The sequence below is a fragment of the Mytilus edulis genome, chromosome 12, assembly GCF_963676685.1.
Source record: "Mytilus edulis chromosome 12, xbMytEdul2.2, whole genome shotgun sequence".
Taxonomy (NCBI): Eukaryota; Metazoa; Mollusca; class Bivalvia; order Mytilida; family Mytilidae; genus Mytilus; species Mytilus edulis.
The window spans coordinates 23,241,572-23,529,929 of record NC_092355.1 but is presented as its reverse complement, the minus strand read 5'-3'; the positions used below and the strand labels follow the sequence as shown (position 1 = coordinate 23,529,929).

General features: G+C 32.4%; 5 protein-coding genes and 1 long non-coding RNA gene across 25 annotated transcripts; 4 read left to right on the top strand and 2 right to left on the bottom strand.

The window, feature by feature from the left end:
* Positions 1-9,675: 9,675 nt before the first annotated feature.
* On the bottom strand, positions 9,676-14,914 carry LOC139499382 (uncharacterized). Its single transcript, XR_011658177.1, has 3 exons — positions 14,820-14,914; positions 11,748-11,963; positions 9,676-10,793 (listed from the first exon to the last, which is right to left on the bottom strand). It is a non-coding gene; the product is annotated as an uncharacterized lncRNA (long non-coding RNA).
* Positions 14,915-30,529: 15,615 nt separating this feature from the next.
* LOC139498069 (uncharacterized) lies at positions 30,530-38,853 on the top strand. The gene is made up of 4 exons (XM_071286390.1): positions 30,530-30,907; positions 33,297-33,390; positions 35,101-35,310; positions 36,606-38,853. Exons 1-4 carry the CDS (start codon positions 30,587-30,589, stop codon positions 36,824-36,826), a joined length of 846 nt encoding a protein of 281 aa, XP_071142491.1. The 5' UTR covers positions 30,530-30,586; the 3' UTR covers positions 36,827-38,853.
* Positions 38,854-59,020: 20,167 nt separating this feature from the next.
* Positions 59,021-63,718, top strand: LOC139499381 (perlucin-like protein). The gene is made up of 5 exons (XM_071288064.1): positions 59,021-59,162; positions 59,765-59,871; positions 60,594-60,684; positions 62,588-62,801; positions 63,632-63,718. The coding sequence occupies exons 1-5, from the start codon at positions 59,126-59,128 to the stop codon at positions 63,663-63,665; spliced, it is 483 nt and encodes a 160-aa protein (XP_071144165.1). The 5' UTR covers positions 59,021-59,125; the 3' UTR covers positions 63,666-63,718.
* Positions 63,719-65,341: 1,623 nt separating this feature from the next.
* On the top strand, positions 65,342-81,152 carry LOC139498068 (uncharacterized). The gene is made up of 6 exons (XM_071286389.1): positions 65,342-65,362; positions 69,973-70,114; positions 71,680-71,809; positions 73,451-73,627; positions 76,801-76,971; positions 77,884-81,152. The coding sequence occupies exons 2-6, from the start codon at positions 69,974-69,976 to the stop codon at positions 78,552-78,554; spliced, it is 1,290 nt and encodes a 429-aa protein (XP_071142490.1). The 5' UTR covers positions 65,342-65,362; position 69,973; the 3' UTR covers positions 78,555-81,152.
* A 14,362-nt stretch (positions 81,153-95,514) lies between these two features.
* LOC139498066 (nuclear receptor coactivator 2-like) lies at positions 95,515-241,114 on the bottom strand. Of its 19 annotated transcripts, XM_071286369.1 has the most exons (24): positions 240,834-241,114; positions 232,719-232,816; positions 152,766-152,935; positions 144,920-145,014; positions 141,858-141,947; positions 141,079-141,166; positions 140,133-140,210; positions 139,090-139,206; positions 136,347-136,476; positions 132,095-132,201; positions 128,465-129,295; positions 126,794-127,395; positions 123,711-123,839; positions 111,610-113,029; positions 110,441-110,652; positions 109,409-109,501; positions 106,680-106,880; positions 105,508-105,679; positions 104,746-105,031; positions 104,060-104,379; positions 103,089-103,256; positions 102,297-102,398; positions 102,204-102,247; positions 95,515-100,707 (listed from the first exon to the last, which is right to left on the bottom strand). In XM_071286369.1, the coding sequence occupies exons 2-24, from the start codon at positions 232,775-232,777 to the stop codon at positions 100,639-100,641; spliced, it is 5,583 nt and encodes a 1,860-aa protein (XP_071142470.1). In that variant the 5' UTR covers positions 232,778-232,816; positions 240,834-241,114; the 3' UTR covers positions 95,515-100,638. The 19 variants fall into 19 exon arrangements, with proteins under 19 accessions (XP_071142470.1, XP_071142469.1, XP_071142475.1 ...); XM_071286368.1 differs by lacking the exon at positions 102,204-102,247 and having other exon boundaries at positions 102,253-102,398; XM_071286374.1 differs by lacking the exon at positions 109,409-109,501 and having other exon boundaries at positions 102,204-102,230; positions 102,280-102,398.
* Positions 241,115-252,860: 11,746 nt separating this feature from the next.
* LOC139498065 (F-box only protein 10-like) lies at positions 252,861-281,912 on the top strand. 2 transcript variants are annotated; one of them, XM_071286366.1, is made up of 16 exons: positions 252,861-252,986; positions 256,007-256,217; positions 257,903-258,359; positions 258,995-260,174; positions 260,658-261,025; positions 263,304-263,385; positions 264,146-264,213; positions 265,056-265,192; positions 267,232-267,302; positions 270,853-271,005; positions 273,011-273,117; positions 273,671-273,830; positions 275,675-275,844; positions 276,330-276,467; positions 280,321-280,505; positions 281,183-281,912. In XM_071286366.1, the coding sequence occupies exons 2-16, from the start codon at positions 256,039-256,041 to the stop codon at positions 281,370-281,372; spliced, it is 3,645 nt and encodes a 1,214-aa protein (XP_071142467.1). In that variant the 5' UTR covers positions 252,861-252,986; positions 256,007-256,038; the 3' UTR covers positions 281,373-281,912. The 2 variants fall into 2 exon arrangements, with proteins under 2 accessions (XP_071142467.1, XP_071142468.1); XM_071286367.1 differs by having other exon boundaries at positions 252,880-252,941.
* The last annotated feature ends 6,446 nt before the right edge of the window (positions 281,913-288,358 follow it).

The following is a 288,358-nucleotide window of genomic DNA, read 5'->3' as shown; positions in this document are numbered from 1 at the left end:
ATCAAGTTGATTTAGTGGGACCTAGTTTCAAACCAATAACAAATTATAAAAAATCATGATTCCAAGATAGTTATACAATATTATCGTCATTGTATATAAAGTGCGAACCCAGTTTAGTCATTTTCACTGTTATATGCGAGTATGTCTAATGTAGAATAAAGGATGACAGGAAAACTGCGTTTGTTTACTTTTTGAAAGTACGAAATAATTGATTTAAATGTATGTTTTAGTCCTAGTATCTATGATGAGTTTATTCACAACCACTGGGTCGATGCCACTGCTGGAGGAGATTTATTTCCCCGAGGGTATCATCAGCCCAGTAGTCAGCACTGTTTGTGCTGACATGAATTATCATTGATATGGTTAGATTTATAAATTAACTGTTTAAAAAATTTTGAATTTTTGAAATATTAAGGCTTTTCTACCTCAGACATAGATTACCTTAGCTTGATTTGGCAAAACTTTTAGGAATTTTGGTCCTCAATCTCTTCAACTTCGTACTATTTTTTTTACCTTTTTAACGTTTTTGGATTCGAGCGTCACTGATGAGTCTTTTGTAGACGAAACGGGCGTCTGGCGTATATACAAAATTTAGTCCTGGTATCTATGATGAGTTTATTAACACAATTGAATTAGAATCTAACTTTCTTATGTATAATCACAAGATTAAAGTAAAAAAAAGCGTACTTTAAGCAGCTGAATCCACAATATCGTTGACTGGATGCTATTCAGTTTAACTATAGTTGCGAGGAATTATCACTGAAAGTGCAATCATTTTTTATTTTTGTAGGTGCGATGAATTTTCATTGTTATTTTATGTGATAATTCGACATGCAACAACTGAAATTAGTCTCAAAAAATGACTTTAATATTGATGATATTTAAAAAGCAAGATGATCACTTGAATATACACCGGTATAACCAACTTATGGTTGATTTCGGACATTGTGTACTGTTCATCGATATTTTTTCTGTACTTATTAATTTTTTTTCGTCATAGTTCTGTACCGTTCGTAAATAAAACATCGAGAACATAGTTATGAGAAATTCAAACATATATCAAGGTGACTCGATTGTTGCTCGAACTTTCTTTACTGTATAAGATGTATATAAAATGGCATTACAAAAATTAATTTTACAGCCATCCAGACGTCAAATGTAAAGCAATTGTTTGTGCGAGACGAAAACATTACCACTCATCAATCGTGAAATAAAGATCTTCATGTGACCTCTCTTTGATTTTCATAGATGCATCCAATAGAGCTATTTTCATAATGCCTGTAGTTACATGGTTTGGATGGATTGTTTGCTTTTTTAGTATAAGTGTGTGCTCTATCTCAATTACAATGCAATCGTAAACTGCTTTTCCGGTAACAATCATTTGATTTTCGGAGGGGGGATTGAGTTACTTGAAATAGCACATTAGTTGATATAACAACAGATTTCTTTTTGGACAAAAACTATATTAATGTGTTATTGAAGAAAATGGGTATAGTCTAATTTTCAAAATTTTCCTATGGGCGGGGGGAGGACCCAAACCCTCCTAGCAGGTTCGGATCACTACGTGAAAAAAAATAGTTGTTTTTGATTGGCCCTGGTAAAAAATACAAGTTACTTTGCCTGGAAATAACTACAGGTTATTTTACATGCAAAAAAAGTACAAGTTACTTTGGCTCAATGTAAAAAAATCCAAAGCCCCGCCCCATCAGAAAATCAAATGGTTGCTACTTTAGCTGTCCAAAATATATGTAAACAATGATGGCGTTTCATAGGATAGGATATATTCAATCTTACATATAGATCTGGGTCTGAACAAATATCAGAGAATATAGAACTATATATAAAAAAAAAGAAGATGTGGTTATGATTGCCAATAAGACAACTCTCCACAAGAGACGAAAAAGACACAGAAACTAACAACTATAGGTAACTGTACGGCCTTCAATAATGAGCAATAAATTTATTGATATATTACCTTAGACTTTCACTCACAAAGTATGCATATATAATTAATCCTGCTGACTTCATAAATTATGTTAGAGAGTCCGCTAAATTACGAATTTATATGATGAAAATTAATTCAAATCCTTCTGTGAAAATGCATCGCATATACAACAGTAATTAATCGCTCTACAGAGAAAATGAAATTTTTATATCATTATTCAACAGTAAACATGAATCGCATCACAAAAACAACAAAGTGTAATTTTGATTCAATATCAACAAGCTGAACAACAAACCCTGTTTTAAGTTATACTACATTATAAATCATGTTAAAAGGTACATTTTCTACAAATGAAACTTGACTGCTACTTTTAAAACCCTTGTACGCTCTGTTCGTTAACTATTCTTTATATTTATCTATCTGTGTATCAATTGTACACCTGGATGGCTGTAGGGTCCGCATCAAATACATTTATCATGAACTCATAAATACAGTACATATTGCATATTATATCTTATTTTATTTAAAAATCGTGAATTTGTCATCTGTTTATTTATCATTCTACATAAGAAATTTATCACGGATACAGTGACAATGGCATTTCAGGATTCGCGCATTACATACACTGATTACAAAGATTTTTATTGATTTGTAATAATAACTGTTTTTTGTTATTGTAATTTCACATATAGTTTTAAAACCAATAAGTTTTAAATCTGTTGTTCATCTCACGCGTAACGATTCAGTTTTATATAGACTTCTAAAGTCCTCTTAATATCTTTTGGTTAGTTTTGTATCTTAGTTACTGTATCATGGACCTATAACCCCACATCTCGTTTTATTTATCATAAACTGGTTCAAAATTTAAAATAAAGAAAAACAAACAAATGTACAGTTTGGAAAAAATGTAAAAACAAGAATTACTTTTTGACTAGCTGCCACTTTTTTGCAAGTTTTAAGTAGAAGTCTTTAGCAATTTGACTAGTGATGCCGCTCACAATATCCTTTGCAGAGTCAAGCATGGACATACGGAGAAAAGATTTTACGTGAAACAGAAGCAACGCGTTGTATTGATTTGTATAATTATATCGAAAGCCAGTTTAAAAGAGCAGTGACTTTTAAAATTATATTGTAGAAAACTTACGAAAGTAACATGACATGTTTAATTAACGCTTTGACAATTACACACACTTGCTTTGGTTAAACAGACTTTTTTCTTCTCAGGCAGTTAATATATAGTGTAACTTCGTTCAATAAAAGGCGCTATCAAACAAATTTCAAGAATTAAAGTGAAACACTTATATATTTATTTCGATCTAAACCATCACAAACTTGATCGAAACCATGACGAATTTCTAGACTCTTAACCGAACCATGTCAATCTCTTAACCAAACCATAGCAGTTCCGATATCTTGCTAATTCTGCATTAATTTCGTTAAATAACAATTCTGATGTAGATCGTTTGACCTCCAATAGAGATTCAAAGATCTTAATTGCATTTCATTTGCTCGTGTGAATAGAACTGAGGCAATAGTTTAGGAAAGTAACATAAATTAACCATGTCAAACTTATCCAAATTATGACAAAATCACTGTACTAAACGCTCCTCGATATGACGACCTTACTACCCGTGTATAAGTGATGCATAATAAATATAATCAAACCAATATATACAATTATGTTTGTAAAACGAATAATTCAAGCATTTAAATGCAGAAAAAAACACTTACTGATTACATTGTATTTCTGACTATAGTAGAGAACACCAGAACTTGAAGTCATATAACTGGATTGATGTTTCGATCATGACTTTTACGCTCCGAGCACTGAGCAAAGTTTTATGACTTCAAGGCCTGATGATTTCTTTTGATAAAAAAATAAATTATTTGCCTACAATTTATCTATCCATTCACTAACTCGAATTTCAAACTCAGCTCTCTGTAAGGATCAACCTCAACGTAGACATAACCAATTTCATTTCGAAAATCGCCTTCAGAAGCACACTTTGATTTCAAATTAATTTCCCATAAAAGAGAATCTCTGTTATAGTTGTAAGAACGACATCGTTTTCGTTGGATAGATTTTTGGAAACATGCCCTCGGTGCTATTTTTTCAAATGTACGATAAGTAAATCAACTCAATTTTACGCGTTGCTTATTTGGATTTATTCTGAATGTTTCTGATGTACATTGCTCAGCAGACGTTTGGAGGAATTTATAAAATAACAACAGACCTTGATCAATACCAAGACACATTTTTTACAATCAAAATTTTAGAACAGTTCTCTTTGGTATTCAACTATCAAACATGTCAAACCGTCTTAGACTATGCCCATCTTTTATAAGGGATTGTCAGTGATATAAAATATATATTGCAAATGACGTGTCATAAGTATGTATATGCATAATTCCGTTTGTATTTAATAGTTACAATAGATTAAAGAATAAATCATTCATACGAAATAAGAATATTAGACAAATATCAATACTTGACACCAAACTAAATGTTTCTAGTTACTAACACTAATACTCAATTGATGCATTGTGCGAAAGAAAATGGCAGAAGCGGTTTGCACACAAACAATCTGGACATCAATGCGTATATAAGTGTATTGGTCAATGAAGATTTATTTGCAAAACCGTTCGGAATTTTTGCCCACAAAGCTCTTCAAATTCGTTATTGTTTTTCACTTTTTTATATATATGCTTTTTGTAATCGTGCGTCGCAGATAAGTCTTTTGTAAACGGCATGCACGAAGCTCATCTACTGTGAAAAAGTATAATCAGGGTACATGCATCTAAGAGAAATTTATTATAAATAAGATATAAAATGATTTATGTTCATAAGAATAATTATAAGAACGTGAGAGACAAAGACAAATTACCAAAATCTATTTTCTAATATAATTTGTTTTTCATTCTGTGTTCCTAAAATTGAAATTTTCGTTTAATTTCCAAACACATGAATGTGTATTCCGATTTTAGGTTGACTTCTCTATGCTGACTTTCATACGTAGTGTTTTGGTCAATTTCAAAGCAACCTGAAGAAATACAATTTCTTTCCTTTTCACTTAACACTTGAAAACATTTCCTTATATCAAAAAGTAGAATGACATAGATTAAATAATTTTACGTTTACATGACGAATATTCTTAATACATTGTGTTCCGAAAGGGGCTTTCGAAAACGATACTTTGCAAGAATCGTTAAAAGGTCACTAACATAAAAGTTGCAAGTACAATTTTACGTCTATTTATATTTGAAAACATCAATCAGGAAGACTCTGATAATTCCGCTTCCATATCGATCTACGGAATCCGCCGAGTTGTAAAACAGGAAACCTCGGATGATTCGGCTTTTCTATCGATCTACGGAATCCGCCGAGTTGTTAAGAATATTTATTACTATAGTATTAATGTATGGGTGTTTTTATAATGGCCCTGTTATATGTCCAAGGTCTGTAATTATGGTAGAAAAAGTCTGTAATGCGCCGAGGCAACGCCAAGGGCCATTACAGACATCCGAGGACATTACAAAAACACCCCTTTCTTAATACATTTATTAACCAACTGAACAAAAGTGTATGTATTGCTTATGTACTCTCTACTCTTTTAATGACAGTTTAGTTTGAAAATATAAATTTGTACCTCACCATTATAACGCTTTTAATATAACCAAATATAACCAAATATCCAAGATATTAAGTTTACAGAAGTTAATTCCAGGCGTAATTGTTGGAAACTTAGATTGGAGAGCAGACGAATTTCCTACTGCTGCCATGATCGTTTGCAAAATGTCAACTTCCGGTTTAAGGTCAATGCAACTAGGTCAACTTACAGTCTATTACAGAAATATTGATTTTACGAAAATCATTGCATTACCGTAATTTACAGAATAAAATGATCATCAGTGAGGACTTTATTTTTCGAGGCGATCCGTTTGAAAATCGGTGGCCATGTTAAATTTATTATATTTGATTTTAACACTGATTTTCTGTAATGGCCCTGTTTTTCTGTAATGACCCTGTTTTTCTGTAATGGTCCTGATTTTCAGTAATGGCCCTGTATTAATACCCAGTTTGTCTGTATTAAGCCCAGTTAGAGTCTAATAAACAGTCATTTTTGGCAATAATGTACTTAGTTGGTTAATAAAAAAGATAATTAAACCGTTAATGTATCTAATGCTTTTAAGTTTTGTTTGAAAAACTAGAAGCCTGAAATCCATCTTATTGTTTGTGTCGTATTTATATACATAAACTGCATAAAATTTAAAAAGAACAGATATTATATTTATCGGTAAAAATCAATATTGGTTGTTAAACAGTAGAATAATTTTGTAATGATGGAACTTTAATTGTTAAATAGTAAAATCACAAACATATGCTAAACTCTTAGAAGACTTCAATCGGAAAGTCCCTAATCAAATGGCAAAATCAAATGACAAAACACATAAAACGAATGGACATCAACTGTCATATTCCTGACTTGGTACTTACAATTTCAAATGAAGAAAATGGTGGATTGAAACTGGTTTTATAGCGCTTAACCTCTCACCTGTATGACAGTCGCATCAAATAAGATTTCCATATCGTATATGTGCAACTTAATCTTCAATACCCCAACGTAGTAGCAATATACCAACTTTGTTATAGCTAGAATTACTTCTCACTTCTATGACTGTCGTATAAACTTCCATTATATTTACAACGATTTGTGCACAACGCAACCAGATATACATGTAATAGGTAAAAATGTCAAAATAGGATTACAAATAGGAAACAAATATGTAAATAAAAAAATATTTACCATAACACTATAATCCTCAACCAATATAATTCCTCGAACAGATTTCATGGAATTACATTGGTGTTTCTGGTCAATAAGGATATTGAAAAATGCATATGATATCCTCTTTTTATATAACACTACGATAACACAAATTAGATATAAACTGATAATTTCTTGATTTGGGGATTATCTTTTTGTTCGTAATTTGATTTTTGATGATGATTTTGTTAACAACACCTATCAGTTCACTTTTTTTTTTTTAGAAAAAGGTATTTCGATGTATCAGAATCTAATGTATTCTGGGTAATATTTGTAGAAGCGTACACCTAAACGTTGTGATTGGTTTAAAACGTACAAAACAATGAAAGTTCAAACAATGACATGCTGTAAACATTTTTGTATGAACAATGAGATTACCCATAGTCCTTTAGAAATTGAATTGATATCGTTCACTGTAATCTTTTTCTTATTCTGATGGTTTGTTATATTGTTTTCGATTTAACTAAAATATACGAGAATATTCACAAAAGCAAAAGCTATAGGCCAGGTATACAAACCAATTACGTTTAAATAGTTTTATATATTTGTTCCATTGCCAAACAAATTAATGTTATTTTGTTTGTAATATGATATCAAAAATAAACGCAGGTCGATCTGTTATTTGCAATGTCAGCATAGTGTGTTTTAATAATGATAAAATATTCATGGTGAGTTCATTGAGACGAGAGATATGTAAAACAATTTAATTAAAATAGTTATATTTCTCGAGTGTCTGATAATTAAATATGATTTAGTGTGAAAAAATATATATGTAAAAAAAGCAGGTCGATCTTTCATTAGAAATTTCTCTAAATTAAGTTTACTGATGATAAAATATTCATGACAAGTTCATTCAGACGTGAACTTTCATTACGATAATGTTTGGACAATATAAAAAAGGAGATATGGTATGATTGCCAATGATATAACTCTCCACAAGAGACCAAAATGACACAGAAATTAACAACTATAGGTCACTGTACGGCCTTTACAATGAGCAAAGCCCATACCGCATAGTAAGCATTTATTATGCATACTGATGCTGTCACGCGGAAAACAATTATTCGAAATGATGACAACAGTCGAGAATAAAAACATTTTTGTTTAAGTATTTGATAAACCGAAACATCACTTTTTCTCAAAGGATCTAAACGGTTTGATATAAAACTTTAATAAAATCTTCAGATAAAAACGTCATATTGAAAGGATAATAAAACCATCTATATGATCACTAACATAATACTTTAAACTATAGTGCATGCTACGTTAGACAACTGTCAGTATCTTGATGCGCAACATAAGTTAAACGTTAATGTATCGAGTGCGTTCAAATAACGTTTTGAAAGAGAAAAAAATCCTTTGTTCCAAAAATCAAACAAATTGTATTTATTTTTAACATAAAAATCCACCAACTTCCGCTCATTTTAAATTGTACTTATATTGACTAAAATTAATTTTTAAATGCAATACCAAATTTTTCCTTTTTTCTCTCATTTGCTGGATCAACACAATATTTCAGGAACACTACACACTTATGTTTGTGCCACAGTTAAGCCACAATGGATGTGTACTGTTATGCGTATTATAATTGTGTCTGTCACAATTAAGAAGTATTCTATTCAGGGGTTGTCTCTCGTTGCAGTGTGTCATGTTTGAATTTTGTTTATTTTTTTGTCATAAATCAAACAGTTGTATTTTGTTTGATTTTTTTCAGATTTTTCCTATATAGTGCAAGTTTTAATCTGTATGGTGATCTCTGGTTGTATACGTTTGTTTAAATCCGTATTATTTGACTCTTTTGTATAGATGTCTTATATAGGCAACCATACCGGATCTTTTAAACTTGATAGCACAGACAAAAAGGCTTCAGAAAACGAAAATTAAGTTTAAGTGCATGCATATCATGTGATATCTTATAATCTGTAAAAATGTACATGCCAGCCAAACAGTCATTCATTACAAGAAACTTTAATTATTGTGTGCAATGTTATTCTTAACAAAGAACTGTTATAAGTGTGTTCACGGTCATTCTTTACAAAGAAACTTTTAAAAGTGTGTGCACGGTCATTTTTTACAAGGAACTTATAAAAGTGTGTGCACGGTCATTCTTTACAAGGAACTTTTAAAAGTGTGTGCACGGTCATTCTTTACAAGGAACTTATAAAATGGTGTGCACGGTCATTCTTTACAAGGAACTTTTAAAAGTGTGTGCACGATCATTCTTTACAAGGAACTTATAAAAGTGTATGCACGGTCATTCTTTACAAGGAACTTTTAAAAGTGTGTTTAAGGTCATTCTTTACAAGGAACTTTTAAAAGTGTGTGCACGGTCATTTTTTACAAAAACTTTTATAAGTGTGTACACGGTCATTCTTTACAAGGAACTTGTACCAACAAATTCAAATGTTCAACGAATTCCAAGTTTTCTATAGGCTTTGTGTGCAGAGATTATCAAAACCACAAAATCCAATACCCCACAAAATTCAAGTCTTTCAACCGTTCCTGATCACTAAAGAATCTACAGAATACAAAAATCTCTTTTTGTGCTAAACCATACGTCTAAGGCAGTTGTTACCTGGACTTTAATTCATGGAAAAAACATATTTTATGATAGTTTTATTACTTTACAATAAGAATAATTGATAAAGAAAAAAATAAGCATAGTCTTATCTTAAAAAAGATGCATATCACATTTAAATAGTAAATTTTTACATATAAAATAGCCATTACGTTAATATATAAAAATAGTTAATACTATGGATTAATTTATTTTCGAGTGTACCAATTTTCGTGGCTTGAGTGAAACTTTCATATTCATGGATATTTAATTTCGTGGTTTTTGCAGAGCCTGCGTACATTCCTTCAGAAAATTGTCAATTCGTTTAATATTTGAAATTCGTTGTTATCCAACTAGTATTAATGAATCGAGAGTATTTTCCTGACAACTGAAGTGGTATCATCTTTGATCAGAGACAATACATCTGAGAAATCTTGATCTACGATGGTACAACGGGTTTCAATATCATTCGTCGATGTCATAGTAAAATTAAACAACTGTATTTGCGTGACGTTGTTTTCAATTTTGAAAAAATAGTTTTGATAACTCAAAGGATAACAAAAAAGAAGCCGTTCCACTGTACACTTTAAACATTAAAGATAGTCTATGGATAGTTGTCTTATTGTCACTCATTCAACATCTTCCTATATTCATAAACCTAGTATTCGATTCAGACAAAACACCAATATGACAATGCGAAACGAAACTGTCAATTGATATATATTCATGATGGACACACATTCATTTATGTATATTGTTTGTTTGATGATATTCACAATTCGTTTATCTATTTTTGACTTTAGGAGAATTATGCATCACATTGGGGGAAAAAGTTGCCGATAAAACATGTCATATGTAAACAATTAATTTCGCTTTTGTTATCTTTACAAAGTGAGTAAATTATTCCCTCGGTTTGTAAAAAAAAAATAAAAATATGTATTTCAAGAACATTAAGTTTTCAATGTATTCATCGAAAACATTCGTTGTTATACAATAGAACTTTTTCTACAGTAAACTTGTACCTGTATTTCTGTTAATTTATTTGAACATTTCAACCCCCCACCATATAACTATAGCCTAATAAACAGCATGATTACGATAATTGGAAATGGAGTTATATTTAGCCAATATAATTTTTAGTTAACAGATTACAAAATAAAACAGGTTTCATGATTTTGGACGTTCCAAATCTAACTTCATTACTAAAGAGTAAAATGACATAAAAATTAAAGTTTTAACATTCATCAACATATTGGATAAGCAAATACATTAACCATGTGCACGTTCAAAGCTCCTAGAACGTTAATGATGGACAGTTTGACAAAACGACCATCAGTATACCGTCTGCACTGAAATACCAGATGCTCTCCACTTTTACCGGGTCCTTTGTAATGTGCAAATACCGACAAATCATCAAGGCATGGTCCAACAGAAATATCAAGGTCATGAAGCCTGTGGCCGTGGCCTATGTAAAAATGATAAGGAATAAATTATTAAATGCACAATGTTTAAGCCATCTTTATCGTGTTTATACATAATGTAAAATCTTTAATTCGGTGCAAAAGTTGATGTTAAAGTTAAATTTGTGTTTTATATCGTGTTCAACAAGAATCTTTTTTTCTCTTCTATATTTTAGCAGCTTTAAAGAACAAGCGACAGCAATAGAAATGGTTCAGCCTAAATAAACCGTTTCAAAGCTAGTAATACTGAAAAATATTATAAAAACTTTCAGATTTGTTGGCTACAGGTAACAACGTTTTACGCAATTGACATTAACCGTTGAATGGACATTATCTTTTTTTTGAGAGCGAACAATGAAAATACCAGTAACCCTTTAGATTTTGAATTGGCCATCTTTCCGTGAATGAGAGTCAATGTACTAGCTGCCTTACCTTTAGAAAAGCAGATTATTATTGTACTTAATGATGAATAATAGTGTGTTATAGTTCATGTCTTTTGCTTAGCCAATATGAGAACTAAGTAAGCATATTATATGAAAACTGAAAGCAACCATCAGCCTCTTCGTGAAGACAAATAATTAAAACAGTTCTCTTTAATAGTTAGTTTGCCTATCTTAATGCAATCAGGCATAGATTACCTTAGCCGTATTTAGCACAACTTTTGGGATTTTTTATCTTCAACTTTGTTCTTGTTTGGCTTTATAAATATTTTGATATAAGCGTCACTGATGAGTCTTATGTAGACGAACGCGCGTCTGGTGTACTAAATTATAATCCTGGTACCTTTGATAACTATATACTACGAAATGTCCAATTTTTAAAACTGTTTACTATTAAAAAAAACACTTAAAAAGTTTTTGTACTGTTTCTCATTTCTCTTGTATATTCTAATATGTGAATCACATCGCGTATAAACTTCAGTCTTTAAGTATATTTAAAATTTAGATTGAAAAACGTACCATCCCCGGACATGTTGATGATTTCAATTCTCATTATGTTGTAGATGTTTCCTAGGTCTACCCACCAATACGGGGACATTTCCGTTGCCGTAAATTGATAAGTATTATTTAATCCATCGATAGCATATTTTGCCCATTGGTTATAAATTTGTGAGCTTTGATCAGCAATCTTTCCAAGCGCAACATCTTGAGGTTCCTCATTAGGTATTTTACAATCTAAAAATGAACGGTTTGTTTTGTCATTAATTTTACTATTTGATTTTTAATCTAATTCAATAACTTTAAGAAGTTTTATAGTCAATAAAAAACTTTAACCTTACTTTAATTATCTCAACTATATCCATGTGATAACGGCTCATAACGGAAAATTAAGGCTTAGCTTAAAGAAAACCACAATGTGGTATGATTGTAAATTAGACATCTCTCCATCAGATACCAAATGACGTAAAAGCTAGTGCTTTAAAAAGGCAAATGCTTGTATGTGTTTAATTCATCAAGATACCAAGAATGTTTAATATCGAACCAGAGCTGCGCCTAAAGACTTAGCTAAATACGATAACAATGTTTAATTTGCCGGTGATGATTTCACAGACGCTTTAAAAATACAACGAACAAAACATATATTTGTGTATTCACATGCTCCACACCCCTAGCTTCACTTGGAGAGATTTAAATTAACCGAAGAGTCTTTCTTTCTTGCATCTAAACGATTTGTTATTAGGAGATATCTTTGAATTAAGTTGTTAGATAACGTTTCAACATTTAATGCATTACTTTGGAAGGGTTGTCACAAAAGGCACCGTGCTTCAAAGGGTTTTGAGAAGACTTAGCTGGACTCAAGAAAAAAAATGACTACACTTGTTAACTTGTATGCAACTATTTGAAACTGATAAAACAATTGTAATTGAAACTAAATGAACTCTAAATTGTTTTTCTTAAATGCTGACATTAACGATCTGGTCTCGCTTCTCCCAGCACACCTGTTTTTATTGCTACTAACTTGACATTTGAACAGAATTCGAACAAAACATTGACAATGTTTTATCCGATGATATTTGCATTCATTTTGATATAAATCTACACAATTAACCAAGAAACCGCTTTAGATGTTGTCTCGAGCGCAATATTTATATGGCTACTAACTTGACATTTGAACGGATTATGAACAAAACATTGATAATGTTTCATCCGATGATTTGCGCATGGATTTATATATAAATATAATCCACAAAATTGACTTAGCCATCCTTCAGATTTAATGAAGATCTGGAATAAAAAGATCAAACTTTACGAATATGAATTATTGTACTTAAATTCAAAGATATAAATCAGTCAATGTTGAAATAAGCAGAAGCGCAGGATTGAGTTTACGGGAAAAAAACCTCCATGACACCGAAATTACCGACTTTCATACCAAAGCACTTGATTCATCACTAACTCATATTTTTTGCCCAAAAAGTCTAATTTATTTATACTATATATTTTAATCAATTATATATAATTTTATCTTAAGTAATATATATAACATCATAACTTTCTAATCATAATAATAACAAGGTATAGCCCCTTTCAACTGAGTTTTGCAGTTGTTATTGTGTTGTGCGTTCCCACCACTGTCCCTGTTTTAGCGAGAGGATTAAAACCCGTTTAAACTTGCATTCTGGCCCGAGTAAGGAGTCTAAAGTCACTGGTGGTCGTTGATTACTGTCATACATACTTGATCTTTGTTTGTTTTGTACATAAATCAGGCAGTTAGTTTGTTTCGTCTGCATTGTATGTCGGGGTCGTTTATAGCTTACCATACGGTATAGGTTGGCTCATTGTATAAGGTCGTACGATGATCTTAAGTTTTTACATCTAAGAGATTTGATCTCTGATTGATAGGTGTCTTATTGACAATTATAACACATACACAATGCATAGGATATACTGTATAGTATTTGGATTGTGCAAAATGATCCTTATTCTTCCCAATTAGGCCCGAGAACATGCATTTCTTTTAGACAATAAACGGAAATTAAAAACATCGCATCTGCTCTATCGACGTAACTTAGCAAACTTCTATCCCCCCTTATATAAGAAGGCTTCATGTAATGTCTTTCCCCGAGGGTATCACAAGTCCAGTAGTCAGCACTTCTGTGTTGACTTGAGTTATCATTGATATGTTCATAAATATAAATTAACTGTTAACAATCTTTGAATTTTTGAAAAACTAATGCTTTTCTACCTCAGGAATAGATTACCTTAGCTGTATTTGCCAAATGTTTTGCAACATTTGGTCCTCAATGCTCTTAAACTTCGTATTTTATTTGGCCCTTTAAACATTTTTTGATTCGAGCGTCACTGATGAGTCTTTTTGAGACGAAACGCGCGTCTGGCGTAATTATAAAATTTCATCCAGGTATCTATGATAAGTTTATTTCTATCAATTCCAAATATTTTATGCTGTAATGATCTTGACTAGTTGCCACTTTAAAAATTTGCACTAAAAAAAGCATAGAACAAGGAAATTGTTGCACATCATCGGGACGATTTTGTTCAGATATACTGGATGTTGCATACACAAATTGTTGTATTATTTGTAACGTTTTAGTGAAATATTAAGCAAAAGAATCGTTGTCCGATTGTCGTGCTGATGCAATATAAACATACCCACCAGAACAAAATCAGGACCCACCAGCACCAATCATGACTAAATTACCAGCACAGAACGTTCTCTCGCATGACAACATCGCACAACGTGAAACTATATACATTCACTATATCCTATTTCATACAATTCAAGTGATCAATTACCTTGTGACATGATCGTCAATTTTTTTTTTCGTGTAATAATTTTATTTGATAGTTGTTGAATGTTTATTCAAGACTATTGTTGGAAACACTGGTGTCAAAACACTACTGTTCCTTTCTTCATCAACTTTCACCCCACCATAGTCTTAATTTCTTATATAGTGTTTTAGGAAATAATAAGACGTGATGCTAATATCTATCGCTATGCTTATATCTTCCGCCGCACAAAGGCTAATGGACATACTATACTACTATCTTTATCAATGATTTCATACTAACCGTCCATTAGACAAACGACCTTTTTGTTTTGAAGGCTTTCACACATTTCACCTTCGGCGCATTGATTTCCAACACACGGATCGAAGAGTGGATCCTGAAAATAATAACATTCATTTAGCTTCCATATGAAGTATATGAATTATATGAATCATATGTATGGTTATCAATAAACTGCTTAATATGAAGTAGAGACAGCAGGGTGTATATTTATGCATACATGTATGTATGTATGCTTGTACAGCACCTAGAATGGAGACTTTCTCTACTTATCACATAGATATAACTCGAACATAATGGATTACATGGAAAATCTTATAGTTTGTCGGATCTGCGGAATGATCTATGGACATTGTCAGGATTCAGCGCATCATAAACATTACATCATATGCATAGCGCTTGCAGGATATACCAATCAATCGTCAGAAAAGGCAATAACGATCATTGTTCACTGTGTAGACGATTAATCCGGGCCTACAACTACAAAAATGAAGAACGTCATTCGGCTTCCTATCCTTTTGTGAACACATTGTGTCTGCTCAAATGTTTCGACTTCTTTGAAAAATCATAAACGTTGTTTCAATGACTTTCAAAAAACATTCTAGTCGTTTACTCAAAATAGCAGTAACGTTTTTCTCAATATCATATGGGCTTAAACTGTATGTCGTTAACAACTTTAACAGGTTAAAGATGATGACTAATTTGGAAGACTCTAAAACAAAATACTTAAATTAAAAGGATCATTAATCGATTTGGAAGTTTGTGCAATAAAATTAATCCACATCTTCAACACATTGTAACATGTTGTACGGAAGACATCATTTTTATTATTGTGTAAATAATCATTTAACTGTTTATTATCCTTAGATTGTAAATCATATGGAGCTTTCTAACCCTCTATGGTTCCAAATGGGTCTAACAGGACTTTCCTGCGTTGTTTCAAGGCCGTTTTAAAAACATAATTTCGTTAATTCAAGATAAATAAAGTCAATAGTAGTAAACTGCTGTTCGAAACTCATAAATCAATTGAAAAAAAAAATCTGGGTTACAAACAAAACCTGAGGAAAGCGCATCAAATATTAGTGGAGAACAATATTCAACTAGTGACATAACAACACTAATAATTAACTCATGCTCTTCACGTGTTCGTTAATAAATGTGTTGTTCGATCATTCGTTGAATATTTTCTCTATTTGAATTCTTCGATTAGTTATTCTTTAACTTAAGAGCATCATTGACGAAGGGCCGGGTTATCTTTAGAAAACAAAATCCCAGATTCTAGACAAACGAAATTCAAAGAACAACAAAGATTTAGCTGAGCTGCATCTAGGTCATGATATAAAAAAGAAGATTTGATATGATTCCCAATGAGACAACTATCAAAAATTTTCATTTAACAACAATTGATAAAAGAAAAACTGATGTTAGAAAAATAGCCAAAGATAAATAGAGAAAGTCCTTTCTATCTCTTTTTTGGATCATGTGAACGCTTTTTAACAGTTTCGAGATAAGTTATCGGAGTTTTTACTGCATGATATATAGAAAAATTAAAGTGCAGAGAATCGTTTTTAAATAACATTCTTAAATTTGGTCAATGAATGCTAGTTCCTTCGATGGTTTGAGATATGAAGGATGAATTACTACTACTTAATAAAGAAGTATTCTTAAACAGTAAAAGGGTACTAACATTTAACATCAAAAAGAGGGGGGTCTTCAAAACAAAATATTCTGATACAAAATTTAATGAAAAAATATTGTGGTCGGCAGATTACAGAAATGTCTAAATCCAGATTTTCCCAATACCTAATATTGTTAGAGTTTTAAAGTTTTTTTTATCAATAGCTTCAGACAAAAAAACATACCCCCTCCCCAACCATTAAAGTTTGAAGGTTGCTCTTTAAATAAATACTCGTTTGCTTACCTATTTAAACCTGCACTTTATTGAAATTTGAAATAGTAGAATGATAAGAAGTTAAAGTAGCATTTTGATTTTATTTCCTGACCTATACACTAATTAGGTCTAATTGTGACACTTTTAATTGTACGATAAGTCTGGAGAGAACCATATCGATTGCTTATTTTCTCAAAATAAAGCACATGGTAAAGTAATGAAATTCGAAAGTACATTGATCAAGCAGACTTTTTGTAACATAATTTTAAGAAAAATCTATCGTCTGACATTGAAAATTAAAAATAACACGTTTAATAATTCCATGCGTCCGAAGCATTTTTCTGGATTTATCTTCATCAGGAACGCTCAATGCCAAACATTTGAAATCCCAGGGATGTATAAGTACCGAAATAGTTGAAGAGCTATATGACAAAATTCCTTCAACAAATAGCAAAATTCATTTAAGGTCAACTTTGCCTAAGGGAGTTGAAACCTTAGTTTCTTTATAATTCTAAAATTTATAGACGGATAAGAAAGAAATTTTATAATGCATTTCAGTACCGAAGTACTGACTACTGAGCTGGTAATACCCTCGGGGACTGATAGTCCACAAGCAGAGGTATCGTCTCAAAGAAAAAATTGAAAACAACATACGTTAAGATACGTCAGCAACCTTTATTACAACAACATATATAACTGGTGGCTGATAAATACTATCAAACCAAATAATTGCAATATTTACACTGGTTGCAATGCATTGTATAGATTTCACAGTAAAATAAAAACCGATAATTTCAAATATGAAATAAACGTTGTTTTTTTTCACTCCTCTGACGTCATACAATAATAGGCGTTGTCAAGACGTCGATAACGTCGGATTAAAACACATTGTGAATGCGTAGAAAAAGATAAAGTTCCTTTAATTTTATACTTGAATTTTATAAAATAAGACAACTGCAATTGTAATAATTAATACGCGCATTCGTGAGTTAATGTAATGTTGGGTCACTCGTTGAATATTTTCCTCTTTTTGAATTTTTCGATTACTTATTTTATAATTATGATAAAGCAAGCATTTGAATGCAGGAATAACACATACTGATTATTTTCCATTATCGTTGGTCCTCATCGTTGAAACATTTTTGCCAAATTTGAGATTGAAGGCATCTGAGTCACCAGTCTGTCTCAAGGAAATTATAATATAAGTTATAAACAATTGAACTGATCAAGAGGAGCTTATGCTTTACATTACATAGGAAAAGTCCATTTGAAGATGTGTGATGATTGCTGTTATAATTATTATTTATCTTTAATATATTATATATTATAATTACCTATCACATAAAAGAACTGAGTGTATGATATGGGACGAATATAATAGTTTAAAACTTAAAGCATTTATATTTCTGTGCTACATCAAATGTACCTTAAAGCATCGGCTGTTGTAATATTCTGTTTAAAACATTTCTAATTGTGAGACTAATATTAAATGTGTTTTAAAAAGTATACATAACATATTTATTTTCCTTTCTATTTTTAACTGCTTCATATATTTACTATTTTACCACGTCTGCTAGTTTGAGCGAATCACTCTGTATTAAGAATCATGAAAGAGCGTAAGAAAGTGACAGTCCTCTTAGTCGTCAAAATAAAGAGTCTACAACGTATCAGCTTTTCGAGTCACATATTCAGTATCAAACGGCTACTCCAGGAAATGCCTTTACGGAAAGAACTGCAAAAGGTACCCTGATTAGCAAGACTACTGTACGAACAATCAAACAAATTTAAGGAAAATCTTTCACGAAATTTTTTCTTGCTGATCAATACAAAAAATCAATAAGGTCAATTCACAAATTGTCCACGTGCCCCTGGGTTACCCTCAACAACCATAAAAAATCAGATTTAACGAAAGAGCAAATATAGAATCACAACATATACATCGTCATAGTTTTTCTTTCATATCCACAACTACATATATGTGAGAAATATTACATGGTTTGAATAACCATGTTAACAAGTAAAATCAACAACAGTGGCTCACTATTAACTTAAAGAATACACATTTAGTGTTTACATATGATAGCTTCAATGACCATATCTGGACCTTTCATTGATGACTTTAAACCCAAAACACCTTTCTATAGATGCACTGGTCTATGATAAACGAACCATCCAAACACCGCCCAGGCAAGTGAAATACATCAAGTAAAGGATTCGATAGAAAATTGGGGTATCTTATGCATTTTTTTTTTATTATTTTCAAAATAACAGCTTTATTTAAACATAAAGAAATAAAATAAGTAATTTACAAACAGGGGTGAAATATACCAGTGGGACTTTCAAACTCATAGATTGGAAATAAACTAATCAAACCATGGCATGAAAAAATACAAACTGACAAATAATAGTATACGGATGAAGTTATAATAATCACTTCATAAATGTGCTGACTCCATCACGAAACGGTCCACCGCTAAGGACTGTTAGAATCAGCGATGACGACGGGTATACTTTAATTTTTGTAACCACAATTCCTTCCTGTATTCCGCAAATTCGATAATTTTGAATTCCTCCAATTTGATGCGGGTACTGTTTTCGATGATTTTGTCGTGTATACAAAACTTAAACAGATATTTTTCCAAAATATCCAGCGTTTGTAATTTTCATTATCTAAATTTTGGTTGCATGACTGTTTTCTACGTATCAATGCGAAATATAAGGAACGATACAGTATTTATATAGAACACGATGTTGAGGTTATTGCTGGTAGCGTAGAAGGATCGCGGTATGAACGTGGTATGATCGTATTATGGTCGTGGTAAGAGTGTGATATAATCGCAGTAGAAGCGTGGTAAGATTGTGTTACGACCGGATATATTGTGGTTGTAGTGAGAACTTGATTATCGTAGAAAGATAGTAATAATCGCAAAAAAACGTGGTATAAACGTAGCGGATTCGTTGAAGGGGCGTATTGTGGACGTGGTAGCAACGTGATTGAAACCGAAATTTACAATTTCATGCCGCTCATACTGCAAGCTCACAACGATGTGAATTTATCTTAGATCGCGGTGAGCGTGGTGCGATCGTGGTCTAGTGGGACTGGGCTTAACTTAAATTTTAAACTCAGCCCTCTGTAATGATTAATTTCAACGTAGACATAACCAGTTTCATTCTGAAAATTTCCATCAGAAACACACATTGATTTCAAATTAAGTTCACATCTAAGAGAAGCTCTGTTATAGTTGTAAGAATGACATCGTTTTCGTCGGATACATTTTTGGAAGCAGGCCCTCGGTGATATTTTTTCAAATGTACGATAAGTAAATCCACGCAACTTTACGTCTCGCTTATCTGGATTTATTCGGAAAGTTTCTGATGTACATTGCTCAGCAGACGTTTGGAGGAATTTATAAAGTAACAACAGACCTTGATAAATAACAAGACGCATTTTCTACAATCACAATTTTAGGAAAGTTCTCTCTGGTCTTCAACTTTCAAAACCGTCCCAGACTATGCATGTCTTTTACAGGGGATAGTCTGTGATATAAAATATAATTTGCAAATGACGTGTCATAAGTATTTATGTTCATGGTTCCGTTTGTATTTTAGTGTAACAATAGATTATAGAATAAATAATTCACAGAAAATTAGAATATGACTTAAATATCAATACGCAAATGCCTGACAACAATCTGAATGTTTCTAGTAACTAACACTATTTTTTTTTGAAAGCGAGCTTCGCTAATTAGTCGTTTGTTAAGGAAACGCACAAATAGTTATCAAAGATACCAGGCTTATAATTTGATATGCCAGACATCGATTTTCCTATGCAAAAATAAACCGCTTTGCAGGTGTACAATATCTTTGTTCTGTTCTGAAATTATTATATAACAATTGCTCTCAATTAATTATACCTTACAGATTTAAAGTAAAGTGAAGTGTCTAAAACTGTTTGGAAAGTACAATGGCAAGTAACAATTGAATTCGTGATTTGATGTTAGAAACATGTATAGTACAAATTGTTTTCTTACTCCTCCTTTTTCAATCAATTTAATGCAGGAAAGGGTTTGTTTTATATTCAAATTCATTTGGAACAGAATCTGCTTACCCTTCTGGAGAACATGAGATCACCCACAGTTTTTGGTGAGGTTCGTGTTGCTCAGTCTTTAGTTTTCCATGCTGTGTCTTGTATACTATTATTTGTCTTTTTTAGCCAAGGCATTGTCAGTTATTTTCGATCTATAGTTTGACTGTACTTCTGGTATCTTTCGCCCCTCTTTTGTATAACACAATTACAAATGGTCTTAATCTTATTTAAAGTATATAGAGGTATCATAAATTATCACATGATTAATCTAGCACCTACATAGATTTAATTTCAAGAGGGTACATCGGTTTTCCACAAAACAAAACGGAAAAAGTAAAAAAAAAACAGGACCAAACAATGCTACCATTGTCGGCTATGTAATCAAATACTTTATTTTAACCAGGCTGACTTTGGTGCTCAATGTCGTCTCTGTTCTTTTTTAAATATAAATTTCAACATTGAAAATAATACTAATACTTTTAACCAATCAGAAGACAGTAAATACACCAAATTTATTTATTAAAAATGATAATTTAAAAGTTTATTGTCCGTATATTGTCCTTTGTATGTAGTTTTCTAACCCTCTTTGAATCCGTTTGGGGTCTAACAGGACTTTTCCTGCCAGTTATACATGAAAATAAATATCAAAATACCATTACAATAATATAGTTATGACGTCACTATTAATAGTAGACGTCTGGATATTCATATGAAACTTAGTGACCCCCTGCGGATCCAAAGTGGTCACAACATGACGGCATGTAACAAATTACAAAGTAACTTATTAACCAGAGATGATATTATTTCATTAAGATGAACAAAAGATCGATAACTGCAATCAATGTCTCTGCTGATATAGTTTTCTTCCCTTAATTAGGTATCACCAGTTAGTAAGTCATTACTTATGTGTTGACATAAAGTAGATTTGAAATGTATATGATATACTTTAATTGCATTAAAAAAACGATTTGTTTTTAAAAAAGAATATCTAATCAAAGAATTCAAATATCGAAAAATATACAACTCGTGACCTAACAACACTAATAATAAACTTATGCGCTACACGCGTATGTTAATTAATGTGCTGTTTTCATTCGTTTAACATTTTTCTCTATTTGAATTCTTCGATTAGTTATTCTTTCACTTAAGAGCTCTATAGACGAGGGATCGGGTTATCTTTAAAAAAAAACACTTCCCCGAATCTAGGCAAACGAAATTTCATGAATAACAAATATTAAACTGTGCTGCATCTAGGTCATTATCACTGTGCTTAAACGGCTGTGGGTAACTTAAGTTACCCACAGCCCAAGATGGCGGACTCTAAACTCGTTGATATTTAATTCATACAAAATGTACCTTTTGCGACGTTTTTCATGCAGAATGTAAATATTTATAGGATTATTAAATGAAGAAATGACTAACAATTACCATAAATTTGTTAATATAGAGTTCATTAAAGCGCAAGGTCAACTTTAAAAAATGCATAAGATGTCCGTAACTTTTTGATCGAAACTAAGCAGACTGTCCGTAACTTTATTTTTAGATGTGGGTAACTTTTGATTTAAAATTTTAAGAATTATAATTTCAACAATTAGAAGACAATTAACATCATATTTGTAACCTTCGCGGCCGTTTATACTACTCATTCACCACCAAATGTTATTTTATTAACGCATCATACTTACACCACAGAAGTTTTATGTGGGGTTTGTGGTACTCCATCCTGGTTATGGTTTGAACTTTTATTTACTGATGTGCGTCTTATCGACGTTTTTCGCTTGTCAGACCAAGGCTTTTCAGTACTCTTTAATCATGTTAATGTTTTGAGTTTAATTATATGTTTGCGGTTTACCTTCACCTCTGTTTCTTTCTATGTGTATTTTGATAAATACTCTTTAATTGACGCGGCTCGGTATTTATACATCCTACCAGTTAGTTATAGTGTTATGATTTTTTGAATATGTTTCCTAGTATGTTTTTTTTCTCTCTTTGTATGTTATCAGGGGTTGTTAGACTATTAAATTACCCTGTTGTCCTACGTAGTTATTTATATTTTTATATACTATGTCGAATTGTTACACTATGTTGACTGCTCTTTTCCTTTTATTGTCACTGACTTTTACCTATTGTGTCTTTTGGTTTTATTCAGTTTAATGAGATTTAATGCAACTTGCATTCAAATGAAATATGCAGCTAGCTGTAAAACTAGGTTTATTCATTTATACAAAATGTCCTTTTTTTAAGTTTTCCCATTTACTGTAAATCTTGGCCAGGGTGCCGCAATATCACCGTGCGCAACATCCCAGTGTGTCCAGATTGACACCCCTTTTATTTTACTGTCAATGCTGATGGGATTTGTTTTCGTGGGGATGAGAGAAAAGTTTTTTTTGATTTTTCAAAAAGACGGAAAAAGTTTGTGCACCTAAGTCTCGTATATTCTATCCACTGCATGCCTGGGCAATTTGGGTTCCCCTCCAAAATCCCGGATTCACGCTACCCTTGTCGTTGCTGGCAGAAAATCAGTAAGTGTATACATGCTACATGTATGTGTAAAAAATACTTGTGTAGTCTACTTGTTCAAAAATAAAAACGAACAATGATGTTTCAACAGTTTATCTGCTATGATCGGAAACAACCCTCCGAACTAGGCGATTCGGGTTCCCCGACGTTATACAAAATGAGACCCGAGTTTTGCGAATTTATCGTGATTTTTTTCATATTTTTCCCAATTTTGTCTTTCATCGATACAATGAATTATATCATACTAGACTTCTACTTTGTTTTGTGAATATGTATTCGATGCAATCTCTATCATCAGTTTAAACATTACATCCGCGTATGTCGATTCTTTGAAAGTTACGGACATCTCTATTGGTATGATGAAAAAAGTTACGGACAAGTTGTTTTGAAGTTACGGACAGCCTAAGTGTTTTTTAAAATCGTGCTGTGATCGTTTATTTTGTAGAATTTAATCACCTTTCCAGTTTAGGGGTTTCCCTAAACGATTAATACAACTTTTAAATTCAGTTGTTTAATTGATACATTCGTGGTATTGTTATTCTATAGAAGAAAAGTTTCTAACCGACGCAAGGCGGCTCCATCTTGGGCTGTGGGTAACTTAAGTTACCCACAGCCGTTTAAGCACAGTGATTATATAAAAAAGAAGATGTGATATGTTTGCCAATGAGACAACTATCAACAATCTTCATTTAACAACAATTGATAAAAGACTGGTGTTAGACAATGATTTTAAAAATAGCCAAATATAAAAAGATAAAGTCCTCTCTACCTCTTTTGTGATCATCTGAGCGCTTGTTAGCAGTTTCAAGATAAGTTATCGGACCTTTTACTGTATGATATATAGGAAAATTTAAGTGCAGAAAATCGTTTTTAAAGAACATTCAGAAATTTGTTCAATGAAAGCACTGATTATCGTTTATAGTTCCTTCGATGGTTAGAGATATGAGGGATAAATTACTACTGCGTAATAAAGGAGTATTCATAAACAGTAGAAGGGTACGACCATTTTACATTAAAAAAAAGGTGGGGTCTTCAAAATAAAATATTCTGATACCAAATTGGATGAAAAAAATATTGTGGTCAAGCACATAACAATTTGGAAATTACTAATCCAGGTTTTTTCAATACCTTATATTGTTAAATTTTTAAGGGTTTGTAAAAAAAAACTTTTTCTGACTCAGATAAAAAAAAAACACTCCCTCCCCAACCATTGATGTTTAAAGGTTGCTCTCTTAATCAATATTCGTTTGTTTGCTTATCTAAACCTGCACTTTATTAAATTAATGATATAAAAGCATGATAAGAGGAAAGTTTAGGAGTATGATGTTTTTTTTTTGGACCTGTACACTTATTAGGTCTGATTGTTTTAAAATGTAAAAGAACAAAAATACTGAACTCCGAGGAAAACTCAAAACGGAAAGTTCCTAATCAAACGGCAAAATCAAATGATAAAACTCATCAAACGAATGGACAACAACTCTCATATTCCTGACTTGGTGCAGGCATTCTCAAATGTAGAAAATTGTTGATTGAACCTGGTTATATAGCGCTACACCTCTCACTTGTATGACAGTCGTATCAAATTCCATTATATTTATAACGATGCGTGACAAAAAAGACATACTAGGTAAACTTGTGAAAATAGGGATACAGCCATCAATACCGTGTCACAATCTCAATCAGAACAAAACAAACAAATATATAACAAAGAAGGGAAAAAAAAGAAAAATATAAAATTAAACAACCACATGCATCACTACTTATATATGTGTTGAATATTAACCCAACTGACTGCTTGTCGAGTTTCCGGAGAAACGGAGTTCCAGAATGTCTTAATACATAAATGTTTACATGTAGAAATATTATATTTTCTCTGGATTCAAAAGGAAATACTAACTTATTTGCCTACTTTTTCTTTATCTATTCATTTATACTGCAGTCCCACTAGGCTACGATCTCACTACGATCTGTAAAAAAATGAGGATTTTGACGATCGTAGTGCGATCATGCAGATAGTACAGTCGTGGTTAGGTCTACATGATCGTGATAAGCGTGGCCAACTATGAACATGTTCAAAACAATCCTGGAGCGGTCATGGTGAAATCATGTCGTAGAAGAAGCGTAGTGAGAGCGAAGTAAGGTCGTGGTTGGATCGCAAAGGTCGCTGTACTACCGTAGCGACATCGTAGTGTAAGCGCGATTCTAGTTGGAGAAACTGCGGTACTATCTCACAGTGACTTTACTACGACCTCACTACGAGCATCACGTTCTTAACGCGACCCAAACACGCTTCCACTACGACTATACCACGTTTATACTACGCTAATAACACACTGTTCAAGACCATAGTACGATTTAAATACGCCTATGCCGTCCTCATCACGCTGTTATTACGTCCCGACTAAGTTCATACTACGATCATCATGTTCATTGTCATACAAAATTTATGAAAGATTTCCAGTCTTTGTTTGTCTGTATGTAATTTGGACTTCTTGTCCTTTATCTCTAACGGCTCAATCATTCTTGACACATCTGTGTCATCCCTACTATTGTTCACTAAAACATCGTCATTTGATCTTGATGGATCAGCAATAAGTTGTGATTCAGATTGGATTGCTTGGTATATATCTTCTGGATCATGATTTGTTACCATCAGATATCCTTCTGCCTCTACCTTGATTCTTACCCTTACGTAGATTTTGGTTGCATGACTGCGTTCTACGTATCGATGAGAAAAAGAAGGAATGATACAGTATTTATATGGAACACGATGTGGAGGCTATTGCTTGGAGCGTAGAAGGATCGCGGTATGACCATGGTATGATCGTAGTATGGTCGTGGTAAGAGCGTGATATAATCGCAGTAGAAGCGTGGCAAGATTGTGTTGCAATCGGATAAATTGTGGTATAGTCGTAGTCAGGACGTAATGATCGTAGAAAGATCGACCTGATCGTAGAAAGATCGTATTAATCGTAGTGAGGTCGCAGAAAAAGCATGGTGAGAACGTGGTATAATCGTAGCGGGATCTTTGCAGAAGCGTATTGAGGACGTGGTAGCAACGTGAATGAAACGAACATTTTCAATTTTATGCCGGTTAAACTGCGCTCACAGAGATTTGAATTTATCTTAGATTGCAGTGAGCGTGGTGCGATCGTGGTCTAGTTGGACTGGGGCTTAACTTGAATTTTAAACTCAGCCCTCTGTAATGATTAATCTCAACGTAGACATAACCAATTTCATTCTAAGAATTTCCGTTAGAAATACACATTGATTTCAAATTAAGTTCACATCTATGAGAAGCTATGTTATAGTTGTAAGAATGACATCGTTTTCGTCGGATTCATTTTTGGAAGCATGCCCTCGGTGATATTTTTTCAAATGTACGATAAGTAAATCCACGCAACTTTACGTCTCGCTTATCTGGATTTATTCGGAAAGTTTCTGATGTACATTGTTTAGCAGACGTTTGGAGGAATTTATAAAGTAACAACAGACTTTGATAAAGACCAAGACGCATTTTCTACAATCACAATTTTAGGAAAGTTCTCTTTGGTCTCCAACTTTCAAAACCGTCCCAGACTATGCATGTCTTTTACGGGGGGATAGTCTGTGATATAAAATATAATTTGCAAATGACGTGTCATAAGTATTAATATTCATTGTTCCGTTTGTATTTTAGTGTAACAATAGATTATAGAATAAATAATTCATAGAAAACTAGAATATGACTTTAATATCAATACGCAAATGCCTGACAACAACCTGAATGTTTCTAGTAACTAACACTATTTTTTTAAAGCGAGCTTCGCTAATTAGTCGTTTGTTAATGAAACGCACAAATACCAGGCTTATAATTTGATACGCCAGACATCGATTTTCCTTTGCAACAATAAATAGCTTTGCAGGTGTACATATCTTTGTATTGTTCTGAACTTATAATGTAACAATTGCCCTCAATTAATTATACCTTTGAGATTTAAAGTAAAGTGAAGTGTCTAAAACTGTTTGGAAAGTACAATGGCAAGTAACAATTGAATTCGTGATTTGATGTTAGAAACATGTATAATACAAATTGTTTTCTTACTTCTCCCTTTTCAATCAATTCGATGCAGGAAAGGGTTTGTTTTATATTCAAATTCATTTGGAACATAATCTGCTTACCCTTCTGGAGAACATGAGATCACCCATAGTTTTTGGTGGGATTCGTGTTGCTCAGTCTTTAGTTTTCTATGTTGTGTCTTGTATACTATTATTTGTCTTTTTTAGCCAAGGCATTGTCAGTTATTTTCGATCTATAGCTATGTAATCAAATACAATATTTTAACCAGGCTTACTTTGGTGCTCAATATCGTCTCTGTTCTTTTTTAAGAGTTTCAACAAGGGAAATAATCGCGTGCAAAAATTTGTAAAAGTTTAGTGATTATGATTCAATTTGAATTTAATTTTTGTTTTCGAAATAGGCTTTGCACCAGTTATTAAAAAAGAACAGAGACGATATTGAGCACCAAAGTCAGCCTGGTTAAAATAAAGTATTTGATTACATAGCCGACAATAATAGCATTGTTTGGTCCTGGGTTTTTTTACTCTAACAGATCCGGATTAGTATGAATGAAGAACACCCCTTGCTTAATTTTGCATAGAAATGTTGCTCGTCATATGGATTTACCTCCAAATTGTTCTCCTTTTCTACACCAAAGCAGCAATCATTTCTCACTATTTTAATTTAGTTTTTTAAATAAAAAGGCAGCAATAAATAAATCGACTGTCTGCCTATGACTTTGTACGTAAAAAACTAGGTAGCGCCAGTCATCTTTAATCTTGTAACCAGTACAGACATATTCTGAAATAAAATCGGAAAACATTTGCATAAGTCGATTATTATATACCCTCCTGTTTACTTGATAATTTTTAAATTAAAGCTATCAATGTTTACCATTTAAAAGTACTTTCTTTGCAGGTACCTACATTTGCAAATAAATTTACCTTTTCAAGACATGGGGAAAGTGACCAGTATATTTCTGACTGTTCAGTCGTGTTTAAAACAAGGACATAATAATAAGTGGAGAGAGCACATTAAAATTTCAAACTAGATTCCCATGAATACAGTATATTTTCATTACTATTTAACTTATTCATAACTTGTATTCAATACGAAGATTTTTTTTCAATCAGTTAAGAATTCCCAATATTTGGTTAGTAAATCATTCTTTTTTTTTCTTTTTTTTTTCTACTATGTAGATAATTTCAGGCTGGATTTTTTTATAATTCATGTCTGGTAAAAACCCTTTTTTTTTTTTTTTTTCATTTGAATAAATACACTTATAAACTAAACTTAATACAAAGGGTTCTCTCGCATAAAGATTCACATCGTCTTGAATTCTGCAACGGTTTAATGGTCATCTATTATATAATGATTTGGAGAGAGAAAAAAATGAATACAAAATGTGTACAATACTGTGGATTCATTTATCTTCGTGGGTACCAATTTTCGTGGATTGAAGAATATTTTCATTTTCATGGATATTTAGTTTCGTGTATTTGCAAAAGTCTGCTTACATTCCTATATACAATTTGTAATTCGTTGTCCGTTAGAATTCGTGGTTCTCAGAAACGACGAAATCCACGAAAATTGGTATCAAACGAATAATAATGAATCCACAGTATACATTAGAGTTGGTGACATTTGAATGACACGGAGTTATGTCATGGATACAAAATAGTTACACTGTTAACTATATTTTTATCATATATATTCATGTGCATGGGAAAAAATATTACTGTTTTATTATTTACAAGAGTTTCAAAAAGAAAAAATACAATAAAATGTACATTCCAAGGGAGGAAATCAAACTTCTGTTGACATTTCGTTGTCCTTTACATGCATGACATAGTATCAATACATATATGACATTGCCATATGAACTAAATGACAATTTAAACATATTTCTAGCAAATGCATTGCTAAATGAAAAATTTGGACATGTGTATATAATATGAAAATAAAGATAATACTATATTTCTTTTTAGACAAAACATTTCATATAATTATATACTAGTACTTGAATGAAACTTTCTACCGTGTTGATACGATATAGCATTTTTGTTTCCATTCAGAAGGGATTCAGCCATATAAATGATCAGGGGATGCACTTACCCCTAGTTATTAAAGTCATTTTAGGGTCCAAATTCATTGAATGACAACCGAAAATATGGATATCAATAAAGTTAAAAAGTTTTATAGACATGTTTTTTTTTGTCCAAAATCCCTTTTTTTCACAGCCAAAATTAAACACCCCAAAATATCAATATTTACGGTATAACACATGTTGGTGCACTTTAACTTTAGACACAATCGGAATACCTGTCTGGTATTTACCATTTAGAGATTGTTTTGATTTTTTTCTTTAAAATTTACACTTCCTTCTCTGGTTCTAAAGTTTAAAATTGAGAATGGAAATAGGGAATGTGCCAAAGCGACAACAACCCGACCATAGATCAGACAACAGCTGAAGGCCACCAATGGGTCTTCAATGTAGCGAGAAACTCCCGCACCTTTTGTTTAGCCTTTTTCTGAAGACATCTTAACCCAAAATTCTGTACGGTTTTGCCAAATACACCTTAAGTAATTTAATTAAACATTCGTTAACATCTAATATATAAATGCATGTATTTTCAGTTTGTTTGTCTGCAAACCGTTTTTCCGATTTTTTTTAATTCGTGTATTAGTATATGAACTTATCATAGATACCAGGATTGAAATTTCATATTTACGCCACACGCGATTTTCGTCTACAAAAGACTCATCAGTGACGCTCGAATCAAAAAATGTTAAAATGGCCAAATGAAGTACGAAGTTGAAGAGCATTGAGGACCAAAATTCCTAAATGTTTTGCCAAATACAGCTAAGGTAATCTATTCCTGAGGTAGAAAAGCCTTAGTATTTCAGTATATAAGTAACTATGGTAATTATATACATTCAGTTTGTTGTCAACACTTTGACAAATGGTTGCTAAAAACTCGTTCCCTCGTCTCATTTAACATCTTAGATTATTGATTTTTGTTGAAATACTACCATTTTCTGTGAATTATTTATTCTATAATCTATTGTTACATTAAAATACTAACGGACCCATGCATATGCATACTTATGACACGTCATTTGCAATTAATATTTTATATCACAGACCTCCCTGGTAAAAGATAGACATAGTCTGGAACGGTTTTAATGATTGAAGACCAGAGAGAACTTTTCTTAAAGTTTGATTGTAGAAAATGCGTCTAAGTATTTTTCAAGGTCTGTTGTTACTTTTTAAATTCCTTCAAACGTCTGCTGAGCAATGTACATCAGAAACTTTCCGAATAAATCCAGATAAGCGAAATGTAAAGTTGCGTGGATTTACTTATCGTATATTTGAAAAAATATCACCGAGGGCATGCTTCCAGAAATGTATCCGACGAAAACGATGTCGTTCATACAACTATAACAGAGCTTCTCTTAGATGTGAGATTAATTCGAACCCAATAAATGTTTTTGAAGGCGATTTTCAAGTCGAAACTGGTTATATCTACGTTGAGGTTGCTCATTACAGAGGGGTGAGTTTACAATTGGAATAAGTGAGTGAATAAATCAATCGAAGACAACTAATATATTCCTTTCTATTTCAGAGAATATCATTTTCGACAGGATACTTATTCTGCATGTTCTGTGCAAGTACCTTCTTGTACTCCACCACGTAGTTGCAACTACAAGAAAAAAAGCATACAATATGTTTAGTTTAGTGTGACAATAACTGTTTTTGTTTTATATACACGAAAACATTATCCAAAAACAATACCATCTTTCCTAAATTGCACCGATCATAAGCTTGATTTAAGTTATATTATTCATCTCATATAATTTAATAACAGAGTAATAGAATTCTCTATCATAGAGTAGGAAATTGCCAAAAAAATGCATACTGGACCAGGGATTTCTATGGATGAAAATCTAACGATGGATGAACTTTCATTATGACAAAACCCTTCGTTTACGGCGTGGCGTGATTAAAAATATTTCAGTCCTTCATTTCCATTTAAGGAACGGTGAAGAAGCTGATATATTGTTTATTATATTTAAACAACAGTTTCATTATATTGTTAGTAACAATTCCAATAACAAGCCTGCATGACTCACCATTTGTCACGAATGACCACAAGCTGTTCTTTAGTTTTCCACGTCGTTTTCTTACTATTTTGGTAATAGTATATGACTTAAAATCGGGAGCATTTGTCAATGGTATCTTGATTACAACAAAATGTTGACTGCTGTATCTTTGTTTTTGACATTTTTACCTATTATATATGTCTGTTTGTTTTGTTCACACATAGTTGTCAATATAATGGAATTTTATGACAGTCATACAAGTGAGATGTTCAGCTAGCTATAAAACAAAGTTTAATTCACCTTTTTCTACATTTTTTTTATGAAGTTTGGTAATTTTTTTATTTTAATTTTCAAGAAAGAAAGAACCTATGCGGAAATAGCAGACTACCAAAACATAAACGATAACATTTGCGTCTACAGTAAAGTCCTCGTTAAACGGTTGAAGACCGTACTTTGACCTATAATTGTTTACTTTTTACACATTGTGACTTGTATTGAGAGTTGTCTTATTGGAACTCATACCACAACTTCTTATTTCTATCATCATAGATACCACGATTGTTGTCAATTTTGTCAGTTATTCAAATTAATTAAACGACACTAACATGTCGAAAGTGTTTATGATATCAAAGTCAAAAAGTTTGAATTAGAATATGAATTAGTTTATAGTAAATAGTTATCAAAAGTACCAGGATTATAATTTAGTACGCCAGACGCGCGTTTCGTCTACACAAGACTCATCAGTGACGCTCATATCAAAATAGTTATAAAGCCAAACAAGTACAAATTTATAAATGTAATAGTAATATATTCGAATACAGTGGTATAGTAAAATTTAACAAGAATTTCTTCTCATAGTCAATTCTTCAATCTGATTCAGGAATTGTTGCCTATTCATGTAGGTGGTTGGTCATTTCTTATCTTTTATCATTCAACTCCACTAAACTTTAAACTGGATTCAGGATCATTTGAATATAAGGATTTTATTAATGAGTCATTTAATAAAATAGTCAACATCTTTTTCATGGTTAAGTTGTCAACAAAATAAAGTTCTAGCGAATTTGACATTGAGAAAATCGTAATTGTTATATTGAGTTAACGAAAATCATGTTTTGAAAACGGCGTTTAAAAAGCGGTTATTCAAAAGATTCGAATCATTTCAGCATACCCAACCACAAAATGAAAAGTTAACAAATAGCTTCCCTAATTTCCACATTTTTCCGCGTAGGCCTGGATTAGTCGCACAACAAACGGTGATCGACAACTATTTCAGACATTTTCATTGCCTTTCCTGGCATTGGCAGTTCGATTTATGTCATGATTCTGCAACCTCTATACATATGATATACTGGGATTCATTTGTTTCCGTGGGTACCAATTGTAGTGGATTAAGAAAACCTTACGTATTCGTGGATATCTAACATCGGGAGTTTGTCGAATTTTGCGTATAAGGCAATATAACATTTATTGTTCGTTGAACTTTAGATTTCAAAGTTCACCTGCAATCTTGAATCCACAAAAACTGGTATCCAACGAATAATAATGAATCTACAGAATATGATTCGCTGCATTCTGATTATAACAAATGTCTATACTGTAGTTTCAACATACTTTAAGATTGTCTATTGTGTCTAATATATCTGCATGTGATGTGTCGAGAAATTCTCCATCCGTGATTTTGTATTAATATAAAATTATATTCATATTTAAACTATCTACTTTTAATTAAGCAGTATTTTTTACCAGTGATATGTAGTGTACAATGTAAAGGAAAATACTGAGAACGAAATATTAATTGTATAATGTATGTGGTAATATGATGAAAATTATCATTTTAAGGATCCACTTTATGACCCATGTATTGGAAATCAATGCGCCAGAGGTGAAGTGTGTATAAGCCTTCAAAATAAAAAGTTTGTTTGTATATCTGAAGGTAAGTATAAAACTATTGATAACGATATTTGTATGATTATTCGTCACAACTCGGCAAATTCCGTACCTTCAACGGAGAGTAGCGGATTAATCCGAGTATAGCCGACTGTAGTATGATAAGTTCATTAGCCTATGTGCGACAGTAGATATAAGCACTAATTTTAGGTTATCGTTGGTCATCTCAACGAGAATGGTTTTGAGCCGGTACGTCGAAGGTGAGAAAGCAACCGAGTTTTGATTACTAATGATAATCTGTTTATCGCTATTTTAACTCTGACGACGATGTGTGTTTCATTCGGTACATGTACACTTATAGTTTCTAGCGATCATTTTTCACATCACTCTATTGTGCCGAGATAGGAAATTACCGGTGCAAAAGTTCAAAGGAAAATTTCGCAAAGTAGCGATAAGTATTATAATTACTAAAAGGAATAAATAAGACAAAATGCTAGTAGGGGTGAAAGAAAATAGTATTTTAGTAGACACATATCTGAACTAGCGCGAATATCATCAGAGGAAACCTTTTCAATTCAGTTCGAATATCAAAGTCAGCGGCCAAAGAAATATGAGACAGTTGCGCAATATCGTTGAGTTCGTTGGGAAGACGGTTGTTGGACAATTATGAAGGCTCTCTTTCGATGAAAATTGTATATTTTTTTTCATTCCCCCCCCCTCCCCCAAATAGTAAAACATTTTCCAAGTGTAGCTTCTTTTTTTTTTGTCTCTCCAGCTAGGCTAACCAAAATACTATTAAAACGTGTTGTTCTTTTATGCATACACTTGCATTCAGTTATAGTTTTGGCAAGTGGTCTTGTATACAGCCGTCTCGGTTCGATCTTTGCGATGATCATGTAAAAAAAATGTATGGAAAGTTGAAATGTTATCTGACAACATAATGCTAGTTAAATATGTCCTCGCTAAAAAAATAATATGTTAGATGCAAGTGAGAAATACTCCTAAGATAAATCTATGAGTTTGACTGTCTCTTTTGGTATCTTTCGTCACTTCTTAGTTCTGCAAATATCTCATGTTGGAGTAAACCATGAAAAAACGTTAATGACGTCACGGTCACATGACAAAATTATGTCTATGAGCTGATAAACAAAACAACGTCAGTCAATCAGAAGACGCGTTACATCCAAAATTAAATTATTCCCGAATGTTGTGTATTAATGCTCGTATCATTGTCAATAAAAATCAATAAATTATTATGCGTCGGCAATAATAAATTAAGGATATTCTGTATCCCAAGGTAAATCGTAGTGATTATTTGTTGTCTTAATGAAATAAAGTTGTCGACGAAGCGACACTGTTTCGTACTTAAGTGTTTCATGTTTCACGGCTCTTTTACGAATGTTACTGCATTATTTAGTTCTTTTACACTGAGAAATTGGACTTACCGATTTTGTTTTTGAATATTGTTGGTTTCGGACAAATCACAAGACGTTACGGTAGCTTGATACACGTAACTATAATTGCAACACACAGTATTGTTGTAACGTCATTTGGTCTTTGATGGAAATTTGTTTCATTTGCAATCATATGACATATTTTTGTTCTATTATAGATTTATTTTTTCCCTTATGAACCGTTACAGTAAATACAGTCAGGCCAAAGGGTTTTTTTGTAGAATTTTAAAATTGTAACTTCTTAAAGTTATCAAAATCGCAAAAAAATCTAATATATGACAAAACAGTTGATTTAATTTTAGATAATACAATTCTGAACAAAGAACGTCAAAATGTGGCGCTTGGAAAGATTTCTGGACAAAGCTCATTACTAAAAAGTTATACTTCAGAACGCGCTCTGGATGGATTAACAAATACGTTTTCGCATACGCTATGGGAAACCACCCCATTTTGGTGGGTAGATCTAGGAAACATCTACAATATCATGAGAATTGAAATCATCAACAGATCAAGTACGTGTTTCATATTAATCTCAGATTTTATGGATGTTCTAAAAGACCATAAAAAATTAACAAGGACTTTCAAAAATTTTCAAAGATGACATTTTTAATTATATATGCAATCATTTACAGAAACAAAGGTAGGGGTTAGTGGGCAGAATTTTTAAATGGTGCTTCATGGATAAAATCAGAGGATTCTGAATAATTGGCAAAATAAAAAAAAAAAGGAGCGAACATCCTTAAATAAACTTAAACATGTGATGTGGTTCACATAATGTGGCATACAAAAGACCAACAATACATGTTTGATTGAAACTATATAAGTGTTTTGCAAAGTAAACAAAATAATATATTGGGGTTTGTTTTCCTAACAGATATTCATATCCCCAATTTGAGGGAGAAAACAAATAGTGTGATCAAACAGATGACCAAAATAAATATTCTGAATCCAGATTTTCCCTATACCTAAGAGTGTTAAATTTAAAAAAAGAATGATTGACTGATTCCGTCGAAAATCTGAGAAAGAAAATCTTACAAAAAACATAACCCCATTTGAAGTAAAATGGTTGCTGCCTTACTAGCAGTTAATTGCTTGCACACATCCAAGGGTGACTAAGCCTAGGAATAGAAATATGGTCACTTAATTTAAACGCTTGCCAAAGTTGGGCGTCCGTTTCATTGTGCCAGATGTATCCTGATTGCAGTCACGTCCAGTCAGAATGTGGATGTTAAATCCGATGACTCGTTTAAAGAGCAACACTCTTTGCACGTTAGGAACCCTTGCAACAACTCTTTGAGGGATCCGAAAGTGTCATGTTTCAAAGCAAAATTTCCGTCCCTATCCAAAAAACCATAATTTTCCGGTGGCAGTCCAAATTTCCACGATCATCATCCTGTATTACCTCTATTACAAGACCTACATATTGTATTTATTGTTAACATGTTCTCGTTTTGAACTTGCATGAAATATTTGCCACTGGACGTTAAGCAACCAACAATCAATCAATCATTTACTATTTGCACTTCAAAATAGAAATAACGTCCCAGTTTTAGTTAAATTTCATTTTTTAAGACTTTGTTAGCATATAAATCTAAAAGCTTTTAAAAACAATATCCAGAATGCATTAGATATAAAACTGTTTACATAAAGAAAGGAATGATTCTCGTAGAACATGATGACGCAAATTTTACTTTAACTTCAACTTTTGCACCGAAATAGTGTGGGTTTTTTTTTTATTATTTATTTTGTATGTAGCTAGCTTGAATGTTGTCCATTTACAAATTTATTCGTTATTCCTTTTACATAGTCGCTGGTAGCAGACTCCATGATCTTGACATAGCTGTTGGACCAAGCCTTGATGATATGTCGATATTTACACATTTCAAAGGACCCGGTAAAGATGGAGAGCATCTGGTATTCCAGCGCAATCGGTATACAGATGGTCGTTTTGTCAACCTTACCATCACTAACAGTAGAGAAATGTTACAATTGGCAGAGGTTATGGTCTTTGCTTATCCAATATATTGATAAATGGACTTATCGTTACATGTTGTAAGTGTTTCATGTCATATTACTGTATAATAATATATTTATGGTGAGATTTGGATCATCTAAAATCATGAAACCTCTTATTTGTAATATGTCAACTTTCAATAAAATCAATTTAAGCCCTCTTCGTCACCGATTCTCGCACTAGCGATGTTCATGAAATTCAAATTATATAGTGAGAGACTATAACTACTAAAAAATTTAGATAAAGGAACAAAATACAGGTATACAAGGATATATTTAGGTGAGGTTTTGGAATAGGTGTCAAATGTTCGGATTTCTTGGTGTTTTTCCATACGATACAAGGTAAAATATTTTGCCCCATAGCACCTATTTATCTTTTAACATAAGACTTAATTTCTACTTTTGATTTGAGACCAAAATAATATAAATGCAAATATATGGACTTTTCCCGCCATATTTTATAAAACAAATATTTTGAAAAGGAGCTCCATGACCTATCAATATTTTTAGCTTATGTTGGTCCTTAACTAATACTCTTTTAGCTTGAAGTATCAATTTTGAATTCTTGATTTATTTAATTTTACCTTAGAACACCTAAGTATATCCTTAATCAAGTTCACTGTAGGTCATGGTCTTATGTGAATAAATGCCTCAGCTGTCTTGTGTGGAACTCTGATATTACGTTATGTTGTTTTATTATTAATTGATTATATTTTGACATTATGTAATATGGTTTTGACATTATGTAATAATGTTTTGATATAACTCAATCATGAATATGGAATAGTCAATACTTGATTGGTATGTTTTTTTCGTTACGCAATATGCAAAAAATCAGCGTCATTCAAACGAGTTATTTTCCTTTTATTAATATACGTAACGTCGCGCGAACTTTGAAGACGTAACCTCAACTTCCGAAAAAACTGAAGCGACCATTGCAATGTTAATTTCCCATAGAGAAATTTAAACGCATCTAGATAGTTCCGGAATTGCACGAAGTACGTGAATCGTGGTGTTATTTTATTCTCTTTAAGAAAATCGCTGCTTGGGACAAATATTCTAACAAATATTTATGTAATAGCGTTTTTTTTTTGGTGGACAGCAAAACTTAAGCTGGACAACAATACAACATTAGTTTAAATATAAATAAAAAATCTTTATTTTTTTTTAGAGAGAAGGAAATCAAATAGGGAATCGATACGTGGCCGAAGAATGGAGATTCGTTTTAAATCTTCCTTTACTTATAATCGAAGATCCCACATTAAGGGCATTTCAATATAGATTTATCCATAGAATTTTAAAAAAATATACTTTGATTACTTTAAAAATTTAATTGTGAATGGTGCCATTTTTGTACAGAAACAAAGGAAACGTATAGCATGAACAATCTGGGTTTTTTTTAATGAAGATGTGTTTGAACGATCTGGCTAAATTAAAAAAAAATGTGTTTTAAAATACGTTTCCATCAATCTTTCAAGTATAATATTATAAAAATCAACCAACAACTGACAAAAAAGACTTATTCTTGCAGAGTTATCTCCCTTTTCCATGTTAATTTCCATAAGAAATTAAAAATGCTTATTTTGAGTTTTCTTCAAGTTAGATTTTATGGGACTTTTTTCTGTGCTTAATGCTATAGATTAGAACTACAACATTTTCTGTTACAATTAGATTCAAGTTCAAACTTAGTTTGACTCGAGGTTTGACTGGACTATCAGTTCAATTTAAATTTAAAGTTTCATCTGTTACTGACGCAATACGTCATTTCTAGAATTTCACTGTCTTTCACTGGAAAAGATCGTCAATCTCGCACTCCTTTATGACGTCATTTACCGGATAGAAGGCGCGCCTGTGTCCATTCTCTTTCGATAAGCTCATGATTGTGTTTTATACATAAATTTATAATTGAACTTTTAAAATATGTTCTGTTATGTTGTATTGTTTTCAATTGTATTGCATTGTATTTAAAATGTATAACTGTTTGTTTCTATATTGCTTGACCCTTATGTGTGTAATTTTGCAATAAAGATTTTTATTTAAAAGTTTCCAGCACTTTCAGAATCTAGATAATGTAGGGTAGTATAAAAATAGTTTATGTTTCGTAAGTATGTAATATTGGTTCACGCACGTTTGAGGGAGGATAACCATCCAATCAGATTTCCTAAATATTTTGTGCAGTATAAGATTAAACATTTTCCCCTGTTTGTTCAAACTTTGTTAGAAATGATACTTATCACAAAAATGATCAACGAAAAATTCAAGTTAAACATGTCTACCCTAAATTTGGTCAAAATTGATTTCAGTAATTATTTCAAATATGTAGTTTACGGTTCATCAGACCAGCCACAGCTCAATCTTATGTTCATTATGTAATTTTTGGTTTGTCTTTTGATATTTCTATTTAAAACCATGGCGTTTTATTGGGCTTAGGATTGCACTTTGGTATCTAGTCTCTCTTTTTCAAATACACGCAGAAAAAAAATGTCCTTGATTTTGTCTTTCAATTTTTATATGATATTCGTAGCAATACATCAGACTTTGCAAAAGAAAAAAACAAAATTATAAGATTTAATTGTCCATGTTTTAGTCGTGCTTAGAACTGTCCTTCAGATTTCTTGGTGTTGCATACCATATCAGCATAAATCTCTTAAACAAGATCAGATTTAATGTCAAATTTGGCATGGTAGTTAGTAGTGCTGGCTGTTTCGAACAACTTCAAGTATGTATCTTAATTGAAATTTCAAAGTGGAGGCTTTTTCCAAAATAACTGCAATAATAAGTTATCAAAATCAATTAACAGTGTTGTAGAAGGTACTAGTAACAAGGTGTTTTGTTTTGTCTTACCTTCAGTGAAACTAAGTACCCCATGATACCAAGTAAAAATCATACTTTTATACTAAAGCTAAACCACAAAAGAATTGTAAGGAAAGTATAAACATCCTAACTACGGTATCATTCTTGTAGCACATTACTCTACAAACAAGGGATGTCGTTTTTCTTATATATAAGCTAGGTCATGTTTTTCTCTGGCTGTTTATGACGTCTTTACACTAAATCCATTGGATGTTGGATGTGTACGGATTTATAGTTTAGTCTTAGTTGCATGATATTTTTATTAGTTGTTTGTGTTTGTGGCATGAACTAGCTGTCAGATAACTGCGAGTACTCTCAGATTTGTTCATTGTGTCTTTTTGTGTCGGGATGTATAAGTACCGGGCCACGTCCACTTGTATTTTTGTCCATCTGATGAGTTAAGCCTTTTTCAACTGATTTTTATAGTTCGTTTTTATGTTGTACTGTTATACCACTGTCCCAGGTTAGGGGAGGGTTGGGATCCCGCTAACATGTTTAACCCCGCCAAATAATTTATGTATGTGCCTGTCCCATGTCAGGAGCCTGCAATTCAGTGGTTGTCGTTTGTTTATGTGTTACATATTTGTTTTTCGTTATTTTTTTTACGTAAATAAGGCCGTAAGTTTTCTCGTTTGAATTGTTTTACATTGTCTTATCGGGGCCTTTTATAGCTCACTATGCGGTATAGGCTTTGCTCATTGTTGAAGGCCATACGGTGACCTATAGTTAATAATGTCTGTGTCATTTTGGTCTTTTTCTTTTGTGTGGATAGTTGTCTCATTGGCAATCATACCACATCTTCTTTTTTATATAGACTTATTCAGAATTTCTACTTCTCGACTCAAAGAGTTTTCTTTGTGATCAACCGAAAGAGTAAATAGTAATGATCTAAAACATTGCAGTAATCTTTGGCGTCCCATGCAATTAACACGGCAGGTGCGTGCTTCTTTTGTGTGATGATTATATTGGTGCTGCAATTAAACAGCAACTACAGCGATACTTAAAAGGGCTGCACAACTGTAGTTCAAAAAGATTTGATATAGACAAAAGGGGTTTTGCAATCATTAAAACTTTAGTTGATAATCGTTTGGTCAAATATTCAGATGCAGTTGAGCCATTCCATTAAGGCAAACATGAAGTTATCCATTTCAAAATTATTTCTTTTTTTTTTCAACTGAACTAAAACCATCACTTAAAGTATATATGTCTTCTTTTTGATGGAAGGACAAGGAAAGGAAGTATTAAATGACCAAATGTACAGTTAATGTTTGTCTTTATAAATGATTCAATTATCAATATATCTACAGCACTAGAAGATTCTATCATTGAATATGTGCTTCCCACCTCAAATCCTATGAGCAGCTGTGTACAAATTGACAATATATAAAAAATGATGTAATATGATTGACAATGAGACAACTCTCCACAAGACACAGAAATTTATATAACTATAGGTCACCATACAGCCTTCAACAACGAGCAAAGCCAATATTACATAGTCAGCTATTAAAGTCAATGAAATGACAAATGAAAAACAACTCAAACGAGAAAACTAACGGCCTTATTTATGTACCTAAAAGAAAAACAAATATTTAACACATCAACAATTTATAAACACTAAAATGCAGGCTCCTGAATTGGGACAGGCACATACATACATAATTTGGCGGGGTTAAACATGTTTGCGTGATCCCATATATCATATAATATCAGATTTATAAATGTTTCTTTTCTTACCCTAAGAATCGCGAAATTCAAAATATGCTCAAAGCATTGGTAATTATTCTAAAGTTTTGACCAAATGTGATTAGTTGAAATGAAATTAAGTTTCCCATGCTGTACGATGGACAAACATGATTTTCACAACACAGAAATAGAAAAATAAATTAGTGCATATAAAATAGTATTGAAAGTATACACAACACGAATTCCTTTGAATCTTAACTTAAGCTTGGGGTCAAACCCGGTTTTCCGTGAGGATGTGTACTTTCTGTCCAACTGGTAGCTCTGTTGGTTTCTATCACTGAGAAGTTCGGTGATAAATAGAAAAACAAAGGATATGTGGTCTACAAGACCCATGACACAAAATCAGAGCATGAATATCAAACAAAATTACACAAAAAGCATTTAGTGATCGTCCTGATACTACCACAAAACCAGACAAAGGATGACGCAATAAATTGACAAACAACGTCGATATAAAGTATCTATACTATTAAACGAGAAGACCTCATTTTGTGTGTTGCTTCTCTTCCTTCCACAATAAATTAATCATCATGCCTCTGTGTTATTTAGGTAGCATGCATAGTCGCATTTGTCGTCCATACTTATGATTATTCAATTGAGTTATTTTGGGAGTAAAACGACAAAATAGGTGTCCGGATATTGTTTCCGTTATTATAGAATGACTTTTAGTCATAGATAAGACTTCCGGTTTTAAACATGCACAAGACCAACCAATAGTAATATGATAGATTACAAAAATGAAAAATAAATAAGCTAATCAGAGCGTTCTCCATATCATGGTTTTTAGATCGCAAGAACCACAACTATTATGATACCTCCTTAGAGACAATTATGTTTTCGCGTTTATCCACCTGTAAACTACGATTATACTACTATAAAATACAGGGACTCTCTGTATTCTGTCTACTTTTTTCTGAAATATTTATGTAGACTCATCAAGTTGGGCGTAATAAACACTTGAGTTGGGTTCTATTGGTTTATTAAAGTAATCTTGAATAAACAACCTGTAACATATAAAATACACAATAAGTCACAATACATACGTTCAAAGAACGATAACTCTAACTATATCTCCATATTAATAAAATGAAATATAAATTATCCAAGTAGTTATCTTCAATTCGAAATATACCATAATTAATAAAGTATGTTTTACTACAAATCATGAGCATGTATACCAAAGTCTATTTCCGGTAACTGTTCAATATGCAATTCTACAGATATCAATAACACCTTGTGTCAACGATCATTATCTAAAGTAATAGATTCTAATACACTATTCTATTCGGAGATATTCGTAAACTAAACAATAACACATTACAAACACAGACAAGACAAGACACACATTAATTAAAACACATAGTACAAATAGACAACACGTAAACAAATAAACATGTAAACACAGAACACAGCTTACCGTGTATATAATACAAGGGCTGAGCAGTGCTCCTCTGTAAAGTTACTGTACTCTTTAATATACTTCACATATATACTGGAATCTGAATATAAAGAAATATGACTTCATAAGTCTTAATGTCAAAAATAGTATTAATCTAGATAAACTCAATGCAAGACAATATTCCATGCTGGCATCTAATAACAGCCAAATATGAAAAATAATACAATAACTGTAATATTCTTTCTGTCTCGCAAATACCAACTTAAAGTAAAAATATGAACTCTTTCATACTCATGGGAATCAAAGTAGACTTTCATACACATTTTCATAACACATTCATATCTTTTATACCAAAATAAAAATATAGAAATACATGCATCACATACTAATGTAAAGAATATAACTGACCTGAATATAAACAATGGTTTCCAGAATAAGAAGAATAAATATATCTAAATCACAATAAAGTATCAGTGTGCTATATCTCTGTGCAGAATTTGAAAAGAGTGCCTCAATATCAAAGGAGTTCACAGAGTAACCAATCGGAATAAAGAAATAGAAAACCCAGGATGTAAATACCTAAGTGAATAGAAAATCAAAGTACTGTCATACTGTATACTCTGTCAAAGTCAGTCAACAAGTCAATGCATGAACAAAAATATACAAATACTATTTATTAACATAAATGATAAAATCAAGCTGTACTACAAACTCCCCTGCATTGGGAAATGACGTCCCCGTCATTGCAGTCAAGTTTTAACAAAATACAATACATAATACACATATGAAGTTCTGACTCGCAGTACTTCCTACTAACAATTCATGAAATTAACTATTAAATATATAACAGATAAAACACAGATCTCAATCACTGAATGGAATAATCTCACTGAATTTCTAAGATGCTTTCCCAGCTTCTTTTTCTAATCGAGAGAGAGTTCCATCCTTAATGGCAGAAACCATAAATTCTGCTTTTGCTTTCCAATCGCAACACACTGCACTTTTTACAACAAAATCTCCAGACCTTAGCCACTTTGGTTCTCTCCTAGCACGACGCGACCTTCTTGGTGGAGGTATCGGAGTAAGAACCAAATCATCTAACTCATCACTATCATCTGATTGAACGGTTTCATCTGCGTTCAATAAATCATGACTAGATTCATCATTTCCAGAAGCGCTTCCTAATTCAGAATCATCTCTGATTTCCTGAATATCAGATTGGGCGTCCCCAACTGACTCTGTTGTATCCTGTTCTATTTCCACTTCCTGTAATGCAACAGTATCATCAGTGCTTGTTGGAGCACTGTCAGTTGTCATAGCAGGTACAAAATAACATTCATCCTCTGATGAAGATTCACTAGCTAAGTCTAAAGTTTCTGATTTCGGTTTCGGTGGTGATTTCATCGGTTTTAATCTCGGTTTCGGTTTTGGTGGAGTTTTTGGTTTTGTCTGAAATATGGCCAATAAGTAGAAGTAGATTTCTATGGAGTGTTCTTAATCTGCCTTCTCCATTTTCCTTTTTAACATTGAAAACAGGTATTTCTAAATTCGGTTGTGATAAAATAATATATGGTTCATCCTCCCACTTATCAGCAATTTTATGCTTTCCGTCAAATGCAACTTTTCTAACTAAAACCTTGTCTCCTTTTTCAATTGCTGCACCTCTTGCTCTGATATCATCCTTTTGTTTCGCTTGAGCTTTCTTTGAGTGTGCAGCTGCTAATTCATACGCCTTAACTAATCTTTCTCTTAATTCCTGAACATATTTTGTTTGCGGTTTGCGTTGTTTTTCAGTAACTAATCCAAAAGCTAAATCTATAGGTAATTTTGGTTCTCTTCCAAACATTAAAAAGTATGGTGATTGATTGGTTGATTCGTGTGTTGTACAGTTATACGCATGAACAAGTGATCCTACATGTAATTTCCAATTAAGTTTTTGATTCGGTTCCAAAGTTCCTAACATAGAGAGTAAAGTACGGTTAAATCTTTCCGTCATTCCATTTCCCATTGCATGATACGGCGTAGTTCTAGATTTTTTTGTTCTTAAAAGTTTACAAAGTTCCTGTATTAAATTCCCTTCAAAATTTGGTCCCTGATCTGAATGTATGCGTTTAGGTATTCCGTAATGGACAATAAACTGATGAAATAAAACTTCTGCTGTAGTTTTAGCGGTCTGATTTCTTGTCGGATAGGCTTGAGCGTGCCTAGTGAAATGATCTGTCACTACTAACATATGCTGATGTCCTCCTCTTGATTGTTCCAAAGTTAAGAAGTCTATACATACCAATTCCAAAGGTTGTGAAGTTGTTATACTTACTAGTGGTGCTCTAGATGGTTGTTTCTTTCTTTTTGTACATATTTTTGTGTATCTTTCGACATACCTGGCCAATAAAATCTGTCGCGCAATAATGATGTAGTTCTATCACGTCCAGGGTGTCCCATTTCATTATGTAGAGCCTCTAACACTGTTTTGACATAATCTGATGGTAGTACACGCTGATTGAGTATCTTACCATTCCTATCTGTTACTTCTCGGTATAAGATGTTGTCTATCAGTTTCAGATGTTCAAACTGCCTGAGTAACGGACTCTGTATAATTTCTCCCTTCTTCGGTTTCTTTCCTATCTTAACGCATTCAATCCATGGTTGTAGTTCCTTATCCTAATGTTGTATACTTACCCAATCTATGTCGTTGTAAATTTGATGTTCAGTATCTATTGTTGTTTCATCAACTACTTCTGGAGATATTGAGATAGTTTCCACTAATGGTGTTGAAATCATTCCACAAATAACTTTAATAGATTCCATTGGTATGTTTGTCTCTTTGTTGGTTGGTATTCTTGAGAAACCATCTGCATCAGAGTTGTTTTTGCCAGGACGGTATGTTATATCAAAGTCATATACTGAAAGAGCAGCTAACCACCTATGTCCTGTGGCATCTAAGTTGGCAGTTGTTAAAGCATAGGTTAGTGGATTGTTATCAGTTAATACCTTGAATGCATGTCCATAAAGATAACTGTGAAATTTGTCGCAAACTGACCATTTGAGTGCTAAGAATTCTAATTTGTGTGCTGGATAATTCTTTTCAGATTTCGATAGTCCACGGCTTGCGCATGCTATTACTCTATCATGTCCTTCTTGATGTTGATATAAAACAGCACCTAATCCTGATCCACTACCATCGGTGTGTAATTCAAACGGTTTGGTGTAATCGGCATATCCTAAAATTGGTGCTGTTGAAAGAAGTTCCTTTAATTTTACAAATGCATTTTCCTGTTTTTCTCCCCAAGTCCAAGATTTTTTAGTATGAGTTTTCGTTTTGTTCTTTTTAACTGGTGTTGACATTAATTCGGTTAACGGTTTAGAAATTTGACTGAAGTTTCGAATAAATCTGCGGTAATATCCTGCAAAACCAATAAATTGCCTAATTTCCTCTGGAGTTTTCAGTGTTGGCCAATTCTTAATTTTCTCTATTTTATCTGGGTCAGTTTCAACTCCTTCCTCTGAGACTATATGACCTACATACTTTACCTTTGGTTTAAAGAAGGTACATTTAGCTGGTGCCATTTTCAAACAAGCATCTCTAATTCTGTCAAAAACAAGTTTCAATCTCTCCATATGTTCTTCAAATGTCCTAGAAAATATAATGATGTCGTCTATAAATATGCAACATATTTTCAAGTGTAAGTCTCCTAAGCAATCTTGCATTAGACGCTGATAAGTTGCAGGCGAGTTAGATAATCCGAACGGCATCCTACAAAATTTAAAAAATCCTAAAGGGCCTACAGTAAAAGCTGTGCGCTCTTTATGTGGTTCGTAAATCTCTACTTGATGATAGCCTGATTTCATATCGACGGTAGAAAAGTACTTATTTCCTGCAAGACAGTCGAGTATTTCCTCTATACGGGGAATAGCATATGCATCAAGACGAGACTTTTTGTTGAGTTGTCTAAAATCAACACACATTCTTAGACTCTTATCCTTCTTCCTTACTAAGACTACATTTGATGAGAAAGGACTATGTGATTTCCTTATAATACCTGTTCGCATTAATTGCTGTAAGTGGGATCGGACTTCTTCAAACATTGAAGGCGGTATTCGGCGGTATTTTTGCTTAAACGGTCTATCATCCTCTAATTCTATTCTATGTTGTACAATTGTAGTATGTCCCATATCTGAGTCGCCTTTCGAAAATATATCTGAGTAATCACGGATAAGTTGTTTTCCTTTTTTAAGTTCCTGAGTCGTTATGTTATCTGTACTAACCTTAACTTGTTCTAAAAGCGGTGGAGTAAATTCAAAGTTTTCAGATCCGATATTGTCCTGAATAGATACAGGCTGTATCTCGCAAAGTAAAGCATGTGGTTGAATATTTACTGTTCTTGTTGTTACATTGCTAATATCAACTGAGATGTCATGATTCTGATGAAATTTATACTCAATGAGTGAAGGTGATAAATCTAAATCAGACGGTATAACGGAATTCTTAGTTGGATGTATCATAGCTGATGTATTGCAGTACGGAAGTTCTTTATCTATGTAGCCTGGTAAAGTAACGTTACTGTTAGGTGGTATAATAATGTTGGTATTTCCAGCAAATTTGACAATAGCTAAACGATGGTTGTTTCGGCTAAGTTCCTTTTCTCTAAGTAATATACTTCTGAACGATGAATACCAAGGAGTTGTTAATTTAGAAGTTTGTAAAAATCTTTCTCCATATTCGTATCGGCATTTTCCATAATTGATGTTAATACATTCGTTCCTAGTAATAACGGTACTTGGTTGTTATATGGACTATCCGGTATTACAAGTAAAATACATGTATGTGGTCCTCCTATATCCTTTAAGCTGATGTTTACTTCAATAAAACCATCATACGGTAGCATTGTTCCTCCTGCACATTCAATTTTGAGTATAGTATCTAAAGATTGAAGTTCTATGTTGCTCAAATAATTTTGATAAAAAGATCTACTTATAGTTGAAACGGGTGATCCTGTATCTAAAAGTGCCTTAACGTTGATATCTTCTATACTTACCTCTGATTCTGTTGGTGTACCTAAAAGTCCAGGTGGTAGAATATTTTTCAAAGTAAACTTTATGTTCTTTTCAGTTGTTTGGCCTTTGTTGTTGAAGTCTGTAATCGGCCTCGCATCACAGACTAATACCGGTTTAACAGATTGCCATCTTTATCGTGTGTTGCCCTGCAAAATCTTGCAATGTGGTTCGGCATCTTACATCTCCTGCATATAATTGGTATATCCTTGTTGTAATTTGTATTTGATGTAAAGTTTGGATTGTTGTACCTTGGTTGAAATCCTCTATTATAACCTCTATATCCTCTATTATTGCCTCTATATTCTCCTCTATACGGTTGACTACCTCTAGCACCAGAATATCCCGATGGATTACTAAATCTTGGAGCACCTGTGTATCCCGAAGTATCGGAGTATCATTGAGCACTTAAGTATCCTTGAGCATCTGAGTTCTCCGGAGCACCAGTATATATCGAAGCACCTTTCTCTATCTTTTCTAATCTAGTGTTTATCTGCTGTATAAGCACTTTCAAATCTGGCTCTGCTTCCTCATCTTCAGTTTTAGTAGATTTCTTACATATGTTTTTAGTGTTGGTTTTCAATGATGTGTTGTCTACAATATGTTCTCGTTCGATTTTCCGAAGTACCACTCTAAATTCATCAAAGGTCTTATATTTCTCCTTTTCATAATGTGCTTTGTCTTTTAATTCAGGTCTTAAACCTTTATACAGCATATCATGGAGCATTTCGTCAGATTCTGTCTTTTTCACTTTGCCATTTATTAATGCTTGACTCAATATATCTTCAAGTCGGCAACTCCATGTAGAAACATCTTCCTCCTCTTTCTGTTTGGCATTATAAAATTCGGACATGATAGTTTCCTTCTCATCGAAGTTTCCAAATATACAATCGAACTTTTGTAATATGTCAAATATTGATGCATGTTCTCCTAAATGCATAAGAACCACACCTGCCTCACCTTTGACTGATCGCCTGACGGCCTGAGTAATAGCTTCAATGGAATGTGTTTTCTCATTCAATAGGCATCTAATATCGTGTCGCCATAAATCATATCTTGTGTTCTTACCTTTTACTGTCTTATCATTTCCCTGAAAAGTGTTTACTCTAGGTGGATGAACGTAAGGTATTGATGTTTTAGGTTGAGGTTCAGTAATATTCGGTTTTATATCCGCTTGCTTTCCTTGTTGTTGTAAATAGCTCTGCATCCATGCAGCAAATTCCTCGGGAGTATTCGCTTTCGGTTGGACATTCATCGCTTCTAATGTTTCCAACGAATCCTTATATTTTTCGCTAAGTTCGGCCATTTTTCCAATTTAATAATAACGTGACGACTCAGATATATGATATGGTGTATGCAATTGTCTTATACTAAATATATTCAAGTAAAGTATCGCTAACTATATCTATATCAATGTAACTATATAGTTGATATTCAATCACGCAAATATCTGAAAATTCAATATTGGGCTTGGGCAATATCTATTTTATTCTATACTAAAATACTCAAAATACTAGTATCAAAATATTCTCAAACTAACGTCAATATATGTATGACATAAATGGGACATAAAAATTAATTGTTGAAAGTGCAAGTAGTGATTTGTCCAAAATGAAAGTAGGGTAGAGATTAGAGGGAGGCAGAACTAATTCGGGACGTCTGGATCGGGTGTTTTTAAGCTCAGGATTTCGAGATTGATCTTAACGGGATGCGGGAATATTTTTTTTTTAATTTCGGGATGTCGGGATATGAATTTCGTTAAAATACGCACCTCGGGATTTAATTTTTTAAGCCCGGGATTTTGATCAGGGCCTCTCACACCACCCCTCAAATGAGCCTTAATCATTTATACGAGATTCAAATCCTACCATTGGCATGCTAATAGGGCTCTCAAAAGGAAAAGCACTGATGGATTGTCCTAGAAGCACATTTTATTAGAATAATAATGGTCTATAAGAAGTTTCATTTATTTCATGTTTTAAGCGGTGCAAATTTTTAATTTAAATTGACTTTAACCAAAAAATACATTGTAGTAAAGAGGAAAAATAATTGTGGTATAAGGCCAGAAACACGAAAAATAATTGAATTTGAAAGAAAGGAAACACATAACGGACTTTGGAAAAAAGGAAAGGGCTATATACCTTATATGAAATTCTCCAGTCATAATATCTTTTACAAAAAAATAATCTTACAACAGTTTAACAAGCTGTATATGCCCGCGATTTCGCGGGTGTGTTCTAGTTTATAGTTGATAGTACATACCGTATATATTATACACTTTCTCGGTATTAATAATCAAAGGTAAATTGTGAAGTCTAAAAATACTACCTAAATAAATAAACAAAAAATGTTTTAAAATGTAACAATTGAAATTGTGGAATAGAATATTCGAATTGACCTACAGTCGTAAAGATACAAAGGAATGCCCCTTGTTTATAATCAATTCTAAATAAAATTTGTATATCCCATTTTTAAAATATAAAGTAAAACTGTTGCATTGTGATAAAACAAAAGTTGAAATTATCAACAGATTGTTTAAAAATTAAAATTCTTTTTAAGAAAAATAAATAAAACGGCACGATATCTCATCTCAAGTATGATTGTAAACATTTGCTATGTTTACTGTATACGTCAACATTTTTTTCTGGAAATCCCAAGTATTTGGTAACAGTAATTTCAATTTCAATTTTAGCAAAGGTGGTCGATCTTAAGATACATGATAATGAATATAGAATTTTACTTGGATGTGGGATGTACATTTCTTTTAAATATGGTGGAAATTTTATTCTGCTGTGATCGCGACAAATACTCTGTTGATCAGGACGCCCGTGAATCACGCAGGACTAAATGGAAAGGGCGGGTGTTACTTATTCGAGTTACACTTGGATTTATCTTTAACATTACTGCTTTTGTAACAGTGAAACATTCCTAACTGGAGATATCCATAAAGGATTTTTTGTAATCATTTTAATGTTTACTATTTTATCATATTTTCTGATAGAAACGATTGTATGGTTCTTGATTCCAACAGAATCTAGTGAAAACGACATTCTGTTCCTTGTCATATTATATCGCGTTTTCGAGACAGAGTTTGACGTTTTACTTCTTCTCTATAGCCTTGTCCTAGAGAACTGGAAATGGACAAGTTCACAACAGCAACAACTGTACTAGCTTGTTTAGATATTGTTGTCAACCTCCAAACTCCGAAACAGCGGTTACGTCCTCTTTACTATGCTACGTTGACTTTAATGATAGTTTAAGCGAAGCAACGTCACCACTGTTTCGGAGTTTGGTCAACCTCATGATTTTGGGAGGGAATATTTACGATTATGACTGTAAACAAAGAAAGATATTTATATTTAAATTTCTTTTGTTCGCTTTTCTGTTGCCTTGCTTTTTCCCATTCACACTTTGTGTTTGGATACTATATAGTATGAAAACAGACAAATGAATAATTTTGTAAATATCAATCTTGCACACTATTCTCAGTTATATCTGGAAAGTGTTTTCGTCGTTCTATTACGTTAATAATTTGTGCTATAGGACCGACTCGGCTGTTTCTGCATTGTACCGCTCAGTATTATTTATCCATCAAACTACAATAGACAAGTTGTGAAAGCTGATTCACGTACAACACGAAGTCAGGGCCGTAACTAGCCTCTTTTAAAAGTGAGGCAAAATATAAAAAAATTTCGGCGAGGGGTCTGGGGGCCGCTCAAGGCCCGCAGAAGCTCTGAGAAAAAAGAAAGCAAAATCGTGCATTCTGAGCGTTTCCCGGACTCTTTCTTACATTGAAACGCAATTATCTTTTAGCTATTTTTTTCGACAAATTCTGGTCTCAAAGCAAATATATAGATTGATTGTAATTTAAAACTTTTAGGTTTTAGGGACAACATCAAAAGGTCGATATATAGGATAAAGCAAACATCGTTATTCTCATAATCATTAATACCGAAGCTGTCTGTTCTTGTCTTGTTTTGTGTTTAGACTTTGGTGATTTTTCTATGACTGGATTTATATATATTGACAGTGCAGTATTATACTTTTAAATACTAGTACTGCTTAAGTCGATACTAGGGACAATCTTGACCTTGTGTAATGGTATGAATGATTCTTGCATTGTTGAAGACCCTCCAGTGACTATTAAGATGAAGAACAGGAATGAAAACCCTGACCATTGATAACTTGTATTTTTTCTATGCATTGACTTCGTGTGCGATTAGGTTTCGTGCACGTTTACTCCATATTCCTTTATTTTCTGCACTGTGATTTTTTGTTACAGGGTCTGAACATGACTTAATGCAAGTTTAACCCTTCAATGCAGGGACAGTCTATACCTAGTATAGAAAGTCCCTGTTCAATGTAAAAGATCATATGGCAAATCATTGTTGTTGTTTTTAAATGATTTGATACCGTCAGATTGGTGGTCTTACTTTAGTTAAAACCATGTCAGCTATCTAGTTTTAACTATAAAAAAAGAGCCAGTTTAGTATTCTTTGATATTAAGTTCAATTCTCCTTGAAGAAACGAATATTTTTTCTGTGTTCAGTAGCATCGTATCTCGCACAATTTCTGAACATCGGTGGACATGCAACATTGCCAAACCGCACATTTACAAATGAAAGTCAACACTTAGACAATAGTCATAAACTAGGACAATAAATGAACAAAAGACAAACCCGGGTACAAATAATGACTTCAACACTAAAAACTAAAAGTAAAATAGAAACAAGGATCACGAAAAACATGCAGGGGTGAAGAAAGCTTGCTTCTTGCAAGACACTTGCCGGGAAAACAATTAAATAGGAAGACAAGCTTTTGATTCAATTTTTTTTTTTTTTTTTTTTGAAATTTCCAACATGAGGCATTTGCCTCATTTGCCTCCATGTAGTTACGGCCCTGGAAGTCAACCAATAGAAGAAACATATAGTTGATTTTGATTAGCATTTACATTTTAATGAAAATCCACCTAAGATACAATAAGAACTCATAAATGTATTATAAATAAACTCATCATAAATACCAAGACTTAATTTTGTATATACGCCAGACGCGCGTTTCGTCTAAAAAAAAGACTCGTCAGTGACGCTCGAATCCAAAGAAGTTAAAAAGGCCAAATAAAGTAAAAAGTTGAAGAACATTGAGGACAAAAACTCCTTAAAGTGTTGTCAAATTCAGCTAAGGTAATATATGCCTGAGGTAGAAAAGCCTTAGTACTTCAAAAAATTCAAAATTTTGTAAACAGTGAATTATAAACGGAGTATGGCTATTTTTAAAACTTGTCAGTTGTAAATATTGACACACCTCTTGAATCAACATTTCACAATTATTATGCAGCACTACAGGTGGTAACTGACGTCACAAAACAAATTGTAATTTATATACCAAATATTTATTGCCAAGTAAACTTTAAACATTAAGTTTGTGACATACAAAATAATAAACAATATAACTATATTTCACACACACATATATATATATACACAATCATTCATTTACAGTAAATATTCCAGTGTCCCCTGTCCTCAGTTCTAATGACCTTTTGATGTAGGACCCCAATTTATTTACTTGTGATGGTGTTGGTTGATTGAGTATAAAAATCAACTTTTCATCATCAGATAAATCTTTAACAGAAAAATTTAAATCCAAATTGTTAAAAAAGTTATTTCTTAGTTCCATATTTAATTAACAATCTAATATAAAATGTTTTTCGTTTTCTAATGTTTTACATTTAAGGCATAATCTCTGCTCTCTAGGAATATTAGTATGTCTGCCTTTTTCTATATTTAAATTATGGTCACTAATTCTTAGTTTTGTTATTAATTTTCTATAAGTAAAGTTTGGTGTTCTTAAAAATAGTCTTCAAAACATAAATTTTGTTTAAGATTCTTATATAAATAAAGTTTACTTTTTTCATCAATGTTTTGCATCTTAACATGTATCAAATTTACAAAGTAGTTTTTAGAGCTTGTTTTTATATAAACTTTAAATGACTTATTTATTTTTTTGTCTGAACTAGTATTTTGTTGAATTTGTGCTATATCTAAGTTAAGTTCACTTAAAATATTTTTTACATAGGTAAACCAGGAGTATACTCCTTCTGAGCCTAAGTTTATACTAAGCGTGTAAGCTTCTTTCAAAAGAGGATTTTACTTACAGCATTCAAATCTCTTTAAATATAATAAAGTTTGTGTTTTAATATTAAATTCTATAGGAAGTCTCCCCAATTCAGCTCTAGTTGCAAGATTAGATGCATTCTTTCTAGTTCCTAGTAAAAATGTACAGAATTGCAAGTGTAATTTTTCAATTGGACTTTTTTCTGCAAAACTTAAAATATCTACTTCTTTTCCAGAATTTAAAGCTCTATTTTATGCTCTAAAAAGAGATATATATGTGTCTAAATATGTAACTTCAGAGTTGTATATCATTATTGGTTTTATGAGGGAATCAAAGAGGCGGCATGCAACTTTGAATGGTAAATTATTCAAAGACTTTGTGTAATCTTTCAACCCAAATAACGCTTTTGGGGCTTTTTTGACAAGTTCTTTAGTACTATGAGACATGTTGCCATTGCATTTAATTAATAAGCCTAAAAATGAGTATTCTGATACATAATCAATGTTACTGTTTTTAAAATTTAAAAAGGTTTTTGCTAGTTTAGAGCAAGTCCTATTAAATATCATAGATTTTGTCTTTTTAATATTCAATTCTATCTGCCATTTATCACAGTAAAAAGCTAAATTATTAAAACTATTCTGTAGCCCTGTTTTAGTTTCTGAAAAAATTAACAAGTCATCTGCAAAAAGCAGGCAACTTAGTTTTGAGTCTATAATTTTTAGAGGATAACACAAGTCATTTTCAAAGACCTCTGTGATGTCATTAATGAATATATTAAATAAAATAGGACTCAGAGAATCTCCTTGTTTTACCCCTCTTGTAATATTAAACATATCAGTTACCATGTTTTTATATTTAATTGAAGACCCAGTGTCATCCTATTGATGTTTTATAATGTTAAAAAGTTTCTCTCCTACCCCCATATTATAAAGTTTATACAAAAGAGCATCTCTCCATACGGAGTCAAATGCCTTTCTTAAATCTACAAAACAAGCATAACATTTCTTTTTGTTTTTATGTAGACATTTTCCGGTGATTGAATTTTATCTTTAGATGATCCGAATGTATTTGACTTTGGAAATGTTAGTGTCGTGATAGACGCTGCTGAAAATTTAACTATTTATTTTCTAAGATGACTACATAGTTGAATGCATTAATGGATTACACGTTAAGATCATCATTGACAAAATTATACACCATTTGAAACTGACTACGGAGAGTTAAAAAATGAACGTGAAGAAACGATACAGGTCTATTTAAATAATATTTTTTATAAATGATATGCAGAAAGTTGGAAATTGCATTGTATTGACAATAAATTTTACTACATTGGAAAATAGACATATATGTTCATATTGCTTTGTCTTTGTTGTGAATGGCGTTAATATTTAAAGTATTAAATATGCGTAATAATTCATATATATATGCCTTATTTTTGTAAATGGTGTTTTATCAGTTCCAAATTAATGGTTGATATAAAGCTAAACAATATTTTGTATGTGTATGACATTGGTTTGAAGCGAACGCGTGGAGACCGTGTTTACTGAGGGGCGTAAAAGATGGTATCTGCACGGAAGAACGCGCAATGACATTGCCATTTCACGAAGAACGAACTATTAAAAATGTCTTGCACGTTGATCTTTTTACCTATTTCACGGTATATAACCAACCTTTTTACAAGGCTGCACGTGAAATAATAAAGGGCTGCGCTTTAACGCATGATACGCCCGTTGCTCTTTTAACTTGTCTTTTATGCTTTAAATGAATTTATATGATCAACTAGAAATATATATACAAATCAAAAGGGATGTTACATTAATATATTCACCAAAGTTTCATAAAATCCCCCTTTTTTAAGTATAAAAATTCATTACTTAAGAAAACGTAAAATCTAAAATTTATAAAAATGGAAAGGGAGCTTATGTCAATAGATATAAACAATTTATCAAAGTTGCATAAAATTTTGTGAAAATGTTAGTTATTGTCCCAAAATTGGAAAACCCCCCCCCCCCCCTTTTTTTAAGCATAAAAATTCATAACACGAAAATGTTAAATCTGATATTTATAAAAATTGAAAGGGAGCTTACATCAATAGATATAAACAATTCACCAAAGTTTCATGGACATTGGTGAAAGCCTTTTTGAGTTATTGTCCGAAGTGTTGAAAATCCCCCTTTTTTATGAATAAAGCCCCATAAATCCAAAACTTAAAATCTGAAATTTATAAAAATTGAAAGGGAGCTTACATCAATAGATATAAACAATTCACCAAAGTTTCATGGACATTGGTGAAAGCCTTTTTGAGTTATTGTCCGAAGTGTTGAAAATCCCCCTTTTTTTATGAATAAAGCCCCATAAATCCAAAACTTAAAATCTGAAATTTATAAAAATTGAAAGGGAGCTTACATCAATAGATATAAACAATTCACCAAAGTTTCATGGACATTGGTGAAAGCCTTTTTGAGTTATTGTCCGAAGTGTTGAAAATCCCCCCTTTTTTATGAATAAAGCCCCATAAATCCAAAATTTAAAATCTGAAATTAAAAAAAAACGAAAGGGAGCTAACGTCAATAGATATAAACAATTAAATTTCATGGAAATTGGTGAAAGTGTTTTTGAGTTATTGTCCGAAGTGTGGACGACGGACGGACAGACGGTACGACGGACAACGGTATACCATAATACGTCCCGTCTAAAAGACGACGGGCGTATAAAAATGGCAAAACACGTTGCACGCAAATAACCCTTTACCACCCTCTTTATTTAATATGTAATTAGTAGACGTGGTTTATTTTGATACACGGTTAGAAGTGGTGTTACCTCCATTATATAAAAAAAAAACACAGCGCTAGCGTTGAAGAAAAATCTGAAAAGTTTCGCCTGGGAAACAGATGAAAAAATATAGTAAACCATTGAAATAAGTACATGCAACTCATTTTTCAACAGTTGTTTTGGGTTTTTTTTTGTGTTTGTATAGGACATTTTGAGTGGGTTCCTTACAATAAAACTTGATTACTTTGATAGGCAACTAGTCTAAATTTCACATGTTAAGATATTCGGAAAGATAATTCGTTACACAGTGGTCTTAACTCGAACCCTATTTGGACTTTACAGATCTCTTATTTCGTATTAGGTCACCAGCACACTGTGTACTAACTAATAATATTAATATTAAAAAAAAACAAAGATGTTGTAGGATTGCCAATGAGACAACTCTCTAAAAGAGACAAACTGACACAGAAATCAATAACTATAGGTCACCATACGGCCTTCAACAATGAGCAAATCCCATACGCGGCATAGTCAGCTGTAAAAGGCCCCGACATATCAACTCTGCTTGATCTCAAGTGAAATATCATGGACTCCCAGCAGGGCCGTAACTACCTATGAGGCAGGGGAGGAATTGCCTCCCCTGAATTTTCTACACCAAATTTTTTTATTGAAGTAATAAAATGAAATATTGACAATGAGAACTTGAATTTATATTTTAAACAACACAAGTTTACAGTTTTAACAGTGTTATCATGATACGTGATATATCTGTCCTTTTTCGGATTTTTGATCGAAAGTGAACCGTTTCAGTATTTATTTTTTGGGTTTTTTTTCGTGTGGCCGTCCGTCTGTTATTCAGTATTCGTACGAGAACACATATGAAACTTTGCTTTCGACAATTTTGAATAAAACTTAACTATTCACATTTATTTAGAGGCTCAATTAAGTAGAGAAAGTTCCCTTTGAATTGTGAATCTTTTATGATATCGGAAATTCGTCACCAGCTGAATCAGATGTTGGGTGATTTTTTTAACTGCGTCTCCCGATCGTACGAGAACATTATGGTCAATGCCTTATTAGTTAAACAATCCCATTCGTTGTAGCAGTGACTTTCTATAGTAAGTATATATAATACTAGACTGTATTGAAAGTCCCTGGTTTTAGTTATATATACATGTCTGTTCAGCTTTCAACAATATAGAAATTCAAGGTCCTCGATAAAAAAAAAATATCTTGCGTTCTATGATCTTGCTTTATATGTTTTTTTTTAATTTACTAGTTTGATTTCTAACAAAAGTATCTTTAAATACAGATAATAATTATTTGCATAAAAATTGCTTCCAGGATCCACAATTACTGATGTTTCTTAAAGTAAGAAGATCGAAGGAAAACGGGTAATTTTTAGCCATATTGAGAAAAAAAATCCGCGGTCACAATGTATTTAATGTTAATAATTATAGGCCAAAGTACGGCCTTCTAACGGAGCCTTGGCTTACCCCGAACAGCAATCTCAGGTTGGTTTTGCATACAAATTGTTTCCAGGTTCAAGCAATACCGATGTTACTTAAAGTAATTTAAGGAAATCCAAGGAACACGGGTCATTTTGAGCCATTTTACTGAGAGAAAAAAAACGGTGGGGGGCTGTGTCCCCAAACCCCCTGTCTTTGGGATCTCAATCGGCGGTTCTCAAACCTCTGCCTCCCCTGAATTCGAACCCTAGTTACGGCCCTGCCCAGTTACTATCAATATAGTATACCACCGCTTGACCGACATCGCTGATAATGAACTGTACACACATTCATGCTTTATTTGTCATAGGTTCAGTGTAGCCAAGTGTAACGATTTTGAAATATTTCATCATGTATATGTATAACAATTTTCAAGTATATTTCAAACTTTTTGTATGAATATATCGACTCATAAATCTAGTTATTTTTGCAAAACTGTTCGATATAGGAGAGGTCAGGCTTAGTTGCTGTTTTTATTTGGAGGTTGAAAAAGTCATATCAGAAGACATATTCTGTCCATCAACCTAGTATTAACTTCATGCCAACTATGAATATGGGATGTTTTTGTAAACTTCTATTTAAACAAAGTTCTACTAAAATTGTCTATATTGACCCGATCTCTTTGTAAATGAGCAGAATACAGAATATGTTGTACTGATCCAAACGCATACTACATCGTAAAAATGAAATCGGACTTGGGGAAAACGGAATATCTCTGAACGAAAAGAGCGTCTACGTGTTTGCCGCTATAAATTATTTATTCTGCAGTATTATGATAAAAAGCGAGTGATTACACCGAACTAAACTACGGTAATAAAGATAAGACAAAGATCCTCATTTTTAATCTACGAAGACCATTTGGATATAATGTCATGTGTATGGTATTTTAGACTTATCATTTCTTGTAAGTAAATATTTATGACACTGAATTAACTCATGTAGTTCACTGGTTGCTGTCTGTTATATTTGTTAATTTTCATTCCCAAATAAGGACATTGATTTTCTCATTCACAATATTTTTCATTTTGTCATGAATATTATTGCTGCCTATTTACATGTACAATATGAGATTTACGCATTAGACATTGAAGGCCGTACGGTGCCTTAAATGTGTCTTAGGTTATCAAACACAAGCCGAAGAAAAACATGATGACAGAAAAGAAAAAATAGACAAAAAACGGTGATAAACATCTTAAATTCCTCCGCATGTTTGCGCCTGTTCCAAGTCAAGAGACTCTGGCCTTTGTTAGTCTTGTATGATTTTTAATTTTAGTTCATTTATATATTTCGGAGTAGTAGGACAAGGACAAGTTTCCTCGATTTATCTCTGGTCTGTTTTTCGGTTTTCCTAAAAAAAAATTCTTGTGTCCATCTAAGGGCTACTTTGGTCATGTCTGCAACTGGTTTGCGTAGAACATGACATTTCACTTATGTTTAAACTTCTTATTTGCACTAGTAGCTAAAATGTAATTGATACTTTTGGTTGTATTTAACTTTTTTTTTTAGTGTGTCTATCCGGGTATGTCTTGTGTCTGTGCAGAGCTGGGTGGAAATACCATGCTGGAATGTGTTTTTATTTTAGTGACGAGAAAAAATCCTGGTACGAAGCTGCAGTAAGTGCAAACAAAACCATAAGAATAGAAAAGACAACGAACGCACCCAAATTTATTTCAGCTTATTGAAAAAGTTAATGATTTTCCCCTCATTTTTTTTTTCATATTTGTTTTCCTTTTCTTCAAAATCACCATCCTGCGCATCACTTTCGCGATTGAAGATTTAAAAAAATCTTATTTTTTTGTGCTTGACAGAAGAAAACACTACACGTCAGATTGTTTTGCTAACGTCTTTCGCAAGCCATTCAAAATTCGGAATCTGAAATTTGAAATTGGTGTATTCCTCCCGTATTTTCATAAAATTGGTAATATTAGAATAATTGAAAAACCGAACTGTAAGGTAAACTCAAAATAACAACGGGTGGGTTTTTTTTTTGGGGGGGGGGGGTAATATTATCTGAGAAAATATTGCATGTAGTATATTAACAAACGGATCGACAGGAAAAAACAACTGTCACATTTCTGACTTGATACAGGTATTTCCGAAGAAAATTGTGAGTTAATTAAACCTGATTTAGTAGCTAGGTACATGTATGAGGTACAAGTATAGACCACTCACCTGTTGTTAACAAAAGTACTCATTAGACGAAGCAACAGCAACGGACGATATAGTTCCTAGAAGTGTAAATTTAATGTGTCTCAAGTTTTGATTGATTGATTGTTGCTTGTATATCAAAAAACAAAAAATGTTAATTTTAGATAATTAGTTTTTCCTTTTGCAGGTTAATTGCAGAACACACAGAAGTTCGTTGGTTGTAGTTAACACAAATGATATCAATACATTTGTTGTAAATCAAATCAACAGGCATGGAGGTATTTATACATAGGCGAATACAGGGTGTCTGTAAAGCTCCCCCCTTTTTAGAGGGAAACACTTGATTGATTTTATAGGGAATCACTGGAGCACGCTCCCTTAGGCCAGTCCCCCTCTACAAAAAGATATATGGGTCATTTTCAAAATATGTCAAATTTTCAGTACACCCATGCTAAAATTTTTATTTCTAATTGAAAGTTCAGTTGTAATGGTTTAAATAAAAGCCTGTAGGATTTATGATTCAGAACATTAATGATAAACTCGATTTACATCTATTCTATTAAGATTAAAATGTATTTAAGTTCGATTTGGGGGTATTTGTGTGCGTGTACCGTGTCAGAAAAGCATATTTCAAATGATTTTTTCCCAATTTTCTGATCGCCTTCATATCTGGAAACGGGACTTTTAAAGAACGTTAATAATTACTCTAACGAAAAATCGTAGCTTCTTTATCATTATATGTAGCATATTATCTACAAACTGAATTCAATCAGCGTACAAAATACGCCTCTGCGTGACATTGTATAACAACTGCCAAGCTTATATCCCTTCTGCTCGTAAAGTTTACTTGACAAATGCATTATCGTGTAAAACTATTTCACATATAAAGGGTTCTCTGTGTCTTTCAAATATGCTTGTGTCGGTCTCGGTATTAAAATCAGCCCCTCATTAAATATTTTCGTATCAATATTGGTGTGTCGTTCTGGCCAAATTTGTTTTTAAATAATTTTCAAAATAATGTAAAATTTAATTCTAAATTCCATTTTAACATTTTAAAACCGGAGTAAACCATAAAAAGTTGATGATGTCACGATCACATGACATAATTATGTAATTTTTCATTCGGAATAAGTTATGTATTTGTAGGACCATACTGGACATATGGTACTAATGATTTATTTGTCTGTAGGATCATACAGGACAGATGGTGGACGATTTATTTGTTTGTAGGATCATACTGGACAGATGGTACTGACGATTTAATTGTTTGTAGGATCATACTGGACAGATGGTACTGACGATTTAATTGTTTGTAGGATCATACTGTACAGATGGTACTGATGATTTATTTGATTGTAGGATCATACTGGACAGATGTTACTGACGATTTATTTGTTTGTAGGATCATACTGGACAGATGGTACAGTACTGATGATTTATTTGTTTGTAGGATAATACTGGACAGATGGTACTGACACTTTATTTGTATGTAGGATCATACAGGACAGATGGTACTGACGATTTATATGTTTGTAGGATCATACTGGACAGATGGTACTGACGATTTAATTGTATGTAGGATCATACTGGACAGGTGGTACTGGCGATTTATTTGTTTGTAGGATCGTACTGGATAGATAGTAGTGACGATTTATTTGTTTGTAGGATCATACTGGACAGATGGTACTGACGATTTATTTGTTTGTAGGATCATACTGGGCAGATGGTTCTGACGATTATATTGTTTCTAGGATAAAACTGGACAGTTGGTACTGACGATTTATTCGTGTGTGGGGTCGTACTGGATAGATGGTACTGACGCTTTATTTGTATGTAGGATCATACTGGACAGGTGGTACTGACGATTTATTTGTTTGTAGAATATTACTGGACAGAGGGTACTGACGATTTATTAGTTTGTAGGATCATACTGGACAGATGTTACTGATTATTTATTTGTGTGTAGGATATTACTGGATAGATGGTTCTGACGATCTATTAGTTTGTAGGATCATACTTGACAGATGGTACTGACGATTTAATTGTAAGTAGGATCATACTTGACAGATGGTACTGACGATTTATTTGTTTGTAAGATCATACTGGACAGATGGTACTGATGATTTATTTGTGTGTAGGATCATACTTGACAGATTTTACTGACGATTCATTTGTTTGTAGGATCATACTGGACAGATGGTACTGATGATTTTCAAGAAGGGGAATGGGAATGGCCATCTAGTGGTCAACTCTTTAACTTTACAAATTGGTATCACGGACAACCAGATAATCAACACAGTCAGGGAGAGGATTGTCTAGCGATTCACGCACAGCATTCTAGCACGTGGTTTGATGACCAGTGTATATTAAAACAGAAATATGTATGCTATGAAAGGTTAGTTTAAGGTCGAAAGAGCAGAGACATGGACATTTTTTTATTATTCTAATCGAAGTTTTTCTGATATAAAGAAAACTACTAATGCTTTATTTCTGTACGAACAGCTTATTGGATTTATACATAATAAATATGATAATAATCGGCCAAAAGACAATATACAGCATAATCACAATAATTTTGAGTAAGAGCGGTACAATCATTCTTTACCAAATAAACTAACAAGTACGCAAATAGATATAACAGAATTTGTATAATTAATTGTTGAGCAGAAGACAAAAACACAAATATATGCAGCTCTATCCGATAAAGAGAGACAACTCTTACCAAATGCATATGAAACAGAGGAATTATAGAGTGCACGACTGCAAAAACAAACAAAATATTAGTTTTCGAAACTTAATTATATAGATACGTTACGTGTCGTATCTGCCAGTTCTAAAAGCAACTTAAAATATTGAAATGATCACTTTACTTTAGTCCATTGTTGTCATTTGATCTTTGGTGGATAGTTAGTTGCCCCGTCATACAACATCTCCTTATAATAATATTTGCATACGTATGATTAAAAAATAATAATAGAATCAAAAGGGTAGTTTACCGCACTTGTGTGTGAAACACGTACACACGTAGAAAGAAAGTAATATTTCACGATTTTCTTTTACTTTGTTGCTGTCTCCTTGATGTGTATGTAAAGAGGGAGATGTGATAAATGTGATGATTGACAGTAAGACAACTATCATCCGAAAACCTAGTCTACTTGTGTACATACTTATGCAATAATTGTTCTACGTGCATGATCTTTGAATTCACTTTGATTTTTGTTTCAGTTCGATCCAGGACGGTGGTTTTGTCATTGGATAAACAATTGTACCTACAATACTATTATGACTAACAATAAAGTTAAAAAAACTTAATGCATTTTGATTCTTAGTAGCACAGCTTATGAAAAAAAAAGTCAATATTTTTTTTTAATTTTTTTTTAATTGTTCGTCGTTTTGCTATTAAAGTCCGGTGGTTCTCTCCGGCTACTTCGGCTTCTTCCGCCAATAAAAACTGAGCGCCCCCAAATAGCACAATAGAGTTGCCCCACATAGCACAATAGAGTTGCCCCAAATAGCACAATAGAGTTTCCTTCAAATAGCACAATAGAGTTGCCCCCAAATAGCACAATAGAGTTGCCCACAAATAGCACAATAGAGTTGCCCCCAAATAGCACAATAGAGTTGCCCCCAAATAATGCAAATAGCACAATAGAGTTGAACGTAGCGTTAAACATCAATCAACCAAGCAAGCAGTTTTTTTTAATTGTTTGTGATTTTCATCAATAGTTTTGTTTATAAAGCAAATTTATGGCAATGCATTAACTGGAAAATATTTTTTTGTTAATAATAATTATCATGTTTACAAATAAATTGTGGCGGACCAATGCATAGAAACTGGGGTCAACTATTTCAGTCTAAGGAGTGCGATTCACTTGCATAAACTGTCTGCCGATCAGATTGTGTCGTGTTGTCATTCAATAAGTAGTTTGTTTGTTTTATAAGACAAAAGCTCTGCCTATGTTAAACATGTCCGCATTTTTCACTGGTAGATTAAATCTCTTGCCTTTCATTCCGTTCCCTCCACTTTATAATATTAGTAGAGCATTCCTCTTAACTTATAGTTATGCATCAAACATGTACAACAGCCTGAGGGCGTATAAAAAGCAAACAAAAATTTATGAAACAACCAAACCAAATGGTTTCGTTTTCTCATCTAAAGCAGTGCTAAGTATTTCGAAACTTAACCATGGAACAGGAATGACGAATTGATTGGAAACTCCATTAGATGTAGATATATATATAGCAAAAATTGACGCAATAATTAATTTCTCGAACCCGTATGAGATTAACGGTTTCACTTTCTCTTGTTTCCCCTAACTTTGATGACCCTGCCTCACAACTATTTTGGAATTCCCACGCTTATAAAAATTTTGCATCACCGTTCGTCTGGCAATTATCCAAATTAAATGAAATACGATATTAAAATATCTATAAAGACATCTTTCACTTCCGTATGTTATTTAAATCACTATAACACTTAACATGCATAAGTAGTTCAACTTTAAATTTAGTTTTTCAAAAGAATATTAACTTCCTTGTTTGTAATTGTAAAGAAAAACAACAAGACAACACAGGTAGGCAATTAATAGTAATTATAATAGTGTTATTTTTATATTAACCTGTTAGGGGTTTTCATTCGGGACACCCTCATAGGTTTTGTCATTCGGGACAACACAGGTAGGTCATTTATAGTCACTATAATAGGCTAATTTTTATATAACCCTCGGGCTTTTCATTCGGGACAACACATGTAGGCCATTTATAGTAATTATAATAGTGTTATTTTTATATTAACCTCTTAGGGCTTTTCATTCGAGACACCCTCATGGATTTTGTCATTCGGGACAACACAGGTAGGCAATTAATAGTAATTATAATAGTGTTATTTTTATATTAACCTCTTAGGGCTTTTCATTCGGGACACCCTCATAGGTTTTGTCATTCGGGACAACACATGTAGGCCATTTATAGTAAATACATGTATAATAGGCTTATTTTATATCACTCTATTCGGGCTTTTCATTCGGGACAACACATGTAGGTCATGTAGTATAGTAATTATAATATCTCACCCTTTAAGGGCTTTTCACTAAGATGTCCAGTGCCAATTTTGCATTTTGTACCAACTTTTGAATTAAAAATGATTCCTACTCGGTTTCACTTAGACTTGCTACAATTCCCTTTCTAATATTTCTCTCTTACTAATTTATATGTTTACTGATAAGTGCCAGCCTACTGATTGCCTCCTGCAGATGTCAGTATAATTGTAATCTCCTAGTTATAGCAGTAAAATTATTAAAGGGGCAAAATTGAAAAAATAATAATAATTAGGAAGGGACATGTAGCAAGTCTAGGTTTCACTTACCATCTCATTAGAGCACGCTACAGTTAATTAAAGCAATAGGCTGTCCTCAGTAATCTATCAAAGTTCACCGTGTGTAAATAGAAATGCATGCATGCTTGACATTTATAAAAGTATGTGCATGTGCATGTTATAAAAAATAGTTTTCATGTACATTTTGTCATGTCGCAGCCTTGTTTAAGACCACATTGAACGTTAAACTAATCTGTCTGATGTCCATTAATGCGAACACAGCATTCCACAGACTTATACATGTACATTTTGTCATGTCAGAGCCTGCCTTTTATAGCTGACTGGACGGTATAGGTTTTTGCTCATTTTTAGTGACATATATTTGCTTGCACCCTCTTCATTGGATCTCTGGTGGATAATTGTTTCATTGGCTGTCATCCTCTTATTTTTATATAGCTGTATTAACATTATTTTATACTATTGTTTTTTTGGGTTTTTTTTTTTTTAATTTAATTTCAAAACGAATATTTTGACCAAACTGTCCTCAGAAACTGTCAGCAGACTTTACAAATAAGTAAGAAGATGTGGCATGAGTTCCAGCGAGACAACTCTCCATCCAAGTCAAAATGTATAAAAAGTAAACCATTATAGGTCAAAGTACGGCCTTCCACCCGGAGCATTGGCTCATTTCGAACAGCAAGCTATAAAAGAGCCCCAAATTACTAGTTGAGCAAATGAGCAAATTACTAGTGCCAAATAATTCAAATAGGAAAACCAACCGCCTTAAAAAAGGGAAACACCTATGAAAAACACTAACAAACAACAATCTATTTATAGAACTGAAATTGTCATGTTCGTTCTGTTTTCCACTGTTAATTTAAAAGTTATTTTAAAATAAGTAATCTTATAAGTTAGTTAATCCTACGATATCACTTTTTGTTCGTTAACAAAATCCAAGTATTTCACCTCGTATACATAAACAGTAGCAAACAAACAAAAACCTTTGAACTGTTACAGTTTAAAAACACCATATGAAGTATATAAAATACCGATCCTTATTAAATGTAAATACAATAGAAGGAAATAGTGTGTACAAGTCAATGAAACAACAACCTAATTACGACACAAAAATTAAAAGACAATTACTCAATTATATAAGATATTCAACAACAAAAAAAGGACCGATATGTCTTACTTCGAATCATTTCTCATGAATATTGCTGTATGTCATACATTTAGTCAAGTCATCTTATGTTTTTTTCTTCCTTTTTATGCCCCACCTACGATAGTAGAGGGGCATTATGTTTTCTGGTCTGTGCCTCCGTTCGTTCGTTCGTTCGTCCGTCTGTGCGTCCGTTCGCTTCAGGTTAAAGTTTTTGGTCAAGGTAGTTGACCAAAAACCAATCAACTTGAAACTTAGTACACATGTTCCCCATGATATTTCTTTCTAATTTTAATTCCAAATTATAGTTTTGACCTCAATTTCATGGTCCACTGAACATAGAAAATGATAGTGCAAAGTTCAGGTTAAAATTTGGTCAAGGTAGTTTTTGATGAAGTTGAAGTCCAATCAAAATGAAACTTAGTACACATGTTCCCCATGATATGATCTTTCTAATTTTAATTCCAAATTAAAGTTTTGACCCCAATTTCACGGTCCACTGAACATAGGAAATGATAGTGGGAGTGGGGCATCCGTGTACTATGGACACATTCTTGTTTCTAAATATCTTGGTTGTTTGTATTGTTGTTCTTCAACGTTAGAGTTTGGCCTTCAATGAGCATAAGGATAAATCTCATTGCAAGTTGAACGTGATCCAAAAACATTGGTTGGAATGAAATTCTGTGCCATCTTTCATTTTCGATCTGTGTAAAAATAAAAAGCGTACAAGAAGATCGAATGTGTAAAGAAATGCAGAGCCAACTTTGATTGAATTAAACTAGAATACAAATATTATTGTCAAAAACATGTACAAATTATACATAAACTTGAGAATGGAAACGAGGAATATGTCAAATAAACTCATCATAGATACCAGGACTAAATTTTGTATATACACCGGACGCACTGAGACAACAACACGACCAAAGATCGGAAAATTAAAAAACGTTTAGAGTGTGTTTCGAGAAATTAAAAACTTTAATAATCAGTTATTATTTTTGAACAAATTTAGAATCTGTTAAACAAATTCTGAATGTTAAGAATCGGATAAAACAATTTAAGAATGTGATGAATATGTTAAACAAATTCATATGTTTAGAATCTGTAAAAACAAATTAACAAATTCAGAATGTTATGAATTTGTTAAAAAAAAATAAGAATGATAAGAAACTGTTAACAAACGCAGAATGATATGAATCTGTTAAACAAATTAAGAATGTTAAGAATCTGTTAAAACAATTCAGAATGTTAAGAATTTGATAAAACACATTAAGAATATTAAGAATCTGTTTAAAAAAATTAAGAATGTTAAGACAAGTTCAATTTAGAATAAAATTGATTAAATAATGTTAAGGTTTTCTAAAGATAAGTTGTGAACGTTAAAAATATGTAAATTAAAAATCAAAACATCATTCTTACTTTCCAAGATGTTAATTAAAAACAAAATTCAGACAAAAATTAAACATTTCAGACTTGTGACTTCGTAGAGATATCGGCGGATGTGCTCGGGAGTTCTGATAAAAATATTCAATTGAAACAATTGTTTATATGGAAGTGGTCCCTGTTTAAACATGATACTTAAGTTAAGTGTTCATCTTATCTCTATGAAATTACCACTTTTATTGGTTGAGCAATAAAATGTGCAATTGTATACTTAACGTGTTGTACTTACAATTATAAAGTAAAAATTTCAGCCCAATCAGTGATGATATCATGGAATAGGGGATTTATTTTTTTATGAATTTGCGTATAAATTTCTACAACTTTTTTCGACGTTGTAAGCAAAATCGTACAAAAAGAGAGTTCTGTAAAACAAAAACTGTGAATATAGAAATAAGGAAAGTTGTCTGATTGGAATGAGACAACTTCTATCAGGGTAAAAATAACACAGACTAAAGCATCTATAAATTACCATACGGTCTTGAACAATGAGGAAACCCAATACCTATAGTTAGCTATAAAAAGTCCCGAATTTGAAATATAAGCTTAAAGAGGAGATATAAAATATTTAAATGAAATATATGCTTAAAGAGTAGATATAAAATATTTAAAGGAAATATATGCTTAAAGAAGAGATATAAAATATTTATAATGAAATATATGCTTAAAATGACGATATAAAATATTTAAATGAAATATATGGCTAAACAGGAGATATAAAATATTTAAATGAAATATATGCTTAAAGAGGGGATATGAAATATTTAAAATAAAACCAATGTTACTGATTATGAATTTCTATTATCTAACTCTGTAATTTTTCGGAAAAATTATTTTTATATTTTATATGATTATATTCTTTCGTATTTCTCTCATATAGCATTGGGGAAAAAAACTTTTTTAAGTTTGAACCAAAGCTCTGTTCTCAACACAGAGATTAAACCTTTACGACGGTCAACTACATTTTAAATACAATAAACGAATTGAAGAGTACCAGTAGTGCAAAAAACTTAGCTGTTAAACATTTTCTGCACAAAGTTGATTTTTTGTGGTTCTGAACTTCAAATAATCTGAAGCCGCATCTCTTTATTTACATTGAAGTTTCCTATTTAGAGAGAGGCGAAAGATACCAAAGAAACAGTCAAACTCATAAGTCTAAAATAAACTGATAACGCCATGGCTAAATAAAAAAAAAAAGACAAACAGACAAACAGACAAACAGACAAACAGACAAACAGACAAACAACACATTATAGAAAATTAAAGACCTTCCAACAGACTCTTTCATGGATTGAAGAAACGATATATGGCCTGCAACCAAATATTCTCCAAACTTTCCATTTTTGACGACTCGTATCATCTTTGACAAGATTGCAAATTATGTGATCGAATCTTCTACAAATCCTGTAAATAGGGAATGTAGTATGTTGGACTCGAAATCCAAAAATATTCGTACAAAAGTATGAAGGGTCATTTTACATTAATATTTAACCTTTACCTTAAACATTTTAATACGATGTCAATGAATATTTATTCTTGACCATAAATATTTAACATTGACCATGAATATTTAACCTTGACCCATTAATATTTAACCTTCACCTATGAAAATGTTGATTTCAGTTTTCCAATCAGTTTTATTGTTTTTAGAATGGAGTACAAATATGATGAAGATTCAGAATTGAATCTGAAGGACTACTTTGATAAATACAAGAACAAACTCCCCCAGTTGGCCATAATTACTGGTGGAGTTTATGGGAAGACAAAATTCGATGATGTCGCCTCTGATCAGGTAAGGTCATATAAAAACATACTTTTATTTATTTTTTAAACTCAGGAAAGATATGTGTTTATCTTTAAACTGAATCAAGCGCTAAAAGGTATTGTTTATAAAGATATAAAAACATACTTTTATTTATTTTTTTAAACTCAGGAAAGATATACGTTTATCTTTAAACTGAATCAAGCGCTAAAATAAAATACAGTCATATCTACACATTTGAAAAAAAGGCAGATTTAATTTCATAGGTCGTGCTAAAGTATCATCTGAAACCCGTCTGCGTTGGATTCCCACAAACTGCAGAAAACACCTACATGTATGTAAATCTTATCACTTAGGAAATAAACAATTATAAGATAAGATCGTTCATATAACGACGTGATACACTGCCGGAAAAGTTTCTCTGTTTAATGAAACGAAACTGTTTACCGAACAAGATAATATCTATGGTATCTGAAATTTGCTTTTCAACTTTTATAAGAACAGGGAGGATCCTGAAATGGAACATTGACTTCCTAAGATATTATCCCCCACCCCACCTCCATCCATTTTACAAAACACAACAAAAACATTCAAAACAAAAGTATCAAGAAACAAAAAACAAAAAAATATTGAAACAACCATACAACCCAAGAAAAAAAAAGCAAGCTGTGATTTTTGTCTTGACATAAAACTGCAACAATTTAGAAAAAAAGAATAAATTGACGGGAGATGAACTATGTACATCATGTGAGACTGGCTTCAGACGACATACCATTATTATCGTAATTGTCATAGCAAACATGCGTTTCCGGAATAACTTTGTCGGAAACGTCGTTTTCGAACTCTGTATTTAAACTGAGCCATGATGGATCATTTTATAATGTGTTAAAGTTAGAAGCCGAAATAAATAAATTAGGATTTGAATAAAAGATTAATTTATATTTTTCAAAGAGAGCCATCTTTGCTTGCCAACGGGACTCGATCGTAACTCTTGGCTAGCGAAAACGAAAAAGATCATAAATCATCTTTTTTTTCTATAAGGAATTCGGTGCCCGTCCAAGCTTGACACGCAATTTGTACAATCCCAATGTCTGAATTCAAGTAAGAATACAGCTGTTATCACATTTCAGGGGCGGATCTAAACATTTTCATAAGTGGGGGCCCACTGACTGACCTAAGAGGGGGCCCGCTCCAGTCACGCTTCAGTGATTCCCTATATAAGCAACCAATTTTTTTCCCAAAAAGGAGGGGGCCCGGGCCCCCTGCCCCCCCTAAATCCGCCTCTGCATTTTTTGCGATGGCACAGCAAACAAATATCGTGAAATATATTTAAAACGTTGTTTGGGCTTGGTGTGGATTTTATTCAACACTCAGGTTGTGGGTTCGAACTCCCAAGTGACGCGTATGGCCAATTTAAATTGACTATCCTGTTATGGCTGGTTGTTATGGTCGGTGATTCTCTTAGGGCACTCCAGCTTCCTCAAAGAATGAATCCGCCATGAAATAGCAACACGTGCTGAAATCATCGTTTAACACCAATCAGTCATCAATCAAAACCTTTTATTCATATCTAATCTGCTTTTATGTGTTTTCAGGTTGTACGTCTCCATCGTTACATAACACAGAAACGTGTAATGGCCAAGCGATCAACGACAAGGGAACAGTTCTTCAGTATACCAGTAGATTCAGACTTAAAGTTTCAGGTTGTAAAGGGACGTAACAAGTGTGAGTATCAGCTTTCAGCTTTATGAGGTTCTGTATTGGGTTTAAGGATAGATAGATAGAAGGAGATGTGGTATGAGTGCTATTGAGACAACTCACCATCCAAGTCACAAAAAGTAAACCAAAGAGAATACAAAAATAATTTAAAAGATACAAGAAAATGCATAGACAAACAAAAAGAGAAGAAAATAAAAATGATTTAAAAAAAAAAGACAATGGAATTATGGGGGAGGGTTAAATATGAAAAATGGAGAATAATTTCCAAACAAATGACGAATTACAGAAATTGAATAAAAAACTAAAAAATACAGAATTAAAGGCAAACTAAAAAAAAGGGTAGGGACTTGGACCCGGAAAGTAAGGCGAAAGATACCAATGGGATATTCAAACTCACAAGTCGAAAACAATCTGACAACGCCATGGCATAAACTAAAGCAACAAAGAAAACCAAAGACTGATAAATAGATATACATATATCTGATGAATAAATTTCTCTAACTTACTCGTTTTATTATTCATCAACGCATTCTATCAACCACAATAAGATGGAAGGTATTGTAGAATTGTAAAAATTAGAATTAAGTATTACCTTTTGCATAAAACAAAATAACTTAAAAAAACTTAATAATCAAAAGTAAATGAATAGTAATAATAAAAGCTAGACTAAGTTACAAACTATCGCTATACATGGTCTATAATACATAAGTTTCTGAGATAACCAATGAATATTTTTCTATTGATTAAAGGTGAGATCAACTTCAACTAAACATCATATAGGTTTTTAAATTAAGGTAGCACAATACAAAGATTTTGTTTCTCCCAATCAGACAACTTTAAACTGAAGTAATTCATTTCATCCTTTTTTATATTTTATAGATAAGGTACCAAAAGAAAGAAGAAAGATTAATCTTTCAAATTTTGATAATTTCATTATGACATAATTATTACATAATTAATTATTATGTAATTAGTTGCTATATTGTGATGTCCACACTTGAATGAATTTAGCTTCTTTGTTCTTCATAGCATCCCAAAATATTTTATATATTCTTGTACAACACAGCTTGACCTCCAAAACTGTGTCTCAGATTTCCAAAAACATCAATAGAACAAATTTTATACCCAATTGAATTTAGTGGTCTCTTATGAATTGATGTTGCAAACTTCATTGAAGATGTATGAGAGAATGAAATACAATAGGCAAAATCTGAGACACAGTTTTGGAGGTCAAACTGTGTTGTGCACGAATCTATAAAATATTTTGGGATGCTATGAATAACAAAGAAGCTAAATTCATTCAAGTATAGACATCACAATATGGCAACTAATTACATAACAATTAATGATGTAATAATTATGTCATAATGAAATTATCACAATTTGAAAGATTGGTCCTTCTTCTTTCTTTTGGTACCTCATTTATAAAATTTAAAGAAAGATGAGTGGAATTACATCAGTTTAAAGATGTCTGATTGGGGATGAAAAATCTTTGTATTGTGCTACCTTAATCCGCAATGCGGCAAACTAAATTTAAAAAAAAGAACGTTACATAGAAGTTGTAAAAACATTAAAATGAGTTTAATTTAAGTTTTCATATAAGATAGTTATGTTCTAAACCTACAGTAAATTGTGTATGTCTTTCAGTGGGACCAGAAGAGAACTTTAAAACCATACTTAAAAACAACAAACTTCCAGTTTTTGTAAATTTTACCTCCTCTCGAAAACATAATGATATTACTGTTGGACCTGAGGGTACTGCCCAGTTACTCATCACAGAGGAGTTCAACGAGTATTACTTTCAAGGACACTGTTTATTGGATGGTAATTATTTTACAGACTTATCCCTTGGGTAGGGTGGGCGATTTGATTGTAACGCCCAGTTATTCATCACAGAGGAATTCAACAAGTATTATACACGGGCACTGTTTATTGGACGGTAATATTGTAACACGCTAATCCTTGGGGTAGGTGGGCGGACTGATGGTAACGTCTAGTTATCCACCACAGAGGAGTTCACCGAGTATTACTTAAAAGGACACTGTTTATTGGACGGTAATATTGTAACACGCTAATCCTTGGGGAAGGTGGGCGGACTGAAGGTAACGTCCAGTTACTCACCACAGAGGAGTTCAATTAGTACTACCTACAAGGACACTTATGTTACACGTTAATCCCTGGGGTATGTTTGCGGACTGATGGTAACGCCTAGTTACTCATCACAGAGGAGTGCAACAAGTATCATACAAGGACACTTTTTATTGGACGGTAATATTGTTACACGTTTATCCAAGGGTAGGTGGGTGAACTGATTGAAACGCCCAGTGTTACTCATCACAGAGGAGTTCAACGAGTATTACTTAAAAGAACATTGTTTATTGGACGGTAATATTGTTACACGTTAATATCTGGGGTAGGTGGGCGGACTGACAGTAACGCCCAGTTACTCATCACAGAGGAGTTCAACGAGTACTACTTAAAAGAACACTGTTTATTGGACGGTAATATTGTTACACGTTAATATCTTGGGTAGGTGGGCGGACTGACAGTAACACCCAGTTACTCATCACAGAGGAGTTCAACGAGTATTACTTAAAAGAACATTGTTTATTGGACGGTAATATTGTTACACGTTAATATCTGGGGTGGGTGGGCGGACTGACATTAACGCCCAGTTACTCATCACAGAGGAGTTCAACGAGTACTACTTAAAAGAACACTGTTTATTGGACGGTAATATTATTCACGTTAATATCTTGGGTAGGTGGGCGGACTGACAGTAACGCCCAGTTACTCATCACAGAGGAGTTCAACGAGTATTACTTAAAAGAACACTGTTGATTGGACGGTAATATTGTTACACGTTAATCCTTGGGTAGGTGCGCGGACTGATAGTTACGCCCAGTTACTCATCACACAGGAGTTTGAACGGTTATTATACAAGGACACTGCTAATTGGACGGTAATATTGTTACACGCTAATCCTTGGGGTAGGTGGGCTGACTAATGGTAACGCAAATTTACTCATCACAGAGACATTCAACAAGTATTATGCAAGGACACTGTTTATTTGACGGTAATATTGTTACACGGTTATCCCTGGGGTAGGGGGCGGACTGATTGTAACGCTCAGTTACTCACCACAGAGGAGTTCAACGAGTATTATTGTTACACGCTTATCCCTGGGGTATCGTGGGCGGACTGATTGTAACGCCATGTTACTCATCATAGAGGAATTCAAAGAGTATTATACAAGGACACTGTTTATTGGACGGTTATTATATTACACGCTCATATTATTATAAAAAAATCTTTGGACACTGAAAAGTTTCTTGATCTAGAGTGCAAAGCACAAATAATATTTCCCAATCATATTTTGTTTGTGATTGTGATCTTGAAGATTTAAAATATGTGTTGTCTCTGGATTCGTGAGTCATGTGGTTAAACATTATATAAATAACTATATGTTATTTGATTTATTATACTGAATATCCTATTATTGTTGTCATTTTTAACTTAAATTAAAAGTTATGATCTATGAAGTTGTTTACAAAATAACGTTACAGTTATACAAAACAACGTTACAGTTGTACAAAACAACGTTACATGTGTACAAAACAACGTTACAGTTGTACAAAACAACGCGTTACAGTTGTACAAAATAACGTTATAGATGAACAAAACAATTTTACAGTTGTACAAAACAACATGTTACAGTTGTACAAAACAACGCGTTACAGTTGTACAAAACAACGTTACAGTGTACAAAACAACGCGTTACGATTGTACAAAATAACGTTACAGTTGTATAATCATGTGGTCATTTTTCTAAATTTCCTGTTTACAAAACTTTGAATTTTTCGAAACACTAAGGAATTTCTTATCCCAGGCATAGATTACCTTAGCCGTATTTGGCACAACTTTTTGGAATTTTGGATCCTCAATGCTCTTCAACTTTTTACTTGTTTGGCTTTATAAATATTTTGATGATGATGCGTCACTGATGAGTCTTATGTAGACGAAACGCGCGTCTGGCGTACTAAATTATAATCCTGGTACATTTGATAACTTGTACAAAACAACGTTACAGTTGTACAAAACAACGTGTTACAGTTGTACAAAACAACGCGTTACAGTTGTACAAAAGAACGTTACAGTCGTACAATTAACGTTAAAGTTGTAAAAAAACAACGTTACAGTTGTACAAAAGAATGTTACAGGTGTACAAAACAACGTCACAGTTGTACAAAATAACGTTACAGTTGTACAAAACAAAGTTACAGGTGTACAAAATAACGTTACAGTTGTACAAAACAATGTAACAGTTGTACAAAACAACGTTACAGTTGTACAAAATAACGAAAGTAAAGCAAGAAGTTTTTTTTATTTTAAAGTGACAATCAATAAAAAAAATTCTTTAAACTTCAGTTTTGTCTTTAGTATCATTAATGTAAATGCAATGGATTGTCTTTTCAATTATCTTTTTTCGAACCTGTTTTAACTTTTGAATTTCTGATATTCCTTAACGGCTGTTATCGTCTAAGACACGATGATATTATATTTCACATAGATACTAATAATACATCTTTATCTTCGGTTACCCTAATCATATTGAAATTCATGATTATTAACACTCAAACCTGTATTTATAAGTGTTATCCTAATGCTAGCAAGAAAAAGGTTTGGTTCACCTGCTTGCTTTGTTTGTTTAAATGTATGCTGAAGCATTGTAGTTAAGATTAACATCTGCTTTTACTATAGACGGAGCTTCAGATTCTTTCATTATACTTATAAATGTTATAATAAGTTAGGCAATGTATTATACAACTTGAAGTCCATCCTGTCTTTTGGTTGCAGATGATAATAATAATTACAATGCTTGAGCAAATATTTATACAAACGAAGCAAGCAGACTAAGCGATTATTTAACTTGCTAGCATTAAGATTACATTTGTAACAGCTTTAATAAATATCAAAACTACAATCTTATACTCCAGGTTATATAAAACCAGACGACACCACTACAATAATTGTAATCCCAGATATCACCATAGTGAATATTGATGGAATTGAAGACCAGACAAAAGAAAAGTTTCAAGAATATCTAAAGAAAATGGACGAACAAGTCAAATCCATTGCTAAATTCAACGACCATGATGTTGACACAGGTGCGTACTAAGCAATGCTGTGTGGTATGATTTCAAATGGGCATTGAATTATGGAATGAATGGATGAACCACTATTGCAAAAGCATAAACATGTTATATTTTGTATAGGGTTTGCTCATTGTTGAAGGCCGTACGGTGACCTATAGTAGTTAATTTCTGTGTCATTTTGGTCTCTTGTGGAAAGTTGTCTCATTTGCGATTATACCACATCTTCTTTTTTTTATATGGCATAATTAACAACAGATATTAAAATATATAGAACACAGATAGACAGTAGAAAACAATAGTAAAATACCACTACAAATAAAGTTATGAAACTCTATGAGATCTAATTTTCTTTGCAGTTTGTATTAGATATTGTGTTTATACAGATATATAAGCTGGACAAACTTAACAAAATGATCTGCATCTTCAATACCGGGTAACACACATTCATACCACGGGTCCCGAAGTTGTGTTCATAATGAGCTCTTTGTTATATGTCATTTGTCACCTTTTTACGTTTTCTACGATAAGTTTAAAAGTCCCGAAGGTGTCAATGGTTCGGTTCAGAAACGATTTGATATATTCTTTTATACTCTCCGTTAATACATTAAGAAATTACTAAGAGGCTAAAAATTCAATTCCCTTTGGCATAGTTGATCTTTACTTTATTTTGGCCTTTTTATGGTCCCTTTTGGTCACCGTGACGTCTCTATAATATTCCTCTACGTATCTAACCAGCTTTCAATGGTTCAGTGAGTGGCTTTGGTGTGTAGAGTAAGTGTCATTTCCCATGATCTAAGTAATAACGAATTCGGAGGAAAGTAACCTATGCAGACAGTGTATATTGTTTGTAAATCAAAAATCTAAAACATTGTCTTACTATTTCATTATTTTAGCTTTTGTTGTTTTTTGTTTGTTTTTTTACAGATATTCGAATGATTGAGGAAAAGAAAGAAGCGCCAAAAACTAGCACAGACGCAGATTCTGGAGAGGATTACGACTATATTGAACCTCCTCTGCCAGCACCAAGAAAACAATCGTCTTCTGATGAGAAGCCAAAAACTACTTCTGTTGGACGACCGCTTCCAAATATACCAAATGATAAAGAGACGCCATCTTTACCACCACGTGGACCACTTCCGTTACCACCATCAAATGAAGTACCGGATAAAAAAGAACAGAAGAAACACAGACCTTACGAAAATAACAATGTGCAGCATGTAAACCCTATTGTGAAATGTGAAGAAAATGAAGCAATTTATGAACCGGATATATATGGAGATGATGATTCGTTAGATGGTCATGCTGTGTTTGATGTGACGTCACAAATGAAATCACCCAAAGTAGACAATACGCAAAACGATAATGAGGTCGGTAATGACGCTCATGACATTGGCAATAAAAACATTTCTGATGTCGGTGACATACTAAATAAACTGAAACTGGAAAAATATTCGGTACTGTTTGAAGAAGACATGGTAGATGGGATGACACTGAAGAACTTTTCAGAAGGGGAGTTAAAAGAAGAATACAAAATGCGACATGCCGAGGCGGTGCGTCTGATGAACTATGTACGACATGGGCATATCCCAAAGTAGAAATATATAGAAAATATGAAAAAGTTTCATCTATCTTCATGTGATTCTCAGTAGCAAGTTAAGGTTAAAGAAAGGTTGCATTTCCCTAGTTGTTAAACGCAAATAAGCCCGAGTGAAAGCACATTCGTTTTATTTATATCTATGTTTTTGTTGTCTTTTCAAAATCATTTAATTTTACTTTTTTATGCTTTTTAATTATGAAATGGGTTTTTATAATCGATTTTTTTTTACCTTTTTTAAAACCCTGTGATCTGTCACAAATCGCAAAATAGTGCCATATCTATACCTCTCTTTTCGCCAATGTAAGTAGTATATCAAATGTTTAGTCTTGCCAATGTTAAACTATTGTTTTATTATAGGCAATTAGTTTTTGTCTTTTAAATACATAATAACAGTTTGTCGCTGTTGGGCTTGCTTTCAGTAACTGCGAGCATTCTTCGTGTAGATTGTTTTATTTGTATATATCGTCTATCTCTCAGTCAATCCTCCTTCCCTACGACTCTATCACCCTGCTCAGTAGCTCTGTAATTGTCGTATCACGGCGTTGAGACGAGTGCAGGCGATAAACAAACAATCGGGTTTTATTCGTATAGATATCGCTACACTCAATCGCACATTATGGCTCGCGGCTGATATTTTACGATATCAATGTGTAGAAAACGTAATCAAACTCAAAATTCTACCAATCAACGTATTTGGTGTGACGAGCACTGTGTACTCCGAGTACTGAGTAAAGTTTTATGATGACTCGAGTTATTTATATATGCAAAAAGTGAGAGGATTTATACTCCCGTAAAATTAGATTTACCTCAGCAACTTTTGGTGCCTGTATTAAGTCCGGCTATCTATAACACGTGGTAGTTGGGTGTTGGTTATGTTTGTAAATTAGTTTTACCTCAGCACATTTTGTTGCCAGTATTAAGTCCGGCTATCTGTACCGCGTTGTAGTTGGTGTTTATGTTTTGTACGTCTACATTGTCGGAGTAGTGGGGTTTTTTTTAATTTGTGTTCTGAAATATTGTTCAATATGGCGGTTCAATGCCGGTCAGTTGTGGATTTGACATAAAATAAATTTTAGCCAATGAACATTTGTTTACATACATATTGCATTAGAGTAACTTTTTGGAATACCTCTTATCCGTTTTATAATCGTTTCGTGATATACAAGTAGCCTTTTTTGTTGCGCTGATGCATCGTCAAACAAACTCTGAGTCTCGGATCAATTGCAATCGTGTACAAGTATACAAAGTAGTATATACTTAACATGAGGGTTTGGATGGGGGTCCCGTTTATTTCTGTATTTTATTTCGCTCTTATTCTTTATCTTTAAAATGATGTCTATATCATAATAACGTTATAACTGTATCCTAAGCATTGTCATTCTCTTCTATAATCAGTATATACATTTTTATCCAATGCTTCAAATTTTGCATGCATTTATTCCCTTTTATATTTCAACCTTCCCTTTTTGCCTATTATTCAATTTTTTTCTCATGCAGCTCTCTCTCTATTCTGTATCCCCCTATTATTCTCTCTTCTGTAAACCCATTTACACCCTCTTATATGACAAGCCATGGTTCTTGTATTCTATATGACTGTCATTACGAGGCGCCGAATGGGACTTGAACTTTTTGTAATCAAAATCAATTTTGTGTACGCAAAATTCAATTCTGTCATAATAAGATCATGTTTGTCTTATTAAACTATGTGATATAGACTGGTAAATGAGAACTTCAATTTTGTTATGAAAAACATTGTAATGATACAAAATTTTGTTACCTGATATTGAAATTAAAATACAAAAGTCTATTAAATTAGTATCCTGTGATTTTGTAATAAAAATTATTTTTGTGTGGAGACAAAATTGAGTTTTGTTAGACAGAAGTGAAAATTTAACACAAAATTGACTTTTTTGACAGAATTCAATGTCGTGTCACTAAAGTCAATTTTGTCTACACAAAAATAAACACAAAATTGAATTTTGTCATGACAAAAATGAATTTTGTCATTATTTTTGTGTAGACAAAATTGACTTTTGTGTTAAATTTTCACTTCTGTTTAACAAAATTCAATTTTGTCTACTCAAAAATAAACACAAAATTGACTTTTGTCGCCCAATTTTCAAATTAGGTAACAAAAGTAAAGTCTGTGTAACAAAAATGACAAAATTTCAATTTGTAGTATGCTACAAATTTTATTAAACTGAATTCATTTTTGTTGAACAAAACTCACTCTTGTCCGTACAAAATTGAATTTCGAGTACAAACACAAGAGTCCCATTCGGCGGCGGCCCCGTAGTCATGACTCCCTCATATACAAGATCTGAATTATTTTAGTGCAATAGTAATAGCAATGCCGCATGGTGTACCACCTATATAATATATATTTGTAATTTGAAATGATCATTTTATGATTTTTTTTTACTATTTTTTTTCACGGAAACAAAGATTATTTTGAATTATTTCGCGTATATATACATAGTAGTTTTGTTTGAAACGGCCATTTGTAACAATCAATTGTATATGCATTTTACATAAAACCATGACGCTTTTTTTAATGTGTAATTTTTACAACCTTGATTAAAAAATTATAGTGAAATTATGTTTTTTTTCTTCTTCTCGGTGTTTGCATTTGGTGTTGCTGATTGCGCGTCTTTGTTCATAGGATCCGTCCGTCCGTTGCTCTCTTGTAAGCCAATACGGTCAGGTACTCTGCCTCTCTAACGAAGAAGAGTGGGTATAGAGTTCACTGGTATTAAAGAGATTATCGTAACTGGAATTACGACTAGTACATGTATCCCAATATGGCGACGGCAGATATAGGTAAAATTTTTACAGTAATTTTTCTCAAATCATGTAGCATGTTTTTTCAATAGTTACTCAGCTGCAAGATTTTTCTATACCATAACATCATATTTGAATCGTAACGATGCACTGGAATTGTCTAAGCGCTTTGAAAATTGCCGTTGAAAAAATCGGGATGATAATCGTAACTCTATGGCAATTTTCTTGTTCGATAATCGTCTTTGATTTTGCCATTTGATTAGGGACTTTCCTATTGAAGTCTTTTCGGAGTTTATCATATTTTTGTGATTTTACTTTTTAACAATTAAAGTTCCATTCATTACTAAATTATTCTACTGTTTAACAACCAATATTGATTTTTACCGATCAATATAATATAAGTTCTTTTAAGTTTAATTATCCAAAAGTATGTTTAGAGGCAACATATTTTAATAAACAGCTTTAGACAAAGGATTTTTAATTTTAGAAGGTGTGTCCCTGACATTCCTGACAAAATGTCCACTACGAAACGAAGTCATTAAATTTTGCTAATACACAGTTTCAATGTTTGCAAGCGATATAAACATTAGGTTCTCACAAAGAATTTATGCTTTTATAACGGTAGTTAAATTATTGGCAAAAAAATGAGCACATCAAATGGACCAGAGTGATGTCCACTACGAAACGGATTCAAATCTCCTGCAGTATCTGGTTTTAAAATTATGAAAAAATATCAGTGTACAGCTTAGTACGTGCTTTGGTGAATAGAATCATTTGTGTTACTATTTCAATATAGGGATTGTGGGGGGGGGGGGATAAAAGACGTGAATATGTCCAGTACAAAACGGTCACCTACGAACCAAGTATTGGAGAAAAACGTTTCGTAGTGGACACTACCACTACCATGCAGTCGTTTTTTTTACTCATTTCTCAATCATATTCGTGGAAAACAAATAACAAGGGTTAGATTCATGTTTTATCAACATAGAATAGGGTTGATGTCAACTACGAAATGTTTTGTCCACTACGAAACGATTTTGTCCACTACGACACTCATCAAAATGTCCACTACGCAACATGAGTAGAACCTTCATAAATATTACTGTCTAATATTTATCGAGAAAAAAAAAATGGTTCTCAATTTAGAAAAAAATGCAATCTTTCTCGTTATTAAAGTAAAACAAACTAGAATATCTATAGGAGACATTAAAATGCAATAAAAGAGGGACGAAAGATACCAGAGGAACAGTCAAACTCATAAATCGAAAATAAACGGACAACACCATGGCTAAAAATGAAAAAGACAAACAGACGAACAATAGTACACATGCCACAACATAGAAAATTAAAGAATAAGCAACACAAACACCACCAAATAAGGAGTGCGTTTAAAAGCAGTTTCACGCGTAGTGGACAAATGTCCCCTACGAAACAGTACATAAATTATGAAAATGATATCATTTTAAAGAGTATTTAAGATTGCACATTTTATTTACAAACAGGTCTATAATAGAGGTATTCAAAATAACTCTAGAAATAAAATTTTAGACAAGTTGATTTTCTTTTATCTTTTTTTTTTTTTTTTGGTCTGAAATTCACACTTTTATTAAAAAAACGCCCTTATAACTGACCACAATATGCATAATCTTTCAATACATACATGTACCTGTTAAAGATATGGAAAGTGAAGCAGCTGTCGAGTCAGTTAATGTGGTAAGTAGATATTTTTTATTTCTTTCAAAGTTTCAATGTTGTGTGCGCATTTAAGGGGTTTTTTTCAGGAGAAAAGGGGGATTAGCAATATCCCATATCCCAACAGTGCAAAACTGTAGGTCTTTATTTCTCGTCAAACTGTCTCTGGCGAATACTAAACGTTTTTCCTGCTTCATTATGACATAATAGGGCATGGGTTAGAATTAAATCAGCAGTGGCTTACCGCGGGCAGAAATAGCACATATAGCCACCTGCAATAAATGAATTAAAACAATATTTATTATATTTACTATGTTTTTATTCAGGATAAATCAATGTTTTTTAACAGTCTTAATCACAAATCTGATGTAGGGTGGCACATGCGTTTCGCCCTACAATTATTGCTATATATCATAACTTCCTTTAAAATTGCCTCTTTGTTCATTCCCATATTTTGTGACATTCCTAGTTCTAGGAGATTTCTGTATTTTAACATAGTTCGTGTTTTCCCCATTTCCCCATTTCTCGAAGCTTGTTCACCCTTCAAATTTTATGATATACTAGTATGTAGCTGTTTTCATTAGAACTATTAATAATATATGCACAAAAAGAAGTGTCATACGATATTGGAACGTTTTCGTGATTAATTCATTACTATAATTTCATCATATGCTGTCAGATATGTGTTTTTAGTGTCAGTATCAATAAAATACTATCCAGTTATGATTATCTTTTTATTTTTTAATACCATAATTACGATTATCATCCCGATTTTTTCAACGGCAATTTTCAAAGCGCTTAGACAATTCCAGTGCACCGTTACGATTCAAATATGATGTAATGGTATAGAAAAACCTTGTAGCTTAGTAACTATTGACAAAACATGCTACATTTGAGAAAAATGACTGTAAAGATTTTACCTATATCTGCCGTCGCCATATTGGGATAGTCGTAATTTCAGTTACGATTATCTCTTTTATACCAGTGGAGTTGTTATCATGTCTAATCTATTGTTACAGTATTTTAAAACTTGAATACATCCGAAGTGAATCAGAACTTTAATTAAGACAAAATCCTAGTGTTAGTGACATACGTTGACCTCTTAGAATGTTTTTATTTTTTAAGTTGTTCGGTTGTTGTCGTTTGACATGTCTATCAAATGTTCAATTTTTTTTTAATTCTTTGTGCCATTTTAACTTATGTATAAACCATTTAAATATTTTAAATTATTTTAAGTTATGGTCTCATCACGCACTAACTAAGGATTGTTATTTTTGTATCGAAAGAAGTGAGGACACAGATCGATGTGGATAGTAATTGTTTTACTATAGTGTATTTTTATTTGTTTATATGTTGTTTCCGAGAGATTATGTATGGTGGTGCTCTAAAAGATGTGTTTTGTGCTTTTCTTGTGCCGTTCAATAATATACAGTGTTCTACGACGACAGCCACCTTGTTTCAAAATTCACGGCAAATGATATGTTTTATTGTTTTATTTTTGTAGACACGATCTTGGGATTGTACTTAACTAACAAACTTCACTAGCTGAAACACGATGTTTGTTTTCCTTGTTTTTTTTTGTCAATTGTTTAAACTGAAACGGGATAAAATATCATTTAAGTTATTTCTTGAATTCACACATTAATTATCACAAATACAGCTTATCTCTGATTTGCAAGCTGCTGAATGACTGTTGAAGGCTTTTATCCTGATTTGTAACACTTCTATGATTACACACATACAATATATAGTATATGTATATAGATGTAATAATTATTACTCTAACAAAGAAGAGTTATACTTTATCAACTAAAAGATCAGTTTTTGGCAACCAATCAAAAAAGGCAAGATAGAACGGCCTTTCCAGTTCCCATACTAAGTAGTGATAAATTATAAATATGATTTAATGAAAGAAAAATAGAAGCATGGAAGATCCTATTCCAAATCTATGTCTATAAAATATCTTCTGAAAGTATAAAGTTTCCTTTAATCTCAACTTTGGAGGAAAACAATACAATATATCGAAGAGCAGACTTGTTATGACTCTCAGGGACTCAAAGGATAGCAAGGTCAGTATGACTGAAATCCAGACACGTACTGGAAGAAAATGGTCAATAGGAACTGCAGTAAATCAAGCAGGAAGTAGTCTTCATAACAAAGACTTAGTCGAAACACCTGTACTGGTAGACAATGTTTAGAAGTGACTCATTTCCAACAGTGGTCAAAGGCAAAACAGAAGATAAGCACGGTGCAGTCGGATATAAGAACAGTGAAAGATGAACAAAAAGGGCAAAAGCAGTTGAGTTAACCGTCAAGGACCGGAGCGTGGATGAAGTGCAATTTGCCAGAAAGAAAGATCACATGGACAGAGTTATCAATGATGGAACCATTCAGAATTAATTTGTGCTTAGATCAGTGTACGATACACTTCTTTCCCCTTCCAACTTACACCAAAGGGTACTGATAGAAGAACCAAGCTGCCAATGTTGTGGTGAAAGAGGCACTATGGAACACATACTTGCAGGCTGCTAGGTTGCTACGACACAGAGAATAAATCGATGGTGCCCTTACAAGGTCCTGAAACATCTGGCAGAGATCCTTGATATTGAGGAAAGGAAGAAGAGACCATCATGAACAGAGACAAAGCAGATCAGATTCGTCAGAGAGAGGGAGATACTGGTTATGGAACAAAGTCACAACAGCCCTTCATCTTGACAGGGGCAGTGAATTGAACATGAGGGCTGACATTGGCAAGAAGCTTGTGTTTCCTGAATGCGTACAGACAACCCTACGCCCAGACATTGTAGTTTGGTCACAGTCGTCAAGATGATACTAGTAGTAGCAATAGAATTGACAGTTCCTTGGGAAGAGAGATTTGAAGAGGCATACCAGAGGAAAAGGGAAAAATAAACAGAGCTGATGACAATATGTAGATAGAGGTTGGAAAGCGTGGTTGTTCTCAGTAGAAGTAGGCTGCAGACATTATCCTGCACAGTCAGTATGTAAATCGTACAGACAATGAGAATAGTCGGAAGGCAAGGAAGACAGCAGTAAGAGAGCTAGGGGAAGCAGCAGATGTTCATCTTATGGCATCGCCAAGATGATCTGAGCTGGAAGCCGAGTGCTGATGAGTAAAGATATCAAAGTACAGGCAGAGAGAAACAAGGTGAAACAAGATGAACAGTCAGAAGAGTATGACAGCGAAAAAGCAGAACACCATATGTAAGCAATTATCATTTCTTTTGGGAAACCAATGACCGCAGGAAAGGCTGGAGAAACAGTTGACAGTCGGTAAAAGACTGGTATGGACACTCGGGGTCAGCTACCCTTAGTGTGGTTTCCATGAGGGAATACCAAAGACAGCTGGAAACGAAAACGGACAACGACACAGATGGTGAAAACAAATTTGACAGGAGAGAAAGTAGAAGCTAAATGTCATTATGGAAAGATCTGCAAGATCACGAGAGGCTTAAAGATTCCCCAGTCAAGGTCTGGATGCAGTCGAGCAATTATTACAAAGCAGGACACAGATTTATCTGGTGAGACACAGGATAATCCTAGCCAGTACGTAAGTCATAGCTCAGGATATTTCTAAACGTCAGTATCATACCACGACAACAGCCAAAGTTTAAATGATGAGTAGCATATTACACAGCAGAGGCAAGAGATATAACATCAGAAATAAAGGATAGCATGGTCAAAGATGAACAGTGAAGCCCATATGAGAGATCTGAACGATGATTTAGGGGCAATTATAGAAACATTACTTCAATTATGTGTTTAGAGGAGAATATGAACACTAATTACGCTAGTATATAACATCGGGAAGGATAGAATTGGTACTGAGGAGGGGAAAGAAAAGAGTAACATCAAGCAGACGCAAAACAGGAGTGAACAGAAAATTAAAAACTTTGTCTTAAGGAAGGAGCTTAATGACCTAAACAGACATTACAAGAAAAGCAATGAGATAGAGAAGTTGAGAATAACCTGCCTTACAGACAGTGTTAGAGAAGATTTAAGAAGAACTGGAAGGACAAAACAACTCAAGAATATAAAGAAAAAGAAAAAGAAAAATAGAGCGAACGTTAGTAAGAATCCATACAACCACATAAAAACACTGTTGGGCGGAGAAAGAACAGGGCATCTGCGTTGAAGTAAAGAAGAAGTAGTCTGCATGAAACACATTCAGACAGAGAAAGAGAGACACCTTCCTGATATTGCTCAAAAGAGGGACGAAAGATACCAAAGGGACAGTCAAACTCATAAATTTAAAACAAACTGACAACGCCATGGCTAAAAATGAAAAAGACAAACAAACAACAGCAAACACGACACAACATAGAAAACTAAAGTTGAAGAAGAAAAACAATGGACCAACAATAGAATTGAAAAGAAGGAGGCAACATGGAAGGAAGTGTGTGTGGTGATGACAAAGGCCAGAGAAGGATCAGCACCTGGGTATAGTGGTGTACCATACAAAGTCTACAAGAAAAGTCAAAAGATACTTAGACAAGAGTGCACACACTGAAATGTCTCGCCTTCTTTACTAATCATTGATATTATGTTGAAAGTCCTAAGTATAAAGCTTTATTACAACTGTCACATAAACTTAACATTAACCAAGATAGCTAAACAAAGACCAATGAACCATGAAAATGAGGTCAAGGTCAGATGAACCATGCCAGACAGACATGTACAGCTAACAAAGCTTCCATACAACAAATATAGTTGACCTACTACTTATAGTTTAAGAAAAATAGACCAAAACACAAAAACTTAACACTGTGCAATGAACCGTGCAATTGAGGTCATGGTCAAATAAACCTACGGGACTGACATATAGATCATAATATATTTCCATACACCAAATATAGCTGACCTTTGGCATATAATATTAGATAAAAAGACCAAAACTTAAAAACTTAACTTTGACCACTGAACCATGAAAATGAGGTCAAGGTCACATGACATCTGCCCACTAGACATGCACACCTTACAATCATTCCATACAACAAATATAGTAGACCTATTGCATAAAGTATGAGAAAAACAGACCAAAACACAAAAACTTAACTATAACCACTGAACCATGAAAATGAGGTCAAGGTCAGATGACACCTGCCAGTTGGACATGTACACCTTCCAGTCCTTCCATACACCAAATATACTAGCCCTATTGCTTATAGTATCTGAGATATGGACTTGACCACCAAAACTTAACCTTGTTCACTGATCCATGAAATGAGGTCGAGGTCAAGTGAAAACTGTCTGACGGGCATGAGGACCTTGCAAGGTACGCACATACCAAATATAGTTATCCTATTACTTATAATAAGAGAGAATTCAACATTACAAAAATTCTGAATTTTTTTTTCAAGTGGTCACTGAACCATGAAAATGAGGTCAAGGACATTGGACATGTGACTGACGGAAACTTCGTAACATGAGGCATCTATATACAAAGTATGAAGCATCCAGGTCTTTCACCTTCTAAAATATAAAGCTTTTAAGAAGTTAGCTAACGCCGCCGCCGTAGCCGCCGCCGCCGGATCACTATCCCTATGTCGAGCTTTCTGCAACAAAAGTTGCAGGCTCGACAAAAACTATGGCAGCTATTCCGAACACTATGGAAAAAATGGAAATATACGGTAGATAATTACTACATCGATACATCTTTGCAGAAAGGAGGCACTATAGGTTTTTTCAGGATGTGTAGAACATACTAGTGTTCTTAGCCAACTCATACATGAGGCAAATACTAAAGAAGAATTTGGCAGTTGTATGGTTAGAACTGGCAAATGCATATAGATCAGTACCACCCAAATTGTTAGAGATGGCAATGGATCACATTCCAGATCACATCAAGAAGATAGTAGAAAACTATTTTGGTGGAATACAGCTGCGATTTACTGTAGATAAAAGGACAACAGCATGGCAGAAGTTAGAGAAGGACCAGTTACCATCTCATCGATACTACGGTATTCATTATGAGTATGAATATCATCATGAAGGTAGCAGAAAAAGAAAAAGAGGTCCAAAGACAGATTCAGGGAGCTGTCTACTATACCAGCAACAAGATGGTTCTTGTATGACCTAACAGTAACAACGTCATCACATATTCAAGCAAGACGGATTCTGTAATCACAGGAAGAGGTAGTCACCAGAAGTCAAGATCAATGATACTGAGAAAGAGTCAGATAAAAACAAAGTTTCAGCTTAAGTTCCAAGGAAACAAAATGCCAACAATAGCAGATAATCCTATAAAGTGCATTGGAAATTGTTTAAGGATTCCCTTACAGACAATATCAGTGTGAAGACAGTACAAACACAGGTTTCATAATTGCCTAAGAAGGTAGATAAGAGTGGATTGCCAGGGACGTTTAAGGCTTGGATTTACCAACATGGATTGTTTAATACCAAGACTGACATGGCTTCTCATGATCTATAAAATGACAGCAGCAACCGTCGAAGCCTTAGAAAGAAAAACAAACAGTCGAAATCGAAGATAAACAGTCACCTTAGAAGATGGCTAGAAGTACCACTAAGTTTTACAGCAATAGCTCTTTACAGTAGATCATCACAACTCCAAAACTGACCAAAAAGAAACGGCTAAAAAATGTTTTATTATTGACCGGATAGACTTCAAATTCGATACCAAGGAAAATTAAAACATTTAATACAAAAATATAAGAAGAAAAAGGGAAAAAAATAGAAAGTTAGAAAACTTGACCTGACCATGCAACTACGTCCTCCCTTGACTAATGTCCTGACTGATGTAAAATGCTAATAACTCTTTTGTTCTTTGAAGGATCGACTTCATATTTAATGTCAAGGAAGATTCTAACATTGATTATAGAGATATAAGAAAAAATATTCAAAAACCTAATTTTAAGTGTTAAAAAACTTGATCTGACCAACGTCGACTCGATCTGTCCTGACTATAATATCCTGATCGATGTAGAAAATGTTAATAACTTTTTTGTTATTGAAAGAATTGACTAATTAAAGTTCCTCACCAAGGAAAATTATATTATTCAAAATAAGAATTTAGGAAAAAAAAATTTTGTTAATTTTTTAAATGTTATAAAACTTGACCTGACCAACTTGATTGATCTTTATCATGCTAATTAAGTCAATTCTTTCAATAACAAATAAAAATTGTTTTCTTAGTTAATGAGGGATTAAACATGTCAAATGACAATATTTTTTTTTTATTTTCATAATAAATATGACTATCAATTATTAATTTGGAAAATATTTCTTAATTCAAATTATATATTTTCATATTAAATTCTAAAACAAATTATAAAGTGATCATTATAAACTCGTATAGCTTAAGACATACATCTAACTTCATTGCGAATATTTCAGAGTGAAAAGTGTTTCAACGAATAGTGATCGTTTTTAAAATTAGTAAATAACTTAAGTTAGTTTGTAAAGTTACACCAAGGCACTAACATGGAGTTTCGGCATGTATACCGACATGTAAAGAAATGAATTTATCAATACTTTAACCTTTACAATTAGGTATGTTTTAGCATTTTAGAATTTTTACCTTTATATTTTTCTAGAATTTAGTGCTTGTGCATAATAAAACGGACTTATCTTTCTCGAAATCCCACTTTAAGCTCATCGTTGGTGAGCTGGGGACTAACACTAACGGAATGAGAACTTATACTTGTTAATAATTGACCAAATTATAATCAAATAAGTATTATTACCTGTATTTTACCTGAGTTTACCTGTCAAAAAAATGCGCGCAATTGTAATCAAAAGCTGCGCGCAAACGTAATGATTTTTGCGCGCAAATGTAATGGTAATGCGCGCAAACGTAATGCACCGCAAATAACATAAATCAAAGAGCTGAATAGCTCTGAGGGGAAAGACGGCCCTTGTTTCTATTTAATTATGTTTTTTGGAAAAGGGGGGGGGGGAGGGGGGTATCTTTTGATAGTTTTCATGTAGAAAGGTTGACAATATTGAAATCAATTGTTGTTTATGTAATTTCATTTCTTTAGTTTAGGATTCAATTTGGACCAATGAAAGAGATTTGCATCTTCTAAATCTAAACATTTGATTAACGTTGATAGCTAATTATCTAAAACTCAACTGAATTCTGTCATTTCACAACAACTACAATATTTTTTGAAATCTTGATTGTGTATCGCTGAACTGCAGGCTAGGGCCATTTTCCATTTTTTGTGACAGTACTCTTGGATTTTTAAGTTTTTTCTTTAGAAAGTGTGGACTGAAAAATCTATTCAGTTTTAAATTTCCATTGTTAAAATTCCGAGTTACAACTCTCATCACAGGGAAACAGGTACTTATAAAAAAAAAAACCATTAAGAGTGATGTAAACTGTGTGAAGCTTGTTTCCAAATCTTAATTTTGAAATATTTGTAAATAATAAATATGTTAAAACTACAAAATGCAAATTTTTATTATTTATTTTTTTACCATTACAATGATTATGTAGGTACACAAACATTTAGTTTAATAGAAGACTACTTATCCAATGAAATGTCACATTTGAAGTGTTTAAAAACATTAACTTTTATTTTAGTGGATAACTCATCAATTGAGGTGCTCCTGAATTGGAGGAAGATTCTCAGAATTTTTACAGAAAAAAGTGGTCTCACTAATTAGCGACAAGAAGAATTTTAGCGACAAGAAGCGACAATAAGAATTTTTTTTTCTTGTCGCTAAATAGTCTTTTTGACGCTTCTTGTCGCTTCTTGACGCTTTTTGTCTCTAATTAGTGAGACCCGGAAAAAGTAATAAAATCGTTTCTTTCCCCTGTCTCATGTAACCCCACGATCTTTGTTTATTTTGAAAGTTATTGACCTACAAATTAAAGTATTGCATGTTGATGTTTAAATCATCTACAGTAAACAATATTATGTTTAGATTTAACAAATACAAATTTGTTATTAGTGCACGATCTCTAAGATTGATTTAAATAACCAGTGAACTTGTGAAGGATATCCCTGCTTCTTCCAAGAATGACGTCACTATAAAATACAATGTAGGTTGGATATATTTAGAATATCTCGTCATACTAATTTTTCCGGATTGTAAAATAAACGTAAATAGTGTAAAGGAGAGTTCAAGATACGATAGTTTCGTGAGAAACAGAAGGGAAATGTGTAAAAAAGTGTTTAAAGTCAAACTATTTATTTCTGGGTCTCCTTCTCTTCAATCTAAGTAAGGTTTGTTGGGGGGTTTTCCACATTATAACATGTATAAAAACAAAATGAATGATGTGAGGGAGTGTCACTCTGGTCAACCCCATAGGGGATTGACGGCTTGAAGCCGTCTTTCCCCCCAAAAAAAAGGACAGGAAATGGGCTTCTTTTGATTTCAAGATAATGTTTTACAAGCATTCAAAGTAGAATTATGTTAGAATCACATAGAATTATAAAAACTTATAATAAACATAATTTTATTATGTCACTGTCTTTTGGCTTTCTTCTACACATATATTATGAATTATAAAAGGTGCATCCAAGTTCTTTCTTGACTATATTTAAATTAAAAAAAAGGAACTATCAATATAATTTTCGAACATTAAGTCTATTCTGTCTTTAGAGAGAGAAAAAACAGCCGATTATATAATATTTGTCTTTTTTTAATCGACCAGGACATTGCAGGACAAGGTAAACAGTGGTCAGGTCAAGTTTAAAATATTTTTATTTTACATTCTTATACTTAGTGTTGTTATCTTCCCTGATACCAAACTTGGTAATATCTCATTTAATAGTAAAAAGGTTATTGGCATTTTTATAACAGTCAGGTCATTCATCATGACAAAGATCAAGTTGGTCAAGTCAAGTTTTCTAACATTTCAAAAATGAACAAACATTTTTTTCTCATAAATTCCATTCCAATATTTTATGCTATCATCTTCCTTGGTTTTCAATAATAAAAAGATATCAACATTTTCTGCATCGGTCAGGACATTAGTCAGGGTAGAGTCGACGTTGGTCAGGTCAAGTTTTCTAACTTTTTATATTATTTTTTTTAAATCTTATTCTTGTATCTCTATATTTAGTATTATAATCTTCCTTGACATCAAATTTGAAATCAATCCTTCAAAGAATAAAAAAGTTATAAGCATTTTACATCGGTCAGGACATTAGTCACAGCAAAGATACAAAATACAATGTCTCTGGTGACAGGAAAGACGTAGTTGGTCAGATCAAGTTTTCTAACTTTTTTAATTATTTTTTTTTTTTTTTTTTTTTTATCTCTATATTTAGTATTATAATCTTCCTTGACATCAAATTTGAAATCAATCCTTCAAAGAATAAAAAAGTTATAAGCATTTTACATCGGTCAGGACATTAGTCACAGGAAAGACGTAGTTGTCAGGTCAAGTTTTCTAACTCTTGAAAATATTTTTTTTCTTTTTTTTTCTTATAATTTTGTATCAAATGTTTTAATCTTCCTTGGTATCGAATTTGATGTCTATCTTGTCAATAATAAAACATTTTTTATCCGTTTCTTTTCGGTCAGGACATTAGTAGTTTCAAAGTTTCAAAGTCAAGTTGGTCAGGTCAAGTTTTCTAACTCTTATAAATATTTTTAATTTTTTTTTAAATTATATTTATTAAATATAAGTTCTCATCTTGCTTGATTCCAAATTTCAAGTAAATCCTTCCAATAATAAAAAAGTATTTAGCATTTTCATTTCTGTCAGGACACTGTCAGGACATTAGTGTAACCCCTATAATATCAACTGTGGAAGAATACAAGGTATAGAAGACACGTACCTGACGAAAATAGTCGACGAGACCTGCAGTAGATCAAACAGAACGTATTCTTCATCACAAAGATAAGTGGGAAACACCTGTACTGGTAAACAATGTTGAGGAATAACCCATTTCCAACAGTGGTCAAAGGCAAAACAGAAGAGAAGCACGGTGCAGTCAGAAATAAGAAAAATTTCTCACAGTGCGACATTTCTGATAATTTCTGTTTTCATATTGTGACATCGCTGATGACTCCTCACACATTGTGACATTACTAAAAATTCCCCAACCTTTGTGACATTGCTTATATTTGTTCACAGACATTACTGACTACTTCTTAATCAAACATATAAATATATATGTGAGCAGGTAAATGTAGGCAATGTAGATCGATAATATAAAGTAGAGAATCTGTGTTTTTTTTTATGTTGTAATGTTACACTACTCTCAAGTTAGGGTGAAGGTTGGTACCTGTGTTCATGTATAGGGTTAAACACACAGCATTTTTATGCACTTGTCCTATGTTGGGAGCCTGTTGTTCAGTGGTGGTCTCTTATTGGTGTGGTTCATAGGTTTTTCTCGTTTTTTCTTTTTTTCAATATAGATCAGACTGCTTGTTTTCCTGTTTGAGTTGTTTTACACTAGTCATTTAGGGGCCCTTTTAAGCTATTAGTTCAATGTGAGTAAAGGCTATGTGTTGAAGGCTGTACTTGACCTTAAATTGTTAACTTTTTATACATTGTGAGATGGATGGAGAGTTGTCTCATTGGCCAACATAATTTTGGCTTACCAATTATTAACAGAAAAACAATAATGTACATTTAAGTTGTCTAAAGTATCTCTAACTTGATCTTCCATTATATCAATAAATCAATCAAGTTAGAAACTAGGGAATTTGTTTATCAGGAGGTTCTAAGAAGGATTTACACAAAAAAAAGAATCTAAACTCTACAGGCTCACAAACATGTATTAACCCTGCCACCTTCTATATGTCCTTGTCCCAAATGATGAGCCTGTAGTAAAGTATTGTTATTTCATGTGTGTCATGTTTCTTTTCCCCAAATTAATGTTATAAATTAGGTTATTTGTTTTCTTGTTTGAATTGTTTCACATTTTTCATGTCAGAGATTTTGTAACCAACACAGAGGTATTGGTTTTTTCTTTGTTGCTTATATCCACTTCTTTGAACTTTGGTGGATATTTCTCCCATTGGCAATCATAACACATCTTCTTATTTTTATATTTATAATATAAGATTGTGATTAATTTTTTGGTGTTTGAGCGCAACCTATAAGCACTGCTTTTAGGCTATTTCATGGTGGCCAGTTTTTATTGGTGAAGGAAGCCGCAATGCTTGGAGAAAAACATGACCTTTGATATGAAAACTGACAATCCTAGTCAATTAAGATTGGAGTCGAGTGCACCTACAAGAGTATGGTTCGAACTCACAACATCAGTGTTGACTGGCTAGTGATTACATTAGTAACTTCTTAAGACTACTCTGCCACTAAGGCCACCATTGGCAATCATACCACATCTTTTTATTTTTATATTTACAATACAAGTAATAAAAGCCAGAATGAAAACACCATAGTATATTATCAAGTTGATTTTCATGTTATTTTTTTTGAATTTTTTAGGATACTTTAAGTTATCTAATTGGCAATCTGACCACATCTTCTTATTTTCATATTTACAATATAAGTAATATAAGGCAGAATGAAAACACCATAGTATATTATCAAGTTGATTTTAATGTTATTTTTTCCTGATTCCATTAACTAGGAGGATGATTATAACTGTATTAACACAGTCTTACCAATGATGAAAAACAAATAAACCAACAGATAATAGTGTCAAGGTTACCACATTAACAAATGTCAAAGTCATCACATTAACATATTGTTAATGTCAAGGTCAGTAAGATAACTGTTAACATTAATATGTTTAACAAAGAAATAACATCATTCTGTACAAAGTTATTTGTAAATAACAAAATAATAACACAAATGAAAAGACCTATCCTTAGGAAATAGTCCACAATAAAATCATATTGTTAGGGAACCAGTCCATTAGAAAACCAGTCTATTGCAAGATTGGCTTATATTTTAAACAGTTAAACTGTCGAGCAAAAGAATCATTTGTTTAACTTAAAACGTTTGCTATTTAAATTTCATATTAATAAAACAATCTTTAAGATATTAAAAAAAAAATTAAAAAATTATTATAGATTAAATTTAGTATGTTTTAAAATGCAGAGAGTTAACATGTTTATTAAAAAAAAACATAGATTAGACCTCTTTTAAAGTTTAAAAAACAATTTACAATTCTGTTCATAAGAATAGTACAATCACAGCTTTGTAGCTAAAACTCTTGAAGAATTCAATTAATTATTTACTTCCTTGCATTTGTAACAAAGTAGTTAAAAACACAGGTGTCACAAAAGTAAATGAACAATCATTTCATATACATTTATATTTATAATTCAAAAAGAAATTATGCCGAGTCAATCAGCATAGATGGAAAATGTTTAGTCCTTAAAGAAATTGAGATATCACAGAAAATAGTCTTAAATTTCATTTAAATCATTTATTTTTTCAATGAAAGATCATAAGTTTGTCACACACTAAACAGCAAGAGCATAAAAAATTATGAATAAAAATATATGTTCCCTGACGTATATTTCAAGTTTAGTTTCCCAAACATTTAAGAGAAATTTCATTTTCTCATGAAGAAAAATAAATTGAATTAATTTTCCTTCGAGAATTAAAAAACAAATAAATGAGGGGAGATAATCAAAACTCTGATAGAAATAAGGATAACTGGTTTCATAAACCAGATTGAGATAGGTGATGGTGACCAGATTGAGGACGTTCATAGGGATTGTGATTTCATTTGAGGACCACTGTTTATAATAATAAGGCAATAAAAATTACAATACTCAACAAAACCATTACAACCTTGTATTCATCAAGTAAGGTAGATAACTCCTTTTCATCAAGTAAGGAAGATAACACCATTTTTAATCTGTAATAACTCCTTAACCAATATTTTTACTTAATATCAACAAAAATCTTAAAAATTGTTACACAATGTGTTAAACTAATTACAAGAATTGATTCAAATAATACTAGTAGGCAGTACATTAAACATTGTTTATCATTTGTGTGTATTTTCCTTCTTTCATCTTGGTTTCATTCATCAATAACTACTCTATCACACCTTGAGTGTGTTTTTTCAAAGATCTCTTTTTCATGCATAAGAACTTATTATGAGATTTAGTACAATTGACAGAGAAAATAAAACAGTAATAAACTTTCATTAACAACAAACTTAACAGAAGATAGCACTTTAAATCGCTTTCCTGACACCACAATGAGGCATCATTTGGATTTCAGAATCTAATGCATTCTGGGTAATATTTTTGAAAAGGTACACCAAAAGATTGTGATTGACTAACAATGTTCAAAACATAGAATTTCAACCAGTAATGTGATTTCATTTTGGTATTTGACATAAAACAATTACCCATAATCCTATAGATTCTGAAATGGAGAATTGTTCACATTTTACAGAATACCTTTGTTTTAATTCTAGAACTTAATTACAAGATTTTCTTACCACATTATCTGTGTAATTTGAATCTTTTCAAGAATTATTTGTTTCTACTTTAGAAAATGGCCGCAACATTGTTATTGGTCTCATGATAACCTCATCATGGTATTATGCACACAGAAATCTGTAACTTTTATGTCTATCACCTCACTATTAAAGGTTAAAGGGTTAAAGAGCAAATAATTGAGCATTTCTTTTTTTAAATGGCTTACCCGTGTTAACAATCATCACATTTGTTTAGAAATCAAAGTGCTGGTTAGCACTGTAGGTAAAGATTGCATTCATTTTGTAGTGTGAACTGAAAAGTTTTAAATTTGCAATATTTTAGCAAAAATAACAATATTTTGAAATGGATATACCTTAATTGTCTATAGTTGGTTCACCTCAATTATAAACAAAGAAAGATAACTCCACTGTTAATATAACCTGCAATGGCCATTTTTAGAATAAATAAAGTCTCTTGTGGAAATCTTCAATTAAATAGTTTTCTTGACAAGTATGATAATACTAATACTAATACACATTTTTTGTAACTTGATATCTAAGTATATATTTCATTGATAAAGTAATTAAAATTTACACAGATAAAATGTCAAGAATGTTCACCTCAAAGCACTAAGTATTTTGTTCCCTAACAAGTAGTGATGAGGTATAAAAAATAAGCTACCAAATCAGTGCTATGAACACAATCTTTACCCCAAAAAATTACAATGACAAGGAGAAAGCACTTGCTTGAAAGAGTAAGAGGTTAAAGAAACATTTGCTCACAACAAGTTGTCAAAAAAATGTTACATGGTTGCCAGTCAATTTCTGGATATACCAACTTACTTTCGCTGATACTTTTTGATTTTAATCCTCTAAAACATTTGAAGTTTAGACGGAGATATATTCGCACCCCTACTGAGTACTCAAAGAAATTGATGTAAAACAAGGGAAGAGAATTAGACAACTTAACATTATTGTGAATGGCCTTATGTTCAATAGTTTTGTCTCCATTTTAGTGGAATGGCTCCAAAATAGATATTTACAATGAGACTGTCAGGTATAAAAAATTTGTCCCAAAAACATATTTATTTTTTTTTTATCTAAAAAGATCATAAAAGCACTATATTTGGTTTAACAAACAATTATCTGGCACAAGAATTTGAGTTTTGATTTTAGATAACTTTACGAAAGAGAAAATTGAATTCAGCCTAATATTTTATCTAAACTGGACAAAGTTTTTATACTGACAATTTTATAGCACAACATATTGATGATTAAATCCAACAAAAATATACTTTACATATTACATGATAACAGTTATTTGTGTATATTTTGTATATACAGTTAATATTTATGTACATTATATATACAAAGTAATTAACAACACATGATAAATATTTCATTTATATGTTATTTATCACTGAATATGTGTACAATACTTTATGTTATATGTGCAAATGTGAATAATCCTTACAATACCAGTCGTCATAGAGGTCAAGGTCAACAGTAACAGGAGAAGTATCTCCCTCGTACAATCAAATAACATTAAAAGTTATATTCAATATATCTTTTTGATAATTTAGATGTTTTTTGCTCTTTGACCTTGAATCACTCCTATGACCTTGACTGAAAATTTCATAACCTCTATCATATACATATTAAATCATTTACATTATGCCCTTTACAAATTTATAGTCCACAACATTGATGTTAAGTGACGAAGCAAAATAATTTCACTTTGTATCGTAACCATGGTTACACAACTGTAGTTTCCATTATGGGACTATGACATATTACCCGTGTTTGTAATTTATTGTCTCCAGCTTTTCGTTGTATCATTTTTACCATTTTGATTTACACATTTATCAAAATTCTCCTTTTTTCCGCTGAACTTTTATTTTCTTTGATTCAACTTTTCTACACTTCTACAATCCTTTCTGCTATATCCCCAAAATGAAACAAATGAATTCCTTTCCTGTCCCGTGCACTTTGACCTTCATTAAGTTTCATACTCCATAAAAGCTGCCAGGTTCAAAATCGGCCCTATTTATAGTCAGATATACTGGCATACGGCTGACAAAAATTCATACCATCACAAATATGTGTTCATTTTAAACTAATCCAATCCTTCTATTGAAAAATCCCTGAATCTGATATTAAATGACCAGAATTATGGTTTAAAAATCGTCATTTCCCGACTTAAAAGGCAATCAACATGCGTAAATAATTTGAGCAGTAAAATAGTTTAACTATAATGAGATCACCAGAACGTTTTGCTCTATTTATCACTACTCTAGAGTAATTAACATCGTCTTAAACATAAAACTTAAACGAGTAACAAAAACAAAGTCTGTCTATATAGTACTCTATACATGCAATATAGGGTTAAAATCTATGTGAAAACTTTCCTAATACGAAAATAGTCATCTAGCGCTAATAATAAAATGTCCCTGGGTTAATCCTTTGTAGGCACTTTGTGCAACCCAAATAAAACATATACAGCATTGAAAATTCCTCCGTCTTTCGATCTGTACACGAAATAGTCTGGTTTCTAAAAATTTTGCAAATTTTGTTGAATATAAATCCATTCTAACAAACATAAACAAATATTTTTCACTACAAGTTATAATATCACTGTTTTGTAGTGTTGTTTATAAAAAATCCTTTTATCCACCAAATATGGTATTGGACAATTTACAAGAGCAACCATATTGGTAGATTTCATATAAAATATAACTGGCCTAATCACAAACCTCTCACATCATTTTCTCAGATGTTTTTTTTTTCTCTTAGTAAAGTGCACTTAAACTGTCATTTATGAGTGCACATCACAAATTGATATCACAAATGTAGGTCACTTGAATTTATTTTTCTCCACATTAAGGTTCCTGTGACCTATTTTTCGAAATAGCACTTCATTTAGTCAAATCAATATTTAGCGGGGAAAAAAATACAGGTAGTTCAAATTGAATTCATTGTTTTTCCTGTAATGATTTTCCATTGAAGTAGATTTTATGCTGACACTTTGTTAACACATCCATATGTTAACACGTCAAATTCTTCTGACCTTTTGTTAACACATCCATATAATGTTAACACGTCAAATCAAGAACAGCTGTTAACATCAACAAACAGGCTGATTTTTATCAGTCAATATTCCTGTAAAGTTCGTTTAACATTAACCCGTCTGTCTGATCCTACAATAATGTAGATGGCACTTATTTTTAATATAAAATGGCGTCTAAATTAAAGCTGTCGTCATTCGGACAGTAACTGTTGTAGTAAACTATTTTTGTGGTCTGGCGGTTTCATGTCATCAACACTTGTCTGAAATTTAAAAAAAGAAAATCATATAATTTTTTTGTGACAGTTTCACTATAAAAAAATTCTAGAAAAAATAATTCTGACATATAAATCAAAACCTCTTATCACATGTAAGTTTCAAAAACATAAATGTCAATAAAATAACGCAAAATGTTCTTACAACTAAAAGATACAATGGACTATGCCTTGTTGTTTAGTAACCTTTAACCTGAGGACACAAAGGATAAAATGGACTCATCCTTGGTTCCTTAGCAACCAATTGACCCAGATAATGAGGTAATTAACAACATAACAATATTAACAAAAATATTTTTTGCTGACATATCAATCTTTACTTCTACAAATACATGAAATAAATGTCAGGGGAAAAAAACCACTAATAAAATACTTTCATGGAATTTTCAACAACAATATAAGAACAACATTTTTGCTCACAAATAAATAAAACTTTTATCACATTAAGGCTTCAAATACATAGCTGTCAATATTTCAAAGAAACAATCAGAACTTGAGAAGAGTTTCTACATCTTAAATAGACTCAGCATCAGTTAAAACCACACTTGACCTTTGGTAGAGTCTATACCTCCCTTTTACAAAATGAATTCACCTTGGTTTCTGTGTAACTTGTTAAACCTAACTCAAGACTAAATGTTCTTACAACTAAAAGATACAATGGACTATGCCTTGTTGTTTAGTAACCTTTTATCCTGAGAACAAAGGATAAAATGGACTCATACTTGGTTCCTTAGCAACCAATTGACCTTGATAAGGCAGCAACCATTTGATTTTCGGGAGAAGGGCAATGGATTTTTTGTCTGGACAAACTTTTTTTCCGCCTTTGCCGAAAAACAATCTATTTTTTTTTGTCAACAAGTGGACAACATTTTTTTTCTTTCAATTTAAGAATTACATAAAAAAAATTATAGTGGCAGCTGAGGGTGAAATAAACATTTTTTTTTCTCTCAGGGTCAACAAATGATTTTTTTTCTTCAAAATCTGGAAACAAACTTTATTTTCCAAAAAATCTGAAACCACTTTAATACCTTTCTTCCTAAACTTAATACTACTTAAATATGTCTGTATCACAAAAATATATAATGAACTGACCCTTGGCTCCTTAGTAACAACCTGAACCTGATTGGTATAATGAACTCACCCTTGGCTCCTTAGTACCGACCTGAACCTGATTGGTATAATGAACTCACCCTTGGCTCCTTAGTAACGACCTGAACCTGATTGGTATAATGAACTCACCCTTGGCTCCTTAGTAACGACCTGAACCTGATTGGTATAATGAACTCACCCTTGGTTCCTTAGTAACGACCTGAACCTGATTGGTATAATGAACTCACCCTTGGCTCCTTAGTAACGACCTGAACCTGATTGGTATAATGAACTCACCCTTGGCTCCTTAGTAACGACCTGAACCTGATTGGTATAATGAACTGACCCTTGGCTCCTTAGTAACAACCTGAACCTGATTGGTATAATGAACTGACCCTTGGCTCCTTAGTAACGACCTGAACCTGATTGGTATAATGAACTCACCCTTGGTTCCTTAGTAACGACCTGAACCTGATTGGTATCTATACTAGTTGACCTCTGTAATAGAGGTTGATTCTGGCTGTTCATTACTTGAGTCATTAATTGTTTCCTAAATATTGTACTTGGTATCACATCATTTGATTCCTCTTCTGAAATAAAAAGATATTAGCCATTGATAACAACACAGAGTGGGTCTCATTGGGGTCTAAGCGTAATGTGTGATTGCCGATTTTTTGTAAGCGTGACACGTGAAAGTCAAATTATTGTGCTGTGAAAATGGGAAATGAAGTCTAGGGGGACACGGGAAATTAAAAAAAAATGAGAATTGCTTACCGTATAGTGTTAGTGGGATACAGGAATCTGACAAAACAGTAAGCGGGATCTGGGATCAGAACCCCCCATTGAGACCCCCCCCCCCTACAGAGATATGATTCACTGATTGATTGATAGATGTTTAATGTTTTACATGAATAAAGTGTCAATTCAGAAATAATTGCATTGTTTCTGTTAATAATGCTAAAAAAGTGACAGGATTGTAATAACAATAATTTAAACTCTCATGTTTTAAAAATTTTTGTATAAGTTACGTAATTTTCTTGACAGATGTAACATCGTTTTGTGACATAAATATCTGAGCAAAGATTTACAATGAATAATTTCTGTAAATTTTCATGGATAGGATGTTTAGAATGTTATGATCAATGCACTGTATTTTGTGTATCAAAAAGTTTGTAATAAGCCTTGGAAGATTTAGATATCAGGGTTTTGATTGTATTTCATGCAATCTTTACACCAAAAACACATTGCAATAAAACATATTTAGCTTTTCTTTAACTTACTTTGATCCATCCTGGCCTCGGCTTTGGCAAGAGCTTGGAATTTTTCATAAACTTGTTTTGCCTCCTCCCTTTTCCTCTTGAGGACATCCTCCTCTTTGAGATCTTCCAAATTTAATCCACCTCCAGCCGTACCAGTCATCACACCATGGTCTTTAGCCATCTCAGTTACTACAAATATGGAACATTGATAATTCAGATGATTCATTTTATGATTTCTGTAAAGTGATGTATAAATGCTGAGTCAAAATTTTAAACATTTTTTTTTTTTGGGGGGGGGGGGGGGGGGGAGGGGGGGCTCCACATGATAAGCATCAAAATTGAACAACACTTGGGATCAAAATGAACATTTTGGTGTTATTGCTTGTAAGAAAATTAATAAAATCTAAAGGTAATTTTACAGGTATCTGTTCATTATCTACCTTTAAATATGGAGATGATAACACATATAATGCCTACCTATGTTCAATTAAGCCAAGAGCATGGCATGAAAGAATCATTTCATAAATAAACAAGAAAATGCTTATTTGGGCCCTTTTTGGTCCCTTATTACTACAAAGTTGGGACTAAAACTCCCAAAATCAATCCCAACCTTCCTTTTGTGGTCATAAACCTTGTGTTAAAATTTCATATATTTCTATTCACTTATACTAAAGTTAGAGTGCGAAAACAAAAAGTATTCGGACGACGACGACACAGACGCCAACGTGATACCAATATACAACCAAAAATTTTTCAATTTTTGCGGTCGTATAAAAATAAAAAAATAACTGTGGATTGATTTATTTTGGTGGGTAACATTAGTGTGGATTGAGGAAAACAAAACTTGCATGTTAGGGGTATAAATTTTGTTTGTTTTTTTTCAAAATCTGCATATAGAAGATTTGTAATTTGTTGAAACAAAATCCACAAAATCCACTTAAATTGGTATTCAGCGTATCATTTTGAATCCATAGTAATCTTATTAAACTTACTTTGGTCTAAAATATCAAGTGGTATTTCTGATTCATAATCTAACGTGACCGACTGCTGCTGTTGATGCTGATGTTGTTGTTGTTGGTGTTGGGAATAAGGTGGTAACTGGGGTGATGTCATTGGTTGTTGCTGAGGATGTGGTGAGGTTAAGTTCTGTTGAGAATGAGGTGAGGTTAAAGGTTGTTGTTGTGGTGACTGTAAAGAGAGGGACTGTGATGTGTGATGTTGATTAATCTGCTGCATTTGTTTCTCCGATCGTGCGTTACATATATTACGTAACTCCTGCTTCACGAAGTCTGATTTGTTCATGCTTATTTTACTGAAAGGGAAAAAAACGAAAAAAATTATTTATTTGAATTTAACAGTAATAGTTAATAAAATACTATTGAATGAAAAATTCCTAAAATAGGTACATTTGAATAGAATGCATGTAAAATCTATGAAAAACTAAAAAAAAATATTATCTTTTTAAACTTCTTTCTCACAAACAAGTCCATTGATATTTCAATAAATCAAAACTTATCATAAATAACAAGTTAAGCATCAAAATTTTCAAAACTGTTCTAGCCATATTATTAACTATTTTAATTTTTGCTGTCCATAAAAATAATCTAAATTTAAACTATCCTCTTTTTAACAAATTCTAAATAAATGGTGTTTAAAAAGTGTGTATATATCTACTAACTTTTCTATATCGAGTTGCATCTCATAATCTCCGAACCCATTATTTGATGAGGCCACTGAATTAATTCCTTGATTCATATTCTGCACTGGTGATAATGACGATGGCGCTCCCATCCCTCCAGACGACGATGGCACACACATCACACCTGATGATTGGTTATAAGATGGACTGATCTGACTCGTTGACTGTCGTAAAGAGTTGTTAGGTGATATGGAGTTAGGGGACATTAACATAGGGTCAGGACTGTTTCCAAATGGACTCTGTGACGTCCTTGGGGAGCCACGACCTACAAAAAGAATTATATATAAATGTGACGAAATTTAAAAAAATTGAGATAATCAAATATGTTAAAACTTTCGACTTTCTCCCTAATGAAATATCACTATTCATGCTATTAAAACTTTTGTTTCAGGTACGAAAATAAATCTGTAGAATTAAAATAAAACAATAAGCAAACAAATCATAACAATTTATTTTTTTTGAATTTTATAGGCCAAGTACATAAAAACTTAACTGTTTGATATTAGTCAGGTGGTGGTTGCCATTTTGCACACATTTTCGTTTGCTGATGAACTTTGTTAGTGCTAGACTTGTCACTCAAGTCCTCAATATTGATTTCTTACACAATGTGTATAAATTTGAATTTTAACCATCATAGGCTTTCAATAAATGACATTTATACATTACTGTTCATCATCTCAACGAGATTTACCTGGCATGCTCATCTGTCTCCCCCCTTTTACTATAATAATCTCCCCTTACCTGGCATGCTCATCTGTCTCATCATTCTACCAGAGTATAAAGATTGCTGTTGTAACATGTTCATCTGACTGTTATTATTGTTGTTGAACTGTCCCTCTGGGAACTGGAACCTTGATTGGTTGTTAGTCCCACCGGACAATGACCGATGTCTCTGCATGTTCATCTGTGAAGTCTGCAATGACAAAAACCCTTTATATATACTGGTATGTGACCAGGAATAGAACAAGGGTGGAAGGAGGAGGGGAAAAACTTTTCCAAAAATGTTTTTTTTAAATTTTAGTTCATTTATATATTTTTAGAGTGTAGAGGGGTGTCTATTTTCATTGTACTAGTACACATTTTTATTTAGGGGCCTGTTGAAGCCCTCCTGCAGGTGGGGAATTTTCTGACTGTGTTGAAGACCAATTGGTGGCCTTTGGCTTTATTCTGCTCTTTGTTTAGGTTTTTGTCTCCTTGGAACATTCCCCTTATGTGGATTTTGTGCCAGGGAAAATTTAGATGTAAACAAAAATGGCCTGTATTCAGACAATATACAAGATAAATGTATATCTTTCACCTCATGTAATAATAAATAATAGTCAAAAACAAGAATGTGTCCTCAGTACACGAATGCCCCACTCGCACTATCACTTTCCATGTTCAGTGGACCGTGAAATTGGGGTAAAAACTCTAATTTGGCATTAAAATTAGAAAGATCATATCATAGGGAACATGTGTACTAAGTTTGAAGTCGATTGGACTTCAACTTCATCAAAAACTACCTTGACCAAAAACTTTAACCTGGAGCGGGACAGACGGACGAACGGACAGACGGACGGACGAATGGACGCACAGACCAGAAAACATAATGCCCCTCTACTATCGTAGGTGGGGCATAATAAAATTGAGAATGGAAATGGGGAATGTGCCAAAGAGACAACAACCCGACCATAGAGCAGACAACAGCAGAAGGTCACCAACAGGTCTTGCACCCGGAGGGGTCCTTCAGATGGCCCCTAAACAAATATATACTTGTTCAGTGATAATGAACACCATATTAAACTCCAAATTGTACACAATAAACTAAAAGTTAAAATAATACAAGACTAACAAAGGCCAGAGGCTCCTGACTTGGGACAGGCGCAAATATGCAGCGGGGTTAAACATGTTTGTGAATATAAAAAGTATAGTACCATTTGATCAACCTGTGGCATTCCCATAGGACTCTGTAATCCCTGTTGACGGATATTCCACTGTGACTGCTGGTTAAAATGAGGCGACATTTGGGAGCTAGGAGTAGAAGGTCCGATCATTTGAGGATTCATCCCTTGGTTTTGAGGCATCACGTTAGGGTTGAATCGTGGTGACATTGGACCTGGTATACTTTGGTTTCTCTATAAAAAAGGAAATAAAATTTTTTAGTGTCTACCTCTAGAAACAATGTTTTATGATAAATTTGTATGTTTTATTAGAATAGACAGTGTAAATCAAAATTTTAAAGACTTTTTTTCATGACATTAAAATCGCCCATTCAGAATCTAATGCATTCAGGGTAATATTTTGAAAAGAGTACACCAAAATGTCATGCAATGACGTAGTGTCACTTTTCATTTTGGTGTACGAACAATGAAACTACCCATAGTCCTTTAGATTCTGAAAAAGTGAATTCCAAAGTATTTCCTCAGGTTGAAATAGAATATTACCACCTGTTTATTTGTTTTTAAGGTGGTACCAAACACCTTGACTCATATTAATTTGGCTCGTTTAATTTTCATAAAATTTAGACAAAATGTTTACTTTGACCCTTTCACAAAAATATAAAATTTCAAAAAATTTCAAACCAAGCACTTTATAAGAAAAATTTCATTGGTTATATAGCAGTTTGACAAACACTTATTTTGTTCATTGAGAAGCTTAATATTTCCTTAACAATACAACGTGATTAAAACGTTTAGCAGATTTTTACAGAGTTATCTCCCTGTAGTGTTAGGTACCACCTTAAAGAAGGTTAGTCATCTTTAACTAAAACAAAACTTAGAAGGTCAATTATAATGTTGCAGTGACCATCTGACAATGTCTGAGGATCTGTAAATGAATGCCTTCTGTTGTGGGCTATATTTAATATGTATTTTTTTTGTCTCATTCTTTTTTTTCAATCTTAATTCTTAAGAAAAAAATCTAGAATTCAAATATCGCCAAATATATAACTTGTGATCAAACAACCTTAATAACAAACCCTATGTGTCAAGCATTCCTGAATTAAGGTGTTGTCTGGTCACAAGTTGAATATTTTTCTATATTTGAAATCTTGGATTAGATATTCTAAAAGTAGTCATGTTCCTATGACAGTAAGCTATTATTGCAGTCTGTGAGCAGGCCAAATGTCAGCAAAATTAACAACTTTTCAGCATAGTCCCTGAGATTTCACACGTTACAGATACAATTCAATAACAACATGCCAAAAAGAACACCTACCAAGAAACTTTGCGGAATATTTTGTATCATAACATATTGTGTTTGTATAGTGAAAAATTGCAGGTGATGATTGCACATCTCCATACACTTAAATATTAGTTGTTAAAATTCTAAATGTGTAAACATGAAAAAAGTGCTAATTCTTAAGTTCAATATTTTCAATCTACATTTACTGTCAATGTCCTTTCTAATAAAAACCTAATTTAACACCAAGCATTATTTAGGAAAGGTTGATCACTGGGTATTTACTTATTTTCGTTTAAACAAATTTTACATAAAGGTATTGAAATATTTGGACATTTAAGTTTTGTGGTTAACAAATACCCACGAAATCCTTGATATCCACTACATAACAATGGATTATTAACAAAATAATTCAAACATTTTTTTTTTAAAAGACAGAATTTTTTTTAATCAAATTTAAAAAAAAAATGAGTTTACGGGTAAATCAATAATACAACTAATAGCTTTTCACCTTACATCTAGAGGCAAACATTTTATCCATTTACCGTTAAGTATGGTCGCTCCTCTTGTTTTTGAATTGTTGCCAGATTTTTGAAATCCTCTGGTTTTATCTATAAAGTGCCATTAAAAAAGTTTGCCTACTAACCCCCTACTATTCTTTTTATAATTTAATTACATATAGTTTAAAAAGCCATGTTTGAAAGTTTGAAAATCTTATAAAATGCTTGTTAATTTTTCTAAATGTTCTGAGAGGAAAAGGTGTCAATGTTAAATGTATGATTTTAATATATTTCATTTATTTTTCATGGGTACCAATTTTTCGTGGATAACCAACAAATTGCATGTCCGTGGATATATAATTCTGTGGTTTTGCCCAAGTCAAAATACATGTCTATAGGATATATCATTCCTTGAAACATTTAACTTCATTGTTTTTCTGTACCAATGAAATCAACGAAAACTGGTATCCCAACGAATAATAGTAAATTCACAGTAGCTCCTCCTGTTTGTACATATTTATACATCTTTTGCTATTAAACATTTAGATTTGAACATTTCTGATGTTGGTAATTCCAGAAAAATCTTGAATGCACATATTTTATCAAGCATATTTTTTGGTTTAAAAAAAAAAAGAAAATTTTTTTAATTTTTTTTAAAAAAGCAGCTATAAGGTAACATTATTTTTTTTAATGCCACATTTATGTCAGCTTATGGGCTATTTTGTGGTAGGCAGTTTTTATCAGTGGAGGAAGCTTGAGTGCCCTGAGAAAACCACAGACTTTTTATAGGAAAACTGACAATCCTAGTCAATTAAGATTGGAGCCTAGCACACCCGCACAAGCGGAGTTCGAAGTCACAATCTCAATGTTGACTGGCTAGTAATTAAAGTAGCAACTACTTAGACCACTTGTCCATCGAAGCCCCTTATAAGAAAATAGGTTAACAGGTGAATAGTTTCTGTGTAACTACGGTTGCAACTCACCTGCAATGATACATTTGGGGCATTGCCACTGTTCATCATTTCAGCCAGATTTTCTGGGAATGGCTGTACTGACATAGAATTTCCATCCATATTCTACAATACAGGATTGTTAAATATTTATTTATAAAGATAAGACCTTATTATTATTTCCTGGATTTTTTTAATTTTTTTTTAAAACAGGTGCTGTAGGATCCATTATTTTGAAAAAGTATGGTCCCCTGACAAACCAATATTTGGAGTATTATTTATGTATTTATCATATATGAAGCTCTATAAAAGTGTCCGGGCCCCTCCACCCCTTAACCCTTTCCTTCATGGATTTTTTTTTATCGTACTTGATTCGCATAGGATTTTTTCAAAAAAAAAATAATCATCTGGTTTAAAGTATTAATGCATTGAGAAAACAAATATTTCATCAATGAAATTCCAGTCAGATCTTCTTAAGAATATCCTTTTTAAATTAGATCCAAATTTTATAAAGTTTGATCCAGATTTTTCTTAGGCATGACGTTTCAACTGAGACACTACATAGGTGTCAAACGGCGTCCATTACGGAGAAAAGGGTTAACTCCACCTCTGTAGTATGAAACCTATGATTCAGATTAAAGGTGCACAACATATTTCTGGAATTACCACTCAATACTAAATAATAAAGGAATTTAAATATCAGATACCATTTGAAACCATCAATTTAAAGTTTTTTTTAAACATGATAAACATGATAAAAGACTGTATACTTTGTATATAAAGATACACTGCAAAAGAAACAACATACATGTTGTGAATTTAATTAATTTTTTTTGAAGATTTATAAATCTTTAACAGACAGAAAATAACATGCACATCTAATGAAAAGGGGAAATTACCACAAGGCCAGATAAATAATACCTCCCATAATTTTGATCTTTATGCTAAACCAGAATCAAAGAAATCTCACAAGCAAGTTTAGCCCTAGAAATCAGAAAATGAAAACATCATGAAAATAGACCACTTTTCACTATGATCATGTTTTCCCTACTTCTGACTACTTACAGGTTGAAACCTTGAGCCAAAGTTGTTGGACAGTTGAGCCTGCATCAGCGCTCGCCTTCTGGCTTGTTCTGCCGCTTGACGTCTTTTCTCCATTTCCCGCTGAGCTTTCAATTTCTGTTGCTGGAGCAAGGACTGCCGCACCTGCATGGCCATACTGTTTGGAAAACCGGGGCGTTGCTGCATCCCATTACTCAAGGCACTTGCTAAAGGCCCTTAGAAAATAAAATTATCTTTTCAATAAAACTGCTTTTCAAAATTATTCAAAGTGTTTATATAAGGGAAAAATATATAACTTTCAGTCAAGTTTGAAGTCTAAGAAATCAGTAAAGATAATATTTTTCAAGGTTTATGAAGTTTATTTAAAGTCATATGAAACGAGTGAGTGGTGAAAAATAATGTTTATCCAATTCTTGAACCAATGCATGTATATATCATAAACTTAATCCTCTGTGCACGATTTTATCATTATTTTCGCAAATATATCATATAATCGTCAATTTTTTTTCTCTCTGTTTGTTATGATTTTAAAAATATGGCTGCTCATTAAATGCCGTGTTTTGAAGCCGAGTTTTACCGACTGTCACCTTATAGTAAACAAATCACAAAAAGCATGGGTATTGAGCACATGTTTAACATGTATAATCAGATATTTGTTTATTTCAATGACAGATCCATGCGTATTGCGATCACCGGATTTTTACGAGGAGGGTTACGCTCGGGTCACTATGCATACGGAAAATATGTCGGCGAATTGCTTCCTGGAAGCAAGCAATTAAAAATAAGTAAACTTCTTCTAAATGTGGACAAATTAAAGAATTTTCCTCAGAAAAAAAGTATATGTACATAAGTTGTATAATGAAAACTATCCATTTAGTTATAAAAAACATATGCATATTTTTTTTTGATTTGAGGTTTCTTATGACTTTAAATTAAATTTAAACTGAAATTACCTTACATAATTCTAAGAAGTGTAAATGTAAAATAAACCTTCACAAATTACATTGTTCCCAATAAAAATTCCTGACTTGTTCTATTTGCAATAAATAACTTCATGGATCTACGATGAATTCCAACATTCAAAATTTTACAACTTGCTGATTTTTTTAAAAAGAGACACTCAGGTCCTGAAACTGATGCTTTTTATATTCAGTGCCTGTCTAATATCTCACCTGGAGGCCCAGGAAGGCGTGGCCCAGGTAGGCCAAAGTTTTGTTGTTGTTGTTGCTGGAATCCCTGTTGAGGATTAGGAGGAGAGATCTGTTGGAATCCCATATCCATATTCCCATTCCCAGGAACCTGACTCATAGCACTCTGACTCATAGCACTCATGCTTTGCATGAAGCTCTGTCGATTCATGCTGCTCTGCGCCTGCAATGCTCGTGCAATCATAGGATTTGGCATGGCATTGGAGTGGATAGGCTCGTCACGCATCAACTCCTTCTGAATTTCCTCTATTGCCATCATGTCATTGGGACCACCGGTCTTTACTAAACCCATTGCTTGGCCCATGGCTTGATTACTTATTCCTAAAAGCTGATCAATCTCATCAAGAGAGGCATTTTTCTCTTTGAGGACCTGCTCAAACTGGGATAGTAAGTCCAAATCACTTAACACTGGCGGAGCATTTTCATGTAATGGTCCATTGTTGACTGCAGGGGTGGGCCCTCTACTTGATGATGGTGTTTTAGGCGTAGTCAAGTCTTGTTTGAGATCTTCAGCTTGTTGTAAAATTTCATTAAGCAGAGGGTCTGATGATTCTGATACTTCTGAAAACTCCATAACATTGTCAGATTGACTATCGAACAACATTCGTTGTAAACTATCATAGGTGTCCTGACTGTTATCGTCTTGTCCGATATTATTGGACGAGGAATTATAACTGTTCAACATGTCCGTCATCTTGTTCTGACCTGACGTTTGATTAAGGTTTTTTAGTTGTCCCATTTCTTTACTTCCAACAGAGAATGAATCTGTATTAGAATTGGATGATCCCGTGTCTAATTTAGAATCGGACAGTGTTTTAGAAAGTAATGGTAAACTTGGTTTAACACTTAGAAGTTTCTGTGATACATCTTTCGTTAGTCTACTTTGTGGTGTCGCTGACGGGTTAGCATTCCCAGATATGCCTGTATTTACAATTTTTTCTTTATTAGCTTTTGTTGATAACAATTTTGCTAATAAAGCATTTTCTTTCATTAATTTCGTGCCTTCCTTATTTGGGAAATTAGCTTGATCTTGATCAGCCGTACTATCCACTTCCGATGACGATAATTTCCGTTTCTTTTGAGGTTGAATTTGATTAGTTTCGTTTCCCTTCTCCCATAGTGAATTTAAGAAATTGTCCAAATTTTTATCAACGATAAAATTAGAGGTATCGGTTGGTCTTTTGACTGTTTCCAAGCCAACAGACGATGGCCGGTTAAATGTTGACTGTTCTACTGAAGCGTGGCGTTGACGCTGTGGAAGATGAGGCAATACAGGTGTACTTGACTTTGAGGTAGATGGTGTTGATGTAGTCGACTGGGGTTCTTCAGGGGCTGATTGGTGGCGCTGTCGAGTGGAAAGATCATGATCTTGACTAGTACTTTCCTGTAAGGAGAAATAATAATCAGTTTAAGTCATTTCTAGAATTCAACAAATAACCAAATGTGATGGAGAAAATGGCAAAACAAAGACAGCAGCCTACAAAACAAATCAAATGCACATTGCTCCCCCTCCCCCTCCCCCCCCCCCCCAAAAAAAAAAAAGAAAAGAGATCTAAAGATCAAAAGATGGTGTTAGATGATCTTGTAGTTTTCATTTTATAGGAAAGCAACTCTTTATTTCTCCAGTTTCTAATACAACAGAATACAATAATCCTGTTTTCCTGATTTTCATACAAGTTATAATGTCCTCCCGTTGAAGATAAAAAAAAATCATGTGCAGAAAAAAATTCTTACATAAATCAACAAAATAAAAAATCATTATTTGAGAAACAGAAAAAAAAGATGCAGTAAATAAAAAAACATTAGTCATTGTGATATTAAGAATTTACCCAAGACTGTCCTATAATGAATAAGTCCTGAAGACTGAAGTTAGATACACTACTGCTAAAAGGTCCCATTCTACAAACATCCACAGATCCCATCATATTAAAGGTACTAAAAAATCACTTATATTTTATAAAAGATTCACTCAACTGAAGCAAAAATATATGTAAATTTAAAAGTTACGTCAGGATAAACAAAGGTGTGTGACACACAGAATACATTATTTAAATGTAAATAACCTGTAAAAAGTTATTTACTCAAATTTAACATGTTGTTTTGGATTTTAAATCGTAAATTAAACCTATTGCACTATACATTCACTGAGCTGTAACAATAGTAATAATATTATTGTGGTTAGCAAACTATAAACTCTTACTCATAAATTGTACAAATTATTAGCTTCCTACTTCTTCAGACTTAATTTAAGATTTAATTTAAGACTTCAAAAAATATTACTTAAAAAGCATTTTTAGTGTTTGCAAGTCAATAGTAATGTTTTAAGAACAGGACTTTGAAGCAGAAGTGTATTATATTGCAGTTTCATAAGACAGTCTTCGGGTTCATAATTCTTGACTGTGTTTATAAGGGAAATTTTACACCAAAGACAATTTTGTTAGAAAATTTTGTCTGAAATTGTATTTATTTATAATTTTCTCTCCATTTCCATATTTCTGGCACACTTGTTTCTTCTACAAAACACTATCATGTGGTCACCAATATTCTGGTCAATACCAGTTACAAGTTTATAGCAACTGGGCAGTTACAGTTACAAGTTTACAGTAACTGGTTAATTCCAGTTACAAGTTTACTAAAACTGGATAATTCTGGTTACAAGTTTATAACAGCTGGTCAATTCCAGATACAAGTTTATAACAGCTGGTCAATTCCAGATACAAGTTTACAACAACTGGTCAGTTCCAGTTACAAGTTTACATCAACTGGTTAATTTAAGTAAAAAGCTTATTACAACTGGATTCTTCTGGTTACAAGTTAATTACAACTGGTCAGTTCTAGTGACAAGTTAACAACAACTGGTCTGTTCTAGTTACAAGTTAACAACAACTGGTCAGTTCCAGTTACAAGTTAACAACAACTGGTTAATACCAGTGACAAGTTAACAACAACTGGTTAATACCAGTGACAAGTTAACAACAACTGGTTAATACCAGTGACAAGTTAACAACAACTGGTCAGTTCTAGTTACAAGTTAACAACAACTGGTCTGTTCTAGTTACAAGTTAACAACAACTGGTCAGTTCCAGTTACAAGTTAACAACAACTGGTTAATACCAGTGACAAGTTAACAACAACTGGTTAATACCAGTGACAAGTTAACAACAACTGGTTAATACCAGTGACAAGTTAACAACAACTGGTCAGTTCTAGTTACAAGTTTACAGCAACTGGTCAGTTCTAGTTACAAGTTAACAACAAAAGATCAATAACACTGACAATTTAACAACTGGTCAATTTCCCTTACAAATTTACAAGCAATTTACTTCAAACTGTTATATAATGATGTCAATATGTTTAGGTGAAATAAATCGCCATGGGTACATTTAAAATTTAAGCAAAATTTTAATTCAAAGAATTGATAAAAATTGAAGATTAAATTCAGCAACTCTGCATTTTCTGTTTCAATAAAAGGTAAATTAATATGTGGAGTAAAACAAAAAATATGCCTTTTACGACATCATTTAAAATGAAATAAAATATTAAATTTCACTGACATTAATTTCTGCAAAATCAGATATCTGCGATTTCAATTAGTGATATAATCTTTATATTTGCAACCTGCTACTTAAATCGTTTAAAACGACATAAATTTATGATGAATTCTACACTTTTCTATTGTGTTTTCAAGTGTTTATCTGTTGTAATTTTGTAATGCCATCTTCAAACGCTGAATTAAAATCATGCAAAAATTTATGATGTACTTCTACACTTTTCTATTGTGTTTTCCAATGTTTAAATCTGTTGTAATTTTGTAATTCCGTCATCTAAAGCTGTATAGAAATAATAAAACATTTTAAAAAACAACAACTGAAATCTACCATCTTTATCTGTGTATCACTATCTGACATAAAGCATCTCATATTTTAAACTAACCCAAAATTAAAAAACATATAGGCCAATATGGTCAATAAACCATCCTTTTAAGTACAGCGAAGTCATGAAATAACAGAAAATTGAAATAGATTTTGGACTAGTAAAAAGAAAGATAATGAAGTACATCCCAACTATCATCATTCGGAAATCAGTTTTGCATAGATTGTTGAAAAATTATGTTTTATGTTTTAATTTTTCATTGTGTTTTGACAAAAGCTGCTTACAAGGGTTTACAAATTTGGTGTTTACCTATACCCTCTAAATTCACCAAAAAAAAACTTATTCTGAATCGACAGTTGAATAAAGAAAACAGATACTTTGTCAAGTTTTTGTCAAGTTTTGTATCTTTCGTAAAAATTGAAATAATTAGTCTTGCCAAACATTGATACTGTTATGCCTAACATGGGATCGTACTTTTTCATAATATAACCTTGTACATGTTTTATACAACTTAACATTGCCCAAATTAATTGGTTTTACCTTCAAGCAGAACTTTACATATTAACAATTTGGCTATCTATACTAATTTGTACGATTTTAGCAATTCAATAGTAGTCTATACACTAATAGCCACAGGCCTACAAGACCAGGTTTACAAAAATTACATTTGTTGCTGTAAGAATTTCTACATACACTAATAGAATCTTATCGAAATTTTCAATAATAATGTTGGGTCTTGTGAATGTTATAGTTTATCATGAAGACTCCAATAGTATGTATAAATCAAACCAATGACCTCACTGCATGTGAAGCCAACATGAGGACAATATACATAAGTACACAAAGACTCATTAAAACTTTGAAATGAGGAAAATATATGTTACAATATTAATAGAAGATCACAAACACCTTGAAAATTGATGAACCAAGTGTATAAAATAAGGTGATGTTATATGGTATAAGCATATAGATTTCATTAACTTAAAATCATAAATAAATTATGGGGAGATAACTACTAAAAAAAAAATCAAAAAGAAATCAATGTTAAAAAGTGTATTTTCCTTTCTATATAAGTTACCTGTTTAATTAAGCTGCAAAAACTGTAAGCAAACTCCCATAACAAGTTAAAATTCCTCAAGTATATAAAGAATTTTAAAATGTTGTTAACTTGTTATTAAGAACAAGATGACACAAGAATATCATTATTGTGTTATAGTGTTGTAATATTACACAACAAGGTAATAACTTTGAATATCACCCTGGGGGCAATATAACTGTTTTCTATATGACAAGTATTTCACTATGATCAATTGATTGAATAAAGCTAAATGAAAATCAATTTACAATTAATGGCTAATGTTTTAATGGTCGTATAAAATCCGAAATTAAGGACAACGTGTTTTAACTATTGATACAGGTATGATTGAAGAAGAGTGGCTACTATTGCTTGTATTGTAACATTAATTAATTTTGTTAGATATTTTACATACTTCATTATTAATAAATATGATTATAAACAATGTGAAAATGACACAGTTTTAAGGGGAAGGTTGAAGAGAGTTCAAATAGAACTGTTTGTTAACGATCAAAATCCTCCATTACCTTCCATCTTAATTATGATTCAAAACCCCTGAATTTTGAAATTATTTCTTCATCTCAAAGCTTAAAGCAAAATAACAGTATGATGGGGGTCCCATTGGGGGGGGGGGTGTTCTGATCCTGGATACCGCTCACTGTTCTGTCAAATTCCCAAATCCTGCTTACACTATGTACATAAGGAACTTTTTTTTTTTAAATTTCCGTGTCCCGCTAGACTTTATTTCCCGTTTTCATGGCACAATAATTTGACTTTCACATGTCACGCTTACCAAAATTTTGCAATCCGGCGTCACCCCTATGAGACCCACTATGATTGCATCAAAAAGGAGAAGTATGCAAGTCACTTAGTAACAATTCAATAACTTTATTTGCTTTCTATTTGTTCCATAACTGATCAGTTAAAACATGAAACAAAGCATAAGCCTGTTTTCCACTGGTGTATTTATCATGGCTATAACTTGTTTTATTGACTGATGATTATTTTTTTTATTTTTTTAAATGGGAGACAACTCTAGCATAAAAAAAGAAATGCATACCTACATAAATTCATAAAATAAGTAATTTTTTATTTCACTCTTGATAAGAAATTTGTATGAATATTTAAACAAGGACATTTAATCAATACAAAATCTTGCTTTTATTTGGTTAAAGAAAATATTTAAAATTATTCTAAATGAAAAGCCATAAGCTGAAGAAAAACCGTATTAAAAAAGAATAGATGACTAGAAGTACAGCAGTCGACAAACAAACAAACTTTAAGGATGTACTTAGGTCAGGTTTCAGAATTTTTGTCAGATGTTCGGACTCCTTAGGTTTTTTCCTACAATACAGGGTAAAATATTTTTGTCAGATGTTTCGGACTCCTTAGATTTTTTCCTACAATACAGGGTAAAATATTTTTGTCCGATGTTTCGGACTCCTTAGATTTTTTCCTACAATACAGGGTAAAATATTTTTGTCAGATGTTTCGGACTCCTTAGGTTTTTTCCTACAATACGGGGTAAAATATTTTTGTCAGATGTTTCGGACTCCTTAAGTTTTTTCCTACAATACAGGGTAAAATATTTTTGTCAGATGTTTCGGACTCCTTAGATTTTTTCCTCCTAAATTACAGGGTAAAAAATTTTGCCCAAATATCACCCACTTTTATTTTCATAGAAAATTACAATACCTCATAAAAAGGTTATTGCCAAAATTTAAACAGATTCGAGATTTTATATCTTACGATTTGAGACCCAAATAATGTCAAAACTAAATATAAGATAAAAGTCTGAGTTAGCCTTTTTCCTGCAATATCTTAAAAATCAAATATCTAAAAAGTAGCTCCATAAATTGTCAATATTCTTAGCATGTTCTGTTCATGGTCTAATGTTCTTCTGACTTATTGAATCAATTTCAAATTCTAGATTTTGTTTAATTTCACCTAGAGTGGGGCGCTCATATTCGCCCTAAATTTCAGTTTTTTTAAAACCTTTCAAATGTCTGCTATTCATCTATAATGAAATATATTTGATACATATTGTTTAAAGCTGCAGTTATTTGGTTTTAAATAGATGTGTAACAACGGCGAATATGTGTACCCCGTTGACAAAACACAAGGAAATTTCAAACACCCTTTAATCCAACATTTCAAATGATTTTTTTCAAAACAAAGATGTTTTAAAGCTAAGAATATTTTGCATTTGAAGTTATCTTCATATAGAAATATCAGTATACTTCAAAAACATAAGGACCTGAACATAAACTGAAGAAAACATGGAAAGATATGGCGAAAATGAGCACCCCACTCTAAGTACAATATTAACATTACACTAAATACATAAGCTTACGCATCCCGTGTATGAATGAGTTATTTTTGTTTTTGTTTTTTGGCATTTCACATTCATTTATACATTGTTGTTCTTTCTTCAATTTATTTTTCATTCATATATTATTTTTTTCATTTTTGAACTTCTCTGATCTACCTCATACACATTGTTTATTTTTCTTGTTAGGTTGTTGACATCTTGAATAAAAGGTTTCATCGTGATCTTTTCCTTTAAAAGATTTTTTTATGACGTCATAATCAAATGTCACTTTATTCAGAGAGAACAAAAACAATCATACCAGATTTTAAGTGTAAATATATGGTACTGAAAATTCGTAAATATGTGTGTAATGTTCTTATTATCACATAAATTGCAAAGAGTAATGAGTAAATAAAAAATAACTTTTAGAATTTTGTTCGCATTTGTATGCAGAATTTTCCAAAATTGCAAAAATTTGATTTTTTTTTAATTATTGTTCAATTTTAATCATGCAATGCAAAAATTTCTGAATTTTCAATATGTAATTTTTAAGCCAATATAACAATATCCCTTACTGAAGATGATAACACATGTAATCTATAAAATAACGCAATGGAGTCACAGCCAAGTGACCTGATTTAAATATTTTCAATGAAATAAACAATGCCGTACATTGACCTATATAAAGGTTTAATTTTATAAATTGTTATTTGGATGCAGAGTTGTCTCATTGGCACTCATACCAAATCTTCCTATATCTATGACTGCATTCCAAGGGATGCTAATTTAATTTCATCTAAAATGTTCACCAAAATAATTGTGTAGTTGCACATAAGAGGACTAGAACAGACAAGCTTGCGTCAGCCATACATGTGATCTAATCAAAATTTTCAAAATTATGTGTAAAGCAAAATAATAATCCATGGACTAGTATTCTAGACTATGCTCAAAAGGTGCTTTTCAAAAAAAAACTATGAAAATAAATACAAACTTATATAAAAGTAAGAGGTACTAAAACAGACAAGCTTGCGTCAGCCTTGTGATCGAAATAAAATTTTCAAAATTAGGTTAATCAAAAAAATACTACATGACATATTTTAGGGGAGCCTCATAAGGTGCATTTTTTTTTTAAAAAACATTACAATAAACATAAATTCATAAAACTACCTTTTCTACTAAATAATCCTCTGAAAATGAAAAATCCTCCTGAACGAGCGACTGAAGACTTAACATTTTTTTGACTATACACATAACAACCTGCACAATTACATTGACATAGTGTTTTGTTTTGTTTCAGAGTTAAAACAGGAACATATATTACATGTAAACATTAAATATGGCATGTACCAATCATAGGGATCAGAAGGGGTCAATTAAAAAAAAATAATTTTAAAATAAAAATAAATATAAAGAACAGAAATACACAAACGGAGAAATATATTGATTTTCATAGACAGAAGTGCAATTGTGAGATTTTATTACTGCATTCTTTTTTTTTTCTTCTTTTAAACTGACTTTTCTTATGACACTTCTATCCCACCAGAATAAATGGATCGCTCCAGACCACTGGTCATTGATATCAATATAAATATGTTTGTTTCAACGACATGTGATAAAATGATTGATATTCCAAAGACATATAGGAGACAACTCTTGTTTGAAAGCAAAAATACACCATTCAACAACACCCTTTAGAACATGGACCCACAAATTATTTTTACTTCTACTTTTTTAAAAATAGTTTAAAAAATATAATCTATGATGAAAGATCGTTGAAATCTACAACCAGGAAATGGCCTTAAATAATTTTCACGCATTATCCAGGCAGTCAATCTTGAATGACACTTTAACAAGATGCCTGTAGGGATATTACATGTAAAAATCTTTAAATTAAGCTGGGATAATATCTCAACAAAACATAGCGAAGACAATGTTCTCTTCTTAGGACAGAAGCCTGTAGTCTGTTCAACTATATGCATTTTGTATATCCTTAATGATGAAAAAATGATTTTCAAAGCTTAAAAAAGTTATCCAAGACTTAGTAGAAAGGCATTTTCAAATGGAATTCAATTTTTCATCAAATTAAATTGAGAATGGAAATAAGGGAATGTGTCAAAGAGACAACAACCCGACCATAGAAAAAACAGTAGTTGCCTACTCTACCTATAATTATCATGTTCAATAATTTTGCAATATTTTGACATTTTCTTTGGATATTTTTTTCTAATTATCTTGTAACCCTAGCTATAACTGAATTCCCACCAGTCCATAAAAATAAAAATAAATATTTACCAATTTTTTTTGTTTTTTTTACATTTTCACTTTTTCTGTTAAAAGCCAAAGATTGAATATTGGTCAAAAACAAAAACAACATAAATAAAGAACTAAAGAAGGCAATGGCCAAAACGTCTTGAAAAATTGGTTTATTGATACAATTATAAAAACAACACAATTAACCGATTTTCAAAATACATTTTATTTTATTTATTAAAATGCATATAGCATTATTTATTTAAATGCATGTTATTTTATTTATTTAAATGCATTTTATTTTATTCATTTAAATGTATGTTATTTTATTCATTCAAATGCATGTTATTTTATTGATTTAAAATTTTAAATGCATGTTATTTTATTTATTTAAATGCATTTTATTTTATTCATTTAAATGCATTTTGTTTAATTCATTTAAATGCATTTTATTTTATTTATTTAAATACATTTATTCTATTTATCTAAATGCATTATATTTCATTTATTCAAATGCCTTTTATTTTGAATTTTATTCTTTTTATCTTAAACATACATTTTATTGATTTATTTCTATTTATTCAAATGCGCATTTAAATGCATTCTATATATTTTCTTACCTTTACCTAGCCTTGCACTGAATTACCACCTTACGATAAAGTACTGAGCAACCCAAAGCTCAAAAATAAGTCGATTCCCCATATATGTACATATAAAATTGAATATACTGTAATTATTGGCTAACTGACCTAAACATATACCACTTTTTGCCTACTTTATATTCTCAATATAATGTTACTGAGGTCTTTTATAAAAAAAAACATAACATGACTTTCTGAATTTGTTAAACACAGCTGCTACCGAAGGAAAGATAATAAAAAAAGTAAGTAACATGTTTTTTCATTAATATGTTTAATATTTTTTGACTAACAATGAGTCTAATTATAGGTTTTATCTTAAAGACAAAGATTCATTTTGATATGAATGATTCAGCCCATTCATTTGAAATAGTGCAATTGGATCTATGATTAAAGTACTTTTAACTTTTCTCTGTGACTATTTTCACCGTATATTTACAATGGCAAAAGTATGGATGATCATTCAACTACTACATTTAATTTTCGATAAATGTCTTAATATGGTATATAACACGTTTTTACAAGGGTGAGGGGATTGAAATAGAAATGTGTGTTTGAGTTTTAAAAAGTGCAAATCTTCTTTCCTTAACTTGTATATATAAAACCAACGTTTTAAAAAAGGCCCTGCCCCCTCTTTTATAAAAGACTATTCCTACATAATTGCTGTAAAACTTGGTCCCGGTTGACCTAGTAATTTTAGGGAAATCAAAAGATTTTCTAACCGGTTCAATGCTGACATTATAAGGGATCATTTTTGACTCAAGAGTACAAAAGACAAGAGAAAAACAAATGCTGATGTATAAATTGTATGCCCAGGTACAAGAATTCAATATAAAAAAGTTTTCAATCTCAACAGGTTTACAATTAACACAAAGTTTTACTGTACATGAACAAAATTTCCATTAAAGCCCTAGGGGTTTGGTTGATATGGGTTACCCTGTATGATAAAATATGTTACTTAATTACCATTTCAGCTTAATTTTTTTGTGTTTGTTTATTTTACAAAATATCAGGATTGACTTTTATTATACAAAATATGTTGCACTGAGGTTGGTTAAGGTTTTTTTTTTTGTAAAAGTAATTTTTACTTGCTTATATGGTATCTGGCAATTATTCAACCTTTTCAGACAAATATATAAAAATATGTACCTTCATGCCTAAAAGATTATTTTTTTATTTGATATAATATCCCTTTTTTCCGATTATATCCATTGCAAATAAATACCCTTCAATGACCCTCTACAATCAATGCAATCTACATGTTTGTCAGAAAAAACATGTACAATCAGTTTCACTGAATAGATTTGTCAAAATAAAATTTAAAACTTTTCAATTTTATTTTTAAATTTGCTTTCATCTTTTTCTTTCTTTTTTGGTTAAGAAAAGTCATAAAACTTTGCTCAGTGCTCAGAGCACAAAATTCATGCTCGAAATATCAAATCCAGCATTTTGATTGGTTGGTTTTGGAGTAGCGAGAACAAAAACTGACTCGAAAGTTTTATGACTTCAAGGCCAGAGGGTTATATTTTTCACATCCCCCTCTATGATTATAATCTTGAAAGGAAAATATGTGCAAATTAACCCCTCTCAAAATCTTTTATGTTTAATAGTATGTGCCAATGTCATGAGGTTTACTTAAGGCTTGAAACATAAAGTTTTTTTTCTTTAAAATACACAAGGTCAATTGTTCGCTGGATCAGAGTTCTTTCAATATTTTTGCTGGTGGTCCTTGAAGAATATCAGCAGGTTCTCACTATTATTTCTATTGCAAAATACCAAAATTGTGTCAGTCCTGTACAAAATTCAGGGGGTCAACAACCTTTGAATTTCCACTTTTTGATAACTCCGCTGGATACCTAAACAATAATTACTAAATTACAAGGTCATAATTGACATGTAACCATGGCAACAAACTTACAGCAGGTGCAGAGGTAGTACAGTTGTTGTCGTCTGCTAACAGAAACTGAAGTAATTCTCCATTTTGTAGGCCTTTGTCTTTTACTTTTTCTTTTTTATCTTTATCTTCTCCAGGGTCACTTAATAACTGCTACAATGATAAAACGTAAGGCATATATATACATAATACTACTTGGTATTGTAAAATGCCAGTATTCAGTTTTCACAATTTTTCCCTTATTCTTTTTCATGAATTTCATTCGAATTAAGAATAGATTTTTTTTTTCACATTTGAAATCAGGATTTTTTTTTTTTTTTTTTTCAAATTTAAAATATCCAAATAATGTTTTTGCTTATTCATTTTATTGTTTGTGAAACAGTTAAAACTTCATCATATCTTTTCAACATGTAATTTAATATATATTTAACAAAAAAATATTTTGAATGAAAAATTCAAAGTGATAATTCATGTAATTAGTATCAAAATAAACATAAAATAATGTTTTAGGGATAAACAAAGGCGGTATTTATTTTTGTAAGCAATGATAAAACTGCAATGATAAAACTAGTATTTTCTGGTCACATAATTTAAATGCAAACATCAGAGTGATAATTTTGTTTAAAATAAACATACTGCATGTGATTTATTTTCGCAACTTTAGTGAGTAGAAATATACATGAATGAGTGTAGTGTCGTCCCTGCCAGCCAAGATAAACTCTCTATGGGACAATCTTAAGTTTCTTGTGAGATATGTCTACGCCATACAATCTTCTTTAATTATTTTGTTTAAATTAATGACAGAGTGTACAGTCAATCCTGCCTGCATGGCCAGCCAAGATAAACTCTGTGTATGACAATAACCCTGTGGATATCAGTCTGGCAACTTTTCATGAAGCGAAGGCCTGAGATTTGGCAAAAAATTGTGAAGATCAAAGACAAACAAGAATGTGTCCCAAGTATACAGATGCCCAATCGGTAGTATCATTTTCTATGTTCAGTGGACCGTAAAAATTGGATAAAATCTCTACTTTGGCATTCAAATTAGAAAGATCATATCATAGGGAACATGTGTACTAAGTTTCAAGTTGATGTGACTTCAACTTCATCAAAAACTACCTTGAGCAAAAACTTAAACCAAAACTTTAACCTGATCTTCGCACTATCATTTTTTATGTTCAGTGGACCTTGAAAATTGGATAAAATCTCTAATTTGGCATTAAAATTAGAAGGATCATATCATAGGGAACATGTGTACTAAGTTTCAAGTTGATATGTGACTTCAACTTCATCAAAAACTACCTTGACCAAAAACTTAAACAAAAACTTTAACCTGATCTTCGCACTATCATTTTCTATGTTCAGTGGACCATGAAATTGGGGTCAAAACTTTAATTTGGCATTAAAATTAGAAAGATCATATCATGGGGAACATGTGAACTAAGTTTCAAGTTGATCGGACTTCAACTTCATCAAAAACTACCTTGAAGCTGTATGAACGGACAGACGGACAGACAAATGAACAGACAGACGGAGGCACAGACCAGAAAACATAATGCCCCTCTTCTATTGTAGGTGGTAGACCAGAAAACATAATGCCCCTCTACTATCGTAGGTAGGGCATAAAAAAAACAGACCAAATAAGCATGAAAATGTGAGGGTCTTACGGTAAATGCATGAGTCTGAGACTTGACAACCCTGGGAAATACATGTATGGTCTGTTAGTATTTCTAAACTTAACAAAATTAACATCCTCTTTTCAAAGGAGCTAGTAAGGGGCATGAAGTTCCGTGGTACAAACAGAGACAGTATAGCAGAATTTGAAAATTTTGATAATTTGATAATTTTAATAAGTTCAACTTCAGCATATCAACATGATAAACCAGAGATATTAACATTTTGATGAACATTTAATTTTGTGGCAAACCACATTAACCACAGACCAAGAAATACATAAAAATAAGTATCCCACACATTATTTTCAATGCAAAGAATCTATTTTTAAACGGAGGTATGTTATGATATTAAATATACGGATCTGCTGTAAAACAGTCACCAATCTATCAAAATATTCATTCACTTCTAACTTTTATTCTTTGCCTACTTTTAAATGTCCTTACCGGAAATAATATCTAGTGACAATTACTGTGGATTCATTAATATTCGTTGGATACCAATTTTCATGAATTAAGTGGGTACAGGATAACCACGAATTTAAATAATCAACGAATAACATATATTCTTAAGGAATGTATGCAGACTTTGTAAAAACAACAAAATTACAAATCAACGAAAACACAACTTTTCCTCAATCCACGAAAATTGGTACCCACGAAAATAATTAAAATCCACAGTATAACATGTATCAGAATAAGGATATTGAAATTCTGCTGTTAGACAGTCCTTGATCTGTCAATCAATCTATAACGTTTTAACACTTATTTACCTACTTTTAAATGCCCTTATCCATGTCAGATTGAATCATTATGTTACATCTATAGCTAGCGACATGCATATTATTAATACATTGAACACTACTTTGTATGAGACTGATGAGCTGAGCCAGATTTTCATAATGCTAGTTCTAAAGGATAAAGAATGTGTCCCATCTGCACTATCATTTTCTTTATTCAGTGGACCGTAAAATGTGAGAAAATCTCTACTTTGGCATTTAAATTAGAAAGATTATATCATAGGGAACATGTGTACTAAGTTTCAAGTTGATTGGACATCAACTTCAACAGAAACTACCTCGACCAAAAACTTTAACCTGAAGCGGGTGAAGGATGGACGGACAAACGGACGAACGGACGCACAGACCAGAAAACATAATGCACCTCTACTATCGTAGGTGGGGCATAAAAATCTGTTTGTCAATATTTTTGTTTTAGATGATGTTGTGTTTTTCATGGGTTTTTTTTTTCAGAAATATTCAAATCTAAATTTAGATTGGTTTTGACATTTCCTGTAAAATTGTGAAAATGAGAGAACATTTCATTCTCAAAGCCACCAATGGGTTTTCAACTCATAGAGTAAATATGCACCCAAATACAGAATTCAGCTGGCCCTAAACACAAAGGCCATTAAACACAGATTGATGTCCTTACCTTCAACAAGGCATTTGGTTTTTTGGCCTCCGCCTCATTCATATCAGATTCTGATTTATCGTCCTTTTCATCGTCATATGACTCGTCTTGACTGAGCAATTGTTTTAATATGATATTTTTTGGTGCCTTTTTCCCGTCCCCTTTCCGCAACATATCGATATCATCATGTGACGTTGTACTCTGTGGTTTTTCAGTTGGACTAAGTGATCCTGGTCCCGGTTGAGGGGATTGATGACTACTACTGAGGGGAGATAACACACTATTATTGTCTGTCCTGTCCTGATCATATAAACTATCTCTAGAATTAGTCCGAATTATCAGAGAACTACTAGATGAACTGTGACTCAAAAGTTCACTTAATTTACCACCACCTCGTATTGTCCTTTTATCAACAGAGGACTGACTTGAATTTGAAAACAGAAATTCAGAACTACTCCGAGGTGAAGGTGACGGATTAGCACTAGTCCTACCCATCATGCCCCCTTGTTGCCCTGGTGACATCATGGACAAACTAAGCGGCGGCAAGCTGTTTGGTGTTTGAAATTCACGTTGTTGGTGTATATTTTGTTGTAGTCTGTTCCACCCAGCCTGTGTCATACTCACTAAAATAAAACAAATAGAGCAATGAAAAGATATGAAATTCAGATTACTTTTATTCTACTCAAAATGATATGAGTGTTCAATTAATACAAATTAATTCAAACTTGATGCATCTTTGAACTCACCAGTTTTGAAAATGGTGAGTTCAGACAGATTTTCACTAGTTCAGGCCTTTAAGGCATAAAACTTTGCTCAGTGCTCAGAGCACAAAAATCATGCTCGAAACATGAAATCCAGCAATTTGATTGGTTGATTTTCGAGTCTGAGTACAAAAATCCTGCTCGAAAGTTTTATGACCGTGAGGCCAGGACTCATGGACTTGCCTTAGTGAGAACCCTGCCCATGTGTTATGTTTTGTTTGTTCATGTTTATGTTTTGTTGGTATATCTGTTTTACTGTACAATATTTTAGACAATTCTCATCAGTATCAATGCTTAAGTACTGTAGATTCTTTAGTATTTGTTTGACACTAATTTTCTTTATTCTATGGGTTCAGGGGACCACCAAATTTAAATGTTCAAGAAATTACAAGTTTTCTATTAACCTGAATAATTCAGTCCCTCCCCGTAATCGATCTCTCCTACTTGCGAGGGCCTGAAGTCCTAACACGATAAAAACTCTTCACGAATCCTGGATTTTGATTGGTGCCCTGTAGAAGAGGTGACCAATCAGCAATTAGCTCAATTTTATCGAGATAGGTAAATCCCGAGCTAATTCCGAATGGTTGATTGAAGATTTTTCATTGTCTATGCATTCAGGCGTTAATGTAGTAAGCGGAATATAACAACTGAATTATGCGGGTTAGTTTTCTATAGGAAAGCATGCAAAACCACAAATTAAATAACCTGGTATTTTTGTCAATTGAAGAAAATTGGTATCCTTGAAAATAATTCTCAAAGCTCACTGGATTTTAGATATTAAAGAGTTTACTTAAAACATGTAATAATTTAAAACCCCTTTGAGCTTTACTTAAAACATGTAATAATTTAAAACCCCTTTCAGCATGTTCAATACTTTTAAATATTTTCTTATAAACAAAATGTTATTAAGCGCCACCTTTCAAATATTTACCTGGACTGGACATAGGTGGTGTCCTTTGTGGAGGATATCCCATACCTGGTGACATCCTGTTAGACATCATGCCACCTACACTACTTCCTGGACTACGTTGATTTGGATATCCCATCATATTCCTTTGACTAGGAACCTGAAATGGGGCACTTCTTGGTCCTGGACTAGGTGAAAATCGTGGACTTTTCTGACCACTATTACTACTCGAGTCAAATGATCCTCCACGTTGAAATTTTAACATTTCTGGTCGAATGGTTTTACTCATCGCAAGCATCGTCCTCGTCAACAACTGTTGTTGCTGTTGTTGATGCTGCTGCTGTTGTTGAGCGAGTTTCATTTGAGACATGTCACTCCATGAATTAACACTATTACTCGATGAGTTTGAATTATTAAAATTCATATTCGTACTTCCGATAACAGCCTCAAAATCTGAAGGCAATAAATCCCAGTTTCCATGGTTACTGTTTGAATTCAACACATCCATTGAATGTAAGTCACTATTTAACCCCATGTTAGGGTTCATTGAACTCTGCGAGTATGCAAGTGTTTCTAATGCCGCCATTTGTGACGATATTCCAGACAAGTTTTGGTTTGCTCGAGTTCCTGCAACTTGCGATTGTCCTATAATAGATTTCATAAGACTTGTCGAAGCTGAGCCTTTGAGTTCATTTTCCGAGTCGCACTCACGAATAATGGAATGTGTGGACAAAATAAAATCTTGTTCACAATTGTCACTGCGGAAAATTTTACTCTTTGTCTGTACAAAGAAATATCTATTGTCTTGAAATTTGAACCTATACACACTACTTGTATTAGATCCAGTCTTTAACACTGAAAAATAAAATTACATAATTTTACAAAAATATCAATAAAGAATGTCAAAATTATTGAGAAAACAAAATAACATGTGTGAAATAAAAAATAAAAATTTATGTAACATTAAATTAATACTATTTACATCTTACAAGTTAGTTTAAAATAAACAACATTTTTCTGGAGATGTAGCGCCAAATGTTACGGTACATATGCCACTAGGCACTACCAGTAATTAAGAAGCTTTAAATAACCCATGATTATCTTAACAATTTTCCTGAAAAAAATTAAGACTTCATGCTTAGATATAAATTAAAATGTCCATTAATAATGAATATTAAAAAAAAAAAAAAAATAACACTTAAAAGTTTGTTACATTCAAAGCCATTTTGAGAATTAAGCTTCAGCTAACCCACATATTCAGCTGCATTCTATCAAGGAATAAAATAATATTTACGATTTGTTCCCACTCAAAAGATATCAACGCTGGAGTTATCACCTTTCAAGGTTTGTGGAATTGACATGTAATAAACAGGTTGCTAGGCAAAATGAAACAAACAACCATCATATTAACCAATGGCAATGGTTTGCTAGCAGTTGAATGTTTTATTATATATAAATGTGACTCGTGTGAGATTATAACATGTCTCCCAGGACTGGACAACATTTTGAAAAGTCAAATTCCAGCTATAAGTCTTGGCAAAAATGAAGGTGTGTAATTGTTGTATAGCACATAAATATGTTGTATAACACATAAATTAAAATTGTTGTATAACTCATAAATATGTAACGTAACGGTACCCAAATTGCAACGAGTACCCAAATTGCACCTATTTAGCAAAAAATAGCAGCGGAAATCTTACAAGATCTCCTAGAGACTTAACAATTTGTATTTTTATGATTTGATACTATACATGTCTTTAAAAATAGGTAAATATATTTAGATATAGACAAAACGTTCACAGTATTTATCAACAGATGAAGCGTTTACCGAAAAAGCAAAATGTCCTGAAACGTCGCCATGCGACGTCATCAAAACGTCATCTTTTTAAAATTAGCAAATACAATATGTTTCAAGTATTCATTTCTTAAAAAAAGAAGAATAAGCATGGACAAATATCCAATTGTTCAAAATATTTGAAAAAAAGAAACAAAAGCTCTGTTATTCGACTTTTGACGATGCGAATTTAAGCATGGATGCAATTTGGGTACTCCTCATTACAGAATCATTGATGGTTTGGAGGTTAGTTCAGACCAATTTTTCTATGATTCCATATGAATTGAAAATCAAATTGGTGTACCTATATAATAAAGAAGGATACGGCTACAAAATAAACACAAAATGGAAACTTTTGTCTTAATCATAAAAAAACGTAGTTGAAAAAACTGTCAAAATAGGTGCAATTTGGGTACCGTCACGTTATATATAAATAAAAATGAAGGTGTATAATTCTTGTATAGCATTCACATTTTGAAAAGTGAAATTCCAACCACAAGTCTCGGCAAAAATGAAGATGTATAATTGTTGTATAGCATTCACATTTTGAAAAGTCAAATTCCCAACTATAAGTCTTGTCAAAAATGAAGGTGTATAATTGTTGTATAGCATTCACTATACAACATAACATTGTGTCCAATTCCAACTATAAGTCTCGGCAAAAATGAGGGGTATAATTGTTGTATAGCATTCACTATACAACATAACATTGTGTCCAATTCCAACTATAAGTCTCGGCAAAAATGAGGGGTATAATTGTTGTATAGCATACACTATACAACATAACATTGTTTCCAATTCCAACTATAAGTCTCGGCAAAAATGAGGGGTATAATTGTTGTATAGCATTCACTATACTATATTAAATTTCTGCTCCCGGAAAAAAAACGCCAAAATTTTACAACTAAAACTCCATCATTTTATAGAGACATTTCAGAAATTTACAGAATACCTGTAAATGATATGTCTATAATGTTAAATATCTGTCATGTCCAAAGGGTTCAATGGTCAATAAACTTGTCTATAGACCAGGAAAAACTAATAGAGGGTAAAAGTACAAAGGCATTAAGCCTATGTGATTCTTTATTCACCAAGAAAATGGTCTAGGATATATTATTTACTAAGGCAAAACTTTTCACTTAAGGCTTCAAAAAATATCTATCAGCGGTCTGAGTGTTTCCATAAAAAATAAAGAAGAATGTGACCCCAAGCATAAATATATGGCAATTCAGCAATTTTTCAATTCATAAATGTACATAACTGGAAAACCATGAAAACCATATGCCATGCAAGACACTTTTATTGTTAATTTATACGTGCTGTACATAATGTTGGAAAAAGCATTTTTATTGTTTAAAATTTTAAAGTTAAGGTAAGACTTCATATAGATGTGCTCCTAATTAAAGGAGGCTTATACATTTCAAAGAAAGTGACACCACTCAAATTCTTACTTGATCTGTGTAAAGTGGTAATTAGCTAAGGATAGTGTTTAAGTTTTATAACATTTGATTCAGGAAAACTAAAGTTAGAGAACAGAAACCAAAATATATTCTGCACAAAAATAACTCTTTACCACCCTCATGTAATGATTTTCTTTCTATTTATTCATACCTATGCAAATTTATCAAAAATATATATACTTTGGAGTCATTAATTTTTGTGGGTATCTGATATTCTGGTATTATTAAGGTCTTAATACAAGCTTATTAAAAATATTTAAATCATTTTTGAACATTTAAATTTGTGGTTCACCTTAAACCAAGAAATCAATGAAAATTGTTATCCCACGAATAATAATGAAACAAAGTATATCAACCTACCTTCTTGGAAATGTTTGGCTAAATTCTGAACATCATTAACGTGACAAAATTCTTGAATGTTTTGTCCGTTAAAATCTGGACAGCTTTGAGATCCTGGTGCTATTCCACTGAAATAATAAGAAAGGGAGATAACTCACTATTATTGTTTGTCCTGTCAGTACCATATAAACAATCATTAGAATTTCACGTAATCTCAACACCAAACACTTATCTTTTACGGTCGACAATAATTTTTTTTAAACTTAAAAAAGTTTCACCATCCGTTTTGCAATTCAAATTTTCTAACCCACAAAGCTATTCTCCAATTCCACAAATGAGATTCACACAACAGACCCAAAATCAAATTTATTGCAGCATCATAGATTTTTTTTGCTCCACATTTCAAGTTAAGACAAAATAATCTTCTTTAGGTGTTCTTCACTGAACTTGTGCGTTACTAACATACTGACTCACATAATGCGTTAACGTCACAATCGTTACTATGGAAACAATTAAATAAAATGTAGCCATGCAGATGTTCTCCCATATATAGGCATCAATCCTCATTTAGGAGCAAGAAGGTTCCTTAACTATAACACTGACATATGAAAAACTAAAATGTGTTAATTTGAATTCAAAAGCCGACCTAAAGGTGTTTGTTTTTCTTTACTCTGTGAGGAAGTAAAATATGACTTTTGGTGATTTTTTTGTAATAATGGCGTTTTAAACTTTAAGATAAACGATACTTGATTCCTATCCGATTGTTGTTTTGTTTTTTTAATCTGGGTGGAAAGAGGAATGATATTTCTGCTATCTATTGCAATACATCAAATTTCCTTTAAAATATCAAAATATATTGTATCAAATTAGGAAAGATAGATGTGAAATTTATTCAAAAGTTTCTATAACCATACCAGATAACAATTCAAAATGTAATTAAATATATATCATTGCATCATTCATTTTTAAATAATTAAGAATGTCTGTAACAAAAAGCGACAAGGGATTTATATTCTACAGTAAAATAAACTGTTGACACAGAAATATGTAAACCCGTCAGCAAAAAATTGACGAAAGACAAACAAATGGATAACAACATTGCTAATTATTTCAAAGTCGCTGAACCATGATATAGAGTGGAACATGGAAATGATAGCACACTGGGATTTACTTATAGTATTTCAACTTCATTGTCTATCATAGGTTGTTCCTATCAAACTAAAGTAAATAAGTTGGGACATTTAAATAACATTTAGGAGATAAAGATATCAAAATAAAGAAGATGTGCTATCGTTCCCCATGCGACAACTCCCCACCAGAGACTAAAATATGTAGAAGTGATTGTTGATGCTTGGGTATGACTGCCTATGAGAAAACTCTCCATTTAAGACCACATGAGGTAGAACAATATATAAACAAGATGTTCTATGATTACCAATGAGAGGATCCCCCACCAGAGATCACATGAGGTAGAACAACATATAAATAAGAAGATGTTCTATGATTACCAATGAGAGGATCCCCCACCAGAGATCACAAGACGTAGAACAATATATAAATAAGAAGATGTGCTATTATTACCAATGAGAAGATCCCCCACCAGAGAACAAATGATGTAAAAGTTGATAACTAAAGGTTAAACTATGTTTGAAAACCAAGATGTCACCTGCTGAGCACAAAGTGTCAAAAGTAACGGAAAAACTGTGAAAATCTTTACATAAGAATGATATTAACCAATTTATATAGTAACTAGAGGCTTTACAGAGCATGAGTTCCTCACAAACGTCTATTTGTGTTTTCAGCAAGAGATGTATTTACACTTGTATGAAAATTTGTTTACCATTAATTTAAAACCTTAGAAGTTCCGACAACACAATAAATAAAACATCAGAAGTCAATAATATTTAAAAGCAATAGTTGCTTGATGTCAAAGGTAATTTGGAGACAGATCTAAGGTCATATCTTCCAAGCTACGTTATATCTCCTAGATAAAATGTCTTGCATTAGTATATATTCAGTACTTGAACAAGAAATCAGAAGTTTCTCCAATACTAACAAGAAATAATTTAATTTTGGATGTAACACGTCTTCTGATTGGCTGACGTTATTTTGTTATGAGCCCATAGACATAATTTAGTCATGTGACCGTGACGTCATCAACGTTTTTTCATGGTTTTCTACGGTTTAAAATGGAATTTAGAATTAAATTATAAGAAATGACTGTAATATTTTTTCTGTCTATTCGAAATAACATAAAAAATTTGGTGCACACTGTTAAATAACCCGCTACGGGCGTTATTCAGTGTGCACCAAATTTTTTATGTTATTTCTTCATAGACAGAAAAAATATTACAGTCATTCCTTAAATGCATCCCAAGTTCAAATATGATTTCTGGTAACTGCTTTGTGGTAGCTTTCTCATCTAATATAAGGATTAGAATAATTCAATAACAGTGAGGCTCTGGCTGTTTTTGTATTGGCCCTACTATAAATATTTAATTATTTGTATTGTCCAGCGACTCTTCCAGTCATTTGGCCAATACAGACACAGCCAGATGATCAGTCCAGGCAAATACTAAAAACAGTAATATTACTTTTTTATATAATACTGGCAAAAGTAATATTACAAAAAATAGTAATATAATTCTTATCTTACTAAAAACTGTAATATTGTTATCTTACTGAAATGTGTAATATAGTCTCTATATTACTGAAAACAGTAATATTACTGAACAAGAATGTGTCCCCAGTACACGGATGCCCCATCCGCACTATCATTTTCTATGTTCAGTGGACCGTGAAAATGGGGTTAAATCTCTAATTTGGAATTAAAATTAGAAAGATCATATCATACAGAACATAAGTTTCAAGTTGATTAGACTTCAACTTCATCAAAAACTACCTCGACCAAAAACTTTAACCTGAAGCGGGACAGACGGACAAACGAACGAACGGACGGACGAACGAACGGATGGACGAACGGACGAACGGACGCACAGACCAGAAAACATAATGCCCATAAATGGGGCATAAAAATGTCTATATTACATAAAACTGTAACATAAGGCTAAAAATCACTAATGCTACCTGATAATAACACCATAGGATCCCCCAGTCTGCCTAATAACAGACAGTTTACATGTGTTTACATCTATTTCATACAGATTTGTCTCCCTTGTAACAACTAGTAGTTGTAATACTGTGAATTCATTTTTTTTTTTCGATGGTACCAATTTTCGTGGATGAAGTAAAAACATGTTTGTTGATATTAAATTTTGTGGTTTTGCTAGAGTCTACATACAAGCCTAAAGAAAATTTGTCATTAGTTGGAACATTTATTTTCAGGATTCAACTTTACCCACGAAATCTATGAAATTTTGATTTCCATGGAATAATAATGAATTCACAGTAGTGCCGAAAGAAATATATCCCCAGTAGTTTCAAAGATCTTTTTTTTTTACCTTTAATAAAGATTCAGTTAATATATTTTTAACAGAGGCACCAGGCTGGGTTGAGAACTGATGCAAAAAAGTGACTGACTTTATTTGAAATCATGCTAAACTTCACATAATTTTTGCGAAAAATGTCTAATTTTACCAAGAAAATATGAGAAAAATTTGTGTATGTACTACACTTAGTTTTGAATGTAAATTCACATTTTCTATGAAGATTTGTCTCCCTTGACATACCTTGTATCAGAAGATTGGTCTCCATACATGTGATGGACTGTGAAACTCAGATCAGGAGATTTGGCAATTTTGGTCAGGAGATTAGGACTCAGATCAGGAGGTTTTTTATCCACATAAATTTTGTCGTAAATGTAACCGTATGATGTAGAAATTGTGTTTTTTCTTCAAATTTCCATCAAATTGTAATATGTTTATAGTACTCTTATTGCCTTTCTATTTGAATGAAAATAAAATATTAAGAAGAATCTGTTTCTTGTTTTGTTTTGTTTTTGATAATTGATTGTTCACTGCTTGCAAATAAATCATTATATTTGTTTATCTTATCTGTATAGATTTGTATTCATGTCTCCATCTCCTTATCATTCGTAACTGTATTGACAAATAAGAAAGAAATATGCTATACATGTATATTTGCAACATGATCAATTAATTAATAAAATATGGCGGCTGAAAATTTTCATTCATGAAATATTTCATACACGGGAGTTTTTTCTCCTAAACGGGAGGACGGGAGGAGACCCCTGTAAACAGGATTATTGAACTCCCGTCGGGAGGTTCACATGTATGGGTCTCCCTTGACATACCTTGTATCAAATGCGAGTATTTTTCCATTAGTATCTTGTTTTGTAGTAAACTGTTCAATGCCCAGCATGGTATTAGTCTTCTCTGTTATAGAAAGTCGTCTAGCAATACACACTAGACAAGATTGTCCAACTGAAAACATAGAACATTACTGTCTTAAACAATTGTTAACATGAACCACCTATAAGTCTAGCAATACACACTAGACAAGATTATCCAACTGAAAACATAGAACATTACCGTCTTAAACAATTGTTAAAATGAACCACCTATAAGTCTAGCAATACACACTAGACAAGATTGTCCAACTGAAAATATAGAACATTACCGTCTTAAACAATTGTTAACATGAACCACCTATAAGTCTAGCAATACACACTAGACAAGATTGTCCAACTAAAAACATAGAACATTACTGTCTTAAACAATTGTTAACATGAACCACCTATAAGTCTAGCAATACACACTAGACAAGATTGTCCAACTGAAAACATAGAACATTACCGTCTTAAACAATTGTTAACATGAACCACCTATAAGTCTAGCAATACACACTAGACAAGATTGTCCAACTGAAAATATAGAACATTACCGTCTTAAACAATTGTTAACATGAACCACCTATAAGTCTAGCAATACACACTAGACAAGATTGTCCAACTAAAAACATAGAACATTACCGTCTTAAACAATTGTTAACATGAACCACCTATAAGTCTAGCAATACACACTAGACAAGATTGTCCAACTGAAAACATAGAACATTACTGTCTTAAACAATTGTTATCATGAACCACCTATAAGTCTAGCAATACACACTAGACAAGATTGTCCAACTGAAAACATAGAACATTGAAGTCTTAAACAATTGTTAACATGAACCACCTATAAGTCTAGCAATACACACTAGACAAGATTGTCCAACTGAAAACATAGAACATTACTGTCTTAAACAATTGTTAACAGGTACCACCTATAAGTCTAGCAATACACACTAGACAAGATTGTCCAACTGAAAACATAGAACATTACTGTCTTAAACAATTGTTAACATGAACCACCTATAAGTCTAGCAATACACACTAGATAAGATTGTCCAACTAAAAACATAGAACATTACTGTCTTAAACATTTGTTATCATGAAACACCTATAAGTCTAGCAATACACACTAGACAAGATTGTCCAACTGAAAACATAGAACATTACGGTCTTAAACAATTGTTAACATGAACCACCTATAAGTCTAGCAATACACACTAGACAAGATTGTCCAACTAAAAACATAGAACATTACCGTCTTAAACAATTGTTAACATGAACCACCTATAAGTCTAGCAATACACACTAGACAAGATTATCCAACTGAAAACATAGAACATTACTGTCTTAAACAATTGTTAACATGAACCACCTATAAGTCTAGCAATACACACTAGATAAGATTGTCCAACTAAAAACATAGAACATTACTGTCTTAAACATTTGTTATCATGAAACACCTATAAGTCTAGCAATACACACTAGACAAGATTGTCCAACTGAAAACATAGAACATTACGGTCTTAAACAATTGTTAACATGAACCACCTTTAAGTCTAGCAATACACACTAGACAAGATTGTCCAACTAAAAACATAGAACATTACCGTCTTAAACAATTGTTAACATGAACCACCTATAAGTCTAGCAATACACACTAGACAAGATTGTCCAACTAAAAACATAGAACATTACCGTCTTAAACAATTGTTAATATGAACCACCTATAAGTCTAGCAATACACACTAGACAAGATTGTCCAACTAAAAACATAGAACATTACCGTCTTAAACAATTGTTAACATGAACCACCTATAAGTCTAGCAATACACACTAGACAAGATTGTCCAACTAAAAACATAGAACATTACCGTCTTAAACAATTGTTAATATGAACCACCTATAAGTCTAGCAATACACACTAGACAAGATTGTCCAACTAAAAACATAGAACATTACCGTCTTAAACAATTGTTAATATGAACCACCTATAAGTCTAGCAATACACACTAGACAAGATTGTCCAACTAAAAACATAGAACATTACCGTCTTAAACAATTGTTAACATGAACCACCTACAAAGACTTAGGTAGGATGTATAATTGAATTTTAAGGATTTTTCTGGCTAATAAATATTTACATCTTTTCCTGTGTTGTTATGTTCTTAGGTTGCTGTCTCATTGGTATATGATGCTGGCTGGTAATTCTGTTTGTATATTTAACTTTTATAATTTCTCTAAAATGTACTTCAATCCATGTTAGGAATATGGAAATGTTAATGGAATATAATTTGCTATTTTGCATGTCCTAATCAAATTTCATATGACTAGTCAGCACTCAGTCAGGAGTCCCAGGACTGACAACAACAAAAATCTAGAAATAACCCATTTTAAGAAGTCAATCTAAGTTTTGACAATTAAGCCTTCATTTAAGGAGGTAGATCTAGGTTAAGGGAAATAACTCTTAAAATCATCAGTACGTTTATGTTAACCATTTTTTAAGAATATATTCTAAGCTTCTAGGTTACATAGATTATTTTCAATCCGTTTCAGGTAAATGCCTAAAATACATGGATGAACTTGACTTTTACAAACGCTTAACTGATTTAAAGAGTTATCTCCCTGAACCAAGGTCTACTCCCTTAAATTGAGGAAATCACACATAAAGTTTTACACTAATTTTGAAGCCATAATATTACTATACCTGAACCTTCGCTAGTTTCAGAGAATTTTTCACCAGGCTGTTGTAAGGCAGATATTTGCATGTTTTCATATTGGGAAACATAGGTTTGTTTAACTTCAACATCATCAATTTCTTCACCTGAAATGACAAATTTTAATGCTATTTAATTGTTATTTCAAAATTATCAGTCTTTATAAAAAACTGAAATTAAATGGCAGCCATGTTTTTTATATACTTCTGAGACTCACATATAGAGTGCACCTGCAAGTATCAACTCCATAATTTAACACAATGTTTGAGTGTACTAACAACACTTTTCATGTATATATGTTTGTGGTACTTGTATGAACTCCATTAAAAGGTATATTTGTCAATATAAGCACATTTTGTCATTTTTGTACAAAAATTTGAAATTTTCATTCTTCCAAAGAAAATGTCATTAAACAATCATAAAACTTCATAGAGTTTACAACTCAAACTTTACATATACTTAGCAATCTTGTTGAAACCAAACCAACCCAATTTTAAATTACTTCATATTTCGGAGGTAGAAAAAAATGCCATTAGCACACATCCTCTTTTGAATTATATCAAAACCTCTGCTAAATTTATGTAGGAAAATTATATGAATATATATAAAGCTGTTATAATTTGCACTGTTTTGAAAATGCCTGTACCAAGTCAGGAATATGACAGTTCTTGTCCATTCGTTCTTGATGCGTTTTGTTATTTGATTTTGCCATGTGATTGTGGACTTTCCAAATTGATTTTCCTAAAGTTCAGTATTTTAGTGATTTGCACTATTTGTTTGAATCTGCATTATTTACTGTAATTAATTCAGATATTATTTTGATTTTCTTTTAATATTGCAAAAAATGTGACAGGGTTATAATCCCAATAATTTAAACTCACATTTTGAAGTTTTTTGTATGAATTAAACAAGAATTTTCTCAGTATTGCAAAAATTAAAATTGCATTTTAGTCTCAAATGACAAAATGGCAATAATAAATGTATGCAATAATTTCTGAATTTACAGTTACATGACAAAAAATGCCATACTTACATGGTGGTTTAACAAGCATACGACAATTAAAAGTTCTTCCTTTAGCTACAGTATCGTTTGGCCAAGAAATTACACTTCCTGCAAGACAAACAATTGATAAGTTGAAGTGTTTCAACAAAAACTTCACATAATTATTGGAAGCTAAATTATATACAAAATGTCCCATTTCTTTCTGCAAAAAAACATGAGCATGCTTTTAATCTTAGTACATATATTTATCAATATTATTTTGTGAACGATCAGAATTTGGTTGACAAATGGAAAGAAATGTAAATGCATCTGGCAAGCAACTAAGAAAGTGATGTATATATTTTGTTTCTGCCTTATTGTAAAATTATCAAGCAAACACATCACATTCTAAAACAAATTTCCTGGAGTTACTGCTCTTTGTTAAATTTTCTCATAATTTTAACATTATCTCTTTTATTTGTACATATTGTATGTCTATTATAAAGTGGAATTCAAATGGGGAAGATTGTAGACACAGAGTAGAAAATTTCTCAATGGCCCCTTTGCCAACCCCTGTAGAACAGACATGCCATTTTGTTTCTTTAAACATATTAATTGAATATGCAAAATTTCAAGAAATTGGGATATGCATATGTATATAAATTTGGTTTAAGATTTAATTTGAGTGGGCAGGTTTGGTTTTCCCACTGCGAGTGGTGGAATTTGTCAATATCAACATTACCTATATTATATAGGTATGGCATGTAGATAATATTGTAGAAACTTTAATTTTCGTGGGGTTCAAATTTTGTGGTTTTGTCTTTATATATAAGATTTCATTAGATTTAATTTCGTGGTTTCCAGTAAATGGAAGTGATATAATATGTGGGTTAAATTTTCGTTGGGTTATAATTTCTTGGATATATCCTACAACCAAATAAACAAAATTAAATCCTCCACAAAAAATTTCTGCTTTTACAATATGTTCTTTACTTACCAAATGACATAGGCAGAAGGCTGCCACTAAATTGTGCATGATCTCCGACATGGATAATATTATATATACTTTTTCCAACAAGGTCATCCTGAAATTAGAAGAATACAGGAATGAAAATTCAAACTACAATGAATACAATAAAAATCATTTTGTACAAAATATTTGCTATGCAACAAATGCTTTCCATTTTCACTGAACTAGTACACAATTGTATTTAGGGGCCAGCTGAGCACCACCAGGTGTGTGAGTTTCTTGCTGCGTTGAAGACCCATTGGTGACCTTCGACTGTTCTATGGTCGGGTTGATGGCTCTTTGACATATTTCCTATTTCCATTCTCAATTTTAATACATGAACAGTGAGGCTGAACTTGCATTAAACAGAAGATTTGATGGAAGTTATCGATTTGAATTTGTTTTAAAAATATATTTGGTTTTCCAATTGTCAACTGCTCATTTTTCAGTATGCCCCTAAAAGTGTAGGATCTTCTGCTGTTTAGTTTCTCAGACTTAAGTTTTCTGTCTAATGTTTCATGGAGTAAAAGTCTAAATCATCCTGTTTCATTATTTGTCATGGTGTTGAGGAATTTTTCTATAAATGAACTTATATTTTAAAACAGTTATTGTTGCATTTAGATATTTGATATTGTCTCTTGCTGGATACAAAATTTACAAAAAAGTGATATCACCCAAATTCAAACTTGATCTGTATTTTGTGGTAATAAGCATTGTGTATAAGTTTCATAACATGGGTGTATTTAAGGCATACAGCTATACATTACCTGGGTGTATTTAAGATATGAATCAACATTTTCGGATACAAATTCAACTTTGCCTTGACCATTTACAACAAACAAAAATCCGTCCAATGCCTGAAAGATACAAACAATCTATTTATAGTAACAAGCACAATACATTTCTTTTTGTTGTTAGATACTTATGATCACTTATAAATTTCATTTTTGTCATTTGAAAGTCATTGATTATTACAAATTGAGTGTCGAATACATCACTAAGCACATTTTCTTTTCAGAGATATATTTTAAAATGTTAGTTGAATATTGAATCAGATCTGTACAGGGCTCATATGTTTTAAGATTTTTAAGATAGTAAAGTATCACATATATTCATAATTTCTATGATCAATTTCATTGGCAGCTTTCCTCAATTTGTAATTACTCAATAAAAGTTTGGACCAGAGGACTAGAGAGTTAGCCATTTGAAATATGTATTTGGTCCATCATGCTTGTCATCTTCTATTACATGATACACATTCTGTGTCAGTAACCTTCATTCTCGTTTTAATTGTTTTACATATGTCATTTAAGGGCCTTTTAATAGCAGGATCTGCTTACCCTTCCGGAGCACCTGAGATCACCCCTAGTTTTTGGTGGGGTTCGTGTTGTTTATTCTTTAGTTTTCTATGTTGTGTCATGTGTACTATTGTTTTTCTGTTTGTCTTCTTCATTTTTAGCCATGGCGTTGTCAGTTTGTTTTAGATTTATGAGTTTGACTGTCCCTTTGGTATCTTTCGTCCTTCTTTTATGGGCTTTGCTCATTGTTAATGGCTATATAGTGACTTACAGTTGTTAAATTTCTATGTCAATTGGTCTCTTTTGAAGAGTTATCTATAACATTGGCAATCATACCACATCTTTTTTTTTTTTATATATGTGAGCCTTAACAGAATGATAAAACGATGCAGAGTAAAGAAATGACATGATAAATTTTACATCCCCATGAGTGTGCATCTTCTTCTAGTTACTGTTATGTCATAAACACAAAGAATTTCTTAAATTCTAGACAGGACTACCAAAACAAACTAACAAAATTAAAGGCCCAATATTCAACATGTATGCCAGCATTTCAGTTTAAATATTTATTGCTCTATTTGGCAGTGTGCCCACTACATTTTATTTGTACATGTATAAATAGGGACAAGTGGTAATTGATAGTAAACAAAACAAGTGATGTTTTTACGTTCCATTATTATTTTTTTTTATTTTCACCAATTGTATTATTAACTGCCATAGATTATCAATTTTTTTCCTTTTTTATTCTGTCTTTTTTGTTTAAATTTCTCTAGTTGTGGTAAATAAAGGCAATAAATATCCTATAGATTTCCAATTTCTGTTCTATCTAAATGTGTTGGTGGTTTAATCACACACCAAGCTGACAGTTGAAAGACCTATTTTGTTATTAAGGGCATTGCCCATTGGTATAAAATTGAATTACAATAGCCTTGTATTGCTTTTAAATACGTAAAATGTTTCAATTGTTTATCCAACATAAAAATGTTCTTCTGTCAATTCGAACGATTAAACAGAAATTCAATAATTTACCGATTTTGATGTTTAAACTCTTGAACACGTTAGAATTTAATCAGGAGTAAAAAAATGATTGACAGTCAACTAACGATGTCAAATATGGCTGTAGTCTGCTAGCCATATCCTTATTTCTATTTTGATTTTGTCTCTTTTTCTAATTCCTTTATTTCTTAACCAATCACAATCAATCTTCATGTAATTCCTTTATTTCTTAACCAATCACAATCAATCTTCAGAAATGTTTGTAAATTGTCTGATTTTAAAATTCCATAGTTATTAGGTTTATTGGTTAAAAGAAAATGTAGTGTCCTTGGTCAATTTCAGACTTTTGAGGAGTTACTGACAAATTGTATCAAGTACCATTTTATTGAAAACAATTTGAATGCAAGATTCTGCACTTCCAAAAAATGATTGTCAATCAGAAACAAATGGATTTTTACACATGCTATTATTGAACCAAGAATTTCAAGGACATTTAATAATTCAAACTAAATTCAAAGCCTATTGCAGTTTTCAAGGTAACGTGTGAACTCTATACAAGGCTTTCGAGTTCATGGTCAACATTCATCAACAAGCAGTTGATTACTTTTTTATGCACTATTAACAAAACCTTTACTTTTTGGATGTAACAAAAAGTAAAACAAGAATGTGTCCTCAGTACACGAATGCCCCACTCGCACTATCATTTTCCATGTTCAGTGGACCGTGAAATTTGGGTAAAAACTCTAATTTGGCATTAAAATTAGAAAGATCATATCATAGGGAACATGTGTACTAAGTTTGAAGTCGATTGGACGACAACTTCATCAAAAACTACCTTGACCAAAAACTTTAACCTGAAGTGGGACAGACGGACGGACGAACGAATGGACGGATGAACGGACGAACGAACGGACGCACAGACCAGAAAACATAATGTCCCTCTACTATCGTAGGTGGGGCATAAAAATACTGAATCTGAGGAAAATTTTAAAAGGAAAGTCCCTTATCAAATGGCAAAATTAAAAGCTCAAACATAGCAAATGAATTTATAACAACTGTCATATTCCTGACTTATACCAGCATTTTCTTATGTAGAAATTGGTGGATTGAACCTGGTTTTATAGCTGGCTAAACCTCTCACTTATATGACAGTCACATCAAATTCCCACTCAAAATGTCTTCGGTAATTCTGTTCTATACATTACCTCTAACAGAAGTGGTCCCAGAACATCGTTACCCAATACTGAAGGTATACATTACCTCTAACAGAAGTGGTCCCAGAACATCGTTACCCAATACTGAAGGTATACATTACCTCTAACAGAAGTGGTCCCAGAACATCGTTAGCCAATACTGAAGGTATACATTACCTCTAACAGAAGTGGTCCCAGAACATCGTTAGCCAATACTGAAGGTATACATTACCTCTAACAGAAGTGGTCTCAGAACATCGTTAGCCGATACTGAAGCTATACATTACCTTTAACAGAAGTGGTCCCAGAACATCGTTAGCCAATACTGAAGCTATACATTACCTCTAACAGAAGTGGTCCCAGAACATCGTTAGCCAAGACTGAAGGTTTACTTGATGAGACTTGACTTTGTTGTACTGCTTCTGAGCTCCCCGTCTCTGTAATTACAAAAGAACAGATTCTCATTTTAATATTTTATATTTATAATATGAGACATTTGTATCAAACATAGAGATTTTGATAACAAACCCTGGATAAATTTTTATAAGTGGGGTACCAATATTCACAGATTTTGTGGGTTACAGATGATCCATAAATTGAAAGTAAAGATTTTCTATAACCTTGTATGCAGCATTTGGCAAAACCATGAAATCAAATATCCCCGAAAGTGCAATATTCTCTTAATCCATGAAAAATTGGTAACCACGCAATAAACCAATCCACAGCATTTCTTTCTTAAAATCAAATATCCTTCCATGTTAATTTTGTTTTACATAAAACAAGATTGCATGTTTTGTCACACTAAGAATTACCCTGATAAATAAAAAACATCCTCGAACAGGAAGAGATGTCACAGATAAGTGCTTAAAGGTTAGAACTCGATGTCTGACAGAACAGATATTAGTGCTTTTAAAAGGTTAGAATTCCGACTATTAAGCTGGTAACGTAACCTTATATGAAGTCAGTTCGTTAGTACTTAGAAAATATGTTTTAAAAGTACTTTTTAGACAAAACAGGGACCAGAGAACAGACAGACAGATAATCTGGGTATCTGCATTTTAGCCCCACTCATCTGAGAGTAGGGCATCATTTAGAACTAATAAAATTGAGAATGGAAATGGGGAATGTGTCAAAGAGACAACAACCGGACCATAAAGCAGACAACAGCTGAAGGCCACCAATGTGTCTTCAATGCAGCGAGAAACTCCCGCACTCGGAGGAGTCCTTCAGCTGGCCCCTAAACAAATATGTTACTAGTTCAGTGATAATGGACATCATACTTAAAACTCCAAATTATACACAAGAAAATTTTAAATTTTAAATTAAACAACAGAATTTACTGGTATCCTGTGCAGACTTAAAAGATGTCTTTTCTTTGTATATCTGACATCTTCTTGTTGATTCATATTTAAGATAATTTTTTTGTATAATCACGCATTGCAGAAAGCCATATGATATTTCAATGATTTGATTGTTAAAATTGCTTTACTTGTAAAAAAATAAAGATGTAGGGGAGTCAATAATGGAACAACAACCCAACATCACAAATAAGCAAAAGAATATAGACATTGCATGTTTTAAGTTCCCTAAAAATTGATTTTCCCTGAGAATGACTTCCTGTAAAAATCAGACTGTTGTCGATACAATCATGTTGATGCTGCATGAACTATTCAAGGACAATCAATGCATGTGTCGTCTGCAGTGCTTATAACTCTGGGTAGTATCTCCCTCAAAACACCCAATAAAAATGTCCTCAAACCCCCTCTGCACAACATCATGCCAACATCCAACAAGTTAACAATCAAACAGAATTTCATCAATGCCTTTTTCGATAACACTTTTAAAGTCATACATGCAAAATTACCAGCTAAAAAAATTTGACATTTCTGCAATTTTGTGTTCATAAAATATTTAATATCATGTGATTAAATGCATTTATTTAATATTATCTTCTATAAAACCTGTCACATGAAACTCTCAATGTACAGTTTACCGAGGATTGCCGTGAGGGGAAGACGTAATTAGCTATTCTATATATACATGCCATCTAATGTCATCAGATCTGTAGAACGACACACCTTCTTTCAGATATTTGACGAGGACTTTAATGACTGAGATGCGCCGGAATTATATAATTCTAAATGAAAGGTTTCAGCCTAACAAGAATAATTGATTTTTCCATAGATTCCATGTAAACTTTCAGCAGATAACGGAAGCTTCCTTGGGAACAGATTATTCTATTTCAAAGCATTTAGCTACAATTTTCTGTAAAATTTAATGCTGACTACCGTAAACCTTTTTTTTAATTTTTAAAATTGGCAGTTGATTTGAATTGAATTATTGTCCTTGCTTTAGACAAATCATAATGGTTTCATAAAATTTTGATTTGTTGACTAAGTAATGAATTTCTTATGGATTGGATGTTTGTAGCAAGCATGAGTTGCCAGGCAACAGTTTGTGATTTAGAATATTAAAGAAAATAAAAATTAACAAATTTCTTTATATGGTCGTAACTAACAAGGAACATTTCTGAATGCATTATTTGTTGAAGCTTTTTACATGTACCTTCACACATAATGAGTGTAATAAATCTTTTCTCCTTGTGCTGCATCGTTTTGTTACAAAACTATGTTTTGTATAGTGTGTTGAAACATCTCAAATATCATCATATAATCAAAGTACTGCAGTACTGTTTCCTGGAATGGCCAAAGGATCTGATGGCTGGCCAATAAATCATACACAAAATCCCAAGTAACATGTTAAAGGTTTATTTAGTAGTGTTAGATGTTTATCTGGTGTGTGTTTAAGGTTTATTTGCTGGTATTTATTGTTTGGTGGCTTATTCCACTATGTTTTATGTTTATCTGGTGTGTGTTTAAGGTTTAATTGCTGGTATTTATTGTTTGGTGGCTTATTCCACTATGTTTTATGTTTATCTGGTGTGTGTTTAAGGTTTAATTGCTGGTATATATTGTTTGGTGGCTTATTCCACTATGTTTTATGTTTATCTGGTGTGTGTTTAAGGTTTATTTGCTGGTATTTATTGTTTGGTGGCTTATTCCACTATGTTTTATGTTTATCTGGTGTGTGTTTAAGGTTTAATTGCTGGTATTTATTGTTTGGTGGCTTATTCCACTATGTTTTATGTTTATCTGGTGTGTGTTTAAGGTTTAATTGCTGGTATTTATTGTTTGGTGGCTTATTCCACTATGTTTTATGTTTATCTGGTGTGTGTTTAAGGTTTAATTGCTGGTATATATTGTTTGGTGGCTTATTCCACTATGTTTTATGTTTATCTGGTGTGTGTTTAAGGTTTAATTGCTGGTATTTATTGTTTGGTGGCTTATTCCACTATGTTTTATGTTTATCTGGTGTGTGTTTAAGGTTTAATTGCTGGTATTTATTGTTTGGTGGCTTATTCCACTATGTTTTATGTTTATCTGGTGTGTGTTTACGGTTTAATTGCTGGTATATATTGTTTGGTGGCTTATTCCACTATGTTTTATGTTTATCTGGTGTGTGTTTAAGGTTTAATTGCTGGTATTTATTGTTTGGTGGCTTATTCCACTATGTTTTATGTTTATCTGGTGTGTGTTTAAGGTTCAATTGCTGGTATTTATTGTTTGGTGGCTTATTCCACTATGTTTTATGTTTATCTGGTGTGTGTTTAAGGTTTATTTGCTAGTATTTATTGTTTGGTGGCTTATTCCACTATGTTTTATGTTTATCTGGTGTGTGTTTAAGGTTTAATTGCTGGTATATATTGTTTGGTGGCTTATTCCACTATGTTTTATGTTTATCTGGTGTGTGTTTAAGGTTTAATTGCTGGTATTTATTGTTTGTTGGCTTATTCCACTATGTTTTATGTTTATCTGGTGTGTGTTTAAGGTTTAATTGCTGGTATTTATTGTTTGGTGTTCATGGTGGCTTATTCCACTATGTTTTATGTTTATCTGGTGTGTGTTTAAGGTTTATTTGCTGGTATTTATTGTTTGGTGGCTTATTTCACTATGTTTGATGTTTATCTGGTGTGTGTTTAAGGTTTATTTGCTGGTATTTATTGTTTGGTGGCTTATTCCACTATGTTTTATGTTTATCTGGTGTGTGTTTAAGGTTTAATTGCTGGTGTATGATGTTTTACAGGTTGATATTTATTGCTTTTCAATGTTTATCTGTTGATGTAATAATTTATGCTTGTTTGTTGGTATTCAAATTGTTGTTTTTCTGTTTGTGTTTTATGTTTTTACGGTTGGTGTTTAATGTTTTTCTGTTGGTGTTTACTGTTTTTCTGTTGGTGTTTAATGTTTTTCTGTTGGTGTTTAATGATTTCTGTTGGTATTTAATGTTTTTCTGTTGGTGTTTAATGTTCTCTGTTGGCATTTAATATTTTGATGTTAATTAATGCTTGTTTGTTGGTATTCAATGTGTTGTTTTTTTGGGGGATGTTTGATGTTTTTCTGTTGGTGTTTAATGTTTTTCTGTTGTTGGTGTTTAATGTTTTTCTGTTGGTGTTTAATGTTTTCTGTTGGCATTTCATATTTTGATGTTAATTAAAGCTTGTTTGTTGGTATTCAATGTGTTGTTTTTTTGGGGGGGTTTATGATTTTCTGTTGGCGTTTCATGTTTTTCTGTGGGTGATTGTTTTTCTATTGGTGATTAATGTTTTTCTGTTGGTGTGTAGTGTTTTTCTGTTAATGTGTAAAGTTTTTCTGTTGATATTCATTCTTTTCTGTTGGTATTCAATGTTTTTTCTGTTCATGTATACTATTTTTTTCTGTTGGTATTAAATGTTTTTCTGTAGATGCTTTTTTTTCTGTTGGTGTTTAATGTTTTCCTTTAGATGTTTAATGTATATCTGTAGTTTTCAACATTTTATCTGTTGTTATTAAATGCATTTCATGCTCCAAAGTTTTTATTTGTTCGTATCAAACATTTAGCTGTTTTTCCTGAACTTTTATTTGATTTTTTTTTAATTTTCAATCTCAGGTTATTTGAGTTTAAGATATTTCCTAGTTGGAAGAGTGATTGGTTGGTTTTCTTACTTGACTTACAAAATTAAAAAATGGTACAAGAAATTGTGAAAAGATATCCTTACTAGTAATGATGAGTTATGCAAGGTTTCAATATATCAAATATGTTGGGAAAACAACTTCTTTTAGCATGTTTAGTCTATCAGTCATTATAAAAAGTTGAATTTGATAATGAAGGAATAAACAACATTGACCTTCAGCATAGTGACAGTCAAGAGCAATAACTCTTACTTAAATTGTGTCAATTGAAAACAATCTATGCTCTGTGACTGTTGCTTGAGACTCAGGAGTGGGTTTCACAAAAATACTTACGTCTAAGATTTATGGTGAGTATACTGAATCGTTCAGGACTTAGGATAAATCTTAAACGTAAGTTTTTTTTGTGAAACTGACTCCTGTTCATCTAATACTATTGATTTGACTATAAAATATATTAAATTTTTTCTGATATCAAGTTCATCCAACCTCAGTTTCAAGTTTTATCTTATGAAACATCATTTTCATATATATTTATATTTCACCAGTATTGATTTCAATTGATATTTGTGCCAGATGGGGATATTAACAGAGCAAGGCAATGTTGACGGGAATCACAGCATGTCCATCATACTAATTCAATATCATATTCTTTATCATTGGAAATTTAGAATTGTTTGTGAAAATCATGAAAGGATCTTAAAGCTTTTGAAAAATACAAAATCTGTCATTTTAGTAACAAAATCTGGCATTTTAGTAACAAAATCTGGCATTTTAGTAACAAAATCTGGCATTTTAGTAACAAAATCTGGCATTTTAGTAACAAAATCTGTCATTTTAGTAACAAAATCTGGCATTTTAGTAACAAAATCTGGCATTTTAGTAACAAAATCTGTAATTTTAGTAAACTTTGTAAGCATTATTGGTATGCAGCATTTACTGAAAAATATTCAAAACAAGAATGTGTCCCAAGTACACGGATGCTGATATCCGCACTATCATATTCTATGTTCAGTGGACCGTGAAAATGGGATAAAATCTCTAATTTAGCACGATCATATAATAGGGAACATGTGTACTAAGGGTCAAGTTGATTGGACTTCATCAAAAACTACCATGACCAAAAACTTTAACCTGAAGCGGGACAGACAAATGGAATAACGAACGAACGAACGGACACACAGACCAGAAAACTGGCATATTAGTCACTTTTTTTTTTAACAATCAGAATGCTTGAATTGAATGCAATTTTTTTTGAATTTGCAGTGTTTTTTTTTTTATTCGAATGAAATGACAGGGGATACATTCCAAATGTCATACCTACAATCCAATTTCCTTTTCCCTGAATGAATTAGATTTATTACCAGGTTTGTACCAACATGAGCAACACAACAGGTGCTACATGTGGAGCAGGATCGTACCAACATGAGCAACACAACAGGTGCTACATGTGGAGCAGGATCGTACCAACATGAGCAACACAACAGGTGCTACATGTGGAGCAGGATCGTACCAACATGAGCAATACAACAGGTGCTACATGTGGAGCAGGATCGTACCAACATGAGCAACACAACAGGTGCTACATGTGGAGCAGGATCGTACCAACATGAGCAACACAACAGGTGCTACATGTGGAGCAGGATCGTACCAACATGAGCAACACAACAGGTGCTACATGTGGAGCAGGATCGTACCAACATGAGCAACACAACAGGTGCTACATGTGGAGCAGGATCGTACCAACATGAGCAACACAACAGGTGCTACATGTGGAGCAGGATCGTACCAACATGAGCAACACATCAGGTGCTACATTTGGAGCAGGATCGTACCAACATGAGCAACACAACAGGTGCTACATGTGGAGCAGGATCGTACCAACATGAGCAACACAACAGGTGCTACATGTGGAGCAGGATCGTACCAACATGAGCAACACAACAGGTGCTACATGTGGAGCAGGATCGTACCAACATGAGCAACACATCAGGTGCTACATTTGGAGCAGGATCGTACCAACATGAGCAACACAACAGGTGCTACATGTGGAGCAGGATCGTACCAACATGAGCAACACAACAGGTGCTACATGTGGAGCAGGATCGTACCAACATGAGCAACACAACAGGTGCTACATGTGGAGCAGGATCGTACCAACATGAGCAACACAACAGGTGCTACATGTGGAGCAGGATCGTACCAACATGAGCAACACAACAGGTGCTACATGTGGAGCAGGATCGTACCAACATGAGCAACACAACAGGTGCTACATGTGGAGCAGGATCGTACCAACATGAGCAACACAACAGGTGCTACATGTGGAGCAGGATCGTACCAACATGAGCAACACAACAGGTGCTACATTTGGAGCAGGATCTGCTAACATGAGCAACACAACAGGTGCTACATGTGGAGCAGGATCTGCTAACACTTCTGGAGCACCTGAGATCACCCCCAGTTTTTAGTGGGGTCATGTTGCCCAGTCTTTAGTTTTCTATGTTGTGTTTTCTGTACTGGTGTTTGTTTGTTTCTTGTTTGCCCATCATCGGTTTATTTTCAACTTTAAATGTTCTTTGGTATCGTTCACCTCTATTTTAATTGCATGTGCTTTAATAACCTCTATTTTGAAAGTTTAAATAGTCAAGATAATTTCATATGCAATATTTTTTGGATGTTCTAATATATGAAGAATTTTTTCTGTCCACTGGGGGAGGGTTAACATTTCCATCCTACAACATATTTGATTATTTTTGTTGTTGGGTTGTTCGCTATATTGACCTATACCCTACCCCCTTTTAATCACAGTATTCTCCTTGAAACAGAAACATGTTTATAGATACAGTCATGTATGAAGCTCACTTCATCAAAGGTGATAACTTGTTGTTGTTGCTCTCATTGTGTTATTTTCATTCATATTGTGTACTTCTTGTTATTCACATGTGTTTTATTATTGTTCACATTGTGTTTTATTATTGTTCACCTTGTGTTTTATTGATGTTCACATTGTATCAATGTTGTTCACTTTGTGTTAATTTTGTTCACATTGTATCAATGTTGTTCACTTTGTGTTAATTTTGTTCACATTGTATCAATGTTGTTCACTTTGTGTTAATTTTGTTCACTTTGTATTAATGTTGTTGTTCATATTTTCAAAGACATTTTATACTGGTACCTACCCTCTTTGATCTGTTTTAATTGGTTGAGGCTCTCCTGTAGTATTGCACACTTTTCCGGCTTAACCGAGAAGGAGCTCATGTCCGTGATACTTGCCGAGATTAACTCGGCAAGCTCTTCAAAATATGTATTCTCTTTGTCTCGTCTTCGTCTTTCATTGAGGCACTTGTTTCTGAAAAATAAAAATAGAATCTTGATACAATTGGTATTAAATCTTATTTTTTAACTCTATTTTCTTGCTCATAATAATTGAAAATTTTATTGGGTTATAATACGTCAATTGATCAATACCGCATTTTGAAGATGTCAGCACATTTCTAATATATTGAAATCATTCGATTATAAAATTATTCAAATGGTGTTTTGGTCACATGCAATAATTACATCTCTATAGATCATTCAATCTTTCTTATTCTACAATCCAAAACCAATTCATGTACAAAAACATCACATTTGATTTCTTGCATTGCAAAAATTGTAAATTAAATCAGTATTCACTTCAAAACCACATAAAAATAGAACTTGTTTTACCCATTAGGCAGATATAAACGACTAGATTGCACCTAACTTTTAAAGATGCTATCTTTTAATTTTATATACAAAAGTACATTCAAGTGATATGGGTTGAACTTTGTTACCCAATAGAAGGCTCATACAATAAAATGCATTCAAATAAGAATTAAACAATTACAAAATTTTCCCAACTATTTGTAAGAGTAAAATTGCAACACAAATATTTTAATTGAAAAGATTTTTTTTTTAAAGATATGGAAGGGTTATCTTTCCATTTTTTTTGGACATGTTTAGACTATATGATAGCTGAATTTAAAAGTTTAGGAGGAGTTATCTATACCTTTTTTCTGGACATGGTTGGACTAATATTATAGCTAAATTTAAAAGTTTAGGAGGAGTTATCTACACCTTTTTTTCTGGACATGTTTAGACTATAACTAAATTTTCTCATGGCAGAGTTGTAACTTCTTCAGATCTTTATGTATAAATGTAAAGATGTGGTTTTAGTTGACTGACTTGAATGAGACAAAGATCCATGTGACAGTCAAAATAAAACAGATATAAGCAACTATTGTAACCTTCAACAATGAGCAATCCCATAATGTAAAGTCATCTATAAAAGGTCCTAATATGACAAAATGAGAAACAATATAATCAAACAAACAAAAACCAACATTTTGTCTTGTCTGTGGGCTTTTTATAGCTGACTTGTTTTTTGTCTACAGATGTGTATCATGAACTGGTCTGACAGGGCTTCAAATCTGTAATTTCTTAAGATAGTTAAAAGAAGACTCCAGCCTGATATTTTTCAAGATGCTTAAACAAAATGAAGGCACTAATATGACAACATAAGAACCTGAACTGGAGCCTTCTCATTTCAACCTGTTACTATATATACAAGTTCAGGAACAACCCAAAATCTGCCGTCAACTCTGACACCATTATGAATAATGAGAGTCCACATGCACACCCGGTACATGTGAAAGCATTAGTATTCACAGTCATACAAACACTTCTATTGTACGTTGACTACAAAATAAGCATTTCTTTATCAAATAAACGCGTCCTTGGATTAATATTTACAAAACCATCCCAGGTAAAATTTATCGCTTTTTCAAACTAGATTTCATTCTGATTAAAATTTGATGACATAATATTTATATTGCAGTTTAAAATAAAATACATGCAATATGCATCAGATAGGAACAGAGGATTTTTTTTCCAGATTATTTTTAGCTTTCTGTTTCTTTCAAATTTTAATGATGTTTCAATTTAAGTTTCAAAACTTCAATCATGTAAAAACACATTTTTCTTTTGAATTTTGAATGCCAAAATTACATCAACTGATAGTTTTTCTTTAAAATGACGATTTTATTTATGCATGAAAAAAACTCTCACTTTCTAATTTCAATAGCACTTTTAATGCTCCGTAGAACCTTTTCAGTCATTGTGTACTTTTAAAGCATTATGCCATCTGTTTGAATTACAAAATGTTTATATTAATCACGGCACACAAAAAAAAAATCATATAGTAATTCTAAAGACACTTTGCTTTTTCACAAGATCGAGCTCCACTCTTAGAACAGAGGTGTTTTGTTTTTACATCATATCAAAATTAAGTTAACCAAAGTTGTTGAACTGTTAATTTAAACAGGTTGTTTGAAAATTAGACTCTTATGGTCTATGGATTCATTATAAACTTTTCATGGATTTCACTGGAACATGTGAACCACAATTTTAAATTTTTAATGAAATAGAAATTTCTATATAGATATAGGAAGATGTGGTGTGAGTGCCAATGAGACAACTCTCCATCCAAATAACAATTTTAAAAAAAGTAAACCATTATAGGTCAATGTACGGCCTTCAACACAGAGTTATGCTGGAATTGAGATTTGAGATTTGAGATTTGGAATTGAGATTTGGGAAAACCATGAAATCAAATATCAACCAAAATCAGATTTTTTCTCAATCCTGGAAAATTGGTGCACATGAAAATAAATAATACACATGGTTTAGTATTTTCAGTACAGTCAAACCTCAGTCTTATAATATTTAGGACAACTTAAAGGACTGAACACCATCAAATCAATTATATCCAAGAAAAACTTCTTTTTTTTCCCGAAATCCACGAGAATTACAGGTAACTGTGAAAATAAACTACATGTAATCCATAGTAGTAATATTTTTTAGACAGTCAAACCTGTATAAAAAGAAAGTAACTCGTAGGACTAGAGAAAACTCAGACCTTATAAGAGAGCTGAACTTTAGATACAGGTCCAAAATCCTAAAGTATGACTACAGACAGTGGAACAACTGAAGGTGACCTGACTTATCTAGACAGATTTTCACTTAATAGAGGGTGACTTTATAACAGGTTTTACTGTATGAATTCTTCAGTCATATGTTTTTACAACTATAATCTATTACACAGTAATGTTATTTATTTAAACATCAACTTAGACTGACTTTGACAACCATTATGTATACAAATATGTATTTTTCCTTTTTTATGTTCTTTAAGGCTTTGATAATTTTTACACTTCAATAAGTTTTTAACTATTTTACTTTCTGACAGTTTACCTAACGACCATGATGTTGAGTTAAAAGGTTAATTTAAAAACAAATCAAACATACATTCTTACTTATCTATGTAGTTCCACATGTGCTTCAAGAAAAATAAAAGATTCAGTGAAATAACAGGGTTAATGGCTGATGAGATTTTAGGGGCCCCCAAGTAAACTTAAGCCCAGGCTACTAATTTTTGACTGGTCTCTTAAATCAGAGCTGAAAATGCTAATAAAGTTTAATTTAATCTTTCGTATTGTGGTTCAGGTTGGGCCCCTTAAGACTTATACTATGAAGGTGTTTAACCAGGGTCTCAGACAATACCCCTAGATCCGAAACATAAGTCTTTTTCCCAGAGAAACTATGTTAGAAATCTTACCAAAGTTTAGTGACCCAACTATTACATCACAGCCAATTAACCAGGAAAAAAACGAAGGTAGGGAAATTCTCATACGACAAGTCTTTCTGTTACTTATTACTGCTACTTTGAATTAATCTTTTTCTAAGTATCTATGAGAACAGAAACAGACTTTTAAGAGAGGTTATAGTTACTATCTGGTTTTCACAGGTTTTGCACTTTTACACATATACTGAAACTTTTTGTTTAATGAATGTAAATCAAATTTATTTATTTTCATTTATACCAACTTTGTTGGATTCCGATGGAAAACTGTATTTCTAAGTTTTGTCAAACTCTGTGTAACTGACTTTAACATTTTTTGTTCTATGTTAAATATTTAAATTCAATATTCACCTATACCCCATGACCTGCATGAAAATGGGCACTTTACAAATATTTAAGTATCCCTAAGTAAATCTGTGAACCAACTGTACAACACTTTTTCAAAGTTAACGGTCTTGACTTCAACAATTTGATAGGACTCATATATTGCTGTCACCTTTTATATATACTTTTACAATATAAAGTGATTTGGAAAAGTCAAATGACTTGTCTTTTTTTAGAATATTGTATGCAGTTTAAACGTCCATTACAATGTATGAAACATTTGTCACTGGACATTATCAAATAAACAACAACTATCAACAGTTTGACAGAACACATTTGTCACTTCATACTGAATAATAAATCGGATATACTGGTATAAATGAAACTTACCAACAAATAATGTATTTGCGTTTCTATTTCCATATACAATTACAGTAGTTTTTAATCGAAAGATGATGTTACCAGTAAGCATGGGCGACCCAACGTGGTTATAAAAATAAATCCATAATGTTCACATGTCATTCCGTAAAAACATGTTTCACTATCAAAACATGTGAATTGTATTTTTTAAATCCATTAAAATTCTAATACAACCATTTGCCTTTAAACAACAAATAGAAATCCACAAATAAAAGAAAAATAAATGGCCATAAACTTTTATGAAATACACATTCGTTGCACACTAAAATTAATCCAATTGAAAAATCCTACGTTATTTCCCTGTCCCACACTAAACGGTTATAAATCCACACCTCTATTTCCCAACGTTGAAAACACCACACACCAGATTAAAATTCATTTGTTTACTACACGGCTCTTCAATCAGATAAAAACCTCGTCCAAGGACACGAAACGATTACACAAATTTAAAACCATTAACATATCAGCTATTTAAAACTATACAAATGTAATACAATTGTTAAGGACTTTGTATTAGTGTGTCGATTCAAGGACAATTATATGTATAGAAGTAAATTATATAGTGTCATCATGTGGAAAAAATATTTACCTTTACAGTGAGATCAAAAGTACATGAAATTTTAACATACAGTATAATGTAGAGAGATAAGACAGTTAGAGAAGAGTGCATCAAGATCAAAAGATAATAGGGGGGATCTACAGCATGGAAAACAGTCTTCATGGAAATGACATACGGATCTTAATCTGTATTCTGTATTCGTTAACAATTTGGTCATTTACTTCAGATCTATTCTACATTTGATTTTCTCATATATTTCTTTTAATCCATTATGCCCATTATTCTCTATTCCTTAATTTTTTTACCCCTTATTTTCTATACTCTTTTTTTTTTTTACCAATAATTCTCTCTTCTTTATCTTTTAAACCCTATTTTTTTCTCTATTCTTTTATTTGTTGGGCCATTTTTCTGTAAATTTGGTCATAAATCTCTATAATGTCAAACCCCATCCAGACTCACACATGTACACAGTATTTTAAGTTTTTAAAACACAGTGGACATTTCAATATGGCTGAAATTTGAAACTCCTCATTTTAAGATTTTTACCACTGTGTAAAAGATTTATATGTCTATCTAGTATTAAAATTGTGTTTCACAGTAAACATCCGTAAACTGAGACTGTTTGCATGGTCCCATCCAATTGTCAATTCTACCAGAATTCTAAAGAGGCCTTCGATAAGTCACCTTATTCATGTAAACATATGTAAACCGAGATTCACTCAATTTTAAAGTCCAATGCAATTGTCAGTTCCACCGGAATTCTCAAGAGTTTCCATAAGTTCTTTCTCAAATTTCCCAACATCTCAACAATATTTTTTTACTTTTTACATAGATTCAGAATATCACTGTCCATATTGAATCTGAGAAAAGGAGCTTGAAAAAAAGACAATTGTTAATTGCACATAATTCACTCAACTTTTTTATAACTCAACTTCCATAGTATCAACCGTAGTAGTAAAGGTTGAAAACAACAAATGGTTTCAAATTGACTATGGTCATGCAACCAACCACTTGTGATTTGAGCTTGGTCAACGATGGTCACAAACGTGGAAAACCATAGTTGACCATGGGTTAAATTTTAGCACATCCAACCATGGTTTGACCATGGTTATCAATGGTCAACCATGGTTGCATTTTAACAGGGGTAATAAATGGTATTCCAAAAAATTGTTAAAAACCTTCATTTGAGTCAAAAATTTGGAAAAACAGGATAAAACTCAAAATCTAGTCTTCCTTCCTATCATGGCAATGCAGGGAAAGTTCCAACAAATGGTTTCTTACAATTTTACAATAACATTGATGCCCCCATATTAATTACTATTGGTATTTAAACAAGGTTTCAGATATTGTCCTATTCAAGGTCTTCACATAAAACAAAAGTAATCAAACTTTAAATATTCGTAAAATCGATTTTGTCACAAGTTTAGAGTTCTTATCATGACTAATATACAAGTGAATCACAACAGTTTCAAAACAAATAAAATGTAATCCATTACATAAAAAAAAATATTTTGAAAGGAAATTAAAATGTTAAAATACTTGTTAATTTCCTGATTAATGTAAATCAATCAAAATAGTTTAACGACTAAATGATTGATCCTATTTAAACATGTCCTGATCTATGTTTCTCTGTAATAACAGTAAATATTGTTAGATTGATTTAAATTTTTTGTGTTTAACGCCACTTTTAAGCACCGCGTTTAGTCTATTTTGTGGTGATCAGATTTTGTTGGTGGAGGAAACCTGAGTGCCCAGAGAAAACCACTGACCGTCGATAGGAAAACTGACAATCCTTAAGTATTAAGATTGGAGTTGAGTGCACTAGCACCAGCTGGGTTTGAACTATCAACCTCAGTGTTGACTGGCCTAAGTGCTTATAGTAGTAGAACTACATAGATCACTAATGGCCACTGAAGCTCCTAAATAATGTTAAGACTGTGTGGATATAGAGTAGTAGAACTACAATAGAAACTGTTCCTTTGCTCGATTATAAACATTGTAGGATCCTTTAACTTTTGACTGATCTCGAAAGAGTCATATCATACCTGTAGCCAGGGGGTTCGTCCGACCCCCCCCCCCCCCCTTGAAACCAAATTAGCACTGTTAAAGTCAACATTCTGTTCAAATTGTGACTGTTAAAGTCGGGTTCATGAGTCCAAATAACCCCCCCTTGGAAATTCCTGTCTACGGGCCTGCATATTATTATATATTTTTTTCCCATGGCCTTGTAAGTTTATTTTTTGACTTATCAGTTTTATTGTCCCCTCCAGAATCTTTCTCCTCTCTTTTAAATCAACAAATAACTGTACAGGAGTTGAAGAGTTGCTGTCATCAATCGATGATTTGACAGTCACAAAGATAGGGTTTTGTCAACTGTGTATTTAACAGTAAATTTTAGCCAATGAAAAAATGTTACACAAAAATTGAATTAGAACATGAAGTTTGGAATGAAAGTACTTTTACCAATGTCTACCAATAACTGTCAAAAGAGAAGTACCTTTAGAGACATTAATCTCATAAAATAATACTATATATATATAACTGTCTATTGTTAGGCCAAATAAAATAGTATGTGTGGTTCCAGTTACATCTGAAAATAAGTTAGGGTAGGTAGGCAGGGATTTTTGTTTATTTTATGGTTTTTTTTTACATTGAGTCTATGGGAGCAACATTCTGACTTGAATAGTGCTTGATGAAAAATGACAATAAAATCTTTAGGGTTAAGGCTATTTTCAAGACAAAAAAGTAGGGACGGTAGGGTAACTGGAACCACACATATATTTTTATTTGGCCTTATTAAATGTTGGATTCCATTAATTGTCATGGATTTCATGGGTGATGATAAATTGGGATCCAAGGAAGTAATTGTCGAAATATACTTTGTTTGGTATGACGATTTACTGTTGATTTTAATTTTGCAACTGATGAAAAATTAATCTTTAAATTACTTTTGTGTTAAATTTCAGGTACAAGTTTACTTTATCCACTTGCACTTGTATGCAGATGCAGACCTTTGCAAAACTACATTACATGTACATGAAATATTCACTTAAATATGATTTTCGCTCTATCCAAATACTAGTTTCCCCTTCACAAGGCGACTCTGTCTGACTTGGCAGTAGTTAAACCATATAAGATTCAATTAAACACATTTGTGCAAAGACGTAGTCCTTTTAATGTTGTTCAGTTTAATGTCTGAAATGAAACCGGATCAGTGGGATTATCTCTCACAGCAGACAATAAGAGGATTAAACTGCAAATATGGATTACTCAAGATTTAATTTCCGACACAAAATCCTTTTTTTTATTTATTTTACAAAAGGTCGTTAATTTTCAATATAAATACTGTAAATTCTGTAAATTCATTATTTTCATGATGGTTTTATTAAGGTGAAAAAAGAGACAAGATGTGTATCGCCTCTTCTGACTTATTGATATATGCCCATAAATTGTATTCATGAATCTCAGATTTTTCCAATTTTTTTCACAAATTTTAACAAATCAGATTTACAAACACATGCAATAATTTTTGAATTTACCATAGATATAAATAGGACAAGAGGCTGTCACAATGACAGCAAACCAGATTTGTTAACATTTATTTGTGTCCTGGCAATATCAAGAACCATAACTGATGAACGGTGAAAGTGAAAATCGTCAATATCAAATTGACCTCCATTTTATCATCAGTATCAACATATCAAAATTTGAAACGCTAAGGTTGAATGGTTCATGAGTAAATGCAACAACATGAATGGAAACGTCATTTTTCGATCTTTCAAGAACCCTAACTCCTGAACAATAAAAGTCAAAATCTACATTATTGAACTTGACCTCCATTTTGTCATCAGTAAACAACATATTAAAATTTGAAAAGCTAAGGTTGAACAAAGTAAATGCACGGACAGGACTCAGGAAACGCCATTTTTGAATCAGTCTGCACAAAAAACTTTTTCAACCACGTAGTCCTGCAAAGACCAATGTATTCTGACATTTTTCTTATTGGTCTAAACAAAGTTTTGCAAAAACATACTTACGTCCAAAATGAAATTTTACTAGTCTGGGGCATCTGACTCAAGTGGCTTAAACCGTGCAGACTGTGTCAACCAAGAAAATTTCAGATGATACCACATTTTTTTAAATTTTGTTTAGTGATTTCAACTTTTGAATAAAAAGAGATATAAGAATAGTCATTAATGAGTTTCTGCAACCTTGTTCAAAAACACAAAAAAAACATCAAGATCAACAAATATTTCTATCAAAACTTTTAGATCTATATCATAATGATTAACTATATATATCTGAAAATTGACTAAATTCACAGCTCTCCTAATTACTGCATTCAATTACATTTTGTATTAACAGATTCAGATTCAATAGTTTATTAAAGTCTCACCACTTGAATAACATTATACATTCCAATATACATATAAAACATTGTGTATAACATGAAATATTGGATAACATATATAAAACATATTGTATATTAAAACTTAACATTAAAGATGAAGAAAGAAGTAAAAATGTACATGCTAAAAATATTCTCCTTTCTAAAATCTCATTAAGAATTTATTTACTTTTGTCTAACACAAACATTGATAAGAACAAAAATTGCTATCATAATTTTCTCAAGGCCATTAATTTAAAACTTAATTGTCAACTGAGCATTTTAACTGAACAATTATTCGGTTTTTTTTTAATTATGTTCCCAAATGTTTGAATAATACTACCATAGACAATTAACGTTTAGAAATAGGAAAATTTAAAAGTATACTTAAAATGGATTTTATATGGCTTTTATAAGTAAACTATTTGTGCGTTCATGTAAAAAACATTATGCACTACCAAATTCATACAATATTCTCTTTAATATCGACTGAAAATAAAACTTGGTATGAATATTTGTGTCAGGCCTTTAAAATTGAATGCACAGGTCCGTTAAAGTCCTTTTTCTTTTCTTTAATAAACAAATATTATTGTATAATAGTGCAAAAAGCCTTTTAACAAATACAATAGTTTGGTTTTTTTTACGAATATTGTTTAATTTATTTTAAGTCTTTAATTATTGACTGGCATTTCAATAAAGTTCAAGTTTAAATTACAAGAACAGTGTTGGTATTTTACTAACTGTTGTATTTTTAATATTGCATTTGACGAGAAATTAAACTTTAAAATGACTTTTCAGGTAAATTTAAGGTACATATATACTTTAACTGACTCAAACATGTCTAATCCATGAAGAATACCTTAGTGGAGGAAAAAGACTAAAATTAAATATGCTTCAGGTTGAACTTTATAAGCAAGAAATGATCAAATAACTATGTAAACTATTGTACACAAAATGAAATCATGGCAACACAGGGGCCATTTTAAAAAGGTGGGTTCCCAAACCAGGACAAAGGGGGGTTCCAACTATATGTCCCCCTTCAAATGCATTGATCGTCCAACAAAAAAGGGGGGTTCAAACCTCCTGACACATCCCCCTGGATCCACCACGGCAATACATATACTAAGTGTCAGGATCACCATATGAAAAGGCATTGTCAATGTATTATAAATTAGTTTATATTTATTTCAAATGCACAGTTGATGGTATACAAAAATTACAAACAAGAATACAAAACAAATAGAATGAAATATACAAACACCCCCATAATATGTTTATTTCATAGATGAGTTTTGAAATACACCTTTGTTTTAGAGTCCACATTCTGCAGGACTTTGGACTTTTATATAAATGGCGTCACAAACTGCACAAGTTCAGGAACAATTGTACTATTTTCATTATATCACACATATTTAAAGCACTGTTTGTTTATTGAATAACCAACAGAATAATGGCCTATATTTTTACAGTAGGCGGTTGATCGTGAATCATACAATAACTATAAACTATGATAAACAAGGTCCAAGGTCACTGACCAATATAACTCTAGAGTAAATGTTTACAATTATACAAATCTTTGACAAGTACCAATTATTTACCCTGATTCTGTATATGCAAGTTTACATGGCTTACAGCCATTTTTTTTATAGAGATAATTTAAATTCCTCTGTTCATATTTTACAGGATGGAGAGATTAGGCTGAGTACAGCAATTGGTTTAAAACTATTGCAACTGCTGAGACCTTACATAAAGAGGGGTGAATAGAGTCACTCAACTGTGTATGTAAATACTAGTTGTGAAAATAGTCACCACTTTAGAGTTCTGATATTTGACTATGACAGACTACAATCTTGTGCACATGGAAAGTGACATTAACACTAACATTTAACAAATGAATTTGCTTCCTCCATTGGTGGACAAGCCAAAAACTGAATTTTCGGCTCTCTCTTGACACCATTTGTGAGTATGGTCTTGAGGAAACAATGATAGTCCGTCGGAAGGGTACTATAAATGGCTGACCTGTGTTAAGAGAGAGCCACATCACTTGCACGTTAAAGACACCCTTGTAGTTTTCGAAAAAAGAGCAGGCTAATGCCGCTACAAGGCAGCACTCACACCCGCAAAGTGGAAAGGGATTCATATAAGTTGCAAAACTTGTTTCCCAATCCACTATAAATAAATATGTTTAAACTAAAACCTAGTGTATACATAAAGACACACAAGAACAGACTTAACAAATGATCAAGGGTACATTAAACATCACTAGAACTTAAAACAATACTTGGAAAAAAAAAAAAATTTTTCCCCATAATGTCTTCGTTTAAAAAGAGCTGTATGCACTAGATTTCTTCTTTGTAAACTTTTACTTTTGAACAATTTCCCTTCTACCTACTGCTATACCTTAAGACAAATGTATTCTCTACGTACTATTTTCACCTTTCAAGCTGTCAGAATGGAGAATGTTCTGTACATTAATTACTAACAACAGAAATTACACTGGTAAATGTCTTTGTGGTACAAACATATGTAATATTCTCTTTCATACCAGCTGCTGTCGACTTAGTTCTCAACAGAAATTGATTCATTAGGACAAGCAGAAACTGTCCCAAAAGTATAACATGCAAAATGCACTTCAGCTTAATTTATATTTTTCACGAGTCTGCTGCTCTTTAATTGTCACCAGGTAAACTTGAACTCATGAAAATATCTTTTCCAAAGAAAAATATAAACTCATTACAGAATTTGATTCATCTTTCTTCAAATGATATAGCGGGTAACTTAATAATGAGAGGAGACCTTGTGGTATGCCAAATAGGACAACTATTAAATTGACCACCTGAGTCCAAATAATATTGATGTAAGCAACTAAATTACTCCCCTTATAGCCTTCACCAATGAGTATAACTCATACCCTTAGTTAACTCAAACAATTCAGACAAAACTTAGAGAACAGTTACTGATATGTACCCTTGTAATTCTTTTGAGATTTATATAATCTTATTCATTCACCGAATTTCTATAATGTGTTTTCCATGGATGTCTGACAGAGGAAAAATGTCGTAATGAAAACAGAAATCTCAATATAAACAGTTATAGTCCTATAAAAAAGTGCAAAACTTTCATAAAAGCCAAGGAAAGGGTAATTGAACTCACACAAAGTACAAAATGCATAATTGCTAAATTTTCAGATCCTTTCTTTTTTTTAAAGGGTTACAAGGAATACAATAAAGGGAATTGCGTAATGCCATTATTCAGTATTAATATGATGTACACACAAAAGCTATTTGTTTAATACCCCAAATGAAACCTTGTTTCCATAAAAAAAAATCTTTTATGTATTTACATATGCCCTGTAAGTGCCCCAGTGAAATTGACTCATAAACTATTTCTAAATGCCATAAAACCTGCTGGTTTCCACTTTATTTACATCACAGCAGGGAGCCAGTTGACAAATGGTGACCTATAATCTCAATGGAGTTATTCATATACTATATTATATAACTCCTGCAGTTAATGTGTAAATAAAATCCACTTATGCTTTCACTTTGAAGTCTCAAGATAAGAAAATTTATAGAAATGTGTTAGGAATAAGATAGTCGAAACATATTCATCTAATGTAAAAAGAAGTCATTAGAAAGTTTTTTTTTTTATCAATTTCCATTTTTAAATATCTGAGTCTTCTTGTGTGGTTTATAATACATGTACCAGACACCAGGTTTCAAAACATTAAACATAATGAAAGGACAGGGACCCGAAGTCTATCCAGTCTAAATTTTGATTTTGATCAGAACCTGACAGACATATTTTATCATGAGAAACTGACTTCTCATTGACTTCAAAGTTGTCCTTTCAGGGGCGGATCCAGTCATTTTAAAAAGGGGGGGACCGAACCCTGGACAAAGTGGGGGTTCCAACCACATGTCCTCATTCAAATGCATTGATCGTCCAAAAAAAGGGGATTCCAACCCCCAGAACCCCCACTCCTCAGCACTCCACCATTGCCTTTTCTGTTCAACTGAAATATATCACTGCAGGTCTGCAGATGAGTTTGAGAAACTTCAACAAACTCATTTCAAGTACTGTTAGAAAACAGCTTCAAACCGTGAGACTTTGTAAAAAGCTGTCTTTGTGAATATCATTTCAAATCATGACAAGAGCAAGCAATACATAATGTGATAATCAGAAACAAAACCTCACACAGTTACATATTTTCACAACAAAAACTATTGCATTGCATAATGTCTCTAGTATTATATAATACTGATTCCAAAACTTTTATTTTAATTTAGACTAGCTGACTTTTGAAATGACACATCTCTATGACTTTCCCTTTTTCTTTTATTCCAGGAAAACTGAGATCAAATTGATTTTATAAAATATAATGGCATTAAAATATAACAATTGGCAGTACATCTGTTATACATAGATAGATCTTCCATTTAAAGCCTCTTGCACTATAATTAAAGATTCATTCCTCAAAATTGTCTGTTAAAATAATAAAATTTATCTGCTTAATGTAGGTATCCCATTAGACTTGCTACATGTCCCTTCCTTATTATTTTTTTTTAGTTTTGTCCTTCTACCAATTTGACTGTTATATACTAAGAGATTACCATTATTCTGACATCTGCAGAGGACAATCAGTATATACTGGCAGTTTTCAGTAAACATATAAATTAGTATGTAAGAAATAAAAGAAAGGGAATTGTAGCTAGTCAATAATGTCTGTTAAAGTAATAAACTCCATCTGCTTCATGTAGGTCTCCCATTTAAAGCCTCTTGCATTCAGAAAGCCAAAACTAAAGAATCATTCCTTAATATTGTCTGTTAAAGTAATAAAGTTCTGTGAGAGTTGCACCAAAGTTACAGTGACACTGCCATGAACTTATTGTACATATCTTTAGTGCAGAAGGTTTTATGCACTTACAAGAGATAACAAATGCTTGCCTATTTTACCATTCAAAATTCAAAATCAAGAATTCCCATAAGAAAAGGATCAATGAAGATTTATATCCAAATATTTGTATATATCAATATATCACTTTCAACAAGCTTCTTTTCTATTGTATGTTCTGGGATTTTAACTTGGGATGTTAAAGATATAAGGTGACATAAATGGCTTTTATTTGAACTTCATAATTCGTATGACTCCTTTGTATATCTTACTGCTTTTATGTACAATTCTATTATATGATTCCCTATAAAAGTATGATTAACGATTAACACTTGGAGTTAGACAGATCACTTTCATTTGGTTACATTTCTAAGTTTTTGTAATATTTTTGGTTATCTAGGCTTCTAATTATCCCTAGATAACAAAGTCAAACTTCGTAGAAATTCTTTTAGGGACATTTATCAGCTCTAAGATACTGTGTATTCCTTATTGTTCATTGGATACCAATTTTTCGTGGATTTTGTGGGTATATGGTTAACCATGAATTTAAATTTTAAACGAATCTAAATGCATGTATGCATGCAGACTTTGTCAAATACAGATTAATTACCCCTTATTTGATGGAGAGATGTGTTACGAAGATATTTTGACAAGAAACAATAATTTTATATTCAAGTATTGAGAAATTTTGCAATTTCCAGAAAAGATGGTGGGTTTTGTCAGGGACAGTCTATACTTGTATAGTATAGAAAGTCCCTGATTTTGTGCACTGGGATTTCAAAATATTTTCAGCTTGTAAAAACGAAAAATTAACAAAAATACAAATTTGCCTAAATTCATGAAAATTGGTAGCCAACGGAAATAAATAAATCCACTGTAGTATTTCATTCCACATCAAATCCTCATATTCAGCTGAGAGTAATCTACAAACAAACACTACCAGTAATAATAGGTCTGCTATATGTCAGAAAATTTATTTAATAATGATTCAATTAAATCTAACTATTTATCAGCAAGAACAACCTGCCGAAGTCTAAACATTCCCAATGTTACTACTCACGATATACATCAACCAGAACCTTATCAACGTCTGCCAGGGGATACATAACTATTAAACGCAGATCGGCCTTGCAAAAAATACCATTTCACTTTATTTTCGATTATACTTTTCTTGCTTAGGCATACATCAATGAAATACTAGATAATAACCATTATTTCTTTGGAATTAATATTGGTTGTATTACATTATTGAGATTTTTCTGATTAATCAGCTCCTAATCAGAACATCATTTGGATTTCCCTGATTATTCCCCAGCTCCTAATCAGAACATTATTGAGATTTCCCTGATTAATCAGCTCCAAATCAGAACGTTATTGAGATTTCTCTGATTAATCAGCTCCCAATTAAAACGTTACTGAGATTTCCCTGATTAATCAGCTCCTTATCATAACATTATTGAGATTACCCTGATTAATCAGCTCTGATCAAAACATTTCCCTGATTAATCAGCTTTTATCAAAACCACATTGTCTCTTTGAAGACGTTTTGGAATGCAACTGTCAAAACCAATTAAAGTCAAATACTTATTACCACAGAGATTATGAGCAATTCTTTTCTACTTATTTTTTTAACAAAAGAAACTGCATGCCTACTTGACCATACTTTTACATGCATATTTAATTATAACTGGGAACAGTATATCTAACAATATATATGTTCCTGATTATAATTCTATTATTGGTATATTGAACAAACCACAAGTTTCTCCCAGGTTTTTGTAGACATTTACTAAAGGGTGGAGTGGAGTGGAGTGGAGTGGAGTGGAGTGGAGTGTTGGAGTTTATGAGTGGAGTCAAGGAGTGAAAACATGGAATTAGGAAATTGAACCAAATTATAAGACATTTTTGTATACATGTTTAGCTATAAAAACCATAGAATAAATGTTTCAACAGTATCCAGATGCACACCACTCCACTCCACTCCACCTTTTAGTACATGCCGTTTTGGTATGTCTTAAAATCTTTCTGGTTACTAATGATATCTGGTAACATTTTGATAAGAATCGTAACCTTTTAATTTTCGCAATTCACCCACAGTGCATAACCCTGTGAGAAATAAATGCAGTTAAACATTCTAATGCCACACTGTCATATTTATAGTAGGTAATTCATCTTATATAATCTGTGCAATTCTATTGGCTAAAACATGTCACATGATGTAGTAAGAAACTTTCAAAGCAGTGGCGGATCCAGGGGGAGGGTTCCAGGTTGGAACCTCCCTTTTTTTTTTTAGAAAATCAATGCATTAGAATGTGGACATATAGTTACTTTTATCCTGGGTTGGGAACTCTGCCTTTTATAAATGGCTAGACCTGCCATCCTAATTGGATGCATTGAAACAACAGTTGAAGCCCGAGTACCAGTAAAAAAAAAAATTATATGCCAGTAAAGTTTTCATGTTATATGCCAGTAAAATTTTCATGAACATCTGAGCTTCAAAAGCAATATAAGTTTAAGGAAATAAAAAGAAAGACGGATTTTGAGGCTTGTAAGTAAACACGTGTGTGCAAAGACGTTCTGTTACATATTAAAACTAGAAGCACTAAATTACTGCACTTCAGGCATAAAATGTTATGTTATTTGCACATTCCATTCTTAGATTAAAAATAGCATGTCAAAAATTTGCAGGTATATTTTTAATGCAAATACACTACCTTTTTGTAATCAAAATGACCTACTGTGGATTCATACCTGCCAACTGTCACTAGTTGAGGGGTATTTCCACCATGTTAGCCCCCTAATGGAAATTTTGAAAGAGCAAATGTTGTCCACAATTTTAAACAAAACAATCAATTTTACCATGGATATAGAAATGTTAAAGTATGAAGAAGCAAATAAACAACATTAAAATAAATTTGAAGGCCCCTTTAATAGGTTATGTAGGACTATGGGAATAATATTGCACATAAAACCCCCATGGTCATTTTGATAACTTGGCATGTATGTGGATTCATTTATTTCTCATGGATTTTAGCCCTCTATCAAATCATCGGAGCAGCTGTATTGTTAAAACAATAATTCCATGTAACAATTGTTTCAGACCTGTATTCTAACCTCAGTCCAGCCAATCAGACTGCCTGTTACTAGATACCAAATACATTTCTATCAATTCATTACCATCCCTTATGGAGTTACGGTAACTTTACATAAAGTTTTCAGGAAATAACACAGCGATTGTCAGTCTTAATGGTCTAACTTGAAGTCACGTAATGAAAAACAAAACGTTACTGACGACACCAGATCCGTAGTTCATCATTTTGTTATTCTTTCTCCAACTGTATATAGCTCCGATGACAAAAACTCAATTACGAAATGTACATTTTACTTCGTGTGTTGCAAATCAATTACAATTCTTTTGTGACAGGAATGAATCAATACTCAGTCTTTCCTCCTGTGTGTAAACAGCGGAGTTTATCTGATGGTAACTAAGAATTGCTATAACACATTACGTTCCCGAGGAAGGTGTTTTGGTCCATACCATACAATTAATGATACATGCATCATTGATTCACATTTAGTTAACTCAGGGCAAACACATTACCATATCGGGGAAATTTCACCTTTTTTGTTTTATTTCTCACATTAAATTTTAATGATAGAATTTTAAAGTGCTAACTTTTCAATAATTTGATTTTTTATTAGACCCTGAGGTTTTATATAGTATTGATATCACAGAATGTTATTAATCAAAGATTAACACAACACTTTTCATTTCACTTCGAACTTTTCAATTTTGAAATACAACACAACTTTTCTAGATTTACCCCAAATTTTAAAACCTTAGCCAGGATACATAATAATACTTCAATATATATGGAGCTTTACGATTATTATAAAAGCCAAAATCACCTTTGTTTTAGTATAATACTATGGATTCCATACCCGTAGCCATGGGGGTTCGAGGGGTTCGGACGAACCCCCTGGAAATCAAATAAGCACTGTTAAAGTCAACGTGCTGTTTGAATTGTGACTGTTAAAGTAAACAACAGTATCCAACAAATAATAATAAATACACAGTACATTTATTCAATGCTTGTTGAAGACGCGTGCCGATGTTGCTTCAAACTGGACTCTTCTATACATAAAATGAAGACGCTATATATACAGCAAACCAACAAGACAAATAACCAAATACTTTCAAAGGATCATGTTTCACTAATATTTATTACTAAATGTTATCAATCAATTATATTTTTCATAAATAATTTTCCCACTCTTTTTAAAAATATTATTTATATTCATCAATCAGCGAACAAATGATTGTAACTGTCTATATTTGTTTGATGTTGATTCGGTAATCTGTATTATATAATACCACATTCATAACAACTCATCTGAATAGATCAGAAATTATTATACCACATTCATAACAACTCGTCTGAATAGATAAGAAATTATCACTTTCAAAATATAATATACTTAAATACATGCCAGGCATAACACAATCTTTAACTATCATTAGTAATACTGTTAAAAGTAAATTTTTAAAGCTTCAAATTCTTCTGTGTTTTACAACATTTATATTTTACCAACCATTCAAGTGCACCCAATCATACTACTACAGAAATACATGAGATAATGATTGCATTGTAATCTTTATCCAGTATTACATGACTCTCCTCACTAATTACGTGTTTAATTAAATGGAGTAGAGAACAACAGGAATAAAAGTAATCATGGGCATTGTAATATGCCCCCATATACAAAGATGCAACTCCCCCCCTTTCATGTCTTCAAAGAAGTCTTCACTCTAAGGCTTATTATATAAAGTGTTTACAATTATAATCCTTTATAGAAGACAACATTGAATAATACAACCCTACCATTTTACGGAAAGTCCTCATTCAAAGGTTAAGAGAATATAAAGTGAATACAATTATAATCCCTTAAAGAAAACAACATTGAATAATACAACCCTACCATTTTATGGAAAGTCCTCATTCAAAGGTTAGGAGTATATAAAGTGAATACAATAACAATACCTTAAAGAATACAACATTGAATATTACAACCCTACCATTTTCTGTAAAGAAGTCCTCATTCAAGAGCTGTATAATTAGTGATTACCCCGGTACAATAATCTACAATACATGCAACAATATACAACCCACCCAAGTTTTATCGAAGAAGTCTCCAGTCAAGAAGTCTTAATATAATATACATTAAGCAAAGATGTCGCAGGACAACCCTTAAATAAGGAAATCGTAGAAATATTTATATATATATTTATAGACTTACCGTAAAGATTTCTGTAGCAGTGATTTCAGTATCATGACAATCACTGCCGTTTCATTGCCATTTTCTATGACAGCTTCATTATTTTTGTATTTTCAAGCAAAAAATCAATGGAGAAAAACGTAAACATTCAAGGTTGTATTAAAAGCATAACTCAATGCGTTCTCCAATCAATCCACTTCATAGCTGACCGATTGAGGGAGACGATCCATGTCTCTGTGATAAAGAGTTACTTAGTATTTACGATTATCCTGACAATGTCGTTAAGACCTCGGCTAAAAGACAAGTTATGAGAGCCACTGGTTGAATCTTATAGACTTCTGAAGCCAATACTTCAGAAAAATGTAATCCCGTATTGATTTTCTCTCACTAATGATGAAATTTTCTATAATTAAGAAAATCTTGCAATGGTGATTTTGTCGCTCCTCAAAGCAGCAGTATATCATTTGGTTTTTATATCATGCAGCCTATTCAATAGATCTTTGTTGATTATATATATTTGTAAACTGAGGACAAAAATTGCTTTTAATGACTGCTTCATTGATTAGTAAACCTCGTTGTAACTATATATCACAACATTTGATATGAATAGTGAAAAGGGGGGTGCTGAATGATTGATTTTATGAACTATTGTATCTTACGTATATCACTTACTAAGGTTTATCTTCACATTTAATAAGAATAATGAAAAGGGGGATGGTAATGATAGATTTATAAATCTCATTGTATCTTTATATCACAGTTTATTCTTAACATTTTATATGAATAATTAGTGAAAAGGGGGGCGCTAATGACTGATTTGTTAACCTTGTTGTATTCATATATCACTAGGTTTATTTTTAACATTTTATATGAATAGTGAAAAGGGGGGTGCTTTTGACTGATTTGTAAACCTCATTGTATCTATATATAACTCTAGGTTTATTGATAACATTTTTCATGAATAATTGGTTAAAATAGGGGTGCTAATTTTGTTTGATTTGTTAACTAATAATATCTATGTTTTACAGAGTTAAATCGTCACATTTATATAAATAAATTCCGAGGGGGTGGTTAAATTGATTTGTAAAACTCATTGTATCTTTATATCACAGAGTTTATTCTTTAATGACATATCAATGAATTGTGAGAGGAAAAAAAAGGGGGGGGGCTTTTTATTGATACCTAAACCTCATTGTAAGATGATATTTTTTATATAATGGGATCCTTCTAATGACTGGTTAATTAATTTGTAAACCTCATGATACCTTAATAATATCGCAAAGTTTCATTAACAATCTATATCAATAAATTGTGAAAAGGGGGAAGGGGATATTATAATATTCCCCAGTCAACTTTTTGAGTTCAATTGTTTTAAGACTGAAAAAAAAGATGTTTCTTAAAAGATTTATGAGGGGAAAATCTTTATAAATATATTCTACATAATTTATAAACAGTGAAATCTGGTGACCAATCTGTTGTCAAGATAAAGTTACATTAATTCTATGACAACATTCTTAAAACAATAGGAATAAAATTAAAGACTATTGCATCTGTTGGTTACATTTCCCATCTGGATTGAGTGGGACTCTTCTGTGTACAGATGTAGATCATCAAGTATTTTTAATATTTATAAATCTAAAAGGGCAATCTTGAATTTATAATATTGATTGATTTATGGTGTTTTAATGCCTCTTTTTAAGCACCATTGTTTAGCTCCACTTTTATGCTATTTCCTGGCGTCCAGTTTTGATTGGTGGAGGAAGCCAGAGTGCCTGGAGAAAACCGCTGAAATTCGATAGGTAAACTAACAATCCTAGTCAATTAAGATTGGAGTCAAGTGCACCCACAAGAGTGTGGTTCGAACTAACAACCTCAGTGTTGGCTGCTGACTAGTGATTACAGTAGTAACTACTTAGACCACTCGGCCACCTAGGCTTGCCGAGTGTGTGAAGATTTTTACCTCGCCAGTTTGTCAAGCCTGTCTGTATATATAAAAAAGAAGATGTGGTATGATTGCCAGTGTCAGGATTAAGTACCATGAATAAAAAGATCATAACTCTTTGTTCACAGTAGAAATGGTTATTCATGTAAAATGTTGAAAAGTAATTAAGTCGAAGATATAAAAAAAAAAGGGGGAGGCTTTTACGAACTGATCGAAATCATGTCATCAGATCCAGATCATAGAATAAAACATTTAAAAGTATTTATATTGAAAACTGTAGAAAATACAATTTCAATGAAAGTAAAATTCAAAGCATTTAGATTGGCTGTCAAAAAAAAAAAATTTCTCTCACTCAAAAATTAAATTACTTTTGAAATCAGTAATCATTTTTTAGCATTATGTTTAAGTACAAGGACAAAAAGTCTAAAAATCAATACATCTTCCTATTTTTGTTTATAGAGTGGTATTACATAGATCACATTTATACAGTATAGCATTGAAATGGCTGTTTACATGCACATGAGACACCATTTTTTTTACAGTGATTATAAACACTCATAACTTTTTTAAGAACAACAAGTAAATTATCAAGCATGGCGTAAAGCCAGCTAGCAGATCAAAATTGTATAAATCACATTCTTCAGTATAGCATTAAAAACTTGTATACAGTATAATGAATCAAGTATGGCTGTTTACATTTTTGCAGTATTTTTTTTTTAAAGCACAACAAATAATTGATCAAGCATGGCCTTAAAACCAGCTTATACCAAAGTAATATTATATAAATCACATAGGAATTAATCTCCTCTATTTAATATACAAACAACCAGAGGCATTGATTTTATTACTACTGCTTGTGTATTGCTCATTTGTTGTTTTTATTTACCATTATATTATTCTTTTATGAATTTTACAAATATTTTCAATTTACAGAAGTACAGAAAGATATAGTTGACAGCTAACCCATAGAATTGTAAAATCTGAACAAGAAATCACAGTGGTTGAAAAGATGTTAGGATTTGAAGCCAATTTCTTTGGTCTCAGGACTGTCCATTGTTTTAAACAATTGACATTGATATCTAGAGTCTGTTTATTTGTATAAAATTCCAATGGAATCTGCATATCACACAATATGAGAGTTTCCAAGGACAAAAGGGCAAGATGGCAGATATTCGTACATTGAAAATCTTTTCATTTTTGGATTAAATATGTAAGGTGACATCCATTCACAATTGCTCATACATACATACATAGAAAACATATGGAAAGAGATCAGTACTCATTCTGTGCAAATTTTCTTTCAATTCATTACCTTGAATTCTAATACCATATGACTTAAAATACATTAGATTTCTTGTTCAAAGTTTTCTTTTACTTAAATAAAGTCTTTGTTTTTGAGGGAAAACCTTGATTGAAACAATTTAAGGGACTTTACGAATAGTAAAGGCAATGTGTTCAGATTCCCTGATGACAGAAAGTGTGATTTTTTTCAAGGACTTGTGAATAAGATCTTCCCATTCATGCAAGCATCTTGAAATTCAAACATATCTTCTATCTTTGTTTAAATCTGTCACTTTTGTGTTTAATTGCGATACAATTTACTAACAGCCGTCTTTAATTATCAATTTGTTTTAATTCTGATAAAAATCAGTTAACTCATATAATTTGCATAATAAGTTCTATTGGAAGTAAATAATTTACAGAAAAATTTAGCCATTTTGTAAATGTGATGGTTAATTATTGTCCATGCATCTAAGATCAAAGTCACAATTTATCTAACCTATTCTCAATTCTTAATGTATTAATCACAAAAAACAAGCAATTAACATTTCAGACTTCATAATTTGTTTTTCAATATTCATTAAATGCAGTCTCTATTAGAAAAAAATCAACTTATTGCAATAAAACATTAACACGGTCTAACGATTTCGTTTTTTGAAGATGAATTATTCAGGTAGTGGAATTGTTGTTTATAAATAATTAACAATTGAACAGATGAGTTATTTGAAAATTAAAATTGAAAAGCTGATCCATGTGGATGGTGGTTTTTTTTTGCATTATAGTAGCATACATCAATGATTCATAGTAAATACTAATGACTTATATAGTAAGTCACTAATGTAATATGAACCTGAGAGACCATTATACAATCCTAAAGAGATACTGAATAGCTTCATAGTCAAAAGGATACTTAGCAAGCAGCATAGATACAAAAAGTGGAAATAGTCAGCAAATAACAATTATGCAGATGAAAAGACTATAATGTTTTAAATTACCTAGATTTCATTGAAAGAGAAGATGAGGGACCTTTTCCCAGATGATGGAATTGAGGACTTTGGGATTTAATCATTATCATGCTGCAAGAATGCCAGTGAGACAAATTATTTTAATGGGAATTCTGAATTTGGCATTCACCTTCTTATTAATTTAGGGATAAGACACCCCCCCCCTTTTTTCTCCCTTTCTATCCCCCTTTTTCTTGTCATCAGGAAAAACACATGACATTCAATGTTCAATCAACCAATCCTGCGCTGATGCACAGCTGAGTGTGAGCACTGAGAAACTAAGAATTTGAGATGGCAATAGATAATTGAGCTAATTCAATCTCCCATCTGATCACAATGTCAAGAGAGGGATGAGAAACCCTCCTCCCTCCCTTTTTTTCCATCATTTTGAAAAACATATAACAGTCAATGTTCAATCTACCAATCCTTCTAAGTTTAGCACTGATAATTTAGAAGGAAATAGATAATTGAGCTAGTTCAATCTCCCTTCTAATCACAGTCAAGACACTTAATTACCCCCCTTTTTTTCTTGTTATTAGGAAAAACACATGACATTAAACTTTCGAACTACCTATCCTGCACTGAAGCACAGCTAGGTGTAGCACTGAGAATTTAGAAGGCAATAGATAATTGAGCTAGTTCAATCTCCCTTCTAATCACAAAGTCAACGAAACTTAAAACTGAAATCAATTTCCAACAAGTTTTCTTCCCAATCATTATCAACAAGTGAAGAAAATTGTCAATAAATTGTGATCTTTCTAACACATTTTTCCTACTGAAACCACCTGCCTATTTCTCCATTAAGACATATTTTCCGTGGTGACAAATTTTCACGTCATTTTTAAACAACTAGGGGGTCAACGTAGCTTTAAATATCCGATATAAATTGACCTGCTTGAATTACGGTGTCAGGGTGACAGAACACTATGCATATAATTAGGGTGCTTAGAATCTGGGAGCATTCAATTATTTTCAAGCTACTGAGGACAATTTTGATTTAATCTGTCATGAAGCGGAAAGCATATAACGCCAAATTCAATAATCGTAACAAAAGCTTAAGCCGAGTGACCACTCGTTTATTTTTATTTGTCACGATGGAAATGCAATAAAAACGCTGTCGTGAGAACTTATTTAAATACAATTGTCCACTATCATTTGGACCATGATTACTAATCCATGATGGAATGTCCCTAATAAATTCAATTATATCAATTTCCAAGTGATTCTATAAGAAAAACTATCAGAGATATTTTTGTAAATACTTTACAATGGTAATAGGTTTTCACACTTCAGAGTCAATTAGATATATATATACTCCATCTGCTTAACGGGAAAATACTTTATTGAACACAATATACTGCTATTCTATAAAACACTGATGTCAATTGTAGAAGGTTAGTTATTGTACAGGTATAAAATGACATGAGTCTGAGTTGCACAAAAAAAACTTATGACTTAGATTTATCTTAAAAAAAATACACTGAATTGTTCATGACTTACGATCAATCTTAATCACTAGTTTATTTGTGAAACCAACTCCAGGTCCCCAAATCAAGCATGGATTTACAGTAGCTGTTCGTCAAAGCTTTTCGTCTATGTCATGAACAAGATTAACCTATACAGTGGCGGATTCAGGGGGAGAGGTCAGGGGGTTGGATTCCCCCTTTTTTTTTGGACGATCAATGCATTTGAATGGGGACATATGGTTGGAACACTCCCCCCTTTAATCCTGGGTTGGGACACCCCCCCCCCCCCTTTTTTTTACATTTAGCTGGATGCACCCGTTATATCATTGATATAGGAAGATATGGTATGAGTGCCACAATATTGACAAAATATGAATAATTTTTTCTTACATATTGATGAGTTATCTTATCGAGATATCCTTCCCTCTGAATAAAATTCTTATATCTATTAACTCTTCTAATTTATCAATACTTGAAATTATAATGTCAAAAGATTTAGCCAATAGAACTGACATTTACTTTTGACATAAAACTTTTGACATATTGTACCAACACCTGCCATTTTGTTAAAGACTACATGTTGATGTCTTGTAACATATTTAAGAGATCTTTTACATTTTTTTGTTGTTGATCGTATTTTGTCACATTGGCACTACAATTACTCTGATAAAAATAATAAATTGGTCAACCATGGTCAACCATGGACACAAAAGTGGAAAACCATAGTTGACCATGGTCAACCATGGGCACAAAAGTGGAAAACCATAGTTGACCATGGTCAACCATGGACACAAAAGTGGAAAACCATAGTTGACCATGGTCAACCATGGGCACAAAAGTGGAAAACCATAGTTGACCATGGTCAACCATGGACACAAAAGTGGAAAACCATAGTTGACCATAGTCAACCATGGGCACAAAAGTGGAAAACCATAGTTGACCATGGTCAACCATGGACACAAAAGTGGAAAACCATAGTTGACCATAGTCAACCATGGACACAAAAGTGGATATGGTTAGCAATGGTAACCATGGTTGCATTTTGACAACAATTCTTCAACATTTTTGTTATTTTTCAGTTTCAATTTCTTATTGTGGCTTATTTACCTGGGGGGGTTCTCTATACCGGTATATCTTTTATTAACTACATTTGTACACCAACCCAACAATGAACATCTATCTCCATTTATCTTTACATATCATCAATAAACAACATGTACCTAAGCTGATGCTTATCAAATTTATGCTAACTACCAGTTTTCAAAATTCTGTACATTTCTATTTTCTTGGGCACATGATACATAACCAGTGCCTGAGAATATGAAGTACTTCAAACAACTGCTGCCAACTCTGACAAGACACAGATATATGCCCATTAAGATAAGAATATATGCAATCCAATGATAAGATACAATATTACTTAGAATTCCAATGACTTAATGCAATGTAAAGATTGAGTGACAGACCAAGGCTCACAGTTAATAAACCAGTCAAACGGCCATCTCAAAGTTTTCTCAACAAATCTAGGGGTCATCTCGAAATATTTTTCTGAGTCATTAAATATTGTTAAACATTTTAATGTATAATATGATAACAGAAATTAAGTGAAGTAAAAGTGGATGCTGTTAATTTTTTTATTTTCCTGGGTATTTATTTTGTGGATTGAAAAAAAAATGTACAACTTGGTGGATATTTTCATGTTTTGGCCAAAGTATGCATACCTAAGTTGATAGAAAATGTGTACATCATTAATTTTCTAAATGTGGTTAACCTGTACCAACAAAATCCACTAAAATGTATATTCTTGCTAGGAAGAATAATCAATTCATAGAAGCTGAAAGAATACTTATTTTAAAATTGTTTTCTTGAAGAAAATTAAATTGATAACATATATATGTAAACTATTGTCTTGTGAAAAAGCAAAACAAGCCTTATCTTACCAATATTATCAAGTGTATAAACTTTCATACTATCAACTCTACAGGGTAAAATGTTATTAGCGGAAGAAACAATATCATCTTACAAATTACTAAAACACTTAAAGTAATCAACTTTGGGACATTCACTATATTCTGCAACTAAAAACATCAGGTAACCAGATAAAGATGTTCTTCATTATCTTTTTGGGAACAGAATCGGCAGATAAGACATTTCAAGTTTCAGTAATGGAATAAAATCACTAATAATCAGGGATCGAAATACTCATAATATCTGTTAAACTATCATCTACATGTATGATCTTCTTGGGAAAGAATCATAGATAAGAAATTTCAAGTAACAATAATGGAATAAAATCACTAATAATCAGGGATCGAAATATACATAGTATCTGTTAAATTATTATCAGGGATCGAAATACACATAATATCTGTTAAATTATTATCTACATGTATGATTTATGACTTACATAAATCATGGTAGATTAACTGGATCCCTGTCTCACAAATCAAACAACATAGGTATTTTTTATAGTTTATATCTACTGATACCTATAGAACATGCTTCTCATAACATATTTCATAATATGCAACAGGAGGTTTACATATCATATGGGGGATCCGTAGATTTACTCTAACTAATTCTACCTATAAATCGTTACTAATTATCTATTTTTAGAAATAGAATGGTGACTATACAAATACAACTTCACTAAAATGAAATCACAATTTCTCATAAATTCAGTTATTGATTTATTTTTATAAATTTTTTTTAATTTTTTTTTTCAATTTTATCAGCTGAACAGATGTTTGAAAAAAAAATCTTTTTCTTTTTCTTTTTTTTTTCTTTTAAATTTTTATAAAAAAAATGAATCTATCAGCTGTAACAGATGTTGTAAGAGTTTGGTGGTAATTAAAATTATGGTATTTTATAAACTGGTGAATAACAGCTCTGATTTGGTTTTGTAGATCAAAATGTTGAAAAAAAGCTTTAATACCTCAAATTAGGAGTATGCAAAATTTATATATACAGAATCCAGTCTAAAACCAGAAGGCAGAGTGCTGACCAATAAATTTAGGTTCTTTATTTTTTAACAAGAATTTAACTTTGAAGAATATTTATCAAATAAAGGAAAGGTTATGCAACAACTGGAAAAAATAAAATGATGAAAACTTCAAAAGTGTTTGGCGTTAGAAATCGTGAAATTTATATTTGGCCGTTTTTAACAACATTTTATAATAATAATGAAAAATCTTACACATTAAATACCTCCCTTAAGGCACCTCAACATTTTGTAACATGTATGCATTACCCTGTTGGATGGAAATCAAGAGATAACAGTCAAACACTGCCAAGATTTGTTTTGCTTTCTTCTCAGATTTTTTCTCACAAAAATGAATTGTGCAGAGAATGCATTACATGTTAATGTTCAATTCTACAAAATATGCATATTACATATTCTTTGTTTTTTTTTCCAACTTAATCAATTTGACGTCATATAACAAATGAATGGCATGAAGTATACGTAAATAATGAGTTTTTTGTTTTGTTTTTGTGTGTTTGTTTTTGTGTGTTTGTTTTACTCTTTGTTTTTATAAATATCATTAAATAGTTATTAATGTTTTGAAGGTCATTTTCATTAAAACTTTTTAGAAATATATTGAATAGGTAAACAATGAAACATGACTGTAATATGTTCTTTATTATGGTGCGTAGTTAATGTGCAACAGAAAGAATCGAATTTCTGTATATCAGATAGGCAAATTGGCCAATGATATTATTACTTTTTCTATCAAGTTTGAAATAGGATATAAGAACTGCCACTAATATTAATGCATATTAGTCTTGCATTACATAATTACTACATGAAAAAAAAACATATTTTATTTCACTACTTGGTAATTTTTGTAGTATCTCTTCTAACAAAATACTGTTGCACTATCATTTTACTCAAAACATATTTAATTTCACTTAACTTCATAGTTTTTGTAGCAACTCTTCTCACAAAATTATCTGTATAACAAAATTGTTGCACTACCATTTTACTTTTTACCATTTTTTTTGTTAGCATGTGATTGTTCTATTTACAAGTATCGTTTTAACTTGACAACGACATATTAGTATCAAAATTATACAATTCATGGCATAAACTGCGTTTTGCTATCATTTTACGTTTTACTCATTCTTTTAGCTTGCCCCCTTGACAAATATCTTTTTAACTTGACAATAACATATTAGTACATTAATTATACAATTCATGGCATTATCTGCGTTTTGCTATCATTTTACTTTTTACTCATTCTTTTAGCTAATGCCCCCTTTGACAAATATCGTTTTATCTTGACAACGACATATGAGTATCAACATTACACAATTCACAATTTTGGCACAATACAACTCATCAATAACAAATAAATAATAGTCCGTCTTTCTCAAAACCTCATCCTAGTTCACGAAATATATTAAAAGTCCATTTAAAATTCCTGTATTCCTTAGATGAATGAGATTGCCACATATAAGATACTACTATTCACTAAAGAAACCCAAAAATGGCCAATTCAAAATGATAGCGTGGATCATCTTGTTTATTTGGATTTCAGTGCATGGCTTTTCTACAAGGTCTCATAACTGAAAACATCCTTTAACAAATATGCAATCAAGGCTTTAAGTAAATTCTATAAAACAAACATCCTCTAATATATGTATTAATTGTAAACGGGACTGCAAACATACTATCTATTTTAAGAAATGAAGAAACTCAAGGTTACTAATGGAACAATATGTAATTTAAATATTGATTTCCTAAGCAGTCAAATATGAGCCTTTCCTATTTTTCTTTTATTTAATTATATGAATATGCAATGAAATTATATACAATCTATATTTTCAAAATTCATCATTTAATTATAATAACATAGTCCCCAGGTTTGATTACTGAATCCCTTGTATTACATGTATTAGTGGTCAATTCAAAATAAAATAACAGTTAAGACCATGGACCTAACTAATTCAAATGCAACGTTACATTATAACACAACTTAATAATTAATTTCAGGGGAAAAAAAGGGGGGATGTATAAAGGAAGCTTTTTAATCAGTTTCAGAACTTCTTGCAAAGACATAGTATCCACACAAGCCCTCTGCCTTCACTCAGAACTATAAGGTAGAACAGTCACTGTTATATAATTGATTGAAATAAATCTATTATTTTTAACAAAAAAATTACTTTTTTTTTTTAAAGGGGGGATATGAAACGGAACAAGCTTTTTCATCATTACAGAACTTCTGGCAAAAAAATTGTTTCTCTGACATTTTATCCACACCAGCCCTCTGCTTTCACTCATAACTATATGGTAGATCAGTCACTGTTCAATAATTTATTTAAATAAATCCATTACTTTTAACAAGAAAAATACTTTTTTGGGGAAAAAAGGGGGGGGGATATGAAATGGAACAAGTTTTTCATCATAAAATATTTCTCAACCATTTCTATCCACACCAGCCCTCTGCTTTAACTCAGAACTATATGTTCAATAATTTATTGAAATAAATCCATTATTTTTAACAAGAAAATGACAGGCAGTTTTCACACTTTTACAAATATAGATTGATTATATAACTCCTAGCTATACATTTTAATCACTAAATTGAAATTCTTGTGTATACAAAAACCACAACATTGAGACACAGTCACATAAACCATACGATACAATTCACACAAGTCAAAATTACACAAACCACAACATGAGAACACAGTCACCTACACCATAGTCGATACAATTCAAACTGGGTAACAATTTGTTTTCGGCTAATTTGAAAATCGGCCAATGTTCCCTAATACAATGACATCACAGTACAAGTCAGATACCTTAATACAAATTCTGTTAGTTTTCATACTTTTATAAATATACCAATAACCCTAGGCTTGTACATGTGTATGATCACTAATTGAAATACAACCATAGTATGAGAACTCAGTCACCTAGACCATAGTAGATACAATTCAACAATTCAAACCATTGTCTAACAGTCAACATGTTTACGGCTAATTTAAGAATCCCGTCAATGTTCTGTGATACGATGACCAGTACAAGTAGTACAAGTAGCCCTAGTGTCTATGACCTCATCAGATCAATACATAATGTCCACCATTTTATCAGCCAGATTATCTTGTATTATATCAAGGCTACTGATTGCTGTACTATTGTACAGATAAGTCAGAGATATGTCCTTAGGGGGTCAATGTGTTACCCTTTCAATAATATGTGAAATACTTAAATGAGGGTCTGGATTGGTGGGGGGAAAAAAGGGGGGATGTCTATAATTTCTGTATTTTTATTTTTTTAAGCATTTTTCTCTTCCTTTTACATAAATACATTTTGCCCATTTAACTCCATTCTTTGTAGGTTTTATATCTAACTACAATGTACCTAATCCATTAATCTCTATTCTTTGTATATTTGGCTTATTTTTCTCTCTTATTTCCCCCCCTTTTTTTTAATCTGTATTTTATTATTCTCTATTCCGTAAACCCCTCCATACCCTCATACATGTATTGCCTAAGAAAAATTTGTCTCTTAAAAATTAATCATATACTGTATATATATATTTATAATTCGTTTATAATTGGTCTATATATATATATATATATACCTATCACAGGTACATGTAACAAGACAACAAGGATGGTCAGGTGAAGTCTAATTACAACAGCTAACTTGCAAACCTCAGTTATTGATTTTATTGTCACAAACTCAGAGATTCAATGAGACAAGAATTTTTCTTACTATCAGCCAATTACAAGCACAAAATATATCAGTATCTTGTTGTTTTGGATAATACAACATCATAATTCAATATTAGCTATTAAGTTTTCTATTATTTTGTTTATATTATTTTTAAGTACATGTTACTTGGTGGGTTTTGTTTATAGATTAGTAAAGACATTAAGTTAGACAATAGACTGTATATTGAAGCCATAATTAGTCAACTATCAGTGGTAGCAGAGGGTAGTTACAATGTAATATATCATCCATTAAAGAAATAAAAGATGAATGTGTCTGATGACACGGATCAGTGCCCTGCTCAGGCTTCTCACAAATGAAACTGGGAAGGACAGAGGGAAGGACAGAGGGAAAGACAGAAGTCCTGCAAGTTAGAAAGACAGAAGGACAGACAGTAAAGGGTAGACTCACTCACTCTGCTTTCCCCCAGTGTGGGGCATTCAAATTTCAAACTAAATATCCAAAAAGCAAAAAGGTCTTTGAGCACTGTATTGGAAAGACCCAAGATAATCATATATAGATACTGCTCCTGGTATGATAATAAGCACTATTTTTGGTCTGTACAAATATAACATGTACATGCAAGTTGTTAATTACATATATGTTTGTAACATCGTAGCATTGTTTTCCACTCAAATCATGTGTGGAGATAATCAAGTTGTTTTTCTCCATCTTAAATATAGTAATTACAATAAGTTATAGGCAGTAGTCATTACAATAACCACATTAACATTTTTCTACAATGTATTAAATCATATCCAATCAGATTGTCACTTAATTAATTCAAGCTAAAAATAATCTCTAAATTAATTCACACTAAAAATAATCTCTAATTCATAAATTAGATATTTTGATGGATTGTTTACCTGGAGCTAATTCAACAGGAAATGACAGGTTTTTTTTACCATTTAAAATTTGTTTATTCATTACATAACAATAGATATTTAACAGAAAAAAATATGATATCTATGATTATATTCAATATCAGCAAAAATTCATTATTATTCATGGGATACCAATTTTGTGGAATTCGTTGTTACAGATGAACCAAGAAATTAAATGTTCAACGAATAACAAATTTCATATAGCTGATCTGTTGCCTTTGGCAAAAGCAGGAAATCAAATATCCATGATAATGCAAGTTTTCTTCAATCCACGAAAATTCAGGAACCCACGAAAATAAATGAATCCACAATAAGATCCTAATGCAAATGAACATATAACTAGGATTATTTTTTTCTTCAAATTTTCATATTTTGATGGGTTGCTGTCTAAGAAAACATGAACTTACAACATATATTCCAAAACAGAATGAAGGATAGAATCAAAACCTGTTTGAGCCATTAATAACAGATCTTCAATCCATGATTCTGATTATGATCAGCTCTGGACAGAAATAAACCTCTGAATTAAATAATTCTTTCATAACCATGACAATAATGAAACAATATCAATGATTAAAATTAATGATGATTGAACGCAGCTTGTTTATAAGCCTAATAACACAAGATAATTCAACATGTTCTATCCAGAAGTGCAGTGTACAATTTAGACCCTCATTTACATATAAATTATAATCTTATCAACAAATGCTTGATACATTTTAATCAATATAAGATGATCATATTTTCAAATGTGTAAAAATGATCAAGGCCAAGCTATAAAACTTTGAAATCCCTTACAACTTGTAAAAATCTATTGTCCTTTGGTGGGAGTAATATCTTTTTAACGATTGTCAGGTATTTAAATCTTTAAAGCTAAATATCACCTCTGATAATTGATTGTAAGACAGGTAGAATTCTGAATTCAAATGTAAAGTTTTATAGATCTGTTTAAATTAAAATAAATCCTATTACATGTATTGTGGGTAACAAAAAGGGGGGTTAAATCTTTGTCACCAGGAATAGAACCACTGTCATCCCCTATGTTATCAATAAGGCACGAGGAAAGGAACCCCTGTCCACCCCTATGTAATCTAGGCCTCAGGAAAAAAACAACTGTTAATCCTCATAAAACCTAGGCCTTAGGAAAAGAACCCCTGTTCACCTCGTGTAATATAGGCCTTAGGAAAAGAACCCCTGTTCACCTTGTGTAATATAGGCCTTAGGAAAAGAACCCCTGTTCACCCCTATGTAATCTAGGCCTCAGGAAAAAGAACCCCTGTCCACTCTCCTGTAATCTAGGCGGCCTTAGGAAAGGAACCTTTAAGTGTCAACCCCCATGTTATCCAGGCCCCAGGAAAAGAACCCCTGTCCACCCCATGTAATCAAGGTCTAAGTAAAGAACCCACAGTACACCCCCAAGTAATCAAGGCCCCAGGAAAAGACCCGCTGTCCACCCTTGTGTAATCTAAGCTTTAAAAATAGGAAAAGAAGCCCTGTCCACCCCCGTGTTTAAGCCTTAGGAATAGAACTCTTGTCCACTCTCATGTAATCTAGGCCTTCAAAAGAAAACCCCCGTCCATCCTCGTCTAATCTAGGCCCTAAGAAGGGACCCCAGTCAACGTCTATGGTATGTAGGCCTTAGGAAGGGGTCCCTGTCCACCCTCATTTAATCTAGAACCACTGGCATCACCAATGTAATCTAGGCCCCATGAAAAGAACCCCTGTCCAGCCCCATGTAATCTAGGCCTTAGGAAGGGACCCCTTTCCACCCCATGTTATCCAGGCCCCAGGAAAAGACCCCCTGTCCACCCCCGTGTAATCTAGGCCTTAGGAAGAGTCACCCCTGTCCACCCTCGTGTAATCTAGGCTTTGAGGAAGAGAAGCAGCTGTTACTGTTACACATGTAATGCAGCATCTGTATAATTTACAATACATTTTTAACACTCCAAGGTCTCATGGCAATACCAGAAATCACTAGTAAATCATCAAAATGTAATCACTTATATATCAATCAATGTGAGAGTCAAACAAGAACACACTAAAATGAGGAAATAAATGGATAATATTTTGTCATTGAAAAAAATTCAAACTATAAGCACATGTTTGTTTAAGGATTTTTTTTTAGCATATTTTCACAGAAAAGCATTCAATTTTGATGCTATAGGCAAACCCACCAACAAAGATTTATTTTAATGCCAAATTTTAAGTATTTTTGTGTTTTTATCATAACTTTTCTTAACTTTTCTTCATTTTTTAATATGGTTGGAATTGAAACAGATTTATTACACAAACTTCCTAATAATACACTACATGTAGAGCTAGTGTTAATACCTATTCATTTTTTGAGGAAAGCTTATTAGATTTTGCCAGAGTGCGTCTGCAGTTGGATTTAGGATGACACCCCTATTTTTCAATATCGAGTCATATATGATAAATGCATAGACTTTAACATTATGGTCTGCCAGGGTCCCCCCTTTTTTTAAATCTTGGATCTGTACCTGATGTATGTAATTCGTTGGTGTGCTACAAGATGAAAAAAAGAAAATGTTCAGTAAATAAGATTTAACAATATGACTTTATAACTTAAATAGACCATAAGGTGCTAGTCAGAAAATGAAGTTTCATAACTTATTGGAAACATTTGTGTAACCTTTTTTTTTTTATATTGCCTGTAAATGGCATATAAAGTTCAATATAACAAAGTATAGTAAATTTATAAAGTTTTAAAATACTAGTTGTACTTTCAACATTTTATATATGAATTTCAGTTTTTCATTTCATTAACATAAAATTCTACTCTATTAAAATAATTTATACATAGATTTCTAAATTTCACAGAAGTGCATCATAGAGTATGTCAGATTTATAATTGTAATTATTTCATGAATCAAATTTTTCTACCACAATAATTTATACGCCAAGAAAATCAAAACTGAATTTCATTCCTTCAAAATTGTCCATTCACTAATAACATTCTCTCAAAATTATTCATTCACTTTCAATCAGATATATATGCAAAGATCACTTCCTTATTATAAGTGTAAGTTGCTGATATAATTTTCATATATCACATGCATCTGTGTTATTATAGTAGTAATTTTGTATAATTTCTAAATAACCACCAAACCAGGTGCTAATTGGCATTAACACAAGTAGAAAAGTTCACTGAGAGAATTTTGGACAAAAATATTCTGACCAACTACAAAATTATTTAGTAAACATCATACATGAATGTACTACATAAATATTACAAATGAAACTTGTGTATGGTCAGTGAAAAGAGCTATACCTGAACACATATAATGACAGCTTACCTGTAAAATTATTAATCCTAAAATATTGACCACAGGTACACAAAAAATATTCTTGGTAAGTTAATAAATCCAAGGAGTTATATTACACAATAATTCCACAAGTTGCCATGTTGGTGTCATAAATCAGCACACTACAGTATAACCTGGCATTGACCAAGGAGAACTGTGGTCAATGAACTGACCTGACCATTGATGACCAACAAGGCTGGACAAGCCAGGTTCAATCACCCTACAAACCACATGTTGGTCAGTTAAACTGTGAATCAATGTCAGTTCCACAGGTGCAATTGATCTAATTAAATTCTTATCTATCCTAGATTAGTGTATTGCAGTAATTCCCAAGTGTGTATTGGTCAGCCAGACACCCTCTGGTCATCAGTCAATCTTAAAGACAATGTTCAGTTTGTACAACTATTTCACACATAACACTGGCCATTCAGGTATGAAGTCATGTGACTTTACATAACACAGGTCTGACTGGACAACAATCATTATTTATTCCCTGAGGGTCAATAATACACCTGACTAGTCTTTAAATGATTTAAATCTAATACACAAACACTGGACATTCATATTGGCCAAAATATTCTTTGAAGTAGCTTTTTAAGCCTTTCTAGTGTAAACTATATACAAAAGATTGAGTTAAGAATGGAAGTCTAGGCAATTTCAAATTGTTAAATGTTATTTTATCAAACGTATACAGCCCTTTTTAAATAATCCCTTTCTAAAAATATACAGTGGGTATACGGACATTATCCAAAGGATTGGCTTTAATGTTATTTTGTCATTCTTTTAACAATATGTATAATGTGCATGGCCATTTGTTTATTTATAAAATAAATCCTTTTTATACTGCAAAATTGACAAAAAAATTATTTGTTGTTTTCTCTTCTTTTTTTATCCACATTGGGACTTGTTTTTTAGACTTTATTGTCGGGCCACATAATGTAAACAGGCTGATGAATCAATTGTTCTTTTCAGGCCAGACATAAACTGACAATAAAATTTTCATAAATTGCATTGATTTAGTCTTCCTACTTGACCAAAATACCTAAGAAAATACATTCTATAGCTGATAATTTTTACCCATAAAGCATTCAGGGTTGAACCATAATATCCCCCTAATTAACTGATGTTTTTCACCCATTCTTTTAAACATGAAAATTAAATAAATTCTTAAGGGAATGCCTGCACAATATAAAGAATATGACAGTTGTTATCTATGAAATGTTCCATAGGTTGACAAAGTCTAAGGATTGATTTAGTTAGTTTTTATGGACATGCCCTTTCAATTTACCAAGGAGTAATTTTGGCAATACATTTTTACTTGAATAGCATTGATAATTTATAAAATTGAGAATGGAAATTCCAGGGGAATATGTCAAAAAGACAACATTATGAACCTTTTTTTACAGCAGATAACAGCTGAAATAGGTCGTCACTGCAGTAAGAAAATCCTGCACCCAGAGGTCACTGTTGAGGCCTCAGCTGGCCCCTTAAAAAAAATGTGTACTAGTTCAGTGAAAATGAAAGTCATACTTTTATTATGTAAATGCCTATCAGACATCTGATGTTTTTACTAATGTTTTTGGCTTGGCCTGAAATGTGTATTGATCACAAGATGGACAATGTCCAGACAATTTCTCATTAATTGATAATAATCAAACATCTGTTGTACTTACTGTTTCATTAACAAACAAGAACTGGTGTATTGAAAGTTTGTTTGTCCAATCAAAATAAAGTACAAGATCTAGTGTATTGGAAGTTAAACTGTTCAATCAAAATCAAGTTTGAAAATGAAATGATTTTTTTTTTTAAACATGATTCTAAAAAATAGTTCTATCAATTTCTCAGAGTGCATTTCATGAAAATTTGTCATTTGTTGAACATTTAAATTTGTTGTTCACCTGTTCCCACGAGACCCACACAAATTGGTATCCAGTCAATATTATGAATCTTCTGATTATTGCGAAAGTGTGTTGGTCTGATCAGGAACAAGTTATAATGAGTAAATTTAGGAATTTATGCTATCTTCATCAAGACAACAAAATACATCAAAATAAAAGCTTGAAAATAAGAAAAAAGCAAAATTGAATGTGTAAATACATTAGAACTTCCAATTTAAGCAATCCACAGTATCTTCAGAGACACTGCTGAGAAAGAATTTGTAACTTTTAAGAATCAATTTCATATCTCTGAATACAACAGCCTGGATGTCAATTAAGACTCTAATTTACTTTCATCCTTTACAATATTTACAAGCAAAACATGCCATCCTTAAATTATATAAACTGAATATGATAAGATAGAATTCACAGGAACATAAGGGACATTACTGTGAGTCTGTTCAATTCTAATAGCCTTTTCAGAATTTAAAGGACTATGGGTAATCTCATTGTTCGTACACCAAAATGAAAACAATGTTACGTCAGTGGTTGAATTTCAATTTTTCAGGGAACGTTTTAAACCAATCACAACATTTTGGTGTAGGCTTGTGAAAATATTACCCAGAATGCATTAGATTCTGAAACTGCAAATTCTTTACAGAATAACAAATGTTTCTAAAATATCTTCGCCAAGTTGCTTGACAATAATTTTGGAAAAAAGAATATATATAAGTTGGAGAAAACAAACATCGTAATTGTCCAAAAAATATGACTCGCAACTTTATTTGCCTTAGAAAAGTACAACTATACTAAAAGACATTAAAAGCAAAGTGCAAAGATTTAAAGTTCTTTTAAATGGCAAGAGTACAATGTTGTAGTCTATTATCTGGATTATGTTGAAATGTCAATGAATTCTGTTGACACAGACATGTGTCTCACCTGTTTTTATAGGACACACAAGTTGAAATTCAAATGGCATCACTAATGTTAACCATCAAAGAGTTTCAAAGTCATTGAACTGTGGCTGTCAGGGGTTAAAAGACCAAATAATCGCCTAGAAAATGAGATGTGCCAATTCTTTAACACCAGCCAAATATCATTGATTTACACTCGTTGATATCATTGGGTGCTTCCACCATCGTTGCAAACCACATGACATTTAAATCTTACCTTCAAAACTTAGTGGCATGAGTTTCATAGATGAGAAAAAAAATTATACAAAAAAGTCTTGTTTTAATTGGAGTAAGAAACTTTGAAAAAAAACTTAAACAATTCAGTATCCAGTAACCTAATAAATAATGTATGTCATTTGATTTCACATAAAATTAATTTTCATTTTGTAATCTCTTTATAGAATAACAATTAACTCCAACCAACCACAATGATAATGTTACAATAATTGCAACATGTGCAACAAATACATATATACAATATAAATAGTCTGACAATCTGTTCCCTGACAGGATGATACAAAGATTTTAATTAGGATACCAGCAGGAACACAGATGATGCATTTGGAATATACAATTAGTGGTAACATTTACTTCATCACAACATTTCTTTCATTCCATTTGTAACATCTTTGAGCAAGAAATTCCAAACGAATACTGTATAAAATGTAGAAGTTTTAGATGTTTATATTATTTTGAAATTTGCAACGGAATATGTGTCACAAATCATGTAACCTGCATGCGTTTTAAACTTTGAAAAAAATAATAATTTATATTTCTACAGTAAATTGTGATTTTTCTTTTTTAAATTCATAAAATTTCAATTATAAAACCCCATTTGAAATTTTGATATCATTATTGTATACGCAGCATTTCTGGAAAATAGCAATTATTAAACTTGCTTATGTATTTGGAAATATAATGATTCCCTGGCTGCAGGTCTCTGAGATTATGTACAAATCTTAAATAATTTTGGTGAATCTTAAATTTAACTAGGAGCTGACCTGTAAATGTGATTCAGAAACTTCCATTTAATAACTTGTAAAATTATTACATTTAATCCAATTAATCCTTTTTATTTACTGTAAGTTATTGATTCTAAACTTTGAACCAAAACATATCATTTGTTTTCCTGAACAAATAACGTAGAAAATCAATCTAATTTAAAACAAGAGAAATAGCAACAAAAAAATATATCAATATTCATAATTGAAATTAGACATTACAGAATTTGAGTTTTTTATACAAGGACAACATCCTTGTCCCAGAGAAGATTTTTTTCTTCTTCTAGTGACGTCAAACGATGGGACATTTACATCACTGTTCCGATAGAACGATCAATGATAAAATAAATACAATATCTTTGACTTTTGATTATATACATATACTTTGTGTTAAGATATAAGAACAAGTTAATGAGCTATGTCGATCATTGAACATCGGTTTAAAGAATAATGCAAGTTACATAAATGTGGGACCATTTTAACACATATTGAAAAGTAATATATATGTCACTTTTACAATTGTTATTTTTTTCCTAATCGAATCGTTACTTAATTGATTGACTTTTGAAATTGAACCAGGAGTATGGTGACCAATTCATTCAGTGGGGAGGGGGGGTTACATGGCTTCATGAAGCAATCAAACACAGAATGTTGACTTTAATACTGCTTATTTGTTAACAAGGGGGTTGTGTTTAACAAAAATCAGTGTGACAGTCAAAGGTAAACTAATGGGGTCCATGCCCATTGACTATTTAAATACATAATATCTAACTAAAATGACTAAATACTCTCATAAAAATAGTTCTATTTCTTCTTATGGTTTTTAGTGCCATATCTCAGGGATGCTCTCATTGACATTACACCCCACACCTATTTACCTTACACGTAATTGTAGTAAAAAAAAATCAGCTAATGGCAAATTTATTCACAAATGAAACATCTCGAAATAAACCTTTTCTCTCTCTGTTTATATCATTTTAAAATTCTATCTTTTTCATTCACTTTGTTAAAAGTCTTTATGCCATTTCAAAGGACAGGATAAAAACACAATTTCACAAACACAGCTTATAAAGGAATTGAGTTTTTAAATGAACTTTAAATTACAGAGTATATATTCTTCAAGATGACACCTTTACACATTTAAAGTACTTCAACTCTGACACAACTAGTGCCAAAAGGCATTTTATTCCTTCAATACAATCATACTGTATATAATGGATTATTGTCCGATGAAAATATTTATTTTAAATTGTGAAATCATTTGAAGCATGTACAGCATTTGAATCAGACAAAAAACATGCCTTTTTTGTGGGTGTTAAAAAACCCAACCTCAAAATATGAAATAAAATCAGTCATATTATAATGTGCCTGAATTTTACTTTGTTTATAACCAATTTTAATTTGTTTTTAAAATCTAATTATGTGTAGTCATTCACTTTTATGTATTGTGGGTTTTATATATAACTTATTGTGCACTTATTTTTGAATATTTGGTGGGTACAGGTAAATCTGTTAGTACTGTGAATTCAGAAATTATTGCACGGTTTTTATTATTGCGAAAAATGCCACAGGGTTACAATCGCAATAATTTTAAATCGCATTTAGTTTGTTTTTTGTATGGATTAAACAGGATTTTTCTCGATTTTGCAATAATTAAAATCACATTTTAGTCTAAAACGACAATTTATACACACAATAATTTCTGAATTTACAGTTACTAAGTATATATATTTATCAAATTACAAATTTTCTTCCAAAAAACTGTTTTAATAATTTGACAAAACCACTCTATGAAAGAAAAGATAACTTTTAGACTTTGACTCTTTATGATGCCCTGAGGCATTTATATAGTCCATATTTTTTGAATGACTAAAATTTTTGCTTGATGTCAACAGTTACACCACAAAAAATTAGAAAACCACGAATACATGAAGATATCTCACGGCAAAATAACTTGGTAAGAAAAATTATATGAATAGGGCCAACTATTATACCTCCAACTAACAGGGACTGCAAGCTTGTAACAATTTTGATCAAAAGAGAAAACAATCATGTCAGACCAGGCATAAAAGTTTGTTGGACATGTACAAAGATAACATACAGCAAAGACAGAATGGAAATAACACCTTATTTAACAATGTTGATGAAACTCTCAAAGCCAATCAAAATTCAGCAATATCCATGAAACCTTCCAAACTAATTGTCATTCTAAAAATGCCATGAGAGTCTTGGTGATAATAAATATTTAACCTTCATCATGCAAGTCTTCAAGACATTCAAATAAAATTATTCAACATTGTGACGATTTTTAAGTCTTCAAGACAACATTCATGAAAGTTTCCAAACCAATCATCATTCTAAAAATGGCACAAGAGTCTTGAAGTTCATAAATATTCAACATTTTGTAATGCAAATCTTCAAGACGTTTATATATATTTAACATTGTGACGATAATTATTAAGTCTTAATTCAAGACACTCAAATATATCTATCATTGTGACGATTTTGATTTTTAAGTCTTCAAGACGCTACTTTCATCAATATCAGCGAAGGTTATTCTGACTCTCATATCACAGATAAAGAAAACCTGCAGAGATGTCAGACCTAGAACTATCATCACAAACTGTTACAAGGGAATAATCAATATAGCATAACACCTGATGTCAGCTTTAACTAATTTCTATCTAATGTGACAAGATCTGCAAACACCCAATTATATATTCAACAACAGCATTTTCAAATTAAATGTTACTATACATATCTAGCTGCAAGTCTTTCTAAGAATTATGATCACATCATTTCCTTTCAAGCAGGATATACATCCCTTTCAATTATCATCCATCAGTAAATTGAAAAAAGAAAATTGTAAGATTGTACTTGATCAACTGAGACTTAAATAAAGGTCGACTGTTTTTCAAAACATGCTTACCAATGGACATTTAAAGAATAATAAATTGATTGTCTTGAAATATTTGCCACTGGACATTGAAGCAAACAACAATCAATCACCGTCAGTACATTTGAAAAAAAGAAAATTATAAGAAATTGTACTTGATCAATTAAGACTTTTATAAAGGTCAACTGTTTTTCAAAAACATATGCTTACCAATGGATATTTATAAATAATAATTTGATTGTCTTGAAATATTTGCCACTGGACATGGTATAGCATTTTTTGAGGAAAAAAAAACAGTTGACTTTAGTTAAAGTATGGTTGATCAAGTACAATATTACCAATGGTCATATATCAGTAATAATTTGATTGTATTGAAATCTTTGCCACTGTACATTAAAGCAACCAACAATCAATTTCAATCCTTCATTGAAAAGATTTGTAAAGGGAGTATATTATAGTGTCTTGTAAGGTCTCATGTACATTTTATATGGGCCCTCCTGACTTAAGCAGCACAGAAGTACTGGTAATTACACACATCATTGATAACCATGGTCAAATCATATTTGGATGTGCTTTACACCATGGTCAAACCATATTTGGATGTGCTTTACACCATGGTCAAACCATATTTGGATGTGCTTTACACCATGGTCAAACCATATTTGGATGTGCTTTACACCATGGTCAAACCATATTTGGATGTGCTTTACACCATGGTCAAACAATATTTGGATGTGCTTTACAACATGGTCAACCATGTTCAGCATGGATTGTCAACAATAGTCATACATCAGACCATGGTTGACCATGCACAAACTTCATATACATCTCTGCTGAATAATATTTTGTTACTTGGTTCTCAAGAAATAGATAAAGAATATATTGTGAATCTGAAAAGCTTACAGAAAGACAACAGGTCACAACAAACTATAAAGACAAAAGCTCCACACATGGCCTTCATCCAGTAAGGAAGCAAAACTAGAAATATAAACAACAACCTTTTAAACACCACGAAAAAAAATTATAGGATTTGAACTACATGAACCCAACAAAAAATCATAAGACAGACCTAAAAAGTTCAAAGATTCAATGAGGACATAAAAATACCATAAAAATTAAAGATAAAATTGTTGAAAGTTCACCCCCAAACAAGTCCATTTAGGAATTCTTATTTAGTTTTTAAGGTCTTTCCACTATGTTTTTTTAATATTCTTTTGTGCATCAAAAAAATCTGGAAAAAGTAAGTTTTTCTTTGACTCAGATCCAGATTTACATAAACATCTGGTTACAAATTTGCATATGCATAATCAAGTACATGTGTTATTTCCAATGTTGACAGTTCTTACAATTTGTTCACTTTCTTTTAGGTTAATCCTATAACATATTTGACTGAATAATTAGTAGTGTAAAAAATTAAGCTATTAATTCAAGCTACAAAAATCTTTTCCTCGAATTGTTTTCTAGAAACGCAATTAAATCTTTAACAGATGACACTATGAACTTGGGTAGGTCCAGAGGTAGGAAACTGACAAAGATTTTTATTGTATCAATATATGCCACAGAAAATCAGATGCAACTGGTTAACACTAAACAGGTCAAAAGATATAAGAAGATATAGTATGAGTGCCTATGAGGCAACTCTCTCATCCAAGTCACAGCTTGTGGAAGTTATTAAACCATTATAGGTCAAAGTGACAGAGCCTTGGTTCACCACGAACAGCAAGCTAAAAGGTCCCTAAAATGACTAGTGTAAAATAATTCACACAAGATATTGTACGTACTGCCAAATAAAATGCATTATTTTTTGAGTTTCATAATAAACATATACCCCAAGCAATTATTTGCTGTAACAATCCCAACAATTATCAGTAATTTTTCTACAGTATTTTTTTATTCAATTTTTTATTTAATTTCCATGTGGAAAAATCTTAATAAATTGTACTTACTACTATTTAAACACTTCAGTTCCATACAATTATTACATAATCAACTAAATATAGACCATTAGGTCTAATATATGTCTACACAGTTCTTTCTAAAAATAACTATCATTGGTTCCTTTAGGTAACATTTCGACTTATATTGTTGTGAATTCCCACAACATATGCACATGTAATGTTACGTACCCTTAGCCATCATTAAACAGGCCATGGAGATCCCTGCTTAGGTATTTACTTGTCAGACCATCTTAGGACAAACTGCCAAAGGTACCCACAATCGCCCTCTTTGGATGAGTTGATACTATGAAGCAATGTTCAAACTAAGAGGGCCCTCCAATAGCATCGATGAGGGTATGTACTTAACAACAGGTTAAAGCCAGAGGCTGATTGAGAGGGGGCCCAGGGGGGCTGGGAACTCCCTTTTCTGGGAAGAATTTGGTTGATTATATGGGGAATCACTGATGCATGACTGGAGCAAGCCCTCTGTTAGGCAGTCAGTGTGCCTCCGCTGAAAGCAGAGGCAACAATTATTACACACATGCATTTGAATGTAGAAATTCTGGTTAAAAATGTACAAGCCAGAGCTCTTACAAGACTGGACAGACAGACACACAGACACATAGACACAAGGACAACAGGCATTCACAGGGGATTTTGTTTTACGTTTTTGATTGCCCCTTTTGTGCCTCTATTTTTCTAATATTAAAAAAAAGTTACCCTTGAAACATAATGATATATACAGCATTTTTTCAACTTCTAAATTTGTATATTTCCAAAACAATAGAATAAAAGAAAGATTTAATTGACATCAATTTCTGAATACATCTTTGAGACTGGATCCCTGTATATCATTTTCTACCCACTGATATTCCTTCTGGAAATTAAATTCTCGTCACCTGATATAAAATATATATAAAATATATCAGGATCACTCTTTTAATGAGACTTTAATAGCATCTACAGAGAATTATACATAATTACAAGATATACAAGAGATTTTACAAATTGAAAAACATCAAATTATAATAAGAAAACCAATCCTATATTTTACACTAGCTATCCCTGCGCTAGTCAACTGGCGAGTCAATTAACTATCGACAATTTGTTTGCATGTAAATCCATGAAACATTACTAGTCTCTCAGCTGCTACTAAGGAACATAGAAATTGTGCAATCAAATAATTATTGATTTGTAGAAATCTGAAGAGAAGAATCCGATTTCTGGAGAAAACAAGACAGTTTTATGTTATGTCAGAATTATAGCATTATTATGTAGAAATTTTGTCATCAAATTCTCTGCTTCTCAGGAAATTTCTTGTCAAATTTACTTTGGGTAATGCTGAGATTTTCATTTGTCATCAAGCTGATGATTTCCCAAATTAAGAAAACATCAATCTTTATATTTCATTTCAACATCCTTCAATCTTTCTTCATATATCCATGATTTTCTTTTGATGATAAAATAATGAGTCAGTAAAACACAGATCTCAATGCAACACTGTTTGGAACTTTTCTTTTGATTGGATAATACCAAAGTTAAAGGGCATTAATTCCACAATTTGCTTTTATTTAAAATGATATTGTTTTATTTTCCATATTTAAGAGTTGGCTAAGATTTTCATTGCATGCTATTTTCGCTTCATTCTAATCAAAATTTGTTTAAAAAATATACCAAATTGAAAATCTAACGCATAAGTCTAAAACAAACTGACAATGCCATGGCAAAAACAAAAAACCAACAAACAATGGTAAACAAAACCTGACATCGAAAACCGTTCTAGACAGAGAAATATGCATGAACCCCTAAAAAAACTTATGATGATCTCTAGAGCTCTGGAAGGGTAAGCAGATCCTGCTTCACTCAGTACCACCTGCCATGTTGATGATCTCCAGAGCTCTGGAACTGGAAGGGTAAGCAGATCCTGCTCCACTCAGTACCACCTGCCATGTTGATGATCTCCAGAGCTCTGGTAGGGTAAGCAGATCCTGCTCCACTCAGTACCACCTGCCATGTTGATGATCTCCAGAGCTCTGGAAGGGTAAGCAGACCCTGCTCCACTCAGTACCACCTGCCATGTTGATGATCTCCAGAGCTCTGGAAGGGTAAGCAGATCCTGCTCCACTCAGTACCACCTGCCATGTTGATGATCTCCAGAGCTCTGGAAGGGTAAGCAGATCCTGCTGCACTCAGTACCACCTGCCATGTTGATGATCTCCAGAGCTCTGGAAGGGTAAGCAGATCCTGCTCCACTCAGTACCACCTGCCATGTTGCTAATGTAAGTACAAACCCAGTGATGATAAGTCTAATTTTTTAGACCCGACTCAAGGAAGAGGACAGCATTGTTATTTCTGTATATATATGTTGTGTTTACTATATAATATCCACATGAGCTTGAGTTATAATTTTGGTTTCCACAATTAGATAAACTTGAGAATGGAAATGGGAATATGTCTAAGAGACTAAATGCAACAACCTGACCAAAGAGCAGTAAACAGCGAAAGGCAATCAATGGGTCTTCAACATAGTGAAAAAATCTTGCATGTTCCACTTTGGAATCTTCAACCTTGTATATATACATCAAGAACTTTTTCTGCTAAATCAGATACCAAAAGCTGTTGGACTAATCTCCTAAAGGCATACCAAAGACACAACAAAGAGTTATTCTAGGCTAATACTGTGGATTCATTTATTTTCGTGGGTACCAATTTTTCGTTGATTAAGAAAAACTTGCATATTCGTGGATATTTAATTTTGTGGTTTTGCCGAAGTCTGCATACAAACCTATTAGAAAAATTATCATTCGTTGAATATTTAATTTCGTGGTTAGACTGTGCCCACGAAATCCACGAAAATTGGTATCCAACGAATAATAATGAATCCACAGTACTGCTTCAATGATCATCAATAATCTATTCTTAATACTCATAACTTCTGGTATTCTGCACTTAATGTATCCGGAATTCTTAATCTGGCTCAGGGCTCAGACGTCTTCATTGTATATGACATTAATCAGCAGAATAACCTAGCGAAGACAAATTCAAGAAGTTTGTAAAAATGTAAAAAAAGATTTAAAATATCATTTATAATTTCTAGAACAAACCTCAAATTTCATTAAGGGGACAGGTATGGGGCAGTGGTGGGTTAAATTGTCCTAAAAAGTTGACTACCTGATTTTGAACCTGAATAATTAGTCAATAAAAACTATGAAAAGATGCATAATAAGCACATCTTTCTCAGAAACTTACCTAAGGGCCCACACTCCCTAGCCCCCTGACTATGGGTGTCACATGTATAAAACCAAAAGCTAATTTTTATGTAAGAATTTCCCCCTAGTTTGTACGTAACAGAGCGACAACAACCACTAACAGTTCATGTACTGTGTGACTGTATATCTACACAGGTACATGGTAACACCTACAAATATCTGTCAATCAAAATATATACCAGTATTTGAGGAAAAAAATTATGAATTCCCTAACTTAAACTTGAAAACAAGAAAAGAAAAATATATTACTTACAGTAAAGATCTAATAGTTCTGTACTTTTGTGTCATAATTCACATCACAATGAATTGTAATATCCAAAAAATACTTTTCTAAACACATAACCATGTGGTTTTACAATTATCCTAAGCATTTTTATGTATTCATGTCAAATGGCTAAAAATAGACATAAAACCATGTTGCTCCAGTAATGTTAAATCAGTCGGCAGTGTGTCAGTGGGCCAGTAGAGTTCATTGCCCTCAATTACAGAACATCAGGGAGAAATTTGATTGGCTAAGACTAGATGACAAAATTGGCAATATACCAAACAGTATTGACTTTTATCCTGTGACATCTGTATCAATAACTGAACAACCCTATGACTAGAAAATTAATTTAGAGAGTGTAAAAGGGGTAATATTTACCTATCACTGTTTTATTGAAAGTTATATAATTATATTACAGAGATGTGAATCGCCTGGTAGCTTGCAAGCTGCGATTTTAAATTAGAATATGAAAACCCCTCAGGATATCTAATAATGACATGTAAAATACGTTTTTATGTTACTGTTACTCCACTTTACAAAAAGTAAATTGAACTGGTCGGATTATCCTATAAATTCCTAATGCTTCATTTACCTTAAATTTCACTGGGACATTTTCTCATAAATGTGTTATTCCTAAGTACATTCAACTTTTAAAGATGACTTGCAATGTTATGTATCTGCGTTACAGATTTAATCATCTTTCCCTTGTACAATAAACAGACATAGATTCAGTCACCTCTTTAGCGGAAAAAATTTGGTTGATTATTTAGGAATGACTGGAGTCTTAACCCCCCCCTCTTTAGACAGTCAGTGCCAGGTTCCCTTCCCCTGATGAAAATTTCTGGATCAGCCACTGGGTTCATTAGAACTGACATTTCAAAGGCCAGTTGAGGAAGTGAACATCTTCCAGTCTTCTAAAATAACCTGCTCATCACAATGCAATATACTACAAAAGTAAGTCAATAAAGATCTTTACAAGTCATATCCATCTCACCACAGAGTTCATACTCACAACCTCAGAGTGAATATATATAGTCATTACTATAAACCACTCTGCCACCAAAGCTCCTTGACAAAAGAGATGCGAGGTACTCCTAAATGAGATAGAAATCTTAGTCGTATTATTTAACCAAAAAGTCTTCAACAAAAGAGGGGTGCCTTTAACGAGGGTAGTAAAGGGTTATTTTCTTGCAACGTGTTTTGCCATTTTTATTTCACGTGCAGCTGTGAAAAAGGTTTGTTATTCACCGTGTTTCATAAAATCGGTAAAAAGATCAACATGCAAGACATTTTAAATTGTTCGTTCATCGTGAAATGACAAATTTATTTCGCGTTCTTCCATGCAGATACCCCCCCCCCCCTTTTACGCCCCTCTTTAAACATGTAGAGCTCTAAATAGTCTGGGGCATTAAACATTGTGAAACAGTATGTTCCTAAAATATATAACTAATTCTATAAGTACCAATTCTAAAATAAGATGATGAAACTCTAATACGAAATACAGTCCTCATGTATTATATTACATGTACTTCTTAATGTGTTACAAAATTATACAATTTCAGAGAGATCTTGAGATGTTTATCTAGGAAATAGTACTTGAAATATGAAGTCATTTCACAGGAAACTGTTTAAAAACAATTCAAATTTGGTAAAAATGAAGTACATACACTATATATACATGATATACATGATTTTTTTTACAATAGCATATAATTGATATCGAAGTCTTATTCATTCAGTTCATGAAAATTATGAATAGAACTTGTGGTGTACTGATTTTCATATGCATGTGAAAAATGTCACTTTCTTTTGTTACATATGTAACTGTTTGCGTAATTGCTAAATTTGTAACTTATTATTTTAATGTTACATATGCCAGTGTTTATGTTATGTGATATGTAGCTGTTTTGTGTTACTTTTTTTCAGTTTAATATGACATGTGTGGCTGTTTTTGTTATGCTACATATGTAACTGTTTTTCGTAATGCTACATATGTAACTGTTTTTGCTATTTGGTATGTGCAACTGTTTTAATGCAATGCTACATGTGTAGCTGTTTTTGTAATGCTACATGTGTAATTAACTGCTTTAATGCAATGCTACATGTGTAGCTGTTTTTGTAATGCTACATGTGTAATTAACTGCTTTAATGTAATGCTACATGTGTAGCTGTTTTTGTAATGCTACATGTGTAACTGTTTTTGCAATGTTACATATGTAACTATTTTTGCAATGTTACATATGTAACTGTTTTTGCAATTACATATGTAACTGCTTAGATGTAAGATTACATATATATGCAACTATTATATTACATAGATGTGTATGTAACAACAGTTTTTAAAATTATTAAATGTTTTTCTATCTCACATTTGTTACTTTTCTTAGTTAATTCAAAAACTGTAATGTGACCGTCACTGATTCTTTTAACAAACATATGTCACATATAAAGCATACATATGTCGCTTATGTAACTTTTTTTGAAATGTAAAGTATGTAACTGAGATTTAGTCTGAATAGATCAATATATATGTTTACAGTGCAGATAAAACATGCCATTAGTTTACTTTCAATGACATGCATGAAGTCTTATTTTCTATAACTTTCATGAAAAACATGTGATGTGCATGGCGTAAATTTAATTTTTCTTATAATATTGATCTTTACTTTGTGTATTTGTATGTTTTCTTCTCCGTGACTTTTTCTTTGGCTTTTTCTCAACACTTATTCTTCTCAGCGACTTTTTCTTCGGCTTTTTCTCAACACTAACATTTGCACTTGTTTTTACCCCAGCCAAACATCCCTTAAATTCTACTTAACATGAATACATGTCAAAAATTGATTGAAATTAAACTAAACTAACAACCCACTAGACAAACTCAATAAATTTTTCTCAAGGGGCTAAAAACATCTAATAGGCAATATTTCCTAAAAGCATAAATTGCAGTCGAAAACTTAATTTTTTAACGATTTCCTATTTACTGCGGATGATCGGTTCAATATTTGCCGATCTCAAGTGGCATTTAAGATAATTCGCTATACATGGTCGTTGACAAGCAACTGGAAATCTATAGACAGCCTGTTTTTTAAAGAAAATGGCAGGTATTGAGAAATACTACTATACATAATTGCCTGATAAAACATTGATTGTCCTTCGACCATGAGTGAATTCATGAATATAAAACATATCTTTTTTAACAGGGGACTTATAGATTGAGAGAATTTAAATACTGTTCAGCATGGGTGCATTGATTGACATACAAGTTTTCATGTAATCTAAATTTCACTTGAGGTCTAATACAATTAAATTCTACTAAAAGAAGTCCTGCATTGATTTCTGTTTTTTAAAAGGTATAAACTTCAGTTGGTAGTACATTTAAAATATTTATATAACCATTGGATATATATTGAAGTGTTTGTTAATTAAGAAAAATGTCTTGTCATATTAAAATTAAATAATATTTTTATTAAATCAGTTGTCACATAGTTTGAAATGAAATAGACATGAATACGGCAATTCAATTTATATATATCAACACATGACCACAAGAAAATCTGGAGTATAATTATTGTTCTCTGATAAGACTCAAAAATAAACCAATCAAAGAACTGGATTTGATGTTTCAAGAACAAATTTTGAATATGAGTAGAATAACTAAAACCCCTGAACTTCCAACTCCTTGAAACATTTTCTACAACTAATTTAAAAGAATATTTTATGGTCTGATTAATCGTTTCTAGGCCCTGCTGGTAGAGAGGTCTAAGAAGTCCAACTACCGTATAGTCGGAATCCAGAGTGTGGTAGTTGGCTTATATTTAAAATCTTGAGTGACAATTAGAATTGTCAATTTACCTACTGAAGGTCAGTGGTTCTCTATCCAGGCACTCTTAAAGGCTTAATCCTTCCCCAAATAAAACAAACTGCTAGAAAAATAGCATAATAGTGCTGAAATTGGCATTAAACACCAATAAATCAATCAACAATTAATTGTCTCAAGTCTACATTTTGTTTCCTTAAAACATTACATAAGGAAATTAAGACTATGGAAATAACACAAATTCTTGGTAAACTACACCACAACTCAACATAAATCAACTTATATCAGTTATCCTTACATATATGCCAAACCCCTATTCTTTGTTCTTTTCATGTAATTTGAGTTTTCTGTGTAAATGAGCTAGTAGGAATCAATTTTCTCGTGTTTCAATACGTAATTGCAACAACACAGGTCTATGTATATGATCAGCACAACATATGTATATGATCATGGAGAGCACGACAACGTTACTACATAATCACTACCTTCTCAAAAATGAACTTTTTGATGTTGTAGAGAAAACATTATGAAGCCAACAAAAGATCACATTTATTATTGCCATTTTATCATTTTAGACTAAAATGTGATTTCAAATTTTGTGATCCTGTTAAATTCATATTAAAAATTTCAGATTATAACCCTGTCGCATTTTTTCGCAATAATAAAAACATCACAATAATTTCTGATTCTACAGTAATCACTTCTCCCACTGCCTTCTACAAAATGAAGTTTTTGATGTTGTAGAGAAAACATCATGAAGCCAACAAGTGTTCACATAGAATATAAGCATCAGGTATTGATTTTCTTGAAGAACTATCAAGGACTTGCAGAAAATAAATACTGTTATTCAACATTTTAATCATCAACAGCAGAGATGATGGATGTATTATAGAGAAATTGCTATCAGAGTGGAAATCACTCTCTTCTTAGAAATATGTGTACTTGGCCTTCATGATTATAATCATTTTTTATAATAAGACAGGGATACAGTCAATTTGTCTCTATGTAGTCTTCTACAAGCAATATTCTGAGTCATTCTTTAAAGAGGGATACATTCAGTACTTGATATGTATCAAACTTAAAAAATATACTCAACCTTGAGGAAAATTGAAGCGTTTGATTGGTTAAACAATTTTAAAAGTTTGATTTTAAGAGGAAAGGGTTCTTTCATTTCTTAGTAATTCCTCCTAGAAATGTGTAATAATGTCCCTCGTTAATATAATATTTTTTTTTATAATAAGACAGTAACATTTGATCTGTTACAAGCAATAGGAAACATTTGATTGATCAGTACAGGAATCAAACCATGAACAGTTATTCCTTTTCTATTGAGGGGGGGGGGGGGAGTAGGAGGTGTCCTAACCCTAAAATCCCGGGCTTAAAAACACGAAATCCCTAGGTCCTGCATTTAAATTTATTAAAATCCTGACATCCTGAAATTCGAAAAAAGAATTCCGGAGCCTAAAAACACTTGATCCCGGAGTCCAGGTAAAGGTCCTATCCCAACCTCTCTATTGCTGGTAAATAAAATGTCAATTTTTAAAGAATTACCTAGCAAACTAAATACAACTGGATAATGGAATTCCTTAAAAAAATTCAATATGGAAATATTTGCATATGTTTTGGTACACAGAGACTTTCATATTTACATTGAAAGGTGGAGTCATAAATTACAACATATCATACAATTTTACTTGTCACTTAAGTCACATGACTTTAAGAGAATACAATCACAATGAAATACTATACATGTATAGTATCTTCTGCTTGACTAATCATAGACAAGAGTCAATGATAAAATAACTCCATAATGTACAATACAAATGTGTCCTTGAAAATTATATAGATAAATATTTGTTGTTCAATGTTATATTACACATAGTCTAAAGGTTGTTTAATTTTTATTTAAATTGAAGCTTGAAATCGTCCAAAATCATAAATGTTTGAGCTGTTTTAATGACGAGGTTTCCACACTCATAATCAATGAGGGGGTCAAAAGTTTCACTCCATTCGAAAACCTAATCAATACTGTTACAGACTATCAAATTCAAGATTCTGATTGAATGTTTGACTCTAAAAGTCAAAATGTCATGGCTCCAAGTCAAACCTTCTGAGACCTCCTGGCTATGGGTCTGCTGCGGAACTCAATTCCCATCATCACAATTATCCCTTAAACTGTCTTTGAAACATCTAAAATATTCTATAATAAACCTCCTTCAAAGTTTTATGTTCTGCTACATTTCTAGTAATTGTAAGAATTTTCTCCCTTTCTTGAAATTGTAAGAATTATCTCCCTTTCTTGTAATTGTTAGAATTATTTCCCTTTTAAGAATTATCTCCCTTTCTTGAAAATGAAAGAATTATCTCCCTTTGGAGTTGTACATTTCTCATGATTCTTTAATCACAGGGGATTGCTGCTTGACAAACACTTGAAGAAAATAAACATAAAATTAACATTCTATCTATCAGGGAGATAACTCTTTCTCAACTATAAAGAGGGAAACAGGGAAATTCTAAATGCTTTTAGAAACCATTCAGTGACTTAAAAAATCCTACAAAAAATAACTTGTTTAAGTCTTGACTATTTCAATTTAACTTTCAACCTATTTTAGTCATGATATTTTTGTGATAAAAACCAAATTCTTACAAGTGATGAGCAAAAATTTCAATTATCTAGTACAGTTCCCCACTAGATACCTCATGTAGTAACCCACAGAGGTACAGACAGATGATCCACGATTTCAATTATCAAGTAAATATAATAAAGAAGATGTTGTATGATTGCCAATGAGACAACTCTCCACAAGAGCCCAAAATGACACAGAAATTAACAACTATAGTTCACTGTACAGCCTTCAACAATGAGCAAAGCCCATACCGCATCAATTATCAAGTAAAGTTTCCCACTGGATGCCTCCTGCAGGAATCCACAGAGGTAAAGACAGGAGACATCATTAATTGATACCAGCTGATTTCCTCAATATTTCACAAAGTATGACAAAAAGAGATGAATAACTGATCAAAGAGAAGCCATATAAATATTTGATTAGGACAATAATAATCTCTAAAACAAAAGAAATTGTGTATTAACTACGAAATAAATAACCACAAATAGGGTAAATGTAGCGATTGTGGTTTGGGAAAATGGATGCGGTTATAATTACTGGGGCAGAGGTTATTAATTTTTCAAAAAATGTCTTTTATTAAGAAAAAAATATGATGTATTTGTCTTCAAAATATAATTTGTTTACAATATAATATTGAATGGATATGGGGAAAATGTCAAAGAGACAACAACCTGATCAAAGAGCAGAAAACACTCAGCTGAGTCCATTATGGGTCTTGCTGTTCGTTGTGAGCCAAGGCTTCATGTTGAAGGCCGTACCTTGACCTATAATGGTTTACTTTTATAAATTGTTACTTGGATGGAGTTAATTGACACTCAAACCACATCTTCCTATATCTATTCAATACAGCGAGAAAATCCCACACCCAAAGGCCCCTAAACAAAATGTGCACTAGTTCAGTGATAATGGTCGTCATACTTAAAATATTTAGTTTGTGTTCACAATTCTTTTAAGTTGTTCTACTAACCCTTACAATTAGCGTTTTTCTCTTAACACAAAACTTAACAAATTAAATAAGACCTTATGATCCATCATAAACCATCTTCATAAAAAATTTACAAAAAGTCCAAAAGTCACATAATCACCACAGCATGACAATGACATGTTGACGTCAATACGATTTATACATTACATGTTAACATAAGTAATAGGAAAACTAATTATGAAAACGTTGTAGTTTCAAGGCCTAGGTGTACATCTCTTTTTCTTACTGAGGTAAAAATTAACATGCATGCTTTTCTAGTAAAAATATCCCTGCGGGTATCAAAAATTACTAACTTCTAGTTTCAAGGACTTCCAAAACTTGTCATGTTATTTTATGGTAGTTTAACGTATACCGATTTTTTAAGTTCAGTGAACCGTCAGTTTTTATATTTGTTGTACATACCATAGTATATGTTGTTTATATTATAATACATTTACATATTACTGATATAACTCTTGATAATATAATACAAAATAAAAACATCTTTATCATAGAATAAATTAAGACCAACAAAAGTAATACCTGTGTTTCAGTTAACTTATACACAAAATAGATCAATAGCAAAAAAAACCTTTTTTTTCTCTTTTAATTGTACCAATGGTCAAGTGACTATGGGCTTGATAAAAAAGAAAAGAAAATGAATTTAGTCATAAAAATTAAGGTTCATGGAAACACTCACGGTTTTTTTGCTTCTTAAACTCAAAATTAAGACTTCAACTTTTATATGTCACCATTTCTTACCAGATGTCACACTTACAATAAATATGTTTATAGTTCCTGAGTGTGCACAATGTAGCTGTGAAAATAGCTATATAATGAGAAATAAAAAATGTGCATATCCAGAATTAATTCAGTTTATTACATAACTTTATCATGTTTCTGTACCAGTTAATTGCTGAGACACTTAAAATCTGGATTATTCCCCCCTACTTTAGTGTTGGGATTGTGTTACTAAATCTCTTGTTTTCTGCGTAGTCATAATCAACCTTTTTCTTTTTTATTATACAGTGGATTCATTATTTGTTGGATACAAATTTCCGTGGATTTTGTCGAACCACAAGAACCATGCACAATATTAAATGTTCAATTTCGATTGAATGCACTATGCAGTATTTGGCAAAACCATGAAACTAAATGTCCACGAATGTGCAAGGTTTCCTTAATCCATGAAAATTGGGACCCACGAAAAATAAATGAATCCATAGTAGTGCTGTTTGTTTTTCTGTGATTTCTTGTTTGTTATTTCCCCCCTCCCCCTTTTATCTTCTACCTCGTTATATATCTTTTAAAAAATATCAAACAATTAATCAAGCCCAACAGATTTTCTCTTGATATAATGAAACACCTGAAGAAAGGCTTTCAAAATGTCTCATGAACCGATTATACTTCCCTATTTATGAATAAATAAAGATGTGGGCTGTGATACTTATATATGAACTAAAGACTTTTTGAAAAAAAATTCTGGTGTCAAAATTCAGTGCATATTGGCCATAACTCACAAATGTGTTGTTTTAACTAAATTTGCATCATAAAAGTCAATAAAATGAAAAGTGTATAACTTTCAAAAAATCAAATATATAAATAATCATTCAAATTGCAACCCAACAACATGATGTCCAGTCAAAGTTTAACAGAGGAGTTGAGTCACGGACACTGTGTTATATTATTAATTATAACTTGCAAGCCATTTTCTGCCGATATAATTTCAATACAACAACAACCTGCTATCATATCAGTGATTTTATGCATGCATACAATTTTGTGTTGCAAGTTCATAAAGTTATATTTTATCCTATTAATTTTAAACACGCAGAGTTGAAGATTGTTCAGCAAGTGACATTTTATTTTAAATATATCAGGCAGTGTTTTTGTTTTAAGAATACTAATTAACAAAACTCAAATACATGACTAAAATATTAGAAATTCAATTTGATTAAGAATTACTCTTTCTATATCATGTATGCACAGCAAGATATTTCTATCTGCAAGATTAATGCATAAATTATAAACAGTTTTCAATATGTCTTTTATGTACAAGATTCAAATATGGTTTTGCAAAAGACAAATCATGCATAAAGTAGTCGTTCGTTTATAGTTGGTCGCTAATAAGATTTTAAAAATATATGTACATCTGCATGTAAAGTAATTTTTTCTCTATAATCAATTTTTTGTAACCAACTGTTACAGTTGCTCGCTATATTTATCTTAGAAGAGGCTAGACATCAAAAGATATAAAATTGTATTAAATGTCTGCTTTCAATTTTCTAGAACGGCTAAAAATTGTAGAATAAGTTAGGAAAGTTAAAATCTGTTAAAAAAGTGGAAATTTGTCTGGCTTGACCTCAGAATCTGTCCCGCTTGACCCTAAGAATCAGTTACACTTGAACTTATAAAGTCATACAACAATCACTTTTGAATTGTGGGGTCAGATATTTTCTATTATGAACTCAAATTTTACAGGAACTTTTGTGATGTCCTGTATTTATGGCAGACAAATACGGATAAGGTGCATTTTGGGCACAGCTCACTTGTTCATTACCCCTTGAACTCTACCACTTGTATAACATTAAACTCATCATAGAAACCAGGGAGGCTTAAGATTATGTATCCTAGACATGTATTTTGTCTTTATAACTCATCAGTGACCCTCAAATCAAGGATACTAAAAGGGCTAAAGAATGAGTAAAAGAACAATGAGGGCCAAAACTTTCGTAAGGTTTCGCCTTTTACATAAATGACAAAAAAAAAAAAAAAAGATGTGATGATTGCCAATGAGACAACTCTCCACAAGAGACCAAAAGTCAATAATTAGTATGTTCCGTCAATCCAAATATTGTCAAGAAAGGGATAATGATTTTTGTTTAAGAATAATCATCAAACTGTTTGCCACTGAGGGAACAACAATGATAAAAATAAAAGCGACACTAATTATAACAGAAAGGGCGATTAACGTTATCACTTATGTATCTTGGCAATGTCATATATATGACATCTTGGTTTTTGGCTCTAGTATGGTGTTATCAGGGTTAATTGTGTAAAAGCTTATGTAGTATGTATCATGATAAGAAAACCAGCGACTTTATGGGTGATTTTTGAGAGCCAGGACAGATGCTCTTGTTTTCTGATGTTCAGGGAACTTTGGAATGGCCAGTGCAATTGTCAGAAATTTGGGAATTTATTATGGTATGCCGACACTAATGCATTATTTTGAATGGAATTGGTTATTTGGCATATATTCCGACTGAAAATCGAGTAAAAAAACCCTAACCCTATCCTTCCCCCTTCTTTGATCTTAAATGTAGCATTGCTCAACAATTAGCTAAATTATTCTGTTGTACATGCATTGAAGTGAGAGACAATCTTTTATTGCTTAGAAAAAAAATATGTTGTGCACAAAACTGTGCAAGGAGATATATCTTACATGCTAATGATGAATGATCCCTAATTTTGCATGAATTTATGATGAAACGTGGCTCCAATTCACATAACGGTAGGCCAAACAATTTACAGTCTAAGGGCTTTTCTCCAGGAACAAAATTGGCCAGGAACAAAAACTTTTTTTCTAAGTCAGGTATATGGACTTAACTTTCGTCCCCATTCACTTCAAGATGTGCAAATTCATCAAAAATAACCTAAAGGGTAGGCATTTTGATGCAATAAAAGAGTTTATAATGTAGTTAAAACCCTAAACCAAAAGTAATTTAAACTTTGGCCTTTAAAGGTTAGCTGATATACATTAGATAATATTTACAGATATTTACATGAGAAAAATAAGCTGTAATTTTCACAGCTATTAAAGTGTCATGACATTCACATTGCAAGGAAACTAGTTTAGATTTTCAAAAAAGATTTCAATAACTTAAATGTAAATTCAGTAATTATTGCGATTATTAATAATTGCGATTTTGTCATTTTAGACCAAAATGCGTTTTTAATTTTTTACGATATTGAGAAAAATCCTGCTTAATTCATTATAAAAAAAATCAAATTTCAAGTTTAAATTATTGCAATTATAACCCTGTAGCATTTTTTTGCAAAAATAAAAACATCGCAATAATTTCTGAATTTAACAGTATTCTCATAAATAAACCCACAACAGCTTTTTAATTGTGTTTGTGAACAGGTTTTCATCATGTAAGATTGTTCAATTTCTCCTTTTATGGAGCTAATTATCATCTTTAACATTGTAATATGTGTTAAAAAAAATATTACAATACCTTTCAAAATATAATCCATACATTGTCACACTTTTGAGACTATTTTCAAAGTTAATTGTCAGTTAAAAGCTATTGCCAGTAATCCATAGACTGCACAATAGCAACCAAGAAAACTGTGTTCCCATACAAAATTACTTGGATTTGCTATGCAGCCACAAAAAGAGTCCACATACATATTGCCTAGATTGGAAAGATGCGCAACCAAGAATCGAGTCCACATACAAATTACTTTGATTTGAAAGATGCCCAACCAAGAAACGTGTGACTGTGTCCACATACAAATTACTTCAATTTGCACGACTTGCAACCAAGAAAAGACTCTAGTACATAAACAAACTGCTTCCACATATATAGCAGTTGGGCAGGCATAAATGTTTTATTTATCATAAATAAGCATAATAATTCCATAACTACATCATTTACGACTATAAGAGTAGTGGTTAAAAAAATCATTTGCAAGTGAGCGTAATTAATGTGACAATGCTGGAATATAAACTGATCAATCTTTATACTGTGACTTTAATATCATCTCCCACTAAAGCCAGTAAAGAGCCAGTAAAGCCTAAAAGGTGAATCAAACTTTTGTTAGTCTTACTGACCCTTGATCTATAGAAATTAAAGATTATTTCTATACTCAAAAGGTTCCCCAGCTTCCAATCTAAAGTTTCAGGTGGTCACTCATACACCCCTCCCCTGTTTTGATAGAAAAAAAGTATCATTTTGTGCCATATAATCAGATTGTTTCATTAACACAAAGTAATGTTTGTCAATATGGTTAAGAAATGAAAATTTTAGCATCAACCGATTCCAGCTGTTTACAATGGTCTTTAGCAACATGACTGTCTGTTTCTCTTTTGTTAAAAGTGTTTTATTAACACAAAATTTTATTTGGTTGTAAATGTGTGTGGGCAACATGACTTTCTGATGTCAATGTCTTTTGGCCATAAAAAATTTTGTTGTCTAATTTGTTTTATTAAAATTTTGTGTGGTTGACAATGTGTTTTTGAAACATAAAATTCTGTTGTTAATGTGTTTTTAAAAGCAACAAATTATGAACAATTCATTATTATATATATGAATCTTTCATTGATTACAAGTCATCGCTGTAATTTAAAGTAATGTCTAAAATACAATGCAATGTCATGTTGTTTGCAACATATGCTACTACTAGTTATGAGAGAGAGTTAATTTCATTTCTGTGTTACTGAAGTTTTAGCATTACCAATTTATCAACTGTCAAATTTGTTTACTTGTGCATCATGCTGCAACGAAGGAAACATTCAATTTCACTACCAATTATTGCAGACTGTTGTATTATAAGTCATTTTTGGGGGTCTTTGGTAAATCACTAATGGTCAGAAACATAGAAGTCAGATAAATGTATTTCCCTTTGGTCTCAAAGAAGTAAGAATCAAATCAAATTAGTCCAGGAATCTAGTTCAGACTTTTAATCCAATCACAATACAGAATTCAATTTGCATCATTTGCAGAAATCCTAATTCTAATAAAGAAACTAAATTCATAAAACTATATATAAACCCCGTGGTGTTTAATGATCTGAAATTCTGTAATAAATTTCCAGAGAAAAACCTCCATACATGCATACAGAATAACAAGGAAGTTTTTATATAAAATATAACTTAAAAATATAAATATTGTGTTTGCTAAAAAAATATTTACCATAAATATCTCTTATTATTTAAAATTTAAATTGCCTGAAACATGATATATGTAAAAATAATCTTTTACCTTTAATTGAAAAGACAATGCATTATGCTCCTAAAAGTCTAGCCTAAAATCAAGGGCTATATAAAATAAGAAGATGTGGTATGGTTGTCAATGAGACAACTCTCCACCAGAGGCAAAATGACATAGAAGTTAAACAACTAGTGGTCAGTCACAATAGTACAGTTCAGGCGCGGATCCAGAGGGGGGGTTCCGGGGATTGGAACCCTCTCTTTTTTTTGGACGATCAATGCATTTGAATGGGGACATGTAATTGGAACCCCCCCTTTGTCCTAGGTTAGGAACCCCCCCTTTTTAAAATGGCTGGATCCGCCCCTGTAGTTTTCAACAGTGAGTAAATCCATACCCTATACCAGAAAGCAAAAAATCAGGCAGTTGGTTTTCTGGTTAAAACTGTTTCGCCTTTTCTAATGTTCTTGCTGTAGTCCTTAATACCTGATTATATAGTATGGGTTTTGCTCAGTGTTGAAGGACCTATGGTAAACAATAGTTGCTGATAACAGCTTCCTTTAATGTCTGTCTGATATTTGGGATCTCCTTATTTTATACATGATGTAACATTTTTAGATTCCACAATCAAATTTGTGACAGTAAAACCAAAATTTGTAACAGTAAAACCAAAATTTGTAACAGTAAAATCTAAATTTCAGTAAGTATCCAATTATTTTATACAAACCTTTGACCACAGTGACTGTTAGTTATACTGTATCAACTTTCAATACAGGATATCACCACTTGAAAAAGTGATGACCAAATATTTAACTTAGGTCACTTTAATCCACTTAAAAAAAATTATGTTATGCAGTAAATATATCCTTCCGTTTCATTCGTCTAATTCAAGGACAAACGTGTGAAATTCATTTCTCTACATTTACATTAAAATCTAGATTATCTTCTTCGACAACAGATGTCACATAAAAGTTTTTATTCGCACTTTGAAATCACAATACAAAATCGTCACAACTGCTTCACTATGTATGATTCACAAAGATTTTTATTATATTTTTTTTTCTTTTGTTAGAAAAACAACTGTTCTAAAAATCATTAATTTCACAAATATAACCAGTCATAAATTTGCAATACAATTTTCTTTTTTAATATACTATAATAGTATAAAAATCCATTAACATTTTAGTTGTATAATTACACTATATCAGACCAAACTTCATTTCAAAATGATAGCAACATGCATTGAAATTTACAACTGAGATAACTTGACAGGTGTCAGTTAGGTGTGCTTTTCAGTTTAACATGCATTAAATGTGAAACATACATTATTTCCCCCAACTGGTGCTAAAAATAGAAATCATGAATACCTACAGATAATAGTCAATATCCTAAATCCATAAATTCACTGTGAAGAAAATCAAATATCTTATGTATCTAAATTTCCATCCCAGGTATTAAATCCCATATGTTTTAGTTTTTTCGCTGAACAGCTGGTAATGAGTTACTGAAGTATTTATTTTCCTCGTTTTGTAAACACTCCCCTTCAAGGTCTCAGGCAGTCACACTTAACGAGAGTGTAGTAGAGGGAAATACACACAACACTTCAAAGGAGAAAGTACAAGTCATAAACGAATCTCTATTACATATTTTATTGTTTTGTGGTTGAACATTAAGGGCTGGTTAATAGTTCTGTTATTACCTGAACAATATTATATCTTATGGAAGGTAATAATTGAATCATTATTGACCAACAATGTTACCCTAAACTTAAGCCAAATGAGAGGAATTGGTGCCCTTATAACAAATGTGGATTTCTTTATTTTCATGGACACAAATTTTCGAAGATTGATTTATTGATAGTTTTTCTGGTTACGACATATCTTGGTAAAAACATATATATATATTATATATATATTATGCTCAACACTTTTCTGATTCATTTATGTAACCCACAAAATCCACACAAAAAATCCTTCTGAATGAATAATAATGAAATCCAAAATACATAGAAATACCTCATCAAAGATTTCAGTCCTAAAAATGTTGTACACCAGACGAGCTTTTCGTCTACAAATGGCTCATCATCATGGCGCTTGAAACAAAAAAGTTAAAAGGGTTGAAGAGCATCAAGACCAAAAATTCTGAAAGGTTTTGCCAAATAATCTTAACTCCTGGGGTCAGTAAATTTTTAGCATTTCAAACAATTCATAGTTATGTAAATAGTTGATTCCACATATTTATACTAACCAGAGTTCATTACCCTCTTCAATGGCTGCCTGGGTTACCTAGTCTCAAAACTTCCCACACTCGAAATAATTCTTCATCTACAGCTAGACTTATAAAAAAAAATTGAACTAAACTGGTAAACTGGATTCTTTTTTAAGTCTTTGACAATATAAAGAAATACTTTCATTGATCTCAGATTTCAATTGTTTTTCCAATCCTTCTTTATATCATCATTGTGTCACAGACAAGGAAAAAAAGACTAACATATTTGTTGAGAATTTGTCTCATCAGCAATTCTACTTACATCTTTTTTTCATATAAAAAAAACACATCTAGTACCATTAATATTCTCTTTCCTTTTTTAGGCGCCATTATATTGTTTTTCAAAAGATGTGTCACTAAGATCACACAATATTTCATTATAAATAAAATAGTCATAAATAATCTTGATTTTTTTTTGTAGGTGGCTTAATAACTGTTGGGTAAAAATGTCAGGCTCTTTATTATTTAGTTTCTTGCAGAGAAAAAAGACTTTAGATGGAGGATGATTATAAATAAAATAAGATGTGGGGTTTATGTCTATTAAAGAGAGCAACCCTGAACAACACGCCAAACCATTAAAAACATGTTTATTCTGTTAAAACACCTGTAACTACTGGTAGTCAGGTTACATTACTTATTCACAAAAGATGAAAGTTCAATTTGCAGAATTGGCATATTTTGTACATGAGGCAGACTTGTTTTTGTTTTGCTTCGTTTCTTATGTTTTTTGGATTTTTTAGGGGGGAAAAAAAGGGGGGGTAATTTTAATAAATATGTTGCATCCTTGAGTAAAATAAAAACATGTTTTCTGACACCTGGAATTGGGATTGAAATGTTCTTTGCTTCTTTTATGAATCCATGAAACAGCTTGTTGTGGGTGATTACAATATTGAAAGGCAAAATGTCTGCCTCAGTCCAGCAAGTGTAACCTAAAATCTGTCACAGTGCCTCACTGGTTCTCATTCAACTAAAAACTTCTTTGTTTTAAGCATAATACCAATGAGTTCTTATAATTTCTAAGAAGAAAATTTCAGTGAAAATTTTTGAAGTCTGAAAACAGCATATAAATATGTCATGTATGTATATGATCATAAATAGTGCAAAGAACGTAAAGCTTTCAGCATGTTCAGTATTAGAGTAGATCTGATTCTTTATTTTCTCCCAAATTCCAGCTAGACCCACTTTTTAAATTCCATGGAAACACTTCCTAGCATTGCCCAGTTATATCTGCCTATGTGTACAACAACATTACTTATAAGTATACCTTGTCCATTGGATTTCCAATGATATGGGTAAATGTCTTAAAAACCTTAAAATTGAGAATGGAAATGGGATATGTGTCAAACAGACAACCTGGCCAACGAGCAGAAAACACCATTAGATTTCCTACGATTAGGGAATTAACTAGACATCTCAAGTATTTAATGTTTATGTTATTTGCTCAAGGTAATATTACACTTTGTACTTCAAAACACATTTATCGAATCAATTTACAATATGTAAAACAAACAATAGGAAATTTAAAAAGTTTAAACCTGAAATTTGATCATCTCTTAAATGAATTTTTAATTAAATACAGCCTTGGAAAAAACTTACAAATAAAAAAATCAATCCTTGTACAAATATTATTGGATTTTAAAAACAGCTGTTAAATTTCTTTGACAATTCGCATGATTAAACAACATACTCCAAAAGGTCTTTAAATACCCCCATTGGCCTTGAAAGATAAAAAAATATAATTATTCATGTAAGCAAGGATCTTAAATCAAACATAATGCACATGTGTAGTACAATATTTACTTGTTTTTTTCCTAACCAACTGATAAAGATTTGGCCATGAACCAAAAAACCAAAATGAACAACTATGTAACAGTGAATACACAACATGGAAAAAAATACAGGTGAAATGAACCATTATAAACACAATCTGACCAATACACACATAGAAATAGACATTAGTTAGAACTTACCTCTACAGAACAGGGAAATATAAAGTTGTTAATTAGATGTTATCCTGAGTAAAACTAATGTCTTCTACATATACACTACAAGAGTTGTCAAAGTTTAACTAACATTTGATCTTATGCACAGTTGAGTAAACACATGTTGTTGATAAATCCTTGATAAGGGGAAGCAACTCTTGTACATTATGTAAAGTGATAAATTGATTGACACCTAACAGACGTAGATCTTGTTATGTTATTTTCAATTCTTTTCTTATAACAATTTTTCTAAATTCATACAGACATTTATTAAATGTTTTAATTTGAGTGTTTTCTCAATAGTTTTGTTCACCAAATTTTGAAATGTTATATATTTTTAATTCTTCACAATTTTTTTAAATTCATACTGACATGAATCTAAGGTTAATTTTTATGTTTTCTGAACACAATATTTTTTGTTGGGGACTGCATTGCTCAGTTTTTCAAAATTTAATAGGTAGTGGTTTATCACTAACTTTTAATTTTTTTAACTTATGATATTTCATTGTTTTTTATGAATTTACTGCCTCTTTTTAAGGTTAAATCAAATCATGCAACTAAAACCTTACATCTTTGTGAGGAGGGGCTCCAGTAGAAGAACCCCATTTGGTCACACAATATCACTTTTTAAAAACTGCCTCAGGTCACCTGGTCACCTTCACGAGAATTAAAAAACAGACATCCCAAATTAACAGTTTCACAAAATTTATATAATTTTAATAAATTTGTTTTTGTGTGCAGCATCCTCAATTCCCGATTAACTTGTACCTATTAAATATACTGGTTGGTTGTTTTTATATAGTATATTGTATATATGTTCTTATTTCTGTTACCAAAAAATTCATTACTTACTGTTGCCTTTCTTAATATTGGTGTTGCTTTATACACTTTTAATTAAGGCATATATCTGCATACCAATAAAAGTAATTATTTTTAATGCTCTTTCACTTAATAGGCATTGTTATAGGCCTTCAATAATAACAAAACCTAATGAACCATGATATAACGCCTATAGAATTTACTGAGACAAACAAGACAAAATCTGAAATAATAAAAAAAAACAAACTAGAGGCTCTAAAGAGCCTGTGTCGCTCACCTTGGTCTATGTGACTATTAAACAAAAAAAGCAGATGGATTCATGACAAAATTGTATTTTGGTGATGGTGATGTGTTTGTACATCTTACTTTACTGAACATCCTTGCAGCTTACAATTATCTCTATCTATAATGAAGTTGGCCCAGTAGTTTCAGTGGAAAATGTAAGTAAAAATTTACAAATTTTATAAAAATTGTTGAAAATTGACTATAAAGGACAATAACTCCTTAGGGGGTCAATTGACCATTTCGGTCATGTTGACTTATTTGTAAATCTTACTTTGCTGAACATTATTGCTGTTTACAGTTTATTTCTATCTATAATAATTTTCAAGATAATAACCAAAAACAGTAAAATTTCCTTAAAATTACCAATTCAGGGGCAGGAACCCAACAACGGGTTGTCCGATTTATCTGAAAATTTCAGGGCAGATAGATCTTGACCTGATAAACAATTTATCCCCCTGTCAGATTTGCTCTTAATGCTTTGGTTTTTGAGTTATAAGCCAAAAACTGCATTTTACCCCTATCTTCTATTTTTAGCCATGGCGGCCATCTTGGTTGGATGGCCGGGTCATCAGACACATTTTTTAAACTAGATACCCAAAAGATGATTGTGGATAAGTTTGGATTAATTTGGCCCAGTAGTTTCAGAGGAGAAGATTTTTGTAAAAGATTACTAAGATTTACGAAAAATGGTTAAAAATTGACTATAAAGGGCAATAACTCCTATATGGGTCAACTGACCATTTCGGTCATGTTGACTTATTTGTAAATCTTACTTTGCTGAACATTCTTGCTGTTTACAGTTTATTTCTATCTTTAATAATTTTCAAGATAATAACCAATAAATAGTTGACACAGCATAGGTTTCTGACACAGAATGAATGTGTTCTAATGAACTTAAAATTTTTGTTTCTCTTAGAGCAATTCACTATGCTGTTGAATATTAATCCTCTCAAAAAAATGTTTGAAGAAATTTTCTTTTTTATTTATGAAATTTCAAATGAGAAAAATTGAACCCAATTTTTTTAATCACATCCCCCTTTCCCTTATTCCAAAACTAATCTCAATTAAAATTTCTAATGGAGTTTGCAACAATAACTACTCATTTAAATACATCATAAAATATTAAGATGTAAAAAAACTGCTTGTTATCACTGAATGGTAAAGATTATTTTAATTTATCAGTTGGTAGTAAAAAGTGAATATACATTGTATATTGTATATAACAAAGATTTAAGTTGATTCTGGACAAAGAAAGATAACTCCAATTAAAAAAAATCTTGCTATTGCACAATATTTTGCAATTAGATATTTCTTGCTTACTATTCTGGACAAAGAAAGATAACTCTAATTAAAAAAAATTTTGATATTTCACAATATTGTGCAATTAGATATTTCTTGCCATTGCGCAATACTGTGCAATTGAAAAGACTTGCTATTGCACAATACTTAATATAATAATTTTAGATCCTGATTTGGACCAACTTGAAAACTGGGCCCATAATAAAAAATCTAAGTACATTTTTGGATTCAGCATATCAAAGAACTTCAAGATTTCAATTTTTGTTAAAATCAGACTAAGTTTAATTTTGGACCCTTTGGACTTTAGTGTAGACCAATTTGAAAACAGGACCAAAAATGAAGAATCTACATACACAGTTAGATTTGGTATATCAAAGAACCCCATTTATTCAATTTTTGATGAAATCAAACAAAGTTTAATTTTGGACCCCGATTTGGACCAACTTGAAAACTGGGCCAATAATCAAGAATCTAAGTACATTTTTAGATTCAGCATATCAAAGAACCTAACTGATTCATTTTTTGTCAAAATCAAACTAAGTTTAATTTTGGACCCTTTGGACCTTAATGTAGACCAATTTGAAAACGGGACCAAAAGTTAAGAATCTACATACACAGTCATGACAGTTAGATTCAGCATATCAAAGAACCCCAATTATTCAATTTTGATGAAATCAAACAAAAGTTTAATTTTGGACCCTTTGGGCCCCTTATTATGTTGGGACCAAAACTCCCAAAATCAAACCCAACCTTTCTTTTATGGTCATAAACCTTGTGTTTAAATTTCATAGATTTCTATTTACTTATACTAACGTTATGGTGCGAAAACCAAGAAAAATGCTTATTTGGGTCCCTTTTTGGCCCCTAATTCCTAAACTGTTGGGACCTAAACTCCCAAAATCAATACCAACCTTCCTTTTGTAGTCATTAACATTGTGTTTAAATTTCATTGATTTCTATTTACTTAAACTAATGTTATTGTGCGAAAACCAAGAATAATGCTTATTTGGGCCCTTTTTTGGCCCCTAATTCCTAAACTGTTGAGACCAAAACTCCCAAAATCAATCCCAACCGTTCTTTTGTGGTCATAAACCTTGTGTCAAAATTTCATAGATTTCTATTAACTTAAACTAAAGTTATAGTGCGAAAACCAAGAAAATGCTTATTTGGGCCCTTTTTGGCCCCTAATTCCTAAAATGTTGGGACCAAAACTCCCAAAATCAATACCAACCTTCCTTTTGTGGTCATAAACCTTGTGTTAAAATTTCATAGATTTCCATTCACTTTTACTAAAGTTAGAGTGCGAAAACTAAAAGTATTCGGACGCCGGACGACGACGACGACGACGACGACGCCGACGCCAACGTGATAGCAATATACGACGAAAATTTTTTCAAAATTTGCGGTCGTATAAAAACAGTAAAATTTCCTTAAAATTACCAATTCAGGGGCAGCAACCCAACAACAGATTGTCAGATTCATCTGAAAATTTCAGGGTAGATAGATCTTGACCTGATAAACAATTTTCTAATAGTCAGATTTGCTCTTAATGCTTTGGTTTTTAAGTTATAAGCCAAAAACTGCATTTTACCCCTATGTTTTATTTTTAGCCATGGCGGCCATCTTGGTTGGTTGGCCGGGTCCCTGGACACATTTTTTAAACTAGATACCCCAAAGATAATTGTGGCCAAGTTTGGATAAGTTTGGCCCAGTGGTTTCAGAAAAGAAAATTTTTGTAAAAGATTACTAAGATTTACGAAAAATGGTTAAAAATTGACTATAAAGGGTAATAACTCCTATATGGGTCAACTGACCATTTCAGTCATGTTGACTTATTTGTAGATCTTACTTTGCTGAACATTATTGCTGTTTACAGTTTATCTCTATCTATAATAATATTCAAGATAATAACCATATAACGGCAAAATTTCCTTAAAATTGCCAATTCAGGGGCAGCAACCCAACAACCGGTTGTCCGATTCGTCTGAAAATTTTAGGGCAGATAGATCTTGACTTAATAAACAATTTAACCCCATGTCAGATTTGCTCTAAATGCTTCGGTTTCAGAGTTATAAGCCAAAAACTGCATTTGACCCCTATGTTCTATTTTTAGCCATGGCGGCCATCTTGGTTGGTTGGCCGGGTAACCGAACACATTTTTTAAACTAGATACCCCAATGATGATTGTGGCCAAGTTTGGTTAAATTTGGCCCAGTAGTTTCAGAGGAGAAGATTTTTGTAAAAGTTAACGACGACGGACGACGGACAACGGACGCCGGACGACGCCGGACGACGACGGACGCCGGACGCCAAGTGATGAGAAAAGCTCACTTGGCCCTTCGGGCCAGGTGAGCTAAAAAAGAGAAAAACAAGCTGCTTGATTTATCTACAAAACACTAAACAAAAAAAATACCAAGTTTAAAATGCAAGTTTTATTAAACATTAAATATGCAAAAAGCATATCTGTCTGTCAACATGGTGTTAACTAATGTGACACACTATGTAAGTCAATTAATTCTCTAGTTTCCCTAAAAGGAAAAAAAGTGTTAAATCAAAAGTTCTGAAAATGTATTTTGCAAGGTAAGGGAGACAACTTCATATTTCCATTTGTATAAATCTGATGTAATTATTTGTTTTTAACTTCAGTTCAACAGTTAACCATGTCAGGATTCAGAACTTTCTAGTTTCTACACATATATCTAAAATTTCACTGAAAGAAAACAAATTAGCCAATAAATTGGAGAGAAAAAAACAGTAAATCCTTATTTAACTGATGATTCATTGTTATTCATTGCATGGGTACAAATTTTTGTTGATTATGTGGGTAAAAGGTGAAGAATAACTTAAATAATCCATGAAATAGGCATAAGTCACAGTAAGCAGAATTTTTCAAACATTTGAATCAAGAATCCACAAAAATAATTGTTTTTCCCAATCCACAGGTACATGTCTATTGGAAAGGATTAAACCTTTCTTTTGTAACAATAGGCTACTTAAGGATCCCTCAAAGAATTGATACAAGGGTTCAGCATGCAGAGATTGTGGCACTCCTCTACTTATGGCATCAGATTTAACATCAAGATTCCGAATGGACATGGCTGGGAATCAGAAGAAGACTAAAAGTGACCAGAATTCTATACCCCCAGTCACCCTTGGGCTATCTAGCATATAATAGTGGATCACCAAAGTCATTTAGAACAACAGTTTCAGTGAAAAGAATCTTTCTTAATGATATTCCATAAAAGCACAATTGTAGTCTGCTTTATTTTAAATAAAGCATGAAAATATTATAGTAGTTTGGTGTTCTGCCAGAAAAGAAAATCATTAAAGTACACAGCCCAATCTCAAATGGGTTTTTTTAAGTTCAGACTGTTGACCCGTGGTCAATCAGGGTAAATGACAACACTGAACAATCGGTTCTTGTTGTGACGTAATAACATTAAGTATTATGACATAAGAAATGTATGAGGGGAGGGGAAATGAACGAATAAAAGTTGTCTAAGAAAAAAAATACCAGACACAGCATAGTCCATAAATTGAGCAATGTCAGCAAGTTTCCTATTCCAGAAGGCCAAGAGGTATATCTTTCCTCAGTATTTCAGATATTACATAAGAACAACTTGTTTACACCATAATTTTCTTTCAAAATCAATATTACACAAGCCAACCCAGGGACAAAAGTCGTGATTTATAATTCTAAACTGTATAAATATATAACTGATACACTGTAATAAGGAATTAAACATTGATTTTATATTCTAGAGATGTCATATTTCATAACCTACACAATTACACAATTTTATCTAGTGTCATGTTTCCTAGCTGGGAAAGTCAAGGCGAGGCAACACTACATCAATATTAAACCCTTGTTATGTATGTCTGCTTGAAGTCCATCACCACAGGGGGTTCCAAGGGCCACCAATAATTCCTGAATCAAACAAACAATTTTTTTGAAGATGATATTCCACCTTTATTTTACAAAGAATTAGATATTATTTTGATGTGATTATCTTCAGTGGAAGACATACGGGTAAGGTAAGTTAGTTATGGCATCATCTGCATGAAATGGATTGATATCTGTCAATATGACAGCAATACAACAACTACAAAGAAACCAAAAGACATCCATAGGGCAACTTAAAACAATTGGAAAATGGAAATGGGGAATGTGTCAAAGAGACAACAACCCAACCAAAGAGCAAATAACAGCCAAAGGCCACCAATGGGGTCTTCAATGCAGCGAGAAAATACCACACCCGGAGGCATGCTTCAGCTGGCCCCTGAAACAAAAATTTATACTAATTCGGTGATAATTAAAGTTTGCTTTGGCATTAACCATAAGGATGAAATGGACCAGTAGGATTCATGTCAATGAGACAGAAACCTTCCAACAAAAGTAGCCAAAAGACTTCAATAGGGCAACTTAACTCTATTAACAATAGACAAAATAGGTAAGCATATATATCTCCATTGGAAAAGTGTGAAACCTTCAATATGAACAACAGTATCATAGAATTTTGGCTTTGTGGAACCAAAAGATATTCTTTCATCAGGAGTCACGAGTTCAACAGTAAAGTTTCCATTTGTTCCATAACTTAATATAGTCCATGCAGCGTTTATAATGGATTTCCCCTTTATGAATTTATCTTGGTGTGTGATATTTTTTGTAATGCTTTTTCGATATTTTCTGCAAACAACAAATTGCTTATTTAACATGGTATTTTTTATAAACTTAGGCTCTATGAACAATTTAACTATGTACTTGGACACCTCTTAGTAGGAAACTCAAAACTTTACACAATTGTAGAAACACAAAACTTTTAACATAAGTTGAAACACAAAACTTTAAACAACAGCATGACGTTTTAATATCATTTGTAGGTCCAAATTACATTTGGATATTTGATATACCCTTTCATTCAATCCATCATGTGGCCATTACAAATATAATTATCATCTCATTAAGGTTTCAGACAATTTTTTCTTCATTTATAAAAATCTTGAATCTTATAAATGACAAAGGTATTTCTTTACCATAAATAACAGTACAAGACAATTTTTTCTCCATCTATTAAAATCTTAAATTCCTATAAAAATGACAAGGGTATTTCTTGACCATAAAGAACATTTTTGACTTTGAAGTCCTTCTAGCTTTTTAATCTATTGTCATAGTACATGCAATTATTGAAGTTTCCTTAGCTTTTCTCACATAATTGAAATGATAGGGTCAAAATAGAACGATCTGAAGTCAGGTCACCTCGCCTGGACACAGGTCATTAATTGTTGAATTAAAGGAAAAAGAAATGTTTAGGTACAACAGCTGAAAAATAAATTTATTGAGATAGAAATATTTTCTCAAGTTGTTTATTTAACAATGTATAATGGCAGGTTTTTAACAAGGATTTGGCAGGTTTTTTATTCTCTCGTATCAAATTGCTGTCTAGAAACATCTTTATTCTTTATTATTCATCATACTTTCTTTAGAAATTGTCTTTGCAAAGATAATGTTTTCCCCCATTATTTCTGTAAATTCTAACAATTTTAAGACAACCATATAGTTTTACATATTTTCAATGATTTATGTTTAGATTATCTTCGTTTGTTTCATACTCACAAAATTTACAAAGATAAATAACTGCAAAAATCAGTTGCTTTACAGTATCCTGATCAATTGACAACTTGGAAATTGTTTCAAATTCTCCGAAAAAAGTCTTCGGTATAATTGGTTACAGTAATTATATAGGCAGTTAGTTTTCTTGTTAGAATTGTTTTAATATTTGTGATTTCAGTGCCTTTTATAGTTGACTACTGCAGTACAGGCTTTGCACATTGTTGAAGGCCATATGGTGACCTATAGTTGTTCCTAATCTGTTTCATTTTGTCTCTTGTGGAGAGTTGTCTAATTGGCAATCATACCACATCTTCTTTTTTATATTGATATAGATATCATTTTACAATTGTTATTCCCTCTCTGGACATTCAATTTTGAATATTAAAAAAGAAGATTTGGTATGATTGCCAATGAGACAACTCTCCACAAGAGACAAAATGACACAGATATTAAAACAACTATAAGTCACCGTACGGCCTTCAACAATGAGCAAAGAATCTACAAATTTTGAAATCTATTGAACTTGAGCAGATCTAACACTACCTGTTGTACCTGAATACACCTATAAACTGGGTGCAAAGTGACCAATGACAGCCATAGTGTTTCTAACTATTTTGAGACTTGATTTCCTAAAAACATACTGATTCAGCAGATATAACATAATTGGCTACTTTGTCCTTTTTGTCACTTAAAAGAGAACATAAAAATGGCCATGTACCATTAGCTTAATGGAAAAAAAATTGTCAATTGTAACTTATTGCAGTTCTGATTTCGAAAAATTTCTCTGGTTAAATGGATAACATCACTAGAAGTGTAATTGTCTTGATTTGTGCACCACTGACAGGCCAAAAAAAAGAATCTTGTCGTTCATATATTTTGGACATCAAAGGTTATTAAAGCACTATTACAAGTTGAGATAGTTTTTTGGTTAAGCACTGTTGATATTCAGAATTTGTTGTATTAATGAAAAGGGAAACTGGTCCACTGAGGAATAATTTACCCTTTCCAAAACACAAGAGTTTCCCTGTGTCTATGTTTTTTGCTTGACTCATGCATTTAGCTCACCCTTATATGTCTACTGTGCAATGATGTTGTGGTCTTACTAAGTTTTTGGGTTTGTTTTTTTTTACCTTTTTCTTTTGTGGACTATGCTCAGGTGCAGAAATAGTAGTAGTAATAGAAAATGTGAATATAACATAAGAAGAGAGATGGACATCTTTACTGCTGGACATCAACTACTGGAGTCGATTTAACAAAAAAACTTACGACTAAGATTGATCGTAAGTCATGAACAATTCAGTATATACATGTACTTACGATAAATCTTAGTCGTAGTTTTTTTTGTGAAATGGACTCCTGGATACTACTAATTCATCTAAGCTAATCTTAGGGCATTATAAAGACCATGCAAAACTGCTCCTTATATATTACTATAAAAGCATCTAGATAAATCTAAAATCCCAAAACAGTTGGACTATGTAATGACCGCTATATCACTTTATGCACAGCTGAAGCAAGATTGCAAACTAAGAGGATTAGGTTAATAGAAACACGGGAAAAGCTGGCATATATATATGTCAATATCTGCCTTCAGATCATAGAGGATTTCAACTAATTCTGATGATGAGATTTCAATCATAACATGCTGAATTATGGCGGATTCAAAACAGTAGAGAAATTAACCGTAGCTTACTTGGACACTGCTACTTAACATTGAGGTGACTGCGATATAACATGCAGAATTATTGTGGATTTAATACTTGAAAATTGACCGAGGAGCTCTTAAACACTTCTACTTAAACAGCGGTGTCTGCAATATGGCATGCAGAATTGTAGCCGATTAAATCGTAGAAAAATTAAGCTTTTACCTGACTCTTGTACACTGCTACTTTAACAGCGGTGACTGCAATATAAGAACACCACAACCAAAGTAGTAAAATGACCAGTAAATGACTAACACAAATACTAAATTTAGCACCTGCCCTAGCTTATTTATGGCAAGCAAGTTGACTATTTATAATAAGTCTTTAAGTGCAAGCCTCAGTTTCAATAACAATCAATTAAAGTAAAGTTTAGTGAGGTACATTTATTGTTTTAAAAATAAGAACTTAAACCCTTTTGGTGTCCTAATTTTAAGGGTAAAAACACAAAATAATAAATTAAGATTTAAGGCTTTGAACTAAGTTGAGATAAAGATTACTCCAAAATTGGTACTTTCTGTTTTTCGTCTATCAGCGCTTCGTAAAATCTTGCTGTAGTCAATTTTTACACTCAAAAAAAATCTGACAAGAATGATTCAATTTGTTCAAACTATTTTATAAGTTGGTGTCTTTTGCCAATTATTCAGAGTTCTGTGGATTCATTTATTTTCGTGGGCATCAATTTTCGTGGATTGTGGAAAACTTGCATTTTTGTGGGTATTTGATTTTCATGGTTTTGACAATCTCTGAAAACAAAGTCTACAGAAAATGTGAAATTCGTAGAAAATTTGAATTCGTGATTCACCTGCACCTACGAAAACCACGAAAATTGGTATCCAAAGAATTATATTGATTCCACAATAAAATATATATATGCAATTATTTCTGTTTTCTTAAGACATACTTCATTATTGTAACATAGACATATAGAAAGGATGATCAGAAGCATTGAATTTCCTAATACCCAAAATTACAAAATTCTGTATAGAAATCAAAGAGGCCATATTATCTTCCTTATGACTTCAACAGACTACTAATTGTTTAACCATATTTCCTTAAATTTGTAATTGTTGAAATTCTACCCTGATAATGGCTGAGAGGCCTGATTTCACTTTGAACTCAAAGTCCCAAAAGTAAAATGAATGTTTATTGACCTCATGCAATCCCATCCAATTTACTCATTTATATTTCATTCAAAGTAATCAAGTTTGTTTAAATATGTTCAAAGCTGTCATATAAAAGGGTGCCTTTAGGGACTCTGGATACAAAATTTAGATATTACTTAAAATCAAGAATTATTAATTTTTTAACTCCCAAATTCTCATAACTCATAATAAATTTACACAACAATGAAAAGTCTTTTAATTTGATTTCAAAATTAGCATTTATTTCTATTCAACATTATGAACTTTTGGGGAAAAAACTACATGCTAATAAAAGAAATGAGATTAATTTAAGGCAAAAAACTTTCAAGAAAATAATTGATTGATAGACTGTTTGTGTTTAATGCCACTGTCAGCACTATTGGCCCAATATCAAAGGCGGTCAGTTTTCCTCATGGTGGGAGTTGTGCCGTGCTTAGAGAGAACCAACTAACAATCAAAGGATTTGTCGGCAATTGTGACTATAAAAAACATTAAAAAAATTCAACCAATTTTTCTTTACACCAGGCGTTAAATTTTTTAATTTAAGATTTAATCTTTAAAAGTTTGAGTTTCTCAGTTAATTGTTTTTCTAAAATTTATACTCCTCAAAAGAAATTCTATAGCTAATTGACAATTTTCTTCACTTTGAAAATCTAGAAATTGTCACAAATTTATTCTAATTGCATCATAAAACTGACCACGCATTTCATGTGGTCACCTTAGTGACCCAATACCACCGTAAAAATCCAATTATTTATTTCTCAAATGTATGAAATCATACCAGTAAACACCTCCATTGTGGACAGTTATAGAATTACTATCTTTTTATTTTTTTTCAATTCAGTTGTCGCAACGTTAACGCCTTAACAAATAAAAATCTTTTTGTATTCTGGTCAACTAAGATCTATTCAAACGCTATACTGCACCTGACCAGGAATAAAGAAATGCCTTCTCTTATTACAAAAGAAAGTTCAATTTATGTAAAAGAATTTGAAAAACTTTTAAAATCAAGTTTTTGCTTGTTAATTCACCCAAATAATATGAATGAACTTTTTTTCTGAGCCATTTACAAAAAAATACTTTTTCTACACCTCTTTATATCTAAATGACAAATAAATATGAAACTGGGTGGTACTATAAAAATATATTCAAAATATACTATATGTACCTCAAAAGTATAATATTGACCTCTAATTACAAAGTTTTGTACAAACAACAATTTAAATTCAAATTTAAAGCAGTAGTGTGCTTATTAAAGATAAAAACAACCTTCTACATGCCCAAACCAAACTCAGGATGACCATTGTTTTCAATTTAGAGGACCCCCGTCCAAGTAAAAAAATTCTACCAAAAATTTAATGAAACAAGACAAAGTTGAAAACAATTAAAATTTCACCAAAATACTGTAAATTCAGAAATTAGTGCGGTTTTTATTATTGCGAAAAATGTGACAGAGTTGTAAACGGAATAATTTAAACTCGCATTTTGAAATATTTTATATGAATTAAACAGGATTTTTCTCAACATGGTAAAAATTAAAATCACAATAATAAATGCACGCAATAATTTCGGAGTTTACAACACATACATCGTATGTATACATGCAAATATGTGGCAATTCGTGACAAACTGATAATAGCATGTGCTAACATTCTATGGACAGTCTATGGACAGTCTAGTGCAATGAAGCAGCAACCCAACAATTTAACAAAAAAAACAAATAAATATATTGAGGTCAAAATAGCCTAACACCAACACTTTTTACATTTCATTTGATTATAATTTTGTGGGATTGGTGGCAGCATGCAGTGCATTTGTGAATAATATGATCTGAAGAGAAAAATCTTGCCTTTTGCAAATTAGATTTTTTGGTTTCTTGTCTCTCAAAAATACTCTTCCAACACATTACATATAACTTTTGAATGCATCAGTTTTAATACTTTAGATCAAATCTAAATTTTTACTAGAAACAATGCTAATGTTGATCGAAAATACTACATGTATCTCTTTTACTAATAAATATGATCTTGAGAGAAAAATCTCGCCTTTTGCAAATTAAATTTTTTCGTCTCTCAAAAATACCCTTCCAAGGTCCAACACATTACATATCTGTTCAATGCACCAGTCTGAATTTTTGTAAATAATTAGCAGAAACAAATGCTAATGAAAAAACTATCTCTTTTACTTATAAACGTCCCTTCAGACCAAATCATCTATTACCTACATTAACGTGTCATTATCAATTACGTTCCAATAATCGAAGTAAACATTAGCAACATTTAAACGTCTGCCATGAAGAAGGGAATCTCCCAGGAAATACGTAATTACTGCTTTCATTTTCATGGTAAAGTTTACTGTCAACTTATTCCCATGGAAACTTTTCCTCATATAGCAAAAATTATTTCCGATGTAGTTTGGACGTAATTTTCCAACGAACAAAATTGTGAATTTATGGCAAATTATCTCTTTTAATTTCCTCCTAAATTCAATATGGTGTACATCAATGACATAATTATTCCCACGGACAAATCTTTAAAGGGGCATAACTACATTTTTGTACTTGAAAATTGTGAAATAGCAGTCTGTCTAAAATTAATTGCAAGGACTAGCAGACTTTCTTCAAAGACCACCAAAGAAAAAGAGATTTAGAAATCTCTGATTAGTAATAACTTTTGTTGAAAGATATCTGTTGAGAAGGCTCAACCCAAGCAGAATTTTATCAGAATTGCAACTTTTTAAACCTACATTGCAGGAGAGATCTCTAAAGTATATTGCGTTAGCTTAATAGGAACTCTTCAACATTATTTTTCAAAACATTTTATCTGATTTCTGAAAATAAAATTGCACACATAAACAAAATAGCTGATCACCACTCAAATGAATTAAATTCTTGGTGAAATCAATGTGCTAAAAACATCTGATAACGTCGGAACTTTATACATGTATATATAATATATAAAGTGTTTTGACAACAATGCATCAAATTTTACTGGTACTATAAAACAACCTCCACTTAAGCATTTAAACCATTCATCTTCTTCTTGGCACAAACAGTTTTTCTCAATTGCGATAAAAAGCAAAGTCTTCATTTCAATAACAGTTAAGAACAAAAAAGTTGGTTAGAAATTCAATATTGTTATAAAAGAGGGACGAAAGATACCTGAGGCACATTCAAACTCATAGATGAAAAATAAACGACGATAAATTTATAAATTTCCTCTCCGACTTTCAATGAAATAAAATTATTTTTTCTCTTTCTTTCTCAGACAGTTTCGTTTCCTCTCTCAAGAAACATGCATATGTACATTGAACACACAACTGCAAACTAAAAAAAAGCTTACCTTAAGGCTTGCTGTCTTTCTTCCAAAGTTTCCTTCTTCTGGGGTGATGAGTCACTCATGACTATGGTAAATCCACTGCTGAACCTTTACCATTGTTCCTATTAAAAAAAGGCAAAAGGATTCAAAACACTAACAAAATATTTTGATCATAATGATTATGATGGCCCGGTGCAGGTCTCATGTCTAGCTGCAAAATTAGTGCATACTGTAAAAGCAGAAATTTTCGTGGAGGATTTAATTTTGTTTATTTCGTGGGAAGAATATATCCACGCACGAAATTAAAAAACCCACCTTCATATAATATCACTACCATTTAATGGAAACCACGAAATTAAAACCCCACGAAAATTAATGTGTCTACAGTGTTCAGGAAAAGAACATGTTAATGAAACATAGAGATTAATAAATGGCCTTTTTCATATCAGCCCGGGTATCATCCTAAGATTCCCATATCAGCACATGATGAAGTCTAGATGCTGATATGGGTCCAGGGATGATACCTGGGCCGATTTGGAAAATATAAAAAAGATGATGTGGTATGATTGCCAATGTGACAACTGTCCACGAGACCAAAATGGCACAGACATTAACAACTATGGGTCACCGTACGGCCTTCAACAATGAGCAAAGCTAATGGAAAAGGCCATTTATTAATCTCTTATCATATATTATACTTCTGAAAAATGAAGAAGATTAACACGGGTAGCTGATATGGATTTCTACCAGTGATGTCATAGGGCTGATACATGGTTATCAGACTGGGTGTGCAAACACGGCTTGTCTTCTTCTGGTCATCACACATATGTAAAAAGCACTGTATTAGGTATGAAATACATGATAAATGAAAATTAACACTGCTTTGTAGCAGACTGACATGCTGTGCCAGAATTTTAACATGCTAGTTCAGAAGGTAAGAGTCCACAGGTAGACATTGTTTTACATTGTCATTTCAGGGCCTGTTATAGCTGACTATGCAGTATGGGATTTGCTCATTGTTGAAGGCTGTAGGGTGACATATAGTTATTAATTTCTGTGTTATTTTGATCTCTTGTGGAGAGTTGTCTCATTGACAATGATACATCCTCTTTTTTTATATTCCCTGTACCTGGACAAATTATTCCAACTCCAAGCCAACCAGTCTTTGCACTTACTCTATAAAGTACAATTTGTAGACTGCTGAGCGGAGAATAAGCAAATTGTATACCAATTTCAAAGTGTTCGGTTTGACCAAGGAGTTGTTAGAATATCCATTAACATGTACTCGAGGTGAACTCCTTACCACAACACCACAAAGCCAGGAAATAAATAAATTCAAACTATTTAGCATTTGTGTTTCTCAATCCTCAATACATTTTAACTTACATTGTAACTAGTACACATTTTTATTTAGGCCAGCCCAGACGCCCACCTCCAAGGGTGGGATTTTCTCTCTGTGTTGAAGACCCATTGGTGGCTTTCGGCTCCAAAAATCAACTTAGTATAATAATTTGGGTGTTTGAGATAAGCCGTTTGGTTAAAATGAACCTTATACTGCAAGAAAATCGGAAAAGAAAAACTATCTAGAGTTATCTCCTATTTCTGGCTGACCCAGTGTTTTCCTTTTTTCACTAAGGGAAGGTGGGTGTTTTAAAAAAATCACTTGCAACCGGGTGGTTTTTTTTAAATGTCCACCTGGTTTTTTTTTTATTTACTGTGGGTGCATGTGGGGGTCACAAAAATAAAGATTAGTATAATATTCACATTTAATGGAGTTGAACAAACATAAATAGACGTAGTCATATTAATTGTCAAAAATTCTTTGATTTGATTTTTTTCAACAATTTATCTCTTTTCTCTCTTCTTTCATTTACAATTTTATGTCCTGTTTCTTGCTTTTGTGCCGTATTTTTGGCCCATAGAACAGTAGTATCCTTCCTCTGTGACTATAAGTCATTTGAAGTCTTGCTCATATTTGTCTTCACTTGCGTGTCTTTTCTGTTGTTTGGTTGATTTTTGTTCAATTTCCACAACTTCAACATTACTATCAATTTTATTTAACTTATTTGGTCTAGTATTTTCTTTATCATCATCGTCATCTACCTTTCTTGTACCCCGATTGATAAATAAAAACATTGAAATTTGATGATTGGACGCCATCTTTGTCAATGAAAACAAATCAGCGAGGCGCGATTAGTATTCAAATTTTAACAGTACAGAACCGAAAAAAATCTGAAATTTGAAAAAAAAGCCCACCACCTCCTAAAATCAAAAAGGTGGTCGGCTTTCAAAAGAAGGTGGTCGGCACACCCGGCTTAAATGCCGAATGGAAAACACTGGAGCCGCTGACCGTAACTTTATGTTGTAACCATCCACTTACCAATACTGTTTAATGTATCAAGTTCAAATTCACAAGTATGATTTCAAGGGATTTGTTAAAATGGAGTACTGTCAATTTTTATATTGAATTTTTCAAGGATTTTGACTGATCATATTAAACCTAATAGACCAACCTTTTTTTCATTTTTCTAAAACATCCTATTTTTTTCACCTGACATTGAAAACAGCATAAATTGATCGAATTAACTATATTAAAATAACTTGTTTGAAAAATGCTGTACCTACAACTGTAGTTTACCCTTTTGTCTTCAAACATCTTTGTTTTCCAACAGAATATTTTGCCTCTAATTACAAAATGTATAATGAATTTTACTCTTTTAAAAAAGATTACTTATAGTATATACGTTAATATTAAACTCATATACCTAATTCTGATTATAAAAGTTCTTAGATATAAATAGGAAGATGTGGTGTGAGTGCCAATGAGACAACTCTCCATACAAATAACAATTTAAAAAGTAAACCATTATAGGTTAAAGTACGGCCTTCAACACGGAGCCTTAGCTCACACCGAACAACAAGCTATAAAGGGCCCCAAAATTACTAGTGTAAAACCATTCAAACGGGAAAACCAACGGTCTAATCTATATAAACAAAACGAGAAACGAGAAACACGTATATATTACATAAACAAACGACAACTACTGTACATCAGATTCCTGACTTAGGACAGGTGCAAACATTTGCAGCAGGATTAAACGTTTTAATGGATCCAAACCTTCTCCCTTTTTCTGAAACAATAGCATAACATCACAACAAAGAAAAACATACGATAAAATATCAATTGGCAGACTTAACTCAATCAAAAAACGTATGATTAAACAATGAACTCTCTGTTTCAGTCAAGAGATTAATACAGCATGATTATCCAATCGTTACAAGAATAATTAGTGTCTGGGATTTTCCAGTGGAAAGAAGTTGATTTCATTTATGGACAAGGTGATATCAATATTTCAAAGACGATTTATCAAGCATATTCTACCAGAGACATATATACACATGTGTATATATGTCTCTGATTCTACATTGCAAATTCAAAAGTACATTCTTGAAAATTAGAATATGGGGTGGCCGGTCATCTTATATCATTGTATATAGCATGTATAGACTTATTGAAATATTAAATGCAGCTTTCCTGATGAAATTAAATCAAAGAAAGAGGCTCACTAATAAATGAAATATAAGTTAAGGATATGTTTAGTTTAAACATATTTATTTATAGTGGATTGGGAAACAAGTTTTGCAACTTATATTAATTCCTTTCCACTTTGCGGGTGCAAGTGCTGCCTAGCTTGTAGCGGCATTAGCCTGCTCTTTTTCGAAATCTACAAGGGTGTCTTTAACATGCAAGAGATATGGCTCTCTCTTAACAGGGGTCAGCCATTTATCATCCCCGTCCGACGGACTATCATCGTTTTCTCAAGACCATACTCGCAAATGGTGTCAAGGGAGAGCCGAAAATCCAGTCCCTGAAATTTTCATCCCAGACATACATTGTAAGGATATGTGCTCCTCAAGTATTTTAATTTTTGATAATACAGATATTCGTAATCATCTGGTTTTAATCATCATCATCATAGTCATGTAGCATGTGTAGTGCCATTAAAATTTTTGCCAGTAACCCTTACTTTTTTCCTATAGTTTGATTACATATAGTTCAACTCTGTATAATGATTTGTTGTGGAATGACGGAATGATGGAATGACATAATTACGGAATTTCGGAATCATGGACAAGGGTAAAACTATATGTCACCGACAACTTTGTTGCAGGGCCATAAAAACTTTGTACATATACCGTATAGCAGATATTTTAGCGAGTGTAAAATTTCAGGATTTTCATTGAATTAAGGGTATACAAAATATTTTGGTCATCATCATTTTGATGGCATACCGGGCAGTAAGTAAGTAAGTAATTTTGGTGGATTCAAACTTTTCTCAATACCTTTGCATGTGAACTTTTAAATTTTAAATTTTATATTTACAACCTGCGAAAATTAGGCGCTATATGGTAACAGGCTATTATTTCAACTTGGAAATATTTTTGATTATGGAATTTGCATAATTTCTTGTGCTTGAAATTTGATAAATTCCATGTTTATTCTGTACTATGTTCTGTGCTGCGCACAACACTTTCTATTACAGAAAAGACAGTACATTTTTAATACAATGTATTGTGCCGCACATAACACTATCTTTACAAAATACAATGTATGGGAGGTGTTAATGAACCACTCAAAACATTATACTACCAAATAAACATGGATTTATTAAGTTTCAAGCACAAGAAATAATGCAAATTCCATAATTAAGAATAATTCCAAATAATAGCCTGATATATCGAAATAAATGTCCATAACACACAGATGATGCCCCCTTTTTAAAATTAAGGAATCAAGTTGAGAAAATAATGTCAAATTTATAAACCTAGTTTACCTTTCATCCTTAGACATTGTACTTTTATAAACCTAGTTTACCTTTCATCCTTAGACATTGTTCTTTTATAAACCTAGTTTACCTTTCATCCTTAGACATTGTTCTTTTATAAACCTAGTTTACCTTTCATCCTTAGACATTGTTCTTTTATAAACCTAGTTTACCTTTCATCCTTAGACATTGTTCTTTTATAAACCTAGTTTACCTTTCATCCTTAGACATTGTTCTTTTCAGTCAGAGTAATTTGTTATCAAGAAACATGTATGTCACTTTTCAAAAAGATCCTTATAAAACTAATAGAAAGGCTATTCAAATTTCAGAATTTCTTTCCCATTTCAGGCTTACTGATTGATACTGTAGGATTATCAAATCGTTAGATGAATAATTAGTGTCTCGTATTTTCCAGTGCTAATAAGCTTATGTCATTTACAGAAGTATCAACTTGCAGTTTTATAAGTACAAAGATATATGTAGAATGAAGGAATGACTGTAATATTTTTTGTGTCTATGAAGAAATAACATTAAAAAATGTGGTGCACATAAAGGGTTATTCTAAAGTGTGCATAGCATTTTTTATGTTATTTGGGATCATTTGGAATAGACAGAAAAAAATATCACAGTCATTCCTTATAATTTAGTTCTAAATTCCATTTTAGACAGGAGCAAATTATGAAAAAACATTGATGACATCACGGTCACATGACAAAATTATATGTCTATGAACTGAGACACATAACACTGTCAGCCAATCAGAAAATATGTTATATGTACATCCAAAATTATATCATTACCTTATCAATTTTTAAAAGTACAGTCAATAAAATATTACATCATACTGGAGCAGCTCACAGAATCACACCTTTATTTAACTCTTGTTCCCAAACTTATTTTATAGAAGGGAAATATATTTGGAACAAGGCGCAAGTGTGAAAAAAATGCTTTACTTGTTAATTGTTAATTTGGTATATAACTTTGTCATTGAGCTTACAAGAATGCAGTATTGTCTCAATCATTGAAAGCAAATAAAATTGAGAATGGAAATGAGAAATGTGTCAAAGAGACAACAACCCCGACAAAATAGCAGAAAAAAGCCGAAAGCCACTAATGCGTCTTCATCACAGTGAAAAAATCCTATGGCCAGAGGCGTACTTCAGCTGGCCCCTTAAAACACAAATATGTACTAGTTCCAACTTAGAACTAGGTCCTAATCCCATATCCTGCTTACTGTTTTGTCTGATTCACATACATGTATCCCGCTTACACTATATTTACATAAGCAATTCTCATTTTTTTGTAATTTCTTGTGTCCCGCTAGACTTCAATTCCCCTTTTCACAACACAATAATTTGACTTTCTTGTTTACAAAAAATCAGCAATCCTGCGTCACACTTAGACCACAATGAGACCCACTTTGAAAGGGTATTGCAGGTTGACTGTTTATTGAGAATATTATCTGTGTGACAGATATCTCCAGATATATCTCCAATTGTCATAGTCATTCTGCTGTCCCTTTTCACAGAATGAGACCAACCATCAAATATTTCCTTCCTATGAGTAACACTATGCATGCTATGTGCAGAGGTGGATTTAGGGGGCAGGGGGCCCCGGCCCCCTCTTTTTGGGAAAACATTTAGTTGCTTATATAGGGAATCACTGAAACATGAATGGAGCGGGCCCCCTCTTAGGCAGTCAATGGGCCCCCACTTATGAAAATTTCTGAATCCGCCACTGATGTACAGGGCTTTCCATAGAAGCCGGTAGCCGGCAGTAATCCACCGTTTACGGTTGTTTCAATTGCCGGCTACTTCACTGGCAAAATTACAAATTCAAAAAGAAAAAAATATCTTTTTCAAATGTTTACAGGCAGCCGAGAGACATATTGTCGCAAAGTCGCGGTCACGATAAACAAGGATGAAAAGTCAGTGTTTAGCTTGGGCTAAATATAATTCACATGAATTCAGGTCACTGATTGGTTGTCTATTTAAAGTCAGAATGCATGGTTTCTTTTCAAAGATAACAAGAGAGACATTCCGTTGGTCATTGAACGATAACAATAGAGACGTTCCGATGGTCATTAACTCGTTGGCTTTTTTTTGGGCTTTTAAAACATGAAGACAATCAGATAGGATGACAATCTTATCTTATGGAATAATATCAGTCAAATTAAAGAAAGCGTAGTAGATCATATTGTTCAGAATCTGGAAAATAGTATCTTTTGAAGTTCATTTTTCAAAGCCCACATGGTGTTCAGAGAATCAAGGTAAAGAGCAAAAGTAGAATATTGTCAACTCGTTATCAAATAAAATAACATTTTCAAATGATTTATGTATCCCACTTATTGAACAGTTTACAAACAAAAGAGAAAATCAGAGGATATATCAATTTTCTGTTAATGCTTGAGAAATAGTTGTATGATTTAAATATGAGTAACAGTCTTTAGAGAGAAAAGGGGGGTCATTTGTTTACAAATGCACGTAGTTATGCAAAATAAATCGATTAAGATTTCTAACAAACCGGATTTTTATATAAATAAAACTCCTTTAAAACTTAATGAATTTTAAGCATATAAGGTAACGATAATAAAAAAAATAGCATAAAAAAAAATGAAATTACTTCGAGATTTTTTTTTCTTTCTATAATATCATACATAAAAAATGGTCATTTGAAAGATGAAATTAGGTGCCAGGAGATTGGGAGAATGCAGGATTTTGCTCTATTAATGCCAGAGCTTCTGTAGGCCTTGAGCAGCCCCCAGACCCACTGCCGCTTCGCCGAACACATGTTACAGCCGCATACAATTTTAATTGAGCCTTCTACTTCAATTTCAAGGAAAAGTCCTGTATTGTACCACATGTGATAAACATGAAATTACCCAAAGTTGATGGTGGGGTTCCTGTTGCTCTGTCTCTAGTATTTTATTCAGGTATTTGGAGACTGTTATCTTTCTTGACATTAATTATTGTGTTAAAAAAGTGTCCTGAAAATGTTTTGACCAACATGACCAATTTCACCAAATGACAACCAAATCCCATGACAATATCACTATGCAAGTATTTTACAATTAATTCCGGAGCTTTTCAAGGCACTGGAGAAAATACTATTGAAATCTTATGAATTTAAACAATTCTGAAAGTTGACAGTGTGTAGGTGTCAATGGTCATTTGGTCAAAACATTTTCTGGACACTTTCTTTATCAAAATAAATGATAAATATTGTGTTGACAGCTTCATCTGATAAGATCATTGTCTAAATAATACATCTTTTCATCAATTTAGTGTGTTGAAAATGTTACAGAAGTCCGTACCTTTAAGTTTTCTGTGAATATTTTTCACCTACACAGCTAAATGAATATGTGGTCGCCATATTGTAGATCCGATATCGATTTGCGAGTTACGTAACACAACACAGAACTTGAGCAAAAAATAATGATTCCCTGTCGTTGTAAAGTTGAATTGGTATTTGAAAGGGACTAATATAATAAAGTTTGCAATGCATGTGCAATAATGTTGCAAATTATGCTATGCAAGCAGAGAAATTGGATGTTTTTTACTTTTGCAGAATCAGGGCCTCTTTCGCTAAGTGACCGGAAGTCATTTTTCTAAAATTTTTTCGTCCCCGTAAAAATCCGTAAAAATTCGCAAGTAACAAACAGGCACGAACCCTATTTTTTTGGTATACACACTAACCATGGCGGGAGGGAAAACTCTATAGTTAGAGGTACATTGTAAATATATTTTAGACTTTTTTTTAATAGAATAAAAATGAAGGTATCCGGCCCTTTGGGAGTGCTCCGAAGAGAGGAGGAAATTACCTCTGTAATTGATGTGGATTTGGTAGTTGTCAACGTATATTTGTTCCACCTAACATGCCTAACAGAAGTTCAAATGGAAACTTTTTTATAAACAATATCATCATAATACCTGTTCCTGTTGGAACAAATGTTCTATACCATTTATTCCGTTAGGAACATTTACTGTAATATTTATTCCAGTGGAAATCATATTCCAGGATGATATTGTTTCCATTTGGAACTTATATTATGAAGGAATTTCTATTCCGTGGCAGTCTCCTTTGGCCAATAAGGTTCTTGTTAGTAACTTTTAATTAATAAATGTTTATTTCAAGTTCATCTTTAATTTGATCTAGACATGCTGAAATAAAAAGAGTGTTTTTTGTAATCAAACTTCAAAGTATTAAGTATTCAAATTATACTAGAACACACCCGCGAAATCGCGGGCATATACACGCAGCTTGTAAACTGTTGTAGGATGAATTTTTGTAAAAGATATTATGACTGGAGAATTTCATAAAAGGTATCAAAAGCCCTCTCCCTTTTTTCCAAAGTCCGTTATGTGTTTCCTTTCTGTTAAATTCAATTATCGAAAGTTTCATGTTTCTGGCCTGATACCACAATTATTCTTCCCCTTTGCTACAATGCATTTTTTGGTAAAAGTCAAATTAATCTCGTATAAATGACTTTTATTTAGTGAGAACCATGAAATTAGGGCAGCAGTCCTTTTGCGCCAATTACTGTTTTTCATGGGTAAAATTTGCGCCAACTTTTGTTTTCCAAATGTATCAATTGCGCAAATAATCGGAACTTCTTTGCGCCAATTTACCTGTACATAAAATTATATCTATCATAGATATCAATGCATGATTAATATTTATTCTTATTTTTGGCTTAAAAAGTATTATCATGTTCGAAGATATTTCACCATGAAAATGAGCATCTGGAGAGAAATGACTTAAAATGTATTAGACTGTCCATGTACAGAGAGAAAGCAAAACTTTGAATATTTAATACAAGATATGCCAAAAGAGAAAAAAAATAGAAGCTTTTGTTGATTATGTTTTAGCCACATATAATGATGAAACAGTGCTTTGTTCCCATCATCCGTATGGGCCGAAACTATATCTATCGCAAGACGTACCAGTAATGGAGCAAAAGCATACCACAGGACGATTATTATGAGCTGTGTTATGCAGTAAATCCTTCAATGTTTGTCTTTTTGGACACTAAAGTGCAGTTACAAGCTACTATACATGCATACATTAAATGGGGAAGTACCCATGCAGCATCAGTAAGAAGAAAGTATGTTTCAGAAAAGGAAACATTTGCCGTGTAAACTGCCGGTTCCAAGTCCGAATAAAGGAGGAGGGAAGTCTTTTTTTTTCTAAATGGCGCAATCGTATGTTTTATTTGTGGCGCAAATGATACCATGTAATTTTAGTGCAGGTGTCGCAAACATGGCATTGAAGGAAACAAAGTGTGGCTCAAAAGGACACATTTTTGGCGCAAACGGGTCTCTCTCGTGTATACCAAGTTTCAAGTCGATTGGACTTCAACTTCATCAAAAACTACCTTGACTAAAACCCGGCTTTAACCTGAAGCGGGACAGCTGGACGGACGAATGAACGGACGGGCGGACGAACGGACGCACATACCAGAAAACATATGCCATCTACGATAACGGTTGGGTTGACGAATGGACGCACAGACCAGAAAACATATGCTCTCTATGCTATCGTAGATGGGGCATATGAAATGAATGAAAAAAAGAAACAGGTAATTTCCGAAATATCATCGTGTCGGCTTAACTTGTTAGAGTCGTTTCGGTCATACTTTGTAAAAAGTCGTTTCGGCCATACTTTATAAGAAGTCGTTTCGGCTATACTATGTAAAAAGTCGTTTCGGCCATACTTTATAAGAAGTCGTTTCGGCTATACTATGTAAAATATCGTTTCGGCCATACTTTGTAAAAAGTCGTTTCGGCCATACTTTGTAAAAAGTTGTTTCGGCCATACTTTATAAAGTCCGTTTGGACATGCTTTGTAAAAAGTCGTTTCGGCCAAACATTTTAAAGTCGTCTCAGTCGACTCATACTTTGTTAAATGTCGTTTCGACCATACTTTGTAAAAAGTCGTTTCGGTCATACTTTATAAAGTCGTTTCTGCAATTTACTTTGTAAACAGTTTTGTATAAAGTCGCTTCGGCCATAATTTGTTTAAAATCGTTTTGGCTATACTACGTAGGTATAACGTCGAAAACGTCCATGGTTTTCATTGTTATAAAGGAAGGGAATATGACTGCTTTTAGAATAAAAAATTATAAAAAAAAATAATCTTTTAATCATTAATCTCTACTACAGTTTAGTGTGGCCGAAACGTCTCACTTTTCAAAAATATAATAAAGAGTATGGGACACAGGATGATAGAAAGAAAACTAAACGATTTAATTTAAAGATAAAATTGGAGAAGATAGCTCTTATAATATGCTTTCAAACATTTTTAAACAAAATGTATACCACGTCATCGTATTGCCAATGACCACGCCGACGAGGGTGTTTTTAAAAAAGAAAATGTAAAATATGTAATATCTTAGACGATGAATTTCATTTTTTCTTTAACTGTAAAATAAATGAAAATAAAAGAGAAATCTTTCTAAAATATACAAACATATGTGAATTTTAATACACTTAATTTTACTGATAAACTCGTGATTATACTAAATCCATCAACACCAAATGACGTAAAAGCAGTTGTTTCTTTTATTAAAGAGTCATTAGAACTGAGGAAAGGAGAACAATAACTGTTTTTATCATATATCTCTTATAATATTGTCGAGTTTTCATTATGTTTGATCATGTTTGTTTGTCAATGTATTTGCCATAACCAAAATTGGTTTTTGTCTGTTTTTGCAAATAAAGAATTATTTAAACCACCTTGACTCGATCCCATGCATGAGGGTCCTGTACGGTCGGCCCTGGCTTGCGACTTTTTTCGGCATTTAAATAATTTAGTTTTATCTTAAGGTAATTGATATGATTTTGAGTGACACAAATTAAAATATCTAATATTAATAAAAAGTAAAATGAGAAAAAAATGAGAGATAAAATAAACAAATAAATGAATTGATGAATAAAAATAAAAATAAAAGATAAAAATAAATAGAACGAAAAGCTAGGCCAATCAATCGGCAGTGCGCGGCAGCACTGAACGTTGTCCTGGTAAATCATCAGCCAATTAAACAGTTTGATAAGCCAAATTGTGTGTGTAAATAAATTCAAAAATATTTGTATAAATCGAAATAGTCCTTTTATTTAGCAAAAAATAATTAGTATCAGGCTTTGTGTGTACAAAAAAAAAGAGAGAGAAAAAAGACTGGGTACAGAAAAGAAAGAAAGGATGTATGCATACTTTTTACTCCTCTATATTAGCCTATTGTTAGGACTTTATAGTCGGCTAGTACACCGAAACGCTGTCCGAAAGAAGACAAACGCTCCACGTACGTTAATTAAAAATTGGTTAGCACAAACCAGATTGCAAATGAGACAACACTCCACCAAAGATCAAATAATTTTGGCGTAGAAGTTATCACTAAGAGATAACCGTGATTAGGTCCTTCGACAATGAGCATAAAAAAATACCGCATAACAAGCTGTATATCGAATTTGTTCGTTTAACTTGCTTATTACAGGTTCCTGCTTGGCTGTCACTGGATGAGGGTATCAATGCCTTTTACCGTCATGCGTCAAACCGGGTTTATTCTGCTATTGTTAGCAACAATTTGGTTAAAATTTTACCGTGCTTCGTCAAAATATTTTTATCGTGATTAGTCAGAGGTCTCAAATAATTATTGTTACTGTTATTTTTTGAAAAAAAATCATGTGATTCGTCAAAATCAATCGATTTTTCATCGTCTAAAAGAAAGTGTGCATTTTATCGTCATGCACAAAAAATTACCGTTAATGTCATTTGGCAATATTTTTTATAATAGGCCCAGTTTTATTCAATATTTTTATAAACGATATTTTTTCTTTGTTAAAAACTATAACTTGTATAATTATGCACATAACAATATCCTTTCAAAATCTGATTCTTATTTGACATTAGTTATTATATATCATTCGAGAAAGACCCTGCTTGGCTGTCACTGGATGAGGGTATCAATGCCTTTTACCGTCATGCGTCAAACCGGGTTTATTCTGCTATTGTTAGCAACAATTTGGTTAAAATTTTACCGTGCTTCGTCAAAATATTCTTATCGTGATTCGTCAGAGGTCTCAAATAATTATTGTTACTGTTATTTTTTGAAAAAAAATCATGTGATTCGTCAAAATCAATCGATTTTTCATCGTCTAAAAGAAAGTGTGCATTTTATCGTCATGCACAAAAAATGACCGTTAATGTCATTTGGCAATATTTTTTATTATAGGCCCAGTTTTATTCAATATTTTTATAAACGATATTTTTTCTTTGTTAGAAACTATAACTTGTATAATTATGCACATAACAATATCCTTTCAAAATCTGATTCTTATTTGGCATTAGTTATTATATATCCTTCGAGAAAGACCTGAGGGGCTCACTAATTTCATGGTTATCACTCAATAAAATGCAGAATAATCCAGAAAAATTCAAGCAATAGCGATTGGTAGTAAAACACATAAAAACAACATGATAGTCTTCATTTAAATGCAAACAATATCAAATGCGATGATGAAGTTAAACTACTTGGTGTGATCAATGATTTTATGCTCGACATAAACCACTGATGATATATATCGATAATAAAATTGAGAACGGAAAACATGGGGAATGTGTCAAGGAGGCAACAACCCGGCTATAGAACAGACAACAACAGAAGGTCACCAACATGTCTTCAACTTGTGCAGCGAGAAATTCCCGCACCCGGAGGTGTTCTTCAGCTGGCCCCTTAATTAAAGGGAAATCACACTATTTATACTACTAATAATAATTCATTGAAATTTTGCATGCAGACAGATCATACTTATTACAACATTTTAGGCGAAAAAACAATTGGGGTCACCGATGTTGTTTTCGAGATATGACGTCATCAAAAAGTAAAGAATCGCGTTATACCGAAATATAGAAGTAGCGCTTTAAGTTGCTAATTGAAGGCGAAATTATTGAAAAACGATCTTTCACTGGTATAACTAAAACATTCAATTGTAACTTTTACCTTATACACATTTATTTTTCTCAGTTTCTTTATTTTTCAAGGCCTTTGAACATTTCCCGCCATTTTTAATTTCTATTTATTATAGATTTTTCTTGAAATAAAAAAAATCTACTAATGTTTTTTCCTTCAAACTTCTGCATAAGCTGCAGCTTCAGGGGAGATTTTAAAAGCATAAATAAAAAAGGGGGGTCACCGATGTTTTAAATCCGCTAAAACGGAAATAATCTTATTATCGATTTTTGGCGGGAACTATAACTAACGCTCAGAGAACGACATTGCTAACATAGGAGCATTTCTTGCAATGCTTGGAACTATTGGGTTGACTTAAACCTTTTCACTTCAAAATATAATATCATTTTTTCAAGGTATTTCGATTATTAATTGATATTTTTATCAATCTATAGAAACGTTTTAACATTACATACTGTAACAGTTTATTATAACGTAATTGTCAAAGTTGAAGTCATCTGAATTTTTTAATTGCATTTGTTGTATAGGGAAAACGATTGTCTGCCTCGTGCCGTATTAGAAATAATTTACGGATCCGGATTTACAGATTTAGAATCCTCTACTTCGGAATACTGAGGGTATCCGGGCTGAAAGTAACACGTTCCATTTAGACTACAAACAGAATATATTCACTAACTTGTCCATTCGCACCGGGAAGATAAAACCTGAAATGCCGTATTAAAAAGCCACAAACTCGGCACTTTTAAAAAAGCCCTTAACGACACCATTTTCGGAAGAAATTTAAAATTGGTTAACATTCCCGTAATTACATAACGCTCCATAATCGCACCAACGTTAGTTCGACTTTCAGTGAAATTTTGAGTTAAAGTTCGAGTTTTATTTTGATTTCGAACATTTATTCCAGTAAGAGTTCTAGTCAAAGCTCGAGTTACACTTATAAACTTCCGAGTTATACTGTTAGATAGAGTAAAAATTCTGGTAAGAGTTAAAATTTTGAGATCCGATGAAATTAGGAGTAAGATTGCAGTTTCTATTTTCTGTGGGTGCACCTCTTTTTCTTTAAATGTATATTCTTTTATTACATTTATATTTTATTACGGTATATGCCAATACTGATTAATGATAGTTAATTTGAAAATAACTGATTGAATCTGTGTGCCAATTTAAGCACTCTCTGCTATATCATATTGGCCATTTTTTTTTCTCAAAAGAACCGAAGAATCAAGAGCTTATCATCTACCTTTGTATTAAAAAAAAAACTGGTTGACCTTTTCAGTCATGGTCGGAATCCGACAATCTCACTGTATCAATGTCTACAGCCAAGGGGGGTTAGCCAAGTGATCACATTGAACACGAACCTACATCTGAGCTATTAGGCAGCAACCATTTGATTTTCTGGGGGGGGGGGGGGGGGGGCTATGGTTTTTTTTTCTGTACAAACTTTTTTTTTCGCCTGCGGCGAAAAACAATCTATTTTTTTCGCGACAAGTCGAAAACAATTTTTTTCTTTCAATTTTAGCATTACATATAGTGGCAGCTGAGGGTGAAACAAACAATTTTTTTTTCTCAGAATCAAAAACAAATTATTTTTTTCTCCAAAAACTGGAAACAAACTTTTTTTTCCAAAAAAAAAACATAGCCCCCCCCCCCCCCCCCCCCCCAGAAAATCAAATGGTTGCTGCCTTATCAAAATTGAGAATGGAAATGGGGAATGTGTCAAAGAGACAACTCCACTGAAATTGTACACAAGAAACTAAAATTAAAATAATACAAGACTAACAAAGGCCAGAGGCTCCTGACTTGGGACAGGCGCAAAAATGCGGCGGTGTTAAAACATGTTTATGAGATCTCAACCATCCCCCTATACCTCTAGCCAATGTAGAAAAGTAAACGCATAAAAAAAAGTAACGAACATATGTGTAAAAAAGAATCCAGAAAATTGAAAGTTCTGAAAAAAAATTGGATCACACTTGAATAAACTGACAAAAATGGAAATTTACCATTCTTTTATCATGCCAAACCTAAGTTACTGTCCACTCACATGGCATTTTTGTAGCGAGCGCAACACCAAAAATATATATAAAAAAAAACCTGCCAGAACCGGAGCGCTCAGATTTATCTGTAAGGACTACAATAACTCATAGGAACAATTACTCGAACAATCTTAACTACCAACACTTAAAATCAGACGCACGAGAACCACGGCATAAAAAACTGTGACAAAATCCAGTCCAGAGCTCTTACACAATTAATTAAATTTTAAAAATTACTCGTATAATATTTTAGATATTAACTCACATAAACAAACATATCATATGCACATCAAAGATTAAGGCTTCTTCTTGACATTTGAAGGTCCCTACTATGTATTGGCTATCTAAACAACACACAAAAAAAACCATTTAAATATTGTTTCATCTCGGCCTCTAGTAAGTGTTCTACAAATAATTTTTCAGTGCTTTGAACAAGTAGCTTATCATAAACTATTGTAATAAAATATATGAACATAGTGGAATAAACTATTTTTGGAGTGAAACAAATTCTTTGGATGTTTTAGATAAATTACGTGCTTTTGATGGTCCTTTTGATTCTGTTGACAGTTTTGATTTTTCTACTCTTTACACTACACTTCCACACTATTTCATCAAACAAAAGTTTTCCTATTTAATTAAATGGTCGTTTAGTAAATCTGAATGCAAATATATTTGCTGCAGCACATTTAAAGCCTTCTTCTCTAATGAGAAAGGAAAATATGCTCGATATACTTACTGGAGGTGTGATAAGATGATTGAAGCTGTTAATTTTCTCCTTGATAATTTTATGTACGTTTCGGCAACAAAGTTTATCGACAGGTTGTGGGTATTCCTATGGGCACTAATTGCGCCCCTTTATTAGCAGACTTGTTTTTGTACTTTTTCGAATCACAGTTTAAGACTAAACTCAGTAAAGACCTGTCGAAATTGCATTTAATTGATAAATTCAACAACTCTTACCGTTATCTTGATGATATTTTTTCGTTAAATAATCCAGAATTTTCTCAATATACTGCTGAAATTTACCCCAAGGAACTTACTTTAAATAAATCAAATTTAACGTTAATAATCGTCTTTTCCTAGATTTATATATCTCGGTTTTAAACGGGAAACTCCACACTTAAATTTACGACGAAAGGGACGATTTTTCGTTCCCTATTCTTAAATTTTCCATTTTTAGATGGTGATGTTCCTTTGGCACTATCTTACTGTGTTTATATTTCACAGCTCGTTCGCTATGTCCGTGTCCGTTGTGATGTTTTTGATTTTAACGAACGTAATCTATGTATTTCTGGTGATTATTAAACCAGGGATCACGTTACCATAGATTACTTTACTAATTTTTTCCATAGATATAAAGATTTGGTTTTGTAGTTGTTCCTGTAGAAAACATATTTCAAGCGGGATAGCACATCCTCATTTTTACGGAAATGTTGTTAACCGTGCAAGGAAATTTAGAAATGATCCTGGTAAACTTATTGCTCCTTTAAATAAACTTATTCTAAAAGGTTACTAATTCAACACTGTAATAAGATCATTGAATATTGTTTTTATTGGTATAAATATTGATTTTGTTATCAGTAAATAAAAAGCAAACTAAATATTACTGGTATGTTATATACATAAACACATTCATGGATCTAATGTACAATGTGTCGATACCTGTATCTTGGCATTGCACGAGGTCATGTTTTCTCTGACTGTTTATGACGTCTTTACACTAAATCCATTGGATGTTGGATGTGTACGGATTGGTAATTTATTCTTAGATGCATGATTTTTTTTAATTATATGTTAGTGGCTTTGAACTAGCTGTCTGTTAACTGCGAGTACTCTCAGATCTTTTCCTAGCGTCTTTTTGTTGTTGGGTTGTACCAGTACCCGGCCACGCCCACTTGTATTTTTGTCCATCTGTATAGTTAATTCTTTTTCAACTGATTTTTATAATTCGTTCTTATGTTGTACTGTTATATATCACTGTCCCAAGTTAGGGGGAGAGTTAAGATCCCGCTAACATGTTTAACCCCGCCACATTTATATGTATGTATGTGCCTGTCCCAAGTCAGGAGCCTGTAATTCAGTGGTTGTCGTTTGTTTATGTGTTACATATATTTGTTTTTCCTTCATTTTTTTTTTATATAAATAAGGCCGTTAGTTTTCTCGTTTGAATTGTTTTACATTATCATTTCGGGACCTTTTATAGCTGACTATGCGATATTGACTTTGCTCATTGTTGAAGGCCGTACGGTGACCTATAGTTGTTTATTTCTGTGTCATTTTGGTCTCTTGTTGAGAGTTGTCTCATTGGCAATCATACCACATCTTCTTTTTTATATTATAATTTATTATTTTCTTTTAGATATCAAAATCTCTGGAATCGGGAAAAACACCAAAAGACTGGAAACATGCAATTGTTGCACCAGCATTTAAAAAGGGTGAACGATACAAGGCTGAAAATTATAGACCGATTTCACTCACTTGTATTTGTTGTAAGTTGATGGAACATATAGTGACAAGTAACATTATGAACTATTTAGAGGCAAATAACATTCTTTACGACCTCCAACATGGTTTCCGAAAATCCAGATCATGCGAATCACAACTTATTCAATTTATACAAGAACTTCATAACAACAACAGCAAAAATATACAAACAGACCTCATTATTATGGATTTTGCCAAGGCCTTTGATAAGGTTTCCCACAAACGTCTACTCTATAAACTAAAATACTATGGCATTCGAGGTAACACTCTAAAATGGATTCAGGCTTTCTTATCAGACCGTACGCAAACAGTGGTAATAGATGGAATAACATCAAATACAGCACCAGTAACATCAGGTGTCCCCCAAGGAACTGTCCTTGGGCCTATACTCTTTTTAATATACATTAATGATTTTCCAGAATACCTGGAACACAGCAAACTACGACTCTTCGCTGATGACAGTATTATATACCAAGAAATAACATGTCAACAAGACTGCACAAATTTACAAAAAGATCTTAACGCAGCAGCGAAATGGGAGGCTGATTGGCTCATGGCCTTCCATCCTGGAAAATGCACTATCTTAACCATCACACAAAAAAAAAAAAACCATTTAAACACGATTACATCCTTCATAACCATACTTTAGAACTAGTAACATCTGCAAAATATCTTGGCGTAACCCTACAGTCTAACTTAAAATGGAACATTCACTACAACAACATCGTATCAAATGCAAATAAATCTCTTGGCTTTCTTAGGCGAAACTTAAAAATTTCTAACTCCAGTATCAAATCCCGTGCTTACCAATCAATAGTGAGACCAAAACTTGAATATGCCTGTAGTCTATGGGATCCACACACAGCAGATTATAAAAATAAGCTAGAAATGGTACAGAGGCGTGCGGCCCGATATGTATGTAACAATTACCACAACACCAGTAGTGTTACATCCATGTTAAACGAACTACAATGGCCCTCACTTAGTGAGCGCCGCCTCAAAACCAGACTTATCATGTTCTACAAGGTCATCCATGGACTCATTGCAATCCCATCACTAGTCCTCATACCATCAGATACTAGAACAAGAAAATTACATACTCAAACATTTCGGCAAATATCCACCTCTAAAGACAGCTACAAATGGTCATTCTTTCCGCAAACAATCATTCAATGGAACATGTTGCCACAAGTTGTGGTAGCAAGTCAAACCATTGAAATTTACAGAGATCAGTTGACACCAACTGTTCTCCACAACATAATTTAATTCTATAAATAACAATGTACATATTTTTTAATCACTTGTTGTTTTCTTTCATGTAAATATCACCAAGTATTCTACTAAGTTAAAGCAAGGACGTATAACTAATATACGAGGCCTCTCATGGGGGGGGGGGGTCCTAGTAATCACATAATCACCATTTTTTTGCCAATATAATCACATAATCATTAAATATTTGCTTATCTTTAGTAATCAAATAATCATAAACTAAAAATACAGTCCTAGGTAATCAAATAATCATGAAATATTTGGCTAATAATCAAATAATCATTAAAAAAACGGCCAAGTAATCACATAATCAAAAACCCCATGAGGGCCCTCATATACGTCCTTGGTTAAAGATAAATTTTTGTTCATATTTTTTAATCATATACTCCGCGCATGCAACAGTTCGTAATCTTCAATAAAAATGAAGCTGTAACTGTATATCAGAAGAAGAAGAAGAAGAAGAAGAAGTCGATTAAGAGCTCCAGAGTCCATATTTACTATGTTAAATTGTACATATCATGTCCGATAAAACCATGTTACTTGCTTCCTTACTTATTTATCGTAGATTCCGGAAAATACAAGCTACTCCGTTATTGGTTTTTGTTATTATACACAGAAGTAAACAAAATTTTTGTCGCCTTGTTTACAGAACTTCGAAGTTGCAGATGAAGTAAATTTTATTTAAAGGACCAGTACAACAAAACCATAAAACATTGTAATAAGTCATTGCGTAAACCCTGAACTTAATGTTTGTTTCTAAACGAAACCACCAACCAAATGTAAAAAAGGGGGGTAGGCATGCCTTGCAGTGAAACGATAAAATGTTGTCGGTAAATTCGTCAATTTAACACACATTTAAACTAACAATTCGTGTCACATTTTCGTGTTAATTGCATATATATGCATAGGTAAATGTCACAATGTAAATTTGTTACAGGTAGATCATTAGGAGGTGGGTCTCTTTGGGTCTAAGTGTGACACGGGATTGCCAATTTTTTGTAACCGTGACAAGTGAAAGTCAAATTATTGTGCCGTAAAAACGGGAAATGAAGTCTAGTGGGAAACAGGAAATTACAAAAAATGAGAATTGCTTACTTACTTAGTGTAAGCAGGAAACGGGATTAGAACCCCACCCCCCTATGAGGTTAGTATTGCCCTGTATTGTCAGGCTTCAAACAGTCCTTTACAGCTACCGTTAGCATCAAATTGGTTAAAATTTCTGTGATTTGGCAACATATTCTTATCACGATTATATCTATCTATCATGATTAATCAGAGGTCTCAAATAAGTATCGTTACCATCATTTGGCAAGAATTTCTACTGTTATATCATCATGGAGGTACCCGAATTACGACCCTCAGTTATCCCAAATTAGACTAGTCATATCAATCCTAATTTTCATATTCAATCACTGATCAGATTGGTAGGATAAAATACCATTCTGATCAATAACATTTTAATATTGATCTCTACAATCAGACAATGTTAAATGACATGTTCCATATTTTTGTAGATGATCAGTTAAATTAAAGATTTAAAGATCTAAGATCACTGCCTGCTTTTGGTGTCATTTTAATGAATATAAATTGTAATTTTCTTAGCTATATGTAGCACTGGATTAATTCTTTCTAGATTTACCATTTTTTTGGGGTCAAATTTTCAATGTGTATACAAATTGTTTATGCAAACAGTTGCTATTCGTCTTCCTGACTTGGGACAGGTGCAAAAATGTGACTGTTATAAAACATGTTTTGTGAAATTTCAATCCTCCCCCCTAAACCTCTATCCAATGTAGAATAATCAAACACACAGTAAAACTCAAGTCTGAGTCTGAGAAAACACCCATGTTTAACCCAGCCACATTCTTTAAGTGCCTGACCCAAGTCAAGAGCCTATAGTTCAGTGGTTGTTGTTGGTTCATGTCTGTCATATTTGTTTAAATGTTGTGTAATGAAATAAGCCATTAGTTTTTCTCATTTGAATTGTTTCATATTTTTCATGTCAAAATCATTATACATGAAATTTTTCGTCAAATTTTCATGGCTCTTGTGAAGGGGGTGATTACTGTAAACCAACTTATTTTCGTGGATACTTTATTTCGCGTTTTACGATTTCTAGTCCACTTCGCGGCTATTTAATTTCGCGATTTTCTTATCTACTTGATGTAGTTTGATAAGTAAAGATCCAAGTTACATGTATACATATTCGCGACGATTTATATTCGCGTTATTTTTCTACTCGCGAATGTCGCGAAAATAAATCGTTGCGAAAATAAGTTGGTTTACAGTATATATTTTGGTCTGCAGCTTGATAGGGATAAATTAATTTTAGTTATTCAAATGCTTTTGGCATTTAAAAATCAAACATGTTCTGTACTTTGACCTATAATGGTTTACTTTTATAAATTGTGACTTGAGAGCAGAGCTTTGGTCTAGATGTGAATAATAAGATGTGGTATTAGCGCCAATGGTACAAATCTCAATCCAAGTCCAAATGTATAAAAAGTTTACAATTTTAGGTCAAAGTACAACCTTCTACATTCTGAGCCTTCGATCAAACTCGAGGCTCACACTGAACTGCAGGCTATAAAGTGCCCCAAAGTGACTACTCTAAAACAATTCAAACAGGAAAACCAACAGTCTAATCTATAAATAAAATGCAAGAAACAAGAAACACATATCATATGAACTGATGATGGTAATGATTTAGGACTGAATTCTTGGGGAAATAAATGGAATTTGGTTTATAAAGCAAGACAATGAAAGGAGTAGGTCCGGTAAGACCCCTTTTTGGCCCCAAAATATAGCAGTTTTACAAAATTGTTAAAATGTAAACTTTTATTTATTAATTGAACAGTAGAATGCTTCTGTTACATAAATATGGGCTGTTTTTGACAATACAATGCACATATATCGGGTACAAGCACCATTAAGTCATGCTAAATCACTGAAATCTTCACAATTCTAGCATTCTAGTTAAATTTTAGACGGTTTTCGTGTAAAACGAAAGTGGCCACATTCGTATTCATCCTTAATATTAAAATGTAAGTTGTATTTTATGATAATACATAACATATATAAAGGTTGAGGATGAACACGGATGCGGCCACTTTCATTTTTGACAAAAACCATCTGAAAAGAGGCATTTTTTTGCATATTTGGTAGATTTTTCATATTTGAGCTTGCATCGGATCGTTTTTAATGACAAAATCAGTTAAAATCTTTCACATAAACTAATTGAATCAAATAAAATAGACACTTAAGTGTTTAAAAAGTGGGCAAAATCTTTCGTCAGATGAACCTGAAATTTGAGGCCAAAATCGGTCCTTATCGGACCTACTCCTTTTCACTTACGTCCAGTAGTTGTTATAAACATAACTGACTAGCTTCACAAACAAAATGGCTTCCTATTTTACCCCAACAAAATACGCAAAACTTTTTGCCATTTGTATCTTTTTTAAATAAGAAAAAAACAAAAATGTTGCAAAAAGAGTTGCAAGATGCAGAAACAAGATTTTTGACACTAATGAACCATGTCATAATTAAAAGTAAGCTGACATTATATGACAAAATTATAGAAAACTGTAGATACATGTAGGTCTGAAAGGGAACCTGTTTCCTGTTTCGAGGTGCAAACATTTTGGAAAAAAATCTAGAATTTTGTCTTTGTTGAAATCTAATTAATTGAAGTTTGTCATCTTTAAATTTTGTATGTCTATGTCTCATCATTTTCAGTTAAATATTGGTACGTATGATGGCATAGAAGGATGTCATCCCCTAGTGTCAAAGCTGAGAATGGGAGTAAGGTGTTGCCAGGAGACAAGTCTGGGTTGCCATGGGAGATATGGAGAATTATACTTTCCTATCTCACTGCAGAAGACCTCTGTGGATCAGCCTGTGTATGTAAAACATGGAATGATCTGGTTATGAGTCTGGACAGCACTAGGTAAATACAATAAAACAAGAAATGAATAGTAAAATAAAATGGATTTCAGAATTTTTCCTGTTGAAAAAGTTTTCTTAAGTTCATGAGCTTGGTAAAAGCTTGTAGAAACACTTATTTTGTTGTTGAAGAATTGAGTTTTTATTAGATAATTTAAATTCATGGTAATTCAAGTTTAACTGAACATATTAGAATTAAATCATAAATAATTTTATGAGAGGCATTTCTAACACTTATGGTTTAGTCCAATTACAAGGTACAAATGTAACTAACAAATTGTTTTGGCACTTAGAACATTGAGCTTTTGCAAACACGTGGATCAACCTAGTGCAAAACTTGAACCTTTGAAAAAAAAGTTCTGTAGATGACCAATCCAGTCAGAAGCCTAGCAGATCAGAACACTAAATTGACAAAAGTACATACATGAAATGTGAAATCGCTGTCTGTTAAGAGGCCTTAGAAGGGTCTTAAAAAATAAAATTAGAGAGGTCTATAGATGACCTTTAAAGACTCTGCATATAAAAAAGAAGATGTGGTATGATTGCCAATGAGACAACTATCCACAAAAGACCAAAATACCACAGACCAGTATAAGAAATAGATCATTAATCATGATAATAGAATAAGTAGACAGCTCTCTCACAAGCAAAAAACCCCTAACTGTAAAAATATAAGGGCATACACTACAGACACGGGGTCACATTCTACTGAATCCACACAGCACTAGTAACACACCCTGCAGAAAATATAAAAAAGAAGATGTGGTATGATTGCCAATGAGACAACTATCCACATATATGATATAGAGATTTTTATCATCCTTTGTTTCAATGCTTTGATCATGCTGCTAAAGTTTGTCTATTACAAATGCATCCCATATCATGTCAGATTATGATATGGCAAACTTAGGCTTTTGCAAACATCATATATATATATATATTTCATGATATAGAACAAACATAGGCTATACATAAAATAAGAATACATAACTCCATACATTGTCCTAAGGGAAATACCTTTTGTTGGACTTTCTATTCAGAAATATTTTTTATAACAAAATAACGAATTGAAAAAGGGAATGTGACAAAGAGACAAAAACCAGACCAAAAGCAGAAAACAGCCCAAGGCCACCAATGGGTCTTCAAAGTAGCTAGAATATCCTGCACACAGATGCAGACTTCATCTCGCCCCTACACAATAACGGATACTAGATCAGCGAAATGGTTACCAATCATTATCTAAAGTCTGAAAAAACAAATAAAACTAATTACAAAAAACACACAAGACTAACAAAGGCTAGAGTCACGACTTGGGACAGGTGCTAAAATGTGGATAGGTTAAATATATATTTTTGGAGATTTCCTTTTCCTCTAGTCAATATGGAATAAACAAACACACAGCAAAACTCAGTTTAAAAGAACTTTAAATAATTGAAACATGCACATCGTATGTAAATAATAAATGTGATATGTGTATTCTAAAATCTATCAATTACACAGAAAAATTCAATTAGAAATGATATTCGGATTTCAAATGTTTGGCTTTGAGCGTTCCTGATGAAGGTATATCCAGAAAAGCGCTTCGGACGCAAGGAATTAATAACGTGTTGTTTTCAATATTTTATCTTTAATTGCAATGTATTTAAATGAAATAATTCTTACCAAATATTTTATTTTTATTGTTTAAAGGTGGCATGAGTTATATTTACAATGTTCAGATTGGAAACACCCATATTGGCCTCTAAACACAGATTCAGAGCCACTGTCGTGGCGACAAGCTTACAAAAACCAAATAATGTCTATAAGGTTCTGGAGTCGATACTCAAAAGAGCCTGAACCAGGCACTAACTGTTTGTATGTGTTAAAACGCAGAAAGGATCGAAAAGTGATAAGAGTAGGACGAGACATGGAACATAGTACGTTAAAGAGTGCTTTAGCGGTAGCCAATGATTACGATAGAATTGAGGTGTACCCTGGGATATATGATGAACAGTTTGAGATGTCATCCAAAATACCGTTTGAATTGATTGGAGTGGGAGAGCTTGGGAGTATAATTCTGGTTGTTTGTATCGAGCAGATAGGACTGACAGGTCGAGTCAGTAACCTTGTATTCAGGGCACCATGGTTTACAAATTTTATATTAAAGGTAAATTTAAACATGCATAGATAAGGAAGTAAAGTTTTGCATTTTCTCTATTTTGAACATATAGAAAACCATGCAAAGATGTGGGTTAGTTAGATAATTTTCAACTTTGTGTTTACCATGTAACTTATTGTTCAAAGGAAATTTGCAGTATTGTTTTTATGCCCCATCTACGATAGTAGAGGGGCATTATGTTTGCTGATCTGTGGCTCCGTTTGTCCGTTTGTTTGTCCGTTCATTTGTTTGTCCTGCTTCAGGTTAAAGTTTTTGGTCAAGGTAGTTTTTGATGAAGCTGAAGTCCAATCAACTTGAAACTTAGTACACATGTTCCCTATAATATGATCTTTCTAATTTTAATGCCAAATTAAAGTATTGACCCCAATTTCACGGTCCACTGAACATGTAAAATAATAGTGCAAGTGGGGCATCCGTGTAGTATGGACACATTCTTGTTTTCATTGCAAAAGGTTTGAAAGTCAAGGTACAAACAAACTTTGTGATAACTTACAAAAAATTACAAAATTGCATAAATGTAGATACTAAAATAATGTATGGTGGCCTTTGGCTGTTTTGTGCTTTGGCCTGGTTGTTGTCTCTTTTACACATCCCCATTTCCATTCTCAATGTTATCGTTTCAGGTGAGGTTTGGATATCTACAGGTAGATAACTGTATATTGGAGGATGGAATGGTCTACGTACAAAGTCCTGGGTCTAGTCACATAAAGTACTGCACATTTAGACATGCGACTGTCATCTTTCAACATTTGACAGCAAGTATTATTGAGAATTGTGAATTTTCTCAAACTGACACAGCTGCAGTGACTGTTGAAGGGTATCCCAAAGACGATAGAAATTGGACCTACAATTCTCTCCTGGAAAAAATTTCACAAAATTGTAATGTAAAGAATTTTAATCGACAGAAAAAAGACGTTGCTCCATTCTCTGCATATTCTGCATCAACTGCTTTGACATCTGGTCAAAAGACACTTGAAAAATCGTACACATTTTCAACAGATCGTGATTTTGATCATAGAAGGAAAAGTATATGTAGTTCGGGGAAATTTTCAAGCATGGTGACAACAACAGATCATGGGAATTGGGGTCATAGTTCAAACGGGTCGGTGCATTTTGAATCGGTGATAAATTCTGATGTTTTGGATTATCTTCCTATACCTACAGCAGTACTTTGTGATCTTCCATCAGTCAATATGATGACACCCAGTCTGTTGCCAAGGTTTGATTTGTCCACTTATTTGTCAAAATCGGGTAATGATCATGAAAAATATGAACAAAATGGACAAGATAATTATTTAAAACCAACAATATCTCAGTCAAGTGAACAAATGTTTTCTTTACAAAAGACTTCAACAATGGGAGATAATTCATGTGAGCCATCTGATCCTTCAATGGATAATTCTACATTAAAGCTACCTGAGCCTTCACCCTCAAATGTGAATGATCTGTCAACATCTAATGAGAATGGACCATCATTATCCAATGAGAATGGTCCATCATTATCCAATGAGAATGGACCATCATCTTCCAATGTGATTGGTCCATCATCATCCAATGATAATCCTCCATCACCTAGCGATTATGTTAATGGAGATACAATAGACTCTTCACGAAACTGTGCTAATTATGTAATGGAAAATGATGCGAGAAATGTACCTGATGATGATGAGGCGTCATCACAACATTCTAATGCTATCAGTAACCATAGTAATCGATCAGGAAGTAGTGAAAGTCTGTACCGGGAAGATTCAGATGAGTTTGATTCTGGGTCAGTGGACAGTGGTAATTCAAATCATCATTTAGGTAGGTGAATAAAAATAAATTACTGTTTAGAGTGAAATGTGGGAGGGGGGATAAGGGGGGACATGGTTGGCGACTGATCTAAGTAGTTAAACTACTGTATCACAAGCCTGTCAACACTGAGATTGTGAATTTGAATCAATCATTCCCACATGGCAGGTGCACTCAACTCCAATCTTAACTGACTAGGATTGTCAGTTTTGCTACCCAAGGTCATGGGTTCTCTTCAGGCATTTCTGCTTTCTCCACTAATAAAAACTTATCAAAAGAAATAGCACAGAAGGGCTGAAAGTAGGGTTGAACAACTGATCAATCAATCAATGTAGGGGTGGCTCAGGGGTGCTCATTTTTTTTTGGTAATATTGTCCCACACTATCTGAGTAATATACTTTAGGCAAAAATGTAAAAACACATGGGCCTCATTATTTTAAAGTCAATCTTATTAGAGAGATTATCTTTGACAATCTATGTTATTATTTATTTTAGGTGGTAGTTCCACTAGCAGTAGTGATATTGAAGAGGTCTCCTATTCATCTGACGATTTCTCATCAGAGGAAGAATCGGTTATCATGTTATCACATCCTGACCATCAAATGCCAAGGTCAATCTCCTCCATTAGTCTGGGAGCAGACGTCCAGTCAATCTGCAGTCAGAACCAATCAGAACACATCAAAATCATCGAAGACAATGACATGAAGAAAGTTTTGGATGAAATTCGAGGATGTATGATTCATCGATGTCGGATCACGCAGGGTAAAGGGGGTGTGGTGGTAGCGTTACAAGGTCATGCTGTGATATCTCATTGTGATATTAATTCAGTTGGATATGGTATAAGATGTATTCAGAATTCAAAGGTAGGTTAAACAAGAAGTAAATTACAAAATAACCGAACCCAAAGGTCAATTCAATTCAAAATGGAAAGTCCCTTATCAATTGTCAAAATCAAATACTCAGAAACATCAAATGAATGCAGAACAACTGTCATATTCCTGATTTGGTACAGGCATTTTCTTATGTAGAAAATGGTGAATTAAATCTGGTTTTATAGCTAGCTAAACCTTTCACATGTATGACAGACACATACCAGTATGTATACTATAATTACTATTCCATTATATTGACAACAATGTATCATGTAGCAAGGCTTAACAAACATCAATAAAAAACACACAGACACAAGGGGTTTTAATTGAAGTTTTCAATCTCAGTAATTTTGCTCAAAGCTTTATTTACCTGTAATCAATAAAATGAAAATTAATAGATTTATTTTGTAGATTTGCTGTGTTGTATGACATAGTTTTAGATATTGATAACAATAATTAAAACTAAAAAGTAGATGTCTGTTTCATGCTTTTCCCAGGGTGAACAATGTCTGGTAAATTTATAAATGTCCAGAATATATGACCGTTTTGGAAGCATTGATGCACAATCATTTTGTCAGTGTTCTCCTTACAAATTTCATAAAGCATCCCAGTAAACAGGGAATTATTAAATACCATCTTGTTTCTAGAAATTATAACATCATATCATTAATACAATCTACACAAGAATCATCTGGGACAGCATTGCTTTATAGCTATATTCATACTATGAAGCTAAAACAGTTATCATGTGTGCTAAATAAGGATACAAAGTTTAACTTTTTTCAATTTTTAGCTCACCTGGCCTAAAAGGCCATGTGAGCTTTTCTCATCACTTGGCGTCCGTCGTCGTCGACGTCGTCGTCGTCGTCGTCGTCGTCGTCGTCTGTCGTCGTTAACAATTTTTCAAACATCTTCTCCTCTGAAACTACTGAATGGATTTGAATGAAACTTAACATGATTGTTCCTTAGTATATCCTGCATAAAATGTGCGCTTCAATTTTTGATCCGTCAAAAAACATGGCCGCCGTTACTTAAAATAGAACATAGGGGTCAAATGCAGTTTTTGGCTTATATCTCAAAAACGAAAGCATTTAGAGCAAATCTGACATGGGGTAAAAATGTTCATTAGGTCAAGATCTATCAGCCCTGAAATTTTCAGATGAATCAAACAAACCATTGTTGGGTTGCTGCCACTTAATTGGTAATTTTAAGGAAATTTTGCAGTTTTTGGTCATTATCTTGAATATTATTATAGATAAAGATAAACTGTAAACAGCAAAAAAGATCAGCAAAGTAAGATCTACAAATAAGTTAATATGACCAAAATTGTCAATTGACCCCTTAAGGGGTTATTGTCCTTTAATGACAATTTTTCACAATTTGTTCATCATATTTGCTAACTTTAAAAAATCTTCTCCTCTGAAACTACTGAATGGATTTGGTTAAAACTTAGCATGATTGTTCCTTAGATTATCCTGCACAAAGTGTGTGCTTTGATTTTTGATCCGTCAAAAAACATGGCCGCCGTTACTTAAAATAGAACATAGGGGTCAAGTGCAGTTTTTGGCTTATATCTCAAAAACGAAAGCATTTAGAGCAAATCTGACATGGAGTAAAAATGTTCATTAGGTCAAGATCTATCAGCCCTGAAATTTTCAGATGAATCAAACAAACCATTGTTGGGTTGCTGCCACTTAATTGGTAATTTTAGGGAAATTTTGCAGTTTTTGGTCATTATCTTGAATAGTATTATAGATAAAGATAAACTGTAAACAGCAAAAAAGATCAGCAAAGTAAGATCTACAAATAAGTTAATTTGACCAAAATTGTCAATTGACCCCTTAAGGGGTTATTGTCCTTTAATGACAATTTTTCACAATTTGTTCATCATATTTGCTAACTTTAAAAAATCTTCTCTTATGAAACTGCTGTATCAATTTCAGCCAAACTTATGCTAAATGAGTTTCAGAGTTTCAGAGTATCTAGTATAAATTTTATATTTCATTTCCTTGTATGTCAAGAAACATAGCTCCTATGGCTAAAATAGAACATAGGAGAAAATGATTTTTTTTGCTTTTGAAGAAAATAGGACGATTCAAAGAACATTTAAATAAATTGAAAAGCCAAAATAATCATTGATGAGAGATTAAACCAAAAAAATTCAGGTGAGCGATTCAGGCTCTTGAGAGCCTCTTGTCTTTAGACACCATATATAATATTATATGTTTGCTGTTAACGAACAAATTTTAGCATAAATAATATTTTTCAGGTTGTGATATTAAAGAATGAGATCCATCATTGTAGAACCTCAGGAATTTTTATGAGATTAGCAGCTTCAGGTGTTATAGCAGGTAAAGTTAAAATTTGAGCAAGAATTACTTCCCTTTTGTTGCCATGATCGGGGTTTAAGTGCACAAATTCTTTCATAAATCAGCCAAATTCATTTTATTATTCTGACCCCTAGAGGTACATAAAAGGTTTTGGCTTAACAATTAATTTGAATCAAATGTGTTACAATATTTGTCCACTGAAGACAAATAAATTTTCTATTTATTTAAAATTTGATTGGCTAAAGTGGATTGATATTGCATATACATGTAACTGTATTGCACAAGATTCTGTGGTGGAATCTATTTCTTTAATTTGATTTTAGATAATTTTCATTTTTCTCTTTCCAATGATCTGCAAAAGGTATATTCTTTTTACGAGGGTTGTTTTTAATATCGTAGCAGCTACATAGGGCTACATATATTTTTGACTACTGAACGTGTAGCTAGCCTAATTGCACGTTCAGTAGTACAAAATCTATGTAGCCCTATCTAGCTTCTACGATATTGAGCACAACCCTGAAAATAGTGACATTATCAGACATGGTTGTCTTTTTCCCAGACATCAAGAGATAATGGGAATATTTTAACATTTAAATTTTTAAAAAATCAAAACAATACATTATTTATGCATTTGAGGACATGTCCCAAGAGAAAGACAACCTTCATCAGGTCAGGAAAATTGACAAACATCTTCAATACCTCTGTGTTGACAATTTAGTGATTGTAAAAAATGTTTTAAAATTTTCACTGTAACTGTTAATTTTACATAATTTTGTTTTAGGTAATGATATACATTCCAATTGTGAGGCTGGTATTGACATTAGAAAGAATGCTGATCCTATTGTACAGGTAAAAGCTAATAAAGTTCAAACTGATGTTTTATTTTTAGGATGTTTAGTTGCCTTCAAGAAGTTGGTCAATACCAACCTATATATCACATGTAAAGTATAAATTTGAATTACTTCTGAAAAAGTTGAATAAAAGAATAGGAAAATATTTCTTCCTCCATTCTCTTTTTTGTTGAGACTAAGAATGGGAAGTAGAATCTTGAAACCAATTTACTTTTGTTTTATTGAAGAGCTTGAATATGTAGACTATTCTCAAGAGTCATATAACATATGATCTGCATTGGATAGAAATCGGCTTATGCAAGTGCAGGTATACAAGTACATATAGAAGACCTTGATTGTATTTGGAAAATTCAAATACGAAATAAAAGAGTAGTTTTGATCTGTCTTTTAGGGTTCTTATAAAAACTTAACTTAAGGTGGTACCCAACACCTTCACTAAAATTAATTTGGCTCGTTTAATTTTCATAAAATTTTGTCAAAGTACTTACTTTGACCCTTTAACAAAAATATAAAATTTCAAAAATTTGGAACCAACCGTTTTATCAGAAAAATTACACTGGTTATATAGCAGTTTGACAAACACTGATTTTGAACATTGAGAAGCTTAATATTCCCTTAACAACACAACGTAATTAAAACGTTTGGCCGAATTTACAGAGTTATCTCCCTGTAGTGTTAGGTACCACCTTAAGCTACAGATTTTGCATAGAGAATTTTCTAACCTAAAACTAGGATAACAGATGTATTGATATTCATTTGCATACGGTTGATATCTATCTGAAGCAGCTCGTATCTTATTATTGGTATTTTCATGTGATCATGTTTTAATTTTATTTATAGTGCAACAGAATTCACCACAGTAAGAGATCAGGTGTTGTTGTACTTGGAAGTGGACGTGGTCAGATTAAAAGTAACGAGATCTACCAAAACAAGGAGGCTGGAGTTTACATTCTGTACAGAGGGAATCCTATTGTCAGGTAAAAGTAATAGTCAGTTTTATACCCCTGCACTGAAGTATTAAGTATAATTGAGAATTGAAATGGGGAAAGTGTCAAAGAGACAACAACCTGACCATAGAACAGACAACAGCAGAAGGTCACCTATAGGTCTTCAATGTAGCGAGAAATTTCCGCGCCCGTTGGCGTCCTTCAGCTGTCCCCTAAACAAACATATATAGAAGTTCAGTGATGATGAATGCCATACTAATCTCCAAATTATACACAAGGAAACAAAATTAAAAATAATAAAAGACTAACAAAGGCCAGAGATTCCTGACTTGGGACAGGCTCAAAAATGCGGCGGGGTATACTGATTTGCCTCTGTCTGTCCCATCCATATGCCAAGAGGGGGCTGGGTGCATAAATGAGCTTAAGAGACCAAATTAAATGACACAGACATTAACAACTATAAGTCACAGTATGACCTTATGTAACAATGAGAAAAACCACTACCCACTCTTCACTAAGGCCCCTAAAATGACAAATGTTATACATATACAAAATTAACAACCTGGTTTATGTACAAAATACAAAAACAAATATGATATACAGCAACAAACAACAACTGCTGAATTACAAACTCCTGACTTTGGACAGGCACTTAAAGAATGTGGTGGGGTTAAACTAGGTTGAAGACGTTAACTCTTCCCTAACCTGGGACTGTGGTGTAACAGTACAAAATTAGGACAAACAATAGAAATCAGTTGAACAGGGATTAAGAGTTGTCTCATTGGCACTCATACCACATCTTCCTTTATCTATTAACTCATCAGATGAATACAAAGAAGAAATACATCTAACAAAAACAGACCTGATGTGACAGGGTAGTTATACATCCTCACAACAAAATAACAATTTTTTTAACTCATCGGTGACCTATATTTTTTATTATTTTTTTCAAATGAGCTCTACTCTAACTAAACTATTGTAAAATTTAAGAGATTTTCTGTAATTTAGTTCTTTTTTTATTTCGATATTACCTCTATTTCTCTTATTGGTTCAACAGAAAAAGGTATATGCACAAATATGTATGCTTCTTTTGATTCATTAACTATCTTGGATTTTTACCAAACTTGGACAGAAGCTTGTTTATGATCATAAGATAGTATCCAGAAGTAAATTTTGTAGAAATAAAATTCCCATTTTCCCGTATTTTACTTATAAATGGATTTTTCTGAAGGGAAACATAACATTTACTCTGAAGTTAAATTTTTTAAAATTTTAATAACTTTCTTAAACTATCCTGAATTTTTACCAAACTTGGACAGAAGCTAGTGTATGATCATAAGATAGTATCCAGAAGTAATTTAAAAAAAATGTATTTTTGCCGTATTTTACTTATAAATGGACTTAGTTTTTCTACAAGGATACCATACATTCACTCTAGATCTGTAGTTAAAGTTTTTAGAATTTTTAATACGTTTCTTATACTACACTGGATTTGTACCAAACTTGGACAGAAGCTTGTTTATGATCAAAAGCTAGTATCTAGAAGGAAATTTTGTTAAAATGTTGTACCTGTTTATCCGTATCTTACTTATAAATGGACTTAGTTTATCTTGCGGTTAATATTACATACAGTCTGCAATTAAAGTTTTTAAAACATTTATTAGATTCATAAATTATCCTGGATATTTACCAAACTTGGACAGAAGCTTCTTACAATCAAAAGCAAGTATCGAGACGAATATTTTGATTGATTTTTTCACTCCTTTTTGTTGAGCCTACAATTAACAGAAAAAGTAGGTGAGACACTCGGATTCCGTTTTTTTAAATTTTATTTTTCTATATACTTCATTTATAGAAAAATATAGCGAAATCCTATATTTTAAAAATAAAAAAATGATTTGTACCCTCGAGCCCCCTTAATATGAAATGGACTACTGATATTATTACAAATTTTGATTGTAAGAAGCTTCTGTCCAAGTTTGGTAAAAATCCAGGATAGTTTATGAAACTTATAAATGTTTTAAAAACTTTAACATATTTAGCAGAAATTTATGCTTTATATTATTTAGCAAGAACCATATACACAGTGGAAAGGCTGCTGGGATAGCTATCAACGAAGGAGGCACAGGGTATATTGCTGGTAAGCTATAGTTAAACAAATAGAGGCTAGAAAGTAACAACAACAACAATACTTTATTTCAAGAGGGTTACACAGTTAGCTATATAACTAATCTTCCCTGAGGCCCTCATCATGAGAAATCAAACAAAATGCAAACATATACATTGCATACATTAGTATAAAAAGTCAAGTATGATAATAATGTTTAATACAACTTGATAAAATGTGATGAAAAAAAATAAACATAATGACATGATCAGTTTTTAATATTATTGATACAGCTAGGTTGATTTCAATAAATGATCTGTTATTTTGTATTTGAAAGAATTAACATTTGTAATATTTCTTAACGGTATTGGCAAATTATTCCACAAGAATGGTCCAGAATACATAAAAGATTTTTTGAACAATTCTGTTTTTGGTTTAGGGAGTATGAGGTTTCCTTGAACAGCATTTCTCAAGGGGTATGGATTTCTGTCTGAAACATAATGAAACTTGTTAGTAAGATATGATGGGGCATCATTTTTAATGCACTTAAATGTCATCACTAACTTATGATATTTTATTCTCTGTTCAACTGTCATCCAGTTTAAATGTTTGAATAAGGGTGCAGAAGGAGCGAATGGGTCTGTTTCTAGTATTAATCTAGCAGCCCTCTTTTGTAATTTTAATATCCTTTTTAAACCCTTTAAAAGTATGAATTAGTAAGCTCTATTGACAGTTTTTATACGATCGATCGCCAAAAAATATTTGGGTTCGTTCAATGGTATCATGTCGTTGTCATCTGCATTGTCCAAAGACACATTTAGTTTCCAGACAATAACTTTAGTTTAAGTTAATGGATCTCTAGGGAATTTTCCAGAAGGTTCAATGCCACAAAAGGAAGGTTAGGATTGATTTTGGGGGTTGTGGTACCACCAGTTTAGGAATAAAATAAGCTTTTTTTATAGTTTTCTGACAATAATTTTGTGTAAGTGTATGGATTTTTTTGAAATTATACTACAAGGTTTCATATCTCCAAAGGAAGACTTAAATTGAGTTTGGTGGTAATTGCCCTAAACGTTAAGGAATTAGGGGCCAAAAAGAAGCATTTTTCTAATTTCCAGACAATAACTTGTGTTTAAATGTATGCAGCTATCTGAATTTGTACAACATGGTTTCATCACAAAGGGATGGCTGGGTTGAGTTTGTGGGTCATTACTTGAAGGGGGAGGGGGGTAAATTTTTTGGAGTGGGGATTTTGTTTCGATTGTTTTGCATTATATATTTTTCTTCTAATTTTTTTTTTTTTTATATTGATTATATCAGACAATACTACAAATTCTTATAGTCTCTGACCTCATTTATTTGGTGTCAGAAACCTATATTATGTAAAAAATTTAACCACAATCAAGGGTTTGATCTCTGTGGTTGTACCAGGCTGTGCTTGGCGAAGCATTTTATTCTAATTCAAATTGGATTAAGGTACTAGGGTAAAACTATTTATCACATTTGCTGAGGTCCATTTTCATTCATCCATTTTCAATCTTTTCAACTGGAAGATAAGCAACCCACTATTAATTAATTCATCAAAAGTTCTCATCAACTCAACATGTGTTTATCTAAAAGAAGTTTATTATTTCTTAAAAATGTCTGATAACATCCATAAATTTTATTAACTAATAAATGACATGGGACAACATTTCTGATTTTTATAGACCTTCTATGGTTCATTAATGGGAAGAAAGTTTTTTTTAGATCTTTTTTTAGATCACACTCCCTTTGACAGCTGAGAAACTCACAATGTCTGTCTTTACTCAATAGTGAAAAACTATCTCAGTAAAGTGGTTTGAGTTGACAGATTTATCACAGAGAAAGATCATTAAAGGAAAAATTAAAGTAAAAATTACAATTTATCTACAAAGTCAAGCATTTAATTTTGTCTAATTTCGTATTCTTTAACTTCTTAAGGTAGTTTGTTTTCATGTTTTGGGTTTTTTGTCAGATTTTTCGTTGTCTCGAAATCGGTTGACTCGAAATTTCGAATGAGTCGAAGTTTTCACGTGGTCCCGAACTTTATTCCATACAAAAGTATGTAATTTGACTCCTGATGAGTCGAAATTGGATGAGTCGAAATTTCGATTGAGTCGAACTAAATTTACGGTCCCAAGGTTAACAAAAGCATTAAAAATTCATTTTTTATCTCGAACTAATACACATATGTCAAAACATGATCTCCGGGATTTAAATGGATTGAATAGTTAATCTGACAATGCACGTGTAATTAAATTTCCGGTCACTGACCACTGTATTGATTTATGACATGCTATTTCCATGAGTGTTTACCTAAGATTATCTTTTATAGAATTTTGATGAATAATTAGTGATACATTGTTAATGTTCATGAAACAGTATTTAAAATGTTTACAAAACAATTAATTTGTTATTTACACTAATGAGCTTGGATGTGTATAAAGTGAGGATTATGGCTTCTGTTGATGATCACCTATAAACTACTCAAACGGCGTCTTCAATCTTTTTATATTTTCTTTTGAGAAGAAAAAGTGAGATAAAACAAAATTAATAGAAATCAAATTTTTCTTAAATCTCTTGTATCCGAGAATAAACAATTTTGTCAGCGAAAACCCACTGAATAACGAAACTATCGATTGGAAATTACTCTCTTGTTTTAAATTAAAACAATTGAATAAGTAAAAATTATGTCATTTACTCATTATAATAATAAAAGACTGTGACATACAAATACATCGATCTGATACTAGAATATCGATCTCCTTGCCATATTCACCCGGATTTATTTTAGTTTTACCAAGCTAAGCAAGAGTTGTGTCCCTTAGATTGTTGAACTTCCGGTGTTCGTTTGAGTCGAACTACGTGTATCTCGAAATATTTCTCTGGTCCGGCTGACTTCGACATAACGAGAGTCGACTGTATTTTGAAACTGAGAAGCGAACTCCCTTAAGCTTTGAATTTATCTTAGAGTTCTGTGCTTTTGTTAATGTTTTTTTCTGACTAGATGGTGGAAAACACCATCAAGCACAATTTGTAAATTGTATTAAAATTGAAAGCATGTGTTTTTATACATCCGTCTGTCTGTCTGTCTCGCGTTCACATTTGGCACCGTAACTTTAGAACCACTTATCCAAATTTCATGAAACTTAACATAGCTGTTTCTTATGATGGTCAAACTATCTATATACTTTTTGGTGAAAATAGGATTTAAACTTTTTGAGTTACAGGTTTTTATAACTAAAACAGGGGGGAGGGGGGGGGGGGGGGTTTACATGTTGCGCTGTGTCTCAAAAACGATTTATGACTTTTGCTTAAAACTTTACACACTTCTTAGTTATATTAATCTCAAGACCTGTATACTTTTTGGTGATGATTAAAAATTTTACTTTAGAGTTATTAGTTTTTTTGTAAAAAAAAAGGGGGTACTCACATGTCAGGTCCTATCTCAGAAACTATTGATATTGCATAAAACTTCACACACAAAACAAAAGAAGTATCATTCAAGCGTGCACAGCTGTTTATTAATTTTTGTCCTTATTATTTTCTTCTTTTTTTAAAGACAATGTTATATCTGAGAACCATTGGGGAGGTGTAGACATACGACACGGAGGTGACCCAGTTATAGTCCAGAATATCATCTGTAACGGTCTGTCTGATGGTGTTGTTATTGGAGAGAAAGGAAAGGGCAGCATAGAAAATAATGTGATATCAGGTAAGGATAGAGAGAAAGGAAAGGGCAGCATAGAAAATAATGTGATATCAGGTAAGGATAGAGAGAAAGGAAAGGGCAGCATAGAAAATAATGTGATATCAGGTAAAGATAGAGAGAAAGGAAAGGGCAGCATAGAAAATAATGGGGTATCAGGTAAGGATAGAGAGAAAGGAAAGGGCAGCATATAAAATAATATGATATCAGGTAAGGAATCACAGCTGTTGTAAGTAGTATTGTGGATTCATTATTTTTCGTTGGATACCAATTTATTTGGGTTTCGTGGGTATAGGTGAACCACGAATTAAAATGTTCAACGAATAGCATATTTTCAATAGACTTTGTATACAGAGATTGGCAAAACCACGAAATCAAATATCCTCGAATATGCAAGTTTTCAGCAATCCACGAAAATTGACATCCACGAAAATAAATGAATTCACAGTATTGTGGTTCAGAGAAAGGTCAAAGACAAGCAATGTTTTATCTAGTAAGAACATCAAGAGAGTTTTAAAGGAAGTCTTTTCAAAAATATTTACAGTAAAAATCATTTGGTTAGAACTTTCTAAGAACTATGGAATCAATGAAAAAAGTAGCATAGAAAAACATATTAAATCAGTTTAGTTTTACATTTTTAGATACCATTTCATTCAGCGGTATTGTTGAAGAAGTATAGCATCACATTAATTATAAGAAATTGGTATAATATAAAAAAGAAGATGTGGTATGATTGCCAATGAGACAACTATCCACAAAAGACCAAAATGACACAGACATTAACAACTATAGGTCACTGTACGTCCTTCAACAATGAGCAAAGCCCATACCACATAGTCAGCTATAAAAGGCCCCAATAAGACAATGTAAAACAATTCAAACGAGAAAACTAATGGCCTTATTTATGTTAAAAAAATGAATGAAAAACAAATATGTAACACATAAACAAACGACAACCACTGAATTAAATGCATATGACTTGGGACAGGCACATACTTACATATAAATATGGCGGGGTTAAACATGTTAGCGGGATCTTTACCCTGCCCTTAACCTGGGACAGTGATATAACAGTACAACATAAGAACGAACTATAAAAATCAGTTGAAAAAGGCTTAACTCTGCAGATGGACAAAAATACAAGTGGACGTGGCCCTGTACTTATACATCCCGACACAAAAAGACACAATGAACAGATCTGAGAGTACTCACAGTTATCTGACAGCTAGTTCAAAGCCACTTACAACTAATAAAAAAATCATGCATCTAAGACTAAACTTATTTTATGGTCCTGAAAAATTTCTCCTGTTTATATGAAGGACTCAAATCTATGGCAGATTCCTTATCTATGGCAAATGTGACATTAAACGTCAAACAGATTTTTGTTTTCTCAAAATCTATGGCATATCTTTAAATTGCGTGATTTTCTGGGGAAAAGAGTAGCATATAATATCGCCATATAACATTGTCGCCCCCGCTAATGATTGTGGAACCAATAGATTTGAACACCATTCCAGATGAAGGTATATATAAAAATATGACAAAGATTTGGTATAACATGACATCATATTTGCCATAGATTTGGAACCCACCAAAGATTTGAGTTCTAACAATGTACGTTTAACCCCGCGACATTATTTATGTATGTGCCTGTCCAAAGTCAGGAGCCTGTAATGCAGTGGTTGTCGTTTGTTTATGTGTTACATATTTGGTTTTCGTTCATTTTTTTACATAAATAAGGCCGTTAGTTTTCCTCGTTTGAATTGTTTTACATTGTCTTATCGGGGCCTTTTATAGCTGACTATGTGGTATGGGCTTTGCTCATTGTTGAAGGCCGTATGGTGACCTATAGTTGTTAATGTCTGTGTCATTTTGGTCTTTTGTGGATAGTTGTCTCATTGGCAATCATACCACATCTTCTTTTTTATAAATATAGAGAATCATGTCATTAGTTATTTCAAATTTCATTTCACTCCACATGACAATCTAACATCCATCTATATCACCACAGGGAATTCTGGGTGTGGAGTCTGGGTTACTACTGCTTGTCAGCCTATGATCCATGGGAACCAGATTAACAACAATGGAAGTAATGGAATCACCTTTGTAAACAAAACTGTGAGTATCCATGGCTACATCAAAAAACAACTTATGAATATACCCAAGAAAATTGTTTAAAGGTCTCAAACTTTTATAATGTAAAAAAAATTTAAAGAAATTTTGATTATGCAACAAAAGGAACAGGAATAGAAAAATACAAGGAACCACACAAAGACAAGAATAAAAAATATACGGGGCAGATAGCCTAACTTGATGTGGTGGTGTTGAACCAATTTAATGTGGACTCACACCTCTCCCTTTTACTCTTTTGACCATTTGTCCTAAAAGTAAAACACACAGTCAAAATTTGCAAAGCCCAGCTGACAAAAGGATGACCACACAATGAAATAAAGTATGACACATAAAGTAGTACAAAATATGCTTACTACAAAGTGCTGGAGGCTAAGAAAGCTACAGTTGTTGGTTGAAATGTCTGCTCATGAAAATCAGCAATCCCGCATCACGCTTAGACCCCAATGAGACCCACTTGATAATGGTCAGTTTTGAATACATGTAACACACATACATGTTTTTTGTTTGTTTATTTACAATTATTTACTTTTTTAATCAGGATTTGTCCCATGAAGGGGAGACAATGAATGTTGACATAGGAGAAATGACGAGTCAGCGTAGCATGCAGATGTGGCAGTTATTTAATGATGAACAGCCACCACCACGGAGAATGTGTACCAGAGCCACTGTGGAATATAACAGCATATACCACAATAATGGTAAACTCAACAAAACACAATTTGTCTCCCAAATTTATTTTACATGAATTAGTTTACATGAAATACTGTTAAATGGAAAAAATTTATGATGCGTTTGTTTTTTTGCTAATTTAACGATAAGGAAAAAGTCTTGAAAATATGACCTCCAATTAAGGATGTTCGCTTTTCATGTAAATGAATGTGTTTCAGCTAATATTCAGAATCCTCTGGTTTTATCCATGTCTTGCCATTAAAACAATTTGCACACTAACCCGTACTTTTCTTTTCATTATTTTATTACAAATAGTTTTAAAAGCCATTTTTGAAAATCTAATAAAATCCTTGTTATTTTTTCATTGTATTTGAAAGAAAAAAAGGTGTCAATGTTAAAATATGAAAAATTTAGAGAGAACCATATCCCACTAAAGTTTCAATGGCTCATATTGGAAATATAAGCACACAGACCTTTAATTTTTTTTCTGCTTTTTTTAGTTTCTTTATTTATGAATTATCAATTTATAACCGTATTTAAAAAAGCTTGTAATTTTGAAACAGAGAAGTGAACATCCTTAAATTTATTTGAGTAATATGATACATTTAAAGGTTTATCAATATGAAACATGTATTTTGGAAATACTACAATAGTAACCATAAATATTAGAAACTACAACAAACTCAGCATAACTGTCTTCTTACTTGACACAGCAATTTTAAGCATTGATAAATCAAAATAATAGACCTTATTGCTTTTTGGGAATTTGCGACAAATGACTTGAGAATCTGTGACACTTGAACTATTGACATCATACAATAAAATAGTCTTTTTTTGTATCGTCAGACATTTTCTTTTGTGAGCACTGACATTAAAATTTACTTTGCAATGTCCAGTAATGAAGGACAAATAGCTATGAGGTGTTTAAAGGATAACATAGGGCTCAGAAGCCTTAATTAGTCAGGCAAATAAGGGGATAAGTAGCAAACACATGAACTAAATATTTATAACAAGAATGTGTCCTAAGTACACGGATGCCCCATCTGCACTATCATTTTCTATGTTCAGTGGACCATGAAAATGGGATAAAATCTGTAATTTGGCATTAAAATTAGAAAGATCATGTCATAGGGAACATGTTTACTAAGTTTCAAATTGATTGGACTTCAACTTCATAAAAAACTACCTCGACCAAAAACTTTAACCTGAAGTGGGACGGACGGACGGACGGATGGAAGGACGCACAAACCAGAAAACATAATGCCCATAAATGGGGCATAAAAATCTAGGAAATATTTGGTGAGCCAGCATAGAGGGAAGCTTTTCTGAAAAATGTAAATGTTTGAGTTTTTTTTTATATGAGTGACAACATTAATTAGGAAAAAAATCTAATCAAATCCTCTTCTGCTTCTGAAATTTTAAAGCAGACTTTTTTTTAGAGGTTTGCATTTTCATTACACAAGTGCGTCACTGTTGGAGATGTCCTGTGGTGTCTGTTGTTGATGGAAGATGTTTATTGCTGTCACATAGTGTTGTCATTTAAGTGAAATATTTTAACATTGTCACAAAAGTAGGAGGTTTGGCTAGCCATAAAACCAGGTTGAACCCATCATTTTTTCTTAAAATGTCTTGTACCAAGTCAGGAATATGGTAGTTGTTATCAAAGAGTTCATTTCTATGTATGTTGCATTTGTTTTTGTTGCATTTCAGTGTTCCTGTTGTTCTTTTTTTGTTCTCTAATAGATAAAGTGTTTCCCTCTGTTTAGTTTGTTACCCAGATTTCTTTTCTCTCAATCAATTTATGACTTATGAACACCTGTATACTACTGTTGCCTTTATTTATAAAGCTCTGTCAAGAAAACCATAATTTCAGGTTGTGGAATAAAAAGTAATTTTGGTGATGAGTTGGTAATTCAGTGTAATGCTGTCCATGGTAATAGAAGGGATGGTATGCTACTGAACCAGAACTCTCCTGTGTTGGTCAAAGACAATAGTGTCACATGTAATAGTGGTAATGGTATTATAACAGACAATCAAGGAAAGGTAGGGTTATCTCCCCTTAAACTAACTCTCCTGTATTGGTGAAAGATAATAGTGTTACATGTAATAGTGGTTATGGCATTATAACAGACAATCAAGGAAAGGTAAGGTTATCTCCAGTTCTGCCAACTTTTCATGAAGCAAATGCGTGAGATTTGGCCAAAATTGAAAAGATCAAAGAGAAAAAAACAATAGATTTTGCCACCAAAAAAGCATGAACATGCATGAGTCTCACACTAAATGCGAGAGACTTGGCAGCCCTGTATCTCCCTTCAGACAGACTCTCCTGTCTTAGTGCAAAATGGTTTATTATTATCTATGTTTCAATTTAATAAAGAGAGTAGATATCTACCTAGTTATATGACTGTTTTCAGGATGTATTATTTTGGTATACCTTGTTCAGTCCAATATTTAACATTGTATATAATAAGTAGTTTAAGTGGACAACGTGAACAAAAGTCTATAAATTCATTTTTTTCCAATTTAAGATAAAAATCCAAGGCAATGGTGTATATGACAACAGAGACCATGGTATTATCAGTCAGTGTGAGGTCATAATTGAGGACAATGATGTGGTTGGTAACCAGAGGAGTGCAATACAACTAGACAGAAACCCCTCTGTAAAGGTAGGTTACCAAAATAACTTTATCTTTAGCAGAAGTTTTGTATTAATAGTTTACTGTAAACAAACTAATATTCGTGAGTGATTTATTTTCCCTTCTTAAGGGAGTAAAGAATTAAGTGAATATAAATGATCACAGACATCTGAAATGTTTTCTTATTTAACTACATCAAGCAAATTTGAAAATCACTACCAGTAAATAAAATTGCCACTATACAGGTAAATAAGGATTAACAAGAATAAAATAAAATCGAAAATAAGTTGGTTTACAGTGTTTCATAAGCTTTAAGACTTTGATAAACAGATCTAAAAAGGTATTGTATTTATGAAGGTAATGCAGATACTGCTTCACATGTGGTACCTCTCATGTTAAGTCACATGTGGCATATCTCTTGTTAAGTCACATGTGGCACCTCTCATATTAAGTCACATGTGGCACCTCTCATATTAAGTCACATGTGGCTCCTCTCATATTAAGTCACATGTGGCACATCTCATATTCAGTCACATGTGGCATCTCTCTTGTTAAGTCACATGTGGCACCTCTCATGTTAAGTTACATGTGGCTTCCTTCCTGTTATTTCAAATGTGGCTCCTCTCATGTTAAGTTATATGTGGCACCTCTCATGTTAAGTTATTTGTGGCTTCCCTCCTGTTAAGTCAAATGTGACACCTCTCATGGTAAGTTATATGTGGCACCTCTCATGTTAAGTGACATGTGGCCTCTCTCATGTTAAGTTACATGTTGCACCTCCAAAGTTAAGTACCATGTGTCTTCCCTCCTGTTAAGTCAAATGTGGCAGGTTTCATTTAAAGTTATATGTGGCACCTCTCATGTTAAGTTACATGTGGCCTCTCTTATGTTATGTTACATGTGGCATCTCTCCTGTATAGTTACATGTGGCACCTACCATGTTAAGTTACATAAGCCACCTCTCATGTTATGTTACATGTGGCACCTATCATGTTAAATTACATGTGGCATCTCTCATGTTGAGTTACATGTGCACCTATCATGTTAAGTTACATGTGGCACCTCTCATGTTAAGTTATATGTGCCACCTCTCATGTTAAGTTACATGTGGCACCTTCCAATGTTAAGTTACATGTGGCACCTCTAATGTTAAATTACATGTGGCACCTCTCATGTTGAGTTACATGTGTCACCTATCATGTTAAGTTACAAGTGGCACCTCTCATGTTAAGTTATATGTGCCATCTCTCATGTTAAGTTACATGTGGCCCTTACCAATGTTAAGTTACATGTGGCACCTTTAATGTTAAATGACATGTGGCACCTCTCATGTTGAGTTACATGTGGCACCTCTAATGTTAAATTACATGTGGCACCTCTCATGTTGAGTTACATGTGCACCTATCATGTTAAGTCACATGTGGCACCTCTCAGTTTAAGTAACATGTGGCTTCCCTCCTTTTAAATTAAATGTGGCACCTCTCAATTTAAGTTATATTTGGCACCTCTCATGTTTAGTTACATGTGGCCTCTCTCATGTTCAGTTACATGTGGCATCTCTCAGGTTAAGTAAAATGTGGTTTCCCTTCTGTTAAGTCAAATGTGGCAGGTCTCATGTTAAGGTATATGTGCCACCTCTCATGTTAAGTTACATGTGGCATCTCTCATGTTAAGTTACATGTGGCCTCTCTCATGTTAAGTCAAATGTGGCAGGTTTCATGTTTAGTTATATGTGGCCTCTTTTATGTTAAGTTATATGTGGCACCTCTCATGTTAAGTTATTTGTGGCTTCCCTCCTGTTAAGTCAAATGTGACACCTCTCATGGTAAGTTACATGTGGCACCTCTAATGTTAAATTACATGTGGCACCTCTCATGTTGAGTTACATGGGGCACCTATCATGTTAAGTTACATGTGGCACCTCTCATGTTACATGTGGCACCGCTCATGTTAAGTAACATAAGACACCTATCATGTTAAGTTATATGTGACACCTTTCATGTTAAGTAACATGTGACACCTATCATGTTAAGTTACATGTGGCACCTCTCATGTTAAGTAACATGTGACACCTATCATGTTAAGTTATATGTGACACCTTTCATGTTAAGTAACATGTGACACCTATCATGTTAAGTTACATGTGGCACCGCTCATGTTAAGTTACATGTGGCACCTATCATGTTAAGTTACATGTGGCACCTATCATGTTAAGTTACATGTGGCACCTATCATGTTAAGTTACATGTGACACCTATCATGTTAAGTTACATGTGGCACCTATCATGTTAAGTTACATGTGGCACCTATCATGTTAAGTTACATGTGGCACCTATCATGTTAAGTTACATGTGGCACTTCTCATGTTAAGTAACATGTGACACCTATCATGTTAAGTTATATGTGACACCTTTCATGTTAAGTAACATGTGACACCTATCATGTTAAGTTACATGTGGCACCTATCATGTTAAGTTACATGTGGCACCTATCATGTTAAGTTACATGTGGCACCTATCATGTTAAGTTACACGTGGCACCTATCATGTTAAGTTACATGTGGCACCTATCATGTTAAGTTACATGTGACACCTATCATGTTAAGTTACATGTGACACCTTTCATGTTAAGTCACATGTGGCACCTATCATGTTAAGTTACATGTGGCACCGCTCATGTTAAGTTACATGTGGCACCTATCATGTTAAGTTACATGTGGCACCTATCATGTTAAGTTACATGTGGCACCTATCATGTTAAGTTACATGTGACACCTATCATGTTAAGTTACATGTGACACCTTTTATGTTAAATTACATCTGGCACCTATCATGCTAAGTTACATGTGGCACCTATCATGTTAAGTTACATGTGACACCTTTCATGTTAAGTTACATGTGGCACCTATCATGCTAAGTTACATGTGGCACCTATCATGTTAAGTTACATGTGACACCTTTCATGTTAAGTTACATGCGACACCTTTCATGTTAAGTAACATGTGACACCTATCATGTTAAGTTACATGTGGCACCTATCATGTTAAGTTACATGTGGCACCTCTAATGTTAAATTACATGTGGCACCTCTCATGTTAAGTTACATGTGGCACCTATCATGCTAAGTTACATGTGGCACCTATCATGTTAAGTTACATGTGACACCTTTCATGTTAAGTTACATGTGGCACCTATCATGCTAAGTTACATGTGGCACCTATCATGCTAAGTTACATGTGGCACCTATCATGTTAAGTTACATGTGACACCTTTCATGTTAAGTTACATGCGACACCTTTCATGTTATGTAACATGTGACACCTATCATGTTAAGTTACATGTGGCACCTATCATGTTAAGTTACATGTGGCACCTCTAATGTTAAATTACATGTGGCACCTCTCATGTTAAGTTACATGTGGCACCTATCATGTTAAGTTATATGTGACACCTTTCATGTTAAGTAACATGCGACACCTATCATGTTAAGTTACATGTGACACCTTTCATGTTAAGTTACATGTGGCACCTATCATGTTAAGTTACATGTGGCACCTCTCATGTTAAGTAACATGTGACACCTATCATGTTAAGTTACATGTGGCACCTCTCATGTTAAGTAACATGTGGCACCTATCATGTTAAGTTATATGTGACACCTTTCATGTTAAGTAACATGTGGCACCGCTCATGTTAAGTTACATGTGGCACCTATCATGTTAAGTTACATGTGGCACCTCTCATGTTAAGTAACATGTGACACCTATCATGTTAAGTTACATGTAGAATTATACTTAGAAATGTTACGACACAAATCACATGGAAAAAATGTCTCTAGTTATACAGTTATATGAATAACATATTTAAAAAAATATGAATTTCAGGTTGTAAAGAACAGAATTCATTCCAAATCAGACAAAGCCATTATCATGACAACCATTTCTGAAGGTCAGATCCATGACAACACCTTGTTTAAAGGTCAAAGAGATCCACTTCAGTGTTCATCAGATTCCAAGTGTACTGTGAAAAATAATGAAAATATTGACATGGATATAAAAACCAATGCCAGGTATGATATTACTAGTAGAAAAACTGTAAAATTAGAAATTATTGCGATGTTTTTATTATTGCAAAAATGTGATACGGTTATAATCGCAATAATTCAAACTCACATGTTGAAATATTTTTTGTGAATTAAACATCATTTTTCAAAATATCACAAAAATTAAAATAACATTTTATATTAAAATGACAAAATCACAATAATAAATGCACACAATAATTTCTGAATTTACAGTATACGCTTTTACTACCCTTTTAAAATTATTTAAAGAAAGATTCAATACATGTAATCACATTTTTTGCTGGGATCATGAAAACATGATTTCTATCAAGGTTTTCTTTTATTTACCTGTTCACTTGATAATTCCCACTTTGTAACATGAGATTTTTAAGGGTTATCTCGCCTTTAAATGTTGGGAATGGGGGAGGAAAAAAAATGCTGAACTCTGAGGAAAACTCAAAACAGAAAGTCCCTAATCAAATGACAAAATTAAAAGGTAAAACATATCAAAAGAGTGGGTAACAACTGTCATATTCCTTACTTGGTACATGGATTTTCTTATAGCAGAACATGGTGGATTAAACCTGGTCTATAGATAGCTAAACCTCTCACTGCAAATGAATTGAAAAACCATAATTTACTAGTATTGCTTTTTAAATCCATATTTTATAACTGTTTTTCAGTGATGAATTAAATACAAGCAAACATGGCAAAGACTTTAGTCTTCTGAAGGATCCACCAGCTAGACCTCACATAGAGGCTCCACCCAGAATTATCAGGGCACCTGCCAATCAAATAACAACTGTAACCAGGGTAACCATACCATCAGACAATCAGTGTCAAGATGGAAGTAAACTGTGTATAATATTATAAATGTTGCATTTGTAAAAACACTTTTGATTGGTTAAAAGTATGATATGGATGTAACAGAATATTTGATTGGTTCAAAATTCAAAGATTCATCAACAAGAAAGATGACAATCTTATACAAATGTTAGTATGTCGTTCTCATTATGTTCCACTTGTATTGCTAACTGTTTATTACCATGTCCAAACTTGCATTTAACAAGATTTTTATTTTCACTTTATGTATTATTAGCTTAGCTGTTTCCTTTACTACTTTTATTACTGTGTAATAAAATGTGTTGAGTTAATGAGGCAAACTGTATAAGTTTTTGGACATACATAATTACACCATAAAAGTACACAATTTTAAGAAATAACATATCAGTAAGACCTTATTTCTTCTTATTTAATAAAAGACATATTTAATGCTAGTCTTTCAAATTTTATTTTTATTATTTATTCATATGAATTATATTAAGATGATATCAAACACCTTGACTCAATTATTTGGCCCATTTGATTTATATAAAATTTTGAAATATATTTACTTTGATCTTTTGACAAAAATATGAAAATTTCAAAAAACTTGATCGCCACACTTTATCAGAAAAATTTCATTAGATATACAGCAATTTAACAACACAATAATTTTGAAATTTTTTACTGAGTTATCTCCCTGTAGTGTAATGTACCACCATAACGATGCTCACATCTTAGTTCATTAATGCAGCCTTTGTTCAAATATATTGTGATATATATTTTAGAATCAATATTTAGATTTTCTATTGTTTCTCTGTTCAGAAATGTCTGAAAATCGACAATTGTTGTTACTTAGATTTATCATGATATCCTTCTGTGATGTAATTAAATAGTCCCATATAGTTATATATATATATATATATATATATATAAATAGTTTTGTATTTAGTAGAGTTATTTTATTTGCACTAGTTATATTTTTGAGCAATTTACATTTATCATGATATTTATTTGTATAGACTTTATTTCTACACTTGTTATATCCTGCATATTTAACCTCTTAACCTTGTTTTGTTTGTTTAAAGTATTAATTTTATGAGAAAAAATACTATATATATGGTTGTGGCCTGTTATCAATTTATTTCATGAATAGATATTTCTCATATCACACTGCATGGAGGGTGATACAATAATCTGCTTTAATTTGATTGGCTCGTTGAGTATCACAAGACAATATTGCGGCATTTCCATTGGCTTTTTGTAAGGTCATTGTTGATTTTCAAAGGATAAGACGATGTACATTTCTTCCATTGCAACATGCATTTATGTGATTTCTTTAATAATATACAAATCACTCGCCTGTCATTCCACCATATAATTTTCTTTTTGTCAAAGGAGTAGGTTCAGTAAGACCCCTTTTTGGCCCCAAAATATAGCAGTTTTACAAAATTGTGAAAATGTAATCTTCTAGCTATTTATTGGAAAGTAGAATGCTTCTGCTACATGAACATGGGCTGTTTTTGACAATACAATGAATATATATCGGAGACTAGCATCAGTAAGTCATGCTAAATTACTGAAATCTTCACAAATTTAGAATTTTTAGTTAAATTTCAGAGGATTTCCGTCTTAAATAAAAGTGGCCGCATTAGTGTTCATTCATAATATTGAAATGTAAAGTGTATTTGATTATAATACATAACATATATAAAGGTTGAGGATGAACACTTTCATTTTTGACAAAAAACATCTGAAAAGAGAACCATTCACTTTCAGATAGAAATTTGGTATCTTGATAATTGAATTAATTTTGTGATTGGATAAATCTTATGTTCTGAGAATGCATCTTTCAATGCCTAGTAACATAAGACTTTAAAGTTTGGAATCTTTTGTCTGTTGTTATACCAAAAGATTGGATTGTATTTGATTCTTTCTTAAGGATGTACTTAGGTGAGGTTAGGTGAAAATTAATAGATTAAGAATTTAAAATTGATACTATAGGCTAGTAGAGGACCAATAAACGATACAAATAAGCCAAAAATATTGATAGGTCATGGACCTCCTTTTTGAGATATTTGAGATTTAAAATATGGCGGGAAAAGGCTAACTCAGACTTTTACCTTATAATTGCATTGGTTCTTATTTGGGTCTCAAAATAAAAGAAAGAAAATCAACAAACTTCTAAAAATTTGATAAATGACCTTTCATGAGCTATTAAGTCTTATATGAAAAAATAAATGGGTGTTATGGGTCAAAATATTTGCCATTGTATTGTATGGAAAAACACCAAGGAGTCCAAACATTTGACACAAATTCCAAAACCTCACCTAAGTACATCAACTATTGATAAACTAGGATGTAGCCATGTTAGCAAATTGATTTACTGCCAGATGAATAGGAGAAGATGTATACAATGATATTTTATCAAAACATGAACAGTAAGTAGGGTTCTCATTTTGGATTTTTAAATGCATGTCTAGGGACTCATAGTTTTTTGTCATGGTGAGTCCATGAGTGAGAAAAATTATATACATGTACTATTGCTTTATAATTTATTATTTCAGTCTCTGTGACCTAAAAGAGCAAGGCGATGAAACCAAAATAAGATTTGTCTTAAACTCTTGCTATAGAAAAGCAATATATATGCTCAGTTGACATTTTACAATCTTGATGCATTTTTGGACTCTCCAGTTTTGAACATGTTGAGTCCAGACAGATTTTCAGGACTCAATGACTCACCTTAGTGAGAACTTGGCAGTTAGGAAGAATAGATATAAATTTGAAATGAATTAATTTACCTTTTATTATTTCTCATTAACATTGTGTATGTTATGTAATAAGTCGTTAATGCTTTTTTGTTAGACCAGAGTATTTAGTGCTCATATTTTAATAAATTCAAATAGAAAACAAAAATTGTTTTATTTCATATTTTTGGTATTTGTTCAAAAGCCTACTACCATGACTACAATCTATTTTCCTCGTTTAGCCTCAAAATGAGTTTCTGCATATCATCCCAAATTGTTTTATTTCATATATTTGGTGTTTTTTCAAAAGCCTACTACCATAACTACAATCTATTTCCCTCATCTAGCGTCTAAATTGGTTTCTGCATATCATCCCAAACTGTTGTTTGAGTGATGATTAAATAGCTGTAAAATTATATGCCCCTTTCAAAATAAATATAATCACAAAAAAAAACTGAAGTCCAATGAAAATTCAAAATGAAAAGTCCCTAATCAAATGGCAAAATCAAAAGCTCAAACACATCAAATGAATGGATAACAACTGTCATATTCTTGACTTGGTATAGGCATTTTCTTATGTAGAAAATGGTGGATTAAACCTGGTTTTAAAGCTAGCTAAACCTTTTACTTGTATGACAGTCGTATCAAATTCCATTATAATTACAACGATGTCTGAATCAAACAAACAGACAAAAAACAAACAAATATGTAAAAAATAAGCTCAAAAAGGTATATAGCCAAAGCACATCATAAAAATTTAAAAGACAAGAACACACAAATTTACCATTGCACAATAAAACAACGACGATATATACAATACACAGCCACGTCATATGTATCAAAGAAACACAAAAAGGCATATAGAAAAAGCACATTTAAGTTATCAAAATCAAGAGACAAGAATACACTTTTTTTACAATAGCATAATTACAAAATGACGGTATGAATAAGTACTGAGTCACGTCATATGTATCAAAGAGACACATACAGCCATACAGACAAAGCACATAAGAAAAAAAGAAAAACAAGAATACAAAAAATGTTATAACACAATAACACAATGATGTGATGTATAAGTACAGAGTCACGACAACGGACATGACCAAAATTAGACCAAACAGCAAAAGTAATATTCATAAAGACAAATAAGAGAATGATATAACACGCCACCAAGACGACAAACAACGGCAGTACCCATAATCTATAATTCAAGACCGTCGTGTATTATTTGTAAAGTTAATATGGAATATATTTATCAACAAGGTCTTGGTACCTTCCCATTCCGTTGAACTTTTTTTTTAAAGGACAGCGTTCTTTGATATAACCCTTGGTCCGTCTACTTTCTACTAAGACACTCGTGGCGTTTAACAATTTCTGAGTAGGAACTGCAAGCTCTTGAATACCGAATAAGTTGGGAAATGTTTATCTAATATACAGGTGAAGTTGGTATTTTGCCACTTAGGGGGGATTGATAATTTCAAAACTAAAATCGTTTGTCATAGATTCTGGTACTGAGATCAGCGTGTTTGTCAAATTCGAGGTATAAGTTTAAAAATGAGGCGGAGGAAGCCGTATCTGCTGTTTACTTAATTTCTAGTTCTGGAGGAAATATTAAGCAGAAGTGTTTGGATTGTTAATGGAAAGAACATCATCAATTTATAGGAATGTCGAATTAAATGACCTGGCTTCTTTGATCTTCTTGGTTTTGACAATTGTATGAAAGCACTCTGAATCCTATGAAAATAAGAGGTCGGCATGCAGAGGTTCACAGTTCGTTCCTATAAGAAAGCCGAAAATTTGTTGAAAAAATTAACAAATATGTTGTCAATAAGACACTCCAGCATACCTATCACTCGTTACTCTGTGTAGCATGTTTTACCTTTTTGTTCACTATTAACAAAACATGCCGAATGGTATCCAAAAGTAATAAATTTATAGCGTATGTTACCATTTTTATTTTGAAAGCATTGTGAATTGATTCTTTTAGACGATTTTTCGATGGTGGTACATGTATACAGGGTTGAAAAATCAAAAGTTTTGAGAGAAAAATTTCAGAAAAAGACCGAGATTTAAAATTATCCAGAGTTTTTTTTTTTAGTTTATCAGAATCCACGTATGGTCAATACCAATACGCGAGTAAACAGTTTCACAGTATTTCTGAAGACTCTCCATCACTGCGGCCAGAATATTTGTCAATCTAATGGACAATTCTGTAGACAAACATGCAGGTAACCGGCCATGTACCGTTGTTTGTACGGAGTTTTGTGAATCTTATGGATCCAAACAAACAAGGTAATTATCAGATGATGCATAAATCATTCTATCAATAATTATTCATTCTTACAATTTATTTTTGCAGGTTTAAATAGAAAAAAAGAAATTATGATGATGATAAGAAGTGGTGAAGACAAAAACAAATAAATGATTGTTAAGTCATATGTGATTACAACCCATTTCATTGAGTGTGTAGGGAAAGGTAGAATCGTGGGTAAGCTTGCTTGTTAGCTTTTGGTTCCTTTAATAATCCCCTATTAATATATACTAGCGTTATGAAAAGCATGTTATTTTGAAACTGAGTAGCGAACTTCCTTAAGCCTTTTTAAACTCATTATTATAGTTGGTTCTGGTGTTGTATTATTACACCATTGTCCCAGGTTAGGGGAGGATTGGGATCCCAGTTACATGTTTTATCCTACCACATTCTGTATGTATGTGCCTGTCCCAAGTCAGGATCCTGTAGTTCAGTGGTAAAACATTAATTGTACTATTAGTTTTCTTGTTTGAATTGTTTTCAATTTGTATTTTCGTGGCCTTATATAGCTGACTATGCGGTATGGGCTTTGCTTGTTGTTGAAGGCCTTATGATGACTTATAGCTGTTAATTTCTATGTCATTTTGTCTTTGGCATGTTTGGTGAGAGTTGTCTAATTTGCAATCATACATTATCTTTTTTTCTTCATATTTACACTTTCACACTACAGCAGCAATCGCAGTTGAGACATGGGGTTCTGTGAAACCCTAGGCCTTTACAATTATTTTTTTTAACTATTGAAACAATCTTAGTTTTGAAAAAAGCAACGGACTGATTAACAAAGCAACAACAATATATATTATTATCTAAATACTGCACCCATGGTGAGGGGTATAATTACAATTATTTCAATTATCAAACGAAATAAAATAGATTATAGTTAAACAAAGGATCACAAAATTACCTTTCATGTGAATAATTAAAATGCAATATTTCTTTTCCATTTCCATTGTAATTGTTTTTGAAGACCTTCCAGGTAGGTTTGTATACATGTATGTGTTTAATTTTTATTCTGTATATATAAAAAAGAAGATGTGGTATGATTGCCAATGAAACAACTATCCACAAAAGACCAAAATGACACAGACATTAACAGCTATAGGTCACCGTACGGCCTTCAACAATGAGCAAAGCCCATACTGCATAGTCAGCTATAATAGGCCCCGATTAGACAATGTAAAACAATTGAAACGAGAAAACTAACGGCCTTATTTATGTAAAAAAATGAACGAACAACAAATATGTAACACATAAACAAACGACAACCACTGAATTACAGGCTCCTGACTTGGGACAGGCACATACATAAATAATGTGGCGGGGTTAAACATGTTAGCGGGATCCCAACTCTAAACTAATTTTCAAAATGCTATATACTACATGTATACTTAAAATTGAATGTTTACTACATGTAAACTTAAAATTGAATGTATACTACATGTAAACTTAAAAGTGAATGTATACTACATGTATATATATGTAGGACTCTAAAGTGCGATGGTCTACACTAAAGTACGATGTTGTCTCACGCTAAAGTGCGATAATTGTTTGTTTGCTAAAGTACGATGGTATATCACGCTAAAGTGCGATGGATCAATATGATAAGGTCGACGGTTTAAAACATTAAAATACATGGATTTAAAAAAAAGCTGGTCTATTTGCAAAAGCTAGAATGCTAAGGTGTAACATATGTAATAGGATTCATGATTTATCGGTAAGCTTAAGTGATAGTTTCTAAAATTTATTTTGAAGACCGACCACATTGTCGGAATACATTAAGTAACATTTATTTGTACAAGGTGTTTTATTCTTAAATACGAGAAAAAGTCAATATTCGTCAAGCTTTCTCTTTTCCGTAAAAAAGACATGTTATATTTTCCTCCACTGTACAAACTATGTTTTAGCCGACAATTTATAATTTACGCTGAAAAACATGAACCTTTATTTTACTGACGTTACTTTTTAATAAAATCGAAAAT

Bases quoted from the DNA above. Each gene is read 5' to 3' on its own strand.
- LOC139498069 (XM_071286390.1), top strand. From the start codon at position 30,587: ATGCGTCTAAGTATTTTTCAAGGTCTGTTGTTACTTTTTAAATTCCTT. The intron at 30,908-33,296 runs GTGAGTTTACAA...TATCATTTTAAG, and splicing joins AGGTTGCTCATTACAGAGGG to GATCCACTTTATGACCCATG. The intron at 33,391-35,100 runs GTAAGTATAAAA...ATTTAATTTTAG, and splicing joins GTTTGTTTGTATATCTGAAG to ATAATACAATTCTGAACAAA.
- LOC139499381 (XM_071288064.1), top strand. From the start codon at position 59,126: ATGTCATGTGTATGGTATTTTAGACTTATCATTTCTT. The intron at 59,163-59,764 runs GTAAGTAAATAT...TTTTTTTTTTAG, and splicing joins TTTTAGACTTATCATTTCTT to TGTGTCTATCCGGGTATGTC. The intron at 60,685-62,587 runs GTATTTATACAT...ATTTGTTTGTAG, and splicing joins TCAAATCAACAGGCATGGAG to GATCATACTGGACAGATGGT.
- LOC139498068 (XM_071286389.1), top strand. From the start codon at position 69,974: ATGGAGTACAAATATGATGAAGATTCAGAATTGAATCTGAAGGACTAC. The intron at 70,115-71,679 runs GTAAGGTCATAT...ATGTGTTTTCAG, and splicing joins ATGATGTCGCCTCTGATCAG to GTTGTACGTCTCCATCGTTA. The intron at 73,628-76,800 runs GTAATTATTTTA...CTTATACTCCAG, and splicing joins AGGACACTGTTTATTGGATG to GTTATATAAAACCAGACGAC.
- LOC139498066 (XM_071286368.1), bottom strand. From the start codon at position 232,777: ATGAGTGACTCATCACCCCAGAAGAAGGAAACTTTGGAAGAAAGACAG. The intron at 123,840-126,793 runs GTAAGGACATCA...TTATCATTGTAG, and splicing joins AACCAAATGCCTTGTTGAAG to CAGTTATTAAGTGACCCTGG. The intron at 110,653-111,609 runs GTGAGATATTAG...TTATTTTCTAAG, and splicing joins ACGCCTTCCTGGGCCTCCAG to GGCCTTTAGCAAGTGCCTTG.
- LOC139498065 (XM_071286366.1), top strand. From the start codon at position 256,039: ATGTCATCCCCTAGTGTCAAAGCTGAGAATGGGAGTAAGGTGTTGCCA. The intron at 265,193-267,231 runs GTAAAAGTAATA...TATATTATTTAG, and splicing joins AGAGGGAATCCTATTGTCAG to CAAGAACCATATACACAGTG. The intron at 276,468-280,320 runs GTAGGTTACCAA...TATGAATTTCAG, and splicing joins ACAGAAACCCCTCTGTAAAG to GTTGTAAAGAACAGAATTCA.